The sequence below is a fragment of the Somniosus microcephalus genome, chromosome 3 (genome assembly GCF_052327205.1).
Source record: "Somniosus microcephalus isolate GS21.2 chromosome 3, FLI_Smic_1.0, whole genome shotgun sequence".
NCBI classification, from domain to species: domain Eukaryota; kingdom Metazoa; phylum Chordata; class Chondrichthyes; order Squaliformes; family Somniosidae; genus Somniosus; species Somniosus microcephalus.
The window spans coordinates 209,487,193-209,774,899 of record NC_140989.1 but is presented as its reverse complement, the minus strand read 5'-3'; positions in this window follow the sequence as shown (position 1 = coordinate 209,774,899).

Here is a 287,707-nt window from a genome sequence, read left to right as displayed (position 1 = left end):
TGTCCAGAGTGATTCCATGTCCAGAGTGATCCATTGTCCAGAGTGATCCTCTGTCCAGAGTGATCCCCTGTCCAGAGTGATCCCCTGTCCAGAGTGATCCCCTGTCCAGAGTGATCCTCTGTCCAGAGTGTTTCCCTGTACAGAGGGATCCTCTGTCCAGAGTGATTCCCTGTCCAGAATGACTCCCTGTCTAGAGAGATCCATGTCCAGAGTGATCCCCTGTCCTGAATGATCCCCTGTCCAGAGTGATAACCTCTCCAGAGTTATCCACTGTCCAGGGTGATTCCCTGTCCAGAATGATCAACTGTCCAGAGTGATTCCCTTCCAGAGTGGTTCCCTGTCCAGAGTGATTCCATGTCCCGAGTGATTACCCATCTAGAGTGATCCCTGTCCAGAATGATCCCCTGTCCAGAGGGATTTCCTGTCCAGAGTGATTCCCTGTCCAGAGTGATCCACTGTCAAGAGTATTCCCTGCTGAGAGTGATTCACTGTTTAGACTGATTCCCTGTCCAGAGTGAGGCACTGTCCAGTGTGATTCCCTGACCTGAGTGATCCCTGTCTGGAGTGATCCACTGCCCTGGGTGATCCCGTTCCAGAATGATCCACTGTCCAGAGTGATTACCTGCCCAGAGGGATCCACTATACAGAGTGTTTCCCTGTCCAGATTGATCCCTGTCCAGAGTGATCGACTGTCCAGAGTGGTTTCCTGTCCAGAGTGATCCATTGTCCAGAGAGCTCCCCTGTCCAGAATGATCCCCTGCCCAGAGTGATTCCCTTTCCAGAGTGATCCATGTATAGAGTGATCCACTGTCCAGTGTGATCCCGTGTCCAGAGTGATCCACTATCCAGAGTGAATGCCTGTCACGAGTGATCCCTGTCCAGAGTGATCCCCTCCCCTGAGTGATTCACTGTCCAGAGTGATTCACTGTCCAGAGTAATCCATGGTCCAGGGTGATTCCCTGCCTAGAGTGATTCCCTGTCCAGTGTGATCCACTGTCCAGAGTGATTCCCTGTCCTGAGTGATCCCTGTCCAGAGTGATCCCCGTCCAGAGTGATTCACTGTCCAGAGTGATCCCCTCTCCAGACTGTTTTCCTTTCCAGAGTGATCCCTGTCTAGAGTGATTGCCTGCCCAGAGTGATCTACAGTTCGGAGTAATTCCCTAACCCCAGTTAGCCGTGTCCAGAATGATCCCCTGTCCAAAGTGATTTCCTGTCCAAAGTGATTCCCTGTCCAGAGTGATCCACTGTCCAGTGTGATTCCCTGTCCTGAGTGATCCACTGTCCAGTGTGATTCCCTGTCCTGAGTGATCCACTGTCCAGTGTGATTCCCTGTCCTGAGTGATCCCTGTCTTAAGTGATCCACACTCCTGAGTGATCCTTTGTCCCGAGTGATCCCTGTCCAGTGATCACCCATCCAGAGTGATCTCTATCCAGAGTGATTCCCTGTCCAGAGTGATCCACTCTCCAGAGTGATTCACTGTCCAGAGTGATCCACTGTCCAGAGTGATCCACTGTCCAGAGTGATCCACTGTCCAGAGTGATCCCCTGTCCAGAGTGATTCGCTATCCAGAGTGATTCTGCTAAAAGCAAAAGATAGGAAGGAGATAAATAAAAGTGGCAGTCAGAGAAATCAATGGTTTAAATCAAACATGGCCACAATAAATAATAATTCTAATAGGTCTAAGAGCGTTAAAAATACAAGCCTGAAGGCTTTGTGTCTTATTGCGTGGAGCATTCGTAATAAGGTGGATGAATTAGCTGCACAAATATGATTTGATTGGGATTACGGAAACATGGCTCCAGGGTGGCCAAGGCTGGGAATTCAACATCCAGGGGTATTCAATATTCAGGAAAGATAGGCAAAAAGGAAAGGGAGGTGGGGTAGCATTGCTGGTTGAAGAAAGGATTAACACAATTGTAAGGAAGGATATTAGCTCTGATGATGTGGAATCTGCAGCAGGCAGTTAAGAAGGCAAATATGATGTTGGCCTCCGTAGGGAGAGGGTTTGAGTACAGGAACAAGGATGTCTTGCTGCAGTTGTACAGGGTCTTGGTGAGACCACATCTTGAGTATTGCGTGCAGTTTTGGTCGCCTTATCTGAGGAAGGATGTTCTTGCCATGGAAGGAGTGCAGTGAAGATTCACCAGGCTGATACCTGGGATGACAGGAATGATGTTTGAGGAGAGATTGGGTCGATTGGGCTTGTACTTGCTGGAGTTTAGAAGAATGAGAGGGGATCTCATTGAAGCTTATATAATTCGGATACGACTGGACAGACTAGATGCAGGAAGGATGTTCCCAATGGTCAGGGAGTCCAGAACCAGGGGTCACAGTCTAAGAATAAGAGGTAGGCCATTTAGGACAGAAATGAGGAGGAATTTATTCAACCAGAGAGTGGTGAACCTGTGGAATTCTCTGCCACAGAAGGCAGTAGAGGCCAATTCATTAAATATATTCAAGAAGGAGTTGGATATATTTCTTAAGGCTAAAGGGATCAAGGGGTATGGGGAAAAAGCAGGGACCGGGTACTGAATTTGGATGATCAGCCATGATCGCATTGAATGGCTGAGCAGGCTCGAGGGGCCGAATGGCCTACTCCTGCTCCAATCTTCTAAGTTTCTATGATTCCCTATCCCGAGTGATCCCCTGTCCAGAGTGATCCACTGTCCAGAGTGATTCCCTGTCCAGAGTGATCCACTGTCCAGACTGTTTCCCTTTCCAGAGTGATCCCTGTCCAGAGTGTTCCCCTGTCCAGAGTGTTCCCCTGTCCAGAGTGTTCCCCTGTCCAGAGTGATCCCCTGTCCAGAGTGATCCCCTGTCCAGAGTGATCCACTGTCCAGAGTGATCCGCTGTCCAGACTGTTTCCCTGTCCAGAGTGATCCACTATCCAGTGTGATTCCCTGTACTGAGTGATCCCTGTCTAAAGTGATCCACACACCCGAGTGATCCCCTGTCCAGAATGGTCCACTGTCCAGAGTGATTACCTATCCAGAGTGATCCACTCTCCAGAGTGATTCCCTGTCTAGAGTGATTCCCTGTCCAGAGTGATCCACTATCCAGAGTGTTTCCCTGTCCTGTGTGATCCCTGTCCAGAGTGATCCACTATCCAGAGTGTTTCCCTGTCCTGTGTGATCCCTGTCCAGAGTGATCCACTAGCCAGAGTGTTTCCCTGTCCTGTGTGATCCCTGTCCAGAGTGATCCCCTGTCCAGAGTGATCCCCTGTCCAGAGTGATCCCCTGTCCTGTGTGATCCCTGTCCAGAGTGATTCCCTGTCCAGAGTGATTCCCTGTCCAGAGTGATTCCCTGTCCAGAGTGATTCCCTGTCCAGAGTGATTTCCTGTCCAGAATGATCCCCTGTCCAGAGCGCTCCCCTGTCCAGAGTGCTCCCCTGTCCAGAGTGCTCCCCTGTCCAGAGTGCTCCCCTGTCCAGAGTGCTCCCCTGTCCAGAGTGCTCCCCTGTCCAGAGTGCTCCCCTGTCCAGAGTGACACCCTGTCCAGAGTGCTCCCCTGTCCAGAGTGATCCCCTGTCCAGAGTGATCCCCTGTCCAGAGTGATTCCCTGTCCAGGGTAATTCCATTTCCAGAGTGATTCACTGTCCAAAGTGATCAACTATCCAAAGTGAGTCCCTGTCCAGAGTGAAGCACTGTCCAGAGTGATCTCCTGTCAAGGGTGACCCACTATTCAGAGGAATCCCCTGTCCAGAGTGATCCCCTTTCCAAAGTGATTCCCTGTCCAGAGTGATCCTCTGCCAGAGTGATTATCTGTCCAAGTGACCCACAGTCCAGAGTGATTCCCTGTTCAGAATGCTTCCCTGTCCAGAGTGATTCCTTGTCCAGAGTGATCCCTGGTCCTGTGTGATTCCCTGTCCAGAGTGATCCACTGTCCAGAGTGATCCCCTGTCCAGAGTGATCCCCTGTCCAGAGTGATCCCCTGTCCAGAGTGATTAACTGTCCAGAGTGATCCACTGTCCAGAGTGATTCACTGTCCAGAGTGATCCACTGTCCAAAGTGATCCCCTGTCCTGTGTGATCCCTGTCCAGAGTGATTCCCTGTCCAGAGTGATTCCCTGTCCAGAGTGATTCCCTGTCCAGAATGATCCCCTGTCCAGAGTGACCCATGTCCAGTGTGATTCCCTTTCCCGAGTTATCCCTGTCTAGGGTGATTCACTGTCCCGAGTGATCCCCTGTCCAGAGTGATCCCCTGTCCAGAGTGATCCCCTGTCCAGAGTGATCCCCTGTCCAGAGTGATCCCCTGTCCAGGGTGATCCTCTGTCCAGAGTGTTTCCCTGTACAGAGGGATCCACTGTCCAGTGTGATTCCCTGTCCTGAGTGATCCCTGTCTAAAGTGATCCACACCCCCAAGTGATACCCTGTCCAGTGTGATCCACTGTCCAGAGTGATTACCGATCCAGAGTGATCCACTCTCCAGAGTGATTCCCTGTCCAGAGTGATCCCTGTCCAGAGATCCCCTGTCCAGAGTGATCCACTGTCCAGAGTGAATCCCTGTCCAGAGTGATCCACTATCCAGTGTGTTTCCCTGTCCTGTGTGATCCCTGTCCAGAGTGATCCCCTGTCCAGTGTGATTCCCTGTCCAGGGTGATTCCCGTTCCAGAGTCACTCCCTGTTCAGGGTGATCACCCATCCAGAGTGATCCCTATCCAGAGTGATTCCCTGTCTAAAAGGATCCACTCTTCAGAGTGATTCCCTGTCCAGCGTGCTCCACTGTCCAGAGTGCTCCACTGTCCAGAGTGCTCCCCTGTCCAGAGTGCTCCCCTGTCCAGAGTGATTCCCTGTCCAGGGTAATTCCATTTCCAGAGTGATTCCCTGTCCAAAGTGATCAACTATCCAGAATGAGTCCCTGTCCAGAGTGAAGCACTGTCCAGTGTGATCTCCTGTCAAGGGTGACCCACTATTCAGAGGAATCCCCTATCCAGAGTGATCCCCTTTCCAAAGTGATTCCCTGTCCAGAGTGATCCTCTGTCCAGAGTGATTCCCTGTCCAAGTGACCCACAGTCCAGAGTGATTCCCTGTCCAGAATGCTTCCCTGTCCAGAGTGATTCCTTGTCCAGAGTGATCCCTGGTCCAGTGTGATTCCCTGTCCAGAGTGATCCTCTGTCCAGAGTGATCCCCTGTCCAGAGTGATCCCCTGTCCAGAGTGATCCCCTGTCCAGAGTGATCGCCTGTCCTGTGTGATCCCTGTCCAGAGTGATTCCCTGTCCAGAGTGATTCCCTGTCCAGAGTGATTCCCTGTCCAGAGTGATTCCCTGTCCAGAATGATCCCCTGTCCAGAGTGACCCATGTCCAGTGTGATTCCCTTTCCCGAGTCATCCCTGTCTAGGGTGATTCACTGTCCCGAGTGATCCCCTGTCCAGAATGATCCACTGTCCAGAGTGATTACATGTCCAGGGTGATCCACTGTCCAGAGTGATCCCCTGTCCAGAGTGATTAACTGTCCAGAGTGATCCACTGTCCAGAGTGATTCACTGTCCAGAGTGATTTCCTGTCCAGAGTGATCCAGTGTCCAGAGTTATACGTGCCCTGAGTGTTTCCCTGTTTAGAGTGATGCCCTGTCCAGAGTGATTCCCTGTCCAGAGTGATCCACTGTCCAGTGTGATTCCCTGTCCTGAGTGATCCCTGTCTAAAGTGATCAACTATCCAGAGTGAGTCCCTGTCCAGAGTGAAGCACTGTCCAGAGTGATCTCCTGTCAAGGGTGACCCACTATTCAGAGGAATCCCCTGTCCAGAGTGATCCCCTTTCCAAAGTGATTCTCTGTCCAGAGTGATCCTCTGTCCAGAGTGATTCCCTGTCCAAGTGACCCACAGTCCAGAGTGATTCCCTGTCCAGAATGCTTCCCTGTCCAGAGTGATTCCTTGTCCAGAGTGATCCCTGGTTCAGTGTGATTCCCTGTCCAGAGTGATCCTCTGTAAAGAGTGATCCCCTGTCCAGAGTGATCCCCTGTCCCGAGAGATCCCCTGTCCAGAGTGATCCCCTGTCCAGAGTGATCCCCTGTCCAGAGTGATCCCCTGTCCTGTGTGATCCCTGTCCAGAGTGATTCCCTGTCCAGAATGCTTCCCTGTCCAGAGTGATTCCCTGTCCAGAGTGATTCCCTGTCCAGAGTGATTCCCTGTCCAGAATGATCCCCTGTCCAGAGTGACCCATGTCCAGTGTGATTCCCTTTCCCGAGTCATCCCTGTCTAGGGTGATTCACTGTCCCGAGTGATCCCCTGTCCAGAATGATCCACTGTCCAGAGTGATTACATGTCCAAGGTGATCCACTGTCCAGAGTGATCCCCTGTCCAGAGTGATTAACTGTCCAGAGTGATCCACTGTCCAGAGTGATTCACTGTCCAGAGTGATGCACTGTCCAAATTGTTTCCCTGTCCAGATTGATCCACTGTCCAGAGTGATTCCATGTCCAGAGTGATCCATTGTCCAGAGTGATCCCCTGTCCAGAGTGATCCCCTGTCCAGAGTGATCCCCTGTCCAGAGTGATCCTCTGTCCAGAGTGATCCCCTGTCCAGAGTGATCCCCTGTCCAGAGTGATCCCCTGTCCAGAGTGATCCTCTGTCCAGAGTGTTTCCCTGTACAGAGGGATCCTCTGTCCAGAGTGATTCCCTGTCCAGAATGATTCCCTGTCTAGAGAGATCCATGTCCAGAGTGATCCCCTGTCCTGAATGATCGCCTGTCCAGAGTGATAACCTCTCCAGAGTTATCCACTGTTCAGGGTGATTCCCTGTCCAGAGTGATTCCCTGTCCAGAGTGATCCACTGTCAAGAGTATTCCCTGCTGAGAGTGATTCACTGCTTAGACTGATTCCCTGTCCAGAGTGAGGCACTGTCCAGTGTGATTCCCTGACCTGAGTGATCCCTGTCTGGAGTGATCCACTGACCTGGGTGATCCCGTTCCAGAATGATCCACTGTCCAGAGTGATTACCTGTCCAGAGGGATCCACTATACAGAGTGTTTCCCTGTCCAGATTGATCCCTGTCCAGAGTGATCGACTGTCCAGAGTGGTTTCCTGTCCAGAGTGATCCATTATCCAGAGAGCTCCCCTGTCCAGAATGATCCCCTGTCCAGAGTGATTCCCTTTCCAGAGTAATCCATGGTCCAGGGTGATTCCCTGCCTAGAGTGATTCCCTGTCCAGTGTGATCCACTCTCCAGAGTGATTCCCTGTCCTGAGTGATCCCTGTCCAGAGTGATCCCCGTCCAGAGTGATTCACTTTCCAGAGTGATCCCCTCTCCAGACTGTTTTCATTTCCAGAGTGATCCCTGCCTAGAGTGATTTCCTGCCCAGAGTGATCTACTGTTCGGAGTGATTCCCTAACCCCAGTGAGCCGTGTCCAGAATGTTACCCTGTCCAAAGTGATTTCCTGTCCAAAGTGATTCCCTGTCCAGAGTGATCCACTTCCAGTCTGATTCCCTGCCTGAGTGATCCACTGACAAGTGTGATTCCCTGTCCTGAGTGATCCACTGACAAGTGTGATTCCCTGTCCTGAGTGATCCACTGTCCAGTGTGATTCCCTGTCCTGAGTGATCCCTGTCTTAAGTGATCCACACTCTCGAGTGATCCTCTGTCCCGAGTGATCCCTGTCCAGTGATCACCCATCCAGAGAGATCCCTATCCAGAGTGATTCCCTGTCTAGAGTGTTCCACTCTCCAGAGTGATTCACTGTCCAGAGTGATCCCCTGTCCAGAGTGCTCCCCTGTCCAGATAGCTCCCCTGTCCAGAGCGCTCCCCTGTCCAGAGTGCTCCCCTGTCCAGAGTGCTCCCCTGTCCAGAGTGCTCCCCTGTCCAGAGTGCTCCCCTGTCCAGAGTGCTCCCCTGTCCAGAGTGCTCCCCTGTCCAGAGTGCTCCCATGTCCAGAGTGCTCCCCTGTCCAGAGTGCTCCCCTGTCCAGAGTGCTCCCCTGTCCAGAGTGCTCCCCTGTCCAGAGTGCTCCCCTGTCCAGAGTGCTCCCCTGTCCAGAGTGCTCCCCTGTCCAGAGTGCTCCCCTGTCCAGAGTGCTCCCCTGTCCAGAGTGCTCCCCTGTCCAGAGTGACACCCTGTCCAGAGTGACCCATGTCCAGTGTGATTCCCTGTCCCCAGTCATCCCTGTCTAGGGTGATTCACTGTTACGAGTGATCCCCTGTCCAGAATGATCCACTGTCCAGAGTGATTACATGTCCAGGGTGATCCACTGTCCAGAGTGATCCACTGTCCAGAGTGCTCCACTGTCCAGAGTGCTCCCCTGTCCAGAGTGCTCCCCTGTCCAGAGTGATTCCCTGTCCAGGGTAATTCCATTTCCAGAGTGATTCCCTGTCCAAAGTGATCAACTATCCAGAATGAGTCCCTGTCCAGAGTGAAGCACTGTCCAGTGTGATCTCCTGTCAAGGGTGACCCACTATTCAGAGGAATCCCCTGTCCAGAGTGATCCCCTTTCCAAAGTGATTCCCTGTCCAGAGTGATCCTCTGTCCAGAGTGATTCCCTGTCCAAGTGACCCACAGTCCAGAGTGATTCCCTGTCCAGAATGCTTCCCTGTCCAGAGTGATTCCTTGTCCAGAGTGATCCCTGGTCCAGTGTGATTCCCTGTCCAGAGTGATCCTCTGTAAAGAGTGATCCCCTGTCCAGAGTGATCCTCTGTCCAGAGTGATCCCCTGTCCAGAGTGATCCCCTGTCCAGAGTGATCCCCTGTCCTGTGTGATCCCTGTCCAGAGTGATTCCCTGTCCAGTGTGATTCCCTGTCCAGAGTGATTCCCTGTCCAGAGTGATTCCCTGTCCAGAGTGATTCCCTGTCCAGAATGATCCCCTGTCCAGAGTGACCCATGTCCAGTGTGATTCCCTTTCCCGAGTCATCCCTGTCTAGGGTGATTCACTGTCCCGAGTGATCCCCTGTCCAGAATGATCCACTGTCCAGAGTGATTACATGTCCAGGGTGATCCACTGTCCAGAGTGATCCCCTGTCCAGAGTGATTAACTGTCCAGAGTGATCCACTGTCCAGAGTGATTCACTGTCCAGAGTGATTTCCTGTCCAGAGTGATCCAGTGTCCAGAGTTATACGTGCCCTGAGTGTTTCCCTGTTTAGAGTGATGCCCTGTCCAGAGTGATTCCCTGTCCAGAGTGATCCACTGTCCAGTGTGATTCCCTGTCCTGAGTGATCCCTGTCTAAAGTGATCCACACTCCCAAGTGATACCCTGTCCAGAGTGATTACCTATCCAGAGTGATCCACTCTCCAGAGTGGTTCACTGTCCAGAGTGATCCCTGTCCAGAGATCCCCTGTCCAGAGTGATCCACTGTCCAGAGTGATTCCCTGTCCAGAGTGATCCACTATCCAGTGTGTTTCCCTATCCTGTGTGATCCCTGTCCAGAGTGATCCCCTGTCAAGTGTGATTCCCTGTCCAGGGTGATTCCCGTTCCAGAGTGACTCCCTGTCCAGGGTGCTCACCCATCCAGAGTGATCCCTATCCAGAGTGATTCCCTGTCTAAAAGGATCCACTCTTCAGAGTGATTCCCTGTCCAGCGTGCTCCACTGTCCAGAGTGCTCCACTGTCCAGAGTGCTCCCCTGTCCAGAGTGCTCCCCTGTCCAGAGTGCTCCCCTGTCCAGAGTGCTCCCCTGTCAAGGGTGCTCCCTTGTCCAGGGTGCTCCCTTGTCCAGAGTGCTCCCCTGTCCAGAGTGCTCCCCTTTCCAGAGTGCTCCCCTGTCCAGAGTGCTCCCCTGTCCAGAGTGCTCCCCTGTCCAGAGTGCTCCCTTGTCCAGAGTGCTCCCCTGTCCAGAGTGCTCCCTTGTCCAGGGTGCTCCCTTGTCCAGAGTGCTCCCCTGTCCAGAGTGCTCCCCTTTCCAGAGTGCTCCCCTGTCCAGAGTGCTCCCCTGTCCAGAGTGCTCCCCTGTCCAGAGTGCTCCCTTGTCGAGAGTGCTCCCCTGTCCAGAGTGCTCCCCTGTCCAGAGTGCTCCCCTGTCCAGAGTGCTCCCCTGTCCAGAGTGCTCCCCTGTCCAGAGTGCTCCCCTGTCCAGAGTGCTCCCCTGTCCAGAGTGCTCCCCTGTCCAGAGTGCTCCCCTGTCCAGACTGCTCCCCTGTCCAGAGTGCTCCCCTGTCCAGAGTGATTCCCTGTCCAGGGTAATTCCATTTCCAGAGTGATTCCCTGTCCAAAGTGATCAACTATCCAGAGTGAGTCCCTGTCCAGAGTGAAGCACTGTCCAGAGTGATCTCCTGTCAAGGGTGACCCACTATTCAGAGGAATCCCCTGTCCAGAGTGATCCCCTTTCCAAAGTGATTCCCTGTCCAGAGTGATCCTCTGTCCAGAGTGATTCCCTGTCCAAGTGACCCACAGTCCAGAGTGATTCTCTGTCCAGAATGCTTCCCTGTCCAGAGTGATTCCTTGTCCAGAGTGATCCCTGGTTCAGTGTGATTCCCTGTCCAGAGTGATCCTCTGTAAAGAGTGATCCCCTGTCCAGAGTGATCCCCTGTCCCGAGTGATCCCCTGTCCAGAGTGATCCCCTGTCCAGAGTGATCCCCTGTCCTGTGTGATCCCTGTCCAGAGTGATTCCCTGTCCAGAATGCTTCCCTGTCCAGAGTGATTCCCTGTCCAGAGTGATTCCCTGTCCAGAGTGATTCCCTGTCCAGAATGATCCCCTGTCCAGAGTGACCCATGTCCAGTTTGATTCCCTTTCCCGAGTCATCCCTGTCTAGGGTGATTCACTGTCCCGAGTGATCCCCTGTCCAGAATGATCCACTGTCCAGAGTGATTACATGTCCAGGGTGATCCACTGTCCAGAGTGATCCCCTGTCCAGAGTGATTAACTGTCCAGAGTGATCCACTGTCCAGAGTGATTCACTTTCCAGAGTGATCCACTGTCCAAATTGTTTCCCTGTCCAGATTGATCCACTGTCCAGAGTGATTCCATGTCCAGAGTGATCCATTGTCCAGAGTGATCCCCTGTCCAGAGTGATCCCCTGTCCAGAGTGATCCCCTGTCCAGAGTGATCCTCTGTCCAGAGTGATCCCCTGTCCAGGGTGATCCCCTGTCCAGAGTGATCCTCTGTCCAGAGTGTTTCCCTGTACAGAGGGATCCTCTGTCCAGAGTGATTCCCTGTCCAGAATGATTCCCTGTCTAGAGAGATCCATGTCCAGAGTGATCCCCTGTCCTGAATGATCCCCTGTCCAGAGTGATAACCTCTCCAGAGTTATCCACTGTTCAGGGTGATTCCCTGTCCAGAGTGATTCCCTGTCCAGAGTGATCCACTGTCAAGAGTATTCCCTGCTGAGAGTGATTCACTGCTTAGACTGATTCCCTGTCCAGAGTGAGGCACTGTCCAGTGTGATTCCCTGACCTGAGTGATCCCTGTCTGGAGTGATCCACTGCCCTGGGTGATCCCGTTCCAGAATGATCCACTGTCCAGAGTGATTACCTGTCCAGAGGGATCCACTATACAGAGTGTTTCCCTGTCCAGATTGATCCCTGTCCAGAGTGATCGACTGTCCAGAGTGGTTTCCTGTCCAGAGTGATCCATTATCCAGAGAGCTCCCCTGTCCAGAATGATCCCCTGTCCAGAGTGATTCCCTTTCCAGAGTAATCCATGGTCCAGGGTGATTCCCTGCCTAGAGTGATTCCCTGTCCAGTGTGATCCACTCTCCAGAGTGATTCCCTGTCCTGAGTGATCCCTGTCCAGAGTGATCCCCGTCCAGAGTGATTCACTTTCCAGAGTGATCCCCTCTCCAGACTGTTTTCCTTTCCAGAGTGATCCCTGCCGAGAGTGATTTCCTGCCCAGAGTGATCTACTGTTCGGAGTGATTCCCTAACCCCAGTGAGCCGTGTCCAGAATGTTACCCTGTCCAAAGTGATTTCCTGTCCAAAGTGATTCCCTGTCCAGAGTGATCCACTTCCAGTGTGATTCCCTGCCTGAGTGATCCACTGACAAGTGTGATTCCCTGTCCTGAGTGATCCACTGTCCAGTGTGATTCCCTGTCCTGAGTGATCCCTGTCTTAAGTGATCCACACTCTCGAGTGATCCTCTGTCCCGAGTGATCCCTGTCCAGTGATCACCCATCCAGAGAGATCCCTATCCAGAGTGATTCCCTGTCTAGAGTGTTCCACTCTCCAGAGTGATTCACTGTCCAGAGTGCTCCCCTGTCCAGAGTGCTCCCCTGTCCAGATAGCTCCCCTGTCCAGAGCGCTCCCCTGTCCAGAGTGCTCCCCTGTCCAGAGTGCTCCCCTGTCCAGAGTGCTCCCCTGTCCAGAGTGCTCCCCTGTCCAGAGTGCTCCCCTGTCCAGAGTGCTCCCCTGTCCAGAGTGCTCCCCTGTCCAGAGTGCTCCCCTGTCCAGAGTGCTCCCCTGTCCAGAGTGCTCCCCTGTGCAGAGTGCTCCCCTGTCCAGAGTGCTTCCCTGTCCAGAGTGATCCCCTGTCCAGAGTGATCCCCTGTCCAGAGTGATCCCCTGTCCAGAGTGATTCCCTGTCCAGGGTAATTCCATTTCCAGAGTGATTCACTGTCCAAAGTGATCAACTATCCAGAGTGAGTCCCTGTCCAGAGTGAAGCACTGTCCAGAGTGATCTCCTGTCAAGGGTGACCCACTATTCAGAGGAATCCCCTGTCCAGAGTGATCCCCTTTCCAAAGTGATTCCCTGTCCAGAGTGATCCTCTGCCAGAGTGATTATCTGTCCAAGTGACCCACAGTCCAGAGTGATTCCCTGTCCAGAATGCTTCCCTGTCCAGAGTGATTCCTTGTCCAGAGTGATCCCTGGTCCAGTGTGATTCCCTGTCCAGAGTGATCCACTGTCCAGAGTGATCCCCTGTCCAGAGTGATCCCCTGTCCAGAGTGATCCCCTGTCCAGAGTGATTAACTGTCCAGAGTGATCCACTGTCCAGAGTGATTCACTGTCCAGAGTGATCCACTGTCCAAAGTGTTTCCCTGTCCAGATTGATCCACTGTCCAGAGTGATTCCATGTCCAGAGTGATCCATTGTCCAGAGTGATCCTCTGTCCAGAGTGTTTCCCTGTACTGAGGGATCCTCTGTCCAGAGTGATTCCCTGTCCAGAATGACTCCCTGTCTAGAGAGATCCATGTCCAGAGTGATCCCCTGTCCTGAATGATCCCCTGTCCAGAGTGATAACCTCTCCAGAGTTATCCACTGTCCAGGGTGATTCCCTGTCCAGAGTGATCAACTGTCCAGAGTGATTCCCTTCCAGAGTGGTTCCCTGTCCAGAGTGATTCCATGTCCCGAGTGATTACCCATCTAGAGTGATCCCTGTCCAGAATGATCCCCTGTCCAGAGAAGATTTCCTGTCCAGAGTGATTCCCTGTCCAGAGTGATCCACTGTCAAGAGTATTCCCTGCTGAGAGTGATTCACTGTTTAGACTGATTCCCTGTCCAGAGTGAGGCACTGTCCAGTGTGATTCCCTGACCTGAGTGATCCCTGTCTGGAGTGATCCACTGCCCTGGGTGATCCCGTTCCAGAATGATCCAATGTCCAGAGTGATTACCTGCCCAGAGGGATCCACTATACAGAGTGTTTCCCTGTCCAGATTGATCCCTGTCCAGAGTGATCGACTGTCCAGAGTGGTTTCCTGTCCAGAGTGATCCATTGTCCAGAGAGCTCCCCTGTCCAGAATGATCCCCTGTCCAGAGTGATTCCCTTTCCAGAGTGATCCATGTATAGAGTGATCCACTGTCCAGTGTGATCCCGTGTCCAGAGTGATCCACTATCCAGAGTGAATGCCTGTCCCGAGTGATCCCTGTCCAGAGTGATCCCCTCCCCTGAGTGATTCACTGTTCAGAGTGATTCACTGTCCAGAGTAATCCATGGTCCAGGGTGATTCCCTGCCTAGAGTGATTCCCTGTCCAGTGTGATCCACTGTCCAGAGTGATTCCCTGTCCTGAGTGATCCCTGTCCAGAGTGATCCCCGTCCAGAGTGATTCACTGTCCAGAGTGATCCCCTCTCCAGACTGTTTTCCTTTCCAGAGTGATCCCTGTCTAGAGTGATTGCCTGCCCAGAGTGATCTACAGTTCGGAGTAATTCCCTAACCACAGTTAGCCGTGTCCAGAATGATCACCTGTCCAAAGTGATTTCCTGTCCAAAGTGATTCCCTGTCCAGAGTGATCCACTCTCCAGTGCGATTCCCTGTCCTGAGTGATCCACTGTCCAGTGTGATTCCCTGTCCTGAGTGATCCACTGTCCAGTGTGATTCCCTGTCCTGAGTGATCCCTGTCTTAAGTGATCCACACTCCTGAGTGATCCTTTGTCCCGAGTGATCCCTGTCCAGTGATCACCCATCCAGAGTGATCTCTATCCAGAGTGATTCCCTGTCCAGAGTGATCCACTCTCCAGAGTGATTCACTGTCCAGAGTGATCCTCTGTCCAGAGTGATCCACTGTCCAGAGTGATCCACTGTCCAGAGTGATCCCCTGTCCAGAGTGATTCGCTATCCAGAGTGATTCTGCTAAAAGCAAAAGATAGGAAGGAGATAAATAAAAGTGGCAGTCAGAGAAATCAATGGTTTAAATCAAACATGGCCACAATAAATAATAATTCTAATAGGTCTAAGAGCGTTAAAAATACAAGCCTGAAGGCTTTGTGTCTTATTGCGTGGAGCATTCGTAATAAGGTGGATGAATTAGCTGCACAAATATGATTTGATTGGGATTACGGAAACATGGCTCCAGGGTGGCCAAGGCTGGGAATTCAACATCCAGGGGTATTCAATATTCAGGAAAGATAGGCAAAAAGGAAAGGGAGGTGGGGTAGCATTGCTGGTTGAAGAAAGGATTAACACAATTGTAAGGAAGGATATTAGCTCTGATGATGTGGAATCTGCAGCAGGCAGTTAAGAAGGCAAATATGATGTTGGCCTCCGTAGGGAGAGGGTTTGAGTACAGGAACAAGGATGTCTTGCTGCAGTTGTACAGGGTCTTGGTGAGACCACATCTTGAGTATTGCGTGCAGTTTTGGTCGCCTTATCTGAGGAAGGATGTTCTTGCCATGGAAGGAGTGCAGTGAAGATTCACCAGGCTGGTACCTGGGATGACAGGAATGATGTTTGAGGAGAGATTGGGTCGATTGGGCTTGTACTTGCTGGAGTTTAGAAGAATGAGAGGGGATCTCATTGAAGCTTATATAATTCTGATACGACTGGACAGACTAGATGCAGGAAGGATGTTCCCAATGGTCAGGGAGTCCAGAACCAGGGGTCACAGTCTAAGAATAAGAGGTAGGCCATTTAGGACAGAAATGAGGAGGAATTTATTCAACCAGAGAGTGGTGAACCTGTGGAATTCTCTACCACAGAAGGCAGTAGAGGCCAATTCATTAAATATATTCAAGAAGGAGTTGGATATATTTCTTAAGGCTAAAGGGATCAAGGGGTATGGGGAAAAAGCAGGGACCGGGTACTGAATTTGGATGATCAGCCATGATCGCATTGAATGGCTGAGCAGGCTCGAGGGGCCGAATGGCCTACTCCTGCTCCAATCTTCTATGTTTCTATGATTCCCTATCCCGAGTGATCCCCTGTCCAGAGTGATCCACTGTCCAGAGTGATTCCCTGTCCAGAGTGATCCACTGTCCAGACTGTTTCCCTTTCCAGAGTGTTCCCCTGTCCAGAGTGTTCCCCTGTCCAGAGTGTTCCCCTGTCCAGAGTGATCCCCTGTCCAGAGTGATCCCCTGTCCAGAGTGATCCACTGTCCAGAGTGATCCGCTGTCCAGACTGTTTCCCTGTCCAGAGTGATCCACTATCCAGTGTGATTCCCTGTACTGAGTGATCCCTGTCTAAAGTGATCCACACGCCCGAGTGATCCCCTGTCCAGAATGGTCCACTGTCCAGAGTGATTACCTATCCAGAGTGATCCACTCTCCAGAGTGATTCCCTGTCCAGAGTGATTCCCTGTCCAGAGTGATCCACTATCCAGAGTGTTTCCCTGTCCTGTGTGATCCCTGTCCAGAGTGATCCACTATCCAGAGTGTTTCCCTGTCCTGTGTGATCCCTGTCCAGAGTGATCCACTAGCCAGAGTGTTTCCCTGTCCTGTGTGATCCCTGTCCAGAGTGATCCCCTGTCCAGAGCGATCCCCTGTCCAGAGTGATCCCCTGTCCTGTGTGATCCCTGTCCAGAGTGATTCCCTGTCCAGAGTGATTCCCTGTCCAGAGTGATTCCCTGTCCAGAGTGATTCCCTGTCCAGAGTGATTTCCTGTCCAGAATGATCCCCTGTCCAGAGTGACCCATGTCCAGTGTGATTCCCTGTCCCCAGTCATCCCTGTCTAGGGTGATTCACTGTTACGAGTGATCCCCTGTCCAGAATGATCCACTGTCCAGAGTGATTACATGTCCAGGGTGATCCACTGTCCAGAGTGATCCCCTGTCCAGAGTGATCCCCTGTCCAGGGTGATCCACTGTCCAGAGTGATCCACTGTCCAGAGTGATTAACTGTCCAGAGTGATCCACTCTCCAGAGTGATTCACTGTCTAGAGTGCTCCCCTGTCCAGAGTGCTCCCCTGTCCAGATAGCTCCCCTGTCCAGAGCGCTCCCCTGTCCAGAGTGCTCCCCTGTCCAGAGTGCTCCCCTGTCCAGAGTGCTCCCCTGTCCAGAGTGCTCCCCTGTCCAGAGTGCTCCCCTGTCCAGAGTGCTCCCCTGTCCAGAGTGCTCCCCTGTCCAGAGTGACACCCTGTCCAGAGTGCTCCCCTGTCCAGAGTGATCCCCTGTCCAGAGTGATCCCCTGTCCAGAGTGATTCCCTGTCCAGGGTAATTCCATTTCCAGAGTGATTCACTGTCCAAAGTGATCAACTATCCAGAGTGAGTCCCTGTGCAGAGTGAAGCACTGTCCAGAGTGATCTCCTGTCAAGGGTGACCCACTATTCAGAGGAATCCCCTGTCCAGAGTGATCCCCTTTCCAAAGTGATTCCCTGTCCAGAGTGATCCTCTGCCAGAGTGATTATCTGTCCAAGTGACCCACAGTCCAGAGTGATTCCCTGTTCAGAATGCTTCCCTGTCCAGAGTGATTCCTTGTCCAGAGTGATCCCTGGTCCTGTGTGATTCCCTGTCCAGAGTGATCCACTGTCCAGAGTGATCCCCTGTCCAGAGTGATCCCCTGTCCAGAGTGATCCCCTGTCCAGAGTGATTAACTGTCCAGAGTGATCCACTGTCCAGAGTGATTCACTGTCCAGAGTGATCCACTGTCCAAAGTGATCCCCTGTCCTGTGTGATCCCTGTCCAGAGTGATTCCCTGTCCAGAGTGATTCCCTGTCCAGAGTGATTCCCTGTCCAGAGTGATTCCCTGTCCAGAGTGATTCCCTGTCCAGAATGATCCCCTGTCCAGAGTGACCCATGTCCAGTGTGATTCCCTTTCCCGAGTTATCCCTGTCTAGGGTGATTCACTGTCCCGAGTGATCCCCTGTCCAGAGTGATCCCCTGTCCAGAGTGATCCCCTGTCCAGAGTGATCCCCTGTCCAGAGTGATCCCCTGTCCAGGGTGATCCTCTGTCCAGAGTGTTTCCCTGTACAGAGGGATCCACTGTCCAGTGTGATTCCCTGTCCTGAGTGATCCCTGTCTAAAGTGATCCACACCCCCAAGTGATACCCTGTCCAGTGTGATCCACTGTCCAGAGTGATTACCGATCCAGAGTGATCCACTCTCCAGAGTGATTCCCTGTCCAGAGTGATCCCTGTCCAGAGATCCCCTGTCCAGAGTGATCCACTGTCCAGAGTGAATCCCTGTCCAGAGTGATCCACTATCCAGTGTGTTTCCCTGTCCTGTGTGATCCCTGTCCAGAGTGATCCCCTGTCCAGTGTGATTCCCTGTCCAGGGTGATTCCCGTTCCAGAGTCACTCCCTGTTCAGGGTGATCACCCATCCAGAGTGATCCCTATCCAGAGTGATTCCCTGTCTAAAAGGATCCACTCTTCAGAGTGATTCCCTGTCCAGCGTGCTCCACTGTCCAGAGTGCTCCACTGTCCAGAGTGCTCCCCTGTCCAGAGTGCTCCCCTGTCCAGAGTGATTCCCTGTCCAGGGTAATTCCATTTCCAGAGTGATTCCCTGTCCAAAGTGATCAACTATCCAGAATGAGTCCCTGTCCAGAGTGAAGCACTGTCCAGTGTGATCTCCTGTCAAGGGTGACCCACTATTCAGAGGAATCCCCTGTCCAGAGTGATCCCCTTTCCAAAGTGATTCCCTGTCCAGAGTGATCCTCTGTCCAGAGTGATTCCCTGTCCAAGTGACCCACAGTCCAGAGTGATTCCCTGTCCAGAATGCTTCCCTGTCCAGAGTGATTCCTTGTCCAGAGTGTTCCCTGGTCCAGTGTGATTCCCTGTCCAGAGTGATCCTCTGTAAAGAGTGATCCCCTGTCCAGAGTGATCCTCTGTCCAGAGTGATCCCCTGTCCAGAGTGATCCCCTGTCCAGAGTGATCCCCTGTCCTGTGTGATCCCTGTCCAGAGTGATTCCCTGTCCAGAGTGATTCCCTGTCCAGAGTGATTCCCTGTCCAGAGTGATTACCTGTCCAGAGTGATTCCCTGTCCAGAATGATCCCCTGTCCAGAGTGACCCATGTCCAGTGTGATTCCCTTTCCCGAGTCATCCCTGTCTAGGGTGATTCACTGTCCCGAGTGATCCCCTGTCCAGAATGATCCACTGTCCAGAGTGATTACATGTCCAGGGTGATCCACTGTCCAGAGTGATCCCCTGTCCAGAGTGATTAACTGTCCAGAGTGATCCACTGTCCAGAGTGATTCACTGTCCAGAGTGATTTCCTGTCCAGAGTGATCCAGTGTCCAGAGTTATACGTGCCCTGAGTGTTTCCCTGTTTAGAGTGATGCCCTGTCCAGAGTGATTCCCTGTCCAGAGTGATCCACTGTCCAGTGTGATTCCCTGTCCTGAGTGATCCCTGTCTAAAGTGATCCACACTCCCAAGTGATACCCTGTCCAGAGTGATTACCTATCCAGAGTGATCCACTCTCCAGAGTGGTTCACTGTCCAGAGTGATCCCTGTCCAGAGATCCCCTGTCCAGAGTGATCCACTGTCCAGAGTGATTCCCTGTCCAGAGTGATCCACTATCCAGTGTGTTTCCCTATCCTGTGTGATCCCTGTCCAGAGTGATCCCCTGTCAAGTGTGATTCCCTGTCCAGGGTGATTCCCGTTCCAGAGTGACTCCCTGTCCAGGGTGCTCACCCATCCAGAGTGATCCCTATCCAGAGTGATTCCCTGTCTAAAAGGATCCACTCTTCAGAGTGATTCCCTGTCCAGCGTGCTCCACTGTCCAGAGTGCTCCACTGTCCAGAGTGCTCCCCTGTCCAGAGTGCTCCCCTGTCCAGAGTGCTCCCCTGTCCAGAGTGCTCCCCTGTCAAGGGTGCTCCCTTGTCCAGGGTGCTCCCTTGTCCAGAGTGCTCCCCTGTCCAGAGTGCTCCCCTTTCCAGAGTGCTCCCCTGTCCAGAGTGCTCCCCTGTCCAGAGTGCTCCCCTGTCCAGAGTGCTCCCTTGTCCAGAGTGCTCCCCTGTCCAGAGTGCTCCCTTGTCCAGGGTGCTCCCTTGTCCAGAGTGCTCCCCTGTCCAGAGTGCTCCCCTTTCCAGAGTGCTCCCCTGTCCAGAGTGCTCCCCTGTCCAGAGTGCTCCCCTGTCCAGAGTGTTCCCTTGTCCAGAGTGCTCCCCTGTCCAGAGTGCTCCCCTGTCCAGAGTGCTCCCCTGTCCAGAGTGCTCCCCTGTCCAGAGTGCTCCCCTGTCCAGAGTGCTCCCCTGTCCAGAGTGCTCCCCTGTCCAGACTGCTCCCCTGTCCAGAGTGCTCCCCTGTCCAGAGTGATTCCCTGTCCAGGGTAATTCCATTTCCAGAGTGATTCCCTGTCCAAAGTGATCAACTATCCAGAGTGAGTCCCTGTCCAGAGTGAAGCACTGTCCAGAGTGATCTCCTGTCAAGGGTGACCCACTATTCAGAGGAATCCCCTGTCCAGAGTGATCCCCTTTCCAAAGTGATTCCCTGTCCAGAGTGATCCTCTGTCCAGAGTGATTCCCTGTCCAAGTGACCCACAGTCCAGAGTGATTCTCTGTCCAGAATGCTTCCCTGTCCAGAGTGATTCCTTGTCCAGAGTGATCCCTGGTTCAGTGTGATTCCCTGTCCAGAGTGATCCTCTGTAAAGAGTGATCCCCTGTCCAGAGTGATCCCCTGTCCCGAGTGATCCCCTGTCCAGAGTGATCCCCTGTCCAGAGTGATCCCCTGTCCTGTGTGATCCCTGTCCAGAGTGATTCCCTGTCCAGAATGCTTCCCTGTCCAGAGTGATTCCCTGTCCAGAGTGATTCCCTGTCCAGAGTGATTCCCTGTCCAGAATGATCCCCTGTCCAGAGTGACCCATGTCCAGTTTGATTCCCTTTCCCGAGTCATCCCTGTCTAGGGTGATTCACTGTCCCGAGTGATCCCCTGTCCAGAATGATCCACTGTCCAGAGTGATTACATGTCCAGGGTGATCCACTGTCCAGAGTGATCCCCTGTCCAGAGTGATTAACTGTCCAGAGTGATCCACTGTCCAGAGTGATTCACTGTCCAGAGTGATCCACTGTCCAAATTGTTTCCCTGTCCAGATTGATCCAATGTCCAGAGTGATTGCATGTCCAGAGTGATCCATTGTCCAGAGTGATCCCCTGTCCAGAGTGATCCCCTGTCCAGAGTGATCCCCTGTCCAGAGTGATCCTCTGTCCAGAGTGATCCCCTGTCCAGAGTGATCCCCTGTCCAGAGTGATCCTCTGTCCAGAGTGTTTCCCTGTACAGAGGGATCCTCTGTCCAGAGTGATTCCCTGTCCAGAATGATTCCCTGTCTAGAGAGATCCATGTCCAGAGTGATCCCCTGTCCTGAATGATCCCCTGTCCAGAGTGATAACCTCTCCAGAGTTATCCACTGTTCAGGGTGATTCCCTGTCCAGAGTGATTCCCTGTCCAGAGTGGTCCACTGTCAAGAGTATTCCCTACTGAGAGTGATTCACTGCTTAGACTGATTCCCTGTCCAGAGTGAGGCACTGTCCAGTGTGATTCCCTGACCTGAGTGATCCCTGTCTGGAGTGATCCACTGCCCTGGGTGATCCCGTTCCAGAATGATCCACTGTCCAGAGTGATTACCTGTCCAGAGGGATCCACTATACAGAGTGTTTCCCTGTCCAGATTGATCCCTGTCCAGAGTGATCGACTGTCCAGAGTGGTTTCCTGTCCAGAGTGATCAATTATCCAGAGAGCTCCCCTGTCCAGAATGATCCCCTGTCCAGAGTGATTCCCTTTCCAGAGTAATCCATGGTCCAGGGTGATTCCCTGCCTAGAGTGATTCCCTGTCCAGTGTGATCCACTCTCCAGAGTGATTCCCTGTCCTGAGTGATCCCTGTCCAGAGTGATCCCCGTCCAGAGTGATTCACTTTCCAGAGTGATCCCCTCTCCAGACTGTTTTCCTTTCCAGAGTGATCCCTGCCTAGAGTGATTTCCTGCCCAGAGTGATCTACTGTTCGGAGTGATTCCCTAACCCCAGTGAGCCGTGTCCAGAATGTTACCCTGTCCAAAGTGATTTCCTGTCCAAAGTGATTCCCTGTCCAGAGTGATCCACTTCCAGTGTGATTCCCTGCCTGAGTGATCCACTGACAAGTGTGATTCCCTGTCCTGAGTGATCCACTGTCCAGTGTGATTCCCTGTCCTGAGTGATCCCTGTCTTAAGTGATCCACACTCTCGAGTGATCCTCTGTCCCGAGTGATCCCTTTCCAGTGATCACCCATCCAGAGAGATCCCTATCCAGAGTGATTCCCTGTCTAGAGTGTTCCACTCTCCAGAGTGATTCACTGTCCAGAGTGCTCCCCTGTCCAGAGTGCTCCCCTGTCCAGATAGCTCCCCTGTCCAGAGCGCTCCCCTGTCCAGAGTGCTCCCCTGTCCAGAGTGCTCCCCTGTCCAGAGTGCTCCCCTGTCCAGAGTGCTCCCCTGTCCAGAGTGCTCCCCTGTCCAGAGTGCTCCCCTGTCCAGAGTGCTCCCCTGTCCAGAGTGCTCCCCTGTCCAGAGTGCTCCCCTGTCCAGAGTGCTCCCCTGTCCAGAGTGCTCCCCTGTGCAGAGTGCTCCCCTGTCCAGAGTGCTTCCCTGTCCAGAGTGATCCCCTGTCCAGAGTGATCCCCTGTCCAGAGTGATCCCCTGTCCAGAGTGATCCCCTGTCCAGAGTGATTCCCTGTCCAGGGTAATTCCATTTCCAGAGTGATTCACTGTCCAAAGTGATCAACTATCCAGAGTGAGTCCCTGTCCAGAGTGAAGCACTGTCCAGAGTGATCTCCTGTCAAGGGTGACCCACTATTCAGAGGAATCCCCTGTCCAGAGTGATCCCCTTTCCAAAGTGATTCCCTGTCCAGAGTGATCCTCTGCCAGAGTGATTATCTGTCCAAGTGACCCACAGTCCAGAGTGATTCCCTGTCCAGAATGCTTCCCTGTCCAGAGTGATTCCTTGTCCAGAGTGATCCCTGGTCCAGTGTGATTCCCTGTCCAGAGTGATCCACTGTCCAGAGTGATCCCCTGTCCAGAGTGATCCCCTGTCCAGAGTGATCCCCTGTCCAGAGTGATTAACTGTCCAGAGTGATCCACTGTCCAGAGTGATTCACTGTCCAGAGTGATCCACTGTCCAAAGTGTTTCCCTGTCCAGATTGATCCACTGTCCAGAGTGATTCCATGTCCAGAGTGATCCATTGTCCAGAGTGATCCTCTGTCCAGAGTGATCCCCTGTCCAGAGTGATCCCCTGTCCAGAGTGATCCCCTGTCCAGAGTGATCCTCTGTCCAGAGTGTTTCCCTGTACTGAGGGATCCTCTGTCCAGAGTGATTCCCTGTCCAGAATGACTCCCTGTCTAGAGAGATCCATGTCCAGAGTGATCCCCTGTCCTGAATGATCCCCTGTCCAGAGTGATCAACTGTCCAGAGTGATTCCCTTCCAGAGTGGTTCCCTGTCCAGAGTGATTCCATGTCCCGAGTGATTACCCATCTAGAGTGATCCCTGTCCAGAATGATCCCCTGTCCAGAGAAGATTTCCTGTCCAGAGTGATTCCCTGTCCAGAGTGATCCACTGTCAAGAGTATTCCCTGCTGAGAGTGATTCACTGTTTAGACTGATTCCCTGTCCAGAGTGAGGCACTGTCCAGTGTGATTCCCTGACCTGAGTGATCCCTGTCTGGAGTGATCCACTGCCCTGGGTGATCCCGTTCCAGAATGATCCAATGTCCAGAGTGATTACCTGCCCAGAGGGATCCACTATACAGAGTGTTTCCCTGTCCAGATTGATCCCTGTCCAGAGTGATCGACTGTCCAGAGTGGTTTCCTGTCCAGAGTGATCCATTGTCCAGAGAGCTCCCCTGTCCAGAATGATCCCCTGTCCAGAGTGATTCCCTTTCCAGAGTGATCCATGTATAGAGTGATCCACTGTCCAGTGTGATCCCGTGTCCAGAGTGATCCACTATCCAGAGTGAATGCCTGTCCCGAGTGATCCCTGTCCAGAGTGATCCCCTCCCCTGAGTGATTCACTGTTCAGAGTGATTCACTGTCCAGAGTAATCCATGGTCCAGGGTGATTCCCTGCCTAGAGTGATTCCCTGTCCAGTGTGATCCACTGTCCAGAGTGATTCCCTGTCCTGAGTGATCCCTGTCCAGAGTGATCCCCGTCCAGAGTGATTCACTGTCCAGAGTGATCCCCTCTCCAGACTCTTTTCCTTTCCAGAGTGATCCCTGTCTAGAGTGATTGCCTGCCCAGAGTGATCTACAGTTCGGAGTAATTCCCTAACCACAGTTAGCCGTGTCCAGAATGATCACCTGTCCAAAGTGATTTCCTGTCCAAAGTGATTCCCTGTCCAGAGTGATCCACTGTCCAGTGCGATTCCCTGTCCTGAGTGATCCACTGTCCAGTGTGATTCCCTGTCCTGAGTGATCCACTGTCCAGTGTGATTCCCTGTCCTGAGTGATCCCTGTCTTAAGTGATCCACACTCCTGAGTGATCCTTTGTCCCGAGTGATCCCTGTCCAGTGATCACCCATCCAGAGTGATCTCTATCCAGAGTGATTCCCTGTCCAGAGTGATCCACTCTCCAGAGTGATTCACTGTCCAGAGTGATCCTCTGTCCAGAGTGATCCACTGTCCAGAGTGATCCACTGTCCAGAGTGATCCCCTGTCCAGAGTGATTCGCTATCCAGAGTGATTCTGCTAAAAGCAAAAGATAGGAAGGAGATAAATAAAAGTGGCAGTCAGAGAAATCAATGGTTTAAATCAAACATGGCCACAATAAATAATAATTCTAATAGGTCTAAGAGCGTTAAAAATACAAGCCTGAAGGCTTTGTGTCTTATTGCGTGGAGCATTCGTAATAAGGTGGATGAATTAGCTGCACAAATATGATTTGATTGGGATTACGGAAACATGGCTCCAGGGTGGCCAAGGCTGGGAATTCAACATCCAGGGGTATTCAATATTCAGGAAAGATAGGCAAAAAGGAAAGGGAGGTGGGGTAGCATTGCTGGTTGAAGAAAGGATTAACACAATTGTAAGGAAGGATATTAGCTCTGATGATGTGGAATCTGCAGCAGGCAGTTAAGAAGGCAAATATGATGTTGGCCTCCGTAGGGAGAGGGTTTGAGTACAGGAACAAGGATGTCTTGCTGCAGTTGTACAGGGTCTTGGTGAGACCACATCTTGAGTATTGCGTGCAGTTTTGGTCGCCTTATCTGAGGAAGGATGTTCTTGCCATGGAAGGAGTGCAGTGAAGATTCACCAGGCTGATACCTGGGATGACAGGAATGATGTTTGAGGAGAGATTGGGTCGATTGGGCTTGTACTTGCTGGAGTTTAGAAGAATGAGAGGGGATCTCATTGAAGCTTATATAATTCTGATACGACTGGACAGACTAGATGCAGGAAGGATGTTCCCAATGGTCAGGGAGTCCAGAACCAGGGGTCACAGTCTAAGAATAAGAGGTAGGCCATTTAGGACAGAAATGAGGAGGAATTTATTCAACCAGAGAGTGGTGAACCTGTGGAATTCTCTACCACAGAAGGCAGTAGAGGCCAATTCATTAAATATATTCAAGAAGGAGTTGGATATATTTCTTAAGGCTAAAGGGATCAAGGGGTATGGGGAAAAAGCAGGGACCGGGTACTGAATTTGGATGATCAGCCATGATCGCATTGAATGGCTGAGCAGGCTCGAGGGGCCGAATGGCCTACTCCTGCTCCAATCTTCTATGTTTCTATGATTCCCTATCCCGAGTGATCCCCTGTCCAGAGTGATCCACTGTCCAGAGTGATTCCCTGTCCAGAGTGATCCACTGTCCAGACTGTTTCCCTTTCCAGAGTGATCCCTGTCCAGAGTGTTCCCCTGTCCAGAGTGTTCCCCTGTCCAGAGTGATCCCCTGTCCAGAGTGATCCCCTGTCCAGAGTGATCCACTGTCCAGAGTGATCCGCTGTCCAGAGTGATCCATTGTCCAGAGTGATCCCCTGTCCAGAGTGATCCCCTGTCCAGAGTGATCCCCTGTCCAGAGTGATCCTCTGTCCAGAGTGATCCCTGTCCAGAGTGATCCCCTGTCCAGAGTGATCCTCTGTCCAGAGTGTTTCCCTGTACAGAGGGATCCTCTGTCCAGAGTGATTCCCTGTCCAGAATGATTCCCTGTCTAGAGAGATCCATGTCCAGAGTGATCCCCTGTCCTGAATGATCCCCTGTCCAGAGTGATAACCTCTCCAGAGTTATCCACTGTTCAGGGTGATTCCCTGTCCAGAGTGATTCCCTGTCCAGAGTGGTCCACTGTCAAGAGTATTCCCTACTGAGAGTGATTCACTGCTTAGACTGATTCCCTGTCCAGAGTGAGGCACTGTCCAGTGTGATTCCCTGACCTGAGTGATCCCTGTCTGGAGTGATCCACTGCCCTGGGTGATCCCGTTCCAGAATGATCCACTGTCCAGAGTGATTACCTGTCCAGAGGGATCCACTATACAGAGTGTTTCCCTGTCCAGATTGATCCCTGTCCAGAGTGATCGACTGTCCAGAGTGGTTTCCTGTCCAGAGTGATCCATTATCCAGAGAGCTCCCCTGTCCAGAATGATCCCCTGTCCAGAGTGATTCCCTTTCCAGAGTAATCCATGGTCCAGGGTGATTCCCTGCCTAGAGTGATTCCCTGTCCAGTGTGATCCACTCTCCAGAGTGATTCCCTGTCCTGAGTGATCCCTGTCCAGAGTGATCCCCGTCCAGAGTGATTCACTTTCCAGAGTGATCCCCTCTCCAGACTGTTTTCCTTTCCAGAGTGATCCCTGCCTAGAGTGATTTCCTGCCCAGAGTGATCTACTGTTCGGAGTGATTCCCTAACCCCAGTGAGCCGTGTCCAGAATGTTACCCTGTCCAAAGTGATTTCCTGTCCAAAGTGATTCCCTGTCCAGAGTGATCCACTTCCAGTGTGATTCCCTGCCTGAGTGATCCACTGACAAGTGTGATTCCCTGTCCTGAGTGATCCACTGTCCAGTGTGATTCCCTGTCCTGAGTGATCCCTGTCTTAAGTGATCCACACTCTCGAGTGATCCTCTGTCCCGAGTGATCCCTGTCCAGTGATCACCCATCCAGAGAGATCCCTATCCAGAGTGATTCCCTGTCTAGAGTGTTCCACTCTCCAGAGTGATTCACTGTCCAGAGTGCTCCCCTGTCCAGAGTGCTCCCCTGTCCAGATAGCTCCCCTGTCCAGAGCGCTCCCCTGTCCAGAGTGCTCCCCTGTCCAGAGTGCTCCCCTGTCCAGAGTGCTCCCCTGTCCAGAGTGCTCCCCTGTCCAGAGTGCTCCCCTGTCCAGAGTGCTCCCCTGTCCAGAGTGCTCCCCTGTCCAGAGTGCTCCCCTGTCCAGAGTGCTCCCCTGTGCAGAGTGCTCCCCTGTCCAGAGTGCTTCCCTGTCCAGAGTGATCCCCTGTCCAGAGTGATCCCCTGTCCAGAGTGATCCCCTGTCCAGAGTGATTCCCTGTCCAGGGTAATTCCATTTCCAGAGTGATTCACTGTCCAAAGTGATCAACTATCCAGAGTGAGTCCCTGTCCAGAGTGAAGCACTGTCCAGAGTGATCTCCTGTCAAGGGTGACCCACTATTCAGAGGAATCCCCTGTCCAGAGTGATCCCCTTTCCAAAGTGATTCCCTGTCCAGAGTGATCCTCTGCCAGAGTGATTATCTGTCCAAGTGACCCACAGTCCAGAGTGATTCCCTGTCCAGAATGCTTCCCTGTCCAGAGTGATTCCTTGTCCAGAGTGATCCCTGGTCCAGTGTGATTCCCTGTCCAGAGTGATCCACTGTCCAGAGTGACCCCCTGTCCAGAGTGATCCCCTGTCCAGAGTGATCCCCTGTCCAGAGTGATTAACTGTCCAGAGTGATCCACTGTCCAGAGTGATTCACTGTCCAGAGTGATCCACTGTCCAAAGTGTTTCCCTGTCCAGATTGATCCACTGTCCAGAGTGATTCCATGTCCAGAGTGATCCATTGTCCAGAGTGATCCTCTGTCCAGAGTGATCCCCTGTCCAGAGTGATCCCCTGTCCAGAGTGATCCCCTGTCCAGAGTGATCCTCTGTCCAGAGTGTTTCCCTGTACTGAGGGATCCTCTGTCCAGAGTGATTCCCTGTCCAGAATGACTCCCTGTCTAGAGAGATCCATGTCCAGAGTGATCCCCTGTCCTGAATGATCCCCTGTCCAGAGTGATAACCTCTCCAGAGTTATCCACTGTCCAGGGTGATTCCCTGTCCAGAGTGATCAACTGTCCAGAGTGATTCCCTTCCAGAGTGGTTCCCTGTCCAGAGTGATTCCATGTCCCGAGTGATTACCCATCTAGAGTGATCCCTGTCCAGAATGATCCCCTGTCCAGAGAAGATTTCCTGTCCAGAGTGATTCCCTGTCCAGAGTGATCCACTGTCAAGAGTATTCCCTGCTGAGAGTGATTCACTGTTTAGACTGATTCCCTGTCCAGAGTGAGGCACTGTCCAGTGTGATTCCCTGACCTGAGTGATCCCTGTCTGGAGTGATCCACTGCCCTGGGTGATCCCGTTCCAGAATGATCCAATGTCCAGAGTGATTACCTGCCCAGAGGGATCCACTATACAGAGTGTTTCCCTGTCCAGATTGATCCCTGTCCAGAGTGATCGACTGTCCAGAGTGGTTTCCTGTCCAGAGTGATCCATTGTCCAGAGAGCTCCCCTGTCCAGAATGATCCCCTGTCCAGAGTGATTCCCTTTCCAGAGTGATCCATGTATAGAGTGATCCACTGTCCAGTGTGATCCCGTGTCCAGAGTGATCCACTATCCAGAGTGAATGCCTGTCCCGAGTGATCCCTGTCCAGAGTGATCCCCTCCCCTGAGTGATTCACTGTTCAGAGTGATTCACTGTCCAGAGTAATCCATGGTCCAGGGTGATTCCCTGCCTAGAGTGATTCCCTGTCCAGTGTGATCCACTGTCCAGAGTGATTCCCTGTCCTGAGTGATCCCTGTCCAGAGTGATCCCCGTCCAGAGTGATTCACTGTCCAGAGTGATCCCCTCTCCAGACTGTTTTCCTTTCCAGAGTGATCCCTGTCTAGAGTGATTGCCTGCCCAGAGTGATCTACAGTTCGGAGTAATTCCCTAACCACAGTTAGCTGTGTCCAGAATGATCACCTGTCCAAAGTGATTTCCTGTCCAAAGTGATTCCCTGTCCAGAGTGATCCACTGTCCAGTGCGATTCCCTGTCCTGAGTGATCCACTGTCCAGTGTGATTCCCTGTCCTGAGTGATCCACTGTCCAGTGTGATTCCCTGTCCTGAGTGATCCCTGTCTTAAGTGATCCACACTCCTGAGTGATCCTTTGTCCCGAGTGATCCCTGTCCAGTGATCACCCATCCAGAGTGATCTCTATCCAGAGTGATTCCCTGTCCAGAGTGATCCACTCTCCAGAGTGATTCACTGTCCAGAGTGATCCTCTGTCCAGAGTGATCCACTGTCCAGAGTGATCCACTGTCCAGAGTGATCCCCTGTCCAGAGTGATTCGCTATCCAGAGTGATTCTGCTAAAAGCAAAAGATAGGAAGGAGATAAATAAAAGTGGCAGTCAGAGAAATCAATGGTTTAAATCAAACATGGCCACAATAAATAATAATTCTAATAGGTCTAAGAGCGTTAAAAATACAAGCCTGAAGGCTTTGTGTCTTATTGCGTGGAGCATTCGTAATAAGGTGGATGAATTAGCTGCACAAATATGATTTGATTGGGATTACGGAAACATGGCTCCAGGGTGGCCAAGGCTGGGAATTCAACATCCAGGGGTATTCAATATTCAGGAAAGATAGGCAAAAAGGAAAGGGAGGTGGGGTAGCATTGCTGGTTGAAGAAAGGATTAACACAATTGTAAGGAAGGATATTAGCTCTGATGATGTGGAATCTGCAGCAGGCAGTTAAGAAGGCAAATATGATGTTGGCCTCCGTAGGGAGAGGGTTTGAGTACAGGAACAAGGATGTCTTGCTGCAGTTGTACAGGGTCTTGGTGAGACCACATCTTGAGTATTGCGTGCAGTTTTGGTCGCCTTATCTGAGGAAGGATGTTCTTGCCATGGAAGGAGTGCAGTGAAGATTCACCAGGCTGATACCTGGGATGACAGGAATGATGTTTGAGGAGAGATTGGGTCGATTGGGCTTGTACTTGCTGGAGTTTAGAAGAATGAGAGGGGATCTCATTGAAGCTTATATAATTCTGATACGACTGGACAGACTAGATGCAGGAAGGATGTTCCCAATGGTCAGGGAGTCCAGAACCAGGGGTCACAGTCTAAGAATAAGAGGTAGGCCATTTAGGACAGAAATGAGGAGGAATTTATTCAACCAGAGAGTGGTGAACCTGTGGAATTCTCTACCACAGAAGGCAGTAGAGGCCAATTCATTAAATATATTCAAGAAGGAGTTGGATATATTTCTTAAGGCTAAAGGGATCAAGGGGTATGGGGAAAAAGCAGGGACCGGGTACTGAATTTGGATGATCAGCCATGATCGCATTGAATGGCTGAGCAGGCTCGAGGGGCCGAATGGCCTACTCCTGCTCCAATCTTCTATGTTTCTATGATTCCCTATCCCGAGTGATCCCCTGTCCAGAGTGATCCACTCTCCAGAGTGATTCCCTGTCCAGAGTGATTCCCTGTCCAGAGTGATCCACTATCCAGAGTGTTTCCCTGTCCTGTGTGATCCCTGTCCAGAGTGATCCACTATCCAGAGTGTTTCCCTGTCCTGTGTGATCCCTGTCCAGAGTGATCCACTAGCCAGAGTGTTTCCCTGTCCTGTGTGATCCCTGTCCAGAGTGATCCCCTGTCCAGAGTGATCCCCTGTCCAGAGTGATCCCCTGTCCTGTGTGATCCCTGTCCAGAGCGATTCCCTGTCCAGAGTGATTCCCTGTCCAGAGTGATTCCCTGTCCAGAGTGATTCCCTGTCCAGAGTGATTTCCTGTCCAGAATGATCCCCTGTCCAGAGTGACCCATGTCCAGTGTGATTCCCTGTCCCCAGTCATCCCTGTCTAGGGTGATTCACTGTTACGAGTGATCCCCTGTCCAGAATGATCCACTGTCCAGAGTGATTACATGTCCAGGGTGATCCACTGTCCAGAGTGATCCCCTGTCCTGAGTGATCCCCTGTCCAGGGTGATCCACTGTCCAGAGTGATCCACTGTCCAGAGTGATTAACTGTCCAGAGTGATCCACTCTCCAGAGTGATTCACTGTCCAGAGTGCTCCCCTGTCCAGAGTGCTCCCCTGTCCAGATAGCTCCCCTGTCCAGAGCGCTCCCCTGTCCAGAGCGCTCCCCTGTCCAGAGTGCTCCCCTGTCCAGAGTGCTCCCCTGTCCAGAGTGCTCCCCTGTCCAGAGTGCTCCCCTGTCCAGAGTGCTCCCCTGTCCAGAGTGCTCCCCTGTCCAGAGTGACACCCTGTCCAGAGTGCTCCCCTGTCCAGAGTGATCCCATGTCCAGAGTGATCCCCTGTCCAGAGTGATTCCCTGTCCAGGGTAATTTCATTTCCAGAGTGATTCACTGTCCTAAGTGATCAACTATCCAGAGTGAGTCCCTGTCCAGAGTGAAGCACTGTCCAGAGTGATCTCCTGTCAAGGGTGACCCACTATTCAGAGGAATCCCCTGTCCAGAGTGATCCCCTTTCCAAAGTGATTCCCTGTCCAGAGTGATCCTCTGCCAGAGTGATTATCTGTCCAAGCGACCCACAGTCCAGAGTGATTCCCTGTTCAGAATGCTTCCCTGTCCAGAGTGATTCCTTGTCCAGAGTGATCCCTGGTCCTGTGTGATTCCCTGTCCAGAGTGATCCACTGTCCAGAGTGATCCCCTGTCCAGAGTGATCCCCTGTCCAGAGTGATCCCCTGTCCAGAGTGATCCCCTGTCCAGAGTGATTAACTGTCCAGAGTGATCCACTGTCCAGAGTGATTCACTGTCCAGAGTGATCCACTGTCCAAAGTGATCCCCTGTCCTGTGTGATCCCTGTCCAGAGTGATTCCCTGTCCAGAGTGATTCCCTGTCCAGAGTGATTCCCTGTCCAGAGTGATTCCCTGTCCAGAGTGATTCCCTGTCCAGAATGATCCCCTGTCCAGAGTGACCCATGTCCAGTGTGATTCCCTTTCCCGAGTCATCCCTGTCTAGGGTGATTCACTGTCCCGAGTGATCCCCTGTCCAGAGTGATCCCCTGTCCAGAGTGATCCCCTGTCCAGAGTGATCCCCTGTCCAGAGTGATCCCCTGTCCAGGGTGATCCTCTGTCCAGAGTGTTTCCCTGTACAGTGGGATCCACTGTCCAGTGTGATTCCCTGTCCTGAGTGATCCCTGTCTAAAGTGATCCACCCCCCCAAGTGATACTCCTGTCCAGTGTGATCCACTGTCCAGAGTGATTACCGATCCAGAGTGATCCACTCTCCAGAGTGATTCCCTGCCTAGAGTGATCCCTGTCCAGAGATCCCCTGTCCAGAGTGATCCACTGTCCAGAGTGAATCCCTGTCCAGAGTGATCCACTATCCAGTGTGTTTCCCTGTCCTGTGTGATCCCTGTCCAGAGTGATCCCCTGTCCAGTGTGATTCCCTGTCCAGGGTGATTCCCGTTCCAGAGTCACTCCCTGTTCAGGGTGATCACCCATCCAGAGTGATCCCTATCCAGAGTGATTCCCTGTCTAAAAGGATCCACTCTTCAGAGTGATTCCCTGTCCAGCGTGCTCCACTGTCCAGAGTGCTCCACTGTCCAGAGTCCTCCCCTGTCCAGAGTGCTCCCCTGTCCAGAGTGATTCCCTGTCCAGGGTAATTCCATTTCCAGAGTGATTCCCTGTCCAAAGTGATCAACTATCCAGAATGAGTCCCTGTCCAGAGTGAAGCACTGTCCAGTGTGATCTCCTGTCAAGGGTGACCCACTATTCAGAGGAATCCCCTGTCCAGAGTGATCCCCTTTCCAAAGTGATTCCCTCTCCAGAGTGATCCTCTGTCCAGAGTGATTCCCTGTCCAAGTGACCCACAGTCCAGAGTGATTCCCTGTCCAGAATGCTTCCCTGTCCAGAGTGATTCCTTGTCCAGAGTGATCCCTGGTCCAGTGTGATTCCCTGTCCAGAGTGATCCTCTGTAAAGAGTGATCCCCTGTCCAGAGTGATCCCCTGTCCAGATTGATCCTCTGTCCAGAGTGATCCCCTGTCCAGAGTGATCCCCTGTCCAGAGTGATCCCATGTCCTGTGTGATCCCTGTCCAGAGTGATTCCCTGTCCAGAGTGATTCCCTGTCCAGAGTGATTCCCTGTCCAGAGTGATTCCCTGTCCAGAATGATCCCTTGTCCAGAGTGACCCATGTCCAGTGTGATTCCCTTTCCCGAGTCATCCCTGTCTAGGGTGATTCACTGTCCCAAGTGATCCCCTGTCCAGAATGATCCACTGTCCAGAGTGATTACATGTCCAGGGTGATCCACTGTCCAGAGTGATCCGCTGTCCAGAGTGATTAACTGTCCAGAGTGATCCACTGTCCAGAGTGATTCACTGTCCAGAGTGATTTCCTGTCCAAAGTGATCCAGTGTCCAGAGTTATACGTGCCCTGAGTGTTTCCCTGTTTAGAGTGATGCCCTGTCCAGAGTGATTCCCTGTCCAGAGTGATCCACTGTCCAGTGTGATTCCCTGTCCTGAGTGATCCCTGTCTAAAGTGATCCACACTCCCAAGTGATACACTGTCCAGAGTGATTACCTATCCAGAGTGATCCACTCTCCAGAGTGGTTCACTGTCCAGAGTGATCCCTGTCCAGAGATCTCCTGTCCAGAGTGATCCACTGTCCAGAGTGATTCCCTGTCCAGAGTGATCCACTATCCAGTGTGTTTCCCTATCCTGTGTGATCCCTGTCCAGAGTGATCCCCTGTCAAGTGTGATTCCCTGTCCAGGGTGATTCCCGTTCCAGAGTGACTCCCTGTCCAGGGTGCTCACCCATCCAGAGTGATCCCTATCCAGAGTGATTCCCTGTCTAAAAGGATCCACTCTTCAGAGTGATTCCCTGTCCAGCGTGCTCCACTGTCCAGAGTGCTCCACTGTCCAGAGTGCTCCCCTGTCCAGAGTGCTCCCCTGTCCAGAGTGCTCCCCTGTCCAGAGTGCTCCCCTGTCAAGGGTGCTCCCTTGTCCAGGGTGCTCCCTTGTCCAGAGTGCTCCCCTGTCCAGAGTGCTCCCCTTTCCAGAGTGCTCCCCTGTACAGAGTGCTCCCCTGTCCAGAGTGCTCCCTTGTCCAGAGTGCTCCCTTGTCCAGAGTGCTCCCCTGTCCAGAGTGCTCCCCTGTCCAGAGTGCTCCCCTGTCCAGAGTGCTCCCCTGTCCAGAGTGCTCCCCTGTCCAGAGTGCTCCCATGTCCAGAGTGCTCCCCTGTCCAGAGTGCTCCCCTGTCCAGACTGCTCCCCTGTCCAGAGTGCTCCCCTGTCCAGAGTGATTCCCTGTCCAGGGTAATTCCATTTCCAGAGTGATTCCCTGTCCAAAGTGATCAACTATCCAGAGTGAGTCCCTGTCCAGAGTGAAGCACTGTCCAGAGTGATCTCCTGTCAAGGGTGACCCACTATTCAGAGGAATCCCCTGTCCAGAGTGATCCCCTTTCCAAAGTGATTCCCTGTCCAGAGTGATCCTCTGTCCAGAGTGATTCCCTGTCCAAGTGACCCACAGTCCAGAGTGATTCCCTGTCCAGAATGCTTCCCTGTCCAGAGTGATTCCTTGTCCAGAGTGATCCCTGGTTCAGTGTGATTCACTGTCCAGAGTGATCCTCTGTAAAGAGTGATCCCCTGTCCAGAGTGATCCCCTGTCCCGAGTGATCCCCTGTCCAGAGTGATCCCCTGTCCAGAGTGATCCCCTGTCCTGTGTGATCCCTGTCCAGAGTGATTCCCTGTCCAGAATGCTTCCCTGTCCAGAGTGATTCCCTGTCCAGAGTGATTCCTTGTCCAGAGTGATTCCCTGTCCAGAATGATCCCCTGTCCAGAGTGACCCATGTCCAGTGTGATTCCCTTTCCCGAGTCATCCCTGTCTAGGGTGATTCACTGTCCTGAGTGATCCCCTGTCCAGAATGATCCACTGTCCAGAGTGATTACATGTCCAGGGTGATCCACTGTCCAGAGTGATCCCCTGTCCAGAGTGATTAACTGTCCAGAGTGATCCACTGTCCAGAGTGATTCACTGTCCAGAGTGATCCACTGTCCAAATTGTTTCCCTGTCCAGATTGATCCACTGTCCAGAGTGATTCCATGTCCAGAGTGATCCCCTGTCCAGAGTGATCCCCTGTCCAGAGTGATCCCCTGTCCAGAGTGATCCCCTGTCCAGAGTGATCCTCTGTCCAGAGTGATCCCCTGTCCAAAGTGATCCCCTGTCCAGAGTGATCCCCTGTCCAGAGTGATCCTCTGTCCAGAGTGTTTCCCTGTACAGAGGGATCCTCTGTCCAGAGTGATTCCCTGTCCAGAATGATTCCCTGTCTAGAGAGATCCATGTCCAGAGTGAACCCCTGTCCTGAATGATCCCCTGTCCAGAGTGATAACCTCTCCAGAGTTATCCACTGTTCAGGGTGATTCCCTGTCCAGAGTGATTCCCTGTCCAGAGTGATCCACTGTCAAGAGTATTCCCTGCTGAGAGTGATTCACTGCTTAGACTGATTCCCTGTCCAGAGTGAGGCACTGTCCAGTGTGATTCCCTGACCTGAGTGATCCCTGTCTGGAGTGATCCACTGCCCTGGGTGATCCCGTTCCAGAATGATCCACTGTCCAGAGTGATTACCTGTCCAGAGGGATCCACTATACAGAGTGTTTCCCTGTCCAGATTGATCCCTGTCCAGAGTGATCGACTGTCCAGAGTGGTTTCCTGTCCAGAGTGATCCATTATCCAGAGAGCTCCCCTGTCCAGAATGATCCCCTGTCCAGAGTGATTCCCTTTCCAGAGTAATCCATGGTCCAGGGTGATTCCCTGCCTAGAGTGATTCCCTGTCCAGTGTGATCCACTCTCCAGAGTGATTCCCTGTCCTGAGTGATCCCTGTCCAGAGTGATCCCCGTCCAGAGTGATTCACTTTCCAGAGTGATCCCCTCTCCAGACTGTTTTCCTTTCCAGAGTGATCCCTGCCTAGAGTGATTTCCTGCCCAGAGTGATCTACTGTTCGGAGTGATTCCCTAACCCCAGTGAGCCGTGTCCAGAATGTTACCCTGTCCAAAGTGATTTCCTGTCCAAAGTGATTCCCTGTCCAGAGTGATCCACTTCCAGTGTGATTCCCTGCCTGAGTGATCCACTGACAAGTGTGATTCCCTGTCCTGAGTGATCCACTGTCCAGTGTGATTCCCTGTCCTGAGTGATCCCTGTCTTAAGTGATCCACACTCTCGAGTGATCCTCTGTCCCGAGTGATCCCTGTCCAGTGATCACCCATTCAGAGAGATCCCTATCCAGAGTGATTCCCTGTCTAGAGTGTTCCACTCTCCAGAGTGATTCACTGTCCAGAGTGCTCCCCTGTCCAGAGTGCTCCCCTGTCCAGATAGCTCCCCTGACAAGAGCGCTCCCCTGTCCAGAGTGCTCCCCTGTCCAGAGTGCTCCCCTGTCCAGAGTGCTCCCCTGTCCAGAGTGCTCCCCTGTCCAGAGTGCTCCCCTGTCCAGAGTGCTCCCCTGTCCAGAGTGCTCCCCTGTCCAGAGTGCTCCCCTGTCCAGAGTGCTTCCCTGTCCAGAGTGATCCCCTGTCCAGAGTGATCCCCTGTCCAGAGTGATCCCCTGTCCAGAGTGATTCCCTGTCCAGGGGAATTCCATTTCCAGAGTGATTCACTGTCCAAAGTGATCAACTATCCAGAGTGAGTCCCTGTCCAGAGTGAAGCACTGTCCAGAGTGATCTCCTGTCAAGGGTGACCCACTATTCAGAGGAATCCCCTGTCCAGAGTGATCCCCTTTCCAAAGTGATTCCCTGTCCAGAGTGATCCTCTGCCAGAGTGATTATCTGTCCAAGTGACCCACAGTCCAGAGTGATTCCCTGTCCAGAATGCTTCCCTGTCCAGAGTGATTGCTTGTCCAGAGTGATCCCTGGTCCAGTGTGATTCCCTGTCCAGAGTGATCCACTGTCCAGAGTGATCCCCTGTCCAGAGTGATCCCCTGTCCAGAGTGATCCCCTGTCCAGAGTGATCCCCTGTCCAGAGTGATTAACTGTCCAGAGTGATCCACTGTCCAGAGTGATTCACTGTCCAGAGTGATCCACTCTCCAAAGTGTTTCCCTGTCCAGATTGATCCACTGTCCAGAGTGATTCCATGTCCAGAGTGATCCATTGTCCAGAGTGATCCTCTGTCCAGAGTGATCCCCTGTCCAGAGTGATCCCCTGTCCAGAGTGATACCCTGTCCAGAGTGATCCTCTGTCCAGAGTGTTTCCCTGTACAGAGGGATCCTCTGTCCAGAGTGATTCCCTGTCCAGAATGACTCCCTGTCTAGAGAGATCCATGTCCAGAGTGATCCCCTGTCCTGAATGATCCCCTGTCCAGAGTGATAACCTCTCCAGAGTGATCCCCTGTCCAGAGTGATCCCCTGTCCAGAGTGATCCTCTGTCCAGAGTGTTTCCCTGTACAGAGGGATCCTCTGTCCAGAGTGATTCCCTGTCCAGAATGACTCCCTGTCTAGAGAGATCCATGTCCAGAGTGATCCCCTGTCCAGTGTGATCCCCTGTCCAGAGTGATTAACTGTCCAGAGTGATCCACTGTCCAGAGTGATTCCCTGTCCAGAATGACTCCCTGTCTAGAGAGATCCATGTCCAGAGTGATCCCCTGTCCTGAATGATCCCCTGTCCAGAGTGATAACCTCTCCAGAGTTATCCACTGTCCAGGGTGATTCCCTGTCCAGAGTGATCAACTGTCCAGAGTGATTCCCTTCCAGAGTGGTTCCCTCTCCAGAGTGATTCCATGTCCCGAGTGATTACCCATCTAGAGTGATCCCTGTCCAGAATGATCCCCTGTCCAGAGGGATTTCCTGTCCAGAGTGATTCCCTGTCCAGAGTGATCCACTGTCAAGAGTATTCCCTGCTGAGAGTGATTCACTGTTTAGACTGATTCCCTGTCCAGAGTGAGGCACTGTCCAGTGTGATTCCCTGACCTGAGTGATCCCTGTCTGGAGTGATCCACTGCCCTGGGTGATCCCGTTCCAGAATGATCCACTGTCCAGAGCGATTACCTGCCCAGAGGGATCCACTATACAGAGTGTTTCCCTGTCCAGATTGATCCCTGTCCAGAGTGATCGACTGTCCAGAGTGGTTTCCTGTCCAGAGTGATCCATTGTCCAGAGAGCTCCCCTGTCCAGAATGATCCCCTGTCCAGAGTGATTCCCTTTCCAGAGTGATCCATGTATAGAGTGATCCACTGTCCAGTGTGATCCCGTGTCCAGAGTGATCCACTATCCAGAGTGAATGCCTGTCCTGAGTGATCCCTGTCCAGAGTGATCCCCTCCCCTGAGTGATTCACTGTCCAGAGTGATTCACTGTCCAGAGTAATCCATGGTCCAGGGTGATTCCCTGCCTAGAGTGATTCCCTGTCCAGTGTGATCCACTGTCCAGAGTGATTCCCTGTCCTGAGTGATCCCTGTCCAGAGTGATCCCCGTCCAGAGTGATTCACTGTCCAGAGTGATCCCCTCTCCAGACTGTTTTCCTTTCCAGAGTGATCCCTGTCTAGAGTGATTGCCTGCCCAGAGTGATCTACAGTTCGGAGTAATTCCCTAACCCCAGTTAGCCGTGTCCAGAATGATCCCCTGTCCAAAGTGATTTCCTGTCCAAAGTGATTCCCTGTCCAGAGTGATCCACTGTCCAGTGTGATTCCCTGTCCTGAGTGATCCACTGTCCAGTGTGATTCCCTGTCCTGAGTGATCCACTGTCCAGTGTGATTCCCTGTCCTGAGTGATCCCTGTCTTAAGTGATCCACACTCCTGAGTGATCCTTTGTCCCGAGTGATCCCTGTCCAGTGATCACCCATCCAGAGTGATCTCTATCCAGAGTGATTCCCTGTCCAGAGTGATCCACTCTCCAGAGTGATTCACTGTCCAGAGTGATCCACTGTCCAGAGTGATCCTCTGTCCAGAGTGATCCACTGTCCAGAGTGATCCCCTGTCCAGAGTGATTCGCTATCCAGAGTGATTCTGCTAAAAGCAAAAGATAGGAAGGAGATAAATAAAAGTGGCAGTCAGAGAAATCAATGGTTTAAATCAAACATGGCCACAATAAATAATAATTCTAATAGGTCTAAGAGCGTTAAAAATACAAGCCTGAAGGCTTTGTGTCTTATTGCGTGGAGCATTCGTAATAAGGTGGATGAATTAGCTGCACAAATATGATTTGATTGGGATTACGGAAACATGGCTCCAGGGTGGCCAAGGCTGGGAATTCAACATCCAGGGGTATTCAATATTCAGGAAAGATAGGCAAAAAGGAAAGGGAGGTGGGGTAGCATTGCTGGTTGAAGAAAGGATTAACACAATTGTAAGGAAGGATATTAGCTCTGATGATGTGGAATCTGCAGCAGGCAGTTAAGAAGGCAAATATGATGTTGGCCTCCGTAGGGAGAGGGTTTGAGTACAGGAACAAGGATGTCTTGCTGCAGTTGTACAGGGTCTTGGTGAGACCACATCTTGAGTATTGCGTGCAGTTTTGGTCGCCTTATCTGAGGAAGGATGTTCTTGCCATGGAAGGAGTGCAGTGAAGATTCACCAGGCTGATACCTGGGATGACAGGAATGATGTTTGAGGAGAGATTGGGTCGATTGGGCTTGTACTTGCTGGAGTTTAGAAGAATGAGAGGGGATCTCATTGAAGCTTATATAATTCTGATACGACTGGACAGACTAGATGCAGGAAGGATGTTCCCAATGGTCAGGGAGTCCAGAACCAGGGGTCACAGTCTAAGAATAAGAGGTAGGCCATTTAGGACAGAAATGAGGAGGAATTTATTCAACCAGAGAGTGGTGAACCTGTGGAATTCTCTACCACAGAAGGCAGTAGAGGCCAATTCATTAAATATATTCAAGAAGGAGTTGGATATATTTCTTAAGGCTAAAGGGATCAAGGGGTATGGGGAAAAAGCAGGGACCGGGTACTGAATTTGGATGATCAGCCATGATCGCATTGAATGGCTGAGCAGGCTCGAGGGGCCGAATGGCCTACTCCTGCTCCAATCTTCTATGTTTCTATGATTCCCTATCCCGAGTGATCCCCTGTCCAGAGTGATCCACTGTCCAGAGTGATTCCCTGTCCAGAGTGAACCACTGTCCAGACTGTTTCCCTTTCCAGAGTGATCCCTGTCCAGAGTGTTCCCCTGTCCAGAGTGTTCCCCTGTCCAGAGTGATCCCCTGTCCAGAGTGATCCCCTGTCCAGAGTGATCCACTGTCCAGAGTGATCTGCTGTCCAGACTGTTTCCCTGTCCAGAGTGATCCACTATCCAGTGTGATTCCCTGTACTGAGTGATCCCTGTCTAAAGTGATCCACACACCCGAGTGATCCCCTGTCCAGAATGGTCCACTGTCCAGAGTGATTACCTATCCAGAGTGATCCACTCTCCAGATTGATTCCCTGTCTAGAGTGATTCCCTGTCCAGAGTGATCCACTATCCAGAGTGTTTCCCTGTCCTGTGTGATCCCTGTCCAGAGTGATCCACTATCCAGAGTGTTTCCCTGTCCTGTGTGATCCCTGTCCAGAGTGATCCACTAGCCAGAGTGTTTCCCTGTCCTGTGTGATCCCTGTCCAGAGTGATCCCCTGTCCAGAGTGATCCCCTGTCCAGAGTGATCCCCTGTCCTGTGTGATCCCTGTCCAGAGTGATTCCCTGTCCAGAGTGATTCCCTGTCCAGAGTGATTCCCTGTCCAGAGTGATTCCCTGTCCAGAGTGATTTCCTGTCCAGAATGATCCCCTGTCCAGAGTGACCCATGTCCAGTGTGATTCCCTGTCCCCAGTCATCCCTGTCTAGGGTGATTCACTGTTACGAGTGATCCCCTGTCCAGAATGATCCACTGTCCAGAGTGATTACATGTCCAGGGTGATCCACTGTCCAGAGTGATCCCCTGTCCAGAGTGATCCCCTGTCCAGGGTGATCCACTGTCCAGAGTGATCCACTGTCCAGAGTGATTAACTGTCCAGAGTGATCCACTCTCCAGAGTGATTCACTGTCCAGAGTGCTCCCCTGTCCAGAGTGCTCCCCTGTCCAGATAGCTCCGCTGTCCAGAGTGCTCCCCTGTCCAGAGTGCTCCCCTGTCCAGAGTGCTCCCCTGTCCAGAGTGCTCCCCTGTCCAGAGTGCTCCCCTGTCCAGAGTGCTCCCCTGTCCAGAGTGACACCCTGTCCAGAGTGCTCCCCTGTCCAGAGTGATCCCCTGTCCAGAGTGATCCCCTGTCCAGAGTGATTCCCTGTCCAGGGTAATTCCATTTCCAGAGTGATTCACTGTCCAAAGTGATCAACTATCCAGAGTGAGTCCCTGTCCAGAGTGAAGCACTGTCCAGAGTGATCTCCTGTCAAGGGTGACCCACTATTCAGAGGAATCCCCTGTCCAGAGTGATCCCCTTTCCAAAGTGATTCCCTGTCCAGAGTGATCCTCTGCCAGAGTGATTATCTGTCCAAGTGACCCACAGTCCAGAGTGATTCCCTGTTCAGAATGCTTCCCTGTCCAGAGTGATTCCTTGTCCAGAGTGATCCCTGGTCCTGTGTGATTCCCTGTCCAGAGTGATCCACTGTCCAGAGTGATCCCCTGTCCAGAGTGATCCCCTGTCCAGTGTGATCCCCTGTCAAGAGTGATTAACTGTCCAGAGTGATCCACTGTCCAGAGTGATTCACTGTCCAGAGTGATCCACTGTCCAAAGTGTTTCCCTGTCCAGATTGATCCACTGTCCAGAGTGATTCCATGTCCAGAGTGATCCATTGTCCAGAGTGATCCTCTGTCCAGAGTGATCCTCTGTCCAGAGTGATCCTCTGTCCAGAGTGATCCCCTGTCCAGAGTGATCCCCTGTCCAGAGTGATCCCCTGTCCAGAGTGATCCTCTGTCCAGAGTGTTTCCCTGTACAGAGGGATCCTCTGTCCAGAGTGATTCCCTGTCCAGAATGACTCCCTGTCTAGAGAGATCCATGTCCAGAGTGATCCCCTGTCCTGAATGATCCCCTGTCCAGAGTGATAACCTCTCCAGAGTTATCCACTGTCCAGGGTGATTCCCTGTCCAGAGCGTTCAACTGTCCAGAGTGATTCCCTTCCAGAGTGGTTCCCTGTCCAGAGTGATTCCCTGTCCAGAGTGATCCACTGTCAAGAGTATTCCCTGCTGAGAGTGATTCACTGTTTAGACTGATTCCCTGTCCAGAGTGAGGCACTGTCCAGTGTGATTCCCTGACCTGAGTGATCCCTGTCTGGAGTGATCCACTGCCCTGGGTGATCCCGTTCCAGAATGATCCACTGTCCAGAGTGATTACCTGCCCAGAGGGATCCACTATACAGAGTGTTTCCCTGTCCAGATTGATCCCTGTCCAGAGTGATCGACTGTCCAGAGTGGTTTCCTGTCCAGAGTGATCCATTGTCCAGAGAGCTCCCCTGTCCAGAATGATCCCCTGTCCAGAGTGATTCCCTTTCCAGAGTGATCCATGTATAGAGTGATCCACTGTCCAGTGTGATCCCGTGTCCAGAGTGATCCACTATCCAGAGTGAATGCCTGTCCCGAGTGATCCCTGTCCAGAGTGATCTCCTCCCCTGAGTGATTCACTGTCCAGAGTGATTCACTGTCCAGAGTAATCCATGGTCCAGGGTGATTCCCTGCCTAGAGTGATTCCCTGTCCAGTGTGATCCACTGTCCTGAGTGATTCCCTGTCCTGAGTGATCCCTGTCCAGAGTGATCCCCGTCCAGAGTGATTCACTGTCCAGAGTGATCCCCTCTCCAGACTGTTTTCCTTTCCAGAGTGATCACTGTCTAGAGTGATTACCTGCCCAGAGTGATCTACAGTTCGGAGTGATTCCCTAACCCCAGTTAGCCGTGTCCAGAATGATCCCCTGTCCAAAGTGATTTCCTGTCCAAAGTGATTCCCTGTCCAGAGTGATCCACTGTCCAGTGTGATTCCCTGTCCTGAGTGATCCACTGTCCAGTGTGATTCCCTGTCCTGAGTGATCCACTGTCCAGTGTGATTCCCTGTCCTGAGTGATCCCTGTCTTAAGTGATCCACACTCCTGAGTGATCCTCTGTCCCGAGTGATCCCTGTCCAGTGATCACCCATCCAGAGTGATCTATATCCAGAGTGATTCCCTGTCCAGAGTGATCCACTCTCCAGAGTGATTCACTGTCCAGAGTGATCCACTGTCCAGAGTGATCCACTGTCCAGAGTGATCCACTGTCCAGAGTGATCCCCTGTCCAGAGTGATTCGCTATCCAGAGTGATTCTGCTAAAAGCAAAAGATAGGAAGGAGATAAATAAAAGTGGCAGTCAGAGAAATCAATGGTTTAAATCAAACATGGCCACAATAAATAATAATTCTAATAGGTCTAAGAGCGTTAAAAATACAAGCCTGAAGGCTTTGTGTCTTATTGCGTGGAGCATTCGTAATAAGGTGGATGAATTAGCTGCACAAATATGATTTGATTGGGATTACGGAAACATGGCTCCAGGGTGGCCAAGGCTGGGAATTCAACATCCAGGGGTATTCAATATTCAGGAAAGATAGGCAAAAAGGAAAGGGAGGTGGGGTAGCATTGCTGGTTGAAGAAAGGATTAACACAATTGTAAGGAAGGATATTAGCTCTGATGATGTGGAATCTGCAGCAGGCAGTTAAGAAGGCAAATATGATGTTGGCCTCCGTAGGGAGAGGGTTTGAGTACAGGAACAAGGATGTCTTGCTGCAGTTGTACAGGGTCTTGGTGAGACCACATCTTGAGTATTGTGTGCAGTTTTGGTCGCCTTATCTGAGGAAGGATGTTCTTGCCATGGAAGGAGTGCAGTGAAGATTCACCAGGCTGATACCTGGGATGACAGGAATGATGTTTGAGGAGAGATTGGGTCGATTGGGCTTGTACTTGCTGGAGTTTAGAAGAATGAGAGGGGATCTCATTGAAGCTCATATAATTCTGATACGACTGGACAGACTAGATGCAGGAAGGATGTTCCCAATGGTCAGGGAGTCCAGAACCAGGGGTCACAGTCTAAGAATAAGAGGTAGGCCATTTAGGACAGAAATGAGGAGGAATTTATTCAACCAGAGAGTGGTGAACCTGTGGAATTCTCTACCACAGAAGGCAGTAGAGGCCAATTCATTAAATATATTCAAGAAGGAGTTGGATATATTTCTTAAGGCTAAAGGGATCAAGGGGTGTGGGGAAAAAGCAGGGACCGGGTACTGAATTTGGATGATCAGCCATGATCGCATTGAATGGCTGAGCAGGCTCGAGGGGCCGAATGGCCTACTCCTGCTCCAATCTTCTATGTTTCTATGATTCCCTATCCCGAGTGATCCCCTGTCCAGAGTGATCCACTGTCCAGAGTGATTCCCTGTCCAGAGTGATCCACTGTCCAGACTGTTTCCCTTTCCAGAGTGATCCCTGTCCAGAGTGTTCCCCTGTCCAGAGTGATCCCCTGTCCAGAGTGATCCCCTGTCCAGAGTGATCCCCTGTCCAGAGTGATCCACTGTCCAGAGTGATCCGCTGTCCAGACTGTTTCCCTGTCCAGAGTGACCCACTATCCAGTGTGATTCCCTGTACTGAGTGATCCCTGTCTAAAGTGATCCACACACCCGAGTGATCCCCTGTCCAGAATGGTCCACTGTCCAGAGTGATAACCTATCCAGAGTGATCCACTCTCCAGAGTGATTCCCTGTCCAGAGTGATTCCCTGTCCAGAGTGATCCACTATCCAGAGTGTTTCCCTGTCCTGTGTGATCCCTGTCCAGAGTGATCCACTATCCAGAGTGTTTCCCTGTCCTGTGTGATCCCTGTCCAGAGTGATCCACTATCCAGAGTGTTTCCCTGTCCTGTGTGATCCCTGTCCAGAGTGATCCCCTGTCCAGAGTGATCCCCTGTCCAGAGTGATCCCCTGTCCTGTGTGATCCCTGTCCAGAGTGATTCCCTGTCCAGAGTGATTCCCTGTCCAGAGTGATTCCCTGTCCAGAGTGATTCCCTGTCCAGAGTGATTCCCTGTCCAGAGTGATTCCCTGTCCAGAGTGATTCCCTGTCCAGAATGATCCCCTGTCCAGAGTGACCCATGTCCAGTGTGATTCCCTGTCCCGAGTCATCCCTGTCTAGGGTGATTCACTGTCCCGAGTGATCCCCTGTCCAGAATGATCCACTGTCCAGAGTGATTACATGTCCAGGGTGATCCACTGTCCAGAGTGATCACCTGTCCAGAGTGATCCCCTGTCCAGGATGATCCACTGTCCAGAGTGATCCACTGTCCAGAGTGATTAACTGTCCAGAGTGATCCACTGTCCAGAGTGATTCACTGTCCAGAGTGATCCACTGTCCAAAGTGTTTCCCTGTCCAGATTGATCCACTGTCCAGAGTGATCCCCTGTCCAGAGTGATCCTCTGTCCAGAGTGATCCCTGTCCAGAGTGATCCCCTGTCCAGAGTGATCCCCTCTCCAGAGTGATCCCCTGACCAGAGTGATCCTCTGTCCAGAGTGTTTCCCTGTACAGAGGGATCCTCTGTCCAGAGTGATTCCCTGTCCAGAATGATTCCCTGTCTCGAGAGATCCATGTCCAGAGTGATCCCCTGTCCTGAATGATCCCCTGTCCGGAGTGATCCACTGTCCAGAGTGATTCCCTGTCCAGAGTGATCCACTGTCCAGACTGTTTCCCTTTCCAGAGTGATCCCTGTCCAGAGTGTTCCCCTGTCCAGAGTGATCCCCTGTCCAGAGTGATCCCCTGTCCAGAGTGATCCCCTGTCCAGAGTGATCCACTGTCCAGAGTGATCCGCTGTCCAGACTGTTTCCCTGTCCAGAGTGACCCACTATCCAGTGTGATTCCCTGTACTGAGTGATCCCTGTCTAAAGTGATCCACACACCCGAGTGATCCCCTGTCCAGAATGGTCCACTGTCCAGAGTGATAACCTATCCAGAGTGATCCACTCTCCAGAGTGATTCCCTGTCCAGAGTGATTCCCTGTCCAGAGTGATCCACTATCCAGAGTGTTTCCCTGTCCTGTGTGATCCCTGTCCAGAGTGATCCACTATCCAGAGTGTTTCCCTGTCCTGTGTGATCCCTGTCCAGAGTGATCCACTATCCAGAGTGTTTCCCTGTCCTGTGTGATCCCTGTCCAGAGTGATCCCCTGTCCAGAGTGATCCCCTGTCCAGAGTGATCCCCTGTCCTGTGTGATCCCTGTCCAGAGTGATTCCCTGTCCAGAGTGATTCCCTGTCCAGAGTGATTCCCTGTCCAGAGTGATTCCCTGTCCAGAGTGATTCCCTGTCCAGAGTGATTCCCTGTCCAGAGTGATTCCCTGTCCAGAATGATCCCCTGTCCAGAGTGACCCATGTCCAGTGTGATTCCCTGTCCCGAGTCATCCCTGTCTAGGGTGATTCACTGTCCCGAGTGATCCCCTGTCCAGAATGATCCACTGTCCAGAGTGATTACATGTCCAGGGTGATCCACTGTCCAGAGTGATCACCTGTCCAGAGTGATCCCCTGTCCAGGATGATCCACTGTCCAGAGTGATCCACTGTCCAGAGTGATTAACTGTCCAGAGTGATCCACTGTCCAGAGTGATTCACTGTCCAGAGTGATCCACTGTCCAAAGTGTTTCCCTGTCCAGATTGATCCACTGTCCAGAGTGATCCCCTGTCCAGAGTGATCCTCTGTCCAGAGTGATCCCTGTCCAGAGTGATCCCCTGTCCAGAGTGATCCCCTCTCCAGAGTGATCCCCTGACCAGAGTGATCCTCTGTCCAGAGTGTTTCCCTGTACAGAGGGATCCTCTGTCCAGAGTGATTCCCTGTCCAGAATGATTCCCTGTCTCGAGAGATCCATGTCCAGAGTGATCCCCTGTCCTGAATGATCCCCTGTCCGGAGTGATAACCTCTCCAGAGTTATCCACTGTCCAGGGTGATTCCCTGTCCGGAGTGATCAACTGTCCAGAGCTAAGCACTGTCCAGAGTGATCCCCTGCCCAGAATGATCCACTGTCCAGAGTGATTCCCTTCCAGAGTGATTCCATGTCCCAAGTAATTACCCATCTAGAGCGATCCCTGTCCAGAATGATCCCCTGTCCAGAGTGATTCCCTGTCCAGAGTGATTCCCTGTCCAGAGTGATTCCCTTTCCAGAATGATCCACTGTCCAGAGTGATTACATGTCCAGGGTGATCCACCATCCAGAGTGATCCACTGTCCAGAGTGATCCCCTGTCCAGGGTGATCCACTGTCCAGAGTGATCCACTGTCCAGTGATTAACTGTCCAGAGAGATCCAATGTCCAGAGTGATTCACTGTCCAGAGTGATCCACTGTCCAAAGTGTTTCCCTGTCCAGATTGATCCACTGTCCAGAGTGATTCCATGTCCAGAGTGATCCATTGTCCAGAGTGATCCCCCTTCCAGAGTGATCCTCTGTCCAGAGTGATCCTCTGTTCAGAGTGATCCCCTGCCCAGAGTGATCCCCTGTCCAGAGTGATCCCCTGTCCAGAGTGATCCCCTATCCAGAGTGATCCCCTGTCCAGAGTGATCCTCTGTCCAGAGTGCTTCCCTGTACAGAGGGATCCTCTGTCCAGAGTGATTCCCTGTCCAGAATGATTCCCTGTCTAGAGAGATCCATGTCCAGAGTGATCCCCTGTCCTGAATGATCCACTGTCCAGAGTGATAACCTCTCCAGAGTTATCCACTATCCAGGGTGATTCCCTGTCCAGAGTGATCAACTGTCCCGAACTAAGCACTGTCCAGAGTGATCCCCTGCCCAGAATGATCCACTGTCCAGAGTGATTCCCTTCCAGAGTGAATCCCTGTCCAGAGTGATTCCATGTCTCGAGTGATTACCCATCTAGAGTGATCCCTGTCCAGAATGATCCCCTGTCCAGAGGGATTTCCTGTCCAGAGTGATTCCCTGTCCAGAGTGATCCACTGTCAAGAGTATTCCCTGCTGAGAGTGATTCACTGTTTAGACTGATTCCCTGTCCAGAGTGAAGCACTGTCCAGTGTGATTCCCTGACCTGAGTGATCCCTGTCTGGAGTGATCCATTGCCCTGGGTGATCCCGTTCCAGAATGATCCACTGTCCAGAGTGATTACCTGTCCAGAGGGATCCACTATACAGAGTGCTTCCCTGTCCAGATTGATCCCTGTCCAGAGTGATCGACTGTCCAGAGTGGTTTCCTGTCCAGAGTGATCCATTGTCCAGAGAGCTCCCCTGTCCAGAATGATCCCCTGTCCAGAGTGATTCCCTTTCCAGAGTGATCCATGTATTGAGTGATCCACTGTCCAGTGTGATCCCGTGTCCAGAGTGATCCACTATCCAGAGTGAATGCCTGTGCTGTGTGATCCCTGTCCAGAGTGATCCCCTGTCCAGAGTGATCCCCTGTCCAGAGTGATCCCCTGTCCTGTGTGATCCCTGTCCAGATTGATTCCCTGTTTAGAGTGATTCCCTGTCCAGAGTGATTCCCTGTCCAGAGTGATTCCCTGTCCAGAGTGATTCCCTGTCCAGAGTGATTCCCTGTCCAGAATGATCCCCTGTCCAGAGTGACCCATGTCCAGTGTGATTCCCTGTCCCGAGTCACCCCTGTCTCGGGTGATTCACTGTCCCGAGTGATCCCCTTTTCCAGAATGATCCACTGTCCAGAGTGATTATATGTCCAGGTTGATCCACTGTCCAGAGTGATCCCCTGTCCAGAGTGATCCCCTGTCCAGAGTGATCCACTGTCCAGAGTGATCCACTGTCCAGAGTGATTAACTGTCCAGAGTGATCCACTGTCCAGAATGATTCACTGTCCAGAGTGATCCACTGTCCAAAGTGTTTCCCTTTCCAGATTGATCCACTTTCCAGAGTGATTCCATGTCCAGAGTGATCCATTGTCCAGAGTGATCCCCTGCCCAGAGTGATCCTCTGTCCAGAGTGATCCCCTGTCCAGTGTGATCCCCTCCCCTGAGTGATTCACTGTCCAGAGTGATTCACTGTCCAGAGTAATCCATGGTCCAGGGTGATTCCCTACCTGGAGTGATTCCCTGTCCAGTGTGATCCACTGGCCAGAGTGATTCCCTGTCCTGAGTGATCCTTGTCCAGAGTGATCCCCGCCCAGAGTGATCCCCTGTCCAGAGTGATCCCCTGTCCAGAGTGATCCACTGTCCAGAGTGATCCCCTGTCCAGACAGTTTCCCTGTCCAGAGTGATCCACTATCCAGTGTGATTCCCTGTACTGAGTGATCCCTGTCTAACGTGATCCACACTCCCGAGTGATCCCCTGTCCAGAATGGTCCACTGTCCAGAGTCATCCACTATCCAGAGTGTTTCCCTGTCCTGTGTGATCCCTGTCCAGAGTGATTACCTATCCAGAGTGATCCACTCTCCAGAGTGATTCCCTGTCCAGAGTGATTCCCTGTCCAGAGTCATCCACTATCCAGAGTGTTTCCCTGTCCTGTGTGATCCCTGTCCAGAGTGATCCACTATCCAGAGTGTTTCCCTGTCCTGTGTGATCCCTGTCCAGAGTGATCCACTATCCAGAGTGTTTCCCTGTCCTGTGTGGTCCCTGTCCAGAGTGATCCCCTGTCCAGAGTGATCCCCTGTCCAGAGTGATCCCCTGTCCTGTGTGATCCCTGTCCAGAGTGATTCCCTGTCCAGAGTGATTCCCTGTCCAGAGTGATCCCCTGTCCAGAGTGATCCCCTGTCCTGTGTGATCCCTGTCCAGAGTGATTCCCTGTCCAGAGTGATTCACTGTCCAGAATGATTCCCTGTCCAGAATGATCCCCTGTCCAGAATGACCCATGTCCAGTGTGATTCCCTGTCCCGAGTCATCCCTGTCTAGGGTGATTCACTGTCCCAAGTGATCCCCTGTCCAGAATGATCCACTGTCCAGAGTGATTACATGTCCAGGGTGATCCACTGTCCAGAGTGATCCCCTGTCCAGAGTGATCCCCTGTCCAGGGTGATCCACTGTCCAGAGTGATCCATTGTCCAGAGTGATTAACTGTCCAGAATGCTTCCCTGTCCAGAGTGATTCCTTGTCCAGAGTGATCCCTGGTCCAGTGTGATTCCCTGTCCAGAGTGATCCACTGTCCAGAGTGATCCCCTGTCCAGAGTGATCCCCTGTCCAGAGTGATCCCCTGTCCAGAGTGATCCCCTGTCCAGAGCGATTAACTGTCCAGAGTGATCCACTGTCCAGAGTGATTCACTGTCCAGAGTGATCCACTGTCCAAAGTGTTTCCCTGTCCAGATTGATCCACTGTCCAGAGTGATTCCATGTCCAGAGTGATCCATTGTCCAGAGTGATCCTCTGTCCAGAGTGATTCCCTGTCCAGAGTGATCCCCTGTCCAGAGTGATCCCCTGTCCAGAGTGATCCTCTGTCCAGAGTGTTTCCCTGTACAGAGGGATCCTCTGTCCAGAGTGATTCCCTGTCCAGAATGACTCCCTGTCTAGAGAGATCCATGTCCAGAGTGATCCCCTGTCCTGAATGATCCCCTGTCCAGAGTGATAACCTCTCCAGAGTTATCCACTGTCCAGGGTGATTCCCTGTCCAGAGTGATCAACTGTCCAGAGTGATTCCCTTACAGAGTGGTTCCCTGTCCAGAGTGATTCCATGTCCCGAGTGATTACCCATCTAGAGTGATCCCTGTCCAGAATGATCCCCTGTCCAGAGGGATTTCCTGTCCAGAGTGATTCCCTGTCCAGAGTGATCCACTGTCAAGAGTATTCCCTGCTGAGAGTGATTCACTGTTTAGACTGATTCCCTGTCCAGAGTGAAGCACTGTCCAGTGTGATTCCCTGACCTGAGTGATCCCTGTCTGGAGTGATCCATTGCCCTGGGTGATCCCGTTCCAGAATGATCCACTGTCCAGAGTGATTACCTGTCCAGAGGGATCCACTATACAGAGTGCTTCCCTGTCCAGATTGATCCCTGTCCAGAGTGATCGACTGTCCAGAGTGGTTTCCTGTCCAGAGTGATCCATTGTCCAGAGAGCTCCTCTGTCCAGAATGATCCCCTGTCCAGAGTGATTCCCTTTCCAGAGTGATCCATGTATTGAGTGATCCACTGTCCAGTGTGATCCCGTGTCCAGAGTGATCCACTATCCAGAGTGAATGCCTGTGCTGTGTGATCCCTGTCCAGAGTGATCCCCTGTCCAGAGTGATCCCCTGTCCAGAGTGATCCCCTGTCCTGTGTGATCCCTGTCCAGATTGATTCCCTGTTTAGAGTGATTCCCTGTCCAGAGTGATTCCCTGTCCAGAGTGATTCCCTGTCCAGAGTGATTCCCTGTCCAGAGTGATTCCCTGTCCAGAATGATCCCCTGTCCAGAGTGACCCATGTCCAGTGTGATTCCCTGTCCCGAGTCACCCCTGTCTCGGGTGATTCACTGTCCTGAGTGATCCCCTTTTCCAGAATGATCCACTGTCCAGAGTGATTATATGTCCAGGTTGATCCACTGTCCAGAGTGATCCCCTGTCCAGAGTGATCCCCTGTCCAGAGTGATCCACTGTCCAGAGTGATCCACTGTCCAGAGGGATTAACTGTCCAGAGTGATCCACTGTCCAGAATGATTCACTGTCCAGAGTGATCCACTGTCCAAAGTGTTTCCCTTTCCAGATTGATCCACTGTCCAGAGTGATTCCATGTCCAGAGTGATCCATTGTCCAGAGTGATCCCCTGCCCAGAGTGATCCTCTGTCCAGAGTGATCCCCTGTCCAGTGTGATCCCCTCCCCTGAGTGATTCACTGTCCAGAGTGATTCACTGTCCAGAGTAATCCATGGTCCAGGGTGATTCCCTGCCTGGAGTGATTCCCTGTCCAGTGTGATCCACTGGCCAGAGTGATTCCCTGTCCTGAGTGATCCTTGTCCAGAGTGATCCCCGCCCAGAGTGATCCCCTGTCCAGAGTGATCCCCTGTCCAGAGTGATCCGCTGTCCAGAGTGATCCCCTGTCCAGACAGTTTCCCTGTCCAGAGTGATCCACTATCCAGTGTGATTCCCTGTACTGAGTGATCCCTGTCTAACGTGATCCACACTCCCGAGTGATCCCCTGTCCAGAATGGTCCACTGTCCAGAGTCATCCACTATCCAGAGTGTTTCCCTGTCCTGTGTGATCCCTGTCCAGAGTGATTACCTATCCAGAGTGATCCACTCTCCAGAGTGATTCCCTGTCCAGAGTGATTCCCTGTCCAGAGTCATCCACTATCCAGAGTGTTTCCCTGTCCTGTGTGATCCCTGTCCAGAGTGATCCACTATCCAGAGTGTTTCCCTGTCCTGTGTGATCCCTGTCCAGAGTGATCCACTATCCAGAGTGTTTCCCTGTCCTGTGTGGTCCCTGTCCAGAGTGATCCCCTGTCCAGAGTGATCCCCTGTCCAGAGTGATCCCCTGTCCTGTGTGATCCCTGTCCAGAGTGATTCCCTGTCCAGAGTGATTCCCTGTCCAGAGTGATCCCCTGTCCAGAGTGATCCCCTGTCCTGTGTGATCCCTGTCCAGAGTGATTCCCTGTCCAGAGTGATTCACTGTCCAGAATGATTCCCTGTCCAGAATGATCCCCTGTCCAGAATGACCCATGTCCAGTGTGATTCCCTGTCCCGAGTCATCCCTGTCTAGGGTGATTCACTGTCCCAAGTGATCCCCTGTCCAGAATGATCCACTGTCCAGAGTGATTACATGTCCAGGGTGATCCACTGTCCAGAGTGATCCCCTGTCCAGAGTGATCCCCTGTCCAGGGTGATCCACTGTCCAGAGTGATCCATTGTCCAGAGTGATTAACTGTCCAGAATGCTTCCCTGTCCAGAGTGATTCCTTGTCCAGAGTGATCCCTGGTCCAGTGTGATTCCCTGTCCAGAGTGATCCACTGTCAAGAGTGATCCCCTGTCCAGAGTGATCCCCTGTCCAGAGTGATCCCCTGTCCAGAGTGATCCCCTGTCCAGAGTGATTAACTGTCCAGAGTGATCCACTGTCCAGAGTGATTCACTGTCCAGAGTGATCCACTGTCCAAAGTGTTTCCCTGTCCAGATTGATCCACTGTCCAGAGTGATTCCATGTCCAGAGTGATCCATTGTCCAGAGTGATCCTCTGTCCAGAGTGATCCCCTGTCCAGAGTGATCCCCTGTCCAGAGTGATCCCCTGTCCAGAGTGATCCTCTGTCCAGAGTGTTTCCCTGTACAGAGGGATCCTCTGTCCAGAGTGATTCCCTGTCCAGAATGACTCCCTGTCTAGAGAGATCCATGTCCAGAGTGATCCCCTGTCCTGAATGATCCCCTGTCCAGAGTGATAACCTCTCCAGAGTTATCCACTGTCCAGGGTGATTCCCTGTCCAGAGTGATCAACTGTCCAGAGTGATTCCCTTCCAGAGTGGTTCCCTGTCCAGAGTGATTCCATGTCCCGAGTGATTACCCATCTAGAGTGATCCCTGTCCAGAATGATCCCCTGTCCAGAGGGATTTCCTGTCCAGAGTGATTCCCTGTCCAGAGTGATCCACTGTCAAGAGTATTCCCTGCTGAGAGTGATTCACTGTTTAGACTGATTCCCTGTCCAGAGTGAGGCACTGTCCAGTGTGATTCCCTGACCTGAGTGATCCCTGTCTGGAGTGATCCACTGCCCTGGGTGATCCCGTTCCAGAATGATCCACTGTCCAGAGTGATTACCTGCCCAGAGGGATCCCTGTCCAGAGTGATCGACTGTCCAGAGTGGTTTCCTGTCCAGAGTGATCCATTGTCCAGAGAGCTCCCCTGTCCAGAATGATCCCCTGTCCAGAGTGATTCCCTTTCCAGAGTGATCCATGTATAGAGTGATCCACTGTCCAGTGTGATCCCGTGTCCAGAGTGATCCACTATCCAGAGTGAATGCCTGTCCCGAGTGATCCCTGTCCAGAGTGATCCCCTCCCCTGAGTGATTCACTGTCCAGAGTGATTCACTGTCCAGAGTAATCCATGGTCCAGGGTGATTCCCTGCCTAGAGTGATTCCCTGTCCAGTGTGATCCACTGTCCAGAGTGATTCCCTGTCCTGAGTGATCCCTGTCCAGAGTGATCCCCGTCCAGAGTGATTCACTGTCCAGAGTGATCCCCTCTCCAGACTGTTTTCCTTTCCAGAGTGATCCCTGTCTAGAGTGATTGCCTGCCCAGAGTGATCTACAGTTCGGAGTAATTCCCTAACCCCAGTTAGCCGTGTCCAGAATGATCCCCTGTCCAAAGTGATTTCCTGTCCAAAGTGATTCCCTGTCCAGAGTGATCCACTGTCCAGTGTGATTCCCTGTCCTGAGTGATCCACTGTCCAGTGTGATTCCCTGTCCTGAGTGATCCACTGTCCAGTGTGATTCCCTGTCCTGAGTGATCCCTGTCTTAAGTGATCCACACTCCTGAGTGATCCTTTGTCCCGAGTGATCCCTGTCCAGTGATCACCCATCCAGAGTGATCTCTATCCAGAGTGATTCCCTGTCCAGAGTGATCCACTCTCCAGAGTGATTCACTGTCCAGAGTGATCCACTGTCCAGAGTGATCCACTGTCCAGAGTGATCCACTGTCCAGAGTGATCCCCTGTCCAGAGTGATTCGCTATCCAGAGTGATTCTGCTAAAAGCAAAAGATAGGAAGGAGATAAATAAAAGTGGCAGTCAGAGAAATCAATGGTTTAAATCAAACATGGCCACAATAAATAATAATTCTAATAGGTCTAAGAGCGTTAAAAATACAAGCCTGAAGGCTTTGTGTCTTATTGCGTGGAGCATTCGTAATAAGGTGGATGAATTAGCTGCACAAATATGATTTGATTGGGATTACGGAAACATGGCTCCAGGGTGGCCAAGGCTGGGAATTCAACATCCAGGGGTATTCAATATTCAGGAAAGATAGGCAAAAAGGAAAGGGAGGTGGGGTAGCATTGCTGGTTGAAGAAAGGATTAACACAATTGTAAGGAAGGATATTAGCTCTGATGATGTGGAATCTGCAGCAGGCAGTTAAGAAGGCAAATATGATGTTGGCCTCCGTAGGGAGAGGGTTTGAGTACAGGAACAAGGATGTCTTGCTGCAGTTGTACAGGGTCTTGGTGAGACCACATCTTGAGTATTGCGTGCAGTTTTGGTCGCCTTATCTGAGGAAGGATGTTCTTGCCATGGAAGGAGTGCAGTGAAGATTCACCAGGCTGATACCTGGGATGACAGGAATGATGTTTGAGGAGAGATTGGGTCGATTGGGCTTGCACTTGCTGGAGTTTAGAAGAATGAGAGGGGATCTCATTGAAGCTTATATAATTCTGATACGACTGGACAGACTAGATGCAGGAAGGATGTTCCCAATGGTCAGGGAGTCCAGAACCAAGGGTCACAGTCTAAGAATAAGAGGTAGGCCATTTAGGACAGAAATGAGGAGGAATTTATTCAACCAGAGAGTGGTGAACCTGTGGAATTCTCTACCACAGAAGGCAGTAGAGGCCAATTCATTAAATATATTCAAGAAGGAGTTGGATATATTTTTTAAGGCTAAAGGGATCAAGGGGTATGGGGAAAAAGCAGGGACCGGGTACTGAATTTGGATGATCAGCCATGATCGCATTGAATGGCTGAGCAGGCTCGAGGGGCCGAATGGCCTACTCCTGCTCCAATCTTCTATGTTTCTATGATTCCCTATCCCGAGTGATCCCCTGTCCAGAGTGATCCACTGTCCAGAGTGATTCCCTGTCCAGAGTGATCCACTGTCCAGAATGTTTCCCTTTCCAGAGTGATCCCTGTCCAGAGTGTTCCCCTGTCCAGAGTGTTCCCCTGTCCAGAGTGATCCCCTGTCCAGAGTGATCCCCTGTCCAGAGTGATCCACTGTCCAGAGTGATCCGCTGTCCAGACTGTTTCCCTGTCCAGAGTGATCCACTATCCAGTGTGATTCCCTGTACTGAGTGATCCCTGTCTAAAGTGATCCACACACCCGAGTGATCCCCTGTCCAGAATGGTCCACTGTCCAGAGTGATTACCTATCCAGAGTGATCCACTCTCCAGAGTGATTCCCTGTCTAGAGTGATTCCCTGTCCAGAGTGATCCACTATCCAGAGTGTATCCCTGTCCTGTGTGATCCCTGTCCAGAGTGATCCACTATCCAGAGTGTTTCCCTGTCCTGTGTGATCCCTGTCCAGAGTGATCCACTAGCCAGAGTGTTTCCCTGTCCTGTGTGATCCCTGTCCAGAGTGATCCCCTGTCCAGAGTGATCCCCTGTCCAGAGTGATCCCCTGTCCTGTGTGATCCCTGTCCAGAGTGATTCCCTGTCCAGAGTGATTCCCTGTCCAGAGTGATTCCCTGTCCAGAGTGATTCCCTGTCCAGAGTGATTTCCTGTCCGGAATGATCCCCTGTCCAGAATGACCCATGTCCAGTGTGATTCCCTGTCCCCAGTCATCCCTGTCTAGGGTGATTCACTGTTACGAGTGATCCCCTGTCCAGAATGATCCACTGTCCAGAGTGATTACATGTCCAGGGTGATCCACTGTCCAGAGTGATCCCCTGTCCAGAGTGATCCCCTGTCCAGGGTGATCCACTGTCCAGAGTGATCCACTGTCCAGAGTGATTAACTGTCCAGAGTGATCCACTCTCCAGAGTGATTCACTGTCCAGAGTGCTCCCCTGTCCAGAGTGCTCCCCTGTCCAGATAGCTCCCCTGTCCAGAGCGCTCCCCTGTCCAGAGTGCTCCCCTGTCCAGAGTGCTCCCCTGTCCAGAGTGCTCCCCTGTCCAGAGTGCTCCCCTGTCCAGAGTGCTCCCCTGTCCAGAGTGCTCCCCTGTCCAGAGTGACACCCTGTCCAGAGTGCTCCCCTGTCCAGAGTGATCCCCTGTCCAGAGTGATCCCCTGTCCAGAGTGATTCCCTGTCCAGGGTAATTCCATTTCCAGAGTGATTCACTGTCCAAAGTGATCAACTATCCAGAGTGAGTCCCTGTCCAGAGTGAAGCACTGTCCAGAGTGATCTCCTGTCAAGGGTGACCCACTATTCAGAGGAATCCCCTGTCCAGAGTGATCCCCTTTCCAAAGTGATTCCCTGTCCAGAGTGATCCTCTGCCAGAGTGATTATCTGTCCAAGTGACCCACAGTCCAGAGTGATTCCCTGTTCAGAATGGTCCACTGTCCAGAGTCATCCACTATCCAGAGTGTTTCCCTGTCCTGTGTGATCCCTGTCCAGAGTGATTACCTATCCAGAGTGATCCACTCTCCAGAGTGATTCCCTGTCCAGAGTGATTCCCTGTCCAGAGTCATCCACTATCCAGAGTGTTTCCCTGTCCTGTGTGATCCCTGTCCAGAGTGATCCACTATCCAGAGTGTTTCCCTGTCCTGTGTGATCCCTGTCCAGAGTGATCCACTATCCAGAGTGTTTCCCTGTCCTGTGTGGTCCCTGTCCAGAGTGATCCCCTGTCCAGAGTGATCCCCTGTCCAGAGTGATCCCCTGTCCTGTGTGATCCCTGTCCAGAGTGATTCCCTGTCCAGAGTGATTCCCTGTCCAGAGTGATCCCCTGTCCAGAGTGATCCCCTGTCCTGTGTGATCCCTGTCCAGAGTGATTCCCTGTCCAGAGTGATTCACTGTCCAGAATGATTCCCTGTCCAGAATGATCCCCTGTCCAGAATGACCCATGTCCAGTGTGATTCCCTGTCCCGAGTCATCCCTGTCTAGGGTGATTCACTGTCCCAAGTGATCCCCTGTCCAGAATGATCCACTGTCCAGAGTGATTACATGTCCAGGGTGATCCACTGTCCAGAGTGATCCCCTGTCCAGAGTGATCCCCTGTCCAGGGTGATCCACTGTCCAGAGTGATCCATTGTCCAGAGTGATTAACTGTCCAGAATGCTTCCCTGTCCAGAGTGATTCCTTGTCCAGAGTGATCCCTGGTCCAGTGTGATTCCCTGTCCAGAGTGATCCACTGTCCAGAGTGATCCCCTGTCCAGAGTGATCCCCTGTCCAGAGTGATCCCCTGTCCAGAGTGATCCCCTGTCCAGAGCGATTAACTGTCCAGAGTGATCCACTGTCCAGAGTGATTCACTGTCCAGAGTGATCCACTGTCCAAAGTGTTTCCCTGTCCAGATTGATCCACTGTCCAGAGTGATTCCATGTCCAGAGTGATCCATTGTCCAGAGTGATCCTCTGTCCAGAGTGATTCCCTGTCCAGAGTGATCCCCTGTCCAGAGTGATCCCCTGTCCAGAGTGATCCTCTGTCCAGAGTGTTTCCCTGTACAGAGGGATCCTCTGTCCAGAGTGATTCCCTGTCCAGAATGACTCCCTGTCTAGAGAGATCCATGTCCAGAGTGATCCCCTGTCCTGAATGATCCCCTGTCCAGAGTGATAACCTCTCCAGAGTTATCCACTGTCCAGGGTGATTCCCTGTCCAGAGTGATCAACTGTCCAGAGTGATTCCCTTACAGAGTGGTTCCCTGTCCAGAGTGATTCCATGTCCCGAGTGATTACCCATCTAGAGTGATCCCTGTCCAGAATGATCCCCTGTCCAGAGGGATTTCCTGTCCAGAGTGATTCCCTGTCCAGAGTGATCCACTGTCAAGAGTATTCCCTGCTGAGAGTGATTCACTGTTTAGACTGATTCCCTGTCCAGAGTGAAGCACTGTCCAGTGTGATTCCCTGACCTGAGTGATCCCTGTCTGGAGTGATCCATTGCCCTGGGTGATCCCGTTCCAGAATGATCCACTGTCCAGAGTGATTACCTGTCCAGAGGGATCCACTATACAGAGTGCTTCCCTGTCCAGATTGATCCCTGTCCAGAGTGATCGACTGTCCAGAGTGGTTTCCTGTCCAGAGTGATCCATTGTCCAGAGAGCTCCTCTGTCCAGAATGATCCCCTGTCCAGAGTGATTCCCTTTCCAGAGTGATCCATGTATTGAGTGATCCACTGTCCAGTGTGATCCCGTGTCCAGAGTGATCCACTATCCAGAGTGAATGCCTGTGCTGTGTGATCCCTGTCCAGAGTGATCCCCTGTCCAGAGTGATCCCCTGTCCAGAGTGATCCCCTGTCCTGTGTGATCCCTGTCCAGATTGATTCCCTGTTTAGAGTGATTCCCTGTCCAGAGTGATTCCCTGTCCAGAGTGATTCCCTGTCCAGAGTGATTCCCTGTCCAGAGTGATTCCCTGTCCAGAATGATCCCCTGTCCAGAGTGACCCATGTCCAGTGTGATTCCCTGTCCCGAGTCACCCCTGTCTCGGGTGATTCACTGTCCCGAGTGATCCCCTTTTCCAGAATGATCCACTGTCCAGAGTGATTATATGTCCAGGTTGATCCACTGTCCAGAGTGATCCCCTGTCCAGAGTGATCCCCTGTCCAGAGTGATCCACTGTCCAGAGTGATCCACTGTCCAGAGGGATTAACTGTCCAGAGTGATCCACTGTCCAGAATGATTCACTGTCCAGAGTGATCCACTGTCCAAAGTGTTTCCCTTTCCAGATTGATCCACTGTCCAGAGTGATTCCATGTCCAGAGTGATCCATTGTCCAGAGTGATCCCCTGCCCAGAGTGATCCTCTGTCCAGAGTGATCCCCTGTCCAGTGTGATCCCCTCCCCTGAGTGATTCACTGTCCAGAGTGATTCACTGTCCAGAGTAATCCATGGTCCAGGGTGATTCCCTGCCTGGAGTGATTCCCTGTCCAGTGTGATCCACTGGCCAGAGTGATTCCCTGTCCTGAGTGATCCTTGTCCAGAGTGATCCCCGCCCAGAGTGATCCCCTGTCCAGAGTGATCCCCTGTCCAGAGTGATCCGCTGTCCAGAGTGATCCCCTGTCCAGACAGTTTCCCTGTCCAGAGTGATCCACTATCCAGTGTGATTCCCTGTACTGAGTGATCCCTGTCTAACGTGATCCACACTCCCGAGTGATCCCCTGTCCAGAATGGTCCACTGTCCAGAGTCATCCACTATCCAGAGTGTTTCCCTGTCCTGTGTGATCCCTGTCCAGAGTGATTACCTATCCAGAGTGATCCACTCTCCAGAGTGATTCCCTGTCCAGAGTGATTCCCTGTCCAGAGTCATCCACTATCCAGAGTGTTTCCCTGTCCTGTGTGATCCCTGTCCAGAGTGATCCACTATCCAGAGTGTTTCCCTGTCCTGTGTGATCCCTGTCCAGAGTGATCCACTATCCAGAGTGTTTCCCTGTCCTGTGTGGTCCCTGTCCAGAGTGATCCCCTGTCCAGAGTGATCCCCTGTCCAGAGTGATCCCCTGTCCTGTGTGATCCCTGTCCAGAGTGATTCCCTGTCCAGAGTGATTCCCTGTCCAGAGTGATCCCCTGTCCAGAGTGATCCCCTGTCCTGTGTGATCCCTGTCCAGAGTGATTCCCTGTCCAGAGTGATTCACTGTCCAGAATGATTCCCTGTCCAGAATGATCCCCTGTCCAGAATGACCCATGTCCAGTGTGATTCCCTGTCCCGAGTCATCCCTGTCTAGGGTGATTCACTGTCCCAAGTGATCCCCTGTCCAGAATGATCCACTGTCCAGAGTGATTACATGTCCAGGGTGATCCACTGTCCAGAGTGATCCCCTGTCCAGAGTGATCCCCTGTCCAGGGTGATCCACTGTCCAGAGTGATCCATTGTCCAGAGTGATTAACTGTCCAGAATGCTTCCCTGTCCAGAGTGATTCCTTGTCCAGAGTGATCCCTGGTCCAGTGTGATTCCCTGTCCAGAGTGATCCACTGTCAAGAGTGATCCCCTGTCCAGAGTGATCCCCTGTCCAGAGTGATCCCCTGTCCAGAGTGATCCCCTGTCCAGAGTGATTAACTGTCCAGAGTGATCCACTGTCCAGAGTGATTCACTGTCCAGAGTGATCCACTGTCCAAAGTGTTTCCCTGTCCAGATTGATCCACTGTCCAGAGTGATTCCATGTCCAGAGTGATCCATTGTCCAGAGTGATCCTCTGTCCAGAGTGATCCCCTGTCCAGAGTGATCCCCTGTCCAGAGTGATCCCCTGTCCAGAGTGATCCTCTGTCCAGAGTGTTTCCCTGTACAGAGGGATCCTCTGTCCAGAGTGATTCCCTGTCCAGAATGACTCCCTGTCTAGAGAGATCCATGTCCAGAGTGATCCCCTGTCCTGAATGATCCCCTGTCCAGAGTGATAACCTCTCCAGAGTTATCCACTGTCCAGGGTGATTCCCTGTCCAGAGTGATCAACTGTCCAGAGTGATTCCCTTCCAGAGTGGTTCCCTGTCCAGAGTGATTCCATGTCCCGAGTGATTACCCATCTAGAGTGATCCCTGTCCAGAATGATCCCCTGTCCAGAGGGATTTCCTGTCCAGAGTGATTCCCTGTCCAGAGTGATCCACTGTCAAGAGTATTCCCTGCTGAGAGTGATTCACTGTTTAGACTGATTCCCTGTCCAGAGTGAGGCACTGTCCAGTGTGATTCCCTGACCTGAGTGATCCCTGTCTGGAGTGATCCACTGCCCTGGGTGATCCCGTTCCAGAATGATCCACTGTCCAGAGTGATTACCTGCCCAGAGGGATCCCTGTCCAGAGTGATCGACTGTCCAGAGTGGTTTCCTGTCCAGAGTGATCCATTGTCCAGAGAGCTCCCCTGTCCAGAATGATCCCCTGTCCAGAGTGATTCCCTTTCCAGAGTGATCCATGTATAGAGTGATCCACTGTCCAGTGTGATCCCGTGTCCAGAGTGATCCACTATCCAGAGTGAATGCCTGTCCCGAGTGATCCCTGTCCAGAGTGATCCCCTCCCCTGAGTGATTCACTGTCCAGAGTGATTCACTGTCCAGAGTAATCCATGGTCCAGGGTGATTCCCTGCCTAGAGTGATTCCCTGTCCAGTGTGATCCACTGTCCAGAGTGATTCCCTGTCCTGAGTGATCCCTGTCCAGAGTGATCCCCGTCCAGAGTGATTCACTGTCCAGAGTGATCCCCTCTCCAGACTGTTTTCCTTTCCAGAGTGATCCCTGTCTAGAGTGATTGCCTGCCCAGAGTGATCTACAGTTCGGAGTAATTCCCTAACCCCAGTTAGCCGTGTCCAGAATGATCCCCTGTCCAAAGTGATTTCCTGTCCAAAGTGATTCCCTGTCCAGAGTGATCCACTGTCCAGTGTGATTCCCTGTCCTGAGTGATCCACTGTCCAGTGTGATTCCCTGTCCTGAGTGATCCACTGTCCAGTGTGATTCCCTGTCCTGAGTGATCCCTGTCTTAAGTGATCCACACTCCTGAGTGATCCTTTGTCCCGAGTGATCCCTGTCCAGTGATCACCCATCCAGAGTGATCTCTATCCAGAGTGATTCCCTGTCCAGAGTGATCCACTCTCCAGAGTGATTCACTGTCCAGAGTGATCCACTGTCCAGAGTGATCCACTGTCCAGAGTGATCCACTGTCCAGAGTGATCCCCTGTCCAGAGTGATTCGCTATCCAGAGTGATTCTGCTAAAAGCAAAAGATAGGAAGGAGATAAATAAAAGTGGCAGTCAGAGAAATCAATGGTTTAAATCAAACATGGCCACAATAAATAATAATTCTAATAGGTCTAAGAGCGTTAAAAATACAAGCCTGAAGGCTTTGTGTCTTATTGCGTGGAGCATTCGTAATAAGGTGGATGAATTAGCTGCACAAATATGATTTGATTGGGATTACGGAAACATGGCTCCAGGGTGGCCAAGGCTGGGAATTCAACATCCAGGGGTATTCAATATTCAGGAAAGATAGGCAAAAAGGAAAGGGAGGTGGGGTAGCATTGCTGGTTGAAGAAAGGATTAACACAATTGTAAGGAAGGATATTAGCTCTGATGATGTGGAATCTGCAGCAGGCAGTTAAGAAGGCAAATATGATGTTGGCCTCCGTAGGGAGAGGGTTTGAGTACAGGAACAAGGATGTCTTGCTGCAGTTGTACAGGGTCTTGGTGAGACCACATCTTGAGTATTGCGTGCAGTTTTGGTCGCCTTATCTGAGGAAGGATGTTCTTGCCATGGAAGGAGTGCAGTGAAGATTCACCAGGCTGATACCTGGGATGACAGGAATGATGTTTGAGGAGAGATTGGGTCGATTGGGCTTGCACTTGCTGGAGTTTAGAAGAATGAGAGGGGATCTCATTGAAGCTTATATAATTCTGATACGACTGGACAGACTAGATGCAGGAAGGATGTTCCCAATGGTCAGGGAGTCCAGAACCAAGGGTCACAGTCTAAGAATAAGAGGTAGGCCATTTAGGACAGAAATGAGGAGGAATTTATTCAACCAGAGAGTGGTGAACCTGTGGAATTCTCTACCACAGAAGGCAGTAGAGGCCAATTCATTAAATATATTCAAGAAGGAGTTGGATATATTTTTTAAGGCTAAAGGGATCAAGGGGTATGGGGAAAAAGCAGGGACCGGGTACTGAATTTGGATGATCAGCCATGATCGCATTGAATGGCTGAGCAGGCTCGAGGGGCCGAATGGCCTACTCCTGCTCCAATCTTCTATGTTTCTATGATTCCCTATCCCGAGTGATCCCCTGTCCAGAGTGATCCACTGTCCAGAGTGATTCCCTGTCCAGAGTGATCCACTGTCCAGAATGTTTCCCTTTCCAGAGTGATCCCTGTCCAGAGTGTTCCCCTGTCCAGAGTGTTCCCCTGTCCAGAGTGATCCCCTGTCCAGAGTGATCCCCTGTCCAGAGTGATCCACTGTCCAGAGTGATCCGCTGTCCAGACTGTTTCCCTGTCCAGAGTGATCCACTATCCAGTGTGATTCCCTGTACTGAGTGATCCCTGTCTAAAGTGATCCACACACCCGAGTGATCCCCTGTCCAGAATGGTCCACTGTCCAGAGTGATTACCTATCCAGAGTGATCCACTCTCCAGAGTGATTCCCTGTCTAGAGTGATTCCCTGTCCAGAGTGATCCACTATCCAGAGTGTTTCCCTGTCCTGTGTGATCCCTGTCCAGAGTGATCCACTATCCAGAGTGTTTCCCTGTCCTGTGTGATCCCTGTCCAGAGTGATCCACTAGCCAGAGTGTTTCCCTGTCCTGTGTGATCCCTGTCCAGAGTGATCCCCTGTCCAGAGTGATCCCCTGTCCAGAGTGATCCCCTGTCCTGTGTGATCCCTGTCCAGAGTGATTCCCTGTCCAGAGTGATTCCCTGTCCAGAGTGATTCCCTGTCCAGAGTGATTCCCTGTCCAGAGTGATTTCCTGTCCGGAATGATCCCCTGTCCAGAGTGACCCATGTCCAGTGTGATTCCCTGTCCCCAGTCATCCCTGTCTAGGGTGATTCACTGTTACGAGTGATCCCCTGTCCAGAATGATCCACTGTCCAGAGTGATTACATGTCCAGGGTGATCCACTGTCCAGAGTGATCCCCTGTCCAGAGTGATCCCCTGTCCAGGGTGATCCACTGTCCAGAGTGATCCACTGTCCAGAGTGATTAACTGTCCAGAGTGATCCACTCTCCAGAGTGATTCACTGTCCAGAGTGCTCCCCTGTCCAGAGTGCTCCCCTGTCCAGATAGCTCCCCTGTCCAGAGCGCTCCCCTGTCCAGAGTGCTCCCCTGTCCAGAGTGCTCCCCTGTCCAGAGTGCTCCCCTGTCCAGAGTGCTCCCCTGTCCAGAGTGCTCCCCTGTCCAGAGTGCTCCCCTGTCCAGAGTGACACCCTGTCCAGAGTGCTCCCCTGTCCAGAGTGATCCCCTGTCCAGAGTGATCCCCTGTCCAGAGTGATTCCCTGTCCAGGGTAATTCCATTTCCAGAGTGATTCACTGTCCAAAGTGATCAACTATCCAGAGTGAGTCCCTGTCCAGAGTGAAGCACTGTCCAGAGTGATCTCCTGTCAAGGGTGACCCACTATTCAGAGGAATCCCCTGTCCAGAGTGATCCCCTTTCCAAAGTGATTCCCTGTCCAGAGTGATCCTCTGCCAGAGTGATTATCTGTCCAAGTGACCCACAGTCCAGAGTGATTCCCTGTTCAGAATGCTTCCCTGTCCAGAGTGATTCCTTGTCCAGAGTGATCCCTGGTCCTGTGTGATTCCCTGTCCAGAGTGATCCACTGTCCAGAGTGATCCCCTGTCCAGAGTGATCCCCTGTCCAGTGTGATCCCCTGTCCAGAGTGATTAACTGTCCAGAGTGATCCACTGTCCAGAGTGATTCACTGTCCAGAGTGATCCACTGTCCAAAGTGTTTCCTTGTCCAGATTGATCCACTGTCCAGAGTGATTCCATGTCCAGAGTGATCCATTGTCCAGAGTGATCCTCTGTCCAGAGTGATCCTCTGTCCAGAGTGATCCCCTGTCCAGAGTGATCCCCTGTCCAGAGTGATCCCCTGTCCAGAGTGATCCTCTGTCCAGAGTGTTTCCCTGTACAGAGGGATCCTCTGTCCAGAGTGATTCCCTGTCCAGAATGATTCCCTGTCTAGAGAGATCCATGTCCAGAGTGATCCCCTGTCCTGAATGATCCCCTGTCCAGAGTGATAACCTCTCCAGATTTATCCACTGTCCAGGGTGATTCCCTGTCCAGAGTGATCAACTGTCCAGAGTGATTCCCTTCCAGAGTGGTTCCCTGTCCAGAGTGATTCCATGTCCCGAGTGATTACCCATCTAGAGTGATCCCTGTCCAGAATGATCCCCTGTCCAGAGGGATTTCCTGTCCAGAGTGATTCCCTGTCCAGAGTGATCCACTGTCAAGAGTATTCCCTGCTGAGAGTGATTCACTGTTTAGACTGATTCCCTGTCCAGAGTGAGGCACTGTCCAGTGGGATTCCCTGACCTGAGTGATCCCTGTCTGGAGTGATCCACTGCCCTGGGTGATCCCGTTCCAGAATGATCCACTGTCCAGAATGATTACCTGCCCAGAGGGATCCACTATACAGAGTGTTTCCCTGTCCAGATTGATCCCTGTCCAGAGTGATCGACTGTCCAGAGTGGTTTCCTGTCCAGAGTGATCCATTGTCCAGAGAGCTCCCCTGTCCAGAATGATCCCCTGTCCAGAGTGATTCCCTTTCCAGAGTGATCCATGTATAGAGTGATCCACTGTCCAGTGTGATCCCGTGTCCAGAGTGATCCACTATCCAGAGTGAATGCCTGTCCCGAGTGATCCCTGTCCAGAGTGATCTCCTCCCCTGAGTGATTCACTGTCCAGAGTGATTCACTGTCCAGAGTAATCCATGGTCCAGGGTGATTCCCTGCCTAGAGTGATTCCCTGTCCAGTGTGATCCACTGTCCTGAGTGATTCCCTGTCCTGAGTGATCCCTGTCCAGAGTGATCCCCGTCCAGAGTGATTCACTGTCCAGAGTGATCCCCTCTCCAGACTGTTTTCCTTTCCAGAGTGATCCCTGTCTGGAGTGATTACCTGCCCAGAGTGATCTACAGTTCGGAGTGATTCCCTAACCCCAGTTAGCCGTGTCCAGAATGATCCCCTGTCCAAAGTGATTTCCTGTCCAAAGTGATTCCCTGTCCAGAGTGATCCACTGTCCAGTGTGATTCCCTGTCCTGAGTGATCCACTGTCCAGTGTGATTCCCTGTCCTGAGTGATCCACTGTCCAGTGTGATTCCCTGTCCTGAGTGATCCCTGTCTTAAGTGATCCACACTCCTGAGTGATCCTCTGTCCCGAGTGATCCCTGTCCAGTGATCACCCATCCAGAGTGATCTATATCCAGAGTGATTCCCTGTCCAGAGTGATCCACTCTCCAGAGTGATTCACTGTCCAGAGTGATCCACTGTCCAGAGTGATCCACTGTCCAGAGTGATCCACTGTCCAGAGTGATCCCCTGTCCAGAGTGATTCGCTATCCAGAGTGATTCTGCTAAAAGCAAAAGATAGGAAGGAGATAAATAAAAGTGGCAGTCAGAGAAATCAATGGTTTAAATCAAACATGGCCACAATAAATAATAATTCTAATAGGTCTAAGAGCGTTAAAAATACAAGCCTGAAGGCTTTGTGTCTTATTGCGTGGAGCATTCGTAATAAGGTGGATGAATTAGCTGCACAAATATGATTTGATTGGGATTACGGAAACATGGCTCCAGGGTGGCCAAGGCTGGGAATTCAACATCCAGGGGTATTCAATATTCAGGAAAGATAGGCAAAAAGGAAAGGGAGGTGGGGTAGCATTGCTGGTTGAAGAAAGGATTAACACAATTGTAAGGAAGGATATTAGCTCTGATGATGTGGAATCTGCAGCAGGCAGTTAAGAAGGCAAATATGATGTTGGCCTCCGTAGGGAGAGGGTTTGAGTACAGGAACAAGGATGTCTTGCTGCAGTTGTACAGGGTCTTGGTGAGACCACATCTTGAGTATTGTGTGCAGTTTTGGTCGCCTTATCTGAGGAAGGATGTTCTTGCCATGGAAGGAGTGCAGTGAAGATTCACCAGGCTGATACCTGGGATGACAGGAATGATGTTTGAGGAGAGATTGGGTCGATTGGGCTTGTACTTGCTGGAGTTTAGAAGAATGAGAGGGGATCTCATTGAAGCTCATATAATTCTGATACGACTGGACAGACTAGATGCAGGAAGGATGTTCCCAATGGTCAGGGAGTCCAGAACCAGGGGTCACAGTCTAAGAATAAGAGGTAGGCCATTTAGGACAGAAATGAGGAGGAATTTATTCAACCAGAGAGTGGTGAACCTGTGGAATTCTCTACCACAGAAGGCAGTAGAGGCCAATTCATTAAATATATTCAAGAAGGAGTTGGATATATTTCTTAAGGCTAAAGGGATCAAGGGGTATGGGGAAAAAGCAGGGACCGGGTACTGAATTTGGATGATCAGCCATGATCGCATTGAATGGCTGAGCAGGCTCGAGGGGCCGAATGGCCTACTCCTGCTCCAATCTTCTATGTTTCTATGATTCCCTATCCCGAGTGATCCCCTGTCCAGAGTGATCCACTGTCCAGAGTGATTCCCTGTCCAGAGTGATCCACTGTCCAGACTGTTTCCCTTTCCAGAGTGATCCCTGTCCAGAGTGTTCCCCTGTCCAGAGTGATCCCCTGTCCAGAGTGATCCCCTGTCCAGAGTGATCCCCTGTCCAGAGTGATCCACTGTCCAGAGTGATTAACTGTCCAGAGTGATCCACTCTCCAGAGTGATTCACTGTCCAGAGTGCTCCCCTGTCCAGAGTGCTCCCCTGTCCAGATAGCTCCCCTGTCCAGAGCGCTCCCCTGTCCAGAGTGCTCCCCTGTCCAGAGTGCTCCCCTGTCCAGAGTGCTCCCCTGTCCAGAGTGCTCCCCTGTCCAGAGTGCTCCCCTGTCCAGAGTGCTCCCCTGTCCAGAGTGCTCCCCTGTCCAGAGTGACACCCTGTCCAGAGTGCTCCCCTGTCCAGAGTGATCCCCTGTCCAGAGTGATCCCCTGTCCAGAGTGATTCCCTGTCCAGGGTAATTCCATTTCCAGAGTGATTCACTGTCCAAAGTGATCAACTATCCAGAGTGAGTCCCTGTCCAGAGTGAAGCACTGTCCAGAGTGATCTCCTGTCAAGGGTGACCCACTATTCAGAGGAATCCCCTGTCCAGAGTGATCCCCTTTCCAAAGTGATTCCCTGTCCAGAGTGATCCTCTGCCAGAGTGATTATCTGTCCAAGTGACCCACAGTCCAGAGTGATTCCCTGTTCAGAATGCTTCCCTGTCCAGAGTGATAACCTCTCCAGAGTTATCCACTGTCCAGGGTGATTCCCTGTCCAGAGTGATCAACTGTCCAGAGTGATTCCCTTACAGAGTGGTTCCCTGTCCAGAGTGATTCCATGTCCCGAGTGATTACCCATCTAGAGTGATCCCTGTCCAGAATGATCCCCTGTCCAGAGGGATTTCCTGTCCAGAGTGATTCCCTGTCCAGAGTGATCCACTGTCAAGAGTATTCCCTGCTGAGAGTGATTCACTGTTTAGACTGATTCCCTGTCCAGAGTGAAGCACTGTCCAGTGTGATTCCCTGACCTGAGTGATCCCTGTCTGGAGTGATCCATTGCCCTGGGTGATCCCGTTCCAGAATGATCCACTGTCCAGAGTGATTACCTGTCCAGAGGGATCCACTATACAGAGTGCTTCCCTGTCCAGATTGATCCCTGTCCAGAGTGATCGACTGTCCAGAGTGGTTTCCTGTCCAGAGTGATCCATTGTCCAGAGAGCTCCTCTGTCCAGAATGATCCCCTGTCCAGAGTGATTCCCTTTCCAGAGTGATCCATGTATTGAGTGATCCACTGTCCAGTGTGATCCCGTGTCCAGAGTGATCCACTATCCAGAGTGAATGCCTGTGCTGTGTGATCCCTGTCCAGAGTGATCCCCTGTCCAGAGTGATCCCCTGTCCAGAGTGATCCCCTGTCCTGTGTGATCCCTGTCCAGATTGATTCCCTGTTTAGAGTGATTCCCTGTCCAGAGTGATTCCCTGTCCAGAGTGATTCCCTGTCCAGAGTGATTCCCTGTCCAGAGTGATTCCCTGTCCAGAATGATCCCCTGTCCAGAGTGACCCATGTCCAGTGTGATTCCCTGTCCCGAGTCACCCCTGTCTCGGGTGATTCACTGTCCCGAGTGATCCCCTTTTCCAGAATGATCCACTGTCCAGAGTGATTATATGTCCAGGTTGATCCACTGTCCAGAGTGATCCCCTGTCCAGAGTGATCCCCTGTCCAGAGTGATCCACTGTCCAGAGTGATCCACTGTCCAGAGGGATTAACTGTCCAGAGTGATCCACTGTCCAGAATGATTCACTGTCCAGAGTGATCCACTGTCCAAAGTGTTTCCCTTTCCAGATTGATCCACTGTCCAGAGTGATTCCATGTCCAGAGTGATCCATTGTCCAGAGTGATCCCCTGCCCAGAGTGATCCTCTGTCCAGAGTGATCCCCTGTCCAGTGTGATCCCCTCCCCTGAGTGATTCACTGTCCAGAGTGATTCACTGTCCAGAGTAATCCATGGTCCAGGGTGATTCCCTGCCTGGAGTGATTCCCTGTCCAGTGTGATCCACTGGCCAGAGTGATTCCCTGTCCTGAGTGATCCTTGTCCAGAGTGATCCCCGCCCAGAGTGATCCCCTGTCCAGAGTGATCCCCTGTCCAGAGTGATCCGCTGTCCAGAGTGATCCCCTGTCCAGACAGTTTCCCTGTCCAGAGTGATCCACTATCCAGTGTGATTCCCTGTACTGAGTGATCCCTGTCTAACGTGATCCACACTCCCGAGTGATCCCCTGTCCAGAATGGTCCACTGTCCAGAGTCATCCACTATCCAGAGTGTTTCCCTGTCCTGTGTGATCCCTGTCCAGAGTGATTACCTATCCAGAGTGATCCACTCTCCAGAGTGATTCCCTGTCCAGAGTGATTCCCTGTCCAGAGTCATCCACTATCCAGAGTGTTTCCCTGTCCTGTGTGATCCCTGTCCAGAGTGATCCACTATCCAGAGTGTTTCCCTGTCCTGTGTGATCCCTGTCCAGAGTGATCCACTATCCAGAGTGTTTCCCTGTCCTGTGTGGTCCCTGTCCAGAGTGATCCCCTGTCCAGAGTGATCCCCTGTCCAGAGTGATCCCCTGTCCTGTGTGATCCCTGTCCAGAGTGATTCCCTGTCCAGAGTGATTCCCTGTCCAGAGTGATCCCCTGTCCAGAGTGATCCCCTGTCCTGTGTGATCCCTGTCCAGAGTGATTCCCTGTCCAGAGTGATTCACTGTCCAGAATGATTCCCTGTCCAGAATGATCCCCTGTCCAGAATGACCCATGTCCAGTGTGATTCCCTGTCCCGAGTCATCCCTGTCTAGGGTGATTCACTGTCCCAAGTGATCCCCTGTCCAGAATGATCCACTGTCCAGAGTGATTACATGTCCAGGGTGATCCACTGTCCAGAGTGATCCCCTGTCCAGAGTGATCCCCTGTCCAGGGTGATCCACTGTCCAGAGTGATCCATTGTCCAGAGTGATTAACTGTCCAGAATGCTTCCCTGTCCAGAGTGATTCCTTGTCCAGAGTGATCCCTGGTCCAGTGTGATTCCCTGTCCAGAGTGATCCACTGTCAAGAGTGATCCCCTGTCCAGAGTGATCCCCTGTCCAGAGTGATCCCCTGTCCAGAGTGATCCCCTGTCCAGAGTGATTAACTGTCCAGAGTGATCCACTGTCCAGAGTGATTCACTGTCCAGAGTGATCCACTGTCCAAAGTGTTTCCCTGTCCAGATTGATCCACTGTCCAGAGTGATTCCATGTCCAGAGTGATCCATTGTCCAGAGTGATCCTCTGTCCAGAGTGATCCCCTGTCCAGAGTGATCCCCTGTCCAGAGTGATCCCCTGTCCAGAGTGATCCTCTGTCCAGAGTGTTTCCCTGTACAGAGGGATCCTCTGTCCAGAGTGATTCCCTGTCCAGAATGACTCCCTGTCTAGAGAGATCCATGTCCAGAGTGATCCCCTGTCCTGAATGATCCCCTGTCCAGAGTGATAACCTCTCCAGAGTTATCCACTGTCCAGGGTGATTCCCTGTCCAGAGTGATCAACTGTCCAGAGTGATTCCCTTCCAGAGTGGTTCCCTGTCCAGAGTGATTCCATGTCCCGAGTGATTACCCATCTAGAGTGATCCCTGTCCAGAATGATCCCCTGTCCAGAGGGATTTCCTGTCCAGAGTGATTCCCTGTCCAGAGTGATCCACTGTCAAGAGTATTCCCTGCTGAGAGTGATTCACTGTTTAGACTGATTCCCTGTCCAGAGTGAGGCACTGTCCAGTGTGATTCCCTGACCTGAGTGATCCCTGTCTGGAGTGATCCACTGCCCTGGGTGATCCCGTTCCAGAATGATCCACTGTCCAGAGTGATTACCTGCCCAGAGGGATCCCTGTCCAGAGTGATCGACTGTCCAGAGTGGTTTCCTGTCCAGAGTGATCCATTGTCCAGAGAGCTCCCCTGTCCAGAATGATCCCCTGTCCAGAGTGATTCCCTTTCCAGAGTGATCCATGTATAGAGTGATCCACTGTCCAGTGTGATCCCGTGTCCAGAGTGATCCACTATCCAGAGTGAATGCCTGTCCCGAGTGATCCCTGTCCAGAGTGATCCCCTCCCCTGAGTGATTCACTGTCCAGAGTGATTCACTGTCCAGAGTAATCCATGGTCCAGGGTGATTCCCTGCCTAGAGTGATTCCCTGTCCAGTGTGATCCACTGTCCAGAGTGATTCCCTGTCCTGAGTGATCCCTGTCCAGAGTGATCCCCGTCCAGAGTGATTCACTGTCCAGAGTGATCCCCTCTCCAGACTGTTTTCCTTTCCAGAGTGATCCCTGTCTAGAGTGATTGCCTGCCCAGAGTGATCTACAGTTCGGAGTAATTCCCTAACCCCAGTTAGCCGTGTCCAGAATGATCCCCTGTCCAAAGTGATTTCCTGTCCAAAGTGATTCCCTGTCCAGAGTGATCCACTGTCCAGTGTGATTCCCTGTCCTGAGTGATCCACTGTCCAGTGTGATTCCCTGTCCTGAGTGATCCACTGTCCAGTGTGATTCCCTGTCCTGAGTGATCCCTGTCTTAAGTGATCCACACTCCTGAGTGATCCTTTGTCCCGAGTGATCCCTGTCCAGTGATCACCCATCCAGAGTGATCTCTATCCAGAGTGATTCCCTGTCCAGAGTGATCCACTCTCCAGAGTGATTCACTGTCCAGAGTGATCCACTGTCCAGAGTGATCCACTGTCCAGAGTGATCCACTGTCCAGAGTGATCCCCTGTCCAGAGTGATTCGCTATCCAGAGTGATTCTGCTAAAAGCAAAAGATAGGAAGGAGATAAATAAAAGTGGCAGTCAGAGAAATCAATGGTTTAAATCAAACATGGCCACAATAAATAATAATTCTAATAGGTCTAAGAGCGTTAAAAATACAAGCCTGAAGGCTTTGTGTCTTATTGCGTGGAGCATTCGTAATAAGGTGGATGAATTAGCTGCACAAATATGATTTGATTGGGATTACGGAAACATGGCTCCAGGGTGGCCAAGGCTGGGAATTCAACATCCAGGGGTATTCAATATTCAGGAAAGATAGGCAAAAAGGAAAGGGAGGTGGGGTAGCATTGCTGGTTGAAGAAAGGATTAACACAATTGTAAGGAAGGATATTAGCTCTGATGATGTGGAATCTGCAGCAGGCAGTTAAGAAGGCAAATATGATGTTGGCCTCCGTAGGGAGAGGGTTTGAGTACAGGAACAAGGATGTCTTGCTGCAGTTGTACAGGGTCTTGGTGAGACCACATCTTGAGTATTGCGTGCAGTTTTGGTCGCCTTATCTGAGGAAGGATGTTCTTGCCATGGAAGGAGTGCAGTGAAGATTCACCAGGCTGATACCTGGGATGACAGGAATGATGTTTGAGGAGAGATTGGGTCGATTGGGCTTGCACTTGCTGGAGTTTAGAAGAATGAGAGGGGATCTCATTGAAGCTTATATAATTCTGATACGACTGGACAGACTAGATGCAGGAAGGATGTTCCCAATGGTCAGGGAGTCCAGAACCAAGGGTCACAGTCTAAGAATAAGAGGTAGGCCATTTAGGACAGAAATGAGGAGGAATTTATTCAACCAGAGAGTGGTGAACCTGTGGAATTCTCTACCACAGAAGGCAGTAGAGGCCAATTCATTAAATATATTCAAGAAGGAGTTGGATATATTTTTTAAGGCTAAAGGGATCAAGGGGTATGGGGAAAAAGCAGGGACCGGGTACTGAATTTGGATGATCAGCCATGATCGCATTGAATGGCTGAGCAGGCTCGAGGGGCCGAATGGCCTACTCCTGCTCCAATCTTCTATGTTTCTATGATTCCCTATCCCGAGTGATCCCCTGTCCAGAGTGATCCACTGTCCAGAGTGATTCCCTGTCCAGAGTGATCCACTGTCCAGAATGTTTCCCTTTCCAGAGTGATCCCTGTCCAGAGTGTTCCCCTGTCCAGAGTGTTCCCCTGTCCAGAGTGATCCCCTGTCCAGAGTGATCCCCTGTCCAGAGTGATCCACTGTCCAGAGTGATCCGCTGTCCAGACTGTTTCCCTGTCCAGAGTGATCCACTATCCAGTGTGATTCCCTGTACTGAGTGATCCCTGTCTAAAGTGATCCACACACCCGAGTGATCCCCTGTCCAGAATGGTCCACTGTCCAGAGTGATTACCTATCCAGAGTGATCCACTCTCCAGAGTGATTCCCTGTCTAGAGTGATTCCCTGTCCAGAGTGATCCACTATCCAGAGTGTTTCCCTGTCCTGTGTGATCCCTGTCCAGAGTGATCCACTATCCAGAGTGTTTCCCTGTCCTGTGTGATCCCTGTCCAGAGTGATCCACTAGCCAGAGTGTTTCCCTGTCCTGTGTGATCCCTGTCCAGAGTGATCCCCTGTCCAGAGTGATCCCCTGTCCAGAGTGATCCCCTGTCCTGTGTGATCCCTGTCCAGAGTGATTCCCTGTCCAGAGTGATTCCCTGTCCAGAGTGATTCCCTGTCCAGAGTGATTCCCTGTCCAGAGTGATTTCCTGTCCGGAATGATCCCCTGTCCAGAGTGACCCATGTCCAGTGTGATTCCCTGTCCCCAGTCATCCCTGTCTAGGGTGATTCACTGTTACGAGTGATCCCCTGTCCAGAATGATCCACTGTCCAGAGTGATTACATGTCCAGGGTGATCCACTGTCCAGAGTGATCCCCTGTCCAGAGTGATCCCCTGTCCAGGGTGATCCACTGTCCAGAGTGATCCACTGTCCAGAGTGATTAACTGTCCAGAGTGATCCACTCTCCAGAGTGATTCACTGTCCAGAGTGCTCCCCTGTCCAGAGTGCTCCCCTGTCCAGATAGCTCCCCTGTCCAGAGCGCTCCCCTGTCCAGAGTGCTCCCCTGTCCAGAGTGCTCCCCTGTCCAGAGTGCTCCCCTGTCCAGAGTGCTCCCCTGTCCAGAGTGCTCCCCTGTCCAGAGTGCTCCCCTGTCCAGAGTGACACCCTGTCCAGAGTGCTCCCCTGTCCAGAGTGATCCCCTGTCCAGAGTGATCCCCTGTCCAGAGTGATTCCCTGTCCAGGGTAATTCCATTTCCAGAGTGATTCACTGTCCAAAGTGATCAACTATCCAGAGTGAGTCCCTGTCCAGAGTGAAGCACTGTCCAGAGTGATCTCCTGTCAAGGGTGACCCACTATTCAGAGGAATCCCCTGTCCAGAGTGATCCCCTTTCCAAAGTGATTCCCTGTCCAGAGTGATCCTCTGCCAGAGTGATTATCTGTCCAAGTGACCCACAGTCCAGAGTGATTCCCTGTTCAGAATGCTTCCCTGTCCAGAGTGATTCCTTGTCCAGAGTGATCCCTGGTCCTGTGTGATTCCCTGTCCAGAGTGATCCACTGTCCAGAGTGATCCCCTGTCCAGAGTGATCCCCTGTCCAGTGTGATCCCCTGTCCAGAGTGATTAACTGTCCAGAGTGATCCACTGTCCAGAGTGATTCACTGTCCAGAGTGATCCACTGTCCAAAGTGTTTCCTTGTCCAGATTGATCCACTGTCCAGAGTGATTCCATGTCCAGAGTGATCCATTGTCCAGAGTGATCCTCTGTCCAGAGTGATCCTCTGTCCAGAGTGATCCCCTGTCCAGAGTGATCCCCTGTCCAGAGTGATCCCCTGTCCAGAGTGATCCTCTGTCCAGAGTGTTTCCCTGTACAGAGGGATCCTCTGTCCAGAGTGATTCCCTGTCCAGAATGATTCCCTGTCTAGAGAGATCCATGTCCAGAGTGATCCCCTGTCCTGAATGATCCCCTGTCCAGAGTGATAACCTCTCCAGATTTATCCACTGTCCAGGGTGATTCCCTGTCCAGAGTGATCAACTGTCCAGAGTGATTCCCTTCCAGAGTGGTTCCCTGTCCAGAGTGATTCCATGTCCCGAGTGATTACCCATCTAGAGTGATCCCTGTCCAGAATGATCCCCTGTCCAGAGGGATTTCCTGTCCAGAGTGATTCCCTGTCCAGAGTGATCCACTGTCAAGAGTATTCCCTGCTGAGAGTGATTCACTGTTTAGACTGATTCCCTGTCCAGAGTGAGGCACTGTCCAGTGGGATTCCCTGACCTGAGTGATCCCTGTCTGGAGTGATCCACTGCCCTGGGTGATCCCGTTCCAGAATGATCCACTGTCCAGAATGATTACCTGCCCAGAGGGATCCACTATACAGAGTGTTTCCCTGTCCAGATTGATCCCTGTCCAGAGTGATCGACTGTCCAGAGTGGTTTCCTGTCCAGAGTGATCCATTGTCCAGAGAGCTCCCCTGTCCAGAATGATCCCCTGTCCAGAGTGATTCCCTTTCCAGAGTGATCCATGTATAGAGTGATCCACTGTCCAGTGTGATCCCGTGTCCAGAGTGATCCACTATCCAGAGTGAATGCCTGTCCCGAGTGATCCCTGTCCAGAGTGATCTCCTCCCCTGAGTGATTCACTGTCCAGAGTGATTCACTGTCCAGAGTAATCCATGGTCCAGGGTGATTCCCTGCCTAGAGTGATTCCCTGTCCAGTGTGATCCACTGTCCTGAGTGATTCCCTGTCCTGAGTGATCCCTGTCCAGAGTGATCCCCGTCCAGAGTGATTCACTGTCCAGAGTGATCCCCTCTCCAGACTGTTTTCCTTTCCAGAGTGATCCCTGTCTGGAGTGATTACCTGCCCAGAGTGATCTACAGTTCGGAGTGATTCCCTAACCCCAGTTAGCCGTGTCCAGAATGATCCCCTGTCCAAAGTGATTTCCTGTCCAAAGTGATTCCCTGTCCAGAGTGATCCACTGTCCAGTGTGATTCCCTGTCCTGAGTGATCCACTGTCCAGTGTGATTCCCTGTCCTGAGTGATCCACTGTCCAGTGTGATTCCCTGTCCTGAGTGATCCCTGTCTTAAGTGATCCACACTCCTGAGTGATCCTCTGTCCCGAGTGATCCCTGTCCAGTGATCACCCATCCAGAGTGATCTATATCCAGAGTGATTCCCTGTCCAGAGTGATCCACTCTCCAGAGTGATCCACTGTCCAGAGTGATCCACTGTCCAGAGTGATCCACTGTCCAGAGTGATCCACTGTCCAGAGTGATCCCCTGTCCAGAGTGATTCGCTATCCAGAGTGATTCTGCTAAAAGCAAAAGATAGGAAGGAGATAAATAAAAGTGGCAGTCAGAGAAATCAATGGTTTAAATCAAACATGGCCACAATAAATAATAATTCTAATAGGTCTAAGAGCGTTAAAAATACAAGCCTGAAGGCTTTGTGTCTTATTGCGTGGAGCATTCGTAATAAGGTGGATGAATTAGCTGCACAAATATGATTTGATTGGGATTACGGAAACATGGCTCCAGGGTGGCCAAGGCTGGGAATTCAACATCCAGGGGTATTCAATATTCAGGAAAGATAGGCAAAAAGGAAAGGGAGGTGGGGTAGCATTGCTGGTTGAAGAAAGGATTAACACAATTGTAAGGAAGGATATTAGCTCTGATGATGTGGAATCTGCAGCAGGCAGTTAAGAAGGCAAATATGATGTTGGCCTCCGTAGGGAGAGGGTTTGAGTACAGGAACAAGGATGTCTTGCTGCAGTTGTACAGGGTCTTGGTGAGACCACATCTTGAGTATTGTGTGCAGTTTTGGTCGCCTTATCTGAGGAAGGATGTTCTTGCCATGGAAGGAGTGCAGTGAAGATTCACCAGGCTGATACCTGGGATGACAGGAATGATGTTTGAGGAGAGATTGGGTCGATTGGGCTTGTACTTGCTGGAGTTTAGAAGAATGAGAGGGGATCTCATTGAAGCTCATATAATTCTGATACGACTGGACAGACTAGATGCAGGAAGGATGTTCCCAATGGTCAGGGAGTCCAGAACCAGGGGTCACAGTCTAAGAATAAGAGGTAGGCCATTTAGGACAGAAATGAGGAGGAATTTATTCAACCAGAGAGTGGTGAACCTGTGGAATTCTCTACCACAGAAGGCAGTAGAGGCCAATTCATTAAATATATTCAAGAAGGAGTTGGATATATTTCTTAAGGCTAAAGGGATCAAGGGGTATGGGGAAAAAGCAGGGACCGGGTACTGAATTTGGATGATCAGCCATGATCGCATTGAATGGCTGAGCAGGCTCGAGGGGCCGAATGGCCTACTCCTGCTCCAATCTTCTATGTTTCTATGATTCCCTATCCCGAGTGATCCCCTGTCCAGAGTGATCCACTGTCCAGAGTGATTCCCTGTCCAGAGTGATCCACTGTCCAGACTGTTTCCCTTTCCAGAGTGATCCCTGTCCAGAGTGTTCCCCTGTCCAGAGTGATCCCCTGTCCAGAGTGATCCCCTGTCCAGAGTGATCCCCTGTCCAGAGTGATCCACTGTCCAGAGTGATTAACTGTCCAGAGTGATCCACTCTCCAGAGTGATTCACTGTCCAGAGTGCTCCCCTGTCCAGAGTGCTCCCCTGTCCAGATAGCTCCCCTGTCCAGAGCGCTCCCCTGTCCAGAGTGCTCCCCTGTCCAGAGTGCTCCCCTGTCCAGAGTGCTCCCCTGTCCAGAGTGCTCCCCTGTCCAGAGTGCTCCCCTGTCCAGAGTGCTCCCCTGTCCAGAGTGCTCCCCTGTCCAGAGTGACACCCTGTCCAGAGTGCTCCCCTGTCCAGAGTGATCCCCTGTCCAGAGTGATCCCCTGTCCAGAGTGATTCCCTGTCCAGGGTAATTCCATTTCCAGAGTGATTCACTGTCCAAAGTGATCAACTATCCAGAGTGAGTCCCTGTCCAGAGTGAAGCACTGTCCAGAGTGATCTCCTGTCAAGGGTGACCCACTATTCAGAGGAATCCCCTGTCCAGAGTGATCCCCTTTCCAAAGTGATTCCCTGTCCAGAGTGATCCTCTGCCAGAGTGATTATCTGTCCAAGTGACCCACAGTCCAGAGTGATTCCCTGTTCAGAATGCTTCCCTGTCCAGAGTGATTCCTTGTCCAGAGTGATCCCTGGTCCTGTGTGATTCCCTGTCCAGAGTGATCCACTGTCCAGAGTGATCCCCTGTCCAGAGTGATCCCCTGTCCAGTGTGATCCCCTGTCCAGAGTGATTAACTGTCCAGAGTGATCCACTGTCCAGAGTGATTCACTGTCCAGAGTGATCCACTGTCCAAAGTGTTTCCTTGTCCAGATTGATCCACTGTCCAGAGTGATTCCATGTCCAGAGTGATCCATTGTCCAGAGTGATCCTCTGTCCAGAGTGATCCTCTGTCCAGAGTGATCCCCTGTCCAGAGTGATCCCCTGTCCAGAGTGATCCCCTGTCCAGAGTGATCCTCTGTCCAGAGTGTTTCCCTGTACAGAGGGATCCTCTGTCCAGAGTGATTCCCTGTCCAGAATGACTCCCTGTCTAGAGAGATCCATGTCCAGAGTGATCCCCTGTCCTGAATGATCCCCTGTCCAGAGTGATAACCTCTCCAGATTTATCCACTGTCCAGGGTGATTCCCTGTCCAGAGTGATCAACTGTCCAGAGTGATTCCCTTCCAGAGTGGTTCCCTGTCCAGAGTGATTCCATGTCCCGAGTGATTACCCATCTAGAGTGATCCCTGTCCAGAATGATCCCCTGTCCAGAGGGATTTCCTGTCCAGAGTGATTCCCTGTCCAGAGTGATCCACTGTCAAGAGTATTCCCTGCTGAGAGTGATTCACTGTTTAGACTGATTCCCTGTCCAGAGTGAGGCACTGTCCAGTGGGATTCCCTGACCTGAGTGATCCCTGTCTGGAGTGATCCACTGCCCTGGGTGATCCCGTTCCAGAATGATCCACTGTCCAGAATGATTACCTGCCCAGAGGGATCCACTATACAGAGTGTTTCCCTGTCCAGATTGATCCCTGTCCAGAGTGATCGACTGTCCAGAGTGGTTTCCTGTCCAGAGTGATCCATTGTCCAGAGAGCTCCCCTGTCCAGAATGATCCCCTGTCCAGAGTGATTCCCTTTCCAGAGTGATCCATGTATAGAGTGATCCACTGTCCAGTGTGATCCCGTGTCCAGAGTGATCCACTATCCAGAGTGAATGCCTGTCCCGAGTGATCCCTGTCCAGAGTGATCTCCTCCCCTGAGTGATTCACTGTCCAGAGTGATTCACTGTCCAGAGTAATCCATGGTCCAGGGTGATTCCCTGCCTAGAGTGATTCCCTGTCCAGTGTGATCCACTGTCCTGAGTGATTCCCTGTCCTGAGTGATCCCTGTCCAGAGTGATCCCCGTCCAGAGTGATTCACTGTCCAGAGTGATCCCCTCTCCAGACTGTTTTCCTTTCCAGAGTGATCCCTGTCTGGAGTGATTACCTGCCCAGAGTGATCTACAGTTCGGAGTGATTCCCTAACCCCAGTTAGCCGTGTCCAGAATGATCCCCTGTCCAAAGTGATTTCCTGTCCAAAGTGATTCCCTGTCCAGAGTGATCCACTGTCCAGTGTGATTCCCTGTCCTGAGTGATCCACTGTCCAGTGTGATTCCCTGTCCTGAGTGATCCACTGTCCAGTGTGATTCCCTGTCCTGAGTGATCCCTGTCTTAAGTGATCCACACTCCTGAGTGATCCTCTGTCCCGAGTGATCCCTGTCCAGTGATCACCCATCCAGAGTGATCTATATCCAGAGTGATTCCCTGTCCAGAGTGATCCACTCTCCAGAGTGATTCACTGTCCAGAGTGATCCACTGTCCAGAGTGATCCACTGTCCAGAGTGATCCACTGTCCAGAGTGATCCCCTGTCCAGAGTGATTCGCTATCCAGAGTGATTCTGCTAAAAGCAAAAGATAGGAAGGAGATAAATAAAAGTGGCAGTCAGAGAAATCAATGGTTTAAATCAAACATGGCCACAATAAATAATAATTCTAATAGGTCTAAGAGCGTTAAAAATACAAGCCTGAAGGCTTTGTGTCTTATTGCGTGGAGCATTCGTAATAAGGTGGATGAATTAGCTGCACAAATATGATTTGATTGGGATTACGGAAACATGGCTCCAGGGTGGCCAAGGCTGGGAATTCAACATCCAGGGGTATTCAATATTCAGGAAAGATAGGCAAAAAGGAAAGGGAGGTGGGGTAGCATTGCTGGTTGAAGAAAGGATTAACACAATTGTAAGGAAGGATATTAGCTCTGATGATGTGGAATCTGCAGCAGGCAGTTAAGAAGGCAAATATGATGTTGGCCTCCGTAGGGAGAGGGTTTGAGTACAGGAACAAGGATGTCTTGCTGCAGTTGTACAGGGTCTTGGTGAGACCACATCTTGAGTATTGTGTGCAGTTTTGGTCGCCTTATCTGAGGAAGGATGTTCTTGCCATGGAAGGAGTGCAGTGAAGATTCACCAGGCTGATACCTGGGATGACAGGAATGATGTTTGAGGAGAGATTGGGTCGATTGGGCTTGTACTTGCTGGAGTTTAGAAGAATGAGAGGGGATCTCATTGAAGCTCATATAATTCTGATACGACTGGACAGACTAGATGCAGGAAGGATGTTCCCAATGGTCAGGGAGTCCAGAACCAGGGGTCACAGTCTAAGAATAAGAGGTAGGCCATTTAGGACAGAAATGAGGAGGAATTTATTCAACCAGAGAGTGGTGAACCTGTGGAATTCTCTACCACAGAAGGCAGTAGAGGCCAATTCATTAAATATATTCAAGAAGGAGTTGGATATATTTCTTAAGGCTAAAGGGATCAAGGGGTATGGGGAAAAAGCAGGGACCGGGTACTGAATTTGGATGATCAGCCATGATCGCATTGAATGGCTGAGCAGGCTCGAGGGGCCGAATGGCCTACTCCTGCTCCAATCTTCTATGTTTCTATGATTCCCTATCCCGAGTGATCCCCTGTCCAGAGTGATCCACTGTCCAGAGTGATTCCCTGTCCAGAGTGATCCACTGTCCAGACTGTTTCCCTTTCCAGAGTGATCCCTGTCCAGAGTGTTCCCCTGTCCAGAGTGATCCCCTGTCCAGAGTGATCCCCTGTCCAGAGTGATCCCCTGTCCAGAGTGATCCACTGTCCAGAGTGATCCGCTGTCCAGACTGTTTCCCTGTCCAGAGTGATCCACTATCCAGTGTGATTCCCTGTACTGAGTGATCCCTGTCTAAAGTGATCCACACACCAGAGTGATCCCCTGTCCAGAATGGTCCACTGTCCAGAGTGATAACCTATCCAGAGTGATCCCCTGTCCAGAGTGATCCCCTGTCCAGAGTGATCCCCTGTCCAGAGTGATCCACTGTCCAGAGTGATCCGCTGTCCAGACTGTTTCCCTGTCCAGAGTGATCCACTATCCAGTGTGATTCCCTGTACTGAGTGATCCCTGTCTAAAGTGATCCACACACCCGAGTGATCCCCTGTCCAGAATGGTCCACTCTCCAGAGTGATTCCCTGTCCAGAGTGATTCCCTGTCCAGAGTGATCCACTATCCAGAGTGTTTCCCTGTCCTGTGTGATCCCTGTCCAGAGTGATCCACTATCCAGAGTGTTTCCCTGTCCTGTGTGATCCCTGTCCAGAGTGATCCACTATCCAGAGTGTTTCCCTGTCCTGTGTGATCCCTGTCCAGAGTGATCCCCTGTCCAGAGTGATCCCCTGTCCAGAGTGATCCCCTGTCCTGTGTGATCCCTGTCCAGAGTGATTCCCTGTCCAGAGTGATTCCCTGTCCAGAGTGATTCCCTGTCCAGAGTGATTCCCTGTCCAGAGTGATTCCCTGTCCAGAGTGATTCCCTGTCCAGAATGATCCCCTGTCCAGAGTGACCCATGTCCAGTGTGATTCCCTGTCCCGAGTCATCCCTGTCTAGGGTGATTCACTGTCCCGAGTGATCCCCTGTCCAGAATGATCCACTGTCCAGAGTGATTACATGTCCAGGGTGATCCACTGTCCAGAGTGATCACCTGTCCAGAGCGATCCCCTGTCCAGGGTGATCCACTGTCCAGAGTGATCCACTGTCCAGAGTGATTAACTGTCCAGAGTGATCCACTGTCCAGAGTGATTCACTGTCCAGAGTGATCCACTGTCCAAAGTGTTTCCCTGTCCAGATTGATCCACTGTCCAGAGTGATCCCCTGTCCAGAGTGATCCTCTGTCCAGAGTTATCCCTGTCCAGAGTGATCCCCTGTCCAGAGTGATCCCCTCTCCAGAGTGATCCCCTGTCCAGAGTGATCCTCTGTCCAGAGTGTTTCCCTGTACAGAGGGATCCTCTGTCCAGAGTGATTCCCTGTCCAGAATGATTCCCTGTCTCGAGAGATCCATGTGCAGAGTGATCCCCTGTCCTGAATGATCCCCTGTCCGGAGTGATAACCTCTCCAGAGTTATCCACTGTCCAGGGTGATTCCCTGTCCGGAGTGATCAACTGTCCAGAGCTAAGCACTGTCCAGAGTGATCCCCTGCCCAGAATGATCCACTGTCCAAAGTGATTCCCTTCCAGAGTGATTCCATGTCCCAAGTGATTACCCATCTAGAGTGATCCCTGTCCAGAATGATCCCCTGTCCAGAGTGATTCCCTGTCCAGAGTGATTCCCTGTCCAGAGTGATTCCCTTTCCAGAATGATCCACTGTCCAGAGTGATTACATGTCCAGGGTGATCCACCATCCAGAGTGATCCCCTGTCCAGAGTGATCCCCTGTCCAGGGTGATCCACTGTCCAGAGTGATCCACTGTCCAGTGATTAACTGTCCAGAGAGATCCAATGTCCAGAGTGATTCACTGTCCAGAGTGATCCACTGTCCAAAGTGTTTCCCTGTCCAGATTGATCCACTGTCCAGAGTGATTCCATGTCCAGAGTGATCCATTGTCCAGAGTGATCCCCCTTCCAGAGTGATCCTCTGTCCAGAGTGATCCTCTGTTCAGAGTGATCCCCTGCCCAGAGTGATCCCCTGTCCAGAGTGATCCCCTGTCCAGAGTGATCCCCTGTCCAGAGTGATCCCCTGTCCAGAGTGATCCCCTGTCCAGAGTGATCCTCTGTCCAGAGTGCTTCCCTGTACAGAGGGATCCTCTGTCCAGAGTGATTCCCTGTCCAGAATGATTCCCTGTCTAGAGAGATCCATGTCCAGAGTGATCCCCTGTCCTGAATGATCCACTGTCCAGAGTGATAACCTCTCCAGAGTTATCCACTATCCAGGGTGATTCCCTGTCCAGAGTGATCAACTGTCCAGAGCTAAGCACTGTCCAGAGTGATCCCCTGCCCAGAATGATCCACTGTCCAGAGTAATTCCCTTCCAGAGTGAATCCCTGTCCAGAGTGATTCCATGTCTCGAGTGATTACCCATCTAGAGTGATCCCTGTCCAGAATGATCCCCTGTCCAGAGGGATTTCCTGTCCAGAGTGATTCCCTGTCCAGAGTGATCCACTGTCAAGAGTATTCCCTGCTGAGAGTGATTCACTGTTTAGACTGATTCCCTGTCCAGAGTGAGGCACTGTCCAGTGTGATTCCCTGACCTGAGTGATCCCTGTCTGGAGTGATAACCTCTCCAGAGTTATCCACTGTCCAGGGTGATTCCCTGTCCGGAGTGATCAACTGTCCAGAGCTAAGCACTGTCCAGAGTGATCCCCTGCCCAGAATGATCCACTGTCCAGAGTGATTCCCTTCCAGAGTGATTCCATGTCCCAAGTGATTACCCATCTAGAGTGATCCCTGTCCAGAATGATCCCCTGTCCAGAGTGATTCCCTGTCCAGAGTGATTCCCTGTCCAGAGTGATTCCCTTTCCAGAATGATCCACTGTCCAGAGTGATTACATGTCCAGGGTGATCCACCATCCAGAGTGATCCCCTGTCCAGAGTGATCCCCTGTCCAGGGTGATCCACTGTCCAGAGTGATCCACTGTCCAGTGATTAACTGTCCAGAGAGATCCAATGTCCAGAGTGATTCACTGTCCAGAGTGATCCACTGTCCAAAGTGTTTCCCTGTCCAGATTGATCCACTGTCCAGAGTGATTCCATGTCCAGAGTGATCCATTGTCCAGAGTGATCCCCCTTCCAGAGTGATCCTCTGTCCAGAGTGATCCTCTGTTCAGAGTGATCCCCTGCCCAGAGTGATCCCCTGTCCAGAGTGATCCCCTGTCCAGAGTGATCCCCTGTCCAGAGTGATCCCCTGTCCAGAGTGATCCCCTGTCCAGAGTGATCCTCTGTCCAGAGTGCTTCCCTGTACAGAGGGATCCTCTGTCCAGAGTGATTCCCTGTCCAGAATGATTCCCTGTCTAGAGAGATCCATGTCCAGAGTGATCCCCTGTCCTGAATGATCCACTGTCCAGAGTGATAACCTCTCCAGAGTTATCCACTATCCAGGGTGATTCCCTGTCCAGAGTGATCAACTGTCCAGAGCTAAGCACTGTCCAGAGTGATCCCCTGCCCAGAATGATCCACTGTCCAGAGTGATTCCCTTCCAGAGTGAATCCCTGTCCAGAGTGATTCCATGTCTCGAGTGATTACCCATCTAGAGTGATCCCTGTCCAGAATGATCCCCTGTCCAGAGGGATTTCCTGTCCAGAGTGATTCCCTGTCCAGAGTGATCCACTGTCAAGAGTATTCCCTGCTGAGAGTGATTCACTGTTTAGACTGATTCCCTGTCCAGAGTGAGGCACTGTCCAGTGTGATTCCCTGACCTGAGTGATCCCTGTCTGGAGTGATCCACTGCCCTGGGTGATCCCGTTCCAGAATGATCCACTGTCCAGAGTGATTACCTGTCCAGAGGGATCCACTATACAGAGTGCTTCCCTGTCCAGATTGATCCCTGTCCAGAGTGATCGACTGTCCAGACTGGTTTCCTGTCCAGAGTGATCCATTGTCCAGAGAGCTCCCCTGTCCAGAATGATCCCCTGTCCAGAGTGACCCATGTCCAGTGTGATTCCCTGTCCCGAGTCATCCCTGTCTAGGGTGATTCACTGTCCCGAGTGATCCCCTGTCCAGAATGATCCACTGTCCAGAGTGATTACATGTCCAGGGTGATCCACTGTCCAGAGTGATCACCTGTCCAGAGCGATCCCCTGTCCAGGGTGATCCACTGTCCAGAGTGATCCACTGTCCAGAGTGATTAACTGTCCAGAGTGATCCACTGTCCAGAGTGATTCACTGTCCAGAGTGATCCACTGTCCAAAGTGTTTCCCTGTCCAGATTGATCCACTGTCCAGAGTGATCCCCTGTCCAGAGTGATCCTCTGTCCAGAGTTATCCCTGTCCAGAGTGATCCCCTGTCCAGAGTGATCCCCTCTCCAGAGTGATCCCCTGTCCAGAGTGATCCTCTGTCCAGAGTGTTTCCCTGTACAGAGGGATCCTCTGTCCAGAGTGATTCCCTGTCCAGAATGATTCCCTGTCTCGAGAGATCCATGTGCAGAGTGATCCCCTGTCCTGAATGATCCCCTGTCCGGAGTGATAACCTCTCCAGAGTTATCCACTGTCCAGGGTGATTCCCTGTCCGGAGTGATCAACTGTCCAGAGCTAAGCACTGTCCAGAGTGATCCCCTGCCCAGAATGATCCACTGTCCAAAGTGATTCCCTTCCAGAGTGATTCCATGTCCCAAGTTATTACCCATCTAGAGTGATCCCTGTCCAGAATGATCCCCTGTCCAGAGTGATTCCCTGTCCAGAGTGATTCCCTGTCCAGAGTGATTCCCTTTCCAGAATGATCCACTGTCCAGAGTGATTACATGTCCAGGGTGATCCACCATCCAGAGTGATCCCATGTCCAGAGTGATCCCCTGTCCAGGGTGATCCACTGTCCAGAGTGATCCACTGTCCAGTGATTAACTGTCCAGAGAGATCCAATGTCCAGAGTGATTCACTGTCCAGAGTGATCCACTGTCCAAAGTGTTTCCCTGTCCAGATTGATCCACTGTCCAGAGTGATTCCATGTCCAGAGTGATCCATTGTCCAGAGTGATCCCCCTTCCAGAGTGATCCTCTGTCCAGAGTGATCCTCTGTTCAGAGTGATCCCCTGCCCAGAGTGATCCCCTGTCCAGAGTGATCCCCTGTCCAGAGTGATCCCCTGTCCAGAGTGATCCCCTGTCCAGAGTGATCCTCTGTCCAGAGTGCTTCCCTGTACAGAGGGATCCTCTGTCCAGAGTGATTCCCTGTCCAGAATGATTCCCTGTCTAGAGAGATCCATGTCCAGAGTGATCCCCTGTCCTGAATGATCCACTGTCCAGAGTGATAACCTCTCCAGAGTTATCCACTATCCAGGGTGATTCCCTGTCCAGAGTGATCAACTGTCCAGAGCTAAGCACTGTCCAGAGTGATCCCCTGCCCAGAATGATCCACTGTCCAGAGTAATTCCCTTCCAGAGTGAATCCCTGTCCAGAGTGATTCCATGTCTCGAGTGATTACCCATCTAGAGTGATCCCTGTCCAGAATGATCCCCTGTCCAGAGGGATTTCCTGTCCAGAGTGATTCCCTGTCCAGAGTGATCCACTGTCAAGAGTATTCCCTGCTGAGAGTGATTCACTGTTTAGACTGATTCCCTGTCCAGAGTGAGGCACTGTCCAGTGTGATTCCCTGACCTGAGTGATCCCTGTCTGGAGTGATAACCTCTCCAGAGTTATCCACTGTCCAGGGTGATTCCCTGTCCGGAGTGATCAACTGTCCAGAGCTAAGCACTGTCCAGAGTGATCCCCTGCCCAGAATGATCCACTGTCCAGAGTGATTCCCTTCCAGAGTGATTCCATGTCCCAAGTGATTACCCATCTAGAGTGATCCCTGTCCAGAATGATCCCCTGTCCAGAGTGATTCCCTGTCCAGAGTGATTCCCTGTCCAGAGTGATTCCCTTTCCAGAATGATCCACTGTCCAGAGTGATTACATGTCCAGGGTGATCCACCATCCAGAGTGATCCCCTGTCCAGAGTGATCCCCTGTCCAGGGTGATCCACTGTCCAGAGTGATCCACTGTCCAGTGATTAACTGTCCAGAGAGATCCAATGTCCAGAGTGATTCACTGTCCAGAGTGATCCACTGTCCAAAGTGTTTCCCTGTCCAGATTGATCCACTGTCCAGAGTGATTCCATGTCCAGAGTGATCCATTGTCCAGAGTGATCCCCCTTCCAGAGTGATCCTCTGTCCAGAGTGATCCTCTGTTCAGAGTGATCCCCTGCCCAGAGTGATCCCCTGTCCAGAGTGATCCCCTGTCCAGAGTGATCCCCTGTCCAGAGTGATCCCCTGTCCAGAGTGATCCCCTGTCCAGAGTGATCCTCTGTCCAGAGTGCTTCCCTGTACAGAGGGATCCTCTGTCCAGAGTGATTCCCTGTCCAGAATGATTCCCTGTCTAGAGAGATCCATGTCCAGAGTGATCCCCTGTCCTGAATGATCCACTGTCCAGAGTGATAACCTCTCCAGAGTTATCCACTATCCAGGGTGATTCCCTGTCCAGAGTGATCAACTGTCCAGAGCTAAGCACTGTCCAGAGTGATCCCCTGCCCAGAATGATCCACTGTCCAGAGTGATTCCCTTCCAGAGTGAATCCCTGTCCAGAGTGATTCCATGTCTCGAGTGATTACCCATCTAGAGTGATCCCTGTCCAGAATGATCCCCTGTCCAGAGGGATTTCCTGTCCAGAGTGATTCCCTGTCCAGAGTGATCCACTGTCAAGAGTATTCCCTGCTGAGAGTGATTCACTGTTTAGACTGATTCCCTGTCCAGAGTGAGGCACTGTCCAGTGTGATTCCCTGACCTGAGTGATCCCTGTCTGGAGTGATCCACTGCCCTGGGTGATCCCGTTCCAGAATGATCCACTGTCCAGAGTGATTACCTGTCCAGAGGGATCCACTATACAGAGTGCTTCCCTGTCCAGATTGATCCCTGTCCAGAGTGATCGACTGTCCAGACTGGTTTCCTGTCCAGAGTGATCCATTGTCCAGAGAGCTCCCCTGTCCAGAATGATCCCCTGTCCAGAGTGATTCCCTTTCCAGAGTGATCCATGTATTGAGTGATCCACTGTCCAGTGTGATCCCGTGTCCAGAGTGATCCACTATCCAGAGTGAATGCCTGTGCTGTGTGATCCCTGTCCAGAGAGATCCCCTGTCCAGAGTGATCCCCTGTCCAGAGTGATCCCCTGTCCTGTGTGATCCCTGTCCAGATTGATTCCCTGTTTAGAGTGATTCCCTGTCCAGAGTGATTCCCTGTCCAGAGTGATTCCCTGTCCAGAGTGATTCCCTGTCCAGAGTGATTCCCTGTCCAGAATGACCCCTGTCCAGAGTGACCCATGTCCAGTGTGATTCCCTGTCCCGAGTCACCCCTGTCTCGGGTGATTCACTGTCCCGAGTGATCCCCTTTTCCAGAATGATCCACTGTCCAGAGTGATTCCCTGTCCAGAATGATTCCCTGTCTCGAGAGATCCATGTGCAGAGTGATCCCCTGTCCTGAATGATCCCCTGTCCGGAGTGATAACCTCTCCAGAGTTATCCACTGTCCAGGGTGATTCCCTGTCCGGAGTGATCAACTGTCCAGAGCTAAGCACTGTCCAGAGTGATCCCCTGCCCAGAATGATCCACTGTCCAAAGTGATTCCCTTCCAGAGTGATTCCATGTCCCAAGTTATTACCCATCTAGAGTGATCCCTGTCCAGAATGATCCCCTGTCCAGAGTGATTCCCTGTCCAGAGTGATTCCCTGTCCAGAGTGATTCCCTTTCCAGAATGATCCACTGTCCAGAGTGATTACATGTCCAGGGTGATCCACCATCCAGAGTGATCCCATGTCCAGAGTGATCCCCTGTCCAGGGTGATCCACTGTCCAGAGTGATCCACTGTCCAGTGATTAACTGTCCAGAGAGATCCAATGTCCAGAGTGATTCACTGTCCAGAGTGATCCACTGTCCAAAGTGTTTCCCTGTCCAGATTGATCCACTGTCCAGAGTGATTCCATGTCCAGAGTGATCCATTGTCCAGAGTGATCCCCCTTCCAGAGTGATCCTCTGTCCAGAGTGATCCTCTGTTCAGAGTGATCCCCTGCCCAGAGTGATCCCCTGTCCAGAGTGATCCCCTGTCCAGAGTGATCCCCTGTCCAGAGTGATCCCCTGTCCAGAGTGATCCTCTGTCCAGAGTGCTTCCCTGTACAGAGGGATCCTCTGTCCAGAGTGATTCCCTGTCCAGAATGATTCCCTGTCTAGAGAGATCCATGTCCAGAGTGATCCCCTGTCCTGAATGATCCACTGTCCAGAGTGATAACCTCTCCAGAGTTATCCACTATCCAGGGTGATTCCCTGTCCAGAGTGATCAACTGTCCAGAGCTAAGCACTGTCCAGAGTGATCCCCTGCCCAGAATGATCCACTGTCCAGAGTAATTCCCTTCCAGAGTGAATCCCTGTCCAGAGTGATTCCATGTCTCGAGTGATTACCCATCTAGAGTGATCCCTGTCCAGAATGATCCCCTGTCCAGAGGGATTTCCTGTCCAGAGTGATTCCCTGTCCAGAGTGATCCACTGTCAAGAGTATTCCCTGCTGAGAGTGATTCACTGTTTAGACTGATTCCCTGTCCAGAGTGAGGCACTGTCCAGTGTGATTCCCTGACCTGAGTGATCCCTGTCTGGAGTGATAACCTCTCCAGAGTTATCCACTGTCCAGGGTGATTCCCTGTCCGGAGTGATCAACTGTCCAGAGCTAAGCACTGTCCAGAGTGATCCCCTGCCCAGAATGATCCACTGTCCAGAGTGATTCCCTTCCAGAGTGATTCCATGTCCCAAGTGATTACCCATCTAGAGTGATCCCTGTCCAGAATGATCCCCTGTCCAGAGTGATTCCCTGTCCAGAGTGATTCCCTGTCCAGAGTGATTCCCTTTCCAGAATGATCCACTGTCCAGAGTGATTACATGTCCAGGGTGATCCACCATCCAGAGTGATCCCCTGTCCAGAGTGATCCCCTGTCCAGGGTGATCCACTGTCCAGAGTGATCCACTGTCCAGTGATTAACTGTCCAGAGAGATCCAATGTCCAGAGTGATTCACTGTCCAGAGTGATCCACTGTCCAAAGTGTTTCCCTGTCCAGATTGATCCACTGTCCAGAGTGATTCCATGTCCAGAGTGATCCATTGTCCAGAGTGATCCCCCTTCCAGAGTGATCCTCTGTCCAGAGTGATCCTCTGTTCAGAGTGATCCCCTGCCCAGAGTGATCCCCTGTCCAGAGTGATCCCCTGTCCAGAGTGATCCCCTGTCCAGAGTGATCCCCTGTCCAGAGTGATCCCCTGTCCAGAGTGATCCTCTGTCCAGAGTGCTTCCCTGTACAGAGGGATCCTCTGTCCAGAGTGATTCCCTGTCCAGAATGATTCCCTGTCTAGAGAGATCCATGTCCAGAGTGATCCCCTGTCCTGAATGATCCACTGTCCAGAGTGATAACCTCTCCAGAGTTATCCACTATCCAGGGTGATTCCCTGTCCAGAGTGATCAACTGTCCAGAGCTAAGCACTGTCCAGAGTGATCCCCTGCCCAGAATGATCCACTGTCCAGAGTGATTCCCTTCCAGAGTGAATCCCTGTCCAGAGTGATTCCATGTCTCGAGTGATTACCCATCTAGAGTGATCCCTGTCCAGAATGATCCCCTGTCCAGAGGGATTTCCTGTCCAGAGTGATTCCCTGTCCAGAGTGATCCACTGTCAAGAGTATTCCCTGCTGAGAGTGATTCACTGTTTAGACTGATTCCCTGTCCAGAGTGAGGCACTGTCCAGTGTGATTCCCTGACCTGAGTGATCCCTGTCTGGAGTGATCCACTGCCCTGGGTGATCCCGTTCCAGAATGATCCACTGTCCAGAGTGATTACCTGTCCAGAGGGATCCACTATACAGAGTGCTTCCCTGTCCAGATTGATCCCTGTCCAGAGTGATCGACTGTCCAGACTGGTTTCCTGTCCAGAGTGATCCATTGTCCAGAGAGCTCCCCTGTCCAGAATGATCCCCTGTCCAGAGTGATTCCCTTTCCAGAGTGATCCATGTATTGAGTGATCCACTGTCCAGTGTGATCCCGTGTCCAGAGTGATCCACTATCCAGAGTGAATGCCTGTGCTGTGTGATCCCTGTCCAGAGAGATCCCCTGTCCAGAGTGATCCCCTGTCCAGAGTGATCCCCTGTCCTGTGTGATCCCTGTCCAGATTGATTCCCTGTTTAGAGTGATTCCCTGTCCAGAGTGATTCCCTGTCCAGAGTGATTCCCTGTCCAGAGTGATTCCCTGTCCAGAGTGATTCCCTGTCCAGAATGACCCCTGTCCAGAGTGACCCATGTCCAGTGTGATTCCCTGTCCCGAGTCACCCCTGTCTCGGGTGATTCACTGTCCCGAGTGATCCCCTTTTCCAGAATGATCCACTGTCCAGAGTGATTACATGTCCAGGTTGATCCACTGTCCAGAGTGATCCCCTGTCCAGAGTGATCCCCTGTCCAGAGTGATCCACTGTCCAGAGTGATCCACTGTCCAGAGTGATTAACTGTCCAGAGTGATCCACTGTCCAGAATGATTCACTGTCCAGAGTGATCCACTGTCCAAAGTGTTTCCCTTTCCAGATTGATCCACTGTCCAGAGTGATTCCATGTCCAGAGTGATCCATTGTCCAGAGTGATCCCCTGCCCAGAGTGATCCTCTGTCCAGAGTGATCCCCTGTCCAGTGTGATCCCCTCCCCTGAGTGATTCACTGTCCAGAGTGATTCACTGTCCAGAGTAATCCATGGTCCAGGGTGATTCCCTGCCTGGAGTGATTCCCTGTCCAGTGTGATCCACTGTCCAGAGTGATTCCCTGTCCTGAGTGATCCTTGTCCAGAGTGATCCCCGCCCAGAGTGATCCCCTGTCCAGAGTGATCCCCTGTCCAGAGTGATCCACTGTCCAGAGTGATCCACTGTCCAGACAGTTTCCCTGTCCAGAGTGATCCACTATCCAGTGTGATTCCCTGTACTGAGTGATCCGTCTAACGTGATCCACACTCCCGAGTGATCCCCTGTCCAGAATGGTCCACTGTCCAGAGTGATTACCTATCCAGAGTGATCCACTCTCCAGAGTGATTCCCTGTCCAGAGTGATTCCCTGTCCAGAGTCATCCACTATCCAGAGTGTTTCCCTGTCCTGTGTGATCCCTGTCCAGAGTGATCCACTATCCAGAGTGTTTCCCTGTCCTGTGTGATCCCTGTCCAGAGTGATCCACTATCCAGAGTGTTTCCCTGTCCTGTGTGGTCCCTGTCCAGAGTGATCCCCTGTCCAGAGTGATCCCCTGTCCAGAGTGATCCCCTGTCCTGTGTGATTCCTGTCCAGAGTGATTCCCTGTCCAGAGTGATTCCCTGTCCAGAGTGATCCCCTGTCCAGAGTGATCCCCTGTCCTGTGTGATCCCTGTCCAGAGTGATTCCCTGTCCAGAGTGATTCACTGTCCAGAATGATTCCCTGTCCAGAATGATCCCCTGTCCAGAATGACCCATGTCCAGTGTGATTCCATGTCCCGAGTCATCCCTGTCTAGGGTGATTCACTGTCCCAAGTGATCCCCTGTCCAGAATGATCCACTGTCCAGAGTGATTACATGTCCAGGGTGATCCACTGTCCAGAGTGATCCCCTGTCCAGAGTGATCCCCTGTCCATGGTGATCCACTGTCCAGAGTGATCCACTGTCCAGAGTGATTAACTGTCCAGAGTGATCCACTGTCCAGAGTGATTCACTGTCCAGTGATCCACTGTCCAAAGTGTTTCCCTGTCCAGATTGATCCACTGTCCAGAGTGATTCCATGTCCAGAGTGATCCCCTGTCCAGAGTGATCCCCTGTCCAGAGTGATCCCCTGTCCAGAGTGACCCCCTGTCCAGAGTGATCCCCTGCCCAGAGTGACCCCCTGTCCAGAGTGATCCCCTGTCCAGAGTGATCCCCTGTCCAGAGTGATCCTCTGTCCAGAGTGTTTCCCTGTACAGAGTGATTCCCTGTCCAGAGTGATTCCCTGTCCAGAGTGATCCCCTGTCCAGAGTGATCCCCTGTCCTGCGTGATCCCTGTCCAGAGTGATTCCTTGTCCATAGTGATTCACTGTCCAGAGTGATTCCCTGTCCAGAATGATCCCCTGTCCAGAGTGACCCATGTCCAGTGTGATTCCCTGTCCCGAGTCATCCCTGTCTAGGGTGATTCACTGTCCCGAGTGATCCCCTGTCCAGAATGATCCACTGTCCAGAGTGATTACATGTCCAGGGTGATCCACTGTCCAGAGTGATCCCCTGTCCAGAGTGATCCCCTGACCAGGGTGATCCACTGTCCAGAGTGATCCACTGTCCAGAGTGATTACCTGTCCAGAGTGATCCACTGTCCAGAGTGATCCACTGTCCAGTGATCCACTGTCCAAAGTGTTTCCCTGTCCAGATTGATCCACTGTCCAGAGTGATTCCATGTCCAGATTGATCCATTGTCCAGAGTGATCCCCTGTCCAGAGTGATCCCCTGCCCAGAGTGATCCCCTGTCCAGAGTGATCCCCTGTCCAGAGTGATCCCCTGTCCAGAGTGATCCCCTGTCCAGAGTGATCCTCTGTCCAGAGTGTTTCCCTGTACAGAGGGATCCTCTGTCCAGAGTGATTCCCTGTCCAGAATGATTCCCTGTCTAGAGAGATCCATGTCCAGAGTGATCCCCTGTCCTGAATGATCCCCTGTCCAGAGTGATAACCTCTCCAGAGTTATCCACTGTCCAGGGTGATTCCCTGTCCAGAGTGATCAACTGTCCAGAGCTAAGCACTGTCCATAGTGATCCCCTGCCCAGAATGATCCACTGCCCAGAGTGATTCCCTTCCAGAGTGATTCCCTGTCCAGAGTGATTCCATGTCCCGAGTGATTACCCATCTAGAGTGATCCCTGTCCAGAATGATCCCCTGTCCAGAGGGATTTCCTGTCCAGAGTGATTCCCTGTCCAGAGTGATCCACTGTCAAGGGTATTCCCTGCTGAGAGTGATTCACTGTTTAGACTGATTCCCTGTCCAGATTGAGGCACTGTCCAGTGTGATTCCCTGACCTGAGTGATCCCTGTCTGGAGTGATCCACTGCCCTGGGTGATCCCGTTCCAGAATGATCCACTGTCCAGAGTGATTACCTGTCCAGAGGGATCCACTATACAGAGTGTTTCCCTGTTCAGATTGATCCCTGTCCAGAGTGATCGACTGTCCAGAGTGGTTTCCTGTCCAGAGTGATCCATTGTCCAGAGAGCTCCCCTGTCCAGAATGATCCCCTGTCCAGAGTGATTCCCTTTCCAGAGTGATCCATGTATAGAGTGATCCACTGCCCAGAGTGACCCCCTGTCCAGAGTGATCCCCTGTCCAGAGTGATCCCCTGTCCAGAGTGATCCTCTGTCCAGAGTGTTTCCCTGTACAGAGTGATTCCCTGTCCAGAGTGATTCCCTGTCCAGAGTGATTCCCTGTCCAGAGTGATCCCCTGTCCAGAGTGATCCCCTGTCCTGCGTGATCCCTGTCCAGAGTGATTCCTTGTCCATAGTGATTCACTGTCCAGAGTGATTCCCTGTCCAGAATGATCCCCTGTCCAGAGTGACCCATGTCCAGTGTGATTCCCTGTCCCGAGTCATCCCTGTCTAGGGTGATTCACTGTCCCGAGTGATCCCCTGTCCAGAATGATCCACTGTCCAGAGTGATTACATGTCCAGGGTGATCCACTGTCCAGAGTGATCCCCTGTCCAGAGTGATCCCCTGTCCAGGGTGATCCACTGTCCAGAGTGATCCACTGTCCAGAGTGATTACCTGTCCAGAGTGATCCACTGTCCAGAGTGATCCACTGTCCAGTGATCCACTGTCCAAAGTGTTTCCCTGTCCAGATTGATCCACTGTCCAGAGTGATTCCATGTCCAGATTGATCCATTGTCCAGAGTGATCCCCTGTCCAGAGTGATCCCCTGTCCAGAGTGATCCCCTGTCCAGAGTGATCCCCTGTCCAGAGTGATCCTCTGTCCAGAGTGTTTCCCTGTACAGAGGGATCCTCTGTCCAGAGTGATTCCCTGTCCAGAATGATTCCCTGTCTAGAGAGATCCATGTCCAGAGTGATCCCCTGTCCTGAATGATCCCCTGTCCAGAGTGATAACCTCTCCAGAGTTATCCACTGTCCAGGGTGATTCCCTGTCCAGAGTGATCAACTGTCCAGAGCTAAGCACTGTCCATAGTGATCCCCTGCCCAGAATGATCCACTGCCCAGAGTGATTCCCTTCCAGAGTGATTCCCTGTCCAGAGTGATTCCATGTCCCGAGTGATTACCCATCTAGAGTGATCCCTGTCCAGAATGATCCCCTGCCCAGAGGGATTTCCTGTCCAGAGTGATTCCCTGTCCAGAGTGATCCACTGTCAAGGGTATTCCCTGCTGAGAGTGATTCACTGTTTAGACTGATTCCCTGTCCAGAGTGAGGCACTGTCCAGTGTGATTCCCTGACCTGAGTGATCCCTGTCTGGAGTGATCCACTGCCCTGGGTGATCCCGTTCCAGAATGATCCACTGTCCAGAGTGATTACCTGTCCAGAGGGATCCACTATACAGAGTGTTTCCCTGTTCAGATTGATCCCTGTCCAGAGTGATCGACTGTCCAGAGTGGTTTCCTGTCCAGAGTGATCCATTGTCCAGAGAGCTCCCCTGTCCAGAATGATCCCCTGTCCAGAGTGATTCCCTTTCCAGAGTGATCCATGTATAGAGTGATCCACTGTCCAGTGTGATCCCGTGTCCAGAGTGATCCACTATCCAGAGTGAATGCCTGTCCCGAGTGATCCCTGTCCAGAGTGATCCCCTCCCCTGAGTGATGCACTGTCCAGAGTGATTCACTGTCCAGAGTAATCCATGGTCCAGGGTGATTCCCTGCCTAGAGTGATTCTCTGTCCAGTGTGATCCACTGTCCAGAGTGATTCCCTGTCCTGTGTGATCCCTGTCCAGAGTGATCCCCGTCCAGAGTGATTCACTGTCCAGAGTGATCCCCTGTCCAGGGTGATCCACTGTCCAGAGTGATCCCCTGTCCAGACTGTTTCCCTGTCCAGAGTGATCCACTATCCAGTGTGACTCCCTGTACTGAGTGATCCCTGTCTAAGATGATCCACACTCCCGAGTGATCCCCTGTCCAGAATGGTCACTGTCCAGAGTGATTACCTATCCAGAGTGATCCACTCTCCAGAGTGATTCCCTGTCCAGAGTGATTCCCTGTCCAGAGTGATCCACTATCCAGAGTGTTTCCCTGTCCTGTGTGATCCCTGTCCAGAGTGATCCACTATCCAGAGTGTTTCCCTGTCCTGTGTGATCCCTGTCCAGAGTGATCCACTATCCAGAGTGTTTCCCTGTCCTGTGTGGTCCCTGTCCAGAGTGATCCCCTGTCCAGAGTGATCCCCTGTCCAGAGTGATGCCCTGTCCTGTGTGATCCCTGTCCAGAGTGATTCCTGTCCAGAGTGATTCCCTGTCCAGAGTGATTCCCTGTCCAGAGTGATTCTCTGTCCAGAGTGATTCACTGTCCAGAATGATTCCCTGTCCAGAATGATCCCCTGTCCAGAGTGACCCATGTCCAGTGTGATTCCCTGTCCTGAGTCATCCCTGTCTAGGGTGATTCACTGTCCCGAGTGATCCCCTGTCCAGAATGATCCACTGTTCAGAGTGATTACATGTCCAGGGTGATCCACTGTCCAGAGGGATCCCCTGTCCAGAGTGATCCCCTGTCCAGAGTGATCCACTGTCCAGGGTGATCCACTGTCCAGAGTGATCCACTGTCCAGAGTGATTAACTGTCCAGAGTGATCCACTGTCCAGAGTGATTCACTGTCCAGAGTGATCCACTGTCCAAAGTGTTTCCCTGTCCAGATTGATCCACTGTCCAGAGTGATTCCATGTCCAGAGTGATCCATTGTCCAGAGTGATCCCCTGTCCAGAGTGATCCCCTGTCCAGAGTGATCCTCTGTCCAGAGTGATCCCCTGTCCAGAGTGATCCCCTGTCCAGAGTGATCCCCTGTCCAGAGTGATCCTCTGTCCAGAGTGTTTCCCTGTACAGAGGGATCCTCTGTCCAGAGTGATTCCCTGTCCAGAATGATTCCCTGTCTAGAGAGATCCATGTCCAGAGTGATCCCCTGTCCTGAATGATCCCCTGTCCAGAGTGATAACCGCACCAGAGTTATCCACTGTCCAGAGTGATCCCCTGCCCAGAATGATCCACTGTCCAGAGTGATTCCCTTCCAGAGAGATTCCCTGTCCAGAGTGATTCCATGTCCCGAGTGATTACCCATCTAGAGTGATCCCTGTCCAGAATGATCCCCTGTCCAGAGGGATTTCCTGTCCAGAGGGATTTCCTGTCCAGAGTGATTCCCTGTCCAGAGTGATCCACTGTCAAGAGTATTCCCTGCTGAGATTGATTCACTGTTTAGACTGATTCCTTGTCCAGAGTGAGGCACTGTCCATTGTGATTCCCTGACCTGTGTGATCCCTGTCTGGGGTGATCCACTGCCCTGGGTGATCCCGTTCCAGAATGATCCACTGTCCAGAGTGATTTCCTGTCCAGAGGGATCCACTATACAGAGTGTTTCCCTGTCCAGATTGATCCCTGTCCAGAGTGATCGACTGTCCAGAGTGGTTTCCTGTCCAGAGTGATCCATTGTCCAGAGAGCTCCCCTGTCCAGAATGATCCCCTGTCCAGAGTGATTCCCTTTCCAGAGTGATCCATGTATAGAGTGATCCACTGTCCAGTGTGATCCCGTGTCCAGAGTGATCCACTATTCAGAGTGAATGCCTGTCCCGAGTGATCCCTGTCCAGAGTGATCCCCTCCCCTGAGTGATTCACTGTCCAGAGTGATTCACTGTCCAGAGTAATCCATGGTCCAGGGTGATTCCCTGCCTAGAGTGATTCCCTGTCCAGTGTGATCCACTGTCCAGAGTGATTCCCTGTCCTGAGTGATCCCTGTCCAGAGTGATCCCCATCCAGAGTGATTCACTGTCCAGAGTGATCCCCTCTCCAGACTGTTTTCCTTTCCAGAGTGAGCCCTGCCTAGAGTGATTACCTGCCCAGAGTGATCTACTGTTCGGAGTGATTCCCTAACCCCAGTGAGCCGTGTCCAGAATGATCCCCTGTCCAAAGTGATTTCCTGTCCAAAGTGATTCCCTGTCCAGAGTGATCCACTTCCAGTGTGATTCCCTGTCCTGAGTGATCCACTGTCCAGTGTGATTCCCTGTCCTGAGTGATCCACTGTCCAGTGTGATTCCCTGTCCTGAGTGATCCCTGTCTTAAGTGATCCACACTCCCGACTGATCCTCTGTCCCGAGTGATCCCTGTCCAGTGATCACCCATCCAGAGTGATCCACTCTCCAGAGTGATTCCCTGTCCAGAGTGATCCACTGTCCAGAGTGATCCACTGTCCAGAATGATCCACTGTCCAGAGTGATCCACTATCCAGAATGATTCGCTATCCAGAGTGATTCTGCTGAAAGCAAAAGATAGGAAGGAGATAAATAAAAGTGGCAGTCAGAGAAATCAATGGTTTAAATGAAACATGGCCACAATAAATAATAATTCTAATAGGTCCAAGAGATTAAAAATATAAGCCTGAAGGCTTTGTGTCTTATTGCGTGGAGCATTCGTAATAAGGTGGATGAATTAGCTGCACAAATATGATTTGATTGGGATTACGGAGACATGGCTCCATTGTGGCCAAGGCTGGGAATTCAACATCCAGGGGTGTTCAATATTCAGGAAAGATAGGCAAAAAGGAAAGGGAGGTGGGGTAGCATTGCTGGTTGAAGAAAGGATTAACACAATTTTAAGGAAGGATATTAGCTCTGATGATGTGGAATCTGCAGCAGGCAGTTAAGAAGGCAAATATGCTGTTGGCCTCCGTAGGGAGAGGGTTTGAGTACAGGAACAAGGATGTCTTGCTGCAGTTGTACAGGGTCTTGGTGAGACCACATCTTGAGTATTGTGTGCAGTTTTGGTTGCCTTATCTGAGGAAGGATGTTCTTGCCATGGAAGGAGTGCAGTGAAGATTCACCAGGCTGATACCTGGGATGACAGGAATGATGTTTGAGGAGAGATTGGGTCGATTGGGCTTGTACTTGCTGGAGTTTAGAAGAATGAGAGGGGATCTCATTGAAGCTTATATAATTCTGATACGACTGGACAGACTGGATGCAGGAAGGATGTTCCCAATGGCCAGGGAGTCCAGAACCAGGGGTCACAGTCTAAGAATAAGAGGTAGGCCATTTAGGACAGAAATGAGGAGGAATTTATTCAACCAGAGAGTGGTGAACCTGTGGAATTCTCTACCACAGAAGGCAGTAGAGGCCAATTCATTAAATATATTCAAGAAGGAGTTGGATATAATTCTTAAGGCTAAAGGGATCAAGGGGTATGGGGAAAAAGCAGGGACCGGGTACTGAATTTGGATGATCAGCCATGATCGCATTGAATGGCTGAGCAGGCTCGAGGGGCCGAATGGCCTACTCCTGCTCCAATCTTCTATGTTTCTATGATTCCCTATCCCGAGTGATCCACTGTCCAGAGTGATCCACTGTCCAGAGTGATTCCCTGTCCAGAGTGATCCACTGTCCAGACTGTTTCCCTTTCCAGAGTGATCCCTGTCCAGAGTGATCCCCTGTCCAGAGTGATCCCCTGTCCAGAGTGATCCCCTGTCCAGAGTGATCCACTGTCCAGAGTGATCCCCTGTCCAGACTGTTTCCCTGTCCAGAGTGATCCACTATCCAGTGTGATTCCCTGTACTGAGTGATCCCTGTCTAAAGTGATCCACACTCCCAAGTGATCCCCTGTCCAGAATGGTCCACTGTCCAGAGTGATTACCTATCCAGAGTGATCCACTCTCCAGAGTGTTTCCCTGTCCAGAGTGATTCCCTGTCCAGAGTGATTCCCTGTCCAGAGTGATCCACTATCCAGTGTGATCCCTGTCCAGAGTGATCCACTATCCAGAGTGTTTCCCTGTCCTGTGTGATCCCTGTCCAGAGTGATTCACTATCCAGAGTGTTTCCCTGTCCTGTGTGATCCCTGTCCAGAGTGATTCCCTGTCCAGAGTGATTCCCTGTCCAGAGTGATCCACTATCCAGAGTGTTTCCCTGTCCTGTGTGATCCCTGTCCAGAGTGATCCACTATCCAGAGTGTTTCCCTGTCCTGTGTGATCCCTGTTCAGAGTGATCCACTATCCAGAGTGTTTCCCTGTCCTGTGTGGTCCCTGTCCAGAGTGATCCCCTGTCCAGAGTAATCCCCTGTCCAGAGTGATTCCCTGTCCAGAGTGATCCACTTTCCAGACTGATTCCCTTTCCAGAGTGATCCCTGTCCATAGTGATCCCCTGTCCAGAGTGATCCCCTGCCCAGAGTGATCCCCTGTCCAGAGTGATCCCCTGTCCAGACTGTTTCCCTGTCCAGAGTGATCCACCATCCAGTGTGATTCCCTGTCCAGAGTGATCCACTGTCCAGACTGTTTCCCTTTCCAGAGTGATCCCTGTCCAGAGTGATCCCCTGTCCAGAGTGATCCCCTGTCCAGAGTGATCCCCTGTCCAGAGTGATCCACTGTCCAGAGTGATCCCCTGTCCAGACTGTTTCCCTGTCCAGAGTGATCCACTATCCAGTGTGATTCCCTGTACTGAGTGATCCCTGTCTAAAGTGATCCACACTCCCGAGTGATCCCCTGTCCAGAATGGTCCACTGTCCAGAGTGATTAACTATCCAGAGTGATCCACTCTCCAGAGTGTTTCCCTGTCCAGAGTGATTCCCTGTCCAGAGTGATTCCCTGTCCAGAGTGATCCACTATCCAGTGTGATCCCTGTCCAGAGTGATCCCCTGTCCAGAGTGATCCCCTGTCCTGTGTGATCCCTGTCCAGAGTGATTCCCTGTCCAGAGTGATTCCCTGTCCAGAATGATCCCCTGTCCAGAGTGACCCATGTCCAGTGTGATTCCCTGTCCCGAGTCATCTCTGTCTAGGGTGATTCACTGTCCCGAGTGATCCCCTGTCCAGAATGATCCACTGTCCAGAGTGATTACATGTCCAGTGTGATCCACTGTCCAGAGTGATCCCCTGTCCAGGGTGATCCCCTGTCCAGAGTGATCCCCTGTCCAGGGTGATCCACTGTCCAGAGTGATCCACTGTCCAGAGTGATTAACTGTCCAGAGTGCTCCCCTGTCCAGAGTGCTCCCCTGTCCAGAGTGCTCCCCTGTCCAGAGTGCTCCCCTGTCCAGAGTGATCCCCTGTCCAGAGTGATCCCCTGTCCAGAGTGATTCCCTGTCCAGGGTAATTCCATTTCCAGAGTGATTCACTGTCCAAAGTGATCAACTATCCAGAGTGAGTCCCTGTCCAGAGTGAAGCACTGTCCAGAGTGATCTCCTGTCAAGGGTGACCCACTATTCAGAGGAATCCCCTGTCCAGAGTGATCCCCTTTCCAAAGTGATTCCCTGTCCAGAGTGATCCTCTGCCAGAGTGATTATCTGTCCAAGTGACCCACAGTCCAGAGTGATTCCCTGTCCAGAATGCTTCCCTGTCCAGAGTGATTCCTTGTCCAGAGTGATCCCTGGTCCAGTGTGATTCCCTGTCCAGAGTGATCCCCTGTCCAGAGTGATCCCCTGTCCAGAGTGATCCCCTGTCCAGAGTGATCACCTGTCCTGTGTGATCCCTGTCCAGAGTGATTCCCTGTCCAGAGTGATTCCCTGTCCAGAGTGATTCCCTGTCCAGAGTGCTTCCCTGTCCAGAGTGATTCCCTGTCCAGAGTGATTCCCTGTCCAGAATGATCCCCTATCCAGAGTGACCCATGTCCAGTGTGATTCCCTGTCCCGAGTCATCCCTGCCTAGGGTGATTCACTGTCCCGAGTGATCCCCTGTCCAGAATGATCCACTGTCCAGAGTGATTACATGTCCAGGGTGATCCACTGTCCAGAGTGATCCCCTGTCCAGAGTGATCCCCTGCCCAGGGTGATCCACTGTCCAGAGTGATCCCCTGTCCAGAGTGATCCCCTGTCCAGAGTGATCCCCTGTCCAGAGTGATCCGCTGTCCAGAGTGATCCTCTGTCCAGAGTGTTTCCCTGTACAGAGGGATCCTCTGTCCAGAGTGATTCCCTGTCCAGAATGACTCCCTGTCTAGAGAGATCCATGTCCAGAGTGATCCCCTGTCCTGAATGATCCCCTGTCCAGAGTGATAACCTCTCCAGAGTTATCCACTGTCCAGGGTGATTCCCTGTCCAGAGTGATCAACTGTCCAGAGTGATTCCCTTCCAGAGTGGTTCCCTGTCCAGAGTGATTCCATGTCCCGAGTGATTACCCATCTAGAGTGATCCCTGTCCAGAATGATCCCCTGTCCAGAGGGATTTCCTGTCCAGAGTGATTCCCTGTCCAGAGTGATCCACTGTCAAGAGTATTCCCTGCTGAGAGTGATTCACTGTTTAGACTGATTCCCTGTCCAGAGTGAGGCACTGTCCAGTGTGATTCCCTGACCTGAGTGATCCCTGTCTGGAGTGATCCACTGCCCTGGGTGATCCCGTTCCAGGATGATCCACTGTCCAGAGTGATTACCTGTCCAGAGGGATCCACTATACAGAGTGTTTCCCTGTCCAGATTGATCCCGGTCCAGAGTGATCGACTGTCCAGATTGGTTTCCTGTCCAGAGTGATCCATTGTCCAGAGAGCTCCCCTGTCCAGAATGATCCCCTGTCCAGAGTGATTCCCTTTCCAGAGTGATCCATGTATAGAGTGATCCACTGTCCAGTGCGATCCAGTGTCCAGAGTGATCCACTATCCAGAGTGAATGCCTGTCCCGAGTGATCCCTGTCCAGAGTGATCCCCTCCCCTGAGTGATTCACTGTCCAGAGTGATTCACTGTCCAGAGTAATCCATGGTCCAGGGTGATTCCCTGCCTAGAGTGATTCCCTGTCCAGTGTGATCCACTGTCCAGAGTGATTCCCTGTCCTGAGTGATCCTCTGTCCAGAGTGTTTCCCTGTACAGAGGGATCCTCTGTCCAGAGTGATTCCCTGTCCAGAATGATTCCCTGTCTAGAGAGATCCATGTCCAGAGTGATGCCCTGTCCTGAATGATCCCCTGTCCAGAGTGATAACCTCTCCAGAGTTATCCACTGTCCAGAGTGATCCCCTGCCCAGAATGATCCACTGTCCAGAGTGATTCCCTTCCAGAGTGATTCCCTGTCCAGAGTGATTCCATGTCCCGAGTGATTACCCATCTAGAGTGATCCCTGTCCAGAATGATCCCCTGTCCAGAGGGATTTCCTGTCCAGAGTGATTCCCTGTCCAGAGTGATCCACTGTCAAAAGTATTCCCTGCTCAGAGTGATTCACTGTTTAGACTGATTCCCTGTCCAGAGTGAGGCACTGTCCAGTGTGATTCCCTGACCTGAGTGATCCCTGTCTGGAGTGATCCACTGCCATGGGTGATCCCGTTCCAGAATGATCCACTGTCCAGAGTGATTACCTGTCCAGAGGGATCCACTATACAGAGTGTTTCCCTGTCCAGATTGATCTCTGTCCAGAGTGATCGACTGTCCAGTGTGGTTTCCTGTCCAGAGTGATCCATTGTCCAGAGAGCTCCCCTGTCCAGAATGATCCCCTGTCCAGAGTGATTCCCTTTCCAGAGTGATCCATGTATAGAGTGATCCACTGTCCAGTGTGATCCCGTGTCCAGAGTGATCCACTATCCAGAGTGAATGCCTGTCCCGAGTGATCCCTGTCCAGAGTGATCCCCTCCCCTGAGTGATTCACTGTCCAGAGTGATTCACTGTCCAGAGTAATCCATGGTCCAGTGTGATTCCCTGCCTAGAATGATTCCCTGTCCTGTGTGATCCCTGTCCAGAGTGATCCCCTGTCCAGAGTGATCCCCTGTCCTGTGTGATCCCTGTCCAGAGTGATTCCCTGTCCAGAGTGATTCCCTGTCCAGAGTGATTCCCTGTCCAGAGTGATTCCCTGTCCAGAATGATCCCCTATCCAGAGTGACCCATGTCCAGTGTGATTCCCTGTCCCGAGTTATCTCTGTCTGGGGTGATTCACTGTCCCGACTGATCCCCTGTCCAGAATGATCCACTGTCCAGAGTGATTACATGTCCAGGGTGATCCACTGTCCAGAGTGATCCCCTGTCCAGAGTGATCCCCTGTCCAGAGTGATCCCCTGTCCAGGGTGATCCACTGTCCAGAGTGATCCACTGTCCAGTGTGATTAACTGTCCAGAGTGATCCACTGTCCAGAGTGATTCACTGTCCAGAGTGATCCACTGTCCAATATGTTTCCCTGTCCAGATTGATCCACTGTCCAGAATGATCCACTGTCCAGAGTGATTCCCTTCCAGAGTGATTCCCTGTCCAGAGTGATTCCATGTCCCGAGTGATTACCCATCTAGAGTGATCCCTGTCCAGAATGATCCCCTATCCAGAGGGATTTCCTGTCCAGAGTGATTCCCTCTCCAGAGTGATCACTGTCAAGAGTATTCCCTGCTGAGAGTGATTCACTGTTTAGACTGATTCCCTGTCCAGAGTGAGGCACTGTCCAGTGTGATTCCCTGACCTGAGTGATCCCTGTCTGGAGTGATCCACTGCCCTGGGTGATCCCGTTCCAGGATGATCCACTGTCCAGAGTGATTACCTGTCCAGAGGGATCCACTATACAGAGTGTTTCCCTGTCCAGATTGATCCCTGTCCAGAGTGATCGACTGTCCAGATTGGTTTCCTGTCCAGAGTGATCCATTGTCCAGAGAGCTCCCCTGTCCAGAATGATCCCCTGTCCAGAGTGATTCCCTTTCCAGAGTGATCCATGTATAGAGTGATCCACTGCCCAGAGTGACCCCCTGTCCAGAGTGATCCCCTGTCCAGAGTGATCCCCTGTCCAGAGTGATCCTCTGTCCAGAGTGTTTCCCTGTACAGAGTGATTCCCTGTCCAGAGTGATTCCCTGTCCAGAGTGATTCCCTGTCCAGAGTGATCCCCTGTCCAGAGTGATCCCCTGTCCTGCGTGATCCCTGTCCAGAGTGATTCCTTGTCCATAGTGATTCACTGTCCAGAGTGATTCCCTGTCCAGAATGATCCCCTGTCCAGAGTGACCCATGTCCAGTGTGATTCCCTGTCCCGAGTCATCCCTGTCTAGGGTGATTCACTGTCCCGAGTGATCCCCTGTCCAGAATGATCCACTGTCCAGAGTGATTACATGTCCAGGGTGATCCACTGTCCAGAGTGATCCCCTGTCCAGAGTGATCCCCTGTCCAGGGTGATCCACTGTCCAGAGTGATCCACTGTCCAGAGTGATTACCTGTCCAGAGTGATCCACTGTCCAGAGTGATCCACTGTCCAGTGATCCACTGTCCAAAGTGTTTCCCTGTCCAGATTGATCCACTGTCCAGAGTGATTCCATGTCCAGATTGATCCATTGTCCAGAGTGATCCCCTGTCCAGAGTGATCCCCTGTCCAGAGTGATCCCCTGTCCAGAGTGATCCCCTGTCCAGAGTGATCCTCTGTCCAGAGTGTTTCCCTGTACAGAGGGATCCTCTGTCCAGAGTGATTCCCTGTCCAGAATGATTCCCTGTCTAGAGAGATCCATGTCCAGAGTGATCCCCTGTCCTGAATGATCCCCTGTCCAGAGTGATAACCTCTCCAGAGTTATCCACTGTCCAGGGTGATTCCCTGTCCAGAGTGATCAACTGTCCAGAGCTAAGCACTGTCCATAGTGATCCCCTGCCCAGAATGATCCACTGCCCAGAGTGATTCCCTTCCAGAGTGATTCCCTGTCCAGAGTGATTCCATGTCCCGAGTGATTACCCATCTAGAGTGATCCCTGTCCAGAATGATCCCCTGCCCAGAGGGATTTCCTGTCCAGAGTGATTCCCTGTCCAGAGTGATCCACTGTCAAGGGTATTCCCTGCTGAGAGTGATTCACTGTTTAGACTGATTCCCTGTCCAGAGTGAGGCACTGTCCAGTGTGATTCCCTGACCTGAGTGATCCCTGTCTGGAGTGATCCACTGCCCTGGGTGATCCCGTTCCAGAATGATCCACTGTCCAGAGTGATTACCTGTCCAGAGGGATCCACTATACAGAGTGTTTCCCTGTTCAGATTGATCCCTGTCCAGAGTGATCGACTGTCCAGAGTGGTTTCCTGTCCAGAGTGATCCATTGTCCAGAGAGCTCCCCTGTCCAGAATGATCCCCTGTCCAGAGTGATTCCCTTTCCAGAGTGATCCATGTATAGAGTGATCCACTGTCCAGTGTGATCCCGTGTCCAGAGTGATCCACTATCCAGAGTGAATGCCTGTCCCGAGTGATCCCTGTCCAGAGTGATCCCCTCCCCTGAGTGATGCACTGTCCAGAGTGATTCACTGTCCAGAGTAATCCATGGTCCAGGGTGATTCCCTGCCTAGAGTGATTCTCTGTCCAGTGTGATCCACTGTCCAGAGTGATTCCCTGTCCTGTGTGATCCCTGTCCAGAGTGATCCCCGTCCAGAGTGATTCACTGTCCAGAGTGATCCCCTGTCCAGGGTGATCCACTGTCCAGAGTGATCCCCTGTCCAGACTGTTTCCCTGTCCAGAGTGATCCACTATCCAGTGTGACTCCCTGTACTGAGTGATCCCTGTCTAAGATGATCCACACTCCCGAGTGATCCCCTGTCCAGAATGGTCACTGTCCAGAGTGATTACCTATCCAGAGTGATCCACTCTCCAGAGTGATTCCCTGTCCAGAGTGATTCCCTGTCCAGAGTGATCCACTATCCAGAGTGTTTCCCTGTCCTGTGTGATCCCTGTCCAGAGTGATCCACTATCCAGTGTGTTTCCCTGTCCTGTGTGATCCCTGTCCAGAGTGATCCACTATCCAGAGTGTTTCCCTGTCCTGTGTGGTCCCTGTCCAGAGTGATCCCCTGTCCAGAGTGATCCCCTGTCCAGAGTGATGCCCTGTCCTGTGTGATCCCTGTCCAGAGTGATTCCTGTCCAGAGTGATTCCCTGTCCAGAGTGATTCCCTGTCCAGAGTGATTCTCTGTCCAGAGTGATTCACTGTCCAGAATGATTCCCTGTCCAGAATGATCCCCTGTCCAGAGTGACCCATGTCCAGTGTGATTCCCTGTCCTGAGTCATCCCTGTCTAGGGTGATTCACTGTCCCGAGTGATCCCCTGTCCAGAATGATCCACTGTTCAGAGTGATTACATGTCCAGGGTGATCCACTGTCCAGAGGGATCCCCTGTCCAGAGTGATCCCCTGTCCAGAGTGATCCACTGTCCAGGGTGATCCACTGTCCAGAGTGATCCACTGTCCAGAGTGATTAACTGTCCAGAGTGATCCACTGTCCAGAGTGATTCACTGTCCAGAGTGATCCACTGTCCAAAGTGTTTCCCTGTCCAGATTGATCCACTGTCCAGAGTGATTCCATGTCCAGAGTGATCCATTGTCCAGAGTGATCCCCTGTCCAGAGTGATCCCCTGTCCAGAGTGATCCTCTGTCCAGAGTGATCCCCTGTCCAGAGTGATCCCCTGTCCAGAGTGATCCCCTGTCCAGAGTGATCCTCTGTCCAGAGTGTTTCCCTGTACAGAGGGATCCTCTGTCCAGAGTGATTCCCTGTCCAGAATGATTCCCTGTCTAGAGAGATCCATGTCCAGAGTGATCCCCTGTCCTGAATGATCCCCTGTCCAGAGTGATAACCGCACCAGAGTTATCCACTGTCCAGAGTGATCCCCTGCCCAGAATGATCCACTGTCCAGAGTGATTCCCTTCCAGAGAGATTCCCTGTCCAGAGTGATTCCATGTCCCGAGTGATTACCCATCTAGAGTGATCCCTGTCCAGAATGATCCCCTGTCCAGAGGGATTTCCTGTCCAGAGGGATTTCCTGTCCAGAGTGATTCCCTGTCCAGAGTGATCCACTGTCAAGAGTATTCCCTGCTGAGATTGATTCACTGTTTAGACTGATTCCTTGTCCAGAGTGAGGCACTGTCCATTGTGATTCCCTGACCTGTGTGATCCCTGTCTGGGGTGATCCACTGCCCTGGGTGATCCCGTTCCAGAATGATCCACTGTCCAGAGTGATTTCCTGTCCAGAGGGATCCACTATACAGAGTGTTTCCCTGTCCAGATTGATCCCTGTCCAGAGTGATCGACTGTCCAGAGTGGTTTCCTGTCCAGAGTGATCCATTGTCCAGAGAGCTCCCCTGTCCAGAATGATCCCCTGTCCAGAGTGATTCCCTTTCCAGAGTGATCCATGTATAGAGTGATCCACTGTCCAGTGTGATCCCGTGTCCAGAGTGATCCACTATTCAGAGTGAATGCCTGTCCCGAGTGATCCCTGTCCAGAGTGATCCCCTCCCCTGAGTGATTCACTGTCCAGAGTGATTCACTGTCCAGAGTAATCCATGGTCCAGGGTGATTCCCTGCCTAGAGTGATTCCCTGTCCAGTGTGATCCACTGTCCAGAGTGATTCCCTGTCCTGAGTGATCCCTGTCCAGAGTGATCCCCATCCAGAGTGATTCACTGTCCAGAGTGATCCCCTCTCCAGACTGTTTTCCTTTCCAGAGTGAGCCCTGCCTAGAGTGATTACCTGCCCAGAGTGATCTACTGTTCGGAGTGATTCCCTAACCCCAGTGAGCCGTGTCCAGAATGATCCCCTGTCCAAAGTGATTTCCTGTCCAAAGTGATTCCCTGTCCAGAGTGATCCACTTCCAGTGTGATTCCCTGTCCTGAGTGATCCACTGTCCAGTGTGATTCCCTGTCCTGAGTGATCCACTGTCCAGTGTGATTCCCTGTCCTGAGTGATCCCTGTCTTAAGTGATCCACACTCCCGACTGATCCTCTGTCCCGAGTGATCCCTGTCCAGTGATCACCCATCCAGAGTGATCCACTCTCCAGAGTGATTCCCTGTCCAGAGTGATCCACTGTCCAGAGTGATCCACTGTCCAGAATGATCCACTGTCCAGAGTGATCCACTATCCAGAATGATTCGCTATCCAGAGTGATTCTGCTGAAAGCAAAAGATAGGAAGGAGATAAATAAAAGTGGCAGTCAGAGAAATCAATGGTTTAAATGAAACATGGCCACAATAAATAATAATTCTAATAGGTCCAAGAGATTAAAAATATAAGCCTGAAGGCTTTGTGTCTTATTGCGTGGAGCATTCGTAATAAGGTGGATGAATTAGCTGCACAAATATGATTTGATTGGGATTACGGAAACATGGCTCCATTGTGGCCAAGGCTGGGAATTCAACATCCAGGGGTGTTCAATATTCAGGAAAGATAGGCAAAAAGGAAAGGGAGGTGGGGTAGCATTGCTGGTTGAAGAAAGGATTAACACAATTTTAAGGAAGGATATTAGCTCTGATGATGTGGAATCTGCAGCAGGCAGTTAAGAAGGCAAATATGCTGTTGGCCTCCGTAGGGAGAGGGTTTGAGTACAGGAACAAGGATGTCTTGCTGCAGTTGTACAGGGTCTTGGTGAGACCACATCTTGAGTATTGTGTGCAGTTTTGGTTGCCTTATCTGAGGAAGGATGTTCTTGCCATGGAAGGAGTGCAGTGAAGATTCACCAGGCTGATACCTGGGATGACAGGAATGATGTTTGAGGAGAGATTGGGTCGATTGGGCTTGTACTTGCTGGAGTTTAGAAGAATGAGAGGGGATCTCATTGAAGCTTATATAATTCTGATACGACTGGACAGACTGGATGCAGGAAGGATGTTCCCAATGGCCAGGGAGTCCAGAACCAGGGGTCACAGTCTAAGAATAAGAGGTAGGCCATTTAGGACAGAAATGAGGAGGAATTTATTCAACCAGAGAGTGGTGAACCTGTGGAATTCTCTACCACAGAAGGCAGTAGAGGCCAATTCATTAAATATATTCAAGAAGGAGTTGGATATAATTCTTAAGGCTAAAGGGATCAAGGGGTATGGGGAAAAAGCAGGGACCGGGTACTGAATTTGGATGATCAGCCATGATCGCATTGAATGGCTGAGCAGGCTCGAGGGGCCGAATGGCCTACTCCTGCTCCAATCTTCTATGTTTCTATGATTCCCTATCCCGAGTGATCCACTGTCCAGAGTGATCCACTGTCCAGAGTGATTCCCTGTCCAGAGTGATCCACTGTCCAGACTGTTTCCCTTTCCAGAGTGATCCCTGTCCAGAGTGATCCCCTGTCCAGAGTGATCCCCTGTCCAGAGTGATCCCCTGTCCAGAGTGATCCACTGTCCAGAGTGATCCCCTGTCCAGACTGTTTCCCTGTCCAGAGTGATCCACTATCCAGTGTGATTCCCTGTACTGAGTGATCCCTGTCTAAAGTGATCCACACTCCCAAGTGATCCCCTGTCCAGAATGGTCCACTGTCCAGAGTGATTACCTATCCAGAGTGATCCACTCTCCAGAGTGTTTCCCTGTCCAGAGTGATTCCCTGTCCAGAGTGATTCCCTGTCCAGAGTGATCCACTATCCAGTGTGATCCCTGTCCAGAGTGATCCACTATCCAGAGTGTTTCCCTGTCCTGTGTGATCCCTGTCCAGAGTGATTCACTATCCAGAGTGTTTCCCTGTCCTGTGTGATCCCTGTCCAGAGTGATTCCCTGTCCAGAGTGATTCCCTGTCCAGAGTGATCCACTATCCAGAGTGTTTCCCTGTCCTGTGTGATCCCTGTCCAGAGTGATCCACTATCCAGAGTGTTTCCCTGTCCTGTGTGATCCCTGTTCAGAGTGATCCACTATCCAGAGTGTTTCCCTGTCCTGTGTGGTCCCTGTCCAGAGTGATCCCCTGTCCAGAGTAATCCCCTGTCCAGAGTGATTCCCTGTCCAGAGTGATCCACTTTCCAGACTGATTCCCTTTCCAGAGTGATCCCTGTCCATAGTGATCCCCTGTCCAGAGTGATCCCCTGCCCAGAGTGATCCCCTGTCCAGAGTGATCCCCTGTCCAGACTGTTTCCCTGTCCAGAGTGATCCACCATCCAGTGTGATTCCCTGTCCAGAGTGATCCACTGTCCAGACTGTTTCCCTTTCCAGAGTGATCCCTGTCCAGAGTGATCCCCTGTCCAGAGTGATCCCCTGTCCAGAGTGATCCCCTGTCCAGAGTGATCCACTGTCCAGAGTGATCCCCTGTCCAGACTGTTTCCCTGTCCAGAGTGATCCACTATCCAGTGTGATTCCCTGTACTGAGTGATCCCTGTCTAAAGTGATCCACACTCCCGAGTGATCCCCTGTCCAGAATGGTCCACTGTCCAGAGTGATTAACTATCCAGAGTGATCCACTCTCCAGAGTGTTTCCCTGTCCAGAGTGATTCCCTGTCCAGAGTGATTCCCTGTCCAGAGTGATCCACTATCCAGTGTGATCCCTGTCCAGAGTGATCCCCTGTCCAGAGTGATCCCCTGTCCTGTGTGATCCCTGTCCAGAGTGATTCCCTGTCCAGAGTGATTCCCTGTCCAGAATGATCCCCTGTCCAGAGTGACCCATGTCCAGTGTGATTCCCTGTCCCGAGTCATCTCTGTCTAGGGTGATTCACTGTCCCGAGTGATCCCCTGTCCAGAATGATCCACTGTCCAGAGTGATTACATGTCCAGTGTGATCCACTGTCCAGAGTGATCCCCTGTCCAGGGTGATCCCCTGTCCAGAGTGATCCCCTGTCCAGGGTGATCCACTGTCCAGAGTGATCCACTGTCCAGAGTGATTAACTGTCCAGAGTGCTCCCCTGTCCAGAGTGCTCCCCTGTCCAGAGTGCTCCCCTGTCCAGAGTGCTCCCCTGTCCAGAGTGATCCCCTGTCCAGAGTGATCCCCTGTCCAGAGTGATTCCCTGTCCAGGGTAATTCCATTTCCAGAGTGATTCACTGTCCAAAGTGATCAACTATCCAGAGTGAGTCCCTGTCCAGAGTGAAGCACTGTCCAGAGTGATCTCCTGTCAAGGGTGACCCACTATTCAGAGGAATCCCCTGTCCAGAGTGATCCCCTTTCCAAAGTGATTCCCTGTCCAGAGTGATCCTCTGCCAGAGTGATTATCTGTCCAAGTGACCCACAGTCCAGAGTGATTCCCTGTCCAGAATGCTTCCCTGTCCAGAGTGATTCCTTGTCCAGAGTGATCCCTGGTCCAGTGTGATTCCCTGTCCAGAGTGATCCTCTGTCCAGAGTGATCCCCTGTCCAGAGTGATCCCCTGTCCAGAGTGATCCCCTGTCCAGAGTGATCACCTGTCCTGTGTGATCCCTGTCCAGAGTGATTCCCTGTCCAGAGTGATTCCCTGTCCAGAGTGATTCCCTGTCCAGAGTGCTTCCCTGTCCAGAGTGATTCCCTGTCCAGAGTGATTCCCTGTCCAGAATGATCCCCTATCCAGAGTGACCCATGTCCAGTGTGATTCCCTGTCCCGAGTCATCCCTGCCTAGGGTGATTCACTGTCCCGAGTGATCCCCTGTCCAGAATGATCCACTGTCCAGAGTGATTACATGTCCAGGGTGATCCACTGTCCAGAGTGATCCCCTGTCCAGAGTGATCCCCTGCCCAGGGTGATCCACTGTCCAGAGTGATCCACTGTCCAGAGTGATTAACTGTCCAGAGTGATCCACTGTCCAGAGTGATTCACTGTCCAGAGTGATCCACTGTCCAAAGTGTTTCCCTGTCCAGATTGATCCACTGTCCAGAGTGATTCCATGTCCAGAGTGATCCATTGTCCAGAGTGATCCTCTGTCCAGAGTGATCCCCTGTCCAGAGTGATCCCCTGTCCAGAGTGATCCCCTGTCCAGAGTGATCCGCTGTCCAGAGTGATCCTCTGTCCAGAGTGTTTCCCTGTACAGAGGGATCCTCTGTCCAGAGTGATTCCCTGTCCAGAATGACTCCCTGTCTAGAGAGATCCATGTCCAGAGTGATCCCCTGTCCTGAATGATCCCCTGTCCAGAGTGATAACCTCTCCAGAGTTATCCACTGTCCAGGGTGATTCCCTGTCCAGAGTGATCAACTGTCCAGAGTGATTCCCTTCCAGAGTGGTTCCCTGTCCAGAGTGATTCCATGTCCCGAGTGATTACCCATCTAGAGTGATCCCTGTCCAGAATGATCCCCTGTCCAGAGGGATTTCCTGTCCAGAGTGATTCCCTGTCCAGAGTGATCCACTGTCAAGAGTATTCCCTGCTGAGAGTGATTCACTGTTTAGACTGATTCCCTGTCCAGAGTGAGGCACTGTCCAGTGTGATTCCCTGACCTGAGTGATCCCTGTCTGGAGTGATCCACTGCCCTGGGTGATCCCGTTCCAGGATGATCCACTGTCCAGAGTGATTACCTGTCCAGAGGGATCCACTATACAGAGTGTTTCCCTGTCCAGATTGATCCCGGTCCAGAGTGATCGACTGTCCAGATTGGTTTCCTGTCCAGAGTGATCCATTGTCCAGAGAGCTCCCCTGTCCAGAATGATCCCCTGTCCAGAGTGATTCCCTTTCCAGAGTGATCCATGTATAGAGTGATCCACTGTCCAGTGCGATCCAGTGTCCAGAGTGATCCACTATCCAGAGTGAATGCCTGTCCCGAGTGATCCCTGTCCAGAGTGATCCCCTCCCCTGAGTGATTCACTGTCCAGAGTGATTCACTGTCCAGAGTAATCCATGGTCCAGGGTGATTCCCTGCCTAGAGTGATTCCCTGTCCAGTGTGATCCACTGTCCAGAGTGATTCCCTGTCCTGAGTGATCCTCTGTCCAGAGTGTTTCCCTGTACAGAGGGATCCTCTGTCCAGAGTGATTCCCTGTCCAGAATGATTCCCTGTCTAGAGAGATCCATGTCCAGAGTGATGCCCTGTCCTGAATGATCCCCTGTCCAGAGTGATAACCTCTCCAGAGTTATCCACTGTCCAGAGTGATCCCCTGCCCAGAATGATCCACTGTCCAGAGTGATTCCCTTCCAGAGTGATTCCCTGTCCAGAGTGATTCCATGTCCCGAGTGATTACCCATCTAGAGTGATCCCTGTCCAGAATGATCCCCTGTCCAGAGGGATTTCCTGTCCAGAGTGATTCCCTGTCCAGAGTGATCCACTGTCAAAAGTATTCCCTGCTCAGAGTGATTCACTGTTTAGACTGATTCCCTGTCCAGAGTGAGGCACTGTCCAGTGTGATTCCCTGACCTGAGTGATCCCTGTCTGGAGTGATCCACTGCCATGGGTGATCCCGTTCCAGAATGATCCACTGTCCAGAGTGATTACCTGTCCAGAGGGATCCACTATACAGAGTGTTTCCCTGTCCAGATTGATCTCTGTCCAGAGTGATCGACTGTCCAGTGTGGTTTCCTGTCCAGAGTGATCCATTGTCCAGAGAGCTCCCCTGTCCAGAATGATCCCCTGTCCAGAGTGATTCCCTTTCCAGAGTGATCCATGTATAGAGTGATCCACTGTCCAGTGTGATCCCGTGTCCAGAGTGATCCACTATCCAGAGTGAATGCCTGTCCCGAGTGATCCCTGTCCAGAGTGATCCCCTCCCCTGAGTGATTCACTGTCCAGAGTGATTCACTGTCCAGAGTAATCCATGGTCCAGTGTGATTCCCTGCCTAGAATGATTCCCTGTCCTGTGTGATCCCTGTCCAGAGTGATCCCCTGTCCAGAGTGATCCCCTGTCCTGTGTGATCCCTGTCCAGAGTGATTCCCTGTCCAGAGTGATTCCCTGTCCAGAGTGATTCCCTGTCCAGAGTGATTCCCTGTCCAGAATGATCCCCTATCCAGAGTGACCCATGTCCAGTGTGATTCCCTGTCCCGAGTTATCTCTGTCTGGGGTGATTCACTGTCCCGACTGATCCCCTGTCCAGAATGATCCACTGTCCAGAGTGATTACATGTCCAGGGTGATCCACTGTCCAGAGTGATCCCCTGTCCAGAGTGATCCCCTGTCCAGAGTGATCCCCTGTCCAGGGTGATCCACTGTCCAGAGTGATCCACTGTCCAGTGTGATTAACTGTCCAGAGTGATCCACTGTCCAGAGTGATTCACTGTCCAGAGTGATCCACTGTCCAATATGTTTCCCTGTCCAGATTGATCCACTGTCCAGAATGATCCACTGTCCAGAGTGATTCCCTTCCAGAGTGATTCCCTGTCCAGAGTGATTCCATGTCCCGAGTGATTACCCATCTAGAGTGATCCCTGTCCAGAATGATCCCCTATCCAGAGGGATTTCCTGTCCAGAGTGATTCCCTCTCCAGAGTGATCACTGTCAAGAGTATTCCCTGCTGAGAGTGATTCACTGTTTAGACTGATTCCCTGTCCAGAGTGAGGCACTGTCCAGTGTGATTCCCTGACCTGAGTGATCCCTGTCTGGAGTGATCCACTGCCCTGGGTGATCCCGTTCCAGGATGATCCACTGTCCAGAGTGATTACCTGTCCAGAGGGATCCACTATACAGAGTGTTTCCCTGTCCAGATTGATCCCTGTCCAGAGTGATCGACTGTCCAGATTGGTTTCCTGTCCAGAGTGATCCATTGTCCAGAGAGCTCCGCTGTCCAGAATGATCCCCTGTCCAGAGTGATTCCCTTTCCAGAGTGATCCATGTATAGAGTGATCCACTGTCCAGTGCGATCCCGTGTCCAGAGTGATCCACTATCCAGAGTGAATGCCTGTCCCGAGTGATCCCTGTCCAGAGTGATCCCCTCCCCTGAGTGATTCACTGTCCAGAGTGATTCACTGTCCAGAGTAATCCATGGTCCAGGGTGATTCCCTGCCTAGAGTGATTCCCTGTCCAGTGTGATCCACTGTCCAGAGTGATTCCCTGTCCTGAGTGATCCCGGTCCAGAGTGATCCCCGCCCAGAGTGATTCACTGTCCAGAGTGATCCCCTGTCCAGAGTGATCCACTGTCCAGATTGATCCCCTGTCCAGACTGTTTCCCTGTCCAGAGTGATCCACTATCCAGTGTGATTCCCTGTACTGAGTGATCCCTGTCTAAAGTGATCCACACTCCCGAGTGATCCCCTGTCCAGAATGGTCCACTGTCCAGAGTGATTACCTATCCAGAGTGATCCACTCTCCAGAGTGATTCCCTGTCCAGAGTGATTCCCTGTCCAGAGTGATCCACTATCCAGAGTGTTTCCCTGTCCTGTGTGATCCCTGTCCAGAGTGATCCACTATCCAGAGTGTTTCCCTGTCCTGTGTGGTCCCTGTCCAGAGTGATCCCCTGTCCAGAGTGATCCCCTGTCCAGAGTGATCCCCTGTCCTGTGTGATCCCTGTCCAGAGTGATTCCCTGTCCAGAGTGATTCCCTGTCCAGAGTGATTCCCTGTCCAGAGTGATTACATGTCCAGGGTGATCCACTGTCCAGAGTGATCCCCTGTCCAGAGTGATCCCCTGTCCAGGGTGATCCACTGTCCAGAGTGATCCACTGTCCAGAGTGATTAACTGTCCAGAGTGATCCACTGTCCAGAGTGATTCACTGTCCAGAGTGATCCACTGTCCAAAGTGTTTCCCTGTCCAGATTGATTCACTGTCCAGAGTGATTCCATGTCCAGAGTGATCCATTGTCCAGAGTGATCCCCTGTCCAGAGTGATCCCCTGTCCAGAGTGATCCTCTGTCCAGAGTGATCCCCTGTCCAGAGTGATCCCCTGTCCAGAGTGATCCCCTGTCCAGAGTGATCCTCTGTCCAGAGTGTTTCCCTGTACAGAGGGATCCTCTGTCCAGAGTGATTCCCTGTCCAGAATGATTCCCTGTCTAGAGAGATCCATGTCCAGAGTGATCCCCTGTCCTGAATGATCCCCTGTCCAGAGTGATAACCTCTCCAGAGTTATCCACTGTCCAGAGTGATCCCCTGCCCAGAATGATCCACTGTCCAGAGTGATTCCCTTCCAGAGTGATTCCCTGTCCAGAGTGATTCCATGTCCCGAGTGATTACCCATCTAGGGTGATCCCTGTCCAGAATGATCCCCTGTCCAGAGGGATTTCCTGTCCAGAGTGATTCCCTGTCGAGTGATCCACTGTCAAAAGTATTCCCTGCTCAGAGTGATTCACTGTTTAGACTGATTCCCTGTCCAGAGTGAGGCACTGTCCAGTGTGATTCCCTGACCTGAGTGATCCCTGTCTGGAGTGATCCACTGCCATGGGTGATCCCGTTCCAGAATGATCCACTGTCCAGAGTGATTACCTGTCCAGAGGGATCCACTATACAGAGTGTTTCCCTGTCCAGATTGATCTCTGTCCAGAGTGATCGACTGTCCAGAGTGGTTTCCTGTCCAGAGTGATCCATTGTCCAGAGAGCTCCCCTGTCCAGAATGATCCTCTGTCCAGAGTGATTCCCTTTCCAGAGTGATCCATGTATAGAGTGATCCACTGTCCAGTGTGATCCCGTGTCCAGAGTGATCCACTATCCAGAGTGAATGCCTGTCCCGAGTGATCCCTGTCCAGAGTGATCCCCTCCCCTGAGTGATTCACTGTCCAGAGTGATTCACTGTCCAGAGTAATCCATGGTCCAGGGTGATTCCCTGCCTAGAGTGATTCCCTGTCCTGTGTGATCCCTGTCCAGAGTGATCCCCTGTCCAGAGTGATCCCCTGTCCAGAGTGATCCCCTGTCCTGTGTGATCCCTGTCCAGAGTGATTCCCTGTCCAGAGTGATTCCCTGTCCAGAGTGATTCCCTGTCCAGAGTGATTCCCTGTCCAGAGTGATTCCCTGTCCAGAATGATCCCCTATCCAGAGTGACCCATGTCCAGTGTGATTCCCTGTCCCGAGTCATCTCTGTCTAGGGTGATTCACTGTCCCGACTGATCCCCTGTCCAGAATGATCCACTGTCCAGAGTGATTACATGTCCAGGGTGATCCACTGTCCAGAGTGATCCCCTGTCCAGAGTGATCCCCTGTCCAGGGTGATCCACTGTCCAGAGTGATCCACTGTCCAGAGTGATTAACTGTCCAGAGCGATCCACTGTCCAGAGTGATTCACTGTCCAGAGTGATCCACTGTCCAAAGTGTTTCCCTGTCCAGATTGATCCACTGTCCAGAGTGATTACATGTCCAGAGTGATCCATTGTCCAGAGTGATCCCCTGTCCAGAGTGATCCCCTGTCCAGAGTGATCCTCTGTCCAGAGTGATCCCCTGTCCAGAGTGATCCCCTGTCCAGAGTGATCCCCTGTCCAGAGTGATCCTCTGTCCAGAGTGTTTCCCTGTACAGAGGGATCCTCTGTCCAGAGTGATTCCCTGTCCAGAATGATTCCCTGTCTAGAGAGATCCATGTCCAGAGTGATCCCCTGTCCTGAATGATCCCCTGTCCAGAGTGATAACCTCTCCAGAGTTATCCACTGTCCAGAGTGATCCCCTGCCCAGAATGATCCACTGTCCAGAGTGATTCCCTTCCAGAGTGATTCCCTGTCCAGAGTGATTCCATGTCCCGAGTGATTACCCATCTAGAGTGATCCCTGTCCAGAATGATCCCCTGTCCAGAGGGATTTCCTGTCCAGAGTGATTCCCTGTCCAGAGTGATCCACTGTCAAAAGTATTCCCTGCTCAGAGTGATTCACTGTTTAGACTGATTCCCTGTCCAGAGTGAGGCACTGTCCAGTGTGATTCCCTGACCTGAGTGATCCCTGTCTGGAGTGATCCACTGCCATGGGTGATCCCGTTCCAGAATGATCCACTGTCCAGAGTGATTACCTGTCCAGAGGGATCCACTATACAGAGTGTTTCCCTGTCCAGATTGATCTCTGTCCAGAGTGATCGACTGTCCAGAGTGGTTTCCTGTCCAGAGTGATCCATTGTCCAGAGAGCTCCCCTGTCCAGAATGATCCCCTGTCCAGAGTGATTCCCTTTCCAGAGTGATCCATGTATAGAGTGATCCACTGTCCAGTGTGATCCCGTGTCCAGAGTGATCCACTATCCAGAGTGAATGCCTGTCCCGAGTGATCCCTGTCCAGAGTGATCCCCTCCCCTGAGTGATTCACTCTCCAGAGTGATTCACTGTCCAGAGTAATCCATGGTCCAGGGTGATTCCCTGCCTAGAGTGATTCCCTGTCCTGTGTGATCCCTGTCCAGAGTGATCCCCTGTCCAGAGTGATCCCCTGTCCAGAGTGATCCCCTGTCCTATGTGATCCCTGTCCAGAGTGATTCCCTGTCCAGAGTGATTCCCTGTCCAGAGTGATTCCCTGTCCAGAGTGATTCCCTGTCCAGAGTGATTCCCTGTCCAGAATGATCCCCTATCCAGAGTGACCCATGTCCAGTGTGATTCCCTGTCCTGAGTCATCTCTGTCTAGGGTGATTCACTGTCCCGACTGATCCCCTGTCCAGAATGATCCACTGTCCAGAGTGATTACATGTCCAGGGTGATCCACTGTCCAGAGTGATCCCCTGTCCAGAGTGATCCCCTGTCCAGAGTGATCCCCTGTCCAGGGTGATCCACTGTCCAGAGTGATCCACTGTCCAGAGTGATTAACTGTCCAGAGTGATCCACTGTCCAGAGTGATTCACTGTCCAGAGTGATCCACTGTCCAAAATGTTTCCCTGTCCAGATTGATCCACTGTCCAGAATGATCCACTGTCCAGAGTGATTCCCTTCCAGAGTGATTCCCTGTCCAGAGTGATTCCATGTCCCGAGTGATTACCCATCTAGAGTGATCCCTGTCCAGAATGATCCCCTATCCAGAGGGATTTCCTGTCCAGAGTGATTCCCTCTCCAGAGTGATCCACTGTCAAGAGTATTCCCTGCTGAGAGTGATTCACTGTTTAGACTGATTCCCTGTCCAGAGTGAGGCACTGTCCAGTGTGATTCCCTGACCTGAGTGATCCCTGTCTGGAGTGATCCACTGCCCTGGGTGATCCCGTTCCAGGATGATCCACTGTCCAGAGTGATTACCTGTCCAGAGGGATCCACTATACAGAGTGTTTCCCTGTCCAGATTGATTCCTGTCCAGAGTGATCGACTGTCCAGATTGGTTTCCTGTCCAGAGTGATCCATTGTCCAGAGAGCTCCGCTGTCCAGAATGATCCCCTGTCCAGAGTGATTCCCTTTCCAGAGTGATCCATGTATAGAGTGATCCACTGTCCAGTGTGATCCCGTGTCCAGAGTGATCCACTATCCAGAGTGAATGCCTGTCCCGAGTGATCCCTGTCCAGAGTGATTCACTGTCCAGAGTGATTCACTGTCCAGAGTAATCCATGGTCCAGGGTGATTCCCTGCCTAGAGTGATTCCCTGTCCAGTGTGATCCACTGTCCAGAGTGATTCCCTGTCCTGAGTGATCCCGGTCCAGAGTGATCCCCGCCCAGAGTGATTCACTGTCCAGAGTGATCCCCTGTCCAGAGTGATCCACTGTCCAGATTGATCCCCTGTCCAGACTGTTTCCCTGTCCAGAGTGATCCACTATCCAGTGTGATTCCCTGTACTGAGTGATCCCTGTCTAAAGTGATCCACACTCCCGAGTGATCCCCTGTCCAGAATGGTCCACTGTCCAGAGTGATTACCTATCCAGAGTGATCCACTCTCCAGAGTGATTCCCTGTCCAGAGTGATTCCCTGTCCAGAGTGATCCACTATCCAGAGTGTTTCCCTGTCCTGTGTGATCCCTGTCCAGAGTGATCCACTATCCAGAGTGTTTCCCTGTCCTGTGTGATCCCTGTCCAGAGTGATCCACTATCCAGAGTGTTTCCCTGTCCTGTGTGGTCCCTGTCCAGAGTGATCCCCTGTCCAGAGTGATCCCCTGTCCAGAGTGATCCCCTGTCCTGTGTGATCCCTGTCCAGAGTGATTCCCTGTCCAGAGTGATTCCCTGTCCAGAGTGATTCACTGTCCAGAGTGATTCCCTGTCCAGAATGATCCCCTGTCCAGAGTGACCCATGTCCAGTGTGATTCCCTGTCCCGAGTCATCCCTGCCTAGGGTGATTGACTGTCCCGAGTGATCCCCTGTCCAGAATGATCCACTGTCCAGAGTGATTACATGTCCAGGGTGATCCACTGTCCAGAGTGATCCCCTGTCCAGAGTGATCCCCTGTCCAGGGCGATCCACTGTCCAGAGTGATCCACTGTCCAGAGTGATTAACTGTCCAGAGTGATCCACTGTCCAGAGTGATTCACAGTCCAGAGTGATCCACTGTCCAAAGTGTTTCCCTGTCCAGATTGATCCACTGTCCAGAGTGATTCCATGTCCAGAGTGATCCATTGTCCAGAGTGATCCCCTGTCCAGAGTGATCCCCTGTCCAGAGTGATCCACTGTCCAGAGTGATCCTCTGTCCAGAGTGTTTCCCTGTACAGAGGGATCCTTTGTCCAGAGTGATTCCCTGTCCAGAATGATTCCCTGTCTAGAGAGATCCATGTCCAGAGTGATCCCCTGTCCTGAATGATCCCCTGTCCAGAGTGATAACCTCTCCAGAGTTATCCACTGTCCAGAGTGATCCCCTGCCCAGAATGATCCACTGTCCAGAGTGATTCCCTTCCAGAGTGATTCCTTGTCCAGAGTGATTCCATGTCCTGAGTGATTACCCATCTAGAGTGATCCCTGTCCAGAATGATCCCCTGTCCAGAGGGATTTCCTGTCCAGAGTGATTCACTGTCCAGAGTGATCCACTGTCAATAGTATTCCCTGCTCAGAGTGATTCACTGTTTAGACTGATTCCCTGTCCAGAGTGAGGCACTGTCCAGTGTGATTCCCTGACCTGAGTGATCCCTGTCTGGAGTGATCCACTGCCATGGGTGATCCCGTTCCAGAATGATCCACTGTCCAGAGTGACTACCTGTCCAGAGGGATCCACTATACAGAGTGTTTCCCTGTCCAGATTGATCTCTGTCCAGAGTGATCGACTGTCCAGAGTGGTTTCCTGTCCAGAGTGATCCATTGTCCAGAGAGCTCCCCTGTCCAGAATGATCCCCTGTCCAGAGTGATTCCCTTTCCAGAGTGATCCATGTATAGAGTGATCCACTGTCCAGTGCGATCCCGTGTCCAGAGTGATCCACTATCCAGAGTGAATGCCTGTCCCGAGTGATCCCTGTCCAGAGTGATCCCCTCCCCTGAGTGATTCACTGTCCAGAGTGATTCACTGTCCAGAGTAATCCATGGTCCAGGGTGATTCCCTGCCTAGAGTGATTCCCTGTCCAGTGTGATCCACTGTCCAGAGTGATTCCCTGTCCTGAGTGATCCCTGTCCAGAGTGATCCCCGTCCAGAGTGATTCACTGTCCAGAGTGATCCCCTCTCCAGACTGTTTTCCTTTCCAGAGTGATCCCTGTCCAGAGTGATCCCCTGTCCAGAGTGATCCACTGTCCAGAGTGATCCCCTGTCCAGACTGTTTCCCTGTCCAGAGTGATCCACTATCCAGTGTGATTCCCTGTACCGAGTGATCCCTCTCTAAGGTGATCCACACTCCCGAGTGATCCCCTGTCCAGAATGGTCCACTGTCCAGAGTGATTACCTATCCAGAGTGATCCACTCTCCAGAGTGATTCCCTGTCCAGAGTGATTCCCTGTCCAGAGTGATCCACTATCCAGAGTGTTTCCCTGTCCTGTGTGATCCCTGTCCAGAGTGATCCACTATCCAGAGTGTTTCCCTGTCCTGTGTGATCCCTGTCCAGAGTGATCCACTATCCAGAGTGTTTCCCTGTCCTGTGTGGTCCCTGTCCAGAGTGATCCCCTGTCCAGAGTGATCCCCTGTCCAGAGTGATCCCCTGTCCTGTGTGATCCCTGTCCAGAGTGATTCCCTGTCCAGAGTGATTCCCTGTCCAGAGTGATCCCCTGTCCAGAGTGATCCCCTGTCCTGTGTGATCCCTGTCCAGAGTGATTCCCTGTCCAGAGTGATTCACTGTCCAGAGTGATTCCCTGTCCAGAATGATCCCCTGTCCAGAGTGACCTATGTCCAGTGTGATTCCCTGTCCCGAGTCATCCCTGTCTAGGGTGATTCACTGTCCCGAGTGATCCCCTGTCCAGAATGATCCACTGTCCAGAGTGATTACATGTCCAGGGTGATCCACTGTCCAGAGTGATCCCCTGTCCAGAGTGATCCCCAGTCCAGGGTGATCCACTGTCCAGAGTGATCCACTGTCCAGAGTGATTAACTGTCCAGAGTGATCCACTGTCCAGAGTGATTCACTGTCCAGAGTGATCCACTGTCCAAAGTGTTTCCCTGTCCAGATTGATCCACTGTCCAGAGTGATTCCATGTCCAGAGTGATCCATTGTCCAGAGTGATCCTCTGTCCAGAGTGATCCTCTGTCCAGAGTGATCCCCTGTCCAGAGTGATCCCCTGTCCAGAGTGATCCGCTGTCCAGAGTGATCCTCTGTCCAGAGTGTTTCCCTGTACAGAGGGATCCTCTGTCCAGAGTGATTCCCTGTCCAGAATGACTCCCTGTCTAGAGAGATCCATGTCCAGAGTGATCCCCTGTCCTGAATGATCCCCTGTCCAGAGTGATAACCTCTCCAGAGTTATCCACTGTCCAGGGTGATTCCCTGTCCAGAGTGATCAACTGTCCAGAGTGATTCCCTTCCAGAGTGGTTCCCTGTCCAGAGTGATTCCATGTCCCGAGTGATTACCCATCTAGAGTGATCCCTGTCCAGAATGATCCCCTGTCCAGAGGGATTTCCTGTCCAGAGTGATTCCCTGTCCAGAGTGATCCACTGTCAAGAGTATTCCCTGCTGAGAGTGATTCACTGTTTAGACTGATTCCCTGTCCAGAGTGAGGCACTGTCCAGTGTGATTCCCTGACCTGAGTGATCCCTGTCTGGAGTGATCCACTGCCCTGGGTGATCCCGTTCCAGGATGATCCACTGTCCAGAGTGATTACCTGTCCAGAGGGATCCACTATACAGAGTGTTTCCCTGTCCAGATTGATCCCGGTCCAGAGTGATCGACTGTCCAGATTGGTTTCCTGTCCAGAGTGATCCATTGTCCAGAGAGCTCCCCTGTCCAGAATGATCCCCTGTCCAGAGTGATTCACTTTCCAGAGTGATCCATGTATAGAGTGATCCACTGTCCAGTGCGATCCAGTGTCCAGAGTGATCCACTATCCAGAGTGAATGCCTGTCCCGAGTGATCCCTGTCCAGAGTGATCCCCTCCCCTGAGTGATTCACTGTCCAGAGTGATTCACTGTCCAGAGTAATCCATGGTCCAGGGTGATTCCCTGCCTAGAGTGATTCCCTGTCCAGTGTGATCCACTGTCCAGAGTGATTCCCTGTCCTGAGTGATCCTCTGTCCAGAGTGTTTCCCTGTACAGAGGGATCCTCTGTCCAGAGTGATTCCCTGTCCAGAATGATTCCCTGTCTAGAGAGATCCATGTCCAGAGTGATGCCCTGTCCTGAATGATCCCCTGTCCAGAGTGATAACCTCTCCAGAGTTATCCACTGTCCAGAGTGATCCCCTGCCCAGAATGATCCACTGTCCAGAGTGATTCCCTTCCAGAGTGATTCCCTGTCCAGAGTGATTCCATGTCCCGAGTGATTACCCATCTAGAGTGATCCCTGTCCAGAATGATCCCCTGTCCAGAGGGATTTCCTGTCCAGAGTGATTCCCTGTCCAGAGTGATCCACTGTCAAAAGTATTCCCTGCTCAGAGTGATTCACTGTTTAGACTGATTCCCTGTCCAGAGTGAGGCACTGTCCAGTGTGATTCCCTGACCTGAGTGATCCCTGTCTGGAGTGATCCACTGCCATGGGTGATCCCGTTCCAGAATGATCCACTGTCCAGAGTGATTACCTGTCCAGAGGGATCCACTATACAGAGTGTTTCCCTGTCCAGATTGATCTCTGTCCAGAGTGATCGACTGTCCAGAGTGGTTTCCTGTCCAGAGTGATCCATTGTCCAGAGAGCTCCCCTGTCCAGAATGATCCCCTGTCCAGAGTGATTCCCTTTCCAGAGTGATCCATGTATAGAGTGATCCACTGTCCAGTGTGATCCCGTGTCCAGAGTGATCCACTATCCAGAGTGAATGCCTGTCCCGAGTGATCCCTGTCCAGAGTGATCCCCTCCCCTGAGTGATTCACTGTCCAGAGTGATTCACTGTCCAGAGTAATCCATGGTCCAGTGTGATTCCCTGCCTAGAATGATTCCCTGTCCTGTGTGATCCCTGTCCAGAGTGATCCCCTGTCCAGAGTGATCCCCTGTCCTGTGTGATCCCTGTCCAGAGTGATTCCCTGTCCAGAGTGATTCCCTGTCCAGAGTGATTCCCTGTCCAGAGTGATTCCCTGTCCAGAATGATCCCCTATCCAGAGTGACCCATGTCCAGTGTGATTCCCTGTCCCGAGTTATCTCTGTCTGGGGTGATTCACTGTCCCGACTGATCCCCTGTCCAGAATGATCCACTGTCCAGAGTGATTACATGTCCAGGGTGATCCACTGTCCAGAGTGATCCCCTGTCCAGAGTGATCCCCTGTCCAGAGTGATCCCCTGTCCAGGGTGATCCACTGTCCAGAGTGATCCACTGTCCAGAGTGATTAACTGTCCAGAGTGATCCACTGTCCAGAGTGATTCACTGTCCAGAGTGATCCACTGTCCAAAATGTTTCCCTGTCCAGATTGATCCACTGTCCAGAATGATCCACTGTCCAGAGTGATTCCCTTCCAGAGTGATTCCCTGTCCAGAGTGATTCCATGTCCCGAGTGATTACCAATCTAGAGTGATCCCTGTCCAGAATGATCCCCTATCCAGAGGGATTTCCTGTCCAGAGTGATTCCCTCTCCAGAGTGATCACTGTCAAGAGTATTCCCTGCTGAGAGTGATTCACTGTTTAGACTGATTCCCTGTCCAGAGTGAGGCACTGTCCAGTGTGATTCCCTGACCTGAGTGATCCCTGTCTGGAGTGATCCACTGCCCTGGGTGATCCCGTTCCAGGATGATCCACTGTCCAGAGTGATTACCTGTCCAGAGGGATCCACTATACAGAGTGTTTCCCTGTCCAGATTGATCCCTGTCCAGAGTGATCGACTGTCCAGATTGGTTTCCTGTCCAGAGTGATCCATTGTCCAGAGAGCTCCGCTGTCCAGAATGATCCCCTGTCCAGAGTGATTCCCTTTCCAGAGTGATCCATGTATAGAGTGATCCACTGTCCAGTGCGATCCCGTGTCCAGAGTGATCCACTATCCAGAGTGAATGCCTGTCCCGAGTGATCCCTGTCCAGAGTGATCCCCTCCCCTGAGTGATTCACTGTCCAGAGTGATTCACTGTCCAGAGTAATCCATGGTCCAGGGTGATTCCCTGCCTAGAGTGATTCCCTGTCCAGTGTGATCCACTGTCCAGAGTGATTCCCTGTCCTGAGTGATCCCAGTCCAGAGTGATCCCCGCCCAGAGTGATTCACTGTCCAGAGTGATCCCCTGTCCAGAGTGATCCACTGTCCAGATTGATCCCCTGTCCAGACTGTTTCCCTGTCCAGAGTGATCCACTATCCAGTGTGATTCCCTGTACTGAGTGATCCCTGTCTAAAGTGATCCACACTCCCGAGTGATCCCCTGTCCAGAATGGTCCACTGTCCAGAGTGATTACCTATCCAGAGTGATCCACTCTCCAGAGTGATTCCCTGTCCAGAGTGATTCCCTGTCCAGAGTGATCCACTATCCAGAGTGTTTCCCTGTCCTGTGTGATCCCTGTCCATAGTGATCCACTATCCAGAGTGTTTCCCTGTCCTGTGTGGTCCCTGTCCAGAGTGATCCCCTGTCCAGAGTGATCCCCTGTCCAGAATGATCCCCTGTCCTGTGTGATCCCTGTCCAGAGTGATTCCCTGTCCAGAGTGATTCCCTGTCCAGAGTGATTCCCTGTCCAGAGTGATTACATGTCCAGGGTGATCCACTGTCCAGAGTGATCCCCTGTCCAGAGTGATCCCCTGTCCAGGGTGATCCACTGTCCAGAGTGATCCACTGTCCAGAGTGATTAACTGTCCAGAGTGATCCACTGTCCAGAGTGATTCACTGTCCAGAGTGATCCACTGTCCAAAGTGTTTCCCTGTCCAGATTGATCCACTGTCCAGAGTGATTCCATGTCCAGAGTGATCCATTGTCCAGAGTGATCCCCTGTCCAGAGTGATCCCCTGTCCAGAGTGATCCTCTGTCCAGAGTGATCCCCTGTCCAGAGTGATCCCCTGTCCAGAGTGATCCCCTGTCCAGAGTGATCCTCTGTCCAGAGTGTTTCCCTGTACAGAGGGATCCTCTGTCCAGAGTGATTCCCTGTCCAGAATGATTCCCTGTCTAGAGAGATCCATGTCCAGAGTGATCCCCTGTCCTGAATGATCCCCTGTCCAGAGTGATAACCTCTCCAGAGTTATCCACTGTCCAGAGTGATCCCCTGCCCAGAATGATCCACTGTCCAGAGTGATTCCCTTCCAGAGTGATTCCCTGTCCAGAGTGATTCCATGTCCCGAGTGATTACCCATCTAGAGTGATCCCTGTCCAGAATGATCCCCTGTCCAGAGGGATTTCCTGTCCAGAGTGATTCCCTGTCGAGTGATCCACTGTCAAAAGTATTCCCTGCTCAGAGTGATTCACTGTTTAGACTGATTCCCTGTCCAGAGTGAGGCACTGTCCAGTGTGATTCCCTGACCTGAGTGATCCCTGTCTGGAGTGATCCACTGCCATGGGTGATCCCGTTCCAGAATGATCCACTGTCCAGAGTGATTACCTGTCCAGAGGGATCCACTATACAGAGTGTTTCCCTGTCCAGATTGATCTCTGTCCAGAGTGATCGACTGTCCAGAGTGGTTTCCTGTCCAGAGTGATCCATTGTCCAGAGAGCTCCCCTGTCCAGAATGATCCTCTGTCCAGAGTGATTCCCTTTCCAGAGTGATCCATGTATAGAGTGATCCACTGTCCAGTGTGATCCCGTGTCCAGAGTGATCCACTATCCAGAGTGAATGCCTGTCCCGAGTGATCCCTGTCCAGAGTGATCCCCTCCCCTGAGTGATTCACTGTCCAGAGTGATTCACTGTCCAGAGTAATCCATGGTCCAGGGTGATTCCCTGCCTAGAGTGATTCCCTGTCCTGTGTGATCCCTGTCCAGAGTGATCCCCTGTCCAGAGTGATCCCCTGTCCAGAGTGATCCCCTGTCCTGTGTGATCCCTGTCCAGAGTGATTCCCTGTCCAGAGTGATTCCCTGTCCAGAGTGATTCCCTGTCCAGAGTGACTCCCTGTCCAGAGTGATTCCCTGTCCAGAATGATCCCCTATCCAGAGTGACCCATGTCCAGTGTGATTCCCTGTCCCGAGTCATCTCTGTCTAGGGTGATTCACTGTCCCGACTGATCCCCTGTCCAGAATGATCCACTGTCCAGAGTGATTACATGTCCAGGGTGATCCACTGTCCAGAGTGATCCCCTGTCCAGAGTGATCCCCTGTCCAGGGTGATCCACTGTCCAGAGTGATCCACTGTCCAGAGTGATTAACTGTCCAGAGTGATCCACTGTCCAGAGTGATTCACTGTCCAGAGTGATCCACTGTCCAAAGTGTTTCCCTGTCCAGATTGATCCACTGTCCAGAGTGATTACATGTCCAGAGTGATCCATTGTCCAGAGTGATCCCCTGTCCAGAGTGATCCCCTTTCCAGAGTGATCCTCTGTCCAGAGTGATCCCCTGTCCAGAGTGATCCCCTGTCCAGAGTGATCCCCTGTCCAGAGTGATCCTCTGTCCAGAGTGTTTCCCTGTACAGAGGGATCCTCTGTCCAGAGTGATTCCCTGTCCAGAATGATTCCCTGTCTAGAGAGATCCATGTCCAGAGTGATCCCCTGTCCTGAATGATCCCCTGTCCAGAGTGATAACCTCTCCAGAGTTATCCACTGTCCAGAGTGATCCCCTGCCCAGAATGATCCACTGTCCAGAGTGATTCCCTTCCAGAGTGATTCCCTGTCCAGAGTGATTCCATGTCCCGAGTGATTACCCATCTAGAGTGATCCCTGTCCAGAATGATCCCCTGTCCAGAGGGATTTCCTGTCCAGAGTGATTCCCTGTCCAGAGTGATCCACTGTCAAAAGTATTCCCTGCTCAGAGTGATTCACTGTTTAGACTGATTCCCTGTCCAGAGTGAGGCACTGTCCAGTGTGATTCCCTGACCTGAGTGATCCCTGTCTGGAGTGATCCACTGCCATGGGTGATCCCGTTCCAGAATGTTCCACTGCCAAAGTGATTACCTGTCCAGAGGGATCCACTATACAGAGTGTTTCCCTGTCCAGATTGATCTCTGTCCAGAGTGATCGACTGTCCAGAGTGGTTTCCTGTCCAGAGTGATCCATTGTCCAGAGAGCTCCCCTGTCCAGAATGATCCCCTGTCCAGAGTGATTCCCTTTCCAGAGTGATCCATGTATAGAGTGATCCACTGTCCAGTGTGATCCCGTGTCCAGAGTGATCCACTATCCAGAGTGAATGCCTGTCCCGAGTGATCCCTGTCCAGAGTGATCCCCTCCCCTGAGTGATTCACTGTCCAGAGTGATTCACTGTCCAGAGTAATCCATGGTCCAGGGTGATTCCCTGCCTAGAGTGATTCCCTGTCCTGTGTGATCCCTGTCCAGAGTGATCCCCTGTCCAGAGTGATCCCCTGTCCAGAGTGATCCCCTGTCCTATGTGATCCCTGTCCAGAGTGATTCCCTGTCCAGAGTGATTCCCTGTCCAGAGTGATTCCCTGTCCAGAGTGATTCCCTGTCCAGAGTGATTCCCTGTCCAGAATGATCCCCTATCCAGAGTGACCCATGTCCAGTGTGATTCCCTGTCCTGAGTCATCTCTGTCTAGGGTGATTCACTGTCCCGACTGATCCCCTGTCCAGAATGATCCACTGTCCAGAGTGATTACATGTCCAGGGTGATCCACTGTCCAGAGTGATCCCCTGTCCAGAGTGATCCCCTGTCCAGAGTGATCCCCTGTCCAGGGTGATCCACTGTCCAGAGTGATCCACTGTCCAGAGTGATTAACTGTCCAGAGTGACCCACTGTCCAGAGTGATTCACTGTCCAGAGTGATCCACTGTCCAAAATGTTTCCCTGTCCAGATTGATCCACTGTCCAGAATGATCCACTGTCCAGAGTGATTCCCTTCCAGAGTGATTCCCTGTCCAGAGTGATTCCATGTCCCGAGTGATTACCCATCTAGAGTGATCCCTGTCCAGAATGATCCCCTATCCAGAGGGATTTCCTGTCCAGAGTGATTCCCTCTCCAGAGTGATCCACTGTCAAGAGTATTCCCTGCTGAGAGTGATTCCCTGTCCAGAGTGAGGCACTGTCCAGTGTGATTCCCTGACCTGAGTGATCCCTGTCTGGAGTGATCCACTGCCCTGGGTGATCCCTTTCCAGGATGATCCACTGTCCAGAGTGATTACCTGTCCAGAGGGATCCACTATACAGAGTGTTTCCCTGTCCAGATTGAGTCCTGTCCAGAGTGATCGACTGTCCAGATTGGTTTCCTGTCCAGAGTGATCCATTGTCCAGAGAGCTCCGCTGTCCAGAATGATCCCCTGTCCAGAGTGATTCCCTTTCCAGAGTGATCCATGTATAGAGTGATCCACTGTCCAGTGTGATCCCGTGTCCAGAGTGATCCACTATCCAGAGTGAATGCCTGTCCCGAGTGATCCCTGTCCAGAGTGATCCCCTCCCCTGAGTGATTCACTGTCCAGAGTGATTCACTGTCCAGAGTAATCCATGGTCCAGGGTGATTCCCTGCCTAGAGTGATTCCCTGTCCAGTGTGATCCACTGTCCAGAGTGATTCCCTGTCCTGAGTGATCCCGGTCCAGAGTGATCCCCGCCCAGAGTGATTCACTGTCCAGAGTGATCCCCTGTCCAGAGTGATCCACTGTCCAGATTGATCCCCTGTCCAGACTGTTTCCCTGTCCAGAGTGATCCACTATCCAGTGTGATTCCCTGTACTGAGTGATCCCTGTCTAAAGTGATCCACACTCCCGAGTGATCCCCTGTCCAGAATGGTCCACTGTCCAGAGTGATTACCTATCCAGAGTGATCCACTCTCCAGAGTGATTCCCTGTCCAGAGTGATTCCCTGTCCAGAGTGATCCACTATCCAGAGTGTTTCCCTGTCCTGTGTGATCCCTGTCCAGAGTGATCCACTATCCAGAGTGTTTCCCTGTCCTGTGTGATCCCTGTCCAGAGTGATCCACTATCCAGAGTGTTTCCCTGTCCTGTGTGGTCCCTGTCCAGAGTGATCCCCTGTCCAGAGTGATCCCCTGTCCAGAGTGATCCCCTGTCCTGTGTGATCCCTGTCCAGAGTGATTCCCTGTCCAGAGTGATTCCCTGTCCAGAGTGATTCCCTGTCCAGAGTGATTCACTGTCCAGAGTGATTCCCTGTCCAGAATGATCCCCTGTCCAGAGTGACCCATGTCCAGTGTGATTCCCTGTCCCGAGTCATCCCTGCCTAGGGTGATTCACTGTCCCGAGTGATCCCCTGTCCAGAATGATCCACTGTCCAGAGTGATTACATGTCCAGGGTGATCCACTGTCCAGAGTGATCCCCTGTCCAGAGGGATCCCCTGTCCAGGGCGATCCACTGTCCAGAGTGATCCACTGTCCAGAGTGATTAACTGTCCAGAGTGATCCACTGTCCAGAGTGATTCACTGTCCAGAGTGATCCACTGTCCAAAGTGTTTCCCTGTCCAGATTGATCCACTGTCCAGAGTGATTCCATGTCCAGAGTGATCCATTGTCCAGAGTGATCCCCTGTCCAGAGTGATCCCCTGTCCAGAGTGATCCACTGTCCAGAGTGATCCTCTGTCCAGAGTGTTTCCCTGTACAGAGGGATCCTTTGTCCAGAGTGATTCCCTGTCCAGAATGATTCCCTGTCTAGAGAGATCCATGTCCAGAGTGATCCCCTGTCCTGAATGATCCCCTGTCCAGAGTGATAACCTCTCCAGAGTTATCCACTGTCCAGAGTGATCCCCTGCCCAGAATGATCCACTGTCCAGAGTGATTCCCTTCCAGAGTGATTCCTTGTCCAGAGTGATTCCATGTCCTGAGTGATTACCCATCTAGAGTGATCCCTGTCCAGAATGATCCCCTGTCCAGAGGGATTTCCTGTCCAGAGTGATTCACTGTCCAGAGTGATCCACTGTCAATAGTATTCCCTGCTCAGAGTGATTCACTGTTTAGACTGATTCCCTGTCCAGAGTGAGGCACTGTCCAGTGTGATTCCCTGACCTGAGTGATCCCTGTCTGGAGTGATCCACTGCCATGGGTGATCCCGTTCCAGAATGATCCACTGTCCAGAGTGACTACCTGTCCAGAGGGATCCACTATACAGAGTGTTTCCCTGTCCAGATTGATCTCTGTCCAGAGTGATCGACTGTCCAGAGTGGTTTCCTGTCCAGAGTGATCCATTGTCCAGAGAGCTCCCCTGTCCAGAATGATCCCCTGTCCAGAGTGATTCCCTTTCCAGAGTGATCCATGTATAGAGTGATCCACTGTCCAGTGCGATCCCGTGTCCAGAGTGATCCACTATCCAGAGTGAATGCCTGTCCCGAGTGATCCCTGTCCAGAGTGATCCCCTCCCCTGAGTGATTCACTGTCCAGAGTGATTCACTGTCCAGAGTAATCCATGGTCCAGGGTGATTCCCTGCCTAGAGTGATTCCCTGTCCAGTGTGATCCACTGTCCAGAGTGATTCCCTGTCCTGAGTGATCCCTGTCCAGAGTGATCCCCGTCCAGAGTGATTCACTGTCCAGAGTGATCCCCTCTCCAGACTGTTTCGCTGTCCAGAGTGATCCACTATCCAGTGTGATTCCCTGTACCGAGTGATCCCTGTCTAAGGTGATCCACACTCCCGAGTGATCCCCTGTCCAGAATGGTCCACTGTCCAGAGTGATTACCTATCCAGAGTGATCCACTCTCCAGAGTGATTCCCTGTCCAGAGTGATTCCCTGTCCAGAGTGATCCACTATCCAGAGTGTTTCCCTGTCCTGTGTGATCCCTGTCCAGAGTGATCCACTATCCAGAGTGTTTCCCTGTCCTGTGTGATCCCTGTCCAGAGTGATCCACTATCCAGAGTGTTTCCCTGTCCTGTGTGGTCCCTGTCCAGAGTGATCCCCTGTCCAGAGTGATCCCCTGTCCAGAGTGATCCCCTGTCCTGTGTGATCCCTGTCCAGAGTGATTCCCTGTCCAGAGTGATTCCCTGTCCAGAGTGATCCCCTGTCCAGAGTGATCCCCTGTCCTGTGTGATCCCTGTCCAGAGTGATTCCCTGTCCAGAATGATCCCCTGTCCAGAGTGATCCCCTGTCCAGAGTGATCCACTGTCCAGAGTGATCCCCTGTCCAGACTGTTTCCCTGTCCAGAGTGATCCACTATCCAGTGTGATTCCCTGTACCGAGTGATCCCTGTCTAAGGTGATCCACACTCCCGAGTGATCCCCTGTCCAGAATGGTCCACTGTCCAGAGTGATTACCTATCCAGAGTGATCCACTCTCCAGAGTGATTCCCTGTCCAGAGTGATTCCCTGTCCAGAGTGATCCACTATCCAGAGTGTTTCCCTGTCCTGTGTGATCCCTGTCCAGAGTGATCCACTATCCAGAGTGTTTCCCTGTCCTGTGTGATCCCTGTCCAGAGTGATCCACTATCCAGAGTGTTTCCCTGTCCTGTGTGGTCCCTGTCCAGAGTGATCCCCTGTCCAGAGTGATCCCCTGTCCAGAGTGATCCCCTGTCCTGTGTGATCCCTGTCCAGAGTGATTCCCTGTCCAGAGTGATTCCCTGTCCAGAGTGATCCCCTGTCCAGAGTGATCCCCTGTCCTGTGTGATCCCTGTCCAGAGTGATTCCCTGTCCAGAATGATCCCCTGTCCAGAGTGACCTATGTCCAGTGTGATTCCCTGTCCCGAGTCATCCCTGTCTAGGGTGATTCACTGTCCCGAGTGATCCCCTGTCCAGAATGATCCACTGTCCAGAGTGATTACATGTCCAGGGTGATCCACTGTCCAGAGTGATCCCCTGTCCAGAGTGATCCCCAGTCCAGGGTGATCCACTGTCCAGAGTGATCCACTGTCCAGAGTGATTAACTGTCCAGAGTGATCCACTGTCCAGAGTGATTCACTGTCCAGAGTGATCCACTGTCCAAAGTGTTTCCCTGTCCAGATTGATCCACTGTCCAGAGTGATTCCATGTCCAGAGTGATCCATTGTCCAGAGTGATCCCCTGTCCAGAGTGATCCTCTGTCCAGAGTGATCCCCTGTCCAGAGTGATCCCCTGTCCAGAGTGATCCCCTGTCCAGAGTGATCCTCTGTCCAGAGTGTTTCCCTGTACAGAGGGATCCTCTGTCCAGAGTGATTCCCTGTCCAGAATGATTCCCTGTCTAGAGAGATCCATGTCCAGAGTGATCCCCTGTCCTGAATGATCCCCTGTCCAGAGTGATAACCTCTCCAGAGTTATCCACTGTCCAGGGTGATTCCCTGTCCAGAGTGATGAACTGTCCAGAGCTAAGCACTGTCCATAGTGATCCCCTGCCCAGAATGATCCACTGTCCAGAGTGATTCCCTTCCAGAGTGATTCCCTGTCCAGAGTGATTCCATGTCTCGAGTGATTACCCATCTAGAGTGATCCCTGTCCAGAATGATCCCCTGTCCAGAGGGATTTCCTGTCCAGAGTGATTCCCTGTCCAGAGTGATCCACTGTCAAGAGTATTCCCTGCTGAGAGTGATTCACTGCTTAGACTGATTACCTGTCCAGAGTGAGGCACTGTCCAGTGTGATTCCCTGACCTGAGTGATCCCTGTCTGGAGTGATCCACTGCCCTGGGTGATCCCGTTACAGAATGATCCACTGTCCAGAGTGATTACCTGTCCAGAGGGATCCACTATACAGAGTGTTTCCCTGTCCAGATTGATCCCTGTCCAGAGTGATCGACTGTCCAGAGTGGTTTCCTGTCCAGAGTGATCCATTGTCCAGAGAGCTCCCCTGTCCAGAATGATCCCCTGTCCAGAGTGATTCCCTTTCCAGAGTGATCCATGTTTAGAGTGATCCACTGTCCAGTGTGATCCCGTGTCCAGAGTGATCCACTATCCAGAGTGAATGCCTGTCCCGAGTGATCCCTGTCGAGAGTGATCCCCTTCCCTGAGTGATTCACTGTCCAGAGTGATTCACTGTCCAGAGTAATCCATGGTCCAGGGTGATTCCCTGCCTAGAGTGATTCCCTGTCCAGTGTGATCCACTGTCCAGAGTGATTCCCTGTCCTGAGTGATCCCTGTCCAGAGTGATCCCCGTCCAGAGTGATTCACTGTCCAGAGTGATCCCCTGTCCAGAGTGATCCACTGTCCAGAGTGATCCCCTGTCCAGACTGTTTCCCTGTCCAGAGTGATCCACTCTCCAGTGTGATTCCCTGTACTGAGTGATCCCTGTCTAAAGTGATCCACACTCCCGAGTGATCCCCTGTCCAGAATGGTCACTGTCCAGAGTGATTACCTATCCAGAGTGATCCACTCTCCAGAGTGATTCCCTGTCCAGAGTGATTCCCTGTCCAGAGTGATTCCCTGTCCAGAGTGATCCACTATCCAGAGTGTTTCCCTGTCCTGTGTGGTCCCTGTCCAGAGTGATCCCCTGTCCAGAGTGATCCCCTGTCCAGAGTGATCCCCTGTCCTGTGTGATCCCTGTCCAGAGTGATTCCCTGTCCAGAGTGATTCCCTGTCCAGAATGATTCCCTGTCCAGAATGATCCACTGTCCAGAGTGATTACATGTCCAGGGTGATCCACTGTCCAGAGTGATCCCCTGTCCAGAGTGATCCCCTGTCCAGAGTGATCCCCTGTCCAGGGTGATCCACTGTCCAGAGTGATCCACTGTCCAGAGTGACCCACTGTCCAGAGTGATTCACTGTCCAAAGTGTTTCCCTGTTCAGATTGATCCACTGTCCAGAGTGATTCCATGTCCAGAGTGATCCATTGTCCAGAGTGATCCCCTGTCCAGAGTGATCCCCTGTCCAGAGTGATCCCCTGTCCAGAGTGATCCCCTGTCCAGAGTGATCCCCTGTCCAGAGTGATCCTCTGTCCAGAGTGTTTCCCTGTACAGAGGGATCCTCTGTCCAGAGTGATTCCCTGTCCAGAATGATTCCCTGTCTAGAGAGATCCATGTCCAGAGTGATCCCCTGTCCTGAATGATCCCCTGTCCAGAGTGATAACCTCTCCAGAGTTATCCACTGTCCAGGGTGATTCCCTGTCCAGAGTGATCAACTGTCCAGAGCTAAGCACTGTCTAGAGTGATCCCCTGCCCAGAATGATCCACTGTCAAGAGTATTCCCTGCTGAGAGTGATTCACTGTTTAGACTGATTACCTGTCCAGAGTGAGGCACTCTCCAGAGTGATTCCATGTCCCGAGTGATTACCCATCTAGAGTTATCCCTGTCCAGAATAATCCCCTGTCCAGAGGGATTTCCTGTCCAGAGTGATTCCCTGTCCAGAGTGATCCACTGTCAAGAGTATTCCCTGCTGAGAGTGATTCACTGTTTAGACTGATTACCTGTCCAGAGTGAGGCACTCTCCAGTGTGATTCCCTGAGCTGAGTGATCCCTGTCTGGAGTGGTCCACTGCCCTGTGTGATCCCGTTCCAGAATGATCCACTGTCCAGAGTGATTACCTGTCCAGAGGGATCCACTATACAGAGTGTTTCCCTGTCCAGATTGATCCCTGTCCAGAGTGATCGGCTGTCCAGAGTGGTTTCCTGTCCAGAGTGATCCATTGTCCAGAGAGCTACCCTGTCCAGAATGATCCCCTGTCCAGAGTGATTCCCTTTCCAGAGTGATCCATGTAGAGAGTGATCCACTGTCCAGTGTGATCCCATGTCCAGAGTGATCCACTATCCAGAGTGAATGCCTGTCCCGAGTGATCCCTGTCCAGAGTGATCCCCTCCCCTGAGTGATTCACTGTCCAGAGTGATTCACTGTCCAGAATAATCCATGGTCCAGGGTGATTCCCTGCCTAGAGTGATTCCCTGTCCAGTGTGATCCACTGTCCAGAGTGATTCCCTGTACTGAGTGATCCCTGTCCAGAGTGATCCCCGCCCAGAGTGATCCCCTGTCCAGAGTGATCCCCTGTCCAGAGTGATCCACTGTCCAGAGTGATCCCCTGTCCAAACTGTTTCCCTGTCCAGAGTGATCCACTATCCAGTGTGATTCCCTGTACTGAGTGATCCCTGTCTAAGGTGATCCACACTCCCGAGTGATCCCCTGTCCAGAATGGTCCACTGTCCAGAGTGATTACCTATCCAGAGTGATCCACTCTCCAGAGTGATTCCCTGTCCAGAGTGATTCCCTGTCCAGAGTGATCCACTATCCAGAGTGTTTCCCTGTCCTGTGTGATCCCTGTCCAGAGTGATCCACTATCCAGAGTGTTTCCTGTCCTGTGTGATCCCTGTCCAGAGTGATCCACTATCCAGAGTGTTTCCCTGTCCTGTGTGGTCCCTGTCCAGAGTGATCCCCTGTCCAGAGTGATCCCCTGTCCAGAGTGATCCCCTGTCCAGAGTGATCCCCTGTCCTGTGTGATCCCTGTCCAGAGTGATTCCCTGTCCAGAGTGATTCCCTGTCCAGAGTGATTCCCTGTCCAGAGTGATTCACTGTCCAGAGTGATTCCCTGTCCAGAATGATCCCCTGTCCAGAGTGACCCATGTCCAGTGTGATTCCCTGTCCCGAGTCATCCCTGTCTAGGGTGATTCACTGTCCCGAGTGATCCCCTGTCCAGAATGATCCACTGTCCAGAGTGATTACATGTCCAGGGTGATCCACTGTCCAGCGTGATCCCCTGTCCAGAGTGATCCCCTGTCCAGGGTGATCCACTGTCCAGAGTGATCCACTGTCCAGAGTGATTAACTGTCCAGAGTGATCCACTGTCCAGAGTGATTCACTGTCCAGAGTGATCCACTGTCCAAAGTGTTTCCCTGTCCAGATTGATCCACTGTCCAGAGTGATTCCATGTCCAGAGTGATCCATTGTCCAGAGTGATCCCCTGTCCAGAGTGATCCCCTGTCCAGAGTGATCCCCTGTCCAGAGTGATCCCCTGTCCAGAGTGATCCCCTGTCCAGAGTGATCCTCTGTCCAGAGTGTTTCCCTGTACAGAGGGATCCTCTGTCCAGAGTGATTCCCTGTCCAGAATGATTCCCTGTCTAGAGAGATCCATGTCCAGAGTGATCCCCTGTCCTGAATGATCCCCTGTCCAGAGTGATAACCTCTACAGAGTTATCCACTGTCCAGGGTGATTCCCTGTCCAGGGTGATCAACTGTCCAGAGCTAAGCACTGTCCAGAGTGATCCCCTGCCCAGAATGATCCACTGTCCAGAGTGATTCCCTTCCAGAGTGATTCCCTGTCCAGAGTGATTCCATGTCCCGAGTGATTACCCATCTAGAGTGATCCCTGTCCAGAATGATCCCCTGTCCAGAGGTTTTTCCTGTCCAGAGTGATTCCCTGTCCAGAGTGATCCACTGTCAAGAGTATTCCCTGCTGAGAGTGATTCACTGTTTAGACTGATTCCCTGTCCAGAGTGAGGCACTGTCCAGTGTGATTCCCTGACCTGAGTGATCCCTGTCTGGAGTGATCCACTGCCCTGTGTGATCCCGTTCCAGAATGATCCCCTGTCCAGAATGATCCCCTGTCCAGAGTGATTCCCTTTCCAGAGTGATCCATGTATAGAGTGATCCACTGTCCAGTGTGATCCCGTGTCCAGAGTGATCCACTATCCAGAGTGAATGCCTGTCCCGAGTGATCCCTGTCCAGAGTGATCCCCTCCCCTGAGTGATTCACTGTCCAGAGTGATTCACTGTCCAGAGTAATCCATGGTCCAGGGTGATTCCCTGCCTAGAGTGATTCCCTGTCCAGTGTGATCCGCTGTCCAGAGTGATTCCCTGTCCTGAGTGATCCCTGTCCAGAGTGATCCCCGCCCAGAGTGATCCCCTGTCCAGAGTGATCCCCGCCCAGAGTGATCCCCTGTCCAGAGTGATCCACTGTCCAGAGTGATCCCCTGTCCAGACTGTTTCCCTGTCCAGAGTGATCCACTATCCAGTGTGATTCCCTGTACTGAGTGATCCCTGTCTGAAGTGATCCACACTCCCGAGTGATCCCCCGTCCAGAATGGTCCACTGTCCAGAGTGATTACCTATCCAGAGTGATCCACTTCCAGTGTGATTCCCTGTCCTGAGTGATCCACTGTCCAGTGTGATTCCCTGTCCTGAGTGATCCACTGTCCAGTGTGATTCCCTGTCCTGAGTGATCCCTGTCTTCAGTGATCCACTCTCCTGAGTGATCCTCTGTCCCGAGTGATCCCTGTCCAGTGATCACCCATCCAGAGTGATCTCTATCCAGAGTGATTCCCTGTCCAGAGTGATCCACTCTCCAGAGTGATTCACTGTCCAGAGTGATCCACTGTCCAGAGTGATCCACTGTCCAGAGTGATCCACTGTCCAGAGTGATCCCCTGTCCAGAGTGATTCGCTATCCAGAGTGATTCTGCTAAAAGCAAAAGATAGGAAGGAGATAAATAAAAGTGGCAGTCAGAGAAATCAATGCTTTAAATCAAACATGGCCACAATAAATAATAATTCTAATAGGTCTAAGAGCGTTAAAAATACAAGCCTGAAGGCTTTGTGTCTTATTGCGTGGAGCATTCGTAATAAGGTGGATGAATTAGCTGCACAAATATGATTTGATTGGGATTACGGAAACATGGCTCCAGGGTGGCCAAGGCTGGGAATTCAACATCCAGGGGTATTCAATATTCAGGAAAGATAGGCAAAAAGGAAAGGGAGGTGGGGTAGCATTGCTGGTTGAAGAAAGGATTAACACAATTGTAAGGAAGGATATTAGCTCTGATGATGTGGAATCTGCAGCAGGCAGTTAAGAAGGCAAATATGATGTTGGCCTCCGTAGGGAGAGGGTTTGAGTACAGGAACAAGGATGTCTTGCTGCAGTTGTACAGGGTCTTGGTGAGACCACATCTTGAGTATTGTGTGCAGTTTTGGTCGCCTTATCTGAGGAAGGATGTTCTTGCCATGGAAGGAGTGCAGTGAAGATTCACCAGGCCGATACCTGGGATGACAGGAATGATGTTTGAGGAGAGATTGGGTCGATTGGGCTTGTACTTGCTGGAGTTTAGAAGAATGAGAGGGGATCTCATTGAAGCTTATATAATTCTGATACGACTGGACAGACTAGATGCAGGAAGGATGTTCCCAATGGTCAGGGAGTCCAGAACCAGGGGTCACAGTCTAAGAATAAGAGGTAGGCCATTTAGGACAGAAATGAGGAGGAATTTATTCAACCAGAGAGTGGTGAACCTGTGGAATTCTCTACCACAGAAGGCAGTAGAGGCCAATTCATTAAATATATTCAAGAAGGAGTTGGATATATTTCTTAAGGCTAAAGGGTTCAAGGGGTATGGGGAAAAAGCAGGGACCGGGTACTGAATTTGGATGATCAGCCATGATCGCATTGAATGGCTGAGCAGGCTCGAGGGGCCGAATGGCCTACTCCTGCTCCAATCTTCTATGTTTCTATGATTCCCTAGCCAGAGTGATCCCCTGTCCAGAGTGATCCACTGTCCAGAGTGATTCCCTGTCCAGAGTGATCCACTGTCCAGACTGTTTCCCTTTCCAGAGTGATCCCTGTCCAGAGTGATCCCCTGTCCAGAGTGATCCCCTGTCCAGAGTGATCCCCTGTCCAGAGTGATCCACTGTCCAGAGTGATCCCCTGTCCAGACTGTTTCCCTGTCCAGAGTGATCCACTATCCAGTGTGATTCCCTGTACTGAGTGATCCCTGTCTAAAGTGATCCACACTCCCGAGTGATCCCCTGTCCAGAATGGTCCACTGTCCAGAGTGATTACCTATCCAGAGTGATCCACTCTCCAGAGTGATTCCCTGTCCAGAGTGATTCCCTGTCCAGAGTGATCCACTATCCAGAGTGTTTCCCTGTCCTGTGTGACCCCTGTCCAGAGTGATCCACTATCCAGAGTGTTTCCCTGTCCTGTGTGATCCCTGTCCAGAGTGATCCACTATCCAGAGTGTTTCCCTGTCCTGTGTGATCCCTGTCCAGAGTGATCCCGTGTCCAGAGTGATCCCCTGTCCAGAGTGATCCCCTGTCCTGTGTGATCCCCTGTCCTGTGTGATCCCTGTCCAGAGTGATTCCCTGTCCAGAGTGATTCCCTGTCCAGAGTGATTCCCTGTCCAGAATGATCCCCTGTCCAGAGTGATTACATGTCCAGGGTGATCCACTGTCCAGAGTGATCCCCTGTCCAGAGTGATCCCCTGTCCAGGGTGATCCACTGTCCAGAGTGATCTACTGTCCAGAGTGTTTAACTGTCCAGAGTGATCCACTGTCCAGAGTGATTCACTGTCCAGAGTGATCCACTGTCCAAAGTGTTTCCCTGTCCAGATTGATCCACTGTCCAGAGTGATTCCATGTCCAGAGTGATTCATTGTCCAGAGTGATCCCCTGTCCAGAGTGATCCTCTGTTCCGAGTAATCCACTGTCCAGAATTATTCCCTGTCCAGAGTGATCCCATGTCCAGAGTGATCCCCTGTCCAGAGTGATCCCCTGTCCAGAGTGATCCCCTGTCCAGAGTGATTCCCTGTCCAGGGTGATCCACCGTCCAGAGTGATCCACTGTCCAGAGTGATCCACTGTCCAGCATGATCCCCTGTCCAGAGTGATTCCCTGTCCAGAGTGATTCCCTGTCCAGAGTGATCCCCTGTCCAGAGTGATTCCCTATCCAGAGTGACCCATGTCCAGAATGATCCACTGTCCAGAGTGATGTCCTGTACAGTGTGATTCCTTGTCCAGAGCGATCCCTGTCCAAAGTGATCCCCTGTCCAGCATGATCCCTTTCCAGAGTGATCCCTGTCCAGAGTGATCCACTGTCCAAAGTGAAGTCCTTTCCAGAGCAATCCAATGTACAGAGTGAACTCCTGTCCAGAGCAATCCACTGTCCAGTGTGAACTATTGTTCAGAGTCTGCACTGAGCAGGATTAAATGGAGTGGACGTGATCAGAGTGGTTTGGTTGGGAATTTGGAAAGAGTGGGAATTTGGAAAGAGTGGGAATTTGGAGAAGAGAGGGAAGGAGTTGTTTTTTTTGCCTACACTACTTGTAGTGCTTTTTGTTTCAGGTAGATATTTATTTTCAGACCCATAATGCAATCTAGTTCAAGTATGTAGTCAGGAAGCTACACTGTAAACTAAGTTACCTAATTACAAATGTCATTAAATTTAATTAAATAAATCAAGATCATATAGGGATGGCAGTGCAGGTGGTGTGCCGCAACTGCAGCATGTGCTAGTTTGTGGAGAGCTTGTGATCCCGGACAACCACGTTTGCAGTAAGTACTTGCATCTTGAGGAACTTCAGCTCAGAGTTTTTGAGCTGGAGTCTGAGGTGCAGACATTGCGGGGCATCAGGGATGGGGAAAGTTACCTGGACACTTTGATCCAGGAGGCAGTCACACCTCTTAGAGTCATAGAGTCATAGAGTTTTACAGCACAGAAAGGGGCCCTTCGGCCCATCGTGTCTGCGCTGTCCATCAATCCCTGTCCAGTCTAATCCCATTTTCCAGCAATTGGTCCATAGCCTTGTATGCAATGGCATTTCAAGTGCTCATCCAAATGCTTCTTGAATGTTGTGAGGGTTCCTGCCTCTACCACCCTTTCAGGCAGTGAGTTCCAGATTCCAACCACCCTCTGGGTGAAAAAGTTCCTCCTCAAGTCCCCTCGAAATCTCCTGCCCCTTACCCTGAATCTATGCCCCCTTGTTATTGACCCCCCTACTAAGGGGAAAAGTTCCTCTTTATCTACCCTATCTATGCCCCTCATCATTTTGTACACCTCAATCAGGTCCCCCCTCAGCCTTCTTTGCTCCAAGGAAAACAACCCCAGCCTGTTTAGCCTTTCTTCATAGCTGAGGCGCTCCATCCCAGGTAACATCCTGGTGAATCTTCTCTGCACCCTCTCCAAAGCAATCACATCCTTCCTATAGTGAGGCGACCAGAACAGCACACAGTACTCCAGCTGTGGCCTCACCAGCGTTTTGTACAGCTCCATCATAACCTCCCTGCTCTTATATTCTATGCCTCGGCTAATGAAGGCAAGTATCCCATATGCCTTTTTAACCACCTTATCTACCTGTTCCGCTGCCTTCAGGGATCTATGTACATGTACACCAAGGTCCCCCTGACCCTCTGTACGTCCTAGGGTCCTACCACACATTGTGTATTCCCTTGCCTTATTTTTCCGTCCAAAATGCATCACCTCGCACTTTTCAGGGTTAAATTCCATTTGCCACTTTTCCGCCCATCTGACCAACCCGTTTATATTGTCCTGTAGCCTGAGGCTTTCCTCCTCGCAATTTACCACCCCACCAATTTTCGTGTCATCTGCGAACTTACTGATCATACCTTTTACTTTCTCATCCAAATCATTTATGAATATCACAAACAGCAAGGGACCCAGCACCGATCCCTGAGGTACCCCACTGGACACAGGCTTCCAGTCACAGAAACAACCTTCGACCATCACACTCTGCCTCCTGCCACTCAGCCAGTTTAGGATCCAACGCTCCAAGGCACCCTGGATCCCATGGGCTCTTACCTTCTTGACCAGTCTCCTATGCGGGACCTTGTCAAAAGCTTTACTGAAGTCCATGTAAACCACATCCACAGCATTTCCCTCATCCACACACCTAGTCACCCCCTCGAAAAATTCAATCAGATTGGTCAGGCATGATTTACCCTTGACAAAGCCATGCTGACTATCCCCGATTAATCCTTGCCTCTCCAAGTGGAGACTAATTTTGTCCCTCAGAATTTTTTCCAATAATTTCCCTACCACAGATGTTAGGCTCACTGGCCTGTAATTCCCTGGTTTATCCCTGCTACCCTTCTTGAATAATGGTACTACGTTAGCTGTTCTCCAGTCCTCTGGTACATCCCCTGTGGCCAGAGAGGTTCTGAAAATTTGTGTCAGAGCCCCTGCAATCTCCTCCTTTGCCTCACACAACAGCCTGGGATACATCTCGTCCGGGCCTGGGGATTTATCCACTTTTTGGCCTGCTAAAACTGCTAGTACCTCCTCCCTCTCGATGCTAATATGTTCAAGTATGTCACAGTCCCCTTGCCCGATTTCTATGTCTACATCGTCTTTCTCCATAGTGAACACAGATGCAAAAAATTCATTTAAGACCCCGCCTACATCATCTGGCTCTACACACAGATTGCAACTTTGGTCCCTAATGGGCCCTACCCTTTCCCTGGTTATCCTCTTGCCCTTAATATACTTATAAAACATCTTAGGATTTTCCTTTATTTTGCTCGCCAGTGTTATTTCATGGCCCCTCCTTGCCCTCCTAATTTCTTTTTTAAGTATGCCCCTGCACTTTTTATACTCCTCTAGGGCTTCCTCCATCCTTAGTCTTTTGTAACTGCCAAAAGCCCCCCTTTTTTTCCAAATGCATTTTTGTATATCCCTTGTCATCCAAGGTTCCCTTTGCTTGTTGGTCCCGCCCTTGACCTTTACAGGAACATGTTGGCGTTGTACTCTCTCTATTTCCCTTCTGAAAGTCTCCCACTGTTTTGATGTGGATTTTCCGATAGGTAGCTGCTCCCAGTCCACTTTGGCCAGATCCTGCCTTATCATATTAAAATCGGCCTTCCCCCAATTTAGAACCCTTATTTCCGGGCCGTCTTTGTCTTTTTCCATGACCACCTTAAATCTCACCGAATTATGGTCACTGTCGCCAAAATGCTCTCCTACTGACACTTCCACCACTTGCCCGGCTACATTCCCTAGAATTAGGTCCAGTACCGCCCCCTCTCTTGTTGGACTTTCTACATGTTGGCTCAAAAAGCTCTCCTGGATGCACTTTAAGAATTCTGCACCCTCTAAGCCTTTCACACTCTGACTATCCCAATTTATATTGGGGAAGTTGAAATCCCCCACTATTATTACCCTATTATTTTCGCACTTCTCTGAGATTTGCCTACATATCTGTTCCTCTATCTCCCCCTGACTGTTTGGGGGCCTATAGTACACTCCCAGCAAAGTGCTTGCCCCCTTTTTGTTTTTAAGTTCTACCCATATGGCCTCATTAGAGGAACCCGCTAATATATCGTCCCTCCTTACAGCAGTAATTGACTCCTTAATTAATATTGCAACACCCCCTTCCCTTTTACACCCCCCTCTGTCTCGCCTGAAGATTCTATACCCCGGAATATTGAGCTGCCAGTCCTGACCCTCCCTCAACCATGTCTCCGTGATAGCAACAATATCGTACTCCTGTGGTGACACGCCACCACTGGATATAATCCGCTCACGGCGGCACAGACAGTCTAAGCAGAAGCCCCCAGCCGGGGGCCCTTTCCTCCAGCAACTTGTTTCCCGCAGGGACAGGCTGCCGGGAGCACTTCCTGTCTGGGAAGTATTTAAGTGGATGCGCGGGCTTTTCTAGTTCCTGTTTTTCATGTGGTTAGAATAAAGCAGTTGTGTTTTCAATAGCTCTGGTCTCGACTCCCACGTTTGCCGCGGTATCTCAACACTGGTGACCCCGACGCTCAGGACGAATCCTAAGCTAGCATGGCGGATACAAACGCAGTCACGGTTAAATTACCAGACTTTTGGGAGAACCTCGCCGAAGCCTGGTTCATTCAAGCTGAGTCCAGATTCCGGCTGAAAGGCATTACAGTCGACGCCACGAAGTACGACTACCTCATCGCCTCGCTCACCTACGCTACAGTCCCCAAGGTTTGGGCAGTGCTGCAGAATCCACCAACGGATGGCAAGTACGAACATCTGAAGGCTGCGCTACTTAAAAAATTTCAAACGTCCTCTTACCAGCGCCACTGCCAACTCCTGGACCTCCCCGGCCTTGGTGACGCTTCACCATCAGACCTGCTTTCCCACATGCTGTCCCTCTCAGACGACAAAAATCCCGGCGCCCTTTTTCGCACGCTTTTCATTCGGCAGCTCCCCGCCAGCATCCGCCCGCTCATTGTGGAGTCTGACTCCACGGACCTGAATGATATAGCCGAAAAGGCCGACCGGCTGCTCTCTGCACAGGCCGCTCGCGACGTCGTGCCCGACCTCACGGCAACGACCACGCGGTCTTCCCGGGCCGCTAGGCCCGACCGCCCTACCACTCCGGGTCACTGCTACTACCACACCCGTTTTGGCGCTGGGGCTCAACGCTGCACGCCACCGTGTACCTTCAAACCCCCCCCCGCACCGGCCCCCGCGATGGCCGCGGGGCAGAAGGAGCCCCTACTGTACGTCACTGACGACAGAACCAACCGCCGATTTCTGTGCGACACAGGGGCCCAGCACAGCATCACCCCCGCCTCCGCCCTCGAGATCCAACGCGGCACACGGGGTATCACACTGGCTGCAGCCAACGGCTCTGAAATCCGCACATATGGCACCCGCATGGTCACGCTCGACTTCGCGGGCCGCCGCTACCGCTGGGAGTTCCTCACAGCCAAGGTCCTCTGCCCACTCATCGGCGCCGACTTCCTACGCGCCCACGGCCTCCTCGTCAACATCAACACTATGGCCCCCATCCCCGGCGCCTTTACCCCGGCCCGTTCGGCCGGCCTGACGACCTACTGCCTCGCCAGAGCCACGGACGACTACTCGGCACTCCTAGCTGAGTTTCCCGCCCTCACTAACCCGACCTTTTCGGTCAAAGCCGCCAAGCACGGTGTGGAACACTATATTCCCACCACCGGCCCCCCAGTTTCTGCCCACGCCCGCAGACTCAACCCGGCCAAGCTGGAAATCGCGCGGGCCGAGTTCACCACCATGGAACAACTCGGCATCATCCGCCGCTCCAGCAGCCCTTGGGCCTCACCCCTCCACATCGCCCCCAAGCCCGGCGGAGGCTGGCGCCCTTGCGGGGACTACCGCCGCCTCAACGACGCCACCACCCCCGATCGATACCCAGTGCCACACATCCAGGACTTCTCGGCCCGACTGGCCGGACGAACCGTCTTTTCCAAAGTCGACCTGGTGCGCGGTTACCACCAAGTCCCCGTACACCCCGCGGACATCCCCAAAACGGCCGTCATCACCCCATTCGGCCTGTTCGAGTTCCTGAGGATGCCCTTCGGCCTCAAGAATGCAGCACAGGCTTTCCAGCGCCTTATGGACTCAGTCCTCCGGGACCTGAACTTCCTATTCGTCTATCTAGACGACATTCTCGTGGCCAGCTCCTCCAAACAGGAACACCTCGAACACCTTCGCATCCTGTTCGGGCGCCTAGCCCAACACGGGCTCATCCTCAGCCCGGCGAAGTGTCAATTTGGCCTAACCGAGATCGATTTTCTCGGTCACCACATCACCCCTGCTGGGGCCATCCCCCTGCCCAACAAGGTGCAGGCCGTCCAGCAATTCCCCCGCCCCACAACCATCAAGGGCCTCCAGGAGTTCCTCGGGATGGTGAACTTCTACAACAGGTTCATCCCCAGAGCCGCAGCCCTCATGAAGCCCCCATACAACTCCCTCCGAGGAAAATCCGGCAAGATGGACGTAGCCTGGACCACTGACATGGCAGCCGCCTTCGACGCCACCAAAAACGCACTCGCCGACGCCACTCTGCTCGCGCACCCGAGGGCCGATGCCCGGGTCGCGCTCACCACCGACGCCTCCGACCACGCGGTCAGGGCCGTGTTCGAGCAGTGGGTCAATGGCGCGTGGCAGCCACTTGCCTTCTACAGCCGCCAACTGCGCACCCCGGAGGTCAAATACTCCACTTTCGACCGCGAGCTTCTCGCACTCCACCTGTCGGTCCGCCATTTCAGGTTCCTCCTGGAAGGCCGCCCCTTCACCGCGTATGTGGACCACAAGCCACTCACATACGCGATGGCCAAGCACACCGAACCCTGGTCCGCTAGGCAGCAACGCCAGCTCGCGGCCGTCTCCGAGTTTACTACGGACATTCAGCACGTCTCCGGTAGAGACAACGTGGTCGCCGACTGCCTTTCCCGTCCCGCCGTCTGTGCGAATCACCTCACGGTCGACTACGCACAACTAGCAGCGGTCCAGCTCACGGACCCAGACCTCCTCTCGGCGGCTACCAGCCTGCCAGGGCTACGCCTAGCCAAGGTCGCGCACGGGCCCGAAGCCATGGCAGTCACGTGCGACGTCTCACTCGGCCAACCCAGGCCGGTCGTCCCTGAGACCTGGCGCCGCCGCGTCTTCGACGCACTCCACGGGCTCTCTCACCCGGGTTCCCGTGCATCTGTCAAACTCCTCTCCAAGCGCTTCGTCTGGCGCGGCCTCAGCAGAGATGTTCAGACTTGGGCCACCTCCTGCCTCGCCTGCCAACGGGCTAAGGTACAGCTGCACACCAAAGCACCCCTGGGTGACTTCGAGGTACCCAGCCGCCGCTTCAACCACATACACGTCGACATCGTCGGTCCCCTGCCGCCATCGCAAGGCCAAACTTATCTCCTCACGATGGTCGACCGCTACACACGCTGGCCTGAGGCAGTGCCGCTGACCTCCACCACCACAGCCGACATCGCCAGGGCATTCGTTAACACCTGGGTTGCGAGGTTCGGCGTACCGGCCGACATAACCTCCGACAGAGGCGCCCAGTTCACCTCCGAACTCTGGACGGCCACAGCACGCAACCTCGGGGTGACGCTCCACCACACCACGGCGTACCACCCGCAGGCCAACGGACTTTGTGAACGCTTCCACAGGTCACTCAAGGCCTCACTCCGCGCCGGCCTGCAGGACAGTACCTGGACTGACCGCCTACCGTGGGTGCTACTCGGCCTACGCACCGCGGTCAAGGAAGACCTCCAGTCCTCGGCAGCGGAGTTAGTCTACGGACAACCGCTGTGCGTCCCAGGCGAATTCCTTCCAGAGCCTACCAAGCCTTGGTCGGCCGAACAGCAGCGGCTCGACTCTTTCTCTTCCGCTCAGCAGTTCGCCCCACTTCCGATCAACCGACACGGCGAACTCGCACCTCACGTCCTGCCAAATTTACAGCAGGCGCGCTTCGTCTTCGTGCGACACGACGCGCACCGCGGGCCCCTGCGACCCCCGTACGACGGTCCGTACGAGGTACTACAAACCGGGGACAAGGTCTTCAAGTTGCGACTCGGCGACAGGGTCGAGACAGTCTCCATCGACCGGCTCAAACCAGCACACACAGAACCAGGGGAACAGGTCCCCGTGGCCCAGCCTCCAACTAGAGGCCGTCCCCCCGGCAAGCCAGCACAGCCAGCGGCAAACCGCCCGACCCAACCAACCAGACCGGCGACCACTCAGAGCCGCTGCGGCAGAACCATTAGACCACCGTCACGACTCGTCCACTCCTCCTAAGCGGATTCTGGGGGGAGCTCTGTGGCGACACGCCACCACTGGACATAGTCCGCTCACGGCGGCACAGACAGTCTAAGCAGAAGCCCCAGCCGGGGGCCCTTTCCTCCAGCAACTTGTTTCCCGCAGGGACAGGCTGCCGGGAGCACTTCCTGTCTGGGAAGTATTTAAGTGGATGCGCGGGCTTTTCTAGTTCCTGTTTGTCATGTGGTTAGAATAAAGCAGTTGTGTTTTCAATAGCTCTGGTCTCGACTCCCACGTTTGCCGCGGTATCTCAACACTCCCATGTGTTCAACAACAACTTCAGTTCATCCACCTTATTTGCAAGACTCCTTGCATTAAAATAAATGCCTTCCAGCCCTGCCATATTCCCTTTTGCCTTCACATATTTGCTCTGCCTTCCCAGCTGACTTGTTTTTTCCTCCGTATTTGACTGTAAATCACCCCCTACTATAGCTCCACTCTGTATCCCATCCCCCTGCCAAGTTAGTTTAAACCCCCCCCAGCAGTGCTAGCAAACCTCCCCACAAGGATATTGGTTCCCCTCTGGTTCAGGTGTAAACCGTCCAACTTGTACAAGTCCCAGCTTTCCCAGAAGCAGACCCAGTGATCCAGGAAGCTAAAGCCCTCCCTCCTGCACCATCCCTTTAGCCACTCCCTTAGGTTGGGCAGTGGTACAGGTCTGGTTAGTGGTCAGGGACAGGAGGGTGTGACTGCAACTCAGGCAGGTAAGGGGACCCCAGGTGCAGTGCTGGAGGAGCCTCAGCCTTTGCCCTTGCCCAACAGGTATGAGGTTCTTGCTGCCTGTGTGGATGAGGGAAAAGCCTGTAGGATGGATGAGCAGGCTGACCATGGCACCATGGTGCAGGAGGCCATCAAATGGGGGGAGTTAAAGGGAATGTAGTTGTGGTAGGGGACAGTATAGTCAGGGGGATAGATACTGTTCTCTGCAGCCGGGACCGAGAGTTCCGAAGGTTGTGTTGCCTGCCCGGTGCCAGGGTTAAGAACATCTCCTCATGGCTGGAGAAGAACTTGGAGTAGGAGGGGGAGGATCCAGTTGTCGTGGTCCACGTAGGAACCAACAAGATAGGTAGAACTAGGAATGAGCTTCTGCTGAGGGAGTTTGAGGAGCTAGGGTCCAAATTAAAAAGTAGAACCTCAAAGGTAATAATCTCTGGATTGTTACTTGAGCCACGTGCAATTTGGCATACTTCAAATCTAAACAAAGCAAACTATGTAGGTATGAGGGGCGAGTTGGCTAAGGTAGATTGGGAAACTACATTAAAAGGTATGACAGTGGACAAGCAATGGCTAGCATTTAAAGAATTAATACATAATTTAGATCAAATATACATTCCTTTAAGTCACAAAAATCCCACAGGAAAAGTGGTCCAACCGTGGTTAACAAGAGAAGATAAAGATAGTGTTAGATCAAAGGAAAAGGCTTATAATGCTGCCAAAAAGAATAGTAAGCTTGAGGATTGGGAGGATTTTAGAATTCAGCAAAGGAGGACCAAGAAATTGATAAAGAAAGCAAAAATAGAACATGAGAGTAAACTAGCGAGAGACATAAAAACAGGCTGTAAAAGCTTCTATAGATATGTAACAAGGAAAAGATTATCAAAGTAAATGTGGGTCCCTTACAGGCTGAGAAATTATAATGGGGAATAAGGAAATGGCAGAGAAATTAAACAAATACTTTGTGTCTGTCTTCACAGAAGAAGACGCAAAAATCTTCCCAGAAATAGTAGACAACCAAGGGTCTAGCGAGAATGAGGAACTGAAAGATATTAGTATTAGTAAAAAGTAGTACTTGAGAAATTAATGGGACTGAAAACCGATAATTATTAAGGACATGGTAACAGGGCACTTAGAAAATAATAATAGGATTGGGCAGAGTCAACATGGATTTATGAAAGGGAAATCGTGTTTGACAAATCTGTTAGAGTTTTTTGAGGTATTAACTAGCAGAATAGATAAAGGGGAACCAGTGGATGTGGTGTATTTGGATTTTCAGAAGGCGTTCGAAAAGGCGCCACACAAGAGGTTATTAAACAAAATTGGGGCTCATGGGATTGGGGGGTAATATATTAGCATGGATTGAGGATTGGTTAATGGACAGAAAACAGAGAGTAAGAATAAACGGGTCATTTTCAGGTTGGCAGGCTGTAACTAGTAGGGTACTGCAAGGATCGGTGCTTGGACCTCAACTATTCACAATCTATATCAATGATTTGGATGAGGTAACCAAATGTAATATATCCAAGTTTGCTGATGATACAAAGCTGGATAGGAATGTAAGTTGTGAGGAGGATGCAAGGAGGTTTCAAGAGCATATAGACAGGCTAAGTGAGTGGGCAAGAACATGGCAAATGGAATATAATGTGGAGAAATGTGAAGTTATCCACTTTGGTAGGAAAAATAGAAAAGCAGAGTATTTTTTAAATGGTGAGAGATTGGGAAATGTTGGTGTTCAGAGGGACCTGGGTGCCCTTGTACACAAATCACTGAAAGTTAACATGCAGGTACAGCAAGCAATTAAGAAAGCAAATGGTATGTTGGCCTTTATTACAAGAGGATTTGAGTATAAGAGTAAAGACGTCTTACTGCAATTATATAGGGCCCTGGTGAGACCACACCTGGAGTATTGTGTACAGTTTTGATCTCCTTACCTAAGAAAGGATATACTTGCCATAGAGGGAGTGCAACGAAGGTTAACCAGACTGGTTCCTGGGATGGGGAGATTGTCCTGTGAGGACAGATTGAGTAGACTCGGCCTATATTCTCTGGAGTTTAAAAGAATGAGAGGTGATCTCATTGAAACACACAAAATTCTTACACGGCTTGACAGGGTAGATGCAGGGAGGATGTTTCCTCTGGCTGTGGAGTCTAGGACCAGGGGTCTCAGTCTCAGGATAAGAAGTTGGCCATTTAGGATTGGTAGAAGGAATGGAAGGGGTGAAAATTGATAGACAGGATGTACTAGAAAGGCTGGGTATGCTTCGAGTGGATAAGTCACCTGGTCCAGATGGTTTGCATCCCAGATTGCTAAGGGAATTGGGGGAGGAGATAGCAGAAGGGCTTGCCATAATTTTCCAATCTTGCCTAGATGCGGGGGAGGTGCCTGAGGATTGGAAAGTGGCAAATGTGACACCATTGTTCAAGAAAGGGTGTAAGGACAATCCTAGTAACTACAGGCCAGTCAGTTTAACATCAGTGTTGGGTAAAGTTTTAGAAACAAAAATCAAGGAAAAATTAATGGGCACTTGGAGAGGTTAAAGCTAATTAAGGAGACCCAACATGGATTTGTAAAAGGCAGATCATGTTTAACTAATCTAATTGAATGTTTGATGAAGTAACAGGGAGAATCGATAAAGGGAATGCAATGGATGGTGTCTACATGGATTTTAGGAAGGCGTTTGACAAAGTACCACATAGCAGGCTGGTTAACAAAATTGAGGCTCATGGAACAGGTGGGTCAGTGCCAGCTTGGATAAGGAATTGGCTTAAGGGCAGAAAACAACAAATTGTGGTAAATGGCTGTTTTTCAGACTGGAGGATGGTAGACAGTGGTGTTCCCCAAGGGTCAGTGCTGGGGCCACTGCTTTTTTTGATATATATAAATGACCAGGATAATGGAATACAAAGTAGAATTTCTAAATTTGCTGATGACACTAAACTTGGGGGTGTGGCAAACAGTAAGGATGATACCAATCACCTGCAACAGGACATAGAAAGGCTAGCAGAATGGGCAGACAAGTGGCAAATGGGATTTAATACAGAGAAGTGTGAGGTGATGCATTTTGGCAGAAGGAACAGGGAGAGGCAATATACACTTAATAGCACAGTTTTAAAGAGTGTGCAGGGAGAGAGGGACCTGGGAGTTAATGTACATAGGTCCCTGAAGGTGGCAGGACATATTGAGAGGGTGGTTAGCAAAGCATAAGGGATCTTGGGTTTCATAAATAGAGGTATTGAGTACAAAAGTAGAGAAGTTATGCTGAATCTTTATAAAGCGCTGGTTAGGCCACAACTGGAGTATTGCATCCAGTTCTGGTCACCACACTTTAGGAAGGATGTGAAGGCCCTTGAGAGGATGCAGAGGAGATTTACCAGAATGGTTCCGGGGATGGGGAATCTTAGCTACAATGACAGGTTGGAGAAGCTGGATTTGTTTTCATTAGAGCAAAGGAGGTTGAGGGGTGATTTGATAGAGGTGTACAAGATTATGACAGGTTTGGATAGGCTAGACGGGGAAAGGCTGTTCCCGCTAGTTGATGGTACAAGACTAGGGGACACAGATTTAAGTTTTTGGGCAAGAGATACAGGAGAATGTGAGGAAAAACTTTTTTACGCAGTGAGTGGTGATGACCTGGAACTCGCTGCCGACGGAAGTGGTGGAAGCGGAGACACTCAATGTTTTCAAGGGGAGACTAGATAGGCACTTGAGGGAAATAAACTTGCAGGGCTACGGAGATAGAGCAAGGGAATGGGACTGACTCGACTGCTCTGCAGAGAGCCGGCATGGACTTGCTGGGCCTAATGGCCTCCTTCTATGCCGTTATGACTCTATGACTCTATGACTGAGATGAGGAGAAATTTCTTCACTCAGTGTTGTGTATCTTTGGAATTCTCTACCCCAGAGGGCTGTGGAGGCTCAGTCATTGAGTATATTCAAGACAGAGATTGATAGATTTTTGAATATTAAGGGAATCAAGGGATATGGGGGTAGTTCAGGAAAGTGGAGATGAGGTAGAAGATCAGCTATGACCTTATTGAATGGCGGAGCAGGCTTCAAGGGCCAAATGGCCGACTCCTGATCCATTGTCCAGATTGAATTCCTGTCCTGAGTGATCCCCTGTCAAGAGTGACCCCTGTCCAGAGTGATCTATCATCTAGAGTGATCCACGGTCCAGAGTGATCTACTGTCCAGAGTCAGCTCTAATATAGACTGAGCTAAGTCTAACCACACTAACCCAGCCCAGTGGGAGCAACACAGTCTTTCCCAGAGTCTGGCGCAGCCCAGAGGGACTGAGCAGAGGTTCTCAGTAAGTCCAGATAGTCTGGGAACTCCCTTTCACAGACCTGGGCAGGAGTATCTATGATATGGTAATAGCCTCATTAAACAAGCTACAGTTTGTGATCAGAACCATTTATTTTGCTAATTGCTTAAACAAGATAAATCAGTTTGTGTTTCAGTTGGTGACATTTAAGTATCTTTAGTAACATTCTTTGGAATTACTGATACATACATTGAGAGTAAACAGTTTTTTCCCTCATTTTTGGCATAAACATCACAGCCACCCCACATTCAGCCTGATACACGACCAACACAATAAAGCCTTTGAACGTTATTCTCCTTTGTGCTTTTCTACAAAAGGAACAGTATTTAATAACATGCAATCAGACTACAAATCCCCTTGTGATTTCCAGTGAAGTGTTTGGCAACAGAGGAGAGGCTAACTGGTCTCTTTCTCAGGGATGAACCAAACCGGCCTATTTCGCAGGCTTGCTCCTGCCCATGTGAATCAGTGAAGCTCGTCTCACCTGGCACCCAGTATCGGCTGAAAGTCGCACGGTCCCAGGTTCGATTCCCAGTCAGGGCTGAGTTCACTGATGGTGATTACACATCCCACATTGGACTTCAGTGTCACCTGGGTGTGAGAGGGGACTAAGTCAGACACTTTCTGATGGCCATCCATTCCCGAGTCTCATAGTCGACAAGCCTTTCTTCGGGGTTTTCAAGCGCAAGTTGGTGCCGGTTCTCCCTTGTCCCCAGCCTCATGTTTGCACAGGCCCTCCTTGTGTTGGTATTGTCACTCCTTGTTGTCAGCCTAGACCTCCCCATACTTTCCCTGTGCCTCCTCATCATTGTACTGTTCCTGCTCATGACTATTCTGCCCCTTTGAAGCTTTCAGTGAAGCATTTTTATTGGCAACTGCCGTCCTTATCCTTTTGCTTCACTGACAAACAAGCCAAGAACCTCGGCTGAGTTCAGGCTAAAACTACAATTCAGACATATTACAAAAGATAAATTTAAACAGAAACAAATATAAACCAGCTGATAAACAGCAATGCAGTACTCAACTTACACTAATAGTTTAAACAGTTCCCCAAACCAAAATAACACGTGGGCTGCTTTTAATGCACCACGCATTTTCTGCAAGAAACAGTGTTGGTGAGTTAATTTCTCGCCCGCTCGCGGCAGAAAAAGGTCACGCCGATTTTAACTGCCAGGCCTCATCACCATGCCACCAGTTGACTTCCTGTCTGGACAGGAAGTGAGGTGGAAGCAGCTGCTGGCCTACATTGGCTCCCGGTCCGACAACACCTTGGATTTAAATTTCTCATCCTGGTTTTCAAATCCCTCCATGGCCTCCTCCAGCCCTACAACCCTTCTTCAAGTCTGGCATCTTGCGCATCCCTGATTTTAATCGTTCCACTATTGATGGCCTTCAGCTGCCGTGGCCCTAAGCTCTGGAATTCCCTCCCTAAATCTCTCTGCTTCTCTACCTCACTCTCCTCCTTTAAGTTGCTCCTTAAAACCTACCTCTTTGACCAAGCATTTGGTCATCTGCCCTAATTTATCCTTATGTGGCTTGGTATCAAATATTGTTTGCTAATGCTCCTGTGAAATGCCTTGGGACGTTTTACTACGTTAAAGGCGCTATATAAATATATAAGTTGTTGCGGCTGCCCGCCCACACTCAGGTAGGTGTGAGGATGGGGGTTTATGTGGCATCTCATGGTAGCGGAATGGAGTGGTGGGGGGGAAGTCCAGGGCTGTGGGGGGGGTGGGGGGGTTGGCAGGGGCCTCCACTTTCTTTGTGAGATCTGGAGGAACACTCTTGCTCCAAAAAGGAAGAGCATGTCATAGCCCTGACATTTTCCTCTTGAAATATTTATCTAATTTCCTTTTGAAAGTTACTATTGAATCTCCTTCCACCGCCCTTGCAGGCAGTGAATTCCAGATCACAACTCGCTGAGTAAAAAAATGCCTCCTCATTTCCCGTCCCGGTTCTTTTGCCAATTTACCTTAAATTTTTTCTCTCTGGTTACCTGGTTACTTGTTTGAAGCTGCATCCTCTTGTCTCACGCCTTCTTTCTCAACTGAGAAGGCAAGTTGTGGGTGATGTAATCTCACTTCTGCCCAGTCCGTCTGACCTCATGGGGCGGCTGCCCCTCACCCACCGCCCGGAACGCCGGGAGCGCTGTTGGTTTCTCAGTCAGTGATGATGGGCGTCGATGAGTACCAGCTTGGCGCGGTAGGTAGGCAGGCCTCTCATTTCTGGGTTCAAGTGCCACTCCAGGCCTTGAGCAGATGATCGAGACTGACACACAAGTCAGGCTGGACTGCTGTGCCACGCTTTATACTTATTTGCTGCCAAATTGCTCCCACAAGCAGCATTGTGATAATGACCTTGATGGTGAGGTTGGTTCGGGGATAAATATTGATCAGGACACCAGGGAGAACTCTCCTGCTCTTCTTCTAAACAGTGCCATATGATTTTTACGCCGCATCCGAAAGACGGCAGCTCCGACAGTGCAACACACCCTCAGTACTGCACTGGAGTGCCAGCCTGGATTTGTGTTCAAGTCTCTGGAGTGGGGCTTGAGCAATACCACTGAGCCACGGCTGACACCCTGTCTTCCAGATGAGATATTAAATCTAGACCCTGTCCCCCTGTTCTGGTGGTTTTAGGTGGATGTAAGAGATCCCACAATACTACGTAAAGAGCAGGAGATTTCTCTCAGAGTCCCGGCCAAGACTCCTGTCATTCAACACCACCAAAAGCAGGTTCTTCATCTCATGCACTCTTTCTGGGATCTGTCTGTGCACACTCTGGCTACTCTGGGTGTCCATGTGCCAGCAGTAGCTGGCATGGGGTGGCCTAAGGGTGCTTTATAAGTGCGAGTTTTTCCTATCGGGTATAGGTAGAGGGAGTAGTAATTAATGAAGTGTTTGTGGGGGCCGGGATTAATTCTGTGTCCGTCCCTCTAGCAATGATATAACATGTGCATTTGTAGATGGTTCCTTATGCCATGTCAGTGCTCCGCATGGGTTTAGTGTCAGCTCTGGCTCAGTTGGTAACACTCTCACCTCTGAGTCAGAAGGTTGTGGGTTCAAGTCCAACTCCAGAGACTTGAGCACATAAAGCTAGGCTGACACTCCCAGTGCAGTACTGAGGGAATGCTGCACTGTCGGAGCTGCCATCTTTTGGATGAGACGTTAAACCGAGGCCCCATTTGCTCACTCAGGTAGACATAAACGATCCCATGGTACTATTTCGAAGAAGAGCAGGGGAGTTCTCCCTGATGTCCTGGCCAATATTTATCCCTCAATCAACATCACTAAAAGAGATTATCTGGTCATTTTCACATTGCTGTTTGTGGCATCTTGCTGTGTGCAAATTGGCTGCTGCATTTCCTACATTACAATAGTGACTACACTTATAAAGTAATTCATTGGTTGTACAACCTTCTGGGGGGTCCTGAAGTCGTGAAAGGCGCTAAATAAATGCAAGTCCTGTCTTTCTTTTCTTTTGAGTGTGTGATTTAGAGACACTCCCTCAGCAGTCTGCAGCGGCCAGTGGCAGTTGTTTTGATGAGGAGGATCTTGAGGCCTGGGCCTGGCAGGTGGGGATCTGATGGGGGGATGGAGGGGGAGGGGAACGCTGAACATGGGGCAGGCGATTGCCCGATATTGGGGGGGGGGGTGGTGGGTGCACCATCCTAGCGGGGAGCAGGGCTCACGGGCAGATCCTTCTATCCCACGGCTGGGATGAAATATTTTACCCTGCTCCCTCGCCAGCAGAACCCCCGACCCCACTGTCACATAGGACTGCGCCAAAGAGGGGCACCGAGTGGATGCGCTGACTATTCCCCGGGAAAGAACGAGGATCCGTTGCCAATCAGGAAAACAAAAGACCGTTTATTATTTAGTTGCTGTTTGGGTTTTTTTGGTCGCCCTCCTCTCGGCGACTCGCAAGCAACTGTTATGTAACAGCTCTGCTCCGTGTGCGTGAGTGCAAAGCTCCGGTTAGCCCACTTCACACACACAGCACGTGGGCTCCGGATCACTGCCACGGCCAATATCATTGTCCGTTGGAGCAGCTGGAGCTTAGGAGCTGGGGGGGGTGGGGACTGATCTGACAGATCCAAACACTTCTAAGAAAGAATGGCTGTAACACGAGCTGTGGTCTCCCTGGAATCCCCCTGCGTAGGGATTTAGAGGCTGAAAGGAATTTTGTTGTTTTTGTGTGGGCTGCACTTGGTTTTGCAAACACTGGTTCCAGGAAAGCTGCAAATACGATTTCCTTAGTACACTTCATGACACAGGACGATGCTTGAGGGGGGGGGGGGCAGAGGGTGAATAGAAGATAGGAGCAGGAGTAGGCCATTCGGCCCCTCGAGCCTGCTCCGTCATTCAATGAGATCATGGCTGATCATCCAAATTCAGTACCCTGTCCCTGCCTTCTCCCCATATCCCTTGATCCCTTTAGCCCTAAGAAATATATCTAACTCCTTCTTGAATATATTTAATGAATTGGCCTCAACTGCCTTCTGTGGTAGAGAATTCCACAGGTTCACCACTCTCTGGGTGAAGAAATTCCTCCTCATCCCTGTCCTAAATGGCTTACCCCTTATCCTTAGACTGTGACCCCTGGCTCTGGACTCCCCCGACCATTGGGAACATCCTTCCTGCATCTAGTCTGTCTAGTCCTGTTAGAATTTTATAAGTTTCAATGAGATCCCCTCTCATTCTTCTAAACTCTAGCGAATATAAACCCAATCGACCCAATCTCTCCTCATACGTCATTCCTGCCATCACAGGTATCAGTCTGGTAGAATAGAGAAAGAAAAAACAAACTTGAATTTCTATAGTGCCTTTCACGACCTTAGAATGACCCCAAAGCACTTTACAGCCAATAAAGTACCTTTGAAGTGTAGTCGTTGTTATAATGTAGGGAAGCATAGCAGTCAAATTCCGCACAGCAAGCTCCCACAGCAGCAATGTGATAATGACCAGACAATCTGGTTTATTGATGTTGGTTGAGAGATAAATATTGGCCAGGACACCAGACAGAACTCCCCTGCTTTTCTTTGAATAGTGCCATAAGATCTTTTATGTACACCTGGGAGGGCAAAGGGGGCCTCCATTTAAAGTCTCATCTGACAGACGGCACCTCTGACAGTGCAGCACTCCCTCAGTACTGAACTGGAGTGACAGCTTAGATTTTGTGCTTGCACAGAAACAGAAACACAGGGGAATTTTTCGGGGGGTCAGCAGGCGCGTTTGGTGGCGGGTCGAGTGGGAAAACATTTTTTGGACAGCGGGCCGGGAACCCGCTGTCAACCCACCTCCACGCTAATCTCCCAGGTGTCGGGTCTGTCATCGCTGAACAGACCCGACACTAAGCGGCGGGGGAGGCAATTTAGATTATTAAGAGCTTGTTAACAGGCACTTTAAAACTATTTTAAGCTCACCTTTAGATTTTAAGAGTTTGCTAACAACTTCCCCACTGCTCGGGGATCACGTCAGGTAAGGAGGTCGGGTGTTGTGTCATGATGGGATGATTTCTTAACTTGACAGCTGCAAGTGGTCTATAAAAGCTCCCATTTCATAGGTCTTCACTTTCCAAGGTTAGAAGCTGTTGGTAACTACATTTGAAAGACAGATTGAGCTTTATGCAGGTTGCAAGTGTTTGCAGTAAACTCTGTATCCAGTGTCACCTCATTGGAACAACCTCGCTCACCATTGACAGATCTCTTCTGTCATCTCAACTTCACCTGCCATCTATTCCAACAGCATGAGTGCTGTTTAAAATGTCTCACCTTGGTCCTCAGAATCCGGCCACGATCAGCCCCAACACCAGCAGCACCAGGCACACCTACAGCACCAACAACAACATCAACCTTCTCCACAATCACCTGATGCTCCACAGGACAGAGGGCATCAGCAACCAACCACATTGCTGCCCGGGATGCCAGGGATGGCCTCACCATGGCTAGATTTACTTAACTTGACGCTGTACACCCTGGCTGCCACATGATGTGCTAGGTTGGCACCACCCCACACCAACACCATAAAGCATCCCTACAATGCACAAGCCATTCCTTTTACACTCATCATCATTGAGGGGGGTACCGTTATGTCTCACCATTCACTGTAACTCACTAAGCCACTTCCAATGATGCACACAAATCTGCCCAAGACCGCAGTGTTGAAAATAAAGGTTTCAATGTTTGACAGCACATTAACAGAAACGTCACATGAACATTGGCTAAAACACACAAGTGTCTACCCTTGTGTGTTGTTAATTGGTATGATTGGACTTGGATGAGGGTGAGTGTGAGGGGTGGCTAGTGAGATGGGGAAGTGATAATGTAGATAGAGAAGGATGGGTGGATGTGCAAGGTAAGTTGGTGTGAGTAAGAATGTGCAGGAGTAGGGTAGGGAAGGCAAAGTGATGGGGACGCGATGAGTGGCACAGGATGAGGTTGAGTGTGGCTTTGCAGTAACGTTTTGTGATCTACTGAGATCATTGAAAGGTTTGCGCCACTGCAGCCTGGTCCTCCTAACGACATCCCTGCTTGTGTCCTCCTGTGCAGTGTGCAACCAGGCTGTGTTGGTGTCCTGGGGAGGTCCCTTCCGCCCATGGGATGTGAAGAGAACCTCCCTGCGTGCTCTGACTCCCTCCATAAGCATATGGAAGGAGTCATGGGAGAACCTGGGTGCCACCCTCTGCCTCTATGCAGTGCTTGTCAGTATTTGCAGTACCTCAATGCTGTAGAATACTGACAGCACAACTGTCAAAATCAATTTGTAACTGGTCCCTTTAAGGAAACCGGCTGATGACGCATCATCAAGTGACGTCATCAGACCCGCTTCCTTCAATTGGCCAGGAAATGCGCCAGGTGGGCTTAACAGGCCCAATCAGCGTAAAATCATTTCAAAGAGCGGGCTGGAGCCGGCAGCAGGGTTGCACCCTGCCACCGACCCCAGCCGCTCTGGACCCGCCGAGATAGGTGAAATTGCGGCCACAGATACACACGCTCACACACACAAACACACACACACACACACAAAAACACACAAGCTAATACACAGAGACACACATGCTCACACACACAAACACTCGCTCACAGACACACATACACCAGCTCTCACACAAAAACACACCCACACACTCACACACATGCTCTCACACATGTGCTCTCACACACAAACACACCCACTCACACACACACACACACACATGCGCCCACACACACAAGCAGACAAACAGAGACACATAAACAACCAAATACATGCACTCACGCTCTCACACTAGACACATAAACAAACAAAAACACACACAGACACATACACACATGCAAGCAGACACACAGACATATACACTGAGGTATAGAGGAGAGTAACAGGCTATGTCAATGAGATGTACGGCAGTTATTGAGTTAAAGTGTTCTTAGGACACAATAAGATATAAAGATTCAGTGTTTTATCTGATGGTCAGAGTCGCTGGAATGAATTTGCACAATCCTTCGCTTGGATGGATTCTGTTTACAATATGCAGCTCAGGGTTAAGCTCCATACACTGATTCAGAGCTGCTGCTGCGGCTCAGACCAGAGAAGCAATTGCGAATGAAGAAAGTAGATCAGACCATCAAGCACAGAGAGTGGTGACCCACACTTCAGGTTAGATACAGAGTAAAGCTCCCTCTACACTGCCCCATCAAACACTCCCAGGGCAGGTACAGCGCGGGTTAGATACAGAGTAAAGCTCCCTCTACACTGCCCCATCAAACACTCCCAGGGCAGTTACAGCACAGGTTAGATACAGAGTAAAGCTCCCTCTACACTGTCCCATCAAACACTCCCAGGTCAGGTACAGCACGGGTTTGATACAGAGTAAAGCTCCCTCTAAGCTGTCCCATCAAACACTCCCAGGGCAGGTACAGCACGGGTTAGATACAGAGTAATGCTCCCTCTACACTGCTCCATCAAACACTCCTAGGGCACTTACAGCACGGGTTTGATACAGAGTAAAGCTCCCTCTGCACTGTCCTATCAAACACTTCCAGCGGAGGTACAGAATGGGTTAGATACAGAATAAAGCTCCCTCTACACTGTCCCATCAAGCACTCCCAGGGCAGGTAGAGCACAGGTTAGATACAGAGTAAAGCTCCCTCTACACTGTCCCATCAAACACTCCCAGGGCAGGTACAGCGCGGGTTAGATACAGAGTAAAGCTCCCTCTACACTCTCCCATCAAACACTCCCAGGGCAGGTGCAGCACGGGTACAGCTGGGGTTCTTTGAGGAGGTAACGAGCAGGGTGGATAAGGGTGAGCCAGTGGATGTGGTGTATTTGGATTTCAGAAGGCATTCGATAAGGTGCCACTTAAATGTTTACTACACAAGATATGAGCTCACAGGGTTGGGGTAATATATTAGCATGGATAGTTAATTCGCTAACTAACAGAAAACAGAGAGTCAGGATAAATGGGTCATTTTCAGGATGGCAAACTGTAACTAGTGGGATGCCGCTGGGATAAGTGCTGGGGCCTCAACTATTTACAATCTATATTAATGACTTGGATGAAGGGGCCGAGTGTAATGTAACCAAATTTGCTGATGATACAAAGATAGGTTGGAAAGCAATTTGTGTGGAGGATGCAAAGAAACTCCAAAGGGAAATAGGCTAAGTAAGTGGGCAGGAATCTGGCAGATGGAGTTTAATGTGGGAAAATGCGAGGTTATCGACTTTGGTAGGAAAAATAAAAAAGCAAATTATTATTTAAATGGGGAGAGATGACAAAATGCTGAGGTACAGAGGGATCTGGGGGTCCTTGTACATGAATCACAAAAAGTTAGCATGCAGGTACAGTGAGTAATTAGGAAGGCAAATGGAGTGTTGGCCTTTATTGCAAATGGAATGGAGTATGAACGGAGGGGGGCCCTGTTACAACTGTACAATGTGTTGGTGAGACCACACCTAGAGTACTGCGTACAGTTTTGGTCTCCTTATTTAAGGAAGGATATACTTGCATTGGAGGCAGTTCAGAGAAGGTTCTGTAAGATTCAGAAAATTTCTGCATTCCCCCGAAGGCTGTTATTAATAAACGGGACCCTGCGTGGACATTTTAAATGAAAAGGGGTACCCAAGATGGTATCCGTGCCTCGTGGTAGAAAGCCTGTAAGATTCTAAAATGGATTCTGCAACGCAGACAGCTTGGGAGAAATCGAAACTAAGGCTGCAGGCTTTCTGTGAAGAGAAACTTTGTATTTTGGAACCAGACAGGACTCTGAATTATGCATTAGACTGAATTGGAGACAAAATCTAAATTCAGTTTAGGCCTATAGTTAAGGCCATCAAATAGTCTGCATATATATTATCAGAAACAGATTAACACAGCCATCGAGGCCGGACAAGGCCCATCAAGGAACTTTCAGGACAATACAAGTCAATTATCGGGCCGGTAGATGTGATTACCGACCATCTAAAACCCAGTTAGTATGGATTGCCACCATTATTTCAAACTAGCTCGCCAAAATTAAAACAAAGAACTAACCTGATTTGGCACGCAGATAAGGGTTTTCGACGAAGGTATAATTGAAGGTCTCGGGTAGCATTGAGTAGGTTTGTGAAGACGGAGAGTTCGTGAGTTGGTGTCCAAGATCGTCAGGTGCGTTCGTTGGTTGGTGTGCTGGTGCTGCTCCTCGGCCCCTCGCCCTCATGGCTGCCGCTCTTTCCCCGTCCGGCGCTTATCCCCTGGCCTTTGCCCATGCCCTTTTTCCTACTCCATCTGGAACTGCCCCGGCACTGGGTCGGGCGGACACGGACAAATTCAGACCAGGCGAGGCGGGACGCGATGAGGGGAGAAGGGAAATCCACTGAGGGGCAGACCGGCTGAAGAAGACCAAACGAGGGGAGGCTTCGAAACATCGGGCCTTCAGCCTCGGCCGAACTTCGAATATCTGCACACCAACTCAAACTGGCCGCTGTCGACGAAGAATCATCCCTGTAAGGTAAAGTACCCAAACAGAGACTTTAACGTTGGGGTACGCGAACCTGGACAACGCCCTTGCAGCACCCGAAATCCACCTGACGACGGCAGGCTCCAGAGAGCACCAAGAGAGAACCCCGAACCCAACCGCTGTTTTGAGTCTAACAAACCTTTTGATTGGTGAGCATGAAGTTCTGACCCCTCACAGCTTAATCTAGTTAGGTATAGGAGGTGGGTTAAGGATAAGGGGATTGTTAAGATAGTTGTTTTCCCTCGATGTGCCGTGTGTTCCCCATTCCCTGCATAAGTATAAGTGTTATTTTGATTCTCTTGTAATTTTTGCCTGTAGAAGTGTACACTAATAATTCTTCTCCATGAGATTGTATTAAGTTTTCCTCTTCAATAAAATCTTGGTTTTGTTTGCATCCAACCACCTGTCTACTCGAGTCTTCTCTGTACCGCCGCCTTGTACCTAAGTCCGGTGTCTAGAACCCAGGGGTGTGGGGGCAACTCGAACCGCTCACAAAACAGTCAGAGGCATAACTGACTGGGCGCACGCATGCGCCAAGCAACACCAGCACCCGCCACCCCCTACAGAAATGGCGACCGCGGCAGGACACCGGCAACAAGGTTGCGATGCAGTAGACAGTGGTTCGGATGAGCGAACCGTGATGGAGGAAAGGATTTCTGATTATGTGTTTAGCAAGGTGAATATCACTAAGAAGTGGATCACCACTCTGCTAAGGGCTGGGCGTCCGATAGATGCAGCAACTAGGTGGACAGAGGGAAAGGAACACAAGAAGTCCTTAGAAAAGGCAGTTTGGCTGATGTGTTTTAAAAAGTAGGTCCAGCTCTTGGACGGGCTCGTTGCAGCACAGGCAGTCGAGTTAAGGGAGTCAGCCCTGGAGATCCAGGATAAGGCTCTCGCAGGGGAGAAGTTATTAGTAGCTGTGCAGGCTTTGAACCAAGAGAGAGTACATTTAATAGGAGAACACAGTTGGAATACCTACGGTGCCAAGTCACCGAGGCCAAGGGAAATTAGTTAAGGTTGCGGGAGAAAAACGCCCGCTTGGCAAGGCAGATCAGGGAACAGGAAGAGAGAGTGCAGGAGGTAAAAGCCGCTTATTAGCTAGCAAATGAACAGGGGTTTGAGGAGGCAGACCACGGCCCCTGTAAAGAGAGGATAGAAAATCTGAGCCGGGCCCTCCGGAGGGCAAAAGGCATGGTGTGCCTCATAAGCCCAAAGGCAGGCCAGGCAGATTTTATGGGGAACGAGGGGAGGACAGTTCCAACGTCACCGGTAGTGCCTAGGGATGACCCGGTTGAGAGAGAGGAGACCTCATGGCCACCACCCATAGTGCCAAGTTTCAGTGAGGTTTGGCAGCAAAGGGGGGCGAAACCGGTGGTGGAACCCGAAGTGGAGCCAGAGGTGGAGGCGGAGGTAGAGCAACCCCTGCCCGAGAGGCCAGAGCCAGGACAGATGTGCCCAGCATGGCATCGGAGGTTCGGCCCACCCGCCAATGGCGACAATGAGGGACCCCTCCAAAACCAGCTCATGTTACCCTTCGACACCCAACAGCTCAGGGTTATGGTCAACCATATCCCGAAGCTTTCCGCAAGGGGAGACCCCTCGATCCACTTCAGGGAAATAGAGCAGACCGCCAGCGTCAACAACTGTGATGACGCTGAGAAGGCCAAAGTGCTGCTATTCTCCCTGGAGAGTAATCTCCTCCAACTCCTCTCTGATGAGTGTAAAAGGAGGCAGAGCGGGTATGAGGAGCTTAGACATGCGGTTCTAGAGGCCATGGGGATGGATGAGGGAAGTCCCTTTTCCTGCGTGGAGAAGACGATCCAGCTTTCTGGGGAAACTCCACAGGCTTTTGCGGACCGGCTGTGGCCAGTGTACCGGAAAGCTTGCCCGGGGATGCCAGGCCGGACGTTCCTGAACGGGGATTCCCTGACGCATTGGCTCCGGTGCCTGGTGGCGACCAGCTTGCCACAGGTCCGGGCCAAGGCAGAAGCCTGGTTCAACCCCAAAGATCCCCAGACCACAGAGCTAACGGTAATTAGGCAGCTAACCCTAGCCTACAAAAATGGCAGGGGAATCGATGCACACCCACCCAAGGGGAAGGTGCATGAGATAAAACCAGGAGTGCAGAGTAGAAAGGAATGGCACCAGGAAGGGAGTAACCCCCCAACACCAAGACCAATTGTTACGGGTGTGGGAAGGATGGTCACTGGCGGAAGGAGTGCAAAAACCCTTGGAAGGATAACAAGGGAAAGCATCCCAGAGCCCCAGCCCAAAAGGCGGGGGTAGGGACCCCTTCCGCAGAGGTCGAGTCACTTTTGGACGCAATGAGGTCCTTACTGACTGGCCAGGGGAGAGTAGCAGCTGCCACCAGTGCTCTCACCCCGTCAGCCCCATCCAACCCACAACCGTGACTAGAGCCAGCGCAGCCTGTTTATCTGTGTTCGCTCCGGTATGATGAGTGGAGGAGACCCCTTTTGGAGATGGAGGTGGAAAAGGTGACAGGGGCCTATTTGTTGGACACGGGGGCATCGCGCACCGTGATCTACTCAGCTAATCCCAGCACCTCACCTCTCTCCAGCGGGGTCCCATACAGTCTATCGGGGTTCACGGGTAGGGAACAAGCTGGCTCGGTCTCCATCCCACTCGCCATTCAGATAGGACTGCTCCGCTCCAAGTGGACGTGTGTCCTGATGAAATGGGACGTGGAGGATGGAAGAGGGGTCCTGGGGGCCGACTTTATCGTAGGTCACGGGATCCTGGTGGATTTGAGGAATCACTGCCTTTGGGGGTCAGGAAAAGTAAAGAACGGTGAGATCGTAGTTATCCCGGGTAAGGAAGGGAAGGGGACCCTCTGCACCATGAAGCCCAAAGAGGATTATAACCTCGGGCTCATGGTCAGCAACACCCCACCAGAGTTCCAGGCATTTGTGCAGGCCCACCTGGCCACATTTGCCACTCACAAACACGACTGCGGGAGGGTCACAGGGTTTCAGGTCAGCGTAGACGGAGACCCCATGGCCCGGCCACAGAAACAGTATAACTTCCCCAGGGAAGCAGAACCGGACATGGAAGCAGCCATGTCCTCGTTAGTGCAGCAGGGAGTTCTGAGACCAAAAGTGTTATGTCCGTGTATCTTAATGTTGTGTCCTTCAATAATCAGACAACAGACTGCAGGGAACGATTCAACAGGTGTTTACTGAATGAGGGTTACTCTAGAACTAACTTTACAGATCACTACTCAGGGTTTATATACAGGTGTGGTCACTGCCGGTACTACAGTATACAGGAGCTGTAAAAAGTAGTTCTCTCCCTTAAGGTATATATACATTACATACATTACAATTCCTCCCCTTTTAGATTAACAGTACCATAATACTCATTTAACAATTAACATTTTTAATATACAATGTTATATGAAAATAGTCCATTCATATATTCAGTCTCTGGGGAGGCTTCCTGATTCTTTCTGGATAACGCCTTTCCCGAGTGTCTCGCTCTTGGTGCGGAGGCGATTCTAGCACCCTGTCGTCAGTTGATTCATCAGCTTCCAATGCTATTGTTTCTGAGGTAGATGCGACATGTACGTCGGGTTCCTCACCAGGTACGTATGGCCGAGACATGGGGTTGACTCGTTCCTGTGACTCTAGGATCTGGTCAGCATGGCGTCTCACAATGTTCTCCCCAACATCCACTGTGTACATTAGTGGCCCCTCCCGTGTGCATATCATTCCTGGTTGCCATTTCTCTGTTCGGTAGTCGCGGGCCAAGACTGGTTGCCCTACATTGAAGCTCCTTGTCGGCTTCTCATTGATGTGCTGGAATTGCTTACTCTCAACATCTCTTCGTACATTTGGTCTGAGCAAATCCAGACGAGATCTCAACCTTCGGTTAAAGAACATCATGGCCGGGACCTGGTTGGTGACTGCATGTGTCGCATTTCTGTAGGCTAACAGGAAATTGTCCACCTTATGCTGCAGTGGAATGTCGTCATCGCACATGGCCTTTACTGCTTTTTTAAAGGTTTGTACGAACCTCTCAGCCAATCCATTTGTGGCTGGATGATACGGGGCGGATGTGTAATGCCTTACCCCATTCCTTTTCATAAATCTTCGAAACTCTTCGGACACAAACTGTGGTCCGTTATCAGAGCAAATCTGCTCTGGCAAGCCGTTCCTGGCAAAAATGGTCCGTAGGACTGCAATAGTTTTCTCCATGGTGGTGGAGGACATTTTGATCACCTCAGGCCATTTCGAGCGCATCCACGGCTATTAAAAACATTGAGTCCATGAATGGACCAGCAAAATCAATATGCACCCGTTGCCATGGAGATGAGGGCCACTCCCATGGGTGTAGAGGGGCATGTGGCGGTGCATTTTGGACCTTCTGGCATCCTGAGCAGTTCTTTGTCAGGTCCTCGATTTGCTGATCGATCCCCGGCCACCACACATAAGCACTAGCAAGGCTTTTCATTTTCACCCCTCCCAGATAACCTTCGTGAAGCTCATTGAGCAATCTCTCCCTTAACTTGGGTGGAATTACCATTCGGGATCCACACATCAAGGTCCCCTGGCATAATGACAGCTGTTCTCTTCTGGATGAGAATGCTGGCAACAGTGAGTTGCCATGTGCTGGCCATCCATTCACCGTCAAATCATATACCCGAGACATTGTCGGGTCATTTCGGGTCTCCTCTATATCCGCATTAGTTACTGGCAAGCATTCAATTATAGTCGAATGAAATATTTCGACAGGATCCACTGCTGGTGCTTCCTCCACAGTAGGCAGTGGCAGGCGTGATAGCCCATCAGCGTTTCCATGCTGTTTCGTGCCCTTATACTCGATTTCATATTGGTGCGCCCCTAGAAAAAGGGACCATCTTTGTAGCCGTTGCGCAGTCATCACCGGAACGCCCTTCTTTGGATTAAAGATGGAGACAAGTGGTTGGTGGTCAGTCAGCAAGGTGAACTTCTGCCCGTGCAGATAGTGATTGAACTTTTTCACTCCCCACACTAGGCTGAGGGCCTCCCTGTCAATCTGGGCATAGTTACGCTCGACTGAGGTTAGTGATCGTGACGCAAAGGCTATTGGCCTCTCTGAGCCGTCCGAGAATTTGTGCGACAGCACCGCTCCAATGCCGTAGGGTGACGCATCGCATGCCAACCGAATTGGTAATGCTGGGTTGTAATGGGCCAATACCTCTTTCGATGTGATTAGTGTTTTGCTCTTCTGGAAAGCTCGCCTACATTCGTCACTCCACTTCCATGGCACTCCCGTTTGCAGTAGGGTGTTCAGTGGGTGTAGTATTGTAGACAAATTTGGTAGTAGTTTACCAGCCCGAGGAACGACCTCAGTTGTGACACATTTTCCAGTGCTGGAGCCTTGACTACTGCCTCAATCTTCTCTGGGGACTTATGTAACCCCTCTTTATCGATAACGTGGCCACAATACGAGATCTGTTTTCTAAAAAACTCGCATTTGGGGCGGTTAGCTCGGAGCCCATATTCCTGCAATCTAGTGAGCACCTGCTCCAGGTTGGCAAGGTGATCACTGTCATTTTCGCCCGTGACCAGGATGTCGTCCAAATAACACTGGGTCCCTGGGATCCCTTACAGGACTTGTTCCATTGCCCTCTGCCAAATAGCCGGAGCTGATGCTACCCCAAATACCAGCCGGTTGTATTGGTAGAGACCTTTATGGGTGTTGATTGTGAGGTATTTTTTTGATGCTTCTTCTACCTCCATTTGCAGATACGCCTGGGCCAGATCAATCTTAGTGAAGCGTTTCCCTCCAGATAGCGAGGCGAAAATATCTTCAATCCGCGGAAGTGGATATTGCACGGTGTGAAGGACCGGGTTCACTGTTACCTTAAAGTCCCCACAGATGCGAACCTTCCTTGGTTCCCCAGGCGTGCTGCTCAACGACTTTTTCATCACAGGGACGATGGGTGCAGCCCACTCGCTCCAGTCTACCTTGGACAGTACACCTGAACGTTTCAGACTCTCCAGCTCTGCTTCGATGGCTGGGCTTGCGTTTTCTTCAATTTTAATCATCGCTGTCATGTCTTTCAGTGTTCCGAGTCCATGCTGGAACACTTCTTTCGTGTCAGTTAGGATCTTTGACAGTCGCCCAGGTGTGACGTCGTCATCCTTTTTGTCAGCCACAGTCAGTGCCTGTATGGAATGCCAATCTAGCTGTATCTTCCGGATCCATTCACGTCCTAGTAGTGGTGGTCCTCCATTTGGCAATACATATAGGTCCATTTGTGGTGTTTCCTTGCCGTTATATATAACGTTCACCCTTATTTTTCCTTTGGGGTAAACTTTTTGCCCCGTGTATGTCTTCAAGACAATCTTTGTATCTCTCAAGGGTATATGTGAGAATAGCTGCTTGTAGTCCCTTCGGTTTATGACTGTTAGGGCTGATCCTGTGTCCAATTCCATTTTCACTTGGACTCCTGCTATCTTGAGCGTGACCCAGATAGTTTGGTGATCCTCCGTTTTGATCACATTATGTAGTTTCAGACAACCCAGCTCCTTGCTGCCGGAGTCTGTATCACTCTTCTGTTCGTCTGAACTACTCTCCGTCACCTTATGTACCTTCTTGTACTTCTCTTGTGGAGATTTCTTGCTGCTGGTTTTCTTTCCCGACCTGCAGACTCTTGCTATGTGTCCTACTTTTCCACACTGTCTGCACACTTTGTCCTTGAACCAGCAATCATTATGGTCGCGTGTTGTTCTGCCGCAGCGATAGCACTTCACTGTTCCGTATGACATTTCATTTGTGCCATATTCTTGCGGTCTCCGTTGTATCTCTGCAGCGCCCTGTGCTGCTGCTTCGTGTGATACTGCAATGCTGAAAGCCTTGTCCAGCGTAAGATCCTTTTCTGATAGAAGCCATTTCTGGGTTCCTTCACTTTGAAGCCCACACACAAACTTGTCCCTTAAAGTATCTGCTACTCCCGTTCCAAACTGGCAGTGTTTCGATAGCTTGTGCAGTTCCATTAAATACTCAGCATTACTTTCATCTTTATGCTGGTTCCTTTTGTGAAACTTAAATCTTTCTGCTATCAGCAGTGGTGTGGGGTTTAAGTGGTCCTGTAGGATTGACACTATGTTTTCAAAATCCTTTTCCACTGGCTTCTCTGGGGTTACTAGGTATCGTAGTAAGCCATACGTTTTTGCAGCCATTGAATTCAACAATACCAGCGCTTTCTTGTCATCTGGCACTTCATTTGCCTTGCAGTATACTTCTATGCGTTCGACATATGTCGTCCAATCTTTGACTTCATTGTCGAACGCTGTGATACTGCCACTCTTCGGCATTTTTGGGTGTGGTTAGCCTGGGTTAAAATGGCGTCTCCCACACTTTCCTTTCTTCCCCGCTGCGGCTTAAAATGGCATCTCCCGCGCTGCTGCCAACGCCGCTCTTGGCGGTCCTCGTGGCAAATGGCGACGCCCTGTGGGTTTCGTGTGCTGCTCCTGCGCTGCTGCCAACGCTGCTCTCTGCGGCCCTCATGGCAATGGCAGCGCCTCGCGTTTTCCTGCGCACCTCTCTCCCCCATTGATGCTGCTCGACCCTTGAACACCGGCTGCGCTCTGCTCTCTCTCGTCTCTCTCCCCCGTTGACGCCGCTCGGTCCTGAACACCGGCTGCGCCCTGTGCGCTCTGCCCTCTCTCTCTCCCCCATCGACGCTGCTCGGCCTTTTTCTGTGACACTCGGTCGGGCTCTAGCCCGCCGCTGTCTGGGAAGGGTCTGCGCAGTACCTGTTGCCAGCCCGTTTCGCTGGACCTCCGTGACTGGAAAGCCAAGCCTGGCTCTCGACAGCCTCCCCTGCGATGCTCAAATCTCCGCTGGATGACTGGGCAGTTGCCCGTGGTCGACGCCCGTGCTTCTGGACTCAACCTTCTTCCACTGTTCTCCAGGAGCGAATCCCTGGGAGGTGATGCAGAGTTGCAGGTAGGTTCGAATCTGCCTCGTCGCCAATGTTATGTCCGTGTATCTTAATGTTGTGTCCTTCAATAATCAGACAACAGACTGCAGGGAACGATTCAACAGGTGTTTACTGAATGAGGGTTACTCTAGAACTAATTGTACAGATCACTACTCAGGGTTTATATACAGGTGTGGTCACTGCCGGCACTACAGTATACAGGAGCTGTAAAAAGTAGTTCTCTCCCTTAAGGTATATATACATTACATACATTACAAATAGCTACCCATGTGAATTCTCCGTTATGGCCGGTCAGAAAGCCGGACAATTCCTGGAGGGCCACAGTGGACTATCGGGTGCTCAATAGCAACATCCCGGCCTGCGCACCCACAGTAGCAGCAGTTGCCGACCTCATCGAGAGTATTCCAGCATCCGCGACCACTTTCACGGTGCTGGATATTTCAAATGGGTTTTGGTCCATCCCTGTAAGGAGGGAGGATCAGTACAAGTTTGCCTTTACGTTTAAAGGGCAACAGTACACGTGGAAATGTTTGCCACAGGGCTTCCACAACAGCCCTAGCATTTTCCATCAGCGCATGGCTGACAGTTTGAAGGATTTTAGCCAGCCTAGACAGTTGGTTCAATATGTGGATGACCTGCTCCTGTTCACTGATTCGAAAAAGGAGCATGGCCCGCTATTGGCCGAACTGCTGGAGCTGTTAGGACAGAAGGGTTGCAAGCTAAATCCCAAGAAGGCGCAGATCGGCCGGCAGGAGGTGAAATTCCTCAGTCTGAGTGAGCGCGCTGGATAAAGGGCCATAGATAAGGCTGGGGAAGGAGAGTCCCGGGACCCCTACCGGGCAGGTCCGGAAGCCGCAGCCCGGGACAAGGGAGGCACACGGGGGGTAGTTTTGGCCCCGGACCTAAAGCAGGTCCGGACCCAAGATCCCGCCTGTAAGACAGTCCCGGTGAGGAAAGAGAGAGGGAAGCCCCTAGAAGGTCCGTTCGGGGCAGCGGACAAGCCTTCAACACAGGTTTTAAAAGAGGCCGCTGGTTACATCAACCAGTGCAAACTGTTTCAGCCCAAAAGGGGAAAACAGCCAGTTAGGAAAAGGTCTGAGGGTAAAAATCCTCAGCCCGCAGCAGGAGCGAGTTCACAGGCAGGTGCTGTGGCTTGTTTGAAGGGAGGGACCATCCCGCCCATCGGTTGGGACACTCCCCCACTCTTCTGGGATCCAGACGAGGCGGAGGGACCTGAGGGCGAAAACCCCACCCCTAACCCAGGTGTAGAGAGGGAGGAACCTGAGGTCGAAAACCCCGACCCGGACCCAGCCATGGGACCTGGGGACGGAGACTCTCAGCTCGCAGCAGCAGGCTGTGAAAAGTTACCTACCCCCAGCCCAGGTTCAGGAGGGGTCAAGCCTGGGGGAGCAGCGGTTCGGGTAAAAGGCCCAGCGGCCAAGACAGCCCCACCCGCCAAAGCCCCCAGAAGGTCCCCACGGACGCCCCAGCTGAGAAAGCTATGGTCACCAGCCCTCCAGTTACCAAGGGCCGCCCCGCGAACCAGGGAGAGGTCCAAAGACAGAGGTCCTCAGCCAGCAGCCACGGGCTGCGGGGGACCAACAGTGCAGGACTGTGCGGTCACGCCGGGGGTAGCGGCGAGCCGCAGTCTGACCAGGGATTAGCCTGGCCGCCCGGAGACGGGCGGCAGATGTACATAGTTTTAGTTTAAGTTTAAGTTTTAAGTAAAATGTAATTATTTAGCTTAAGTTTGGGTGTTTATAATTTAAGTTAAATAAGGTGATGGGTAGTCTTATGTAAGTAGTCTGTTAAGAGTGTATATTTGGGTCGAGGTCGCGGGACCCGACCATGCCTCACCAAACCAGAGAATCACTTTGGGACATGGCTGCATGTTTTACATCTTTTTGCAGAAAGATTTTTGGGATGGAATGGATCGTGATCCTATTCGCCCTGATCGGGATGAGTGTGGAGAGGAGGGGTGACGTCCAAGACTCCCACATCTACGGGTGTTCGGGAGACAAGGCGCCCCTAGCGATTGATGGGAACGGTGAACGGGATGCGGAGGAGACCGCCATCTACTTCCACGAGGGAAGGTGGCCAGGATGGTTGGGGTCCAATTCGTCTCAGTACTCCAGCCAAACTGGATTCACGTACGGGGAAGCCTCCCTCCTGTGCCCCCGGGTACAAGTCATTACCACGAGGGTCAGCGTCACCGTTGGAAAGCGAATATGTTTGACGTGTAAAGGACACATTCCACTGGATAGGTGGTGGTGGCTCAGGAAGTTGAGCAAGGACATGAGGAACCCCGAAGTCGAATGGGAACGGTTGGGAAACAAAACCCATCGGACGATTACAGGGACTCATGGAGGACTAAGCGTGTGTTGGGACAAGTGGTGGGAACCGCATCAAGGGATTTACATCTGTATGTGGGGGTCAGAGACGGTCTGCCCCGCAGGCATATCCATTATGTTCCACTGGCAGTGGCACGACACCGGGAAGGGGATAAGGTGGTATGCCAGCCGGAAGGTGTGTGCGGTCCCGTATTCCCAGATCCCGGTCAACGCCACTGAGCTGGTAACCCGCCCCCGTAAGCCCCCGCCCATGGCGCAGGCGGCGAGGTTATCCAGGGAAGATTGCCCCACCACCACCAAGGAACCAGGGAATGGGTTGGTACTAGTCCCCACCGATCAGATGCTGTACCAGGTGGTACACTACGCGGTGGCCTCCGTGATTTTAAATCTCACGGAGGTACATTTACCGGAGTGGTGCCCCAAAGAAACAGCAGCTATACCAGGCCCTATTAAAAGACATGTTCAAGAAGTTTTATGAGTTCGACTTTGCCCACGTGGACAAGACCGAACTCTACACCACACACCGAGAACTTTTGGGCAATGCAGGGAGACAAAGAAGGGGTGTATGGAATGATGTTTTTACTGCGTTTAATACTGGGTCCTCTGTCATCAACAGCTTGGATGACATAGAGCTGCAGACCCAGATAAACGGTTTAAAAACACAGTTAAAAGGGATATTGCTGGATGAGAACAAGGTAGTGGGCTCGGAGTTGCATGAGGACCAGGCCATGACGGTCCATTTAAAGGAGATCATAGCCGAGTTGGAAAAGCACGCAAAGACGGTGAATGCTCTCATAAGGGAGGACAGAAATGCTTCTGACCAAGCTGCGCAGAATGAGGTGTGCGAGTTATACGGGGCGTGGTTACTGGGCGAGGGCCGCAGTAATTTGGAGGATTTAAAACAAGGTTTGGTTCCCTCCTGGATTAGCAACAAGCACCTCGCAGCCCTCCACCCTTTTGAGAATGCATTGAGCCCGTGTCAACTCCGGCTAGCCTCCGAAGCCTATCCAGTCCCCGTGGATTGTGGGCGGTCCAACCACACAATCATGGGAGCAGTAGTTAGGATGCCGGTCATGGGTAGGACAGCCCGACCCGCACCGGTATACAGGGTGGAGAACATTGGAGTCATTCAGGGGGGTGCACACATTCGTTTCACAGCGGTCCCGCCTTACGTCATTAAGTGGGAGCACGCTATGACAGGTACTGACCTCTCAGGGTGCCGGAGCCGGGGAGCACACATAATCCTGTGTCCCCAGCACTTGAATGCCTTTCGAAACCGCAGTGTGGGTTCAGAGCTGCTGAAGCAAAGCCTATAAATTGTACCATGGAGGCAATGGCACAAGGCCATGTTCCCCCGCAGGTAGCATATATAGGGGGTGGGACATATTGTGTCACCACCGGCACGTCCCACTACCAGCATGGACAACATAGCTGGTGTCCGGTTAGTGACAGCAGTTTCTGTTTTAAACCCAAGGCAGAAGTTCAAGTGGCCCAGGAGCGAATTGTCCCCATTCCTGAACCCTCCACTGTTCACCTCACTGTGCAGGAGAATTTTACGAACTTGCAGAAGTACGTAGCGCACTTTGGCAACGAAATTCCCCCTCTCCCTGAACATCTGACCAAAATACTCAAAGCCGTTATAGTTTCACAGAAACATTTTTATACAGTCGAACAGAAAACCGTAGAGATAGGGACGAAGATATTGGATAATGTGACTCCACCCTGGTGGAACATTTTCAGTAATACAGAGGTCCCTTCGTGGATTAGACCGGCTTCCCACATTCTCGTGGTTTGCCAGTTAGGGATTGATGCGCTATCAACAATACCAAAGACTACGAGATGGACTTAAATGAAGTAGGCTTTTATTGACTAAGAACTAGAGCATGCCTCTGCTAGTGAATCCATCTTAAGAGCTCCCGGGGGAAGGGTGGTGAGTCACCTTTATACCCGGGCTTAGGGGTGGAGCCAGGGGCTGAGACATGCCTGGACTTGTACAGGGTTAACAGTGGTTTACCACACAGGCATGTACAGGTTGACAGTGGTTTACCACATTCACCCCTCGTTTAAAAAAGAGTCCGGCGGGGTGAAGTGTTTCAAAAGTTCGTATACGAAAGTCTCTCAGGGGGTCTTGTCTGCCGTAATGATCTTCGTGGTGCCGGTTGCGGCGGTTCTTTGCCCGCGGCCGCTTCTCGCGTGGGACGGAGCACTGGCGTGTCATCCTCTCGGGGTAGGGATGGCACCGGCATGTCGTCAGTTCGTGGTAGACACCCCGGTGGTGCGTCGTGGGTAGTGGTGGTGGGTGGAGGTAGTGGATGGTGATCGATGGTGTTTCGGGTGGTACCTGAGGGTGCGAGGTCTCGAATTGAGACTGTGTCCTCCCGCCCGTCAGGATACGCCACGTAGGCGTACTGTGGGTTGGCGTGGAGGAGGTGAACCTTTTCGACCAGGGGGTCCGTCTTATGGCTCCTCACGTGTTTCCTGAGCAGGACGGGTCCCGGAGACGTCAGCCATGGCGGTAGTGATGTCCCCGAGGTGGATTTCCTGGGAAAGACGAACACCTTCTCGTGAGGGGTGGCGTTTGTGGCAGTACAGAGCAGTGATCGTATGGAGTGGAGCGCATCGGGGAGGACATCTTGCCAGCGGGAGATTGGGAGGCCCTTGGATTTTAGGGCGAGCATGGCGGTCTTCCACACCGTTGCGTTCTCCCTCTCTACCTGTCCGTTACCCCGGGGGCTGTAGCTGGTAGTCCTGCTCGTGGCTATGCCCTTCTCGAGCAGGTACTGGCACAGCTCGTCGCTCATGAACGACGAGCCCCTGTCGCTGTGGATGTAATTGGGGAAGCCAAATATGGCGAACAGGTCATGGAGGCACCTGATGACTGTGGCGCTGGTCATGTCCGGGCAGGGGATGGCGAAGGGGAAACGGGAGTACTCGTCAATAATATTGAGGAAGTACGTGTTACGGTCAGAGGAGGGAAGGGGCCCCTTGAAATCGACGCTGAGACGTTCGAAGGGGCGGGTGGCTTTAATCAGGTGTGCCCTGTCTGGCCTATAAAAATGCGGTTTGCATTCGGCGCAGACCTGGCAGTTCCTGGTCATGGTCCTGACCTCCTCGATGGAGTAAGGCAGGTTGCGAGCTTTAATAAAGTGGAAGAACCTGGTGACTCCCGGGTGGCAGAGATCATTGTGGAGGGTCCGTAGCCTATCGACTTGTGCGTTGGCACATGTCCCACGGGATAGGGCGTCTGGGGGCTCATTAAGTTTCCCGGGCCGGTATAAGATATCGTAGTTGTAGGTGGATAACTCGATCCTCCACCGCAATATCTTATCATTTTTGATTTTCCCCCTTTGTCTGTTGTTAAACATAAATGCTACTGACCGTTGGTCAGTGAGCAGGGTGAAACATTTACCGGCCAGGTAATGTCTCCAGTGCCGTACAGCCTCCACTATCGCCTGGGCCTCCTTCTCGACTGAGGAGTGTCGAATTTCGGGGCCCTGGAGGGTCCGTGAAAAGAAGGCCACGGGTCTCCCCGCCTGGTTAAGGGTTGCGGCTAGGGCGAAGTCGGATGCATCGCTCTCCACTTGGAAAGGGATGGACTCATCCACTGCGTGCATTGTGGCCTTCGCAATGTCCTCTTTTATGAGGGTGAAGGCCGCACGGGCCTCTGCCGTCAGGGGAAAGGAGGTTGACTTGATGAGGGGCCGGGCTTTGTCCGCATAGTTGGGCACCCACTGGGCGTAGTAAGAGAAGAACCCTAGGCATCTCTTCAGGGCTTTTAGGCAGTGGGGGGGGGTAGTTCCAGGAGGGGGCGCATTCGGTCGGGGCCAATGACTCAGTTTTCCACCACGCAGCCAAGAATAGCGAGGCGCGCGGTGCGGAACATACATTTTTCTCTGTTGTATGTCAGATTCAGCCGTTGGGCCGTACGGATGAATTTTTCTAGGTTGGCGTTGTGGTCCTGCCGGTCATGGCCGCAGATGGTGACGTTGTCTAGATAGGGGAAGGTGGCCTGCAGCGCGTTCTGGTCAACCATCCGGTCCATCTCCCTTTGGAAGACCGAGACCCCGTTGGTGACGCCGAAGGGGACTCGGAGGAAGTGGTAGAGGCGACCGTCAGCCTCGGAGGCCGTGTACTGGCGGTCCTCAGGCCTGATGGGGAGCTGGTGGTATGCCAACTTCAGATCAATCGTCGAGAATACCCGGTATTGTGCTATCTGGTTGACCATATCAGATATGCGGGGAGGTGGGTATGCGTCTAATTGCGTGTATCGATTGATCATCTGGCTGTAATCAATAGCCAGGCGCTGTTTTTTGCCGGTCTTTACTACCACCACTTGGGCTCGCCATGGGCTGGTGCTGCCCTCGATAATCCCTTCCCTCAGGAGTCTTTGTACTTCTGATTTAATAAAGCTCCTATCCCCGGCACTGTACCGCCTGCTTTTAGTAGCAATTGGCTTGCAGTCTTTGGCGAGGTTAGCAAACAACGGGGGGGGTTTGACCTTCAGGGGGGACAGGCTGCATACTTTGCGCGGCGCCGTGTTTAAATTCTGCTGGCTGCAGACTGTAAGTGGGGGCAGGGGCCCGCCATATGCCATCGTGATGCTCTCCAGATGGCACTGGAAGTCTTATCCCAGCAGTACGGGAGCGCAGAGCTGTGGCAGGACGAGGAATTTAAACTCTCTGTACTCCATGCCGTTCACTGTCAGAGTCGCTACACAGTAGCCGCCGACGTCCGCCGTATGGGACTTTGAGGCCATAAAGACCTGGTGGCGTGTGCACATAACCGATAGGGAGTAGCGTCGCACCGTGTCGGGGTGGATGAAGCTCTCCGTGCTTCCACAGTCGAAAAGGCAATTTGTGGCATGGCCATTTACCTTTACGTTCATCATGGACCTGGCTAGTTGATGGGGCCTAGATTGGTCCAGGGTGATGGAGGCCATCGTCGAGGTCGGTGGGTCGCTGTAGTATTCGCCCGCGCCGAGGGCTTGGTCCCGAGATGGTGTCCAAGATGGCGGCTCCCCCTCGGCTGGTGGTGTCCAAAATGGCGGCCCGCACGGCTCACACGTGGTTGGTGGGGTCCAAAATGGCGGCCTGTACGGTTCACACGCAGCGCTGCTGGAATTGGGGGTCGATTTCGCCTTGCACACTCTCGCGTAGTGGCCTTTCTTGCCGCATTTGGAGCAGGTCGCGTCCTTTGCTGGGCATTGCTGTCTGGGGTGCTTGGCCTGGCCGCAGAAGTAGCATTTCTGGCCTCTGGTCATTGCAGCTGTAGTTGGGCTGCTGGCAGCTTGAGGCCTTACCGGGTCCCAAGATGGCTGCTCCCGTGGCATCCACGTGGCCATCTGGTCAGGGGGGTAGGCATCCTTGTTCTGGAGGGCCACGTCTAACGAGTTAGCGAGGGCCACCGTCTTCTGCAGGTCGAGCCCCCTCTGTTCCAGCAGCCTCTGCCGAGTATAGTTGGACCTGATGCCGGCTACGTAGGCATCTCGGATCAGGTCTTCCGTGCATTCCTTGGCCGTCACCGCTTTGCAATTACAGTCCCGGCCGAGGACTCTCAGTGCCAGTAAATATTCAGCGCCCGATTCCCCGGGGCACTGTTTTCGGGTAGCCAGGAGGTGTCTGGCGTAGACCTCGTTAACAGGCCTCACGTATTGTTCCTTTAGCGTCGCGATGGCGGCCGTGTAAGTAGTGGCGTCTCGGATGATCGAGTAGACTCGGTGGCTCACCCGTGAGTTCAAGACAAGCCGTTTCGCGTCATCTGTAGTGACAGTAGTGCTGGAGGCCTCCAGGAAGGCTTCGAAACAGCTCAGCCAGTGTTCAAAGTTATTGGCTGCATCTGCTGCTTGAGGATCCAGGTCTAAATGTTCCGGCTTCAAGATTTGCTCCATGTTGAAAATTTAGTCAATAAAATTGATGCGCCATCAACAATACCAAAGACTACGAGATGGACTTAAATGAAGTAGGCTTTTATTGACTAAGAACTAGAGCATGCCTCTGCTAGTGAATCCATCCTAAGAGCTCCCGGGGGAAGGGTGGTGAGTCACCTTTATACCCGGGCTTAGGGGTGGAGCCAGGGGCTGAGACATACCTGGACTTGTACAGGGTTAACAGTGGTTTACCACACAGGCATGTACAGGTTAACAGTGGTTTACCACAGGGATAGTGTTATATTTAGTTTGTGTTCAGTGTAAGGGAAAAGGTCGGTGGTCAGAATTCCGAAACCAGAGGTTTTGGAAGGAACATTATGTAAAGGTGGAGGGAGACACGCCGGTTTAAGTCTTTTCCCTGTATTATAAGTAAAGGATTGTTGTTTCTTTGTGTTTGTCATTTTAATTAAAGGTGTTTCTTTTGTTGTTTTTTTGCGACGTGTTTTAATAAAGATATGTGTACCAAGTGGTCCAGGGGTGTTAGACCCCCCCTCCATGCTTGGATGAGTGTGTAAAGTCTGTAATTTTACTCTCTGTATGCTGATGTACACTACATTTTCGCGGAATGGGAAGTGCATGTGTCGTGGGTATATTAGATAGGTAACTACAGGGGAAGGTTGACTGTGGAGGGTCAGAAAATTTGTGCTCACTTTAAATGTATGATACTTCAAGCAAGTTTTAGTATCACAGGGCGGAATGTAAGATTTGCAAAATTTCTGCATTCCCCGAAGGCTGTTATTAATAAACGGGACCCTGCGTGGACATTTTAAATGAAAAGAGGTACCCAAGATGGCGTCCATGCCTCCTGGCAGAAAGCCTGTGGGATTCTAAAATGGATTCGGCAACGCAGACAGCTTGGGAGAAATCGAAACTAAGGCTGCAGGCTTTCTGTGAAGAGAAACTTTGTATTTTGGAACCAGACAGGACTCTGAATTATGCATTAGACTGAATTGGAGACATAATCTAAATTCAGTTTAGGCCTATAGTTAAGGCCATCAAATAGTCTGCATATATTATCGGAAACAGATTAACACAGCCATCGAGGCCGGACAAGGCCCATCAAGGAACTTTCAGGACAATACAAGTCAATTATCGGGCCAGTAGATGTGATTAACGGCCATCTAAAACCCAGTTAGTATGGATTGCTACCATTATTTCAAATTAGCCCGCCAAAATTAAAACAAAGAACTAACCTGATTTGGCACGCAGATAAGGGTTTTCGACGAAGGTATAATTGAAGGCCCCGGGTAGCATTGAGTAGGTTTGTGAAGACGGAGAGTTCGTGAGTTGGTGTCCAAGATCGTCAGGTGCATTCGTTGGTTGGTGTGCTGGTGCTGCTCCTCGGCCCCTCGCCCTCATGGCTGCCGCTCTTTCCCCGTCCCGCGCTTACCCCCTGGCCTTTGCCCATGCCCTTTTTCCTACTCCATCTGGAACTGCCCCGGCACTGGGTCAGGCGGACATGGACAAATTCAGGCCAGGCGAGACGGGACGCGACGAGGGGAGAAGGGAAAACCACCGAGGGGCAGACCGGCTGAAGAAGACCAAACGAGGGGAGGCTTCGAAACATCGGGCCTTCAGCCTCGGCCGACCTTCGAATATCTGCACACCAACTCAAACTGGCCGCTGTCGACAAAGAATCACCCCTGTAAGGTAAAGTACCCAAACAGAGACTTTAACGTTGGGGTACGCAAACCTGGACAACGCCCTTGCAGCGCCCGAAATCCACGTGACGACGGCAGGCTCCAGAGAGCACCAAGAGAGAACCCCGAACCCAACTGCTGTTTTGAGTCTAACAAACCTTTTGATTGGTGAGCATGAAGTTCTGACCCCTCACAGCTTAATCTAGTTAGGTATAGGAGGTGGGTTAAGGATAAGGGGATTGTTAAGATAGTTGTTTTCCCTCGATGTGCCGTGTGTTCCCCATTCCCTGCATAATATAAGTATTATTATGATTCTCTTGTAATTTTTGCCTGTAGAAGTGTACACTAGTAATTCTTTTCCATGAGATTGTATTAAATTTTCCTCTCCAATAAAATCTTGGTTTTGTTTGCATCCAACCACCTGTCTACTCGAGTCTCCTCTGTACCGCCGCCTTGTACCTAAGTCCGGTGTCTAGAACCCAGGGGTGTGGGGGCAACTCGAACCGCTCACAAAACAGTCAGAGGCATAACTGACTGGGCGCACGCACGCGCCAAGCAACACCAGCACCCGCCACCCCCTACAGTTCACAAGGTTGATTCCGGAGATGAAAGGGTTGTTTTATGAAGAAAGGTTGAGCAGGTTTGGCCTATACTTAATGGAGTTCAGAAGAATGAGAGGGAATCTTTTTGAAACATATAAGATTCTGAAGGGGCTTGACAGGGTAGATCTAGAGAGGATATTTCCCCTCGTGGGGGAATCTAGAACTAGGGGGCATAATTTCAGAATAAGGGTATACCCAATTAAAATGGAAATTAGGAGGAATTTCTTCTCTCAGAAAGTCGTGAATCTTTGGAATTCTCTTCCCCAGAAAGCTGTGGAGGCTGGGTCATTGAATATATTTAAGGTGGAGATAGAAAAAATTTTGAATGGTAAGGGAGCCAAGGGTTATGCGGAGCGGGCGGGGAAGTGGAGTTGAGACCAAGATCAGATCAGCCATGATCTTATTGAATGGCAGAGCAGGCTCGAGGGGCCAAATGACCTTCTCTTGCTCGTACGTCTTATGTTCTTATGCCCTTATGTTGATATAGAGTAAAGCTCTCTCTACACTGTCCCGTCAAACACTCCCAGGGCAGAAGCAGCATGGGTTAGATACAGAGTAAAGCTCCCTCTGCACTGTCCCATCAAGCACTCCCAGGACAGGTACAGCACGGTTTAGATACAGAGTAAACCTCTCTCTACACTGTCCCATCAAAAACACCCAGGACAGGTATAGCACGGGTTAGGTACAGAGTAAAGCTCCCTCTATACTGTCCCATCAAACACTCCCAGGGCAGGTACAGAATGGGTTAGATACAGAGTAAAGCTCCATCTGCACTGTCCCATCAAACACTCCCAGGGCAGGTACAGCTCTGGTAAGATACAGAGTAAAGCTCCCTCGACACTCACCCAGACTCACCGGCGGCAGCAGCGAGAGCGGCCCTGGGTGGAGACTGAGCACAGAAACCAGGGATTTAAAGAGCGAGGCGAGAGAGAGAGCGGCCCAGACTCACCGGCAGCAGAGGCAGCGAGAGCGGCCCTGGGTGGAGACCGAGCGCAGAGACTGAGTGCAGTTTAAACAGAGTGCTGTGAGTTGGGTGAGTCAGGGAGTCTGGTGAGGAGTGGAAGGAGAAGCTCCCTTGCTTCGCCTTACATAAGAACATAAGAAATAGGAGCAGGAGTAGGCCAATCGGCCCCTGAGCCTGCTCCGCCATTTAATAAGATCATGGCTGATCTGATCCTAACCGCCAATCTACTATCACAGAACCATCTCCTGAATCTAACAGAATAGACACACAAAATAGGAGCAGGATAAGGCTACACGGCCCCTGGGCCCGCTCCGCTACCCACAGGGCCATGTCCGATCCGAACCTAGACTCATGTCCAAATTCCTGCCCGCTCCCCATAACCCTTAATTCCCTTTACTTCTAGGAAACTGTCTATTTCTGTTTTAAATTTATGTAATGATGTAGCTTCTACAGCTTTTTGGGGCAGCATATTCCATGGACCTACCACCCTTTGAGTGAAGTAGTTCCTCCTCATCTCAGTTTTGAAAGAGCAGCCCCTTATTCTAAGACTATGCCCTCTAGTTCTAGTTTCACCCATCATCGGGAACATCCTCCCCGCATCCACCCGATCCAACCCCTTCACAATCTTATATGTTTCAATAAGATCGCCTCTCATTCTTCTGAACTCCAATGAGTAGAGTCCCAATCTACTCAACCTCTCCTCATATGTCCATCCCCTCATCCCCGGGATTAACCGAGTGAACCTTCTTTGTACTGACTCGAGAGCAAGTATGTCTTTTCTTAAGTATGGACACCAAAACTGTTTGCAGTATTCCAGGTGCGGTCTCACCAATACCTTGTACAACTGAAGCAATACCTCCCTATTTTTATATTCTATCCCCCTAGCAATGAAAGCCAACATTCCATTGGCCTTCTTAATCACTTGCTGCACCCGCATACTAACCTTTTGAGTTTCGTGCGCCAGGACCCCCAGATCCCTTTGTACTTCAGTATTTTCCAGTTTCTTGCCATTAAGATAATAGCTTGCTCTACGATTTTTCCTGCCAAAGTGCATAACCTCACACTTTCCAGTATTGTATTCCATTTGCCAAATCTCTGCCCACTTACTTAGCCTGTCTATGTCCCCTTGCAGGTTTTTTATGTCCTCCTCACTCACTACTTTCCCTCCCATCTTAGTATCATCTGCAAACTTTGATATGTTACACTCGGTCCCCTCCTCCAAATCGTTAATATAGATTGTAAAGAGTTGGGGACCCAGCATCGACCCCTGCGGAACACCGCTAGTTAATGATTGCCATTCTGAGAATGAACCATTTATCCCAACTCTCTGCCTTCTGTTAGACAGCCAATCCTCTATCCATGCCAGAATATTACCCCCAATCCCGTGATTTTTTATCTTAAGCAATAATCTTTTGTGTGGCACCTTGTCAAATGCCTTTTGGAAGTCTAAATACACTACGTCCACTGGTTCCCCTTTATCCACCCTATATGTTACTTCCTCAAAGAACTCCAGCAAATTTGTCAAACATGACTTCCCCTTCATAAAACCATGCTGACTTTGTCCTATTAAATGATGATTATCCAAATGTCCTGTTACTGTCTCCTTAATAATGGACTCCAAAATTTTACCTACCACAGATGTTAGGCTGTCTACTGCCCTTTTTAAATAAGGGTGTTACATTAGCAGTTTTCCAGTCTGCCGGAACCTATCCTGAGTCCAGGGAGTTTTGGAAAATTATTACCAATGCATCCACAATCCCTACCGCCACTTCCCTCAAGACCCTAGGATGTAAGCCATCAGGTCCAGGTGATTTATCTGCCTTGAGTCCCATTATTTAACCGAGTACCACTTCCTTAGTGATTTTGATTGTGTTTAGCTCCTCCCCCCTATAGCCCCCTGTTTGTCCAGTGTTGGGATATTCTTAGTGTCTTCCACTGTAAAGACTGATACAAAATATTCATTCAGTGTTTTTGCCATCTCCATATTTCCCACCATTAATTTCCCGGTCTCATCCTCTAAGGGACCAACATTTACTTTAGCCACCCTTTTTCTTTTTATATAACTATAAAAACTCTTACTATCTGTTTTTATATTTTTTGCTAATTTACTTTCATAATCTATCTTCCCTTTCTTAATCAATCTTTTTGTTATTTTTTGCTGTCTTTTAAAGTTTTCCCAATCCTCTATCCTCCCACTAGATTTGGCTACCTTATATGCCCTTGTTTTTAGTTGAATACTATCCTTAATTTCTTTACTTAGCCACGGATGGCTGTCTTTTCTTTTACACCCTTTTCTTCTCAGTGGAATATATATTTTTTGGATGTTGTAAAATAACTCCTTAAATGTACACCACTGATCATGTATCGTCTTACCCTTTAATATATTTTCCCAATCCACTCTACTCAATTCCGCTCTCATACCTTCATAGTCTCCTTTATTCAAGCTTAGCACGCTTGTTTGAGATCCAACCTTCTCACCCTCTAATTGAATATGGAATTCAACCATGTTATGGTCACTCATTTCAAGGGGATCCTTTACTAGGACATTTTTAATTAATCCTGTCTCGTTACACAGGAGCAGATCTAAGGTTGCTTGCCCCCTGGTCGGTTCAGTTACATACTGCTCAAGAAACCCATCCCTAATACACTTAATGAACTCATCCTCAAGGCAGCCCTGCCCAATTTGATTTGTCCAATTAATATGATAGTTAAAATCCCCCATAATTATAGATGTTCCCTTATTACAAGCCTCAACTATTTCCTGATTGATACTCCATCCAACATAGTTGCAACTGTTCGGAGGCCTATAGACTACGCCCACTAGTGTTTTTTCCCCCTTATTATTCCTTACCTCCAGCCAAACTGTTTCATTATCCTGATCTTTTGACCCAATGTCATTTCTCTGTATTACAGTGATTCCTTCCTTTATTAACATAGCCACCCCACCTCCCCTTCCTTCCTGCCTGTCCTTCCTGATCGTTAAATAACCTGGTATGTTTAATTCCCAGGCATTGTCACCCTGCAGCCATGTTTCTGTAATGGCCACAAGATCATACCCATATGTAGTTATTTGTGCCATTAACTCGTCTATTTTGTTACGAATGCTACTTGCATTCAGATAGAGAACTTTCAAATATGTTTTGTGACACTTAGTTCCTGCTTTTGCCCTTTTTATTACTTTACCTTTTACTCCATACCTTCTGCCCCTTCCTGACACGCTCTGGTTTTTAATTTCCCCACTGCTACCTAAGTCTATGACCTTCTCTGTTGTCATTTTTATTATTTGCTCTCTAGGAACCTCCCCCCGACTAGTTAGTTTAAAGCCCTCTCTACATCCCTAGTTATATGATCCGCCAGGACTCTAGTCCCAGCACTGGCCAAGTGAAGCCCGTCCCAATGGAACAGCTCCCTCCTGCCCCAGTACTGGTGCCAGTGTCCCAGGAAGCAAAACCCATTTCTCCCACACCAGTCTTTGAGCCACGCATTTAACTCTCTAATTTTATTTGTCCTAGCCAAATTCGCTCGTGGCTCAGGTAATAACCCTTGAGGTTCTGTTTTTTAATTTGACCCCTAGCTGCTCATACTCCTTTAACAGAACCGGCTTCCTAGTCCTATCTACGTCGTTTGTACCAACATGGACCATGACAACTGGATCCACCCCCTCCCACTGCAAGTTTCTTTCCAGCCCAGAGGAGATGTCCTTAACCCTGGCACCAGGTAGGCAACACAGCCTTCGGGACTCTCGCTCTCGGCTGCAGAGAACTCTATCTATCCCCCTAATAATACTATCCCCTACCACTACAACATTTCTAGTTACTCCCCCCTCTTGAATGGCCCCCCGTTCCATGGTGCTGTGGCCAGGTTGCTCATCCTCCCTACAGTCCCTGCTCCCGTCCCCACAGGGAGTAAGAACCTCGAACCTGCTGGACAAGAGCAAGGGCTGCGGCTCCTCCAGCTCTACCTCCTGGATCCCCGTACCTGCCTCACTTGTAGTCACACCGTCCTGTCCCTGACCGTGGGCTACATCTGAATTAATTAACTTCATAGGTGTGATCACCTCCTGATACACAGAGTCCAGGTACTTCTCCCCCTCCCTGATGTGTCGCAGTGTCTGAAGCTTAGACTCCAGCTCATCAACACAGAGCTGGAGTTCCTGTAGCAGCAGACACTTGTCACAGACGTAATCATCATGAGCCTCAATGGGGTTCACCGGCTCCCACATCTCGCAACAGTAACACATCACCTGCTCCATTCTATGTAATTAATTACATTTTTTATTGTTAGTTATGGACAACCTCTGCCCGATGATAGATGCTGGTATCCCCTTTAATTAATTGGATTTAATTTAAATCAATCCCTCTAATTACACCAGTTAAATGGTTTACTAACAGTCACTCTGCACCAGAAAGGCCTTATTAACTGCAACCCACAGAGTTAAAGTTTGAAAAGAGCACCTAACACCCCACTTACCCTAACTCACACACTTACTCAAACTCACAGCACTCTCTGCTGACTCGCACTCAGTGCTTGCTCGCACTAGCCTGGTCTTTTTATACTGTTTGTTTGTTTACAGCCAAATGAGTCACCCCTGCTGATTGGTTAGAAAACTGGTTTCCACTGCCTGCTGTGCCAATTTACTCCTACTGCCTTTGTTTTTCCTAACTTTTCACTCTGTAGGAATTGGTTCTTACTTTACACCAAGGAAAGAGTCGAAGAGCGGGAGCAGTCAAACAACAACTGCGAAACTGCTGAAGTGACATCACAACCAGGGAAGGAGCTGATTGGTAAGTCGGACCTGGTGAGTATTTCTACAGTCCAGTCGTTAAAGTAATAGTAAGGGCTCTAGTTTAGAGTAAGTAGTGTTTAAAGGGAAGTAAGGTCCCTAGCGTATTAAATATTCTTTAATTTAAAGGAAGTAAAGGGAGTAAATTAAGGGTAGGACATGGCAGGGCAGCTCGGCTGCGTGGAGTGCTCCTCCTGTGCTATGTGGGAAGTCAGGGACACTTTAGGTGTCCAGGGAGAGCACATGTGCAGGAAGCGTCTCCAGCTGCAGCTACTCGAAATCCACGTTTCGCAGCTGGAGCTTCGGCTGAAATCACTGTGGAGCATCCACAATGCTGAGATCTTCATGGATAGAAACATAGAAACATAGAAACATAGAAGATAGGAGCAGGAGTAGGCTATTCGGCCCTTCGAGCCTGCTCCGCCATTCAATGAGATCATGGCTGATCATCCAAATTCAGTACCCTGTCCCTGCCTTCTCCCCATATCCCTTGATCCCTTCAGCCTCAAGAAATATATCCAACTCTTTCTTGAATAGCTCATTTAACAAGGTGGTCACACCGCAGGTAAAGAGTGCACAGGCAGACAGGAAATAGGTGACCGCCAGAAAGAGTAAAAGAACTAGGAAGGTAGTGCAGGAGTCCATCTCAGTCTCCAACAGATTTTCCATTTTGGATACTGCTGGGGGAGATGGTTCCTCAGGGGAATGCAGCAAGAGCCAAGTCCATGGCACTACGAGTGGCTCAGCTGCATGGGAGTGGAGGAAAAAAAGTGGGAGAGCAATAATGATGGGGGATTCTATTGTAAGAGGAACAGATAGACGTTTCTGTGGCTGCAGAAGTGACTCCAGGATGGTATGTTGCCTCTCTAGTGCCAGGGTCAAGGATGTCACTGAACAGTTGCAGGGCATTCTGAAGGGGGAGGGCGAACAGTCAGAGGTCATGGTTCACATTGGTACCGACAACATGGGTAGAAAGAGGGATGAGGTCCTGCAACAAGAATTTAGGGAGCTAGGTAGCAGATTAAAAAACAGGACCTCAAAGGTTGTAATCTTTGGATTACTCCCGGTGCCACGTGCTGGTGAGTATAGGAATAGGAGGATAGAGCAGATGAATGCGTGGCTAAAGAGTTGGTGCAGGAGGGAGGGCTTTAGTTTCCTGGATCACTGGGTCTGCTTTTGGGGAAGGTGGGACCTGGACAAGTCAGACTGGTTGCACCTGAACTGGAACGGGACCAACATCCTTGCGGGGAGGTTTGCTAGTACTGTTGGGGGGGGTTTAAACTAACTTGGCAGGGGGATGGGATACAGAGTGGAGCTACTGTAGGGGGTGATGCACAGCCAAATATAGAGGAAAAAACAAGTCAGCCTGGAAGGCAGAGCAAATATGTAACGGCACAAGGGAGAATGGCAAGGCTGGACGCCATTTATTTTAATGCAAGGAGTCTTGCGAGTAAGGCAAATGAATTGAAGGTGCTGATGAACACATGGGAGTATGATATTGTTGCTATCACAGATACATGGTTGAGGGAGGGGCAGGACTGGCAGCTCAACATTCCAGGGCATAGAATCTTCAGGCAAGACAGAGGGTGTAAAAGAGGAGGGGGTGTCGCAATATTAATCAAGGAGTCAATTACTGCTGTAAGGAGGGATGATATCTTAGCAGGTTCCTCTAATGAGGCCATATGGGTAGAACTTAAAAACAAAAAGGGGGCAAGCACTTTGCTGGGAGTGTACTATAGGCCCCCAAACAGTCAGGGGGAGATAGAGGAACAGATATGTAGGCAAATCTCAGAGAAGTGTAGAAATAATAGGGTAATAATAGTGGGGGATTTCAACTTCCCCAATATTAACTGGGATAGTCATAGAAACATAGAAACATAGAAGATAGAAGCAGGAGTAGGCCATTCGGCCCCTCGAGCCTGCTCTGCCATTTAATGAGATCATGGCTGATCATCCAAATTCAGTACCCTGTTCCTGCCTTCTCTCCATATCCCTTGATCCCTTTAGCCTTAAGAAATATATCCAACTCCTTCTTGAATATATTTAATGAATTGGCCTCTACTCCCTTCTTTGGCAGAGAATTCCACAGGTTCACCACTCTCTGGGTGAAGAAATTCCTCCTCATCCCTGTCCCTAAATGGCTTCCCCCTTATCCTTAGATTGTGACACCTGGTTCTGGACTCCCCGACCATCGGGAACATCCTTCCAGCATCTAGTTTGTCTAGTCCTGTTAGAATTTTATAAGTTTCGATGAGATCCCCCCTCATTCTTCTAAACTCCAGCGAGTACAAGCCCAATCGACCCAATCTCTCCTCATACTTCATTCCAGCTATCCCAGGTATCAACCTGGTGAATCTTCGCTGCACTCCTTCCATGGCATGAACATCCTTCCTCAGATAAGGCGACCAAAACGCACGCAATACTCAAGATGTGGCCTCACCAAGGCCCTGTACAACTGCAGCAAGACATCCTTGTTCCTGTACTCAAACCCTCTTGCTACGAAGGCCAACATACCATTTGCCTTCTTAACCGCCTGCTGCACCTGCACAAGGACGCCCAGGTCTCGTTGCACTTCCCCTTCTCCCAATCTATTGCCATTTAGATAATAATCTGCCTTCCTGTTTTTGACACCAAAGTGGATAACCTCGCATTATCCACGTTATATTGCATCTGCCATGCTTGGGCCCAATCACCCAACCTGTCCAAATCATACTGGAGTTTCTCAGCATCCTCCTCACAGCATACACGCCCACCCAGCTTTGTGTCATCTGCAAACTTGGAGATATTACATCTAGTTCCCTCGTCCAGATCATTAATATATATTGTGAATAGCTGGGGTCTAAGGGCCGATCCCTGCGGTACCCCACTAGTCACTGCCTGCCACTCGGAAAAAGAGCCGTTATTCCAACTCTTTGCTTTCTGTCTGCCAACCAGTTCTCTATCCAAGTCAATACCTTGCCCCCAGTCCCATGTGCCTTAATTTTAGTCAGAGTGTGAAAGGCTGAGAGGGTGCGGAATTCTTAAAGTGCATCCAGGAGAGCTTTTTGAGCCAGCATGTAAAAAGTCCTACAAGAGAGGGGGCAGTACCGGACCTAATTCTAGGGAATGTAGCCAGGCAAGTGGTAGAAGTGTCAGTAGGAGAGCATTTTGGTGACAGTGACCATAATTCGGTGAGAATCAAGGTAGTCATGGAAAAGGACAAAGATGGACCGAAAATAAAGGTTCTAAATTGGGGGAAGGCCGATTTTAATATAAAAAGGCAGGATCTGGCCAAAATGGACTGGGATCAACTACTTGTAGGAAAATCCACATCAGAGCAATGGGAGTCTTTCAGAAAGGAAATAGAGAGAGTACAATGCCAACATGTTTCCGTAAAGGTCAAGGGTGGGACTAACAAGCCCAGGGAACCCTGGATGTCAAGGGATATACAAGAATGGATTAGGAAAAAAAGGGAGGCTTTTGGCACATACAAAGGACTAAAAACAGTGGAAGCCCTAGAGGAGTGTAGAAAGTGCAGGGGGATACTTAAAAAAAAATTAGGAGAGCGAGGAGGGGGCATGAAAAAACACTGGCGGGCAAAATAAAGGAAAATCCCAAGGTGTTTTATAAGTATATTAAGGGCAAGAGGATAACCAGGGAAAGAGTAGGTCCCATTAGGGACCAAAATGGCAATCTATGTGTAGAGCTGGAAGATGTAGGCGAGGTTTTAAATGAATATTTTGCATCTGTGTTCACTATGGAGAAGGGTGATGTAGGCATAGAAATCAGGCAGGGGGATTGTGATATACTTGAACAAATTAATATTGAGAGGGAGGAGGTACTAGTGGTTTTAGTGGGCTTAAACATGGATGAATCCCCAGGCCCTGATGGGATGTATCCCAGGCTGCTGTGTGAGGCAACGGAGGAGATTGCAGGGGCTCTGACACAAATTTTCAGAACCTCTCTGGCCACAGGGGATGTGCCAGAGGACTGGAGAACAACTAACGTAGTACCATTGTTCAAGAAGGGTAATAGGGCTAAACCAGGGAATTACAGGCCAGTGAGCCTAACATCAGTGTTAGGGAAATTATTAGAAGAAATTCTGAGGGGCAGAATTAGTCTCCACTTGGAGAGGCAGGGATTAATCAGGGATAGTCAGCATGGCTTTGTCAGGGGGAGATCATGTCTGACCAATTTGATTGAATTTTTCGAGGGGGTGACTAGGTGTGTCGATGAGGGTAGTGCAATTGATGTTGTCTACATGGACTTCAGTAAGGCATTTGACAAAGTCCCACATGGGAGACTGGTCAAGAAGGTAAGAGCCCATGGGATCCAGGGCAATTTGGCACATTGGATCCAAAATTGGCTTAGTGGCAGGAGGCAGAGGGTGATGGTCGAAGGTTGTTTTTGTGACTGGAAGCCTGTGTCCAGCGGTGTACCGCAGGGATCGGTGCTGGGTCCTTTGCTGTTTGTAGTGTACATTAATGATTTTGATATGAATGTAGGAGGTATGATCAGTAAGTTCGTAGATGACACAAAAATTGGTGGAGTGGTAAATAGTGAGGAGGGAAGCCTCAGGCTACAGGACGATATAGACGGGATGGTTAGATGGGCAGAACAGTGGCAAATGGAATTTACCCCTTAATAGTGTGAGGTGATGCATTTTGGGAGGACAAACAAGGAAGGGAGTACAGAATGAATGGTAGGATCCTAGGAAGGACAGAGGATCAGAGGGTCCTTGGTGTGCACATAGATCCCTGAAGGCAGCAGGACAGGTAGATAAGGCGGTTAAAAAGGCACATGGGATACTTGCCTTCATTAGCCGATGCTAAGAATATGAGAGCAGGGAGGTTATGATGGAGCTGTACAAAACGCTAGTTAGGCCACAGCTGGAATACTGTGTGCAGTTAAGGTCACCACACTATAGGAGGGATGTGATTGCATTGGAGAGGGTGCAGAGGAGATTCACCAGGATGTTACCTGGGCTGGAGCGCTTCAGCTATGAAGAGAGACTGGACAGGCTGGGGCTGTTTTCCTTAGAGCAGAGAAGGCTGAGGGGGGACCTGATTGAGGTGTACAAAATTATGAGGGGCATAGATAGGGTAGATAGAAAGGAACTTTTCCCCTTAGTAGAGGGGTCAATAACCAGGGGGCATAGTTTCAAGGTAAGGGAAAAGAGGTTGAGAGGGGATTTGAGGAAAAACTTTTTCACCCAGAGGGTGGTTGGAATCTGGAACTCGCTGCCTGAAAAGGTGGTAGAGGCAGGAACCTTCACAACATTCAAGAAACATTTAGATGAGCCCTTGAAACGCCATAGCATACTAGGCTACGGACCAAGTGCTGGAAAATGGGATTAGAATAGACAGGGCTTGATGGCTGGCACGGACACGATGGGCCGAAAGGCCTCTTTCTGTGCTGTATAACTCTATGACTCTACACTGCCCCATCAAACACTCCCAGATACTCTGTATCTTACAGCTTTGGTAAGATACAGAGTAAAGCTCCCTCTACACTGTCCCATCAAAGACTCCCAGGGCAGGTACAGCATGGGTTAGATACAAAATAAAATTCCCTCTACACTGTCCCATCAAACACTTCTAGGGCATGTACAGCATGGGTTAGATACAGAATAAAGTTCCCTCTACACTGTCCCATCAAACACTCCCAGGGCAGGTACAGCACGGGTTAGATACGGAGTAAAGCTCCCTCTACACTGTCCCATCAAACACTCCCAGGACAGATACAGCACGGGTTAGATACAGAGTAAAGCTCCCTCTACACTGCCCCATCAAACACTCCCAGGACAGATACAGCACGGGTTAGATACAGAGTAAAGATCCCTCTACACTGTCCCATCAAACACTCCCAGGGCAGGTATAGCATGGGTTAGATACAGATTAAAGCTCCCTCTACACCGTTCCATCACACACTCTCAGGACAGCTACAGCATGGTTTAGAATGGATATACCGGTGATTCCACAACTCTGTGATCCCAGGCTCGCAGTGAGGGTGTGCCTTTGGATTATGGGATGTCACCTATCATGCAGCAAATCAGCTGATCAGTACTGAGGGTTACCGGGCCTGTCCTAGATATACAGGTAACTAGCACTCAGTACCAGAGGCTCTACAGTGGGGACTCCAATCAGCCCCTGTATTTGCTTTCACCCAAACGTCCATTGTTTTTATTTTATGTAAGGAAATCTGCCGAGGATGTCAGTGAAATGGAGGTGCAGCGGGATGCAGTCACTTGGCGATTGTGCTGATCATTCTCCTCAGGTGAACTGCCAGTCTACACTGGGCTGTCTGGGGGACACCGGTCGCCTCTCCAGCAGAAATGCAAGTTCAGTTCGGGGCAGCATCACTGAACGTGCTCGTGCTCCTCCAGCCTGCCGCTCGCAGACCAGCAGCCCGTCCCTCCGTCCTATCAGCTGTGGAGTCCGACACAGGATGCTGTTGTTTTTGTACCTTCACCCTCTGCCCTTGGAGAAAGTGTGAAGCAGTGGAGGGATTCGCGGGCTGGTTAACAGTCTGACAGGACGCATTGTGAACGCACTTTCCATGGCCGTACCTTCTTTATCCTAGTCGATAGGGGGAGTTAGTCCTTTACAGCAGGAGGGTATTATGGGCTCCCACAACCCATATGGTGAAGTGGCTGGCGGTGGGGGTGCGATCACCCACTGGACACGAGTATCCCACTGGATGTCAACTGAGAATTCGGAAGCCGGAGCTGTGGTCTCCACTTGCTGGGACTGTCTGGAGCGGGCATCGAACCCTGCACCTCCTGACTCAGAGACAGGAATGTGACCACTAGGCCCAAGGCTCGCTCCTTCTGACAAAAGGTGAACTGAAGAAAGTAAGAAAGTAGCTTACCAAATTAAAAAGGCATAACACAATAAGGGAAAGTACAAGGAAGGGCTTGGCACCTGAGGAGTTAATATGTTGGTGAGAGAGAGGAGGACAAGGGTTCTATTGTGTACCGTTTGAAGCGCTGAGCTTTCCAGGCAGCTGCCGGATGCTCCTGAACCAATCAGTGAGCTGCCACGGCAACAATGGTAGCGTGCGAGGCTACACGGTCTCGGCCTAGATAGGGTTTCTGTCAGGAATCCCACAGTCCAAACAGATTAGGTTCCAGAATTAAATAAAGGCTGTTTTTTTCCCCCTTCTTTGCTGGACAGAATGTCCCCTGCTCTCTGTACCATGAAAAGACTGGGCAGCTCCATTTGGCGGGCAGCCGTGTTCTTAAATCAGTCCCTCTTAAGTGACTCGCTGAATAAAACCCTTTGTAAGCAGGTTTGAATCTGTCCCAAAATGCCGGAGCCCGATTAGTGGAAATGGGGCCAAGCTCATGTTTCTAATGATGTTGTTGATGGAAAATGTGGAAAATAACTCACAGTTTGGTTCAGACTAGTACGGGCTTGTTCTTATTCTCTGTGCTGTGCGATCAAAATCCTTTGTGTCATCTAAGCAGGTTTAGTTCGCAGTCACCCTGCCGTGTGTGAATTTTCGCTTAGAAACCTAAAAACGCCACTTTTCCTGGAAATGGGGTGAGTGAACAGAAGTTGTGCACCTGGACCTGACACGATTGAGTGACTGACTTGCGGAAAGTCCAGAAGGAAGGGAGGCTCAAGGTTTCCTTGTGGGACCCAGAAAAGCACTCACCTTCCTGGATCCGGCAGCTTCGGCCTGTTAGGGATAAAAGGAAAGAAATTGCATTGATAGGCTTGCCTGCAAAGTTGAAACCCATGGAATAAAAGGGACAGTGGCAGCATGGATGCAAAATTGGCTAAGTGACAGGAAACAGAGTAGTGGTGAACAGTTGTTTTTCGGACTGGAGGAAGGTGTACAGTGGTGTTCCCCAGAGGTCGGTTCTAGGACCACTGCTTTTCTTAGTCTATATTAATGACTTAGACTTGGGTGCACAGGGCACAATTTCAACATTTGCAGATGACACAAAACATGGAAGTATAGTGAACAGTAAGGAGGATAGTGATAGACTTCAGGAGGACATAGACAGTTTGGTGGAATGGGTAGACACGTGGCAGATGAAATTTAACGCAGAAAAGTGCTAAGTGATACTTTTTTGAAGGAAGAACTAAGAGAGGCAATATCAACTAAAGGGTACAATCTTAAAGGGAGTGCATGAACAGAGACTTGGGGGTATATGTACACAAATCATTGAAGGTGGCAGGGCAGGTTGAAAAAGCAGTTAAAAAAGCTTACAGGATCCTGGGCTTCATAAATAGAGGTATAGAGTACAAAAGCAAGGAAATTATGATGAACATTTATAAAACACTGGTCCGACGTCAACTGGAGTCTTGCATCCAATTCTGGGCACCGCAGTTTAGGAAGGATGTGAAGGCCTTAGAGAGGTTGCAGAAAAGATTTACAAGAATGGTTCTTGTGATGAGGGACTTCAGTTATGTGGATAGACTGGAGAAGCTGGGGTTGTTCTCGTTAGAGCAGAGAAGGTTGAGAGGAGATTTGATAGAGGTGTTCAAAATCATGAGGGGCCTAGACAGAGCCGATCGAGAGAATCTGTTCCCATTGGTGGAAGGGTCGAGAACCAGAGGACACAGATTTAAGGTGATTGGCAAAAGAACCAAAGGCGACATAAAGAAAAACTTTTTTACACAGCGAGTGGTTAGGATCTGGAATGCACTGTCTGAAAGGGTGGTGGAGGCAGATTCAATCGTGGCTTTCAACAGGGAATTGGATAAGTACCTGAAGGAAAAAAAATTGCAGGGCTACGGGGAAAGGGCGGGGGAGTGGGACTAGCTGAAGTTCTCTGTCAGAGAGCCGGCACAGCCTCAACAGGCCAAATGGCCTCCTTCTGTGCTGTTGTGGCGGAGCCACTGAATGACTCTGGGCAACTGTACATAATTCCCTTTAACGATGTTCTAACACCAGCCTAAGCCTGTACCATTGTGTTAGACATTACTTTGTTTTGTATATAGTGTTTGTATGCACGGGGCGTGGCCCCTTTAAGAGCACGGGAAAACGCGGGCAAACACGATGACGTCACGTCACAAACCACGTGACTGCCCAGGCAGTCCTCGTGGAATCTCCATCTTGTTAAGACCTGTTTTCGTGGCTCTCCTGTATCGATCTCATCAAACTGTTTGAACTCGTTTAGTTTTACATTAAAGACCTATTTGATTGATCTGAGTCGACCTCAGTTATTAGTTAGGAATTTGTCAATTCCTACATTGGTGACCCCGTTTTTTGCGAACGTTTTTCACAAAAAGAACACAGCATGGAGGCCAACGCCGTTTCGCTGAAGCTACCGCAGTTCTGGGAGCAGCAAGCGACCTCGTGGTTCATTCAGGTCAAGGCCCAATTCGCCCTGAGGGACATCGCTGCGGATCAGACCAAATATCTCTATGTGGTCTCCGCACTCGACTGCTCTACCGCCTCGCGGATCGTCAGCCTCCTCGAGAACCCTCCAACGGAGCGCAAGTATGAAACCCTCAAGGCGCGGTTGCTGCAAGTTTTCAGGCTCACTAAAGCGGAGCGCGCCCGTCGATTGCTCGCTATGACCGGGCTCGGGGACTCCAAGCCTTCGGAGTTAATGAGCCAAATGCTCACACTCCTTGGCTCCGAACCGGAATGCTTCCTATTCCGTGAAATATTCCTCAGCCAGCTACCGGAACAGATGCAAGCCGCCCTGGCCAGATCCGAAGTTGAGGACTGCGCAGCACTCGCGGCAGAGGCGGACAAAATTTTCGCGGTTACTCAGCAGTACTGCGCTGCCACGAGGCGCCCATCCCCCACAGACGCCGCTCGGCAGCCTGCTGGGCTGTGTTTCTACCACACACAGTTCGGCGCGAAAGCGAGACATTGCCGCCCTCCCTGCAGCTTCCCCCAAAAACAAAAACAACTGCAACACCGAGGAACGGGTCTAACGGGCACCCCGCGGCCGCGATGGTGATCGGCAATGCAGGCAAGTTGCTGTTTATCACCGATACTCTCTCAGGTCGTCGTTCTCTGTGCGGCACCGGGGCGCAGTGCAGCATTTTACCCGCGTCCGCCCTCGATGTGCAGACCGGGATTCACGGCCTCGTCCTTGAAGCGGCCAATGGCGGAGCGATTCGGACCTTCGGCAGACGGCGGGTGCAGTTGTGTTTCGGGGCCAACGTTTTTACTGGGAGTTTGTAATGGCCAAGGTTTCGCAACCCATTCTCGGTGGGGATTTCCTGTGCGCCAACAGCCTCCTGGTTGACGTGAGGAACCGGCGGTTGATCAACGCGGCAACTTTTCATTCTATCCCTTGTTACCGCAGTAACACTACGTCGCGCACCGTCGCCTGTGCTTTTCCAGCTCTGGATGCGTTCGCCCGCCTGCTTGGTGAATTCCCCGACCTGACCAGACCCACGTTCTCCTCCACAGCCACGAAACATGGTGTGGAACACCACATCACCATCAACGGCCCCCCGGTCTACGCGCGGGCCTGGCGCCTGGAACCTGGCAAGCTGGCGGTCGCAAAAGTGGAGTTTGCGACCATGGAACGGTTAGGGATTATTTGCCAGTCGAATAGTCCCTGGTCTTCACCCCTCCACATCGTCCCGAAGCCTGGCGGCGGACGGCGGTCATGCGGCGACTATCGACACCTAAACGATGCCTAAACGATCGGTACCCGATCCCCCACATCCAGGATTTCTCCGCCCATTTGGCAGGGAACACTGTCTTCTCGAAAGCCGACCTCGTCCGGGGCTACCACCAGGTCCCCGTTCATCCCCAAGACATCCAGAAGACTGCAGTCATCACCCCATTCGGCCTTTTCGAGTTTTTAAGAATGCCGTTTGGGTTAAAGAACGCCGCCCAGGCTTTCCAACACCTGATGGACTCCGTGCTGTGGGACCTCAAGTTCCTCTTCGTCTATCTGGACGATATTCTCATTGCCAGTCCCACTAAAGAAGAACACATCTGTCACCTTCGCACCCTTTTTCGACGTCTCAGCCAACACGGCCTGATTATCAACCCAGCCAAGTGTCAGTTTGGCCTGCAACAAATTGGTTTCCTGGGGCATCGCATCACTTCAGAGGGAGCGGTTCCTTTACAAGCGAAGGTAGAAGCGGTGACGTCCTTTCCACGTCCACAAACCATTAAGGCCCTGCAGGAATTCCTAGGCATGGTAAACTTTTACCACCGTTTTGTGCCTAAGGCAGCACTACTCATGCAGCCCCTATACAAGGCCCCCAAGGGCAAGTCTGGCAAAGATACGGTAGACTGGACGGTTGACATGGCCCGGGCGTTCGTCGACACCAAAAGCGCCTTGGCCAATGCGACTATGCTGGCGCACCCGCTGCCAGGAGCCACCATCGCCCTCACCACCGACGCATCAGACTAGGCAATCGGTGCCGTGCAAGAGCAGTGGGTTAACGGGACGTGGCAGCCGTTGGCATTCTTCAGCCGTCAACTATGGCGGAACGAGAAAGCGTATAGCACCTTCGACCAGGAGTTGCTCGCTCTTGTTCTGGCCATCCGCCATTTTCGCTTCCTCCTGGAAGGACGTCCCTTCACCGCCTTCGTGGACCATAAGCCGCTTACCTTCGCCATGGCCAAGACCGCCAAACCGTGGTCATCCCGACAGCAACGTCAACTGACCTACATATCCGAGTTCACCACGGATATACAACACGTGGCCAGTAAGGACAACCTGGTGGCCGACTGCCTCTCCCGCGCGACCATCAATACGGTTCATTGAGGCATCGATTACACCCTCATGGCAGCGGATCAAGCCTCGGACCCAGAAGTCCAGGCCTACAGAACCACCGTCACTGGCCTCATTTGGCCGACGTCAAGTTCCATGCAGCAGGTACCACGCTCTTGTGTGACGTCTCTGTACGGGACCCTCGCCCTGTCGTACCGGCCGTCTGGCGCCGCAAAGTGTTCGACGCCATACATGGGTTGTTACACCCAGGAATGAAGGCCTCTCAGAAGCTGATGTCAGCGAAATTCATATGGCACGGCATGCAGAAGGATGTCCGCGACTGGACCAACACCTGCGTGGTCTGCCAAAAAGCCAAAGCACAGCGTCACATCAAAGCTCCGTTGGCCACCTTCACAGTTCCAGAGCGACGGTTTGACCATGTCAATGTGGACCTGGTGGGCCCTCATGGTTTTTCACACATCCTGACCATGGTTGACCGCACCACCAGATGGCCAGAGGCGGTTCCCCTATCATCCACTACTTCGGCGGACGTGGCCAGGGCATTCATTTCCACCTGGGTCGCCCGTTTCGGAGTGCCCACTGATATTTCTTCAGACAGGGGACCACAGTTTTCTTCTGAACTCTGGAATGCAGTGGCCCAAGGACTCGGTGTCAAATTACACCGCACCACAGCCTACCACCCACAGGCGAATGGTCTCTGTGAACGTTTCCACCGGTCACTGAAAGCCGCCCTGAGGGCCAGCCTCCAGGACGCTGGATGGGCAGACAAGCTACCATGGGTCCTGTTGGGCCTTCGCACGGCCCCCAAAGAAGACCTCCACTCGTCATCCGCGGAGCTGGTGTACAGTCAACCGCTGTGAGTCCCAGGGGATTTCCTACCAGAATCGACGAAGCCTTGGTCCGCGTCTGACCAGCTTACTAGTCACCAAGAGGTGGCCAGATGTTTCACGCCGGTGCCCACTTCACACCACGGGCTGCAGAGTTCGCACGTTCCAACAGAGCTTCACAAGGCAGAATACGTCTTTATTCGCCATGATGCTCATAGGGATCCACTCAAGGCCCCATATACTGGTCCCTTCCGCGTGTTGGAGGCAGGGGACAAAACCTTCAAGGTAGATGTCGGTGGTAAACTGGACCACATTTCAGTCGATCGATTAAAGCCGGCACATCTGGACCTCGACCGCCCCGTCGAGACAGCACAACCGCCGAGACGAGGGTGGCCACCCATCGCCGTTACGGCAGGCCAAGCGCAACCGCCCACCAGACCGCCAGCCACCCAGCAGCCTCCACCTCAGGAGTACAGGAGTCGTTCCGACAGGCTCATCAGACCCCCTCACCGTTTGACTTTGTCCATTAAAGCGAATTCTGGGGGGGGCGCATGTGGCGGAGCCACTGAATGACTCTGGGCAACTGTACATAATTCCCTTTAATGATGTTCTAACACCAGCCTAAGCCTGTACTATTGTGTTAGACATTACTTTGTTTTGTATATAGTGATTGTATGCACAGGGCGTGGCCCCTTTAAGAGCACGGGAAAATGCGGGCAAACGCGATGACGTCACATCGCAAACCACGTGACTGCCCAGGCAGTCCTCGTGGAATCTCCATCTTGTTAAGACCTGTTTTCGTGGCTCTCCTATATCGACCTCAGCAAACTGTTTGAACTCGTTTAGTTTTACATTAAAGACCTGTTTGATTGATCTCCTGAGTCGACCTCAGTTATTAGTTAGGAATTCGTCAATTCCTAACTGTAACCATTCTATGATTCTATTCTATATTGCGCCTTTCACAACTTCAGGATGTCCCAAAGATCTTTGCAGCCAATGAAGTACTTTTGAAGTGTAGTCAATGTTATAATGTAGGAAATGTTGCAGCCAATTTACACACAGCAAGATCCCACAAACAGCAATGTGATAATGACCAGTTAATCTTTTTTAGTGATATTGGTTGAGGGCTAAATATTGGCTAGGACACCGGGGAGAACTCCCCTGCTCTTCTTCCAGTGGTGCCATGGTATCTTTTACATCCACCCGAGAGGGCAGATGGGGCCTTGGTTTAACTTCTCATCCGAAAGACGGTACCTCTGACAGTGCAGCACTCCCTCAGTACTGCACTGGAGTGTCAGCTCAGATTATGTGCTTAGGTCTCGGGGATGGGACTATGAACCCATGACCTTCTGACTCAAAGGCAAGAATTTTACCCACTGAGCCACACCTGACACAAGTTAAAAAGCATCCTGGCAGAGTTACGTCATTAAACAAGCCCTGGGTGTGAATTCCCATGGGGATTCTTCTGCTCTTCCGCCATGACTTCGGTTTATTCCGTTTGTCCAGGTTTTCCGGGGCTCTTCCACTGAAGTGATGGTAAATAAGTGGGAGAATCCCTGTGGAAATTCACCCCCACTCCACGTCTAGTTAATCACAGATCTGGGGACAATTTCAACCTCAACCGCCTGTCAGAAACTGACAGAATCAGGTGCGATGCTAGCTTTACACGCCTCTTTCACTCTCCATTGATGTCATTGGGTGGGGTGTAAAACCGGCGTGCCACCTGATCCCATGGGATTCCCGTCCAGAGATGGAGTTACCTCAGATAGAAATCAAAGGTTTACGCTTCTGATGTTTTTATATTCAAAATAATTCACAGCCTCCTTTAAATGGAATTCTCCCTGTGCCTGAACCACTGCCTCGGTCAGTTTAATTATGTTGTTACGGACTCTGTTCATTTATAATTCACATGTTTATTGTGTTAGAAACCTCTCCGCCAAGTTTCCACTATCATCATGGTGACAGAGCAGAGAGGCCCCCGAGAAGGTTCACCCCTCCTCCCATGCGCTTTAGCACACAGGCAATAGGAAATCACAGACCGAAGGAATTGGGCCTAAAAGAGGCTTTCAGGCCTGCTCACCCAGTTCCCCTTTGGCACTTGCCCTGTTCCTATGTTAAGTAGAACAGAACTTACATAGATTGGTATCTATTACACAGGCCGATAGCAGCCTCAGGATCACCATGTACTGGCCATATCTGTGGGGGATAATGGAGCCATTCTCCGCCTTCTCTTTCAATGTGCCTTTGTAATCTTTTCTGGAACAATCTGTCCCCTTATATAAATGTGAACATTCGAGCACAATCTCTTTGCCCTGAGATGTATTGTTTCACTGTAAATCACCAGATAAGCCCCACGGTCATAGTTACACCGCCTTTCTCTCTACGTGGCCAGAGTTTGTTAAATGAAAGGAGATTAAAGGAATATTACATAGAATATACAGCACAGAAACAGACCATTTGGCCCAAGTGGTCTGTGCTAGCGATTATGCTCCTCACGAGGCTACTCCCACCCAATTCATCTAACCCTGTCAGCATACCCTTCTACTGTAGGAGGTGTCGTCAGCTGGAGGAGCTCGTGCTCTGGGCTTTGGAGCTTGAGCAGTAGCTGGCGTCACTGCGGTGCATCCGCGAGGCTGAGAGCTACATGGCTAGCACGTTTCAGGAGGTGGTCACCCTGCAGCTAAGGAATGCGCAGGCAGCGAGGGAATGGGTGACCGCCAGACAGAAGAGGAGGACCAGGCAGGTAGCGCAGGAGTCCCCTGAGTGCATCTCACTCTCCAACCAGTATTCTGTTCTGAGTGCAGCCAGAGCCAAGTCTGCGGCAACACGGGTGGCTCAGCTGTACAAGGGGGAGGAAGAAGAGTGGGAGAGCAATAGTGGTAGGAGATTTGATAGTTTGGGGAGCAGACAGGTGTTTCTGTGGCCGCAGACGTGACTCCAGGATGGCATGTTGCCTCCCTGGTGCCAGGGTCAAGGATGTCACTGAACGGCTGCAGGACGCTCTGAGTGGGGAGGGTGAACAGCCAGAGGTCATTATCTATATCGGTACCAACGACGTAGGTAGAAAGAGGGATGAGGTCCTGCAGGCAGATTTTAGAGAGCTAGGAAAGAGATTAAAAAGCAGGACTTCATATGTAGTAATTTCTGGATTACTCCTGGTGCCACGAGCTAGTGAGTATAGGAATAGGAGGATAGAGCAGATGAATGAGTGGCTGGAGAGATGGTGCAGGAGGGAGGGTTTTAGATTCCTGGGACATTGGGACTGGTTCTGGGAGGGGTGGGATCTGTCCAGGCCAGATGGGTTGCACCTCAACAGAGCCGGAACCAATATCCTCGTGGGGATGTTTGCTAGTGCTGTTGGGAAGGGTTTAAACTAAGTTGGCAGGGGGATGGGCACCAGGGTGTAGCGTTAGAAAGGTGAAACAATGGGCATAAAGCATAGTAAACAAGGTGAGTGTAGATGTTGTGGCAATGACAGACCTGGCTCAAAAAAGGGCAGAATTAGGTATTAAATATTCCTGGATATAGGGTGTTCAGGAAAGATAGGGAAGGAAAGATACGAGGTGGAGTGGCAGTATTGGTTAAGGAGAATGTTACATTGCTGAAGAGAGAGGATGTGCTGGAGGGGTCAAGGAGAGAATCTATGTGGCTACTGTTAAGAAACAATAGAGGTGCCATTACACTACTAGATGTATTCTATAAGCCACCAACTAGTGGGAAAAATATGGAGGAGCAAATTTGCAGGGAAATTACAGAGCGATACAAAAATTATAGAGTACTGATAATGGGGACTTTGTTGAGATAACGCGGCAAACGTGGGAGTCGAGACCAGAGCTATTGAAAACTCAACTGCTTTATTCCAACCACATGACAAACAGGAACTAGAAAAGCCCGCGCATCCACTTAAATACTTCCCAGACAGGAAGTGCTCCTGGCAGCCTGTCCCTGCGGGAAACAAGTTGCTGGAGGAAAGGGCCCCCGGCTGGGGGCTTCTGCTTAGACTGTCTGTGCCGCCGTGAGCGGATTATGTCCAGTGGTGGCGTGTCGCCACAGAGCTCCCCCCAGAATCCGCTTAGGAGGAGTGGACGAGTCGTGACGGTGGTCTAATGGTTCTGCCGCAGCGGCTCTGAGTGGTCGCCGGTCTGGATGGTTGGGTCGGGCGGTTCGCCGCCGGCTGTGCTGGCTTGCCGGGGGGACGGCCTCTAGTTGGAGGCTGGGCCACGGGGACCTGTTCCCCTGGTTCTGTGTGTGCTGGTTTGAGCCGGTCGATGGAGACTGTCTCGACCCTGTCGCCGAGTCGCAGCTTGAAGACCTTGTCCCCGGATTGTAGTACCTCGTACGGACTGTCGTACGGGGGTCGCAGGGGCCCACGGTGCGCGTCGTGTCGCACGAAGACGAAGCGTGCCTGCTGTAAATTTGGCGGGACGTGAGGTGCGAGTTCGCCGTGTCGGTTGACCGGAAGTGGGGCGAACTGCTGAGCGGAAGAGAAAGAGTCGAGCCGCTGCTGTTCGGCCGACCAAGGCTTGGTAGGCTCCGGAAGGAATTCGCCTGGGACGCGCAGCGGTTGTCCGTAGACTAACTCCGCTGCCGAGGACTGGAGGTCTTCCTTGACCGCGGTGCGTAGGCCGAGTAGCACCCACGGTAGGCGGTCAGTCCAGGTACTGTCCTGCAGGCCGGCGTGGAGTGAGGCCTTGAGTGACCTGTGGAAGCGTTCACAAAGTCCGTTGGCCTGCGGGTGCTACGCCGTGGTGCGGTGGAGCGTCACCCCGAGGTTGCGTGCTGTGGCCGTCCAGAGTTCGGAGGTGAACTGGGCGCCTCTGTCGGAGGTTTTGTCGGCTGGTACGCCGAACCTCGCAACCCAGGTGTTAACGAATGCCCTGGCGATGTCGGCTGTGGTGGTGGAGGTCAGCGGCACTGCCTCAGGCCAGCGTGTGTAGCGGTCGACCATCGTGAGGAGAGAAGTTTGGCCTTGCGATGGCGGCAGGGGACCGACGATGTCGACGTGTACATGGTCGAAGCGGCGGCTGGGTACCTTGAAGTCTCCCAGGGGTGCTTTGGTGTGCAGCTGTACCTTAGCCCGTTGGCAGGCGAGGCAGGAGGTGGCCCAAGTCCGAACATCTCTGCTGAGGCCGCGCCAGACGAAGCGCTTGGAGAGGAGTTTGACGGATGCGCGGGAACCCGGGTGAGAGAGCCCGTGGAGCGCGTCAAAGACGCGGCGGCGCCAGGTCTCAGGGACGACCGGCCTGGGTTGGCCGAGTGAGACGTCGCACGTGACTGCCGTGGCTTCGGGCCCGTGCGCGACCTTGGCTAGGCGTAGCCCTGGCAGGCTGGTAGCCGCCGAGAGGAGGTCTGGGTCTGTGAGCTGGGCCGCTGCTAGTTGTGCGTAGTCGACCGCGAGGTGATTCGCACAGACGGCGGGACGGGAAAGGCAGTCGGCGACCACGTTGTCTCTACCGGAGACGTGCTGAATGTCCGTAGTAAACTCGGAGACTGCCGCGAGCTGGCGTTGCTGCCTAGTGGACCAGGGTTCGGTGTGCTTGGCCATCGCGTATGTGAGTGGCTTGTGGTCCACATACGCGGTGAAGGGGCGGCCTTCCAGGAGGAACCTGAAATGGCGGACCGACAGGTGGAGTGCGAGAAGCTCGCGGTCGAAAGTGGAGTATTTGACCTCCGGGGGGCGCAGTTGGCGGCTGTAGAAGGCAAGTGGCTGCCACGCACCATTGACCCACTGCTCGAACACGGCCCCGACCGCGTGGTCGGAGGCGTCGGTGGTGAGCGCGACCCGGGCATCGGCCCTCGGGTGCGCGAGCAGAGTGGCGTCGGCGAGCGCGTTTTTGGTGGCGTCGAAGGCGGCTGCCGTGTCAGTGGTCCAGGCTACGTCCATCTTGCCGGATTTTCCTCGGAGGGAGTCGTATAGGGGCTTCATGAGGGCTGCGGCTCTGGGGATAAACCTGTTGTAGAAGTTCACCATCCCGAGGAACTCCTGGAGGCCCTTGATGGTTGTGGGGCGGGGGAATTGCTGGACGGCCTGCACCTTGTTGGGCAGGGGGACGGCCCCAGCAGGGGTGATGTGGTGACCGAGAAAATCGATCTCGGTTAGGCCGAATTGGCATTTCGCTGGGCTGAGGATGAGCCCGTGTTGGGCTAGGCGCCCGAACAGGATGCGAAGGTGTTCGAGGTGTTCCTGTTTGGAGGAGCTGGCCACGAGAATGTCGTCTAGATAGACGAATAGGAAGTTCAGGTCCCGGAGGACTGAGTCCATAAGGCGCTGGAAAGCCTGTGCTGCATTCTTGAGGCCGAAGGGCATCCTCAGGAACTCGAACAGGCCGAATGGGGTGATGACGGCCGTTTTGGGGATGTCCGCGGGGTGTACGGGGACTTGGTGGTAACCGCGCACCAGGTCGACTTTGGAAAAGACGGTTCGTCCGGCCAGTCGGGCCGAGAAGTCCTGGATGTGTGGCACCGGGTATCGATCGGGGGTGGTGGCGTCGTTGAGGCGGCGGTAGTCCCTGCAAGGGCGCCAGCCTCCGCCGGGCTTGGGGGCGATGTGGAGGGGCGAGGCCCAAGGGCTGCTGGAGCGGCGGATGATGCCGAGTTGTTCCATGTTGGTGAACTCGGCCCGCGCGATTTCCAGCTTGGCCGGGTTGAGTCTGCGGGCGCGGGCAGAAACTGGGGGGCCGGTGGTGGGGATATAGTGTTCCACACCGTGCTTGGCGGCTTTGGCCGAAAAGGTCGGGTTAGTGAGGGCGGGAAACTCAGCTAGGAGTGCCGAGTAGTCGTCCGTGGCTCTGGCGAGGCAGTGGGTCGTCAGGCCGGCCGAACGGGCCGGGGTGAAGGCGCCGGGGATGGGGGCCATAGTGTTGATGTCGACGAGGCGGTGCCTCGGAATGTTGACAAGGAGGCCGTGGGCGCATAGGAAGTCGGCGCCGATGAGTGGGCAGAGGACCTTGGCTGTGAGGAACTCCCAGCGGTAGCGGCGGCCCGCGAGGTCGAGCGTGACCATGCGGGTGCCATATGTGCGGATTTCAGAGCCGTTGGCTGCAGCCAGTGTGATACCCCGTGTGCCGCGTTGGATCTCGAGGGCGGAGGCGGGGGTGATGCTGTGCTGGGCCCCTGTGTCGCACAGAAATCGGCCGTTGGTTCTGTCGTCAGTGACGTACAGTAGGGGCTCCTTCTGCCCCGCGGCCATCGCGGGGGCCGGTGCGGGGGGGGGTTTGAAGGTACACAGTGGCGTGCAGCATTGAGCCCTAGCGCCAAAACGGGTGTGGTAGTAGCAGTGACCCGGAGTGGTAGGGCGGTCGGGCCTAGCGGCCCGGGGAGACCGCGTGGTCGTTGCCGTGAGGTCGGGCACGACGTCGCGAGCGGCCTGTGCAGAGAGCAGCCGGTCGGCCTTTTCGGCTATATCATTCAGGTCCGTGGAGTCAGACTCCACAATGAGCGGGCGGATGCTGGCGGGGAGCTGCCAAATGAAAAGTGTGCGAAAAAGGGCGCCGGGATTTTTGTCGTCTGAGAGGGACAGCATGTGGGAAAGCAGGTCTGATGGTGAAGCGTCACCAAGGCCGGGGAGGTCCAGGAGTTGGCAGTGGCGCTGGTAAGAGGACGTTTGAAATTTTTTAAGTAGCGCAGCCTTCAGATGTTCGTACTTGCCCTCCGTTGGTGGATTCTGCAGCGCTGCCCAAACCTTGGGGACTGTAGCGTAGGTGAGCGAGGCGACGAGGTAGTCGTACTTCGTGGCGTCGACTGTAATGCCTTTCAGCCGGAATCTGGACTCAGCTTGAACGAACCAGGCTTCGGCGAGGTTCTCCCAAAAGTCTGGTAATTTAACCGTGACTGCGTTTGTATCCGCCATGCTAGCTTAGGATTCGTCCTGAGCATCGGGGTCACCAGTGTTGAGATACCGCGGCAAACGTGGGAGTCGAGACCAGAGCTATTGAAAACTCAACTGCTTTATTCCAACCACATGACAAACAGGAACTAGAAAAGCCCGCGCATCCACTTAAATACTTCCCAGACAGGAAGTGCTCCTGGCAGCCTGTCCCTGCGGGAAACAAGTTGCTGGAGGAAAGGGCCCCCGGCTGGGGGCTTCTGCTTAGACTGTCTGTGCCGCCGTGAGCGGATTATGTCCAGTGGTGGCGTGTCGCCACAACTTCAACTATCCTAATATAGACTGGGATAGTAATAGTGTAAAGGGCAGGAAGGGGGAAGAATTTCTGAAGTGCGTTCAGGAGAACTTTCTTGATCAATACGTTTCCAGACCAGGTGAGGTAGGAGGCATTGTTGGATCTGGTTCTGGGGAATGAGGTGGGTCAAGTGAAGCAAATGTCAGTAGGTGAACATTTAGGGAACAGTGATCATAGTATCCTAAGGTTTAGATTATCTGTGGAAAAGGACAAGGAGCAGGGAGAAAAGGACAGAGGGACCCGGGGGTTCATGTGCATAGATCTTTGAAGGGGGCAGGACAAATTGAGAGAGTTGTTAGCAAAGCATATGGGATCTTGGGCTTCATAAATAGAGGTATTGAGTACAAAAGCAGGGAAGTTATGCTGAACCTTTATAAAGCGCTGCTTAGGCCACAACTAGAGTATTGCATCCAGTCCTTGTCACCACACTTTAGGAAGGATGTGAAGGTCCTTGAGAGGGTGCAGAGGAGATTTACCAGAATGGTGCCAGGGATGAGGGATTTTAGCTACAAGGTTAGGTTGGAGAAGCTGGTGTTGCTCTCCTTGGAGCAAAGGAGGTTAAGGGGAAATTTGATAGAGGTGTACAAGATTATGTCAGGTTTGGATAAGGTAAACAGAGAAAGGCTGTTCCCATTAGCTGATGGTACAAGGACTAGAGGACACAGACTTAAGGTTTTGGGGGATGTGAGGAAGAACTTTTTTATGCAGCGAGTGGTGAGGACCTGGAACTCATTGCTGTTGAGGGTGGTGGGAGTGGAGATGACCAATGATTTCAAAAGGAAATTGGATAGGCACTTGAGGGAAATAAACTTGCAGGGCTACGAGGATAGAGCAGGGGAATGGGACTGACTGGAGTACTCTAGAGAGCTGGCATGGACTCGATGGGCCAAATGGCCTCCTTCTGTGCTGTAATGACTCTATGGGCTGGATTTTCATTGAGGAGGCGTATAGTAGGCGGGGCTACAACTTTCGGGGTTGTAGTCCCGCCTCCGTCGAGTTGTGGCCAACCCACTCAATTTTCACTCGATTGACCTTGTTGAGCCCGCCCAGCGGGCTCAGCAGGCCAATTAAGGGCCACCCGACAACAGGTGACATCACAGATTGACATTTCATCTGTCAAGAGATGTTGACAGATGAAATATCAGCGTTTGACAGCTGTTTGAAGCTGTCAAACACTGACAATCTGTACTCTAAGTTAATTCTTTCCTCTCAGGATGATTTAGAGATCTCTCCGGAACAGAAAGCTGAATGCTGCAGATTTTGACAGATCGTGGCCATTCTGCTTTCTGTGCCGGTGAGATGAGGGACTCCCGAGACCTAAAGGAAGGAAGGCTCTAAAGGTAAGTAAAACTTCTTTAAACACTTTACACACACCAAACACACTTACCTCTGCACTCATTCACCCACCACTCACCTGAACACCGGACATCTCGACCCCTCCAAGCCCTTCAGCCCAACGGCCCGCCTCGCTAACTTGCCGTGGTTTGGAGCTGTCGGGAATCCCACACTTCAGCAATAAAAATAGGGATTAGGCTAAAACTGTTAACAGGCAGTAAATTGGCACTAATCTCCTTCCCGCCTCCGGGAGGCGGGTCCCAGCGCGGGTCAGGTACCCACCTGCTTTTCAATACTATCCCTCTAGAAAAGAACCCCAGTGCTTTGTTAGCTTTTTTAATGAATATCTGAGAAGTTTGTGAGGCAGCTTGTTCTCTGCTTTTAAACAACAGCTGAGAGCTCGTACAAGACAAATTTAATACCGGAAATAAAAACAGAAAATGCTGGAAATACTCAGCAGGTCAGGCAGCATCTGTGGAGAGAGAAACAGAGTTAACGTTTCAGGTCGATGACCCTTCGTCAGAACCAAAAGTGGTGCTGTGGTTCAGTCAGTAGCACTGTAGGAATTAACGAATTCCTACGAATAACGGAGATCGACACAAGAGAACAATCAAATAGGTCTTTACTCAAAGGAGGTGCCACGAGGACTGACTGGGCAGTCCCGTGGTTTGCGACGTGACGTCATCGCGTTTGCCCGCGTTTTCCCGTGCTCTTAAAGGGGCCACGCCCCGTACATGCAAACTCTATATACAAAACACAGTAATGCCTAACACAATGGTACAGGTTTAGGCTGGTGTTAGAACATCGTTAAAGAGAATTATATGCAGTTAGCCAGAGTCATTCAGTGGTTCTGCCACATGTGCCCCCCCAGAATTCGCTTTAACGGACAAAGTCAAACGGTGAGGGGGTCTGACAAGCCTGTCAGAACGACTCCTTTACTCTCGAGGCGGAGGCTGCTGGGCGGCTGGCGGTCTGGTGGGCAGTCGCACTTGGTCTGCCGTAACGACGACGGGTGGCCGACCCCGTCTCTGCGGTTGTGCTGTCTCGACGGGGCGGTCGAAGTCCAAATGTGCTGGCTTTAAGCGGTCGACCGAAATGTGGTCCGGTTTACCACCGACATCTACCGTGAAGGTTCTGTCCCCTGCCTCCAACACGCGGAAGGGACCGGTATATGGGGCCTTGAGTGGATCCCTATGTGCGTCATGGCGAATAAAAACGTATTCAGCCTTGTGAAGCTCCGTGGGAACGTGTGACCTCTGCAGCCCGTGGTGCGAAGTGGGCACCGGTGCGAAACATCTGGCCGCCTCTTGGTGACTAGCAAGCTGGGCAGACGCGGACCATTGCTCCATCGATGTTGGTAGGAAATCCCCTGGGACCCGCAGCGGCTGACCATACACAAGCTCCACTGATGAAGAGTGAAGGTCTTCTTTGGGGGCCGTGCGAAGGCTCAACAGCAGCCACGGTAACTTGTCTGCCCATCCAGCATCCTGGAGGCTGGCTCTCAGGGCGGCCTTCATTGACCGGTGGAAGCGTTCGCAGAGGCCATTCGCCTGTGGGTGGTAGGCTGTGGTGCGGTGCAATTTGACACCGAGTCCTTGGACCACTGCATTCCAGAGTTCAGAGGAAAACTGCGGTCCCTGTCTGACGAAATATCGGCGGGTACTCCGAAACGGGCGATCCAGGAGGAAATGGACGCCCTGGCCACGTCCGCCGAAGTAGTGGATGATAGGGGAACCGCCACTGGCCATCTGGTGGTGCGGCCAACCATGGTCAGGATGTGTGAAAAACCATGGGAGGGTGGGAGTGGTCCTATCAGGTCCACATTGACGTGGTCAAAACGTCGCTCCGGAACTGTGAAGGCGGCCAACGGAGCTTTGATGTGGCGCTGTACCTTGGCCTTTTGGCAGACCACGCAGGTGTTGGCCCAGTCACGGACATCTTTATGCATGCCATACCATATAAATTTCGCTGACATCAGTTTCTGAGAGGCCTTCATTCCAGGGTGTGACAACCCATGTATGGCGTCGAACACTTTGCGGCGCCAGACGACCGGCACGACAGGGCGAGGATCCTGTATGGAGACGTCACACAACAGCGTGGTACCTGCTGAATGGAACTTGACGTCGGCCAACTGGAGGCCAGTGATGGCCGTTCGGTAAGCTTGGACTTCCGGGTCTGAGGCTTGGTCCGCTGCCATGAGGGCGTAGTCGATGCCCAAATGAACCGTATTGACGATCGTGTGGGAGAGGCAGTCTGCCACCAGGTTGTCCTTGCTGGCCACGTGCCGTATATCCGTGGTGAATTCGGATATGTAGGTCAGTTGACGCTGCTGTCAGGCTGACCACGGTTCGGCGGTCTTGGACATTGCAAAGGTCAGCGGCTTATGGTCCACAAAAACGGTGAAAGGACGTCCTTCCAGAAGGAACCGAAAATGACGGATGGCCAGAAAAAGGGTGAGCAACTCCCGGTCGAACGTGCTGTATGCTCTCTCATGCTGCCGTAGTTGACGGCTGAAGAATGCCAACGGCTGCACGTCCCATTCACCCACTGCTGTTGCACGGCACCGACTGCATAGTCTGACGCGTGGTGAGGGCGATGGTGGCTCCTGGCAACGGGTGCGCCAGCATAGTTGCGTTGGCTAAGGCGCTTTTGGTGTCGGCGAACGCTCGGGCCATGTCATCCGTCCAGTCTACTGGGTTCTTGCCAGTCTTGCCCTTGAGGGCCTTGTACAGTGGCTGCATGAGTAGTGCCGCCTTAGGCACGAAACGGTGGTAAAAGTTTACCATGCCTGGGGATTCCTGCAGGGCCTTTATGTTCTGCGGGCGTGGAAAGGATGTCACCGCCTCTACCTTCGAAGGTAAAGGAACCGCTCCCTCTGAGGTGATGCGATGCCCCAGGAAGTCAATTTGGTGCAGGCCAAACTGACACTTGGCCGGGTTGATAATCAGGCCGTGTTGAATGAGGCATCGAAAAAGGGTGCGGAGGTGACAGGTATGTTCTTCCTTAGTAGGTCTGGCAATTAGAATATCGTCCAGGTAGACGAAGAGGAACTTGAGGTCCCGCAGCACGGAGTCCATCAGGCGTTGGAAAGCCTGGGCAGCGTTCTTTAACCCAAACGACATCCATAAAAACTCGAAGAAGCCGAATGGGGTGATGACTGCAGTCTTCTGGACGTCTTGTGGATGAACTGGGACCTGGTGGTAGCCCCGGACGAGGTTGACTTTTGAGAACACGATGTTCCCTGCCAAATGGGCAGAGAAATCCTGGATATGGGGGATCAGGTACCAGGCTTCGGGACGATATGGAGGGGTGAAGACCAGGGACTATTTGTCCGGCGAATAATCCCTAACCGTTCCATAGTTGCGAACTCCGTCTTTGCGACCGCCAGCTTGCCAGGTTCTAGGCGCCGGGCCCACGCGTGTACCGGCGGGCCGTTGGTGGTGATGTGGTGTTCTGCACCATGTTTCGTGGCTGTGGAGGAGAACGTAGGTCTTGTCAGGTCGGGGAATTCGCTGAGCAGGCGAGTGAACTCATCAGGAGTCGGGAACGCACAGGAGACGGTGTGTGACGTAGTGTTACTGCGGTAACACGGAAGAGAATTAAAAGTTGCGGCGTTGATCAGCCGCCGGTTCCTAACGTCGACCAGGAGGCTGTTGGCGCACAGGAAATCCGCGCCGAGGAGGGGCTGGGAAACTTTGGCCGGAACAAACTCCCAGTGAAAACGTTGCCCCCCGAGGCACAACTGCACTCACCGTCTGCCGAAGGTCCGAATTGTGCCGCCATTGGCTGCTTCAAGGGCGGGGTCGTGATTCCCCGTCTGCACATCGAGGGCGGACGCGGGTAAAATGCTGCACTGCGCTCCGGTGTCGCTCAGAAAACGACGACCGGAGAGAGAATCAGTGATGAAGAGCAATTTTCCCGCGTTGCCGATCGCCATCGCGGCCGCGGGGTGGCCGTTAGACCCGTGCCTCGGTGGTCGCAGTGTCAGTCGCTGTTTTTTGGGGGGAAAACTGCAGGGAGGGCGGCAACGCTTCGCTTTCGCGCCGAACTGCGCGTGGTAGAAACACAGCCCAGCAGGTGGATGAGCTGGGGCGGTGCCTGCGGGGGAAGGGTGCCTTGCGGTGGCGCAGTACTGCCGAGTTACAGCGAAAATTTTGTCAGCCTCCGCAGCGAGTGTTGCGCAGTCTTCAGTTTCAGATCTGGCCAGGGCAGCTTATACCTGTTCAGGCAGTTGGCTGAGGAAAATCTCGCGGAATAGGAAACAGGGCAGCACGGTGGCATAGTGGTTAGCACTGTTGCCTCACAGCGCCAGGGACCCGGGTTCGAATCCGGCCTCGGGCAACTGTCTGTGTGGGGTTTGCACATTCTCCCCGTGTTTGCGTGGGTTTCCTCCGGGTGCTCCGGTTTCCTCCCACAGTCCAAAGATGTGCGAGTTAGGTTGATTGGCTATGATAAATTGACCCTTAGTGTTAGGGGGATTAAATACGTGGGGTTACGGGGATAGGGTGGGATATGTGTTGGTGTAGGGGTTATGGGGATCGGGTGGGATATGTGTCGGTGCAGGCTCGATGGGCCGAAATGGCCTCTATCTGCACTGTGGGGTTTCTGTGATTCTGTGATTCTGTGATTCCCGTTCTGAGCCCAGGAGTGTGAGCATTTGGCTCATCAACTCTGAAGGCTTGGAGTCCCCGAGCCCGGGCATAGCGAGTAATCGACGGACGTGCTCCGATTTTGTGAGCCCGAAAACCTGCAGTAACCGCGCTTTGAGGGTTTCATACTTGCGCTCCGTTGGGGGGTTTTCGAGGAGGCTGACGATCCGAGAGGCGGTAGAGCTGTCGAGTGCGGAGACCACTTAAAGATACTTGGTCTGATCCGCATCGATGTTCTTCAGGGCGAACTGGGCCTCGACCTGAATAAACCACGAGGGCGCTTGCTGCTCCCAGAACTGCGGTAGCTTTAGCGAAATGGCGTTTGCTTCCATGCTGTGCTCTTCTTTTGTGAAAACGTTCACAAAAACAGGGTCACCAATGTAGGAATTAACTAATTCCTACGAATAACGGAGATCGACACAAGAGAACAATCAAACAGGTCTTTACTCAAAGGAGATGCCACGAGGACTGACTGGGCAGTCCCGTGGTTTGCGACGTGACGTCATCGCGTTTGCCCGCGTTTTCCCGCGCTCTTAAAGGGGCCATGCCCCGTACATGCAAACTCTATATACAAAACACAGTAATGCCTAACACAATGGTACAGGTTTAGGCTGGTGTTAGAACATCGTTAAAGATAATTATATACAGTTAGCCAGAGTCATTCAGTGGTTCTGCTACAGCACTCTCGTTTCTGAGTCGGAAGATTAGCCGGTCATTATCTCAATGCTGTTTGTGGGATCTTGCAGTGCACAAATTGGCTGCTGTGTTTCGTACATTACAACAGTGACTGCACTTCACAAGTGCTTCATTGGCTGTGAAATGTTTGGTCTGCCCTGACGTTATGAAAGGTGCTATATAAATGCTGTCAGTGGTTCAGCCAATAAGATCCGCATAAAGAACAGGAGGCCTCAAAAACATTCCCAGCGTTCAGCCTGGGTCAATCGATTAAGTGATGGCGGTATGTGTGTGGGTGTGTACCCCGCCCCGGGAGGTGTGCAGTACAGTTGCTGACGCTGACACCCTGCCACTACCTCTGTCATGTGCTGTCCCATCCTGAACATCCTCCCCTCCCCAAGTGACAGGTTGGAACCCATCACCTGCATCTTCCTACTTTACCGTCATCTCTCGAAGCCCCCTCCCCCGTCACAGCTGCCCCGTCAGCCTGCACGTCCCCTCCCCCTCCCCCTCCCCATCGTTGTCCCTCCCTAAGCCTGCATAGGCCCCCACCCCCAGCCCCTTCCCCCTCCCCATCACAGACTCTCCCTCAGCCTGTCCGGCCCCACCTCCCTCCCCTCCCTCCTCCCATACCCTCCCCTCCCCCCCTCTCCTGCCTCCTCCCCTCCCCACCCCCTCCCCCTCACCTCCCCCCTCCCCTCTCCTGCCTCCTACCCTGCCCCCTCCTCTTCCCTCCTCCCCTCCCCTCCCCTGCCCCTTCTCCTGCCACCTCCCCAACCCCTCCCCTATCCTCTCCCCTCCCCTCCACCACCCCTCTCCTGCCCCCTCCCCTCCTCACCCCCCTGTTAAATCCGTGAATCTTGATGTTGTGTGTCCTTCAATAAATAGACAGAGACTGCAGAGGAACAATCAACGGTGTTTACTGGATGAGGGTTACTCTAAAAACTAACAGTACAGATCCCTACTCAGGGTTTATATACAGGTGTGGTCACTGCCGGTACTACAGTATACAGGAGCTGTAAAAAGCAGTTCTCCCCTTAAAGGTACATACACTACACCCCCCTCCTCTCCCATCGCCTCTCCCCTCCCCACCCCCACCCCTCTCCTGCCCCGCCCCTCTCCCACCCCACTCCCCTCTCTTCCCTCCCCTCCTGCCCCCTCCCCACCCCCCTCTCCCCTCCCCTCTTCTCCTCCCCTCTCCCCCCTCCCCTGTCCTCTCCCTTCCCCTCCCCGTCTCCCCTGACTGGCTGGAGTCCTACCTAGCATAAAGGAAGATGGTTGTGGTGGTTGAAGGTCAATTATCTCAGCCCCAAGACATCACTGCAGGAGTTCCTCAGGGCAGTGCCTTAGGCCCAACCACCTTCAGCTGCGTCATCATTGACCTTCCCTCCAACATAAGGTCAGAAGTGGGGATGTTCACTGATGATTTCAGTGTTCAGTTCCATTCGCAGCTCCTCAGATAATGAAGCCATCCATGCCTGCATGCAACAAGACCTGGATGACATTCAAGCTTGGGCTGATTAGTGGCAAGTAAACTTCGCGCCAGGCAATGACCATTTCCAACAAGCGAGAGTTTAACCACCTTGACATTCAATGACATTACCATCGTCGAATCCCCCACCATCAACATCCTGGGGGTCACCATTGACCAGAAACTTAACTGGACCAGCCACATAAATACTGTGGCAACAAGAGCAGGCCAGAGGCTGGGAATTCTGCGGCGAGTGTCTCACCTCCTAACTCCCCAAAGCCTTTCCACCATCTACAAGGCACAAGTAAAGAGTGTGATGGAATACTCTCCACTTGCCTGGATGAATGCAGCTCCAACAGCACTCAAGAAGCTCGACACCATCTCGGCCTCCTCCTGAGGACCCCACCATCACAGAAGCCAGTCTTTAGCCAATTCGATTCACTCCACATGATATCAAGAAATGGCTGAGCGCACTGGATACTGCAAAGGCTGTGCGCCCCGACAACATCCCGGCTATCATGCTGAAGACTTGCACTGCAGAACTAGCCGCGCTTCTAGCCAAGCTGTTCCAGTACAGCAACAACACTGGCATCTATCTGACAATGTGGAAAACTGCCCAGGTATGACCCGCCCACAAAAAGCAGGACAAATCCAATCCAGCCATTTACCATCCCATCAGCCGACTCTTAATCATCAGCAAAGTGAAGGAAGGTGTGTTAGATCCGTGTGTTAATGGAGACACGGAATGCAGGAGTTGATTTAACAAGTGTTTACTGAACAAAGTCTGGAGGTGAACTAACAACACAAGACGCTACACAGGCTTATATACCCGAGTGGTCACTACTGGTACTACAGTATACAGGGGCTTCAAAAACATAGTTCCTCTTAAAGGTACATACACTACAATTCCTCCCCTTTTAGATAAATAGTACATAACATTTTAAGTAATCATTAAATAACATTTTTACAAGAACAATAATATACACATTTGCTGAAGTTAATCAATTACAAATTCAGTCTCTCTGGAGGCTTCCTGACTCGGTCCGGATAACGCCTCGGTGGTGTAGTAGGTTCTTTTGGCAAGGTCGATTCGGCTTCAATGCTAGTGTCGGGTTCATCTGGTTCCAGTATCACCGGATCGGAGGTAGATACTATGGGTATCTCTGCTTCATCACTAGGCGTATAGAGTTGTGGTGTAGCTTGTCCTTTTTCGGATGACTCTATGATCTGGTCAGCATGGCACCTTATTATGCTTTCTCCAATGTCCACGGTATACATCAGCGGTCCTAGTCGTGTGCAAATAGTTCCAGGCTGCCATTTCTCGGTACGGTAGACCCGGGCCAAAACTGGTTGACCTATCTGGAAGGTTCTAGTTGGCCTTTCATTCATGCTTTGAAATTGCCAATTCTCTACGTCCCTTCTGACGTTTGGCTTGACCAAATCCAGCCGGCATCTTAGTCTTCTATTGAAAAACATCATGGCGGGGGTTTGGTTTGTAACCACATGTGTTGCATTCCTGTACGCAAACAAGAAGTTATCTACCTTATGTTGTAGATTTATGTCTTCATTACCCATGGCCTTTATGGCCTTCTTGAAGGTCTGGACAAACCTTTCAGCCAATCCATTGGTGGCGGGATGGTATGGGGCGGACGTGTAGCGCTTAACCCCATTGTTTTTTAAGAACTTCCTGAATTCTTCGGATACAAATTGCGGTCCATTACCAGAACAGATCTGTTCAGGCAGCCCATTCCTGGCGAATATGGTCCTTAATACTGTGATGGTTTTTTCCGTGGTGGTGGAGGACATCTTTATTACCTCCGGCCACTTGGAGTGTGCATCCACCGCGATTAAGAACATTGAGTCCATAAATGGACCAACAAAGTCGATATGTACCCTTTGCCATGGAGATGAGGGCCACTCCCATGGATGTAGAGGGGCTTGTGGTGGGGCGTTTTGGACCTTCTGGCATCCTAGACAGCTCTTGGTCATTTCTTCGATGTCTCCATCGATACCTGGCCACCACACAAACGCTCTGGCTAAGTTCTTCATTTTCACTCCACCCAGATGCCCCTCGTGAAGCTCCTTTAGCACTCTATCCTTGAGTTTGGGTGGAATCACCACTCTGGATCCACACATCAAGGTTCCTCGGCACACTGACAGCTGTTCTCTTCTTTGCGAGAGTGCTGGCAACAGTGGTTCGCCATGTGCTGGCCATCCCTTCACCGTTAAATCGTAGACTCGTGAGAGAGTTGGGTCATTTCGCGTTTCCTTTTGTAAGATTCGCAATTTTCAGCAAAAATCACGCAAGAAAACTGGATAAAATAAGACTGTTTATTGACCAAAGTAAGCTTGCACAGAAAAACCTTTGATAAAAGGGCATACAAAATGGCCGCCAGGCCCCGTGATCAGTTTATGAACCATTTTATTTCTGTTACTGCAAGCCAGACAGGCTTGTGGATTGAAGACAGTGAGCCCACGAAAGCCAGTCTCTGGGAACCGAAACTCAGAGCAACAGCATACATATTCAATGGATTATAAGTACAGGATGGGGCCCATCAAGATATGGGCGGACAATGTAAAAACACTTATACCCATTTATCGTACAAAGGAAAAACCGTTTAGCAGCCATCAAGGAAAATGTCCGGACCGATCAATATGCGAACCGAGCCACGGTGACAATGCAAAAGACATTGAAAGACATTATCGGCCAGGAAGGCCAGTTTAAGTTATCACCGGCTCCGTTACAAGACAAAGCGCCCCTGCAGAGATTTCTGCCCGCCAAAATTAATACAAAGACAGGACTATGATTTGGCGGGAGATAAGACTGTCCCAAAAGAGTATAACTATGGATTGAAAGTCCATCTAAGTGACTTCGGACTTCGGGTTACTTGAACAACTTCTTCTTCACTGCCACGGCTTCTTGTTGGGCGACTTCAGGCTTCCATTTCTTCAAGAACTTTCTTCTACGAGGAACGAACGAAGGGCGGACGGTGCCCGGATCGGCGCCTCTTCCACTTCGGCAGATCGATGAAAACGTTTTCGTCTTTTTAAAGACGGACGGTTTCGGAAAAAAGGACAACGTGGCCGGTGTTCAGCCAAACAAGGCTCGGCCACGACGAGAAGACGACAAGGGTGGCCCGGGTACTGGGGTCGGGAGATCATCGACGACCCAGGCCGACGGAGAAGAAACCCTCTGGAGAACCGGCGATCGATGCCACAAGATTCTCCCATGTGCATAACCTGCATCTAGGTCTGCTCCATGAACAAAAACCCACGATTGTGGATCTCAACCTTAACGAGCGCTCATCGAGGCTGGGTCTACCCCACCGCCTCGAGGGAGGAGAGAATATCGACTGCGCCAGAAGTTTCCAAATCCACGTGACGACGGGAAGCGGTGTCAAAAGGCTGCGAACCCCCTTTCTCGCAATTTCGAGAGTGGTGAGCATGATCCCAAGTTCCCCAGGTCGAAACTTAGTTTAGGTATAGGGGAGGGAGTTAAGGGAAATCGTAATGTGTTTCCCCTTTTACGATGTGCCGTGTGTTCCCCATTTCCATAGAGTCAAGTTCATAAATTTGTGCATGATTGTAGTAACTTTAATCTGTGCCTATGACATGTATTTTGTAATGCTTCAAACTGTTTAAAAATAAAAGCATCCATTTCGTGCTATTCAACCTGGTCTATTGAGTTCTTTCTCTGCACTACTGTTCTCTGCACCTAAGTCCAAGGTCTAGAACCGTAGGGGGAGTGGGTCGAACCACTCAAGGGTAATTATTGCACGAAGCCTGGCAGGAGACCAGAAAGAGCAAGAGAAACCCCCTACAGAAATGGCGACCACGGCAGGACCTTGGCAGCAGGAAAGTAGTGTGTTAGATCAAGATCTGAATAAACGAAATGTGATGGATGAAACAATAGCAGATTATGTTTTCGGAAAAGTCAACCTCACAAAACAATGGATATCTGATCTACTAAGGGATAGGCGCCCGCTAGACGCAGCCATCAAGTGGACAGCGGGTAGAGAGCATAAGAAATCTGTAGAAAAGGCGGTCTGGCTGATGTGCTACAAGAAGCAAGTCCAGCTTTTGGACCAGGTAGTTGCAGCACAGACAGTCCAGATCAACGGCTTGCTTAAAGGCGTAGAGGAAAAGGTTGCGGGAGGTCAAAAACTGATTGAATCGCTTGACGCGCTGAACCAGGAACGCCGCTCTGTAATTCGCTGCCACGAAACCCGGGTAGAATATTTAAAATGTCAGGTCGTTGAGGCCAAGGCCAGTGAAGGTAGAATGAGAGAGAGGTGTTCCCGTCTAGCCAAACAAGTAGATGCCCAAGAGGAAAAGCTCCTGGGAGCCAGGGCAGCATATAAGATGGCCATGGAGGATAGATCTGAGAACACCGACCACAGCACTTGCCGCCGGGAGCTAGAGGACCTGAGAAAGGCCCTAGCGAAGGCAAACGGGTTGGTGTGTCTCATAAATCCACCAGCGAGTCAGCTGTTGCTAGCCAAGGAATCCAAAAGACCGATTCCACAAGAGGCAGTTGGGGTACCAACCCCCGAACCTTCTGCGCCTCCTGCCTATGAGGAGTCTTGGACTCCGGGACAGGAGACGGAGACGGTAGAGGAAGAGAGCCCTGAGGTAGAGCAACCCCAGACAGTAGAGTCGGGGTCGGCGCCAATGTGTCCAACGAGACACCGGAGGATCGGTCCAAATGAAGAAAATGGCGATGACGGACCCCTTGAGAGTCAGATCATAATGCCTCATAGCGCACGACAGCTAAGAGAGATGATAAGTCACATCCCAAAACTCTCCGAGTCAGGAGATCCCTCCGTGCATTTCAGGGACGTGGAGCAGACCGCAGCAGTCAATGACTGCGACGGGGTTGAACAGTCTAAAATGCTGCTGTTCTCCCTGGACAGTTCGCTCCTCCAGTGTCTCCCTGACGAGAGCAAGAGAGGGCACAGGGACTATGAATTGCTACGGGATGAGATTCTGGAGATCATGGGAGAGGGGGACGGAACTCCGTTCCTCCGTTTAGAAAAGACAGTGCAGCTAGAGGGAGAACCCCCACGGGTTTTCGCCGACAGGTTGTGGCCAGTGTATCGGCGCAGCTGCCCGGGCGGGCCGGCCCGGGCCGGGCTGGATGGCGAACAAAGGGCTCACTGGCTTCAGTGCCTGGTAGCAGGTTGCCTGCCAGTAGTGAAGGAACAGGCCAAAGCATGGTTTGACCCCACTAACGCCCGCTCCACGGAGGAAGTAGTACTAGATCAGCTCACGATCAGTTATAGAAACAACAAGGGCAAGAAAACGCCTGTTGTGAAAGGAAAGGTGCATGAGGTGAGACCCGCAGCCTCTGCTAAAAAGGAATGGCGTCAGGAGGGAAATCGCCATCCCCAAGCAAATAGCAGTTGTTACGGGTGTGGGAAGGAGGGTCATTGGCGCAAGGACTGTAGGAATCCTTGGAAGGATAAGAGGGAGAGAGCGTTCGCCGCAGCCCAAGATCAAGCCCAAGCCCGAGTCGCCAACGGCCCGAGAGTTTACCCAACACCAGCACAACCACAAGTGCAGGCCGCTGCCCCAACACCAGTCCAGAACCCAACCGTAGCCTCTGCCCCGAATAAAGGGGGTGGTGCGGTTGTGGACCCCGCTGCGATCGAGTCAGTCTTGGAGACTATGCGGTCTCTGATGACCTGGCAGGGGAAGGTAGCGGTTGCTAACAGCCCTATCGCCCCCGAGACCCCAGCCGAAACACCTAAATGACTGACGCCCGCGCAGCCCATCTACTTGTGTCCGTTCCGCTATGACGCTTGGAGAAGACCTGTGGTGGAGATGGAGGTGGAGAAACAAAGGGGTAGTTACCTGTTGGATACGGGAGCTTCGTGTACCGTGATCCACATGGACAAACCTTTTGCCTCACCTCTGTCCGCCCAGGCTCCATATTTAGTAGCGGGTTTCACAGGTAGAGCACAGGCTGGCGCGCACTCCCTCCCACTCTCCATTCAGTTGGGAGCGCTCCACACCACATGGACGTGCATCCTATTGAAGTGGAAAGAGGGGGGGGGGAAAGGCATCCTCGGGGCTGATTTCTTGGTGGAACACGGGATCCTCGTGGACCTGAGAAATCACTGTCTCTGGGGAGCCGAGGGCGGTTTAGGTAAGGTAGTCGTAATCCCGGGGAAGGAAGAAAAGGGGGCCCTGTGCACTATGAAGCCATCAGGAGGTTACGATCTCGAGCTCATGATAACAAACGTCCCAACGGACTTGCAGGCGCGTGTGTCAGAAAATCTGACCGCGTTCGCCACCCACAAGCACGACTGCGGGAGAGTCACTGGGTTCGAAGTCAGCGTAGACGGGGACCCCATGATCCGACCCCAAAAGCAGTATAATTTCCCCAAGGAGGCAGAACCCGACATGGAGACAGCAATATCTTCATTGGTACAGCAGGGCGTGTTGAGGACGATAGCCACCCACGTGAACTCCCCATTATGGCCGGTAAAGAAACCGGACAATTCGTGGAGAGCCACGGTGGACTATAGAGTCCTCAATAGTAATATCCCAGCCTGCGCGCCCACGGTAGCAGCAGTTGCAGACTTAATAGGGAGTATTCCAGCATCGGCGACCACATTCACGGTGCTGGACATCTCGAACGGTTTTTGGTCCATTCCGCTGCGGCGGGAGGACCAGTACAAGTTTGCCTTTACTTTCAAAGGGCAACAGTACACCTGGAACTGCTTACCACAGGGTTTTCACAACAGCCCCAGCATTTTCCATCAGTGCATGGCGGGGAGTTTGAAAGAGTTCAGCCAGCCCAACCAGATAGTGCAGTATGTGGACGACTTACTCCTGTTCACAGATACAAGGGAGCAGCACGGCCCACTGTTAGCCGAATTGTTGGAACTGTTAGAAAGGAAGGGTTTCAAAGTAAACCCAAAGAAAGCCCAGATCGGCCAGCAGGAAGTTAAATTCCTGGGTCTGGCCATCCACGCTGGGGAAAGAGCCATAGATAAGGCCAGACGGGAATCTATACAAGATCTGCCGATTCCCAACACAGTAACGGGTGTAAGGTCCTTTTTGGGATTGACCGGGTACTGCAGAGATTTCATCGAGGACTATGCTGCCACAGCGGCCCCGCTACTTCGACTCTTACACAAGGGAGTCGAGTGGTCTTGGGACGAGGGGTGCCAGGCAGCATTCGAGAAGTTGAAAAGAGATCTGCAGACCGCGCCAGCCCTAGGGGCCATAGATGGGGGAGAGGAGTTCTTTCTGGAGGTAGCCGCTAGTGGGGACAGCCTGAGCGCAGTGCTGCTCCAAGAGCGGCACGGCAAGCTAAGACCAGTAGTTTATTCCTCCAGGGTGCTCACGGATGTGGAGAGGAGTTTCTCCAATTGCGAACGGCATCTCCTGGCCACGCATTGGGCTGTGAACAGATCAGTGATCTTCACAGGGACCTCTCCCATTACGCTCCTCACCCATCACACCCCCACGAAGATGCTTCTGGACGGGAGGATTAAGGATGGGACCACAAGCAGCGCTCGGATTGCGCGCTGGACCCTCCTCCTTTCCCAGATGGATCTCAAAGTTAAAGGCCTCTGCGCGCCAAGGCTCGCAGCCAATATGGCATATCCCGGGACAGCCCATCAATGTTCCGTAGAAGGGGTATGGGAAGTTAACATAGGTTTACGGGCCGGGATACATCCCACGGGCCGCGAGATCTACGTAGACGGTTCTAGCACTGTAGCTGACGGCAAGCGACTCACAGGGTGTGGAGTTTATGACCCTGCGGCAAACATTGCCCTGGCAATTAAGCTCCCCAGCACTATGAGCGCGCAGCAGGCTGAACTGTCCGCGGTGGCGTACGTGGTTACCCACCCCGAGATTTTCCCAACCCCATACACGATTTGCTCAGACAGCATGTTCACGTGCAATTCGTGTACAGAGTACCTCGCCATCTGGTCCCGACGCGGGTACACCTCCGCGGACGGGCGGCCTTTAACAGTTAAGCCCTTGCTGGAGAAGATCCTAGCAGCTGTGGGGGAGAAAGGAGAGGTGTTCATCCATAAGGTGAAGGCTCACTCCATTACAGAACCCCGCAGTCAGGGCAACCAGCAGGCGGATGCGCTAGCCAGGGAGGGTGCCCGCAACGGCATTCTCTGGGACCCATACGAACCCGGACCCGTGGCGGCGATCCAAGGCAGGGAGGGAATTCCCGGGAACACAGGGGTGACACCGCCCCCAGACCTAAAGACCGTCCAAACCCTGGATCCCGCCCTAAAAGCAGTCCTAAAAGCCATCACAGAGGGCAAACAGGTAGAAGGTCCGTACAGTACGGCAGCCCTCACAGTCAAAGAAGGTATGCTGTTCCGAAAGGAGCAGTGGGTTGTGCCGCAGCAGCACCGAAGGGAATTCCTGCAATTGGCCCACGAGGGTCCAGGAGCGGGACACCCCGGACCTGAGGTCACCTGGCAACGGGTGGAGCAGGCGGGATGGTGGCCGGGACTTCGGGACGATGTCCGCGAGTTCTGTGCAAGCTGTCTTGTGTGTGCTGCTAACAACCCAGACCCCCACAAAAGGAAGGTGCCCATGGGGCACATCAGGAGGGTAGAGGGACCATGGCAGTCGATTCAGGTCGACTACATAGGGCCCCTGCCCGCCGCCCAGGGAGGCAATAAGTACTGCCTTGTCCTGGTAGATGTGTTCACCAAATGGGTAGAAGCCTTCCCGTGCAGAACAGCTACGGCACTGTGTACTGCTAAGATCTTGATTCGGGAAGTGTTCTCACGGTGGGGACTCCCCCGTTTTGTAGAGTCCGACCAAGGGAGTCAGTTCACCGGTCAAGTAATGCAGAACGCCCTCAGGCTCTTGGGCATTGAGGGAAAGTGGCACGTAGCATACAATCCCCAGTCATCCGGGATTGTTGAGCGTATGAATTGGACCCTCAAGGAAAAGCTGAGGAAAGAGACAATGGGCTCGCCCCAGAAATGGGCGGAGGTCCTGCCTTTAGTCCTCATGGGGATCCGAGCCAGCCAGTCCAAAAGCACGGGGTATTCCCCGCACGAGTTAATGACTGGAAGGATCATGCGAACACCCACCCATGTGCTAGCCCCGGTGCTCACTGAGGGCCAGCTCCGAGAGGTGAAACGGGACAAATTCGCCCAAACCCTCTTGGAGCGCCTGAGACAGATTTATGGGCAGGCGGCTGGGAACATGGGAAGACAGCACCAGGGAAATAAACTGTTGTTGGAACCTCGGAAACAACAAGAGTGGGTAGTCGGGGACCAGGTCATGGTCCGAAACTACGCCAGGGTAGGGAGTTTTGAACCACTGTACATGGGGCCATACAGCATTGTAGACAAAGCCAGCCCCATGGTTTATGCAGTGAAGACGCCCCGACGTACCAAATGGTTTCACATCAACCAGTGTAAACTGTTTAAACCGGGTACACAAGGGCCACCAAAGGGGACCAGGTCTGAGAACAAAGATCCTCAGCCTGTAACAGAGTCACAGACCACACAGGCTGGAGCAGTAGCCTGCGTGAAGGGAGAGGCCATCCCATTGGAGTGGGAGGTCTCATCTTTTGAATGGGATTTAGGCAGGGGAGAGCCCGAACAGCTCAACCTCGCTTTAGACCCAATCACGGAGGAGGAAGAGTCAGAGGACGGCAGTCCCGCCCTCGACTCAAGCTTGGGGGAGGTAGGGAGTGGGGGTGGAGACTCGTTACCTGTAGGGACAGGTGAGGTGGAGTCGGAAGCCACAGATCCTGACCCCAGGGGGGCGGAGCCTGAGGGAGGGGAGCTGGAGCCGGCAGCTGTGGAGGAACCACAGGCTGTAACGGTAACAGTCACGACCCCAGGTCCATCGGCCCCGGGAGCCCAACCCAAAGCAGCCCCTCGTAGGTCGGCTCGAGCGCCCCAGCCCAGAAAATTTTGGCCAGATTCTCCCCATCCTCCCCAACCACGGTTTAAAGCAGCCCCAGGAAGACATGATCCCCGTTCAGCAGCGACAGGCTGCGGGGGATCAAGGCCAAAGATCAATGCAGCCCCACCGCAGGGTGTGGCACACGACAGACCTCACAGGGATTCGGAAAGCCGCCCCACGGAGGGCGGCGCTGTACATAAGTTAAGATAGGTAATTATGGTCATAGTTTAAGGAATGTAAAGTATATGGTGTTAAGAGTACAATTTTGAAGTCTGCCCGGTATGTGTGTTTGTTAGGGAGCGGGGTCCAGGAACCCGCGCGTCCAATTAATTTAGGCCAGCACCTATCGGGAGCCCGGCTACATCATTTTGTTGGTTACAGAAACCTGGGATACGATGGAAAGGATTGTCGTCGCGTTCATGGCGATCGGGTGCGGGTGGGCCTACCGAGGCCGCACCAAGGACGTCATCATTTTCGGGTGCTCCGGGGACACGGCCCCCATCGCAACGGATGGGACGGGGGAGCGAGAGGTAGAGGAAACCGCCACCTACTTCCACCAAGGGAGATGGCCAGGTTGGCTGGGAACGAATTCTACGGAATATTCCAGCAATTTCGGTTTTGCCTACCAAGAGACTTCATTAACGTGCCCTCGAGTGAGGATCCTAGCGCCCAGAGTCAGCGTCACCGTGGGAAAGAGGATTTGTCTGGTGTGCAATGGGAACATACCACCAAGGCGATGGTGGTGGCTACGAAAGCTGGGAAAGGACATGAGAAACTCTACGGTCGAGTGGGAGCGACTGGGTAATAATACCCATCGGACTATTACGGGAACTCACGGACAATTACGTGTGTGTTGGGACAAATGGTGGGAACCGGATGAGGGAATATATGTCTGTATGTGGGGTTCGAGACACGTCTGCCCCAAGGGCGTGTCCATCTTCTTCCAGAGGCAGTGGCAGGATGAAGGGAAGGGGATGAGATGGGATGTTAGCACTCGAGCGTGCGGAGCCCCATACTCCCCTATTCCGGTGAACGCCACTGAACTCATCACCCGCCCACGCAAGCCCCTGCCCACGCTTCCGGTAGCACTAGCCCAGAAAGGAGGGTGCCCAACCACCACCAAGGGACCCGGGAACGGTTTAGTATTGGTACCCACCGGTCAGGTGCTGTACCAAGGGGTACACTACGCGGTGGCCTCAGTGATTTTAAATCTCACTGAGGTAAGATTGCCGGAGTGGTGTCCCAAAGAAACGGAACAATTATACCAGGTCCTGTTAACCCGTATGTTTAGACAATTTTACGAATTTGACTTCGCCGACATCGACAGAGACAAATTATACACCACACCGCCAGAAGTTTTGGATTGAGTCGGGAGGCAAAGAAGGGGTACTGTAAATGACATATTCACTGCTTTTAATACCGGAACATCTGTTGTCAACGCTCTAGATAACGTGGAGCTGCAGACACAGATCAACGGTTTAAAAGCCCAGTTAAGGAACATATTGACAGACGAAAACAAGGTCGTGGGTTCTGAGTTGCATGAGGACCAGGCCATGACACTACACTTTAAGGACATAATTGCTGAGCTGGAGAAACACGCGAGAACGGTAAATGCACTCATTAAGGAGGATCGGAATGCGTCCAATCAAGCTGCGCAAAACGAGGCCTGTGTGCTGTACGGGGCGTGGTTATTGGGCGAGGGCCGCAGTAATCTTGAGGATTTAAAACAGGGTTTGGTCCCGTCCTGGATCAGCAACAAGCACTTGCAAGCGCTCCACCCTTTTGAGAATGCATTAAGCCCGTGCCAGCTCAGACTAGCCGCAGAAGCATACCCAGTTCCAGTGGACTGCGGACATTCGAATCACACTATTATGGGAATAGTAGTAAGAATGCCGGTGTTGGGTCCCGCAGCAAAGCCCGCCCCGGTATACAGAGTAGAGAACATTGGAGTCATTCAGGGGGGCGCACACATTCGTTACGCAGTGGTCCCGCCTTACGTCATCAGATGGGAGCGTACGATGACAGGCACCGACCTCTCGGGATGTCGGAGCCGGGGAGCACACATCATCCTGTGTCCCCAGCACTTGAATGCCTTTTTGAAACCACAGTGCGGGTTCAGAACCGCTAGCGCGAAGCCGGTGAATTGCACCATGGAGGCAATGGCAGAGGACCATGTGCCCCCACAGGTAGCATATATCGGGGGTGGGACATACTGCGTCACCACTGCAGCGCCTCAGTACCGATATGGACAACACGAGTGGTGTTCGGTCGGTGATAGCAGTTTCTGTTTCAAACCCAGGGCCGAGGTTCAAGTGGCACAACAACGAATTGTTCCCATTCCTGCGCCCTCCACCGTACACATCACTATCAAAGAGAATTTCACAGACTTACAACGATTTGTCGCGCATTTTGGTTATGTCATTCCCCCTCTTCCCGAACACCTCACCAAGATTTTAAAAGCCGTTATAATTTCGCAGAATCATTTCTACACACTGGAGCAGAAGATTTTAGAGATAGGAAAAGACATATTGGACATAACCATCCCACCATGGTGGGACTTGTTCACCAACATAGAGGTCCCCGCCTGGATTAGAATAGCATCCCATATCCTAGTAGTATGTCAGGTTTTGATTGTGATATTTTTGCTCTTCGTGCATTGCAAAAGAGGCAAACGCCTCCAGAGGCACGAGAACACAGGAGAATGGAGAGAACGCTATGTGCGAATGGGGGAAGCAGATACCCCACTCTAAGCTGCTAGTATAAGATTAAGCGTCCCTCCATTTAAAAATTTTTTTTTTTTGTGATTGTTTTGGGTTATAAGGAAATAAGTATTGTTATGTTATTAGTTGTTCTTAAGTTTTTTTGGATTAATAAAAGATGCATGCAGATGGCGCAAAAGGGTATCAACCCCTGCCCATCTGACAGGTGAAGGTGTTATAGTTTAAGATTTGCTGTCTATGATTCCAAATGTGCATGAGGTAATTTTCATTTTCTCCGGAAATGGGAACTGCATGTGTCGTGAGGGGCATAGATAGTTAAGTGCCAGGAATGTTTGGATGTGGGGAATCAGGGAAAATTTGCTCATCAAGGATTATTGATACTTTAAGCAAGCTATCAGTATCACAGGGGGGCCTGTAAGATTCGCAATTTTCAGCAAAAATCACGCAAGAAAACTGGATAAAATAAGACTGTTTATTGACCAAAGTAAGCTTGCACAGAAAAACCTTTGATAAAAGGGCATACAAAATGGCCGCCAGGCCCCGTGATCAGTTTATGAACCATTTTATTTCTGTTACTGCAAGCCAGACAGGCTTGTGGATTGAAGACAGTGAGCCCACGAAAGCCAGTCTCTGGGAACCGAAACTCAGAGCAACAGCATACATATTCAATGGATTATAAGTACAGGATGGGGCCCATCAAGATATGGGCGGACAATGTAAAAACACTTATACCCATTTATCGTACAAAGGAAAAACCATTTAGCAGCCATCAAGGAAAATGTCCGGACCGATCAATATGCGAACCGAGCCACGGTGACAATGCAAAAGACATTGAAAGACATTATCGGCCAGGAAGGCCAGTTTAAGTTATCACCGGCTCCGTTACAAGACAAAGCGCCCCTGCAGAGATTTCTGCCCGCCAAAATTAATACAAAGACAGGACTATGATTTGGCGGGAGATAAGACTGTCCCAAAAGAGTATAACTATGGATTGAAAGTCCATCTAAGTGACTTCGGACTTCGGGTTACTTGAACAACTTCTTCTTCACTGCCACGGCTTCTTGTTGGGCGACTTCAGGCTTCCATTTCTTCAAGAACTTTCTTCTACGAGGAACGAACGAAGGGCGGACGGTGCCCGGATCGGCGCCTCTTCCACTTCGGCAGATCGATGAAAACGTTTTCGTCTTTTTAAAGACGGACGGTTTCGGAAAAAAGGACAACGTGGCCGGTGTTCAGCCAAACAAGGCTCGGCCACGACGAGAAGACGACAAGGGTGGCCCGGGTACTGGGGTCGGGAGATCATCGACGACCCAGGCCGACGGAGAAGAAACCCTCTGGAGAACCGGCGATCGATGCCACAAGATTCTCCCATGTGCATAACCTGCATCTAGGTCTGCTCCATGAACAAAAACCCACGATTGTGGATCTCAACCTTAACGAGCGCTCATCGAGGCTGGGTCTACCCCACCGCCTCGAGGGAGGAGAGAATATCGACTGCGCCAGAAGTTTCCAAATCCACGTGACGACGGGAAGCGGTGTCAAAAGGCTGCGAACCCCCTTTCTCGTGATTTCGAGAGTGGTGAGCATGATCCCAAGTTCCCCAGGTCGAAACTTAGTTTAGGTATAGGGGAGGGAGTTAAGGGAAATCGTAATGTGTTTCCCCTTTTACGATGTGCCGTGTGTTCCCCATTTCCATAGAGTCAAGTTCATAAATTTGTGCATGATTGTAGTAACTTTAATCTGTGCCTATGACATGTATTTTGTAATGCTTCAAACTGTTTAAAAATAAAAGCATCCATTTCGTGCTATTCAACCTGGTCTATTGAGTTCTTTCTCTGCACTACTGTTCTCTGCACCTAAGTCCAAGGTCTAGAACCGTAGGGGGAGTGGGTCGAACCACTCAAGGGTAATTATTGCACGAAGCCTGGCAGGAGACCAGAAAGAGCAAGAGAAACCCCCTACACTTTTCAATGGTAGAATTTGTCACTGGTAGACATTCCACTATGGTCGAGTGGAATATCTCCACTGGGTCCACTGTAGGCGCCTCTTCGACCATTGGCAACGGTAGGCGCAATAACCCGTCAGCATTCCCATGCTGTTTTGTTCCTTTGTACTTTATGTCATATTGGTGTGCCCCTAGGAAAAGGGACCACCTCTGTAGCCTTTGCGCTGTCATAATGGGAACGCCCTTTTTAGGGTTGAATATGGAGACGAGGGGTTGATGGTCAGTCAACAAGGTAAACTTTTGTCCGTGTAGGTAATGGTTGAATTTCTTCACCCCCCACACCAGGCTGAGTGCCTCCCTGTCGATCTGGGCATAGTTACGCTCAGCTGAGTTCAATGAGCGTGACGCAAAAGCTATCGGCCGCTCCGAGCCATCAGGGAATCGATGCGATAATACCGCTCCCACGCCGTAAGGGGATGCATCGCACGCCAGTCTGATTGGCAGTGATGGGTTGTAATGAGCCAACACTTCCCTGGATGTGATCAAGCCTTTGCATTTATGGAAGGCACGTTTACAGTCTTCGCTCCATTTCCAAACTACTCCCGTTTGTAGCAGTGCGTTAAGTGGGTGCAGAACCATCGACAAGTTTGGTAAAAATTTATGATAGTAATTTACTAATCCCAGGAACGACCTTAATTGTGAGACATTTCAGGTGCTGGGGCCTTTACGACCGCTTCAATTTTTTCAGGTAACTTATGCAACCCTTCTTCGTTAATGACATGGCCACAATATGATATTTGTTTCTGGAAAAATTCGCATTTGGGGCGATTTGCTCATAGGCCCCGTTCTCTCAGCCTCGTGAGCACCTGCTCCAAGTTGGCAAGGTGCTCATTGTCATTTTCTCCTGTTACAAGGATGTCGTCTAGGTAGCATTGAGTCCCCGGAATCCCTTGCAGGACTTGCTCCATAGCTCTTTGCCAGATAGCCGGAGCTGATGCCACTCTGAAAACCAGTCGATTGTACTGGTACAGGCCTTTGTGTGTGTTTATCGTGAGATACTTTTTAGAGGCCTCCTCAACCTCCACCTATAGATATGCCTGTGCTAAGTCAATTTTGGTGAAACGTTTCCCTCCGGATAGTGAGGCGAAAATATCTTCTATCCTCGGAAGAGGATACTGTACCATGTGAAGAACCGGGTTTACAGTCACCTTGAAGTCCCCACAGATGTGAACTTTTCTCTGTTCTTCAGATTTATCATTATTCAATGTTTTCTTCTCGACCGGGACGATGGGTGTTGCCCACTCGCTCCAATCTACCTTGGATAACACGCCTGCTTTTTCCAAATTCTCCAGCTCTGCCTCGACGGCTGGACGAATTGCGTATGGCACCGGCCTTGCCTTAAAAAACTTGGGAAGTGCCGCATCTTCCACTTTTATTGAGGCGGTGGCGCCTTTCAGGGTTCCTAGTTCCTGTTGAAACACTTCTTTGGCATTAGCCAAGATTTCTTTTAATCGTCCAGGTATGACGTCATCATCGTTTTTTTTCTTACTGGTCACCGTCAGTGCCTGAATGGAGTGCCAGTCTAAACGTATCTTTCTGATCCATTCACGTCCCAACAACGGTGGACCACCATCTTGCAGGACGTATAAATACAACTTCTGTATTTCCTTGCCGTTGTATACAACAGGCACCCTTATTTTCCCTCTGGGGAATACTTTCTGCCCCGTATATGTCTTCAAGACAATGGATGTGTCTTTCAAAGGTATATGCGGAAATAGCCGCTCGTAATCCCATCGACTCATGACGGTCAGAGCTGATCCTGTATCTAGCTCCATTTTGACTGGGGACCCCGCTATCGTGAGGGTAACCCAAATGGTCTGGTAATCTTCTTTGGCAATTACATTATGTAATTTGAGACAGCTTACTCTCTTGTTTCCGGAGTCGCCAGCGCTCTTCTGGTCTTCGGAGCTACTGTCCGTCATCATTTGTACCTTTCTGTACTTTTCCTTATTGACCTTTTTACTGTCAGCGGATTTCTTTCCAGATCTGCATACACGTGCAATGTGTCCCATCTTTCTGCATTGCCTGCATGCTTTGTCCTTGAACCAGCAGTCCTTCTGGTCATGGGTGGATCTGCCGCAGCGATAACATCTCTCGAAACCCCGTGTCATTTCATGGGTGCCGAAGTCCTGTGGCTTTTGCTGTATCTCTGCAGCTCCTCTTGCTGCTGCTTCGTATGATACAGCCACACTGAAAGCCTTGTCCAGTGTCAAATCTTTCTCAGAAAGTACTCTTTTCTGTGTTCCTTCGCTTCGGAGACCGCAGACGAATTTGTCTCGTAGAGAATCTGCCAGTCCTGCCCCGAATTGGCAGTGCTTTGACAGCTTTCGTAATTCAGTGAGGTAATCAGCGTTACTTTCATTCTTGTGCTGATTCCTCCTGAAGAATTTGAATCATTCCGCTATCAGCAGCGGTGTTGGGTTTAAGTGCTCCTGTAAGGTATCAACAATCTCCTTAAAATTCTTGTCCATCGGTTTGGCTGGAGTGATCAAGTTTCGTAACAGCCCGTATGTCCTTGCGCCCATCAGATTTAGAAGTACCGATGCCTTTTTATCATCCGCTACTTCATTCGCCTTGCAATATACCTCCACTCTTTCCACATATGTGGTCCAATCTTCTATATCACTATCGAAAGCAGTAATATTGCCAGTCTTCGGCATCTTGAAAATCTAAAATGGCGCTTCCCGCGCTTTCCCGCTGCTGCTGCTGCTGGCAACGCTGTTGCTGGCGATTAATTTATATATATATATATATTTTTTTAATGGCGACGCACTATGGTCTTTGCGCCTCCCCAATCGCTGCTGCCAATGCTGTTCTCCGCGGTTCCCGTTGCGACCTGCAGCTTTTCGCGGTATTTCTATTTTTTTTATATATCGCTTCAATAGTTTCTCCGTTACTTGGAGAACCATTCCCATCGTGGAGCGGACCCTCTGGGACTTTCCCCTTCCTCTGCTCGGTCCAAACGCCAACCTGCTTTGCAGCACCGGCCGCGCCCTGAGTGCTCCACCCTCTCTCTCTCTTTGCTTCTGCTTCCCGACTCGCTGCCCGGCCCCATTGCAGAGCCACCCGATCGAGCCAGCCGCAGCCCAGGAAGGATCAATGCACTACCTGCCACCAGCCCGTTTAGCTGGGGAAACCACAGACTGGGGACCAAGCCTGGCCCTCGTTTTTGAGTTTCTTCAAGTTATTTTTTTTTTCTTGCTTCTGGCTTCGACCTTTGTCTGAGGAATCGATCCCCTTGAGGTGCTGCCGAATTGCAGGTAAGTTTGTTTCCAACTCATCGCCACTGTTAGATCCGTGTGTTAATGGAGACACGGAATGCAGGAGTTGATTTAACAAGTGTTTACTGAACAAAGTCTGGAGGTGAACTAACAACACAAGACGCTACACAGGCTTATATACCCGAGTGGTCACTACTGGTACTACAGTATACAGGGGCTTCAAAAACATAGTTCCTCTTAAAGGTACATACACTACAAGGTGTGCCAGAACCACTTGTCTCCAGGTCTCATTTCAGCCTTGGTCCAAATATGGAAAAAAGAGCTGAATTTGAGAGATGAGCTTAGAGTGACTGCCCTTGACATCAAGGCAGCATTTGACCGAGTGTGACATCAAGGAGCCCTAGTAAAATTGAAGTCAATGGGAATCGGGGAAATCTCTCCACTGGGTGGAGTCATACCTAGTACAAAGGATGATTGATGTGGTTGTTGGAGGCAAATAATCTCAGCCCCAGGACATCGCTGCAAGAGTTCCTCAGGGCAGTGTCCTAGGCCCAACCATCTTCAGCTACTTCATCAATGAACTCCCCTCCATCAGAAGTGGGGATGTTCTCTGATGATTGCACAGTGTTTAGTTCCATTCGCAACTCCTCAGATAATGAAGCAGTCTGTGGCCGCTAGCAGCAAGACCTGAACAACATTCAGGCTTGTGCTGATAAATGGCAAGTAGCATTCGCGCCACAAAATTGCCAGGCAATGACCATCTCCAACAAAATCCTGCATCTCCCTGCCTAACAGTACCTGCAAAACAAGGTCTTCAGTGGTTCAAGAAGGCAGCTCACCACCACCTTCTCAAGTGCAGTTAGGGAGGGCAATAAATGCTGGCCTTGCCAGGGGCACCCACATCCAGTGAAAAAATCCTGGAGTCTCACACTATATCCAGTTCCCTCACACTATTCCCTGTGGTCTCACACTATATCCTGGGAACTCACATTATACCCTGGTGCCTCACACTATACCCTGGGGTCTCACACACTATACTCTGGGGTCTCACCCTATAGCCTGGTCTGTCACACTATACCATGGTCTCTCACATTATGCCCTGGTTACACATACTATACACAGGGTCTCACAGTATACCCTGGGATCTCACATTATACCCTGGTCCCTCACACTACAACTTCAGATCTCATATTATACACTGGTCCCTCAAACTATACGTTGATTCTTCACACTATATCCTGGGTGTAATAGAGACACCTGGTGAACTACTGATGTGTATAATAATAAAGCCATATGCAGCACAGTTCTTACTGTACTGTTGTATATATATACTAGCTGAAGTGCCCGGCGGTGCCGAGGCTTTTTCGAGGGCATGTTGTTGTTGGAAGAGAGAGAGAGAGAGCGACTGGGGGGGGGAGGGAGGGGGGGAGGGCAGGGGGGGGAAGGGAGGGCGGGGGGGCGGAAGGGCGGGGGGGAAGGGAAGAGGAGGAGGGGAAGGGGGAGGGGAAGGGGAGGGGGGAAGGGGGAAGGGGGGCAGGAAGGGGAGGGGGGCACGGGGGGGGAGGGAGGGGAGGGAGGGCAGGGGCCCCCCCCCGAGGGTCGCGGCCCCCCCGAGGGTCACGGCCCCCCCGAGGGTCGCGGCCCCCCCCGAGTGTTGCGGCCCCCCCGTGGGTCGCGCACCCCCCGAGGGTCGCGGCCCCCCCCCCGAGGGTCGCGCTCCGCCCCCCCCCGAGGTGAAGACCGCCGATTGCGGCTGTGCGAGACGGCCGGGGGGGCCGGTTGCCAGGGTGACGCTTGGCGCACCCCCCCGAGGGTCGCGGCCCCCCCCCGTGGGTCGCGCCCCCCCCCGAGGGTCGCGGCCCCCGCAGAGGGTCGCGGCCCCCCCGAGAGTCGCGCCCCCCCCCCCCGAGGTGAAGACCGCCGATTGCGGCTGTGCGAGACGGCCGGGGGGCCGGTTGCCAGGGTGACGCTTGACGCTCAGCAAGCCCCGCCCCCCGGCCAAGCCAGAGAGAGACGCCGCGTCTCAGCTCCTGCTGCGCGCGCACCCTAGCGGCGCTGGGCTGAGGCTCGGCCCCCCAGCCTTCGAGTGGGGCCGGGAGGTGCCTAGCTTGGGCGTGGGTGCGAAGGAGAAGCCGAGGCTTCGAGGCCTACCTGGAAAAACGGGGAAAGGTAGGAAAATTAATGAGATTAGATAAGTTAATTCGTTTCTAAATCATTTTTTTTTAAAACAATATGTGTTTTAAAAGCTACGTTTTTTTTAAAGACGCAGAAAGCGGGAAAAGGAAAGGAAAAGTTTGGAATCAAGATGGCGGCGACTCACCTCAGTTCAGAACGATAAGGCCCGGCCACACACGCACCGATTGGCCAGGCAGCACACGCCAGCAACCCGGCGTACGATTGGTCGAGCTCGAGGTCATTCTGTCGCTAATGAGCGGATAATGAGATGCTAATAAGCGGAACATTGAAGGTTTTTGGGATACCGCGGGCGCGATTTTAGCCCGGCCGAAACGTAAATACACTTAAAACCGCCTCGGAAGCGTAAGCTTTCTTTGGCGGTAACGCGCGCGTAGGTACGCCCTGTAACTTTTGAGCGCATACCCGACAGACGCACACGCGATGACAGACAGACAGACAGAATGACAGACAGAAGTACCGATTTATATATATAGACTAGCTGAAGTGCCCGGCGGTGCCGAGGCTTTTTCGAGGGAATGTTGTTGTTGGAAGAGAGAGAGAGAGCGACTGGGGGGAAGAGAGAGAGCGACTGGGGGGAAGAGAGAGAGCGACTGGGGGGAAGAGAGAGAGCGACTGGGGGGAAGAGAGGGAGGGGAGTGGAGGGGGGAGGGGAGGGGAGGGGGGGAGGGGAGGGGAGGGGGGAGGGGAGGGGGAGGGGGGAGGGGGAGGGGGGAGGGGGAGGGGGGAAGGGAGGGCAGGGGGGGAAAGGGAGGGCAGGGGAAGCGGGGGGGAAAAAAGGGCAGGGGGAAGGGAGGGCGGGGGGGAGGGGAGGGAGGGGGAGGGGAGGGGGCGGGGGGGAAGGGAGGGGGGGAAGGGAGGGGGGGGAAGGGAGGGCAGGGGGGGAGAAGGGGGGGGAGGGAGGGGCGGGGGGGCGGGGGGGGAAGGGAGGGTGGGGAGGGAGGGCGGGGGGCCCCCCCGAGGGTCGCGCCCCCCCCCGAGGTGAATACCGCCGATTGCGCGCGCAGCAGGAGCTGAGACGCGGCGTCTCGTCTCTGGCTCGGCCGGCGGGCCTGGTTGCCAGGGTAACCGTGATGCTGACCAAGCCCCGCCCCCCGGCTGAGCCACAGAGAGAGACGCCGCGTCTCAGCTGCTCCTGCTGCGCACTGCGGCCCCCCCCGAGGGTCGCAGCCCCTCCCGAGGGTCGCGGGCCTCCCCCCGAGGGTCGCGCCCCCCCCGAGGGTCGCGGCCCCCCCGAGGGTCGCGGCCCCCCCCCCCCGAGGGTCGCGGGCCCCCCCCCCCCGAGGTGAAGACCGCCGATTGCGGCTGTGCGAGACGGCCGGCCGGCCAGGTTGCCAGGGTAACGCTGGACGCTCAGCAAGCCCGCCCCCCCGGCCGAGCCAGAGAGAGACGCCGCGTCTCAGCTCCTGCTGCACGTGCACCCTAGCGGCGCTGGGCTGAGGCTCGGCCCTCCAGCCTTCGAGCGCCGAGGCTTCTAGACCTACCTGGAAAAACGGGGAAAGGTAGGAAAATTAATGAGTTAATTACTTTCTAAATCATTTTTTTTAAAAACAATATGTGTTTTAAAAGCAACATTTTTTTTTTAAGACGCAGAAAGCGGGAAAAAGAAAGGAAAAGTTTGGTATCAAGATGGCGGCGACTCACCTCGGTTCAGAAGGATAAGGCCCGGCTACACACGCACCGATTGGCCCGGCGGCACACGCCAGCAACCCGGCGTACGATTGGTCGAGCTCGAGGTCACTCTGTCGCTAATGAGTGGATAATGAGATGCTAATGAGCGGAATGTTACGGTTTTTGGGATACCGCAGGTGCGATTTTAGCCCGGCGGAAACGTAAATACGCTTAAAACCGTCTCGGAAGCGTAAGCTTTCTTTGGAGGTAATGCGCGTGTAGGTACGCCCTGTAACTTTCGAACGCATACCCGACAGACGCACACGCGATGACAGACAGACAGAATGACAGACAGACAGAAGTACCGATTTATATATATCGATAGACTAGCTGAAGTGCCTGGCGGTGCCGAGGCTTTTTCGAGGGCATGTTGTTGTTGGAAGAGAGAGAGAGAGAGCGACTGGGGGGGGGAGGGAGGGGGGGAGGAAGGGAGGGGGGGAAGGGAGGGCGGGGGGGGAAGGGAGGGAGGGGGGAAGGGAAGGGGGGAAGGGGGAGGGGGGGAGGGGGCGGGGGGGAGGGGGTGGGCGCGAGGGGGGGAGGGAGGGGAGGGAGGGCGGGGGGGCTCCCCCGAGGGTCGCGCCCCCTCGAGGGTCGCGGCTCCCCCTGTGGGTCGCGCCCCCCCCGAGGCTCATGGCCCCCCCCGAGGGTCGCGGCCCCCCCCGAGGGTCGCGGTCCCCCCCCGAGGGTCGCGCCCCCCCCCAAGGTGAAGACCGCCGATTGCGGCTGTGCGAGACGGCCGGGGGGCCGGTTGCCAGGTTGACGCTTGACGCTCAGCTAGCCCCGCCCCCCGGCCGAGCCAGAGAGAGATGCCGCGCCTCAGCTCCTGCTGCGCACGGCCCTCCAGCCTTCGAGTGGGGCCGGGAGGTGCCTAGCTCAGGCGTGGGTGCGGAGGAGACGCCGAGGCTTCTAGGCCTACCTGGAAAAACGGGGAAAGGTAGGAAAATTAATGAGATTAGATAAGTTAATTACTTTCTAAATCATTTTTTTTTTAAACAATATGTGTTTTAAAAGCAATGTTTTTTTTTAAGACGCAGAAAGCGGGAAAAAGAAAGGAAAAGTTTGGAATCAAGATGGCGGCGACTCACCTCGGTTCAGAACGATAAGGCCCGGCCACACATGCACCGATTGGCCCGGCAGCACACGCCAGCAACCCGGCGTACGATTAGTCGAGCTCGAGGTCACTCTGTCGCTAATGAGCGGATAATGAGATGCTAATGAGCGGAATGTTAAGGTTTTTGGGATACCGTGGGCGCGATTTTAACCCGGCCGAAACGTAAATATGCTTAAAACCGTCTCGGAAGCATAAGCTTTCTTTGGAGGTAACGCGCGCGTAGGTACGCCCTGTAACTTTCGAGCGCATACCCGACAGACGCACACGCGATGACAGACAGACAGACAGACAGAATGACAGACAGAAGTACCGATTTATATATATAGATATATAGCCATGTTGTACTGTTGTATATATATGCTGTGTCTCAAGATATCACAGAATTTGCGATGAGGATGTGATTGCGGATTCCCAAGCTGAAATTTTTGTTGGAGGATAATCCTGCCAACCGACGGAGGGACTGACAGAGGTTCTTCGTTTTGCAGAAAATCTTAAAATCTGAGGTAAATGTCGAGCACACGTGGCTGAACTGTCAAAGTTGCCAGAGTCCAGATGGCCATGCCGATGGGAATAATAGGGCACTTGGGTGAGTTCCATTGTGACTGAGAGACTTTCGGAGCATATATGGAGCGGCTAGAAATATTTTTCACCGTGAATAGTATTGTCAATGTCCCTGATGATGTAAACCATAACTGGATGGTTTTAGAAATGAAATGGGCTATTTTTTTGACTGGAGCAGGCCATGAGGTGTATGAAATCCTGAAAAATTTGCTTGTTCCTGCCAAGCCAAAGGACACACCACTGAAGAAGATCCTAACCAAGTTAGAACAGCACTAATCATCATAATCATAATCATAATCAACTTTATTGTCATTGTTAGTGCACAAGTGCAGTACAACGAAATGTAGGCTTGTGGCTCCCGAGAGTGTACATTTAGATTAAGACATTTAAACATTCAACATTCATTTGGCTTGTAATACATTAACATAAACATAACCATAATAAAGCGCATTGGCAGATGTGCAGGCTTTAGAGTTTATTTGTGGAGTTCAGTAGGATGACAGCCCTGGGAAAGAAGCTGTTCCTAAATCTGGTCGTTCGGGTGCGAATGCATCTGTAGTGTCTCCCAGATGGCAGGAGGGTGAACAGACTGTGGCTGGGGTGGGTAGGGTCTTTGATGATGGTCCGTGACCTCCGTAAACAGCGTTTCTGGTATATGTGCTTTATGGTCGGTAACCGGGTGCCGGTAATGCGTTGGGCAGTTTTGACTACCCGCTGCAGGGCTTTCCGGTCCTGAGCCCCTGGAAATTGCTGAAAGTTATCATTTTGGAACACATGATCAATGAAATGACAAGGCTATCAGTGAGTACATTTAGCAGGAAGTGTCACCATACCAGTGAAATACAAGGATCAGTGTCAGAGCTTGCCTCTCAGAGGAGCGGCAGGAGACAGGCCTGCCTTGATAGGTAGAAATTGGTTGGGATCACTGAAGCTGGATTGGAATGAAATTTTTCGTATGGAAGCGAAATTTGCATTGAAAGATGATGTCATCAAGCAGTATCCAAAGGTGTTCAATGAAATGGGCAGTCCAACCCAAGACATCAAGGCGAGTGTCAGAGTCCAGAAGGACACAAGACCAGTTGACTGCAAGCCATGTCCCATACCATACGCACTCAAGGAGAAAGTTGAGTAAAATCTCAAAAGTCTAGAAACTGAGAACATTGGGCTAGAAATTCAGTATAGCCACTTTTGGGGCGGTAAAGTCGGGCGGCCGCTAAAGTTTGCACCCGGCGCAAAGTCGAGGCCACTTCGCCGATATTCAGTAGCATCGCCCTAAGAGGTTGCTGCAGCGCTAAAACTGGCGATGCACGACTATCTTTAGGCGCTAAGCCGGCGGTGCTGAGCGATACCGCCGAGGCCGGGCGCAGCGCAGGTGCGGTCATTTCTTGATTGACGGCAGACACGCTGGCGCCGGCCATCTCTTAAAGGGGGAAGGGTCGAGTTGTTTGGCTGCCACGCCCTGGACACTGCAGCCCTCCAGCTAGGCCTGAGCACTGCTGCTGCACCTATTTAGTGACCAGGACGATGCAGAAGGCCTGGGAAAGAGCGCAGCGCTTTACTGAAGCTGACCTGAGGCTGCTGTTTCGCGCTGTGGAGCGAAGACGCCATATTTTGTTTCCAGACAGTGGCAAGAAGCCGGTGACCAGCGTCTTCCGCAAAGCCTGGAGGGATGTCTCCAACAGGGTGACATCCAACAGTGTGGTTGGCAGGACTCCTGTACAATGCAGGAAGAAGTTTAATGACCTCACTAGGATTGTCAGGGTGAGTACCCTTTCCAGTGTCCTCCTCATCCTTGCATGTGCACCTCACATTATGGGCAAAGGGACCTGAAAGCCCTAATGGCCAGCCCTCATCCAGCAGCTATGGGACTGGCATGATCATCAATTGCACATTCTGCACTTTACACACTGTCCAAGCTATTCCACCATGGGAGGCTGTGCAGACAAGAATAGTGCTACACACCGTACTTAGAGGCCAGCCTTTCTCTTGCAGGCCAAGCTGGCTAACAACAAGCATAGCCAGCTTGCGACCGGGGGAGGCGGGCCTCAGCACCAGGAGCTCACCGACCTAGACCAGCGCGTGGAGCGCATCATGGGAGTCCGTGTCATTGGCCCCGTTGCCACTGGAGATGCCGACCCTATTCTGGGCACCAATGGTAAGGACATGACCTTTTGGACCTCTCTCGTTCCACTTGCGCATCAGATCAACATCCTTTGCCACTGTCCGACCAATGCGGTGAATGGCACCACTCATGCCTCCCTCGCTGACACCCTGTCCTCACTCTAAAGCTACTGTTGTGCCTTCCTGCTTTCAGATGGTGAGGCGCCAGATGAGGAGGAGGCCCCTGAAGCTGCCAGTGTCAGCCCCTCGGAAGAGGAGGAGGAGGAGGAGGAAGAGGAAGGCGGCCCATCAGTGGCAACCTCAGCCGCGCCAACCCATGGTGATGTAGGGGACACGTCTTCCCTGGAGGGGAGCCTGGGGGAAGGGTCGGAGGGGAGTCCAGTTCCTGGGCCCAGCGGCCTGCAGCAACGCGGGAGGGGTGGGGAAGCTCGGCGGCCTTCTCCCCAGAGGGTGAGTGCGGCCTCCAGTCCGGCGACGGTCAGCGCAGAGGAGGTGCGCCTCCTCGAGGAAATGGCCGTCGACTCGGAGCGCAGGCACACGGAGCTCATGGGGGTAGTGGCACGGATGCCTGACGCCATTGAGTCATTGGCTAAGAGTGTCAAGGAATTCGGGGCATCACAGGCCAGCAGTCTGAAGGAATTCGGTGCAGCTCAGGACAGGAGTCTGGAGGAAGTCGGTGCAGCTCAGGCCAGGAGTCTGGAGCAATTCGGGGCAGCTCAGGACAGGAGTCTGGAGCAATTCGGGGCAGCTCAGGACAGGAGTCTGGAGCAATTCGGGGCAGCTCAGGCCAGGAGTCTGCAGCAATTCGGGGCAGCTCAGGCCAGGAGTCTGCAGGAAGTCGGGGCAGCTCAGGCAGCTAGTAGCCAAATGATCAGTGGTGCCGTCCAGTCACTGGCTGGTCTGATGCGGTCACAGACCAGGGCAACACGGGCACTAACTGCTGCCACACTCGCTGCGTCAGCCAGGCATCGCCAGGGCACCCGCCGCGCTGCAGCAGCACAGCGGTCTGTCCTTCAGCAGATTGCTGCGCATGCTGCAGTGCTGGCCCGGGCGAGTGCCAGTGTCTCAGGCGACCAGCGAGCGCCTGCCATCAGCCAGCTTGCCCCCATTCCTGCAGCCGCCACTGCCACTCCCCCAGTGGAGCTGCCACGAGCTGCTGGACAGACTGATGCTGCCCAGCCACAGCTGCAGCAGTCACCAGCCGGCCCCTCAAGGGCCAGAGCTCATCAAGGCCGACCCCCAAGGGCATCTGCCGTCACGCCATGTGCCCCTCAGGAGCCTTCCCCCAGCCTTGCTGCAGCCACTGGGCTCACTTTGAGGAGGAGCAGCAGGGAGGGCAGGGGCCACACAAAGATGCCCAAGGCATCGCCCTCGCGGGCCAAAAAGTAGAATGTGTGGGTAGTTGTGTTTGTTTTTTGAGGCCGAGAATTTGATGTTTGTTTTTTGAAGGCCGAAGATGTGATGTTTGTTTTTTACGAAGGCCGAGGATGACGGCCATTTTTGTTGCACTGTTTTGTTAATCCTCTCCAGGTTGTGGGAGCGAGTAATGTGTCTGACTGTTTTTTGGGGGTTTCTTCTGTTTTTGTTTTTCATGCGGGAAGGGCACTGAGTTTGTGGAATAAACAATTTTCTTTATTCAGATTGTCCATGTTTGAACTTTGAAGATTTTGTTGCCTTAACCGGCTGAGGGCTTGCGGAGCGGCTGCATTCATGTTCTTTCATTGGCACAAGCCATTCCCCGACGGGGCCGCCGACGGATGTGTGGTAAACCACTGTTATACCTGTCTGTATGTGTATGTGTATTCCACTAGGTACAGGTCTGGACATGCCTCGACTGACTCCTCCTACTATTCCAGGTATATAAGTGACGACCTCCCAGTCCCTTAGTATTCTGGACGGGTCGACCACTCGAGACTAGACCTTCATTCTTTAGTTAATAAAAGCCTGGTTGTTACTCGCTTAACCTCAGTCTTTTGAGTAATTGATGGCGCATCAATTTTATTAACTAAATTTTTTATAATGGAGAAGATCCTCACACCAGCATGCCTGGACCTGGACAGTCGGGAAGCGGACGCTTCCACCAAGTTTGCTCACTGGCTCATGTGCTTCGAGGCATTCCTGACTGCCTCCACTGCGGTCGTAACGGATGCGAACTAACTGTCTGTCCTGATCTCCAAGGTGAACCACCGAGTGTACTCAGTCATCCGGGACGCAACCTCGTACACAGCCGCCCTCCAGCTCCTCAAGACCCAGTACACGCGCCCTGTGAACGAAGTTTACGCCAGGCACCTCCTGGGGAGTCGCAAGCAACAACCTGGGGAATCGACTGAGGAATACCTCCAAGCACTGTCCGTGCTTGGCCGGGCCTGTGGGTGTAAGGTGGTAACGCCCACTAAGTACACGGAGGAACTGATCCAGGATGCCTTCGTAGTGGGCCACAGGTCCAACTACACCCGACAGCGACTGCTGGAGCAGAGTGACCTCACCCTCGGCAAAGCCTCCTAAATCGCACTAACGCTGGACGCAGCCTACCGGGGCATGGATGCCTACTCCTCTGCACGGTGGACGCCGCGGGGAACGACAACCTGGGACACGGTAGGACAGCCCCATAGCACCGTGCCACCCCAGTCACAGCCCAACAATGGCCCAACCACCGCAGCAGTGTCCCAAAGCCAGACAGCAGTATCCCAAGGCCAGAAATGCTACTTCTGTGGCCAGGCCAAACACCCCAGAGCGCGCTGCCCGGCGAAGAATGCGACCTGCTCGGGCTGCGGGAAAAAGGGACACTACGCTAGCGTCTGCAAGGCCAAAGCCACCCCGAACGCCAGCAGCGGCGCGTGTGGGCCGTGCGAGCCGCCATCTTGGGCCCCCAACAGCGCCGCGTGTGGGCCGTGCGGGCCGCCATCTTGGGCCTCTCCAGCCATGTGCGAACCACCGCAGCAGCAGCCATCTTGGACGACTCCAGCCACATGGGAATCATGGACGCCGCCATCTTGGACACCAGCCGGGACGCAGCAGGCCGCCAACCCCCCCCATCTGATACCCGCACTGACACACCGAGCCCTACGCTGGCCTCTGTTACGCTGGACCAAACGAGACCGCACCAACTAGCTCGGTCCAAAATGGACGTTAAGGTAAACGGCCATGCAATAAACTGCCTTTTTGACTCCGGGAGCACAGAGAGCTTCATCCACCCCGACACGGTGCGGCGTTGCTCTCTCCCAGTCCTGCCTGCGCACCAGCGGATTTCTATGGCCGCCGAGTCCCAGTCAGCGGACATTGGCGGCTACTGCATGGTGACACTAGTAGTAGACGGGACTGTGTTCAATAATTTTAAACTCCTGGTCCTGCCCCAACTTTGTGCTGCCGTTCTACTGGGGTTGGATTTCCAGTGCCACCTCAAAAGCGTTACGATGGCGTACGGTGGCCCCCTCCCCCCACTCACAGTCCGCAGCCAGCAGCCTCCAAATTGCCCGCCGCGCACCAGATGCAACCTCTCCACACTCAGAGTCCCACCCCCCCCCACTGTTTGCTAACCTCACCCCCGACTGTAAGCCCATCGCCACAAAGAGCAGGCAATACAGTGCCAGGGACAGGGTTTTCATCAAAACCGAAGTGGAGCAGCTCCTGAAGGAGGGGATTATTGAGGGCAGCTCCAGCCCCTGGCGAGCCCAGGTTGTGGTCGTTAAGACCGGCGAGAAACAACGCCTGGTCATCGACTACAGCCAAACAATAAACCGCTACACCCTGCTGGACGCCTACCCACTCCCCCGCATAGCTGACATGGTCAACCAGATCGCGCAGTACCGCGTCTTTTCGACCATTGACCTGAAATCAGCGTACCACCAGCTCCCCATCCGCCCCGAAGACCGCCAGTATACTGCTTTTGAGGCAAACGGCCGCCTCTATCACTTCCTTAGGGTTCCCTTTGGCGTTACCAACGGGGTCTCCGTCTTCCAAAGGGAGATGGACCGGATGGTCGATCAAAACGCGCTGCAGGCCACTTTCCCTTACCTAGACAATGTGACCATCTGCGGCCATGACTTGCAGGACCATGACGCAAACCTCGAGAAATTCCTCCGCACCGCCCAACTCCTGAACCTGACATATAACAAGGAGAAGTGCATATTCCGCACAGACCGCCTCGCCATCCTTGGCTGTGTTGTGGAACACGGGGTCATCGGTCCCGACCCAGACCGGATGCGTCCCCTTATGGAACTCCCACTGCCCCACTGCCTAAAAGCTCTGAAGAGGCGCCTAGGGTTTTTTTCCTACTACGCCCAGTGGGTCCCCTACTATGCAGACAAAGCCCGTCCGCTGATCAAATCCACCTCTTTTCCCCTGATGGCAGAGACCCGCTCGGCCTTCCACTGTATCAAGGAGGACATTGCCAAAGCCACCATGCACGCAGTGGACGAATCCATCCCCTTCCAGGTGGAAAGCGATGCGTCCGACTTCGCTCTGGCCGCCACCATTAATCAGGCGGGGAGACCTGTGGCATTCTTCTCACGAACCCTCCAGGGCCCGGAGACCAGACACTCCGCGGTCGAGAAGGAGGCCCAGGCTATTGTGGAGGCTGTGCGTCATTGGAGGCACTACCTGGCCGGAAAACGATTTACCCTGCTCACTGACCAGCGTTCAGTTGCTTTTATGTTCAACAACAAGCAGAGGGGCAAAATCAAAAATGACAAGATCTTGAGGTGGAGAATCGAACTTTCCACCTACAATTACGAGATCTTGTACCGGCCTGGGAAGCTCAATGAACCCCCAGATGCCCTATCGCGTGGCACCTGCGCCAGCGCGCAGATCGATAGGCTGAGGGCCCCCCACAATGACCTCTGCCACCCGGGGGTCACCAGGTTCTTCCACTTCATCAAGGCCCGCAACCTGCCTTACTCCATTGAGGAGGTCAGGACCATGACCAAGAACTGCCAAGTCTGCGCAGAGTGGAAACCGCACTTTTATAGCCCAGACAGAGCCCACCTGATAAAAGCCACTCGCCCTTTCGACCGCCTGAGTGTCGATTTTAAAGGGCCTCTCCCCTCCTCCGACCGCAATGTGTACTTCCTCAACATCATTGACGAGTACTCCCGTTTCCCGTTCGCTATCCCCTGCCCGGACATGACCAGTGCCACGGTCATTAAATGTCTGAACAGCCTCTTCACCCTGTTCGGTTTCCCCAGCTATATCCATAGCGACCGGAGCTCACCGTTTATGAGCGACGAACTCCGCCAGTACCTGCTCGCTAGGGGTATAGCCACAAGCAGGACCACCAGTTACAACCCCTGGGGGAACGGACAGGTGGAAAGAGAGAATGCAACAGTTTGGAAGGCCGCCCTACTAGCCTTAAAGTCTAGGGGCCTTCCGACCTCCCGCTGGCAGGAGGTGCTCCCCGATGCGCTCCACTCGATTCGGTCACTGCTCTGCACTGCCACCAATGCCACCCCTCACGAGAAAATGTTTGTCTTCCCAAGGAAGTCCACATCGGGGACAGCGTTACCGCCATGGCTGACGTCCCCAGGGCCGGTACTACTGAGAAGACACGTGAGGACCCATAAAACGGACCCCCTGGTCGAGAGGGTAGACCTCCTCCACGCCAACCCCCAGTACGCTTACATTGCGTACCCGGACGGGCGGGAGGACACAGTCTCCATTTGAGACCTCGCACCCTCGGGGACCGCTGTAACCCACTACCCATTACCACCCCCCCCCACGACACCTTGGGGACCGCTGTAACCCACTACCCATTACCACCCCCCCCCCACGACCCGATATCCAACCCCAGCAGCCGGCTCGCCTTGGACCGTCACCCACGAGGACTACACTCCAGTGCCCCAGCCTACACGGGACGCGACGCCGGAAGCTCCACCACCCCTGCCGTCGCCACGTCGATCACAGCGGCAGACAAGACCTCCGGAGAGACTCCAATACACAAACTTTTAAATACACTTCACCCCGCCGGACTCATTTTTAAACAAGGGGTGAATGTGGTAAACGACTGTTATACCTGTCTGTATGTGTATGTGTATTCCACTAGGTACAGGTCTGGACATGCCTCGGCTGACTCCTCCCACTATTCCAGGTATATAAGTGACTACCTCCCAGTCCCTTAGTATTCTGGACGGGTCGACCACTTGAGACTAGACCTTCATTCTTTAGTTAATAAAAGCCTGGTTATTACTCGCTTAACCTCAGTCTTTTGAGTAATTGATGGCGCATCAGGGTGGCCCTTGCACCTTGTGCCTCCCTCCTGTGCTGGTCCTCCTCCTCCTCCTCCTCCTGCTCCTCCTGCTCCTCCTCCTGAGGTGGTGCTCCAACCTGAGGTGGCAGTGCCTGAGTCCTGCGGATAGCCAGGTTGTGCAGCATGCAGCAAACGACCATGAAATGGGAGACTTGCTCCGGCGAATACTGCAGGGCTCCACCGGAACGATCCAGGCAGCGGAACCGTTGCTTCAGGACGCCAATTGTTTGTTCGATGATGTTCCTGGTCGCTTGATGGCTCTCGTTGTATGCCTCTTCAGCAGGGGTCCTGGGCGCGCAGAGCGGGGTCATGAGCCAGGTACACAAAGGATAGCCTTTGTCCCCGATAAGCCATCCTCTTGGGCGAGGCTGTGCCTGGAACATGTCAGCCACAGTTGTCTGTCGCAGGATAAAGGCATCGTGGCTGCTGCCTGGAAAGCAGGCATTGACAGATAGGATGCGCTGCCTGTGGTCACACACCAGCTGTACATTGAGGGAATGGTAGCCCTTCCGGTTGCGGTAATCCTCGGCATTCTCCAGAGGTGCCCGCAAAGCCACATGCGTGCAGTCAATGGCGCCCTGCACCATGGGGAAGGCCGCTATTCTTGCAAATCCCATTGCACGCTGCTGCTGCTTCTCCAGGGTCATGGGGAAGGAGATGAATTGACGTCTCCTTCTGAAAAGGGCATTGGTCACCTGGCGGATGCAGCAATGCACGGCGAACTGGGAGATGTTAGCAATGTCCCCAGCAGTGGATTGGAAGGAGCCGGTGGCATAGAAGTTCAGAGCCACCGTCACCTTCACTGCCACCGACAGAGACGTCCTGCACCTCAGCTGTGGCTGCAGATCTCTCTGAAGCAGCTGGCAGATCTCTGTGACCACCTCCCTTCTGAATCGCAGCCTCCTAACACACTGCTCGTCAGACATGTTGACATAGGAGAACTGCTGGCGGTATACCCTGAGTGGGTAAGGCCTCCCTTGCCGACGCCTGTTGCCCCCTCTGCGTCTAGCCAGGGCTGCCACTCTCTCACAGCGTCTGTGAGCCCTTTGGATGTAATGCTGAAAGCCAGCGTTGACAGCCCCCATAATATGCTGGCAAACAATGAGATATCAATGAAGGCAAAGAGAATTGCAAAGCTGTGGCCTGAAGCCAGAAATACCTGTCCTAGTGTTGGGCCAAAGCAATAAGCTCTCTACCTTGGTCTCTCTCCAAAAATCCGTCTCACAAGAGTGAGTGCTGCAAAATGGCTGCCCTTTATAGTGCAGGGGAAGTGCCCTTTAATTTGCGCTCCCCGCGGCCCGCATCGGCTGTGCACCATTCCACTCCACAGTCGTTAGGGCTGCCAGGCGCACAATGGGGCGGCGTGACTGAAGTTCCGGTTTGGGGCGCACAAAGGGCGTCGCACGAGGAAATGACGTCATGATCTGCGCGCGCAGCTGAGCGCGCGCAAAGACTTTGCGCCGGCGCTAAATGTCTACTGAAGTTGGGGCGAGGCGCAGATCGTGCTGCGCCTGGGCGCTAAGCGCCTAGCGCTCGAGATGTACTCCTCCTAAGGCGCTAACGGCTGGCGCAGCCAACTGAATTTCTAGGCCATTATCTCTTAGGTAGATCTGAGCAATTGGACTACACCCATTGTTGTTGTATCTAAGTCAGATGGTAAGATAACGTTGTGTGGTGATTATAAGGTAACCGTAAACCAGGTTCTAGATTGTAATCTACCCAATACGTCACCAAATGTGGAAGATTTATTCACAACACTGACATGTGGCCAGAACTTTTCGAAGTTAGATCTAACAAACACCTACCTACAACTTGAGTTAGATGAACAGTCCAAGTCATACTTGACTAAAAATACTCACCGAGGCCTATATCAGTTGAATAGGCTACCTGATGCCTTATGCCCCGGACATATTCCAGGGGGGTGATGAACCAAATTTTGCAAGCAATTGAAGGGGTCGTGTGTTATTTGGATGACATACTCATTTCAGCACCAAACAGGCAAATCCATGTGAAGTGCTCAAACGGCTAGAGAAGCACGGAGTACGAGTGACAGCTCATAAGTCTGAGTTGTTTCAAAACTCAGTGGAGTACTTAGGACACAGAGTAGACAAAGATGGTTTACATCCAACCAAGGGAAAGCTGGATGCAATCAGAAATGCACCTACTCCCAAGAATGTCTCTGACCTTTGATCATTTTTGGGTCTTTTGAATTATTACGGAAAGTTCCTCCCAAACTTGGCTACACTATTACACCCACTGAATGAGCTGTTGAGAAAACAGGTCCCTTGGAAGTGGTCAAAAGAATGCGACACAGCATTCAAAGTGTGTAAAAGCCAGTTAGTAGAGAGTGTAGGATTCGCGCTAATCGCTGGCAGAGCGGTAACCGATCTCAGAAACCGCTGAGCACACACAAACGAAGGGACACTAATCGGATTCCCATTAGTTCGATTCGCGAGCAGTTAAAATTAATGTGCTTGCTTTTGTTAAAGCAACCTTAACAAAGGAAAACGGTTGATTTGGCGCCAAGATTAGGGCCAGAAAAGAGTATAACCGTTCAGGTAAATCGTCAGCAAGCCAGTCTAAGATTCGACCAGAGTAAGGAAGACTCCTCCGGAGACGGTCCACACCGTGAAATCCAAGTCCAGTTACCATCAGGAGTTCGAGGACCGTGCGGAACAGAAAACGGCTCGAGGATTTCGGAGGACTTCCAAAGTTTGTACAGGAGAGCGAGTCCAGGAGCCGGTCCCATAAGGAAGGTCGGAGGTCCCGGACGACACCAAGTAACAGGGTCCAGGAGCCGGTCCCATAAGGAAGATCAGAAATTCCAGACGTAACAAGAAGTACCAAGGTCCAGAAGGGTTTTGAAATTCTGGTGAGCATAAAGGCCCAACTCTACCTAACTGACATAATTGAGGTATATTCAGTAACGGGAGGGTTTGTAACGTTAAGGGTATTTGTAAGTCAGGAGTGTGATTTATCCCTCGATGTGTTCGTGCGCTTCCCTCACCCCCGCTTTTAGCTTATCGCTATTTTAGAACTGTTTATATGCTTTAAAGTTATTTTTCTCAGTGTATAATTTAGTCCTCTGTGAGAAACGTTATTTTTCATCTGCATTTATTCTTGCCATTTTTCTCTGCGTACATTCTCTTTCAAAAATAAAGATCGTTATGATTTAAAACTCAATCTGTCTCATCTGACCATTTGTCTTCCGAGTCACGAGTTGGGCCAACACACAAAGGTTGTCTGGCAATAAGCCCAGTGTCTAGAACCGTGAGGGGGGGGCACTTCAAAACCGCTCACGAGTAGTGCGAAAATCAAAACCGATTTAGCACACCATAAGCTCGTTAAAACGACCCCTTACAGAATGGCGACCGCGGCAGGACACTGGCTACAGAAACCTTGTGTGGTGGACAAAGACTCGGGTGAGACAGATGTGATGGAAGATAAGTTAGCTTCCTACGTGTGTGGGAAAGTCAATGTAGCGAAAAAATGGGTGTATGACATGTTAGGAGCCGAGCGTCCCCTAAAGGCAGCCACTCAGTGGACGGCTAGTAAAAAGCACCACAAGGGCATTGAGAAAGCGGTATGGCTCATGTGTTATAAAATGCAGGTTCTGGTACTGGACCACGCGGTGGCCAGTAAAGAATCTAAGATTAGGCATTTGTCCCAAGAGCTGCAGGAAAAGGTTGCAGCAGAAGGGAAAGTGCTAGTGGCCCTGGAGGCAATAAGCCAAGAGAGGGCAGCGATGGTCCGGGATCATCGGGGGAAAGTAGAGCCCATGGAAAGCCAGGCCGCTGAAGTACAGCGTGAGCACCAAGCCAGGGTAGAAAGGCTAAAGGGCAAGATAGCTGAGTTAGAGGGGAGTGCTAGTTTTAGGGTAGAACATGTTGAGTACCAAGCAAGAGAATCTAGGGAAAGAGAAAGGAAGTTAAAGGTGGAAATTAGCAGTCTCACGGGGGAACTTAAGGCACAGGAGGAGAAAGTAGCCGAGGTAAAAGCAGCTTATAAGGTGGCTTGCGCTCAGGGGTTTGAGGAAGCAGACCACGGCCCCTGTAGGCAGGAAATTGAAAGCCTACATATGGAGTTGGCCAAAGCAAAGGGGGTGATATGTCTCATTAGCCCAAAAATCGGCCAGGCCGAATTTAACGGCAACCCAGTCAGGGCAGTCCCGCAGGCAGCCCCTAGAACTAAACGGGTTAGGGAACCTGGGGTTGCACAGCCACCACCCCTAGCCCCTAGATTTCCAGAGGTCTGGGAACAGGAGCAGCTGGGGGATGAAGAACCCCAGGTAGACCAGGCTAGCCCAAGAGAGAGTCAGGGACCGGGACCGGTGTATCCCATTATACAGCGGCGGTACGGACCACCCGGTAACAACGGGGAAACTGGGGACATCCAGAACCAATTCCAGATTCCACACGGTACGCAACAATTGCGTTCCATGGTGAGCTACATCCCCAAGCTCACCATGAGGGGGGACCCTTCCCTGCACTTTAGGGAGATAGAGCAGGCGGCCTGTGTGAATGACTGCGACGAGACAGAAAAGGCCAAAATGATGCTGTTCTCCCTGGGTAGCGATCTCCTCCAGACGCTACCCGATGAGTGTAGGAGGGGTCAGGAGAATTATGGCAAGCACGGTGGCATAGTGGTTAGCACTGTTGCCTCACAGCGCCAGGGACCCGGGTTCAAATCCGGCCTCAGGTGACTGTCTGTGTGGAGTTTGCACATTCTCCCCGTGTTTGCGTGGGTTTCCTCTGGGTGCTCCGGTTTCCTCCCACAGTCCAAAGATGTGCGTGTTAGGTTGATTGGCCATGATAAAAATTGGCCCTTAATGTTAGGGGGGATTAAATACGTGGGGTTACGGGGTTACGGGGATAGGGCTTGGGTGGGATGGCTGTCGGTGTAGGGACCGGGTGCTAGGGTTTGGATGATCAGCCATGATCTCGTTGAATGGCGGAGCAGGCTCGAAGGGCCGAATGGCCTACTCCTGCTCCTATCTTCTATGTTTCTATGTAAGCTCAAGGAAGAGATCCTGGAGGCCATGGGGATGAACGAGGGGAGTCCATTCTCCCGGGTAGAGAGAACAGTCCAGTTACCCGGGGAATTCCCGCAGGCGTTCGCGGACAGGCTGTGGCCAGTCTACCAGGATGCGTGCCCGGGAATGCCGGCGCGAGCGCACCTGGACGGGGAACCGTTAGTTCACTGGCTAAGGTGCCTTATGAATAACTCCCTGCCCCGCGTTCGAATACAGTCAATGGCTTGGTTCGACCCCCGAAACCCTCTGACCACGGAGGCGACGGTAATCCGTCAACTCACAGTCACTTTTAGAAATGGTAGAGATAGTGAAACCCCCCCGAAAAATGGGAAGGTTTGTGAGGTCAGGCCTGGTGACCAGCCCCGTAAGGAGTGGCGCCAGGAAGGGAGCCGTCCCAACCAAAGCAGGCAAACTTGCTACGGTTGCGGAAAGGAAGGGCATTGGCGCAGGGACTGCAAAAATCCTTGGAAGGATAATAGGGAGAAGGTCCCAACAGCCCCAGCCCAAGCCCCGGCTACAACCCCGACCTCTGCCCCAGAAAAGGAAACGGAGCCAAATGCTCCTCAAGAGCTGCTGGACATGCTGCTGGCTTCAGTGAGATCATTGGTCCTCACAAAGGGTAAGATAGCAGCCACCACCGGTCCAGTGGTTCCCCCAACCCCTTCCCAAGGTGGCCCGCAATGACTGGAACCCGCGCAGCCCGTCTATCTGTGTGCGCTCCGGTATGACGGATGGAAGAGACCGCTCGTGCAGATGGAGGTAGAGAAGGGTACGGGGACTTATCTGTTGGATACGGGGGCTTCCTGCACCGTGATTCATGCGGAGAATCCCAGCGCCTCACCTCTGTCTAGCGGGGTTCCATACGTCTTATCGGGGTTCACGGGGCAGAGCAGATGGGTGCGTTCTCCAGGCCGTTCTCGATCCGCTTGGGCACACTACACACAAAGTGGACATGTGTCCTGGCGAGATGGGACGCGGAGGGAGGTAAAGGGATCCTAGGGGCCGACTTCATCGTGGGCCATGGGATCCTCGTAGACCTCAGGAACCATTGTCTTTGGGGGGCCAATACCGGGAAGGAAAGTGGAGTAGTAGTAATCCCGGGAAAGGATGGGAAGGGAACCCTGTGTACCATGAAGCCGAAAGGGAGTTACGACCTCGGTGAAATGATGGAGGGTATCCCGGTAGTATTTAGGGCCGAAGTGCAGGCTCAGTTAGGTGCGTTCGCCACGCACAAACATGACTGTGGGAGAGTCGTCAGCTTTGAGGTCAGGGTAGATGGGGATCCCATGGCCCGGCCCCAAAAGTAGTACAACTTCCTAAAGGAGGCAGAGGCTGATATGGAGGTGGCCATATCAGCGCTGGTACAGCAGGGGGTGCTAAGGCCTATAGCCACCCATGTGAACTCTCCGCTTTGGCCGGTTAAGAAACCGGACAATTCCTGGAGAGCCATGGTGGACTATCGGGTGTTGAACAGCAACATCCCCGCATGTGCCCCTACAGTGGCAGCAGTGGCCGACCTCATTGGGAGTATTCCCGCATCCGCGACCACGTTCACGGTGCTGGATATTTCTAATGGGTTCTGGTCAATCCCTGTGCGGAGGGAGGACCAGTATAAATTTGCCTTTACTTTTAAGGGGCAACAATATACTTGGAACTGCTTGCCACAAGGCTTCCACAATAGTCCCAGCATTTTCCACCAATGCATGGTGGACAGCCTGAAGGAGTTCAGTCAGCCCCTTCAGTTAGTGCAGTATGTGGACGACCTGCTCCTGTTTACCAACACGGTCGGAGAGCACGGCCCACTGCTGGCTGAATTGTTGGAACTACTGACCCGAAAGGGGTTTAAGGTTAACCCAAAGAAGGCGCAGATCGGTCAGAAGGAAGTCAAGTTCCTGGGGCTGACCATCCATGCCGGAGAAAGGGCCATCGATAGGGCTAGGAGGGAGGCGGTACAGGAGTTACCGGTCCCCGTCGCTATAAAGGGTGTGAGGTCGTTTCTAGGGCTAACCGGGTACTGCCGAGACTTCATGGAGGACTATGCGGCCATGGCAGCCCCGCTACTCTGACTCCTGCACAAGGGAGTGGAGTGGTCGTGGGATGAAGGATGCCAGGCCGCGTTCGAGCTCCTAAAAAGGAAGCTGCAGACCGCACCGGCCCTGGGAGCGATAGATGGGGGAAGGGAGTTCTTCCTGGAGGTGGCGGCCAGCGGGGACAGCCTCAGCGCTGTGTTGCTCCAGGAGCGGCATGGTAGGCTGAGACCCGTGGTTTACTCCTCCAGGGTGCTCACCGATGTGGAGAGGAGCTACTCGGTCTGCGAGCGGCACCTCTTGGCCACACACTGGGCCGTGAAGAGAGCCGCAATCTTCACGGGCACCTCCCCCATCACCCTCCTCACACACCACACGCCTACCAAGATGCTGTTGGATGGGAGGATCAAGGATGGGACCGTGAGCAGTGCCCGTATTGCGCACTGGACCCTACTCCTCTCCCAAATGGATCTGCGGGTAAAAGGCCTGTGTGAGCCCAGATTAGCCGCCAACCTGGCTTACCCTGGGACAGCCCATCAGTGTTCTGGAGAAGGGGTATGGGACGTCGACGTGGGTCTCCGGGCTGGGATACATCCCACCGGCCGTGAGATCTACGTGGATGGTTCCAGCATGGTATCTGCTGGAAAACGGCTCACGGGGTGCGGAGTTTATGACCCGACGGCAAACATTGCGTTGGCAATTAAACTCCCCAGCACCATGAGCGCCCAGCAGGCAGAACTGTCCACTGTGGCGTATGTGGTCACCCACCCCGAAGTCTTCCCTACCCCGTACATGATTTGCTCGGACAGCATGTTCACATGCAATTCGTGTACTGAGTACCTGGCCATCTGGTCCCGTCGTGGATTCACTTCTGCGGATGGGAGACCCTTGGTGGTCAAGCCCCTGCTGGAAAAGATCCTGGCAGCCGTGGGGGAGAAGGGTGAGGTCTTCATCCACAAAGTGAAGGCTCACTCCTCCACAGAACCTCGTGGTCAGGGAAGCCAGCGAGCTGACGCACTAGCGAGAGAGGGTGCCATGTCCGGCATTCTCTGGGACCCCTACGGGCCTGGACCAGTGGCAGCTGTAAAAGGCAGGGATGGGATTCAGAAGAGTGTAGGGGTAGCACTAGCCCCGGACCTCAAATCGGTCCAATCTCAGGACCCTGCCCTGAGAGGGGTATTTAACGCGGTTAGCGAGGGGAAGAAAATAGAAGGCCCATATGGCACAGCATCTCTTTCCATAAGAGAGGGGATGCTGTTTAGAGAGGAGCAGTGGGTGGTGCCTCAGCAGCACCGGAGGGAATTCCTTCAACTGGCCCATGAGGGGCCGGGAGCAGGGCACCCCGGGCCTGAGGTCACTTGGCAGCGGGTAGAGCAGGCAGGATGGTGGCCAGGACTCGGGGAGGACGTCCGGGAGTTTTGCGCGAACTGTCTTGTGTGTGCGGCAAATAACCCCGACCCTCACAGGAGGAAGGTGCCAATGGGACACGTTAGGAGGGTAGAGGGACCATGGCAGTCAATCCAAATTGACTATATCGGACCCTTACCCACCACCCAGGGAGGCTATAAGTATTGCCTCATTCTGGTGGACGTGTTCTCTAAATGGGTTGAAGCCTTCCCCTGCCGAACAGCCACAGCGTTAGGAACTGCAAGAATCTTGGTGCGGGAGGTGTTCTCGAGATGGGGACTGCCCCAGTTCATGGAATGCGATCAGGGAAGCCAGTTCACCGGCCAAGTCATGCAGAATACCCTGATGCTGCTGGGCATTCAAGGGAAATGGCACGTCGCCTACAATCCCCAGTCATCTGGGATTGTGGAGCGGATGAACCGCACCTTAAAAGAGAAAATAAGGAAGGAGATAATGGGTTCGCCCCAAAGGTGGGCAGAAGTCCTGCCTCTTATCCTCATGGGGGTCCGCACCAGCCAATCAAAGAGTACGGGGTACTCTCTGCATGAGCTCATGACCGGCAGGGTCATGAGAACCCCCACTCATGTCCTGGCCCCAGTCCTAACGGAGGGGCAGCTAAGGGAGGTGAATCGGGACAAATTTGCCCGCACGCTCCTTGAACGCCTCCAAAGGATTTATGAGGGAGCCGTAGGTAACATGGGGAGGCAGCATCAGGGAAATAAAATGCTGCTCGAGCCCAGTAAAACCCATCGCTGGGAGGTAGGGGACCTGGTAATGGTAAGAAACTTCGCCGTGTGGGGAGTTTCGAGCCACTTTACATGGGTCCCTACAGTATTGTAGATCAGGTCAGCCCCATGGTGTATGCTGTGAAACTGCCCCGGCGCACTAAATGGTTTCACATTAACCAATGTAAACTGTTTAAACCGGAGGCAGGGAAACAGGCAGTGGGGGCTGAAAAGGCCAGTAAAGAATCAAACGCTGTAGGGGAGCTGCAGCCACACGTCACACAGGCTGGACGTGCAGCCTGCGTGAGGGGAGGAGTTGTCCCATGTTAGCGGGAGACTCCCCCGTTGTTCTGGGACCCAGGAGGGGAGGAGCCGGAGGTCCTAGGTCCTGTCCCTGGCCAAAGTGAAGCCGAGTCGGAGGACGAAGGTCCCGCCCCTGACAGCGGTGAAGGGGAGGAGCCAGAGGTCTTAGGTCTTGCCCCTCAGTGTAGCATTGAAAAGGTCTGGTCGCCGGCTACTGTAAAAAGATACCCCCGTAGGAAAGCTGTGGGAATTTTAAACAGTTCACAGCCAGCAGCTACAGGCTGCTAGGGACCAGCACAGAATCACAGAATCACAGAAACGCCACAGTGCAGATAGAGGCCATTTCGGCCCATCGAGCCTGCACCGACACATATCCCACCCGATCCCCGTAACCCCTACACCAACACATATCCCACCCTATCCCTGTAACCCCACGTATTTAATCCCCCTAACACTAAGGGTCAATTTATGATAGCCAATCAACCTAACCCGCACATCTTTGGACTGTGGGAGGAAACCGGAGCACCCGGAGGAAACCCACGCAAACACGGGGAGAATGTGCAAACTCCACACAGACAGTCGCCCGAGGCCGGATTCGAACCCGGGTCCCTGGCGCTGTGAGGCAACAGTGCTAACCACTATGCCACCGTGCTGCCGCTGAAACTGAGGTGGGAACGCCACAGGGGGAGGCCTGCGACAGTCCCCACAGATTTTAAGCTGGCCGTCCGGAGACGGACGGCACATGTACATACACCATAGTTTGCTAAGTAAGGTTTGTTATTTGTAAATTTAGTATGTATGTATAAGGTTTTTCTGAGGTATGGTGGCATTTTGGAACGGTACAGAGTGGCAAGTTAAGTGAGCTAGGGTCGCGGGACCCACTCACCCCACACCCAAGCCGAGGCGCCCAAGGAGCCCGGCTCGAACATTCTCTTTTATCTCTCCAACAGATATTAATCCAATGATGCTACTAAGAGGCATCATCCTCGCGGCCCTGGTGGGCCTCAACATCGCGTGGCGAAGGGAGACGGAGGATCACCACATCTTCGGATGTACCGGGGAAACGGCGCCCCTGGCCCATGACGGGCAGGGCCTGCGCAAGGCAGAGGAAGTCGCTGGATATACCCACGAGGGCAACTGGCCGGGTTGGCTGGGATCGAACGCCACTAAATACTCTAATGACATTGGTTTCACTTATGGAGAAGTTTCACTATCGTGTCCACGGGTCACGATCAAGGCCACGTGGATCAGTGTTACTGTGGGAAAACGAATTTGTTTAACGTGCAGGGGAAACGTCCCCCTGGATAGGTGGTGGTGGCTCAGGAAACTGAGCAAGGACATGGGGAACCCCAGAGGACAGTGGGAAAGGTTAGGGAACAACACTTACCGGACCATCACAGGGACCCAGGGAGGGCTGACAGTGTGCTGGGATAAATGGTGGGAACCCGATCAAGGGATTTACGTATGTATGTGGGGTTCAGGAAAATTCTGCCCCGCAGGTGTTTCCATCATTTTCCACAGCCAGTGGCAAGATAACGGGAGGGGGATGGACTGTGAATCGCGCTTGGACGCATGCGCGGTCCCCTACTCCCCAATCGCAGTTAATGCCACTGAGTTAGTGACCCGCCCCCGACAGCCCCTGCCCATGACCCAGACACCACGGACAGTAACAGAGGGGTGCCCCACCACCACCAAGGGACCGGGGAACGGTTTAGTTTTAGTTCCGACTGATCAAATGGCTTACCAGGGGGTCCATTACGCGGTGGCCTCGGTCATCCTCAACCTGACCGAGGTGCACCTGCCGGAATGGTGCCCCGTAGAAACAGGAAGGCTATATTAGGCCCTGCTAAAAGAGACCTTGCAGAAGTTCTTTGAATTTGACTTCGCAAGGGTCAACAGAACCAAGCTGTATACCGAAAGCCACAAGCAATGGGAGCAAGCAGGGAGACTAAAAAGGGGCACCGTGAACGACTGGTTCACAGGGTTTAACACTGGGTCATCCATCATAAATAGTATGGACGACATCGAATTGCAATGGCAGGTTAACGGGTTAAAGACCCAGTTGAGGGGGATCCTCACGGGCGAAAATCGGGTGGTGGGTTCGGAGCTCCATGAGGATCAGGCTATGACTCTCCACTTAAAAGAGATCATAGCAGAGCTGGAGAAGCAGGCTCGGATGGTCAACACTCTCATTAGGGAGGACAGGAACGCCTCAGGTCAGGCTGCACAGAATGAGGTGTGCGTGCTGTACGGGGCATGGTTGCTGGGCGAGGGCCACAGCAACCTGGAGGACTTGAAAGAGGGTTTGGTCCCCTCCTGGATCAGTAACAAACACCTCGCAGCCCTCCACCCTTTTGAAAACGCGTTGAGTCCCTGCCAGCTCCGGCTCGCTTCTGAGGCCTATCCAGTCCCGGTGGACTGTGGCCGCTCCAACCATACCATCATGGGGGTCGTCGTGCGGATCCCCATAATGAGCAGGACAGCCCGACCTGTGCCGGTGTATAGGATGGTGAACATTGGAGTCATTCGGGGGGGAGCTCATGTCCGTTTTGCAGAGGTCTCATCCTACGTCATTAAGTGGGAGCATTCTATGACGGGGACTGACTTCTCGGGGTGCCGTAGCCGGGGAGCACACATAATCCTGTGTCCCCAGCACTTGAATGTCTATTCAATACCACAATGCGGGTTCAGGTCTGCTGACGCTAAGCCTATCAATTGCACTATGGAAGCCATGGCACAGGGCCATGTTCCCCCACAGGTGGCATACATAGGAGGTGGGACATATTGTGTCACCTTGTTTGATTTCGCATTATATTGTATTATAATTATTCTGTTATGACTCTAGGTGAGTCTGTATATTGTTTAAAGGTTTGTCTCCAATAGGAAATGTTTTCTCAAACTTCGTTGTTCGGAATGAGGAAAGTGCGGGCGAGGTACACTCCTTAGCAAGGTAAATTACGGGGAAGGTCAGTTGGGGAGGGAACGGATTTGTGCTCACCCAAAGACATTTTATGATACAAAGACGATTGAAGATGCTCATTGTATCACAGGGGGGACTGTAGGATTTGCAAAAATCCATGAAATACAGTATACGGGTAGGGCCCCTGAAGTGGCCACATTGTGAGAACACAGAATGGAGTTGGCAGTTCTCATGGCCCAGTTCAAAAGGACACACACACAGTACCTAACAGCAGTCTGAGTCATCATCGATTAGAAGAATCCAGAACCTTACTGTTTTTGATATTGTAATGTGGTTACAGCAGTAAACAAAACTATTAGCACCTGGAGGTGCGCTAATCGCTGGCAGAGCGGTAACCGATCTCAGAAACCGCTGAACACACACAAACGGAGGGACACTAAACGGATTCCCATTAGTTCGATTCGCGAGCAGTTAAAATTAATGTGCTTGCTTTTGTTAAAGCAACCTTAACAAAGGAAAACGGTTGATTTGGCGCCAAGATTAGGGCCAGAAAAGAGTATAACCGTTCAGGTAAATCGTCAGCAAGTCAGTCTAAGATTCGACCAGAGTAAGGAAGACTCCTCCGGAGACGGTCCACACCGTGAAGTCCAAGTCCAGTTACCATCAGGAGTTCGAGGACCGTGCGGAACAGAAAACGGCTCGAGGATTTCGGAGGACTTCCAAAGTTTGTACAGGAGAGCGAGTCCAGGAGCTGGTCCCATAAGGAAGGTCGGAGGTCCCGGACGACACCAAGTAACAGGGTCCAGGAGCCGGTCCCATAAGGAAGATCGGAAATTCCAGACGTAACAAGAAGTACCAAGGTCCAGAAGGGTTTTGAAATTCTGGTGAGCTTAAAGGCCCAACTCTACCTAACTGACATAATTGAGGTATATTCAGTAACGGGAGGGTTTGTAACATTAAGGGTATTTGTAAGTCAGGAGTGTGATTTATCCCTCGATATGCCCGTGCGCTTCCCTCACCCCCGCTTTTAGCTTATCGCTATTTTAGAACTGTTTATATGCTTTAAAGTTATTTTTCTCAGTGTATAATTTAGTCCTCTGTGAGAAACGTTATTTTTCGTCTGCATTTATTCTTGCCATTTTTCTGTGTACATTCTCTTTCAAAAATAAAGATCGTTATGATTTAAAACTCAATCTGTCTCATCTGACCATTTGTCTTCCGAGTCACGAGTTGGGCCAACACACAAAGGTTGTCTGGCAATAAGCCCAGTGTCTAGAACCGTGAGGGGGGAGCGCTTCGAAACCGCTCACGAGTAGTGCGAAAATCAAAACCGATTTAGCACACCATAAGCTCGTTAAAACGACCCCTTACAAGAGTACCATGTTAGTTCACTATGATGTATCTAAGGAGATCAAGCTAGCATGTGACGCCTCTCTGTACGGAGTTGGGGCAGTGATCTCTCATGTACTACATAGTGGGGAGGAGAGACCAATTGCTTTTGCTTCACGCACTCTCAGTGCCAGTGAGTGGAATTATGCGCAGATCAAAAGGGAAGCTTTGTCATTGATTTTGGGGTTCAAGAAGTTTCACAAATGTTTATTTGATCATAAGTTTACCATAATTACTGACCATAAGCCCCTGACAGCAGTCCTCCATCCAAAGTCCCCAGTTCCAACCTTAGTTGCAGCCTGAATGCAGAGATGGGCTTTGATTTTGTCAGCGTATACATATGACATTGAGTACAGACGATCAGCTGATCACAGTAATGCTGATGCTATGTCCAGGTTGCCATCTCCATCATAAGTTACACCCAATAAGGAAGAAGTGTTCTATTTCTCATATATTGATGAGCTGCCAGTCACAGCTGAAGAGATTGGTATGTCAAAGGTGTGTGATTACTTAGCAAATGGAGGTATCAGAGGAAGCTACCCATCCATACTTCGTTTGTAAGAATGAATTGTCAGTGGATAAAGATTGTATCATGCGGGGAGCAAGTGTGGTTATCCCAAATAGGTTCAGGTCTAAATTGTTAAGAGAGCTTCATGACCAGCACCTGAGAATGTGCTTGACCAAGAGCTTTCCATGCAGTTACTTATGGTGGCCAGGTTTAGATAAAGAGATAGAGTACATAGTCAGTCAGTGTACAACATGTCAATCAGTGAGTAAGAAACCACAATCAGTATCATTACTGCCATGGAAATGGCCTCCCAGAGTGTGGCAAAGGTTACATGTAGTCTTTGCTGAGCTAGAAGGACAGCAATTGTTCATAGTGATAGATAGTCACTTGATGTGGGTAGAGGTGTTTCCGATGCGGATAATAACAACAAGCAAAACACTAGACAATTTGTGAAGATTGTTTTCTTCATACAGCCTCCCAGAATAAATTGTATCTGACAATGGGCTGCAATTTTGTTCAGAAGAGTTCACACAGCTCATGAGCAGAAACGATGTGAAACATACCAAAGTTCCACCATACCACCCTGTTTCAACTGGTGCAGCAGAGCGCACAGTACAAATTGTCAAACGTGCCCTCATCAAGCAAATGTTGGATCCAAATCCAAAGAAATGTCAGTTGTCATTGGACCACAAACTGGCAAATTTTCTGATTACCTATTAGAATACGCCTCATACCACTACTGGTAGAAAACCAGCACAGTTGTTTCTCAAACGACAACCATGAATCAGGTTCTCTTTGTTAAAGCCAAATTTGGCACAGTCTGTAGAAGAGAATCAATCAAGGTAGAAAGAGAGTCATGATAAAGGTCGAGATAGAGAGAGAAGTGTGAAGCTGAACCAGAAGGTTAAAGTGAAGAACCATCACCATAAATGGTTAAAATGGTTACCAGGAAGAGTAGTGAAGATATGTGGCCCTCGCACATATTTGGTCAAGATGTTTGATCATGGAAAGGTTAGGTGTGTTCATATTGATCATATCATACCTACAGATGTGGAAGGAGTTAAAAGCTGCGATGATTCAATTTATTCTGATGAGTCAGATAGTCTTGTTAAAAGTAGAGTACCAGTAGCAAATCCTACATCAGACGTACCAGAAACAAGTCCAAGAGAAAGTCAGAATTTAAGTCTGAGCCTGAGTCAGGCAGACAAACAGTCTGAAAGTACAGAGAGTCCAAATATAGATCAAGGTCAGCCCTTGGAGAAAAATTCTCCTCAGGCTGAGCCTAGAATGAATCAAAGTCCTACAACAAGATCTGAAAGTTCTGTTCAAGAAAGAAGGTATCCTCTTCGAAACAGAAAACCAGTGGTTACGTTAATCTGTAAATATGGAAAATAAGTTCATATCTTTTGTTTGCATTATATAGTAGAATTTGGAAACATAAAATGGGTTCCATTTGAGAAATGTATACCAAGAGTTGTGTATACCATGCAAGTCATGTACAATGATTATTTGCTATGATTAACTTCTTCAATAAGGAGGGAGAAGTGTAATAGAGCCACCTGATGGACTACTAATGTATATAATAATAAAGCCATGTGCAGTACAGTTCTTACCAGAAGCCATATTGTGCTGTTGTATATATATGCTGTGTCTCAAGACATCACATTGGGGTCTCACACTATACCCTGGTCCATCACACTATACCCTGGTGCCTCACACTATACCCTGGTCCCTCACACGATACCCTGGTCCCTCATACTATACCCTGGTCCCTCACACTATACCCTGGTCCCTCACACTATACCCTGGTTGATATGAATCAGTCATTCATGAAAGAAAGACTTATGAAATAATACTGAGCGGCCTGCGGGTGGCGCTGTCCAGGGAGAGTATAAATACTCGGGCACGGGCCCAGCTTGCGCAGGACATTCTTAACAGGAACTAGAGAAGGACACAACTAGACCTCCATGTTGTAAAACAGTTGATTAAAGCTTTGTTTAATGCTTAGACCAAGTGCCTAGTAGTTTTCTTACATCACTGGTCATGCACACTATACCTTGTGGTCTCACACTATACCCTGGGCCCTCACACTATACCCTGGTCCCTCACACTAAACCCTGGTCCCTCACTCTACACCCTGGTCACTCACACTATACCTGGTCCTTCACACAATGCGATACACTGGGGTCTCATACTATACCCTGTGGTCTCACACTATACCCCAGTCCCTCGCACTATACCTTGGCCACTCACACTATACCCTGGTCCCTCACACTGTAAGCTGGGTTCTCACACTGAACCCTGTGATCTCACACCAAACCCTTGGATCTCAGAATATAGCCTGTTGTCTCACATTATAATCTGGGATCTCATATATTACCCTGGTTCCTCACATTATATCTGGTGTCCCTGAAGCTATACCCTGGGGTCTCACACGATATGCTGGGGTCTCACACTATACCCTGGGGTCTTACGCTGTACCCTGGTCCCTCACACTATACATAGATCCCTCACACTATACCCTGGTCACTCACACTAAACCCTGGGGTCTCACACTATACCCTGGTCCCTCACACTATACATAGATCCCTCACACTATACCCTGGTCCCTCACACTAAACCCTGGGGTCTCACACTATACCCTGTCCCTCACACTATACCATGGTCCCTCATACTATACCCTGGTGCTTTTTTTAAAATTCATTCACGGGATGTGGGGATCTCTGGCAAGACCAGCATTTATTGTCAATCCCTAATTTCTCTTGAGAAGGTGGTCGTAAGCCACGTCTTAAACTGCTGCTCTCTGTGTGGTGAACGTTCTCCCACAGTGCTGGTCAATAGGGAGTTCCAGGATAATGACCAAGCGACAATGAAGGAACGGCGATATATTTCCAAGTCAGGATGGTGTGTGACTTGGAGGGGAACTTGAAGGTGGTGATGTTCCCATGCACCTGCTTTTAATTTGGGAGGTGCTGCCGAAGAAGCCTTGACGAGTTGCTGTAGTGTATCTTGTAGATGGTACATGTCATGTATGTACCTTTAAGGGGGGGAACTATGTTTTACAGCTCATGTATACTGCAGTACCGGCAGTGACCACACCTGTATATAACACTGAGTGTAATCTGTACCGATCAGTTGCAGTGTGAGCCACGTTGAGTAAACACCTAATCTTAGCCTATTACCATCTCGTCTAGCTTCTAATCTCTTTTACTTCTTTTGTTTCTTTTATTCTTTTGTCCGATCGCAGCCCTGCCTTCGATCTAGTTTCTTTTCTTTCCAGTTTTGAAGAAGGGTTCGACCCGAAACGTCAACTCAAATTTCTCTCCACGGATGTTGCCTGACCTGCTGAGTTTTTCCAGCATTTTCTGTTGGTATTTTTGAGTAAACACCTGTTGTACCATTCTCCGCAGTCTGTGTCTTATTATACACGGACGCAACATTGGCAATGAGGCAGGTTCGAACCTACCTGCAACTCTGCATCACCTCCCGGGGATTCGTTCCTGGAGATCAGTGGATTGGAGGTCAAGGCCAGAGACTCGGGCGTCGACCACGGGCAACCGCCCAGTCATCCAGCAGAGACTCCAGAATTGCGGGGGAGGCTGTCGAGAGCCAGGCTTGGCTTTCCAGTTGAGGTGGTCCAGCGAAACGGGCTGGCAACAGGTAGTGCGCAGACCCTTCCCGGACAGCGGCGGGCTAGAGCCCGACCGAGCGGCACATCAAAGGGCCGAGCAGCATCGACGGGGGAGAGAGCGAGAGGGCAGAGTGCACAGGGTGCAGCCGGTGTTCAGGGGCCGAGCAGCGTCGGAGAGAGGGAGAGAGAGATGCGCAGAAACCCGTGAGGCGCCGCCATTGCCACGAGGACCGCCGAGAGCGGCGCTGGCAGCAGCGCAGGAGAAGCGCGCGAAACCTACAGGGCGCTGCCATTGCCACGAGAACCGCCAGGAGCAGCGTCGGCAGCAGCGGGGGAGGAAGGAAAGCGCGGGAGATGCCATTTTAAGCCATTGGGAGACGCCATTTTAAACCACACCCAAAATGCCGAAGAGTGGCAGTATCACCGCATTTGACAATGAAGTCGAAGATTGGACTACATATGTCGAACGAATAGAGGTGTACTGCAAGGCAAATGAGGTGTCAGATGACAAGAAAGCGTCGGCATTGTTAAATTTAATGGGTGCAAAGACGCATGGTTTATTACGAAATCTAGTAACACCAACGAAGCCAATGGAAAAGAGTTTTGAAGACATAGTAATGATAATAAAGGAACATTTAAACCCCACACCGCTGCTGACAGCAGAAACATTCAAGTTTCACAAACGGAACCAGCATAAGGGTGAAAGCAATGCTGATTATTTAACAGAACTGCGCAAACTATCGAAACACTACCAGTTTGGAGCGGGACTGGCAGATACCTTAAGGGACAAGTTTGTGTGTGGGCTTCAAAGTGAAGGAACCCAGAAACGGCTTTTATCTGAAAAGGACCTTACGCTGGAAAAGGCTTTCAGCATTGCGGTATATGAAGCAGCAGTACGAGGCGCTGCAGAGATACAACAGAGACCGCAAGAATATGGCACAAACGAAATGTCATATGTGTTAAGTCTGTGAATTATTTAGTTAATTAAAACAGACTAATGAGTAACAATAAAAACAGGTCTTTACTGGTTGGAGGTAGGGACTACACTGAATACAAGATTACTGCACAGTGCTTATATACCGGTGTGTTCACCCCCGGTATTACGTCTACAGCAGCCTGAGAAAGTAGTACATCTCTTAAGGTGGAACAGGCTTAAGCTCTCTTAAGGTGGAACAGGTTACATACACAACACTCCTCCCTTCTTAGCTTTATAGTCATCCCCCCATTTAACATAACGTAATAACATATATACATATATAACTTCATGTTTAACGTAACATATCACAGATTCAGTCTCTGCGGAAAACAGTTCACAGATTCAATCTCTGTGGTGTAGTTGGTTCACGTTACTCATTCAATAGTCCTTTCATGGATTTAACAGCTTGAACTTCCGAACTGATTTGGCTCCGTTCGGAGGGACCACGTGTGTGATCTGGTAGAGGTGATAATGGTTCAGATGGGTCATCTTCTGTTTTTACTTTTCCTTTTCTGCTTCTTGGAGACTCTCTGGGCTCCATTGTCAGCTGCCACAGCTGCCAGCTGCATGCGCAGTTCCTCCTTCTCTTCCTCCTGTTTCCGTCGTAGAGCCAGCTTCTCCCGATGTTCCGTAGACTTTTGGTGCTCCTCCATGATTTCTGCACTTTGGGAGTCGAAGTTACAAGCTGGGCAGGACAGGACATCGTAATATTCGGTGTCGTCCACCAGTTCATAGTAATATTCGGTGTCGTCCTGAGCTAGACCAGTGAGAGGGTCGTCTATTTCCTCCATACCCAGCTGGACGTTAGCCAACTCTTGTTCCAAATCCAGACATCTTTCCTGAAGAGACTTCTTCATGTGTACCTCTGCATCCAGCTTTTTCTGGGCTTTCAGCAAGTCGTTTACTAGTGACCTCATTTGTGATTTTAATACTTCAACTTCCTTTGGAGATTGATTGATCGGACTATGCAATCCCTCTACCGGAGCAGCTGTTTCAGCGGTCTGTTGTTCTACGTTGACGTGAGTCAGCGTACTTTTTGCATCCAAGGGCTGCTCTGTTGCAGTCATCTCAGTCTGTGTTGCCACCTCAGCTCTTCCAATAACCTTTGAGAGCTCCGAACCCCTTTCGTTTGAATATTGAAGTTCATGTTCAAGTTTTTCCCATTTCAGAGTCCTGTCCTTCAGCATATGCAGGAGTTGGCTGACCGTTAACTCCTCTGACATCAGACGTTTTGTGTGCTCCTGCTCCATTTTCTCCATCAGCTGCTTCTGTTGTCTTTCCAGATTCTCCAACTCTATATCAAAGAACTCTTTTGTTGCATTCAACTCTTGCTCAAAACGGCGAAGTATTTGTTCTAATTGCTGTTGTAGTTTGAAATGGAGTTGAGTTCGAGCCCGGTGTCCCTCAGAAATGGGCACATCAGTAGACTTGCCAGACTCAGAATCCACAGTTAAACTATGTTGTTGTTGCTCAGTGGAATTCTGTGCTGAAACTTTGTCTTTTGCACCTGAGTTGGGCTTACCATCATCCGTTCCAGAGTCTGGGCCGACTATCTTCACCGAGTTCTCACTCGTTATTGTTTGTAGGAAATGCCAGTCCATATTCATTTTCCTAATCCACTCCCGTCCTAGTAGTGGAGGACCTCCTTCAGATATCACATATAAGTCCATTATTTGACTGTCTTCGCCCTTGTGGACCACTGCAACCTCTATTTTCCCGATGGGGTACACTCTTTGCCCCGTGTATGTTTCCAATATAATCCCCGTATCCTGTAGGGGAATATGTTGGAATAACTTTCCGTAATCTTTCTTATTTATGACCGTCAATGCCGATCCAGTGTCCAATTCCAGTTTTACTTGGACTCCTTCTATCTGAAGAGTGACCCAAATTGTCTGGAGGTCTGCACCCTTACCAGCGTTGAGTACTCTTAAGCTAGCCAGTTCATTACAGCTTAAGCTAGCCAGTTCATTACTGCTAGCGTCTGAATCGGACTCCTGTTCGGCCACCTTGTGTACCTTTGCGTATTTTCCTTGCGGTGACTTCTTGTTGCTGGTCTTCTTCCCTGACCTGCATACTCTAGCTATATGTCCAAGCCTACCACAAGTTCTACATTCTTGGTTTTTAAACCAACACTGGTTCTGATCATGCGTTGTCTTTCCACAATGATAACATTTGCCAGAACTCACACCCAATTTGTGTGCACTGAGCTCCGGTGACCGTAGCTGCATTACTGCCGTGCCTCTCGCTGCGGCTTCGTGTGCTGCTGCCATAGTGACCGCCTTCTCAAGCGTCAGCTCATTCCCCTCGAGCAGTCGCTTTTGTGTATCTTGTTTAAATAAACCACACACAAATTTGTCTCGAAGTGCCTCTGTCAGTCCCGTTCCAAACTGGCAATATTTCGCTAATTTACGCAATTCCAGCAAATATTCAGCATTGCTTTCATGCTGTAGCTGCCTTCTGTCGTAAAATTTAAATCGTTCCGCTAGCATCAGCGGCGTGGGGTTTAGATGATCTTTCAGGACAGTAACAATCTCATCGAACGTCTTATCCGCCGGTTCATCTGGTGATAACAGGTGTTTCAATTGCCCGTATGTCTTCGCACCCATTAAATTTAATAATGTTAGAGCTTTATCTTGGTCACGAATTTTATTGGCCTTACAATAATTTTTTACTCTTTCAACATATATGGCCCAATCTTCGAGGTCACTATCAAAGGTGCTAATATTCCCGTGTTTAGGCATTGTAGATTTGCAATTTCTCAGATTTTATTTTCTTTACTTGTTATCAAAGATGGCGGCTTCCCGCTCTTGCCGTCGTCCTCCGCCCACAAAATGGCGGTTTTCCCGCGCTTGGCGGTCTTCACCCGTCCCCCGACGCCGTCTCCCTTCAGCCCCCGAGTGCGGCCCTTATCAGCGGATGCGATCGATGGCCCGGCTGCGCCTTGCACTTGAAAGCGGCCTGGCCGTTATCTGCCGATCGCTATCGCCCTATACCTCTCTCTTCCCCAGTCCTGTCTTCTACTCCGGTTCACAAGCTGATGGAGGCTTCAGGGTCCTAATGCCTGTCACTTCCAGTGGGGTGGTGAGTGGTGAGGTTTGAAACCTCTCTTCAACCGCCGTGGAATAACTGCCGCAGGGTAAGAACCTGACTCGTCGCCAGTGTTAAGTCTGTGAATTATTTAGTTAATTAAAACAGACTAATGAGTAACAATAAAAACAGGTCTTTACTGGTTGGATGTAGGGACTACACTGAATACAAGATTACTGCACAGTGCTTATATACCGGTGTGTTCACCCCCGGTATTACGTCTACAGCAGCCTGAGAAAGTAGTACATCTCTTAAGGTGGAACAGGCTTAAGCTCTCTTAAGGTGGAACAGGTTACATACACAACAATATGGAACAGAGAAGTGCTATCGCTGCGGCAGAACAACACACGACCAGAATGATTGCTGGTTCAAAGACAAAGTGTGCAGACAGTGTGGAAAAGTACGACACACAGCACGAGTCTGCAAGTCGGGAAAGAAAACCAGCAATAAGAAACCTACCAAAGGAAAGTACAAGAAGGTACATAAGATGACGGCGAATAGTTCAGACGAACAAAAGAGTGATAACGACTCCGAAAGCAGGGAACTGAGTTGTCTGAAACTACATAATGTGATCACAACGGAGGATCACCGAACCATTTGGGTCACTCTCAAGTTAGCAGGAGTCCAGGTAAAGATGGAATTGGACACAGGATCAGCCCTAACAGTCATAAACCGACGGGACTACGAGAGACACAAAAATTATTTTGAAGACGTACACGGGGCAAAAAGTCTACCCCAAAGGAAAAATAAGGGTGACCGTTATATATAACAGTAAGGAAACACCAAAACTAGACCTGTATGTATTGCAAGATGGAGGACCACCATTACTGGGACGTGAATGGATCCGGAAAATACAACTGGATTGGCATTCCATACAGGCACTGACTGTGGCTGACAAAAAGGATGACGACATCACACCTGGGCGACTGTCAAAGATCCTAACTGACGTGAAAGAAGTGTTCCAGCAAGGACTCGGAACACTAAAAGGCATGACAGCGACGATTAAAATTGAAGAAAACACAAGCCCAAAATTTTTTAAGGCCAGACCGGTACCTTATGCGATCCGCCCAGCCGTCGAAGCAGAGCTGGAGAGTCTGGAACGTTCAGGTGTACTGTCCAAGGTAGACTGGAGTGAGTGGGCTACACCTATCGTCCCTGTGATGAAAAAGTCGTTGAGCAGCACGCCTGGGGAACCAAGGAAGGTTCGCATCTGTGGGGACTTTAAGGTAACAGTGAACCCGGTCCTTCACACCGTACAATATCCACTTCCGCGGATTGAAGATATTTTCGCCTCGCTATCTGGAGGGAAACGCTTCACTAAGATTGATCTGGCCCAGGCGTATCTGCAAATGGAGGTAGAAGAAGCATCAAAAAAATACCTCACAATCAACACCCATAAAGGTCTCTACCAATACAACCGGCTGGTATTCGAGGTAGCATCAGCTCCGGCTATTTGGCAGAGGGCAATGGAACAAGTCCTGCAAGGGATCCCAGGGACCCAGTGTTATTTGGACGACATCCTGGTCACGGGCGAAAATGACAGTGATCACCTTGCCAACCTGGAGCAGGTGCTCACTGGATTGCAGGAATATGGTCTCCGAGCTAACCGCCCCAAATGCGAGTTTTTTAGAAAAGAGATCTCGTATTGTGGCCACATTATCGATAAAGAGGGGTCACATAAGCCCCCAGAGAAGATTGAGGCAGTAGTCAAGGCTCCAGCACCGGAAAATGTGTCACAACTGAAGTCGTTCCTCGGGCTGGTAAACTACTACCATAAGTTCTTGCCAAATTTGTCCACAATACTACACCCACTGAACACCCTACTGCAAACTGGGGTGCCATGGAAGTGGAGTGACGAATGTAGATGAGCTTTCCAGAAGAGCAAAACACTAATCACATCGAAAGAGGTATTGGCCCATTACAACTCAGTATTACCAATTCGGTTGGCATGTGATGCGTCACCCTACGGCATTGGAGCGGTGCTGTCGCACAAATTCTCGGACGGCTCAAAGAGGCCAAGAGTCTTTGCGTCACGATCACTAACCTCAGCCGAGCATAACTACGCCCAGATTGACAGGGAGGCCCTCAGCCTAGTGTGGGGAGTGAAAAAGTTCAATCACTATCTGCACGGGCACAAATTCACCTTGCTGACTGATCACCAGCCTCTTGTCTCCATTTTTAATCCGAAGAAGGGCGTTCCGGTGATGACTGCGCAACGACTACAAAGATTGTCACTTTTTCTAGGGGCGCACCACTATGAGATTGAATATAAGGGCAAGAAACAGCATGGAAATGCTGATGGGCTATCACGCCTGCCACTGCCTACTGCGGAGGAAGCACCAGCAGTGGATCCTGTCGAAATATTCCATTCAACTATGGTTGAATACCTACCGGTAACTAACGCTTGTATCGAAAAGGAAACCCGAAATGACCCGACACTGTCTTGGGTATATGATTTGACGGTGAACGGATGGCCAGCATATGGCGACTCACTGTTGCCAGCATTCTCGACAAGGAGAGAACAACTGTCAGTGTGCCGGGGGATCTTGATGTGTGGATCCTGAGTGGTAATTCCACCCAAGTTAAGGGATAGAGTGCTCAATGAGCTTCATGAGGATCATCTGGGAGGGGTAAAAATGAAAAGCCTAGCCAGGGCTTATGTGTGGTGGCCGGGGATCGATAAACAAATCGAGGACCTGACAAAGAGCTGCTCAGGATGCCAGAAAGTCCAAAATGCACCACCACAGGCCCCTCTACACCCATGGGAGTGGCCCACATCTCCATGGCAACGGGTGCATATTGATTTTGCTGGTCCATTCATGGACTCAATGTTTTTAATAGCCGTGGATGCGCACTCGAAATGGCCTGAGGTCATCAAAATGTTCTCCACCACCACGGAGAAAACTATTGCAGTCCTACGGACCATTTTTGCCAGGAATGGCTTGCCAGAACAGATTTGCTCCGACAACAGACCACAGTTTGTGTCCGAAGAGTTCCGGAGGCTCTTGAAAAAGAATGGGGTAAGGCATTACACATCCGCCCCGTATCATCCAGCCACAAATGGATTGGCTGACAGGTTCGTACAAACCTTTAAGAAGGCAATAAAAGCTATGTACAATGACAACATTCCGCTGCAGCACAAGGTGGACAATTTCCTGTTCGCCTACCGGAATGCGACACATGCAGTCACCAACCAGGCCCCAGCCTTGATGTTCTTCAACTGAAGGTTAAGATCTTGCCTAGATTTGCTCAGACCAAACATACGAAGAGATGTTGAGAGTAAGCAATTCCAGCACATCCATGAGAAGCCAACAAGGAGCTTCAATGTAGGGCAACCAGACTTGGCCCGCGACTACCGAACAGAAAAATGGCAGCCAGGAACGATATGCACACGGCAGGGGCCACTAATGTACACAGTGGACGTTGGGGAGAGCATCGTGATATGCCATGCTGACCAGATCCTAGAGCCACAGGAACAAGTCAACCCCATGCCTCGCCCATATGTACCTGGTGATGAACCCGACGTACAGGTCGCATCTACCCCAGAAACAGTAGCATCGGAAGCTGATGAACCAACCGACGACAGGGGGCCAGAATCGCCTGCGCCCCAAGAGCAAGACACTCGGGAAAGGCGTTATTGTGGCGACACGCCACCACTGGACATAATCCGCTCACGGCGGCACAGACAGTCTAAGCAGAAGCCCCAGCCGGGGGCCCTTTCCTCCAGCAACTTGTTTCCCGCAGGGACAGGCTGCCGGGAGCACTTCCTGTCTGGGAAGTATTTAAGTGGATGCGCGGGCTTTTCTAGTTCCTGTTTGTCATGTGGTTGGAATAAAGCAGTTGTGTTTTCAATAGCTCTGGTCTCGACTCCCACGTTTGCCGCGGTATCTCAACACTGGTGACCCCGACGCTCAGGACGAATCCTAAGCTAGCATGGCGGATACAAACGCAGTCACGGTTAAATTACCAGACTTTTGGGAGAACCTCGCCGAAGCCTGGTTCGTTCAAGCTGAGTCCAGATTCCGGCTGAAAGGCATTACAGTCGACGCCACGAAGTACGACTACCTCGTCGCCTCGCTCACCTACGCTACAGTCCCCAAGGTTTGGGCAGCGCTGCAGAATCCACCAACGGAGGGCAAGTACGAACATCTGAAGGCTGCGCTACTTAAAAAATTTCAAACGTCCTCTTACCAGCGCCACTGCCAACTCCTGGACCTCCCCGGCCTTGGTGACGCTTCACCATCAGACCTGCTTTCCCACATGCTGTCCCTCTCAGACGACAAAAATCCCAGCGCCCTTTTTCGCACGCTTTTCATTCGGCAGCTCCCCGCCAGCATCCGCCCGCTCATTGTGGAGTCTGACTCCACGGACCTGAATGATATAGCCGAAAAGGCCGACCGGCTGCTCTCTGCACAGGCCGCTCGCGACGTCGCGCCCGACCTCACGGCAACGACCACGCGGTCTTCCCGGGCCGCTAGGCCCGACCGCCCTACCACTCCGGGTCACTGCTACTACCACACCCGTTTTGGCGCTAGGGCTCAACGCTGCACGCCACCGTGTACCTTCAAACCCCCCCCCGCACCGGCCCCCGCGATGGCCGCGGGGCAGAAGGAGCCCCTACTGTACGTTACTGACGACAGAACCAACGGCCGATTTCTGTGCGACACAGGGGCCCAGCACAGCATCACCCCCGCCTCCGCCCTTGAGATTCAACGCAGCACACGGGGTATCACACTGGCTGCAGCCAACGGCTCTGACATCCGCACATATGGCACCCGCATGGTCACGCTCGACCTCGCGGGCCGCCGCTACCGCTGGGAGTTCCTCACAGCCAAGGTCCTCTGCCCACTCATCGGCGCCGACTTCCTACGCGCCCACGGCCTCCTTGTCGACATTCCGAGGCACCGCCTCGTCGACATCAACACTATGGCCCCCATCCCCGGCGCCTTTACCCTGGCCCGTTCGGCCGGCCAGACGACCTACTGCCTCGCCAGAGCCACGGACGACTACTCGGCACTCCTAGCTGAGTTTCCCGCCCTCACTAAACCGACCTTTTCGGCCAAAGCCGCCAAGCACGGTGTGGAACACTATATTCCCACCACCGGCCCCCCAGTTTCTGCCCACGCCCGCAGACTCAACCCGGCCAAGCTGGAAATCGCGCGGGCCGAGTTCACCAACATGGAACAACTCGGCATCATCCGCCGCTCCAGCAGCCCTTGGGCCTCGCCCCTCCACATCGCCCCCAAGCCCGGCGGAGGCTGGCGCCCTTGCGGGGACTACCGCCGCCTCAACGACGCCACCACCCCTGATCGATACCCGGTGCCACACATCCAGGACTTCTCGGCCCGACTGGCCGGACGAACCGTCTTTTCCAAAGTCGACCTGGTGCGCGGTTACCACCAAGTCCCCGTACACCCCGCGGACATCCCCAAAACGGCCGTCACCACCCCATTCGGCCTGTTCGAGTTCCTGAGGATGCCCTTCGGCCTCAAGAATGCAGCACAGGCTTTCCAGCGCCTTATGGACTCAGTCCTCCGGGACCTGAACTTCCTATTCTTCTATCTAGACGACATTCTCGTGGCCAGCTCCTCCAAACAGGAACACCTCGAACACCTTCGCATCCTGTTCGGGCGCCTAGCCCAACACGGGCTCATCCTCAGCCCGGCGAAGTGCCAATTCAGCCTAACCGAGATCGATTTTCTCGGTCACCACATCACCCCTGCTGGGGCCATCCCCCTGCCCAACAAGGTGCAGGCCGTCCAGCAATTCCCCCGCCCCACAACCATCAAGGGCCTCCAGGAGTTCCTCGGGATGGTGAACTTCTACAACAGGTTCATCCCCAGAGCCGCAACCCTCATGAAGCCCCTATACGACTCCCTCCGAGGAAAATCTGGCAAGATGGACGTAGCCTGGACCACTGACACGGCAGCCGCCTTCGATGCCACCAAAAACGCGCTCGCCGACACCACTCTGCTCGCGCACCCGAGGGCCGATGCCCAGGTCGCGCTCACCACCGACGCCTCCGACCACGCGGTCGGGGCCGTGTTCGAGCAGTGGGTCAATGGCGCGTGGCAGCCACTTGCCTTCTACAGCCGCCAACTGCGCCCCCCGGAGGTCAAATACTCCACTTTCGACTGCGAGCTTCTCGCACTCCACCTGTCGGTCCGCCATTTCAGATTCCTCCTGGAAGGCCGCCCCTTCACCGCGTATGTGGACCACAAGCCACTCACATACGCGATGGCCAAGCACACCGAACCCTGGTCCGCTAGGCAGCAACGCCAGCTCGTGGTCGTCTCCGAGTTTACTACGGACATTCAGCACGTCTCCGGTAGAGACAACGTGGTCGCCAACTGCCTTTCCCATCCCGCCGTCTGTGCGAATCACCTCGCGGTCGACTACGCACAACTAGCAGCGGCCCAGCTCACGGACCCAGACCTCCTCTCGGCGGCTTCCAGCCTGCCAGGGCTACGCCTAGCCAAGGTCGCGCACGGGCCCGAAGCCACGGCAGTCACGTGCGACGTCTCACTCGGCCAACCCAGGCCGGTCGTCCCTGAGACCTGGCGCCGCCGCGTCTTCAACGCGCTCCACGGGCTCTCTCACCCGGGTTCCCGCGTATCCGTCAAACTCCTCTCCAAGCGCTTCGTCTGGCGTGGCCTCAGCAGAGATGTTCGGACTTGGGCCACCTCCTGCCTCGCCTGCCAACGGGCTAAGATACAGCTGCACACCAAAGCACCCCTGGGAGACTTTGAGGTACCCAGCCGCCGCTTCGACCACGTACACGTCGACATCATCGGTCCCCTGCCGCCATCGCAAGGCCAAACTTATCTCCTCACGATGGTCGACTGCTACACACGCTGGCCTGAGGCAGTGCCGCTGACCTCCACCACCACAGCCGACATCGCCAGGGCGTTCGTTAACACCTGGGTTGCGAGGTTCGGCGTACCGGCCGACATAACCTCCGACAGAGGCGCCCAGTTCACCTCCAAACTCTGGACGGCCACAGCACGCAACCTCGGGGTGACGCTCCACCGCACCACGGCATACCACCCGCAGGCCAACGGACTTTGTGAACGCTTCCACAGGTCACTCAAGGCCTCACTCCGCGCCGGCTTGCAGGACAGTACCTGGGCTGACCGCCTACCGTGGGTGCTACTCGGCCTACGCACTGCGGTCAAGGAAGACCTCCAGTCCTCGGCAGCGGAGTTAGTCTACGGACAACCGCTGCGCGTCCCAGGCGAATTCCTTCCGGAGCCTACCAGGCCTTGGTCGGCCGAACAGCAGCGGCTCGACTCTTTCTCTTCCGCTCAGCAGTTCGCCCCACTTCCGGTCAACCGACACGGCGAACTCGCACCTCACGTCCCGCCAAATTTACAGCAGGCGCGCTTCGTCTTCGTGCGACACGATGCGCACCGCGGGCCCCTGCGACCCCCGTACGACGGTCCGTACGAGGTGCTACAAACCGGGGACAAGGTCTTCAAGCTGCGACTCGGCAACAGCGTCGAGACAGTCTCCATCGACCGGCTCAAACCAGCACACACAGAACCAGGGGAACAGGTCCCCGTGACCCAGCCTCCAACTAGAGGCCGTCCCCCCGGCAAGCCAGCACAGCCGGCGGCGAACCGCCCGACCCAACCAACCAGACCGGCGACCACTCAGAGCCGCTGCGGCAGAACCATTAGACCACCGTCACGACTCGTCCACTCCTCCTAAGCGGATTCTGGGGGGAGCTCTGTGGCGACACGCCACCACTGGACATAATCCGCTCACGGCGGCACAGACAGTCTAAGCAGAAGCCCCCAGCCGGGGGCCCTTTCCTCCAGCAACTTGTTTCCCGCAGGGACAGGCTGCCGGGAGCACTTCCTGTCTGGGAAGTATTTAAGTGGATGCGCGGGCTTTTCTAGTTCCTGTTTGTCATGTGGTTGGAATAAAGCAGTTGTGTTTTCAATAGCTCTGGTCTCGGCTCCCACGTTTGCCGCGGTATTTCAACACTATCCAGAAAGGATCAGGAAGCCTCCCCAAATACTGAATATATAAATAGGCTATTTTCAGCTAATGTTGCATGTTAAAAGTGTTAATTGTAATTAGTTTGATATTTAATTGTTAAATGAGTGTTATGGTACTGTTAATCTAAAAGGGGAGGAATTGTAATGTATATACCTTTAAGGGGGGAAACTATGTTTTACAGCTCATGTATACTGTAGTACCGGCAGTGACCACACCTGTATATAACACTGAGTAGTAATCTGTACCGATCAGTTGCAGTGTGAGCCACGTTGAGTAAACATCTGTTGTACTGTTCTCCGCAGTCTGTGTCTTATTATACACGGACGCAACAGTACACACTGCAGCCACGGTATGACAGTGGTGGAGGGAATTAATGTTTAAGGTGGTGGATGGGGTGCCGATGAAGCGGGCTGCTTTGTCCTGGATGGTGTCACGCATCTTGAGTGTTTTTGGAGCTGCACTCATCCAGGCAAGTGGAGAATATTCCATCACCCTCCTGACATGTGCCTTGTAGATGGTGGAAAGTCTTTGGGGAGTCAGGAGGTGAGTCACTCGCCACAGAATACCCAGCCTCTGACCTGCTCTTGTTAGCACAGTATTTATGTGGCTGGTCCAGTTAAGTTTCTGGTCAATGGTGACCCCCAGGATGTTGATGGTTGGGGATTCGGTGATGGTAATGCCGTTGAATGTCAAAGGCCGGTGGTTAGGTTCTCTCTAGTTGGAGATGGTCATTGCCTAGCACTTGTGTGATGCGAATGTTACCTGCCACTTATCAGCCCATGCCTGAATGTCGTCCAGGTCTTGCTACATGCAGGAATGGACTGCTTCATTACCTGAGGAGTTACGAATGGAACTGAACACTGCAATCATCAGAGAACATCCTCACTTCTGACTTTATGATGGTGGGAAAGTCATTGATGAAGCAGCTGAAGATGGTTGGGCCTAGGACACTGCCCTGAGGAACTCCTGCAGCGGTGTCCTGGGACTGAGATCATTGGCCTCCAACAACCATAACCATCTTCCTTTCTGCTAGGTATGACTCCAGCCAGTGGAGAGTATTCCCCCTGATTCCCATTGACTTCAATTTTGCTAGGGCCTCAGGCACTCTCACTTCACCTCTGGAATTCGAAGGGGTGAAATTGGTTAAAGCTCAAAAACAGCCGTAGGCATCGCAAAGCGCGATCTGCCCACCCCTGTTCAACGTTGTGCAGGTAACATGCAAAATTCCTGCTAGGGCTCCTTGTTGCCAGACTTGGTCAAATGCTGCTTTGATGTCAAGGGCATTCGCTCTCACCTCACCTCTGGAATTCAGCTCTTTTGTCCATGTTTGGACCAAGGCTGTATTGAGGTCGGGAGCTGAGTGATCCTGGCGGAACCCAAACTAAGCATTGGTGAGCAGGTTATTGGTGAGTAAGGGCCGTTTGATAGCACTGTCGATGACACCTTCCATCACTTTGCTGATGATTGAGAGTAGACTGATGGGGCGGTAATTGGCTGGATTGGATTTGTCCTGCTTTTTGTGGAAAGGACATACCTGGGCAATTTTCCACATTGTCGGGTAGATGCCTGTGTTGTAGCTGTACTGGAACAGTTTGGCTAGAGGCGTGGCTAGTTCTGGAGCACAAGTCTTCACCACGACAGCTGGAATGTTGTCGGGGCCCATAGCCTTTGCTATAACCAGTGAGCTCAGCCATTTCTTGATAACACATGAAGTGAATCGAATTGGCTGAAGACTAGTACAATAGCAAAATACTGCAGATGCTGGAAATCCAAAATAACAACAGAAAATGCTGGAAAAACTCAACAGGCCAGGCAACATCCGTGGAGAGAGAAACATTCACTACAAGCCCTCTGACTCCCACAGCTACCTGGACTACACTTCCTCCCACCCCGCCTCCTGTAAGGACTCTATTCCATTCTCCCAGTTTCTCCGTCTCCGCCGCATCTGCTCCGACGATGCCACCTTCCACACTAGTGCTTCCGACATGTCTTCCTTTTTCCTCAACCGAGGATTCCCCTCTACCGTGGTTGACATGGCCCTTGACCGTGTCAGTTCTATCTCCCGCACTTCTGCCCTCACCCCTGCCCCTCCCTCCCGGAACCACGATAGTGTTCCCCTTGTCCTCACCTTTCACCCCACCAGCTTCCACATTCAACGGATCATCCTCCGCCATTTCCAACACCTCCAACGTGATCCCACCACCAAATGCATCTTCCCCTCCCCTCCCCTTTCAGCATTCCGTAGGGACTGCTCCCTCCGAGACACCCTAGTCCACTCCTCTATCACCCCCAGCACCCCTTCCCCTTCGCCCAGCACCTTCCCGTGCAAGCGCAGGACATGCAACACCTGCCCTTATACCTCCCCCATTCCCACTGTCCAGAGCCCCAAACACCCCTTCCAGGTGAAACAGTGATTTACTTGTACTCTTTGCAATCTAGTATACTGTATTCGCTGCTCACGATGCGGTCTCCTCTACATTGGGGAGACCAAACACAGATTGGGTGACCGCTTTGCGGAACACCTCCGTTCAGTCCGTAAGGGTGACCCCGAGCTTCTGGTCGCCTGTCATTTTAATTCACCGCCCCATTCCCACTCAGACCTCACCGTACTCGGGCTCTTGCATTGTTCCACGGAATCCCAGCGTAAGCTCGAGGAACAGCACCTCATCTTCCGATTAGGCACTTTGCAGCCTTCCGGACTCAATATCGAGTTCAATAATTTCAGATCATAACCTCGGCCCCTATTACATTTTTATATATATATATTTATCCACACCTTTGTTTTGTGCCCTTCCCCCCTTTTTTCTCCCACATGGCAGCTGTCTCTCATTTTGCCAGCGCATTTCACACGTAGCAAGAGGGTTCGAGTACAGGAACAAGGATGTCTTGCTACAGCTGTACAGGGCCTTGGTGAGACCGCACCTTGAGTATTGTGTGCAGTTCTGGTCGCCTTACCTGAGGAAGGACGTTCTTGCCATGGAAGGAGTACAGCGAAGATTCACCAGGCTGAACCTGGGATGGCAGGAATGACGTATGAGGAGAGATTGTGTCGATTGGGCTTATACTCACTGGAGTTTAGAAGATTGAGAGGGGATCTCATCGAAACCTATAAAATTCTGTCAGGTCTGGACAGACTAGATGCAGGAAGGATGTTTCTGATGGCCAGGGAGTCCAGAACCAGGGGTCATAGTCTAAGGATAAGGGGTAAGCCATTTAGGACTGAAATGAGGAGAAATTTCTTCACCCAGAGAGTGGTGAACCTGTGGAATTCTCTGCCACAGAGGGCGGTGGAGGCCAGTTCATTAAATATATTCAAAAAGGAGTTGGATATATTTCTTAAGGCTAAAGGGATCAAGGGATATGGGGAGAAGGCAAGGACAGGGTACTGAATTTGGATGATCAGCCATGATCTCATTGAATGGCGGAGCAGGCTCGAAGGGCCGAATGGCCTACTCCTGCTCCTATCTTCTATGTTTCTATGTTTCTAATCTAGAGCCGTCTTTTGTCTCTCCACTAGTCCTATCACCATCTCATCTCATTTTGAATACCTCTTAATGTCTCTTCACTTCTCTTTTGTTCTTTCATCGCCATTTCCCAGCCCCCAAACTGGCCTTTTAATCTGTTTCATTTCCTGTGTTTTTTCAGTCCTGGTGAAGGGTTTTGGCCTGAATGATTGACTCTATTTCTCTCTGTTGTTGCCTGGCCTGCTGAGTTTTTCCAGCATTTTCTGTTGTTATTTTGGCTGAAGACTAGCTGCTGTGAAGGTGGGGACCTCAGGAGGATGCCAAAATGGATCATCCAGTCGGCACTTCTGGCTGAAGATGGTTGCAAACACTTCAGCCTTTTCTTTTGCACTCACGTGCTGGGCTCCGCCATCATTGAGGATGGGGATATTCGTGGAGACTCCTCCTCCCGTTAGTTGTTTAATTGTCCACCACCATTCACAACTGGATGTGGCAGGACTGCAGAGCTTTGATCCATTGGTTGTTGGATTGCTTAGCTCTGTCTATAGCATGCTGCTTCTGCTGTTTAGCATGTAGTCCTGTGTTGTAGCTTCCCTAGGTTGGCATCTCATTTTTAGATACGCCTGGTGCTGCTCCTGGCATGCTCTTCTGCACTCCTCATTAAACCAGGCTTGATGGTAATGGTAGAATAAGGGATATGCCAGGCCATGAGGTTACAGATTGTGTTGGAATACAGTTCTGCTGCTGCTGATGGCCCACAGCACCTCATGGATGCCTAGTTTTGAGCTGCTGGATCTGTCCTGAATCTATCCCATTTAGCACGGTGGTAGTGCTACACAATGTAAAGGAGGGTGTCCTCAGTGTGAAGATGAGATTTTGTCTCCACAAGGACACTGCTACCAATACTGTCATGGCCAGTAGTGGTGCTCCTGATTCAATATTGGTGATGGACATTTAGGTCCCCCACCCAGAGTACATTCTGTGCCCTTACTACCCTCAGTGCTTCTTCCAAGTAGTTTTCAACATAGAGGAGTCCTGATTCATCAATTGAGGGAGGGCGGTAGGTGGTGATCAGCAGGAGGCTTCCTTGCCTATGTTTGAGCTGATGCTATGAGACTTCATGGCGTCCAGAGTCAATCACAGAATCACAGAATCACAGAAACCCCACAGTGCAGATAGAGGCCATTTCGGCCCATCGAGCCTGCACCGACACATATCCCACCCGATCCCCGTAACCCCTACACCAACACATATCCCACCCTATCCCTGTAACCCCACGTATTTAATCCCCCTAACACTAAGGGTCAATTTATCATAGCCAATCAACCTAACCCGCACATCTTTGGACTGTGGGAGGAAACCAGAGCACCCGGAGAAAACCCACGCAAACACAGTCCTGCCAGTTAGACAGGACATACCCAGGGATGGTGATGGAGTCTGGGACATTGGCTGAAAGGTATGATTGTGTGAGTATGACTATGTCAGGCTGTTGCTTGACTAGACTGTGGGACAGCTCTCCCAATTTTGGCACAAGTCTCCAGATGTTAGTGTGGAGGACGTTACAGTGTTGACTGGGCCTTTGTCATGTCCGAGGTCGATGCCAGATGGTCCTTCCAGTTTTTTTCTAATTATACATTTTTGTAGTGGTTTTAGCAACTAAATGGCTTTCCAGGCCATTTCGGAGGGAAGTTAAGAGTCAGCCGCGTTTCGGAGCTGGAGCTGCAGCTGGAGTCATGGTGGAGCATCCGTGAAGCTGAGATCTTTGTGGATAGCACGTTTAACGAGGTGGTCACACCGCAGGTAAAGAGTGCACAGGCAGACAGGAAATAGGTGGCCGCCAGACAGAGTAAAAGAACTAGGAAGGTAGTGCAGGAGTCCCCTGGGTCCATCTCCCTCTCCAACAGATTTTCCATTTTGGATACTGCTTGGGGGAAATGGTTTCTCAGGGGAATGCAGCAAGAGCCAAGTCCGTGCACTACGAGTGGCTCAGCTGCGCAGGAGGGGAGGAAAAAGAGTGGAGAGCAATAGTGATAGGGGATTCTATCATAAGGGGAACAGATAGACGTTTCTGTGGCTGCAGACGTGACTCCAGGATGGTATGTTGCCTCCCTGGTGCCAGGATCAAGGATGTCACTGAACAGCTGCAGGGCATTCTAAAGGGGGAGGGCGAACAGTCAGAGGTCATGGTTCACATTGGTACCAACAACGTAGGTAGAAAGAGGGATGAGGTCCTGCAACAAGAATTTAGGGAGCTAGGTAGCAGATTAAAAAACAGGACCTCAAAGGTTGTAATCTCTGGATTACTCCCGGTGCCACGTGCTAGTGAGTATAGGAATAGGAGGATAGAGCAGATGAATGCGTGGCTAAAGAGTTGGTGCAGGAAGGAGGGCTTTAGTTTCCTGGATCACTGGGTCTGCTTTTGGGGAATGTGGGACCTGTACATGTCGGACGGGTTGCACCTGAACCGGAATGGGAACAACATCCTTGCGGGGAGGTTTGCTAGTACTGTTGGGGGGGGGTGGTTAAACTAACTTGGCAGGGGGATGGGACACGGAGTGGAGCTATAGTAGGGGGTGATGCACAGCCAAATATAGAGGAAAAAACAGTCAGCCTGGAAGGCAGAGCAAATATGTGACGGCACAAGGGAGTATGGCAAGGCTGGATGGCATTTATTTTAATGCAAGGAGTCTTGCGAGTAAGGCATATGAATTGAAGGTGTTGATGAGCACATGGGAGTATGATATTGTTGCTATCACAGAGACATGGTTGAGGGAGGGGCAGGACTGGCAGCTCAACATTCCAGGGTATAGAATCTTCAGGCGAGACAGAGGGGGGTGTAAAAGAGGAGGGGGTGTCGCAATATTAATCAAGGAGTCAATTACTGCTGTAAGGAGGGATGATATCTTCGCAGGTTCCTCTAATGAGGCCAAATGGGTAGAACTTAAAAACAAAAAGGGGGCAAGCACTTTGCTGGGAGTGTACTATAGGCCCCCAAACAGTCCGGGTGAGATAGAGGAACAGATATGTAGGCAAATCTCACAGAAGTGTAGAAATAATAGGGTAATAATAGTAGGGGATTTCAACTTCCCCAATAGTAATTGGAATAGTCAGAGTGTGAAAGGCTCAGAGGGTACGGAATTCTTAAACTGCATATCACAATCCCCCTGTCTGATTTCTAAGCCTACATCACCCTTCTCCATAGTGAACACAGGTGCAAAATATTCATTTAAAACCTCACCTCTACACACAGATTTTCACTTTGGTCCCTAATAGGCCCTACTCTTTCCCTGGTTATCCTTTTGCCCTTAATATACTTATAAAACACCTTGGGATTTTCCTTTTTCTTTCCGGCCAGTGCTTTTTCATGCCCCCTCTTCGGTCTCCTAATTTCATTTTTAACTGAAAGAAATCCGTATTTGTAGGGAAATGGTGTTAGGGAAATTGATGGGATTGAAGGCCGATAAATCCCCAGGGCCTGATAATCTACATCCTAGGGTACTTAAGGAAGTGGCCCTAGAAATAGTAGATGCATTGCTGATCATCTTCCAACATTCGCTGGAATCTGGAACATGGATTGGAGGGTAGCTATTCAAAAAAGGTGGTAGAGAGAAAACGGGGAATTACAGGCTGGTAAGCCTGACATCGGTAGTGGGGAAAATGTTAGAGTCCATTATAAAATAAGTAATAGCAGAGCACTGGTAAAACAGTGACAGGATCGGACAAAGTCAACATGGAATTACAAAAGGTAAATCGTGCTTGACTAATCTACTGGAATTTTTTTGAGGATGTAACTGGTAAAATAGATAAGGGAGAACCAGTGGATGTGGTGTATTTGGACTTTCAGAAGGCTTTTGATAAGGTCCTGCATAAGAGATTAGCGTGTAAAGTTAAGGCACATGGGATTGGGGGCAAGGTATTGACTTGGATAGAGAACTGGTTGGCAGACAGAAAGCAAAGAGTTGGAAAAAACAGGTCTTTTTCCGAGTGGCAGGCAGTGACTAGTGGGGTACCACAGGGATCGGTCCTTGGACCCCAGCTATTCATGATGATTAATGATTATAATGAATATATTAATGATCTAGGCAAGGGAACTGGATGTAATATCTCCAAATTTGCAGACGACACAAAGCTGGGTGGGCGTGTGTGCTGTGAGGAGGATGCCGAGAAACTCCAGGATGATTTGGAAATGTTGGGTGATTGGGCAGAAACATGGCAGATGCAATATAACATGGATAAATGTCAGGTTGTCCACTTCGGTGGCAAAAACAGGAAGGCAGATTATTATCTAAATGGCAATAGATTGGGAGAAGGGGAAGTGCAACGAGACCTGGGTGTCCTTGTGCGCCAGTCGCTGAAGGTAAGCATGCAGGTTCAGCAGGCGGTTAAGAAAGCAAATGGAATGTTGGCCTTCATAGGGAGAGGGTTTGAGTACAGGAACAAGGATGTCTTGCTGCAGTTGTACAGGGCCTTGGTGAGACCACATCTTGAGTATTGTGTGCAGTTTTGGTCGCCTTATCTGAGGAAGGATGTTCTTGCCATGGAAGGAGTTCAGTGAAGATTCACCAGGCTCATACCTGGGATGGCAGGAATGACGTATGAGGAGAAATTTGGGTCGATTGGGCTTGTACTCGCTGGAGTTTAGAAGAATGAGAGGTGATCTCATTGAAACTTATAAAATTCTGACAGGACTGGACTGTTATGAAATCTGTTTGTCTTGATCCTGTATTTCCTGTACTCATGTATATTACCCTCCCCCACACTGTGTATAGTTTCACTTCCTCTTTCCTGACTAACCTGGAAGGTTCCAGGTCTTGGCTCTTGGCTCCGCCCCTGACTTCTCTTACATAAAGATCCCCGGATCTGTATGACTCATTCCTGTGAGCCAGTCGGTGTGTTGAGATGTAGCTCTGATCTTAGTGATTAAAAGCCAACTTGTTTAAGCCTATAACTTCTAGTTTTGTGGTTATTGAAGGCACATCATGGACAGACTAGATGCAGGAAGGATGTTCCCGATAGTCGGGGAGTCCAGAACCAGGGGACACAGTCTAAGGATAAAGGGTAGGCCATTTACGACAGAAATGAGGAGGAATTTCTTCACCCAGAGAGTGGTGAACCTGTGGAACTCTCTACCACAGAAGGCAGTAGATGCCAATTCATTGAATATATTTAAGAAGGAG